General features: G+C 35.2%; 2 protein-coding genes and 1 long non-coding RNA gene across 6 annotated transcripts; 1 reads left to right on the top strand and 2 right to left on the bottom strand.

The window, feature by feature from the left end:
* The first annotated feature begins 69353 nt into the window (after positions 1-69353).
* Positions 69354-229413, top strand: LOC149803340 (high-affinity choline transporter 1-like). 4 transcript variants are annotated; one of them, XM_089953038.1, is made up of 9 exons: positions 69354-69512; positions 133438-133644; positions 190747-190854; positions 197052-197207; positions 203329-203477; positions 213756-213908; positions 216054-216183; positions 218342-218565; positions 228581-229413. In XM_089953038.1, exons 2-9 carry the CDS (start codon positions 133470-133472, stop codon positions 229256-229258), a joined length of 1773 nt encoding a protein of 590 aa, XP_089809164.1. In that variant the 5' UTR covers positions 69354-69512; positions 133438-133469; the 3' UTR covers positions 229259-229413. The 4 variants fall into 4 exon arrangements, with proteins under 4 accessions (XP_089809164.1, XP_089809167.1, XP_089809165.1 ...); XM_089953041.1 differs by lacking the exon at positions 69354-69512 and adding an exon at positions 69557-69648; XM_089953039.1 differs by lacking the exon at positions 69354-69512 and adding an exon at positions 81537-81735.
* Positions 229414-233542: 4129 nt separating this feature from the next.
* Positions 233543-235163, bottom strand: LOC149803339 (uncharacterized). The gene is made up of 2 exons (XR_016420202.1): positions 235120-235163; positions 233543-235081 (listed from the first exon to the last, which is right to left on the bottom strand). It is a non-coding gene; the product is annotated as an uncharacterized LOC149803339 (long non-coding RNA).
* Positions 235164-238022: 2859 nt separating this feature from the next.
* On the bottom strand, positions 238023-269702 carry LOC149803338 (phosphomannomutase 2-like). The gene is made up of 7 exons (XM_089953037.1): positions 269608-269702; positions 263177-263291; positions 261873-261949; positions 254764-254855; positions 250563-250662; positions 246372-246563; positions 238023-242321 (listed from the first exon to the last, which is right to left on the bottom strand). The coding sequence occupies exons 1-7, from the start codon at positions 269680-269682 to the stop codon at positions 242214-242216; spliced, it is 759 nt and encodes a 252-aa protein (XP_089809163.1). The 5' UTR covers positions 269683-269702; the 3' UTR covers positions 238023-242213.
* Positions 269703-288358: the final 18656 nt, after the last annotated feature.

Below are 288358 nucleotides of genomic sequence, written 5' to 3'. Positions count from 1 at the left end.
TACACAAAGATATAATAAGCAAATGGCGGAAGAAAGAAAACAACTAGAGAAAGAAAGAAAACAACAGGAGAAGAAGGAAAAAACTAAAAAACGAGGGAGAAAAGAAACACCACAGGAAGATATTCAACCACAGGAGCCAATATTTCAACCAGAGGAATTAGAAGCTAGACCAAAACCTAAAAAACGAGGAAGAAAAGCAGCATCACAGGAAGATATTCAACCACAGGAGCCAATATTTCAACCAGAGGAATTAGGAGCTAGACCAAAAGAAAAAACTTCACCTCAGAAAAAAGAGAGAAAATCGAAAAAGAAAAAAGATCAGATTGATGAACCAATAATTGTTCACGAATATGAATTATCACCGACTAATGGTTCGATTAAAATTAATCCTAGAATACCTGCTGGAAATTATTTGGATGAAAACATGTTGCATTTAACTCGCAACTATGATTCAAGAGTTCAGATGGCTGCGGATAATTCTCCGGAAAATAAAAGATTACTTTTACGAAAAGATATTGATGTTGATAAACTTGACGAAATTGATTGGCTAGCAATAATGTATTTTGGTGGTATGGGAAAACCAATAACATACAGCGATGAAAATTTTACAAAATTTTCATCAGATGTTATTAAATACAGATTTGCAAGTGCAAAAAAGACAATTTCGCCACCCAAAAGTAAAAGTTCGTCACCTAAAAGTAAAAGTTCGTCACCTAAAGATAAAGGTTCACCGCCTAAAAGTGATAGTCCTGAATCATTCCCTTTTGAACCTCACCACTCTCCTCTTCTCTCTCCTACATTATATCCAAGGGAACCTTCTGCATTCCCCTCTTGGCGACCCCCACCTGTGGAACCAACAGCGTCAAACTACAGGGGTCCCACTGAAAAACCAATAAGATGGGGAATTCACCCCGGGGAGGGTGCAACACTTAGGGGCGGTTCCCCTTCACCTCCACCAGATATATATTCACCACTGACGTCGTCGGGGTCATCACCAGGGTCACCATCAGAGGAGGAGAAGAAATCTTCAACGCCGTCAGACGATTTATTCTACGTAACGCCATTACAATCTCCAGAAACAAAAAAAACAGGAAGCGGATATTCAGTTTGCCCTGACAGTGTTGTCAACGATGTATCTCGCCTTGAAGTATTAATCGGAGGAAAGCGAGCCGGAAATAACTCCCGTGAGATAGTCAACGAAGCATCAGATATTTGTCAGCGATTATTCCGTGGTGGTATCATCAATTCTCACATTTATAAAGAGTTTGTCGATGAACTCATCGATTAAATCAACACAATTGAAATAATATGATTGTTCATAAACATCAACGCAGACCTAATCAGGTCCGCATAGTAAACTCTCGATTGCCAGTATACAAATATATTCACGGTAATGGATTCGGTGATATCATTGGAAGTCTTGTCACGCGAGTAATACCTAAAATTGGACCAATGGTAAAACAATTAGGATTAAAAGCGATAGGAAAGATTGGTGAAACTGCTGTTTCTGGTATCGGTAATTTGGCCAGTAAAGGCTTCAACGCTATCAAAAATAAAATATTAAATTTAGTACGTAAAAAGCAACCTGTCAAATTACCCATTACCAGCGAAATGCCACCTGAAGTCAGTAAGGCCATAAATGATGCGGCAAATAAAAAAATAAATGATCTAGCACAGGAAGCTGCTATAACAAATCTAGCGCAGGAAGTTGCTAATACAAATCTAGCGCAGTATGTTGCTAGGACAAATCTAGCAAATACAAGTTTTGTTTCAGGTGATGGTCTTCGTTTTAGACGATATTATTAATAATAAATGTTCGCACAAGTGTCAAATGAAGTATTTGACATGGATGAACCAGTAGGTAGGGATACATCAGTGCGAGATTTTCAGTATTTCTCGTACGATGTAGTTGAGCCAGATTCAAGAAATCGGAAGGAAATACAAGTCCACGATACAACAAGATATTTTCTTCCATCTGAGGCGTATATCGAATTTGTTGGGAAAATGGTAAAAGCAGCTGATGGTACCGACTTTGACACCGATTTTAAAATAGGATTCGTCAACAACGGTATCATGTCGTTATTCAAGAGCGCCACTTACATGATTGATGGAAAAGAGATTGAATCAATCACGAACAATGTTGATATAGCAACGACGATCATAGGTCTAGCCAGATACTCAGATGATTTTACCAGATCAGCAGGTCCTAGTATGATGTTTGCCAAGGATAATTCTGAAGAACCTGATCACGTTCCTTTTAATATCGGTAGACCGACAAATAACGCTGGTGCTGCCCCCGCTGATACTTCGCAAGTAATGCTCGCCCCCAATAACAATTACAATCTTGGATTTCACACACGAAGAAAAATGCTAAAAGATGACGATCGAAAATTTTCCTGTGCAATTCCATTATCTCATATTTTTGGATTTTGCAGACATTTTAGAAAAGTTATATATGGAGCAAAACATACGATAATTTTTGTTCGAGATGCCAATGATGACAGAGCCATTTGGCGAGATCCTGGTGATGCTGGTAAAGTTGTCCTTGAAAAAATTGCCTTGTGGATGCCAGCGATAACACCATCGATGATCATAGAAGAAAAATTATTATCATTCATGAATCAAGGAGGAAAATCTATTATGTCTTGGTTGACAACAATGACTGATTCTATCGAAAATGTTAATATCAACGGAATATTTACCTGGCGAATTGCGTCACAACAGGGCTCTTCCGCACCTAGACATATCTTTGTTGCTCTCCAAAACATGAATAAAAATGATCAGGAACATAGTCATATGATATTTGATCAATTCGAGGCAACAAACGTATCATTGAGAATAAATGGCCAACAGGAGCCATCCGAAGAAATAGCCATCAATTTTGCCAACTATTCGACAGCTTGTGCATATCATCGATTGTTAAGTTTTATGGGTCGCGATCAAAATATTGATACTGGATTGCAAATATCACAACTGGATTTTAATAATCTTTATCCCATCTATTATTTTTCCTTGGAACATCTCGATTTGGTAAAGCAGTCGGTCGTCGATATTCATTTTAAGGCCAGAATTAACACAAGGGGAAATAATGCAAGAGCCATCGCAGTTATTCTTAGTGATAGAACAATGATCTTGGAAGGCATCAGTGGTAGAATGAGAGTCATCGACGCACCCGTAGAAAACATGTAATAAATTCCAAATTTAGATTAAGTGATTATTAATATGCCATACGATCACGTCAGCGTAACTCTGACCCCCGGTCAGGTGAAAAAACTTCAATCGGCAACAACAGCGCGACGAGGTTTAAGTTTAACCTTGAAAAATAATCAACTTCACGGTGGACCTAACAAACTATCGTTAACTAAAAATCAACATGGACATTTCACCAGAGCCAGATCAGCAAATACTGGTATTCGCCTGAATCTCTCAATAGGAGCAATCAGAGATATGATCAAAGTAGGTGGTATTTTCCCGCTATTGGCCGCTATTCCAGGATTGATAGCTGCTGCTGCTCCCATGATTGGAAAGGCAGTAGGATTAGGTGCACTTGGTGGGATGGGTACCGTATTAGGAAAAAAGATCGTCGGAGGAAGATATCGTAAAAAAAAGGGAGGGATATTCCCTCCTCTTCTTGCTCCCCTCCTTCTTGCAAAAATGATGCAGCAACGACAAGGATCCGGCCTTTACCTAAGACGACCCCCGTACGGATCCGGGTTAAGTCGAGCCTACCAGCCTCAAATTTAGATTTGATAAGTGAAGCAAAAAAAAAGAAAATAAAATTTTTCAGAGGTGTATTTATGCGAGATCAACTACCAGACAAACCAAATCCTACCGAGACAGGAATAATAAATCTCGATAAAAATTCCGGCCCTGGCACTCACTGGGTTGCTTACGCGATTAATCCTCGCGAAGTTATTTACTTCGACTCATATGGATTAGCACCGCCAAATGAATTTATCAAATATGTGTCAAAACTAAAACTTCCGGTTTGGTATTCAACGCTTCCAACACAAACATTAGCAGATCCACCAATATGCGGCCCGGAGTCAATTAATGTCCTTGATGCAATTTCAAAATCATCCAACCCTTATCGCAAAATTTTATTTGAATATACCGTAGATAAATATCATGGTTGACATTTACGGTAGATCTCTCTTCAGAAAAGAAAAAAAGGGAGCAGTCGACATCGATACATCAAAGTTTGCAACCAAGAGCGATATTAACAATCTTTTATCGCTGTCAGAGGTGGATCCTGGCGAAGTTGCTGTATTTCAAAATGCAGAAGGGCGATTACAAACTAGCAATATCAAAATAACTGATATAATCAAGCGAGACGAATACCGCGATCACATTAGTCAGTTTACTCGCCAATCGGAGTTGGTATTAAAATCTATCTCTGATATTACCGATATCATTGCAGAGTTTCCACCAAAAGCCGATCTCGTGAATATAAAACAAAAAAATAATGAGTTATCAACGGCGTTAGCATCACACGACGATGCCCAAGATAAAATAAATAAGCGACTCAACAAATTATTTAGCGATATTAGAAAATTCGACGATGCATCAAGTAAACTTGGAAAAAAACTCGACGAGGATATAAAAAAATTCATCGATACCTCCTCAAATACACACAGCGATCTCATCGAGAGAGTAAAATCCATCAACGAGGAAATTATCAAGATAAATATCTCGATGGGTGAGAAACCATCAATCGACGATCTCAGCAAAAAAATCAACGAGGAAATTATTAAACTCGGCGATGTTGTTGTTCCTGAATTTACCAAGGGGATTAACGTGATGCAAGGACAAATAGATGAGAAAATAAAATCCATCAACGATAAAATTAACACGGTACATGAATTGACGCGTCAAAAGTTAGATATATCAACGTACGACGGAGAAATTCGAGATTTAAACACGAAACTTCTTGCTGCAACAGCAAAGATTGACCAATCCGTCGATAAAACTGGTCACGCCACTGACGTAAAACAATTAGGTAGGGAAATTATCGAAACAACCACAAAAATTAACAATATCAACACAAAAATATCGTCAATGAACCTTGGAAAATTATCGCGAATTTCGATACCAGAGGAAGTAGAAACAAGAAATCTACCCTGCAATGTGCCATTTGTGTTTAAGACATACAATTATGATTGGGACCCTGAAAACGGTAGTATCGGATTTTATTTCACTGTGCCAATTACCGGCATATATCGAGTATATGTTATTTCCAAGATAAAATTCAGCGTGATAATGGAACGTGGCAGTAGAATTCATGAATTCCATCCTGGATTTTTTATTATTTCGCTAGAAAAAGATGTCGGTACATCATGCCATCTAGAACCGCCAGATAGAACCACCACAGGACCGGTGGATTATTTTGTAATTTTCGAATATTTATCGGGATTGGGAACAGTTGGTATTCCAGGATAAACATGGTAATCCCGTAATTGTTATCGTAGATTAATAAATGACCGCATCGGATTACCGATACAATCAGGCGCGATCATGGCAGGATTCGTTAAAAAAACTCCTCGACGATTATCAGATAAAAATAAAGAAATATCAGCGCAGATTAGTTACCATTGATGTTGCTGTTTACGCAGTATCTGCGGTAGTCGCTGGTGCAGGAATAATTCTATCCGCGGTAACAATGATAGCGCCAATCGTAGCAACAATAATAATCTCGTCAACAACAACAATTGCCGGTGTTTTAAATATCATCGCAAAAAAGATATCCTCGTGCACAAGTGAGAAACTATCTTCGTACAAAAGTAAACTAACTAAAATCAATGACGCATACTCGAAATTATCATCGTTACTTTCGGAGAGTCTTAATGACGGTATTATATCCGATCTAGAATTTTCTTCGATTATCAGTATCTACTCGGAGATTGAACAAATGAATATTAATAATGTCCGAGCTAGCCCAGATCGTGACAAACACGACACCACCGACAACAACGTTAATATCGTTAAGTTCAACGAAACCAGAATTTAGCATTAATTTCTCAACACCAATCAGCGTCAACGAAATTGCGTTAACACAATTGCGCGTCTACAATAGCTGGCCCAATGTTAGATCAAAATCATTCGGTAATTTGATGTCAAATAATTCACTTGTTTTTGCAAATAAAAATAAACCCGATGGAACGCCGGATTGGATCGTTGTTGGTATACCAACCGGTAGTTACGAAATTGATCAGCTGAATAATGAGTTTACCACTAGAATATCAAATTTAACCGGCGATGCTAATCCGGGAATAAAGATATCTGCGCACGAACCAACATTGTCATCGATCATCGAAGTAAAATCACCGTATATTGTTGATATTTACCAATCAACGATTAGGACCGTATTAGGTTGGCCCGAGGTCGCACCTCTGGCAGAACCAAAAAAATCGGATGTTATTATTCCAGGTTGGTATGATGAAACCCTTCCAGAACTACCGGAACCAAAAAAATCGGATTTTACAACCGACGAAGGATGGTATGGAGATATCAAACACAAACCTCTAATCCACAGCGCTATCAATCTCATGAACAACCACAAATTTAATCTAGTAATGTTCGCTTTTACTTTTATTAACGAAAGAATTCTCTCGTGGTTGCCTCTTCCTAAAATCCCCTCCAATGTGAAAATCTTCGAAGCCGTCAACATTAAAATATCCCCCATAGACGGTATCTTGGTAAGAAGAACACTAGACGAGTTTATTCTGGAGCACGAATCACAATTAAATTTATTGCGAGGATCATTTCATGAATGCATCCTAAATAAATCTGGTTCATGTAGCGAAATTATAAAACACGTGAAGATTTTAAATCAACTTGCAAATGATATTGAATATTATCATGATATGTTTATTCGGGCGATAATCGACGATATATCAGTTGCCAACTATGTTCTTCCTATTAGCAAATTCGAGTTGATCAAGAACTCGGGTGAGAAACAAAAATTCATGAGAGTATTTGAATTAACCGAGGAAACACTACCAAAATTTAAATTTCCCAATTCTGATTTTGATGCGATGAGAAAATCCGTCACTGATACCATTGATGATTTATTTCCGAAATTACATGCCTCATGGACCAAAAAAATATATTCAGAATTAATTCTCAAACACAACAATGATCCTTCCAAACTCGGACGGCATATCTCGCCGGGTATCGTTAATATAACGGATGTTATCGCGATTTATCTTCACGCGGATGTTGTCGAGGGTAGCTATAATGTTGATTCGTCAGTGTCGAATCAAGCGAATCAGGGATTTGTATTGTATTCATTTTCACCTAGCGCATCTCCTGGTTACTTGATAATCAAGGAACCAATGAATCCGTTTTACCTGCGATGTCATAATCGATTATTGACAAGAATAAATTTCAAACTAACCGATCAGAAAGGAAATTTACTTGATATACGAGGAGAAACTGTAAGTATCAATCTTTTGGTGAAATCGTAAATCTGTCTCCCGGGGAAAAATGGGCGAAAAAAATAAATAAAATCCAGGGAAATTTTCAAAATTAATCTTTTTTTTTGTTTTGTGGAGATATTCAATTATTCTTCATCATTTTCCGAATCAAATATTATTGGTACATAGGAGAATTTAATCCACGAATCAGCATCATAAGAAAACGTTGCGTTGTATTTTCCTTCTGCTACTCGTTTTACTGAATGCCAGTCAATAACGAAATATTTTGCAGCTGCGGACATCGATGTAAACGCGATTTCCTCACCTGTTGTTTGATTCACTGATTTAACAGTCCTCGAATAATTAGGAAATCCACGGTTATTACCAACCCTACAATTTTCACTCTGGGTTACCGCGCGCAGATTGGAAAGTTTATTGTTAAGTTTATTACCGTCAATGTGGTCAATAACAAGTCCGATATCTATTGGTCCGTAATAACACTCGAATATAAATCTATGATTCGAATAACATTCTGTTCTTTCATTTCTTTTATGGACTGTAAATTTGAGATATCCCGAATTACAAATACTACCAACACGTTTCTTTGTTTTGATGTTTCTGACATTACCATCCTCAGATGCTTCGTAACCTTCGATGGTTGGATGCAATCTATACTTGTGTGAGATTTTCATTGTGGGAATCGCTGATTTCATTTCCATATATGATATTCTCTTTGTTTAAATCGTAATTTGCTTTGAAACGATTAATATAATCTTCTTCACAAGATATCACTGACGAGGATCTTTTTTCATAATATCTCCGTAACTCACGATATTTTTTTCCTCCACAGGAGAAACATAATCGAGTCCTTCCTCGAATGCCAACTTGACAAACTAAACATCTCTGTGGTCCTTTGTTACCTCGTCGAATTTCGTATATGTGAGCGCCACAATATTCACCTCTGCAGGATTTATCGCATGATTTTATTGATCCAACTGTTATCCATTTGCATTGCATATTATAATTTAGATATTTGTCTAAAATATAATAATGGATTTATTTGATCTCGATGAGGCAGAATATATCATTCCTGAAGTTGATAGTGCGAAGAAGGAATTTTTTGATGATGGAGCGATTCATGTTTGGTCGACATGGAAAACTAACTTTGTTGATGCTACGATGAATTTGGAGCGAGCGAAAAAGATAATCGAACATATAAAAAACTCACACAAAGAAGAGAGATTTATTTTCGGAATAAAATTTATTGCACAAATGCCCGATGACATTTGGATTATTCGTGATAAACGAGATCCGGTACGCGGCGGTAAGAAAAATGTTGTTCTTGATAAAAATTCGAAACCAGGATTGTTATTAGGGATTGATGGTCCTTATTATGCTAGGGCGTATCCTTCTAGTGCTGTTGTCTATGGAATTTATCGGCTGAATAATAATCCTGATGTGAAAAACCTACCTACGATGAGGGAATCACCGAAAATAAATTGTGTAGCTGAGCGCGTCATCGAGCACATGAAAAATGCACGACGTGGATCTGGTCTGACTCAATTGAGATTGGATAAAATTAATTCATGGGCAAAGACAGTTACTGATGGCGCATCGATTGACGATGTTGCTGCGTTAAGTAAGAAACTTAAATTTCCTATCACAGTAAAAACGCTATCGGGTGAAATATTATATTCGTCGCCGTATAATTCTCGAGGAACACCAATCGAAATTGTTGATCATAATTCACATGCGTGGAGTCAGTCAGTAATGATATTCCCGCGAGATCGTGTTGTTAAATTTTATCCCGTGGAATCCGGAAAAGATAGTTCCGATGCAATGTTTAGGTGTATCAAACTATTAGCCAAGTCCGATCCAATATCGGTTTGGTTATTTTCTAGCGAAGAAAAATACGATCAATTTATTTTGCCACGCGGAGATATTTACCGTGATGAAATATTACATGAATCAATGAAAAATATCGCGGTGAAGTATTCATCAAATCCGGATCGATTACTAACAAATTGTTTTACCGTTCCGTCTGTTGCTGCTCATGCTGCCAGAGAGAGAAACTCGTGGAAACCTACAAGGAATGAGTTTCTTAATGATATTCAACTTAGTTGTATCGAATACGGCCATGGAGGATTGTGGAACACCAAATATTATTTCGAGGATATGATTTCCGTTGACATGAGCGCATGCTATCCTGGAAGTTTTCTCGGATATGGCGATTGTGCGGATTACTTTGCTAAATTCGGCCATCCCACCAACGAAATGACGAGAGTTGCAATTAACGGTCCCTTACCTGATTTTGTCATGACAGGATTCGCTCATGTTACTTCGTTCGAATTTGCTGAAAATTTGCATAAGATTTGTTATATTTGGTTTGGTCGGCATTTATCTCAACGCAAATGGGTCCCTATAGTGCTGTTGAGATTTATGTTGGATTCGTCGATGTTAATATCATTGACGGTAAGTGAAGCAATTATATCGTATAGAAAGCAAACCGAGGTGTGGTTGCCGACAGATTGTGAAAACGCGAAAGATATTGGAAGAAAAATAATTGGTAAATTTACTCAAGGAGGATCAGTTGATCATAAACATCGCCACGCTAGGTTATTTATCAATGATGCCGAGATGGATTTTATTATTGCTGATACAGTATCGCGTGGAATATTTTGCAACAGAGAAAATATTATTATTGATGGAACGAAGTTAGGTACAGTGATCACTTATCTCGATGGAGAGTCAGCGCAGTATACTCATTTAAGATCATCGATGCTCGCTTATGTGAGTATCAATTTGCTGTCGATGATAAATAAATTTTCTGATATCGCGGTAAGGGTTGCAACGGATTCGTTTTATATCGATAAGAAATTTCAGTGCAGGCTGGAAAATTTAATCACCGATGGTTCCTGGGGAACTTGGAGAATAAAAAACGAGGATATTCTAGATTATTGCGAGGACGCGGATGTGGAAGATTGCGATAAGTTTCATAAAGATAAATGTGATGAAGTATCAACAGCAGTATCTGCGTTTGATCCGATTTCACGAAACAAATTCGTTTACCTAAATGGTCCTGGTGGTAGTGGTAAAACAACACGAGCGATAAACTTATTTTCAAACTCTGATATGATCGTGTTGACTCCAACTCATAGATTAGCGCGAGAAATAAAACAGCGTGGCGTTAATTCTTGTACGTATCATAGTTATTTCAAGTACAGCGGTGGATTGTGGGATTCAGCTCGAATGGGAAATAAATATATCAACAAGATTATAATATTTGATGAAATTTGCACGGTAAATTTAGTTGTGTTAAAATTATTCCTGGGTTGGCTAGAAGAAAAAAATACCGCTGTAATAATGTGCGGAGATCACGGCCAACCTGATCCTATTGATGGTGAATCTCCTCACAGGTGGCTTAGAAATTTTGTAGATTATTATGAAGAAATTGACGCTGATTATAGATCTAATGATATTTTACTGACCGAGTTTAAAAAAATGATTCGATTGCAACCTAATAAATTTCAATGTGATGTGATGAGAAAAATAATCGACGAAACTTCGATGGATAATTTTCTAACTTTGTGGCGTCCAGATCATCTGATTGTTGCTAGCAGAAAAATTGTTCGCGATGTTATTCAGGAAATATTATTCAAACTTCATTGTGATAAATTTCCAACATTGCAGGTGCCGTTGTGTTATAGGCCAACTGATACTAGGAAACAAAATATCAATGTTATTTTGCCATGTGGAGAAGAAAAAATATTAGTTTTGAATGATATTATTTTCGTTGATATTAATCTTGTCAATGATGCAATAAACGCAGAAAGATCGCCATGGAAACTCGGATACGCAGCAACGATACACTCGTCACAGGGATTAACAGTAGATGGTCAGGTCTGGCTTGTCGATGATAGAATTTCCTGGTCGAATTTAGTTTATCTAGCAGTTTCTCGAGTAAGAAAATTATCTCAGTGAGGTAGAATTAAATTTCACATTAACGAAGATGGCGGTAATTGAGTATCTCTCGGTATTATTTGTAATTCTTCTTTGGTAAATCCGCGTTGTGGTGCTAGTGAATCTAGAAAATAAATTGCTGGCCTTCCTGATGATCTTGTTACGGCTGATATTTTATGTGTCGTAACGCTCCAAGTTGGATCAGTTGCTCTTTTTCTGCCACCCTCGGCTTCTCCTTCCTTGTATAAATATCTTACAATAACACTACCTAGCACAGGCGGAATTGTGGAACTTCGCTTTAGTGGTATATTTGGTTTTGTAATTGCAGTTGCGGGCTTCATTGATATTGTTCGTGTTACTTCGTTATTTAGTGCGTTAATCACGTGAGGTAATCTTGTTACCCAATCGTGAGATCGTTTATCTTGGATAAATTCTCTCGCGTATTGATATCCGAATAATCGTTCTGCAAGAGTTTTATTGAATCTCTCAACGATAGCTTGATTGTGATGAACACCTACAATACCGCGACGGATTTTAACATTATTCTTTTTCATCAGTGAAGTAACCGCGCCAAGAAATTCTCGACCTGGATCAACCTGGAGAAGCTTCGGCCATGTTAATGGAGATCGTGAATAAATTTCGCTAAACGCCTTAGCAATCTCTGTTGCTGTTTTATTCGATAACGGTTCCGCTTCCTTGTATCTGCTAGCGATATCAACAACCGTCAACACGTATTTATATGTGACTCCGTCGACGGTATCGTAAGGAAGAAACATAAGATCAGCCTGATGGACTTCATTGGGTACACTGACGGAGAAACTCGCATATGGTATTTTTTTAGGTGGAGGAAGATAAATTTGCCAAATTGCCTGCTTCGATAACCACGATTCAGCGACAGATTGCTTTACTTTTGCTGCCTTAGCAAGTTTGGCAATTGCTGATTTTCCTCGCCAAAATCCTCGCGGAGAATAATATATTTGCTCCATTATAAATTACCAGCACCTAGTACTAATTTACCTTTCATCGCGCCTTTTATTAACCAAGTTGCCAATTTCTCTTTGAAATTTTTATCAGGAATAGCATCTATTGCGTGAATTAATTTAATATCAGCGAGATGTCTTTGTTGTAAATCTCCGGTGCGATATGCAAGATCGTGATAGTAGCATGCGTTATCGATAGCGTTTACTGGATCCTCGCCAGGATTTGGTTGATTATTATCGTTAAGTCTTATATCTAGCCTTGTACCAGGTCCGCAGTAATTATATCCTGGTAAATGTTTCTCTCCGGGATATTTCGCCCAAGGAGCTCCAGGCAGATTTGTTAAGGAGGTTGCGATGTCTCCTCCGGTTCTACTTTTTTTTTTACAAATCTAAACTTAATTGTCTTGCAAACTTCACATTCTCCCTTGATTGCATTTCTGTTGTTGCGTGTAACGACTTCGATTGGATTTATCGTAGCAGTTCGAGTGCGACACTTAACACAATATGAATCCATGTTATTCTAATAACATGAATGTAATTGATTTTTCAGCCACAAAAAAACGCGAGCAAGTAAAACATATCGAGGCATTACCAAATTCGATTAGAATGATAATCATTGGACCATCTGGTTCTGGAAAAACGCAATTGTTGCTAAATTTGATTATGAGATGGTTGAAATGGGACAAATTGTATTTGGTTGCGCCGTCTGTTGATGATCAGCGATGTTATCAGGTATTAAAAGAATTTAGCGATAATACTGAGGATGGCACGATAGAATTTATAACGGATATCAATGAGGCTCCATCAGTGGAGAATTTAGATGGCGATGTTAATAATCTTGTCGTATTCGATGATGTAATGCTGGATAAACAAACTAACCCAGCTAGGATATTCTCGCGTGGCCGACACAAGAACACCGATGTGATTTACGTGACGCAGCGATATACGCAAATTCCGAAGGTAATTAGAGATAATTGTAATATTTTATCGGTATTCAATGGCGTTGATACTCACACGCTGAGGAATATTCATCAAACTTGGTGCAATGGCGATATGGATATAAATAAGTTTAAAAATTTCTTCAGTCACGCTCAGGCAACACCACACGGTTTTGTCACGATTAATCTTCATGATCCACGTAGTAGGTATCGAGTCGGTCTTGATCAGATTTACTCATAAAATTGCAGCCCAATCTTGCAATCGCAAATAAATTTTTCCTACCCCCCCCCCCTAAATTTTGTTGTTTTTTTTTTATGCCTGAAATTGCATCCTGGGTCGAATTTTCGCGGATTAATTTACGTAGGAAGGTTTATTTTTGAAATCTGAGGCTTCTACGGAGAAATGTTTGGTGGGAGGCTTAAATTTATCTGAGCCACCTGGTCTGTACGACTTCCCTGCTGCTCACGAGAACATTCGTGCCTTGCCTGTGGAGTTGAGAGAACGCATTTACCGAGAACTGATCAAAACACAAGTGAAACGCAAACTCAAAGTTATTGAACCGTTTTTAAATTATGCTCTGTTTCAAAGTATAAGAAAGCTGATTATGAGTGGATATTACATGAGGCACAAAGGTAAACGAGGCTATTGGCCACCACCCAAGGATTCCAAAAATAGTGTATATACTTATGGATACTTTACAAAAGAACATTTTGGGCTTGCCTGAGGAGTTGAGAGAAAGGATTTACCGAGAGCTGGTCAAAATACAAGTCAAACGTAAAGAACAATTGCATCCGTTACGTCACCAGATCTTTAACCACTGGTACCTGAATGGTATAAGAGGACTGATTCGTCAGAAATTGTTTCAGTGGTCAGACCTTGTTAGTGAGTTAGTGAATGAACGAAATGTTCATCATTTTGGTTACTTCGAGATTCACCTAGAGCAACGCATTGAGGAAGACGAGTTAAAGGATTACCAACATATGTTACATGGAATCTACTTAGTGGAAGAGAAAACTTCTAATCGAAGTTTGAACTGTAGGTTACAGTATTCTAGATTTCCTTCTGGAGAACGAAGATGTCTGGGTAGAATGTACGTGTATTGCTTCCGAAAAAAAGAGAGTACAAAAACAGGAATCCATGCCACGGCTTATGTCACAAGTGATTGAACAGATTCCGTGGAAGGAACTCAATGACCATATTCAAACCGTGGATCATTACCATCGATTATTACAAGAACTGTATCCATTCAATTTGGGTCGACAAGTGGTGTGTGTCTTAGTGACTTGTTTTCTGGGATTTCGTTTACCAGCCGATTCTTTGTGGACTCTTTACGATCAGTACTTACCACACCCCCATGGCCTTAAATGGTCACGAAAAACTCCTTTTGTTCAAAGCCTTGCGGTTTCATCTGGATACTTCTCGACCTCAACAGGAAAAAAAGATTCGTCAACTTTTAGCTACCCAAGACGTGTATGACAATGTGTGTGTAGCTTGTGACTTACATCCCCACTGGGCAGATGTCCGTGCCTGGAAAGAATGGCATTTGGAGGCTTGGACCCAAGAAGTGGCCCAGTATGCACGAGAGTTGTTCAAGGAAAAAAGTTACTTTTCAACCCGTGTTAGTGACGGTGCCAGAAGAACCCGTCACCCAGGACGGAACTGTCGTGGACAGGCCTGAAAGACCCTTTCGGGAGGACACTTGTGTGACCTTACCCCTACTATAGAACTGGTTAGAACATTACCCAAAACATGTTGTTGTACAGACACTTGTTTTTATTCCACGTTAATGGTTATCATGTGCCTTTTATTCCTGTACTTAAGCCTTTGGCTTTTATGTATTTTTGTCTTTCGTATTCATGTTTGAAAACATTCAATAAACGTGTTCTGAAAAAAGTATATAAACTCTTGTCTTGTTTGTTTTTCGTGTCACAAGTGACATTCCTCACACAATGGCAACCTCTGCTGTCTCTGCTCCCTCTTCCTCTACTGTCAAAGTCATCGACGAACACTTAGATCGTGCCAGTTGGGAGGCTTTGTATCTTCGCCATCCCTTTAACATGCTCATTGCTGGACCTAGCGGTTCAGGCAAAACCGAATTTGTCAAACGTTTGATCGAACATAAACATCATTTGATCGATCGGGCACCTCAACCGATCATGTGGTGTTACAAAGAGTGGCAATCGGCGTACAGCCTCTTGCGAGAAAGTCAAGGCGATTCCATCGTGTTTGTGGAAGGCATTCCTAAAGAAGACGAAGGCATCGTCTCTGACTCCCGTCTAACCCATTTGGTCATTTTTGACGACATGTTAGGAGAAGACGAAGAAGAAATTAAACTGTGGTTCACGCGCAAAGGGCATCACCGTAATGCCAGTGTCGTTTACATCACCCAAAATTTGTTTCAACAAAGTAAAGCCCATCGCACCATCAGTCTCAATGCGCATTACGTGGTCTTGTTTAAAAGCCCTCGATATAAATCGCAAGTGCAAGTCTTAGCCAAACAGTTAGGAACGCCTTGGCTGACTCAGGCGTACGACGATGCCACTCAAATGCCACACGCCTATTTACTCGTCGATTTGAAACCTACTACCCCCGAGGATTTGCGATTTCGTACCCACTTGTTTCACCACTGGTGCCAAGACGGAGGGCCTGTCCTGTACACGTCTCCGTCCTCGACTTAATTTCACTCCACATAAAAAAATCTATAAAAACCTCAGACCCTTTTCGTCTGTCTCACACACAGTGTGAACATGACGTCCCTTCAGTCGCATCTTCCCGTCAAATTGATTCGTGCCTTGTATGGCATCAGTCGAGAAAAAAATCCACAAATACGAGCTCGTGTCTTAGAAGCTAGTCTCAAAGAAGTCTTACGATGGTTCACGGTGACGGCACGTCAAATACTCCAAGGAATCATTCAGATTCCTCATCAAACCAAACGGTTTCTCGATCGAAACAAAGTCGCTTTGGTCCAACTGGCCGATCGCCGCATCGACACTCAAACCAAAAAACAAATCATTTTGAAACCTGGAGGGAGCGGTACTCTAGGAGGGGTCATCATTCGCTCTCTCTTAAGATAGGATCCTAATGCCCCCAAAGTTATCCCCAAGAAAAAAGTCCAACGAAGCCCCAAGAAGAAAAAGAAAAAGACCAGGTCCCAAGGAGAAGAAGAACTTCTCCAGTGGCGGGACCCTCCTCTGACCAGACACCACCACCCCGGAGAAAGAAAAGAAGCCCCCAGAAAAAGAAAAGTCCACAGAAGAAAACTAGTCTCAAAAGAATTACTTCTTCGGGCAGGACGCAACTTTACACTCGCAAACCACGACCTGCCACGGCGGTGACTGCGTCTTCGGCAGCCTCACGTTCATCCACTTCTCCATTAATGACACCAAGAACTGAAGACTACTTGGAGACGTTGATCATACCAAGAACTTCTCCGTTGATGACCCCAAAAAGAACTTCCCCAGTGGCAGGACCCTCCAATTTAGTGGCAGTGGCTGCAGCTCACAAAGTACCTTCTCCCAAAATCAAAGTCCAAGAAAGATCGGGCATGTTACAAAGTTTACTGGATTTGTCCAAGCAACAACTGGCTCGATTTAGTCCGTTACGTGTCATGCCTGTCCTCAAACTAATACGACGTAAAGAAAATCAGTGGCGACGCGTTCCAGTATAAAAAAGCCTGTGACCAAGTCGGGGGTATCAGTGTTTTTTGGTGCTCCTGAAGACTCAAAGATGTCACCCTCCAGAAAACCCCAAGGAAAGAAAAGGAAAGGACTACCACCGCGTTTAGTCAAACATGGGGACATGTTATCTGTCCTGTCCAAAGCTTCTCCACCTCTACGAAAAAAACTCATTCAATCGGCCTCCAAAGAGGTCATCGATACCGTGTGCGAATGTTGTTTGAACGTCTTGAAAGGCACGATCCCTTTGTCCAAACACCAGAAACAATGCTGAGGCAAACATCGTCACGTTCTTCGCCAAATGGTTCAAAAGAAAATTCCCATTCGTCAAAAGAAGAAGATGTTGGTCCAACGTGGAGGCATTTTGCCTCTTTTGTTAGGCCCCATACTGAAAGGAGTCTTGGGAACCATGTTGGGAGGACTGGTGGGAGCAAGATAAAAAGGCCTTCGGAAGTCCCAACATCTCAGAATCGACCCCTGACAACCCCATGGAAGGACGAAAACTAGCTTTAGTGCCTTACAAACGATGGGTGGAATACCATCGGAGGCAAGAACAACGCACCCCGCATTTACCTCCCAATCCCAATTTGAGCGAGATGTCCCAGTTACAACACGAATTGCAGTCCTTGATGGATCGCAAAGATTTGTCCGAAACAGAAAAATCGCAAAAGTACGGTCAACTCTTGCAACGACTGCAACTCTTTCACCAGAAAGCTTTAGACGAAACAGCTCTACCCACTCTGAAAGATTTTAAGACCTTGATGAAAAGTCCAGCACCATCATCATTACCACCACCACCACCACCAACACCACCACTACTACCATCCCCAGGGGTCACCAGAGATGCTACCCCACGAAGGCCTGAGGAAGAAGAGATGCGAGAAGTGTTTCAAACACCGTCAGCAGCTCCCATTTCGAGTAAGATTGCAGCATCCTTGTTGACCCCGTCCCCCACACCCCAACGAGAAGAAATGAAAGCTTGGGTTAAAAAGATGATGTCCACTCCTCCTTCGACAGAAGTGAAAAAGAAAGAAGGGAAACCAGAAGTGAAAAAAGAAAAGAAAACCAAAGCCATTCCATTGCCACCTCCACCACCACCACTACCTTCGACTTCTACTCCCGTAGCCCATCGGACACGTAAATCAGTTTCTAAACCACCCTTTCGACCCACCCAAAGTAGCATCACCGAAGAGTGGGTGACTTATTAACACACCAACCAACACAAAAAAATAAAAATGGAAAAAGTCTTAGCCGGCATTTACTACGATCCCTTGCATCCTGCAGGTTACGCAGGAGTTCAAAAATTGTATCGTGCTGCCAAAACTCGACTGAAAAGTCTCCGTTTACCTCAAGTGCAACGATGGTTACAAGAACAAGCTACCTACACTTTACACAAACCCATTCGACGCAAGTTTGCCAGAAGTCGCACCCGAGTGGAAGGCATCGATCATCAATGGCAAGCCGATTTAGCCGATGTCTCTCAATTTGGCCAGCTACAATCGTGGCTACAAATATTTGTTTTGTGTCATCGACGTCTTTTCCAAATTTGCCTGGGTCGTGCCCTTGACTTCCAAATCGAGCAGCGAGTTAGTGCGAGCCCTGTAACGGGTGTTGAAACAAAGCGGTCGTCACCCTCTTCGATGGCAAACGGACAAAGGCACCGAATTTCTGAACCAAGCTTTCCAAAAAGAATTAAAGAAACGTGACATTCATTTTTTTACCACCGAGAATCCCGAAACCAAAGCCAGCATCGTGGAACGTTTTCAACGCACTTTAAAAGAACGCATGTGGAAATATTTTACGCATCACCACACTCTGAAGTACATCGACATCTTACCGCACCTGGTGCAAGCGTACAACCAATCTTACCATCGAAGCATCGGACGTGCCCCGCAAGACGTGACTCCCGACAACGAAGTGTTGGTGTTTGAGCGCCTGTTTGGTACGTCCCCGACGAGGGCTGTCCCCAAGAAAAGTGGAGAGTTGGTCGTAGGAGATTGGGTGCGCATTGGCAAAACCAAACGCACTTTCGACAAAGGTTACTTACCTAACTGGACGACCGAATTGTTTCGCGTCACTGGACGAGTGCATGGCCGTCATCCTGCCGTCTATAAATTGGAAGACATGAACGCAGAAGTGCTCAAAGGAACGTTTTATTTGCCCGAGTTACAACGTGTCACCAAAAAAGAAGACGACGTGTACGACATCGAAAGCATTCTCGAACGCAGAACCCGTCGACCACTCCTCCTTCACCTAGTTCTTCTGTGCAAGATTTACAAAAACAACCCTTGTGGGTGTGGTGCGGAGAACGTGTGCCTAAAACGCAAATCGTCTTTTTCTGCCAAATCTTCGTGGTGTATTGTGTCATCGGGGCAGTCATTGCCAATTTGAGTTTGCAACAAGGAGACAAACAATTGTGGACCATTTTATTGAGCAGTTGCATCGGTTACCTGCTTCCTAATCCCTCCCTGAAATTCTCCTCGAACGGGAACCACGGGAACCTTGTGTCCAGTGCCAGTGTCAGTCACCACTCCAATAATAACAACAACAACAACCCCAGTTTGAGCGGAGACACGCCTCTGACGTCCACTAACCCCTCGGAGAGCCACAGAACTCTGGAATTATGAGTCACCAAAACCAATTTTACTTAACCTTACCCAGTGACAGTTCCATGGAGGTGTTTCCCAACAACACGTTGTGCTGTTACACGGCCAAATTACCTCAAGCCATCCAGTTAGATCACGAAGCCCATTGGGAAGTGGCTTTAGTGGAAATGATTCACCCTGCACAAATCCAAAACATCACTGAAAAGCAAAACTTTTTTGAGGTCGAAATCCTGAACCAACAATTACAAAACTACATGAATGACAGGGATCACAAGACCAGCCAACAATCCAGCCTTCAGTATCTACACCTTGAAAATTCCGGCAGGGTTTTATTTTAGTGGCCAACATTTGGTGGACACTATTGCGGACAGGTTCGAGTTAGCCTTTGGCAGAGCCCTGAACAAACTAACTAAACGTGTCACCCTGGAGTACCATAAAGTGGCTCGTCGCTTACTGATGAAATTTCAGGATACCCAAATGTTGTCCTTCAGGTTCAATGGTAGTTTGTTTGAAATTTTGGGTGGACATGCAGAAATGGTCGCAAACAATTGGAGCCCCAAGATCAACAATAATATGGATTTTTACAGAGCTTTTGGAAAACCGGTAGAACTGAACCAAGGACTGAATTTGATGTTTGTGTACTGCGATGTGGTGGAGTACAACGTGGTGGGACACACATCTGTCCCGTTACTGCGTGTCATTACTTTCAAAGTGGATAGTACCACAACCAGTGACCAGGAAGGTGGAAACACCTATCACGTCCACCGGGAATTTGTCCATCCTCACTATTTGCCTGTCAGCAAGTCGTATTTGGACACGGTCAACATTGCTATAAAAGGAGATTTGGGACAAAATATTCCATTCACCAAAGGAAAAGTCACGGTGAAACTCCATTTTCGAAAACGGTTTTCTCACGACTCGTAAGTCATGTATCCAGTGTACCGAGGGGTTGCTCGGCAGCGAGGACACGGTTTAGGAGATATGTTAAAATCGGCCTTTCGTTCGGTGGCCCCGATGTTGAAACCGATGGTGACACGCGGATTGCACGCCTTGAAAGATGCGGCACTGACACAAGGCAAAGAATTTCTCCAAAATGTCATCGTCGACAAACAAAACCCTAAAGAAGCCTTCATGAGGGCAGGCAAAAATGTCTTGCTGCAAACGGGCAAAGACCTTTTGGGTCGACGAGACACACCTATAAATGCCCTGCACGCTACCGAGTCAGGCATTCAGCAAGGACAAGGCAGAAAGAGACGACGAAGAAAACACCCTTTCACCAGACTTCAAGCGAGAAAGATCAAGAAAAGAAGAACCGTTCGAGACTTAGACGTTTTCGATTATTGAGAAAGAGACAAAAAAATGATGCACCGAGAGTCTTGCGCCTGTTCCAAGTCGGAGCTGGACCTGTTTGCCATGCCCCCCACCATGATGACGATGCAAGAATCCCAATGGGTAGAATTTCACCCCGTCTCCTCACTGACGGATTCCGCTCCCATCGAGTTTGACATCAAAGGACAGCCCGAAGATTACATCGATCTGAATAGCAGTTACTTGTACTTGAAAGTCAAAGTTCTAGATAAGACAGGAGGTGATATAAACACTGAGCCAGTAGCTGCCGTCAACAATTTCATGCATTCTTTGTTCAGCTCAGTGGACTTGTACTTGAATAACAAACTGGTCAGTAGCAGCATGGATACTTACCCTTATCGTGCCTACCTGGAAAATCTCTTGACGTACGGAATAGATGCCAAGAACACTCATCTCAATGCTTGCGTGCTGTGGGAACCTGACGAAGCGGGCGAATTTGATAAAACAGGTATTGAAGCTGACCCCAAATCAAAAGCAACCACCAATGAGGGATTTGTAGAACGAAGAAACAGAATCAAGGGACCCAACCAAAGTTTAGAACTGATGGATCGTTTACATCTGGACATGTGGTTGCAAGAAAAGTATTTGCTGAACGGGGTGGATGTTCGCCTGAGACTGAATCGGAGCAGTACCGCTTTCCATTTAATAGCTGATGCTGACGATTACAAAACCAAAATCCAAGAAGCCAGACTCTACATACGCCGTGTGGAAGTGTTACCTAAAGTAGGTAACGACATCAGTCAGACGTTGAGCAGAACGACCGCCAAGTATCCCATACGACGCGTAGAAGTGAAAACTTTCACTATTCCTAGGGGACAGAAATCCATGATCGAAGATCATCTGTTCCAAGGACAGGTACCCAAACGTTTGATCTTTGGTATGGTCTCGAATGAAGCCTTCAACGGAGCTATCGCTAAAAATCCTTTCAACTTTCATCACTTCAACGTGAAGAAAATCGAAGTCAGTCGCGATGGCAAGACCTTGTGTACCCGACCTTTCGAACCTGACTTTACCAACAAAAATTACTTGAGATCGTACTTGTCCCTGTACGAAGCCACCGGCCAGTTAGGAACCAACACCAGTCACGGTATTACGTACGACGATTACGCAGGGGGCTATGCTTTGTGGGCTTTCGATTTCACTCCAGACCAAGGCAGCGACGAGGGACATTTCCACCCTATAAAATCTGGCCAGATTCGTGTGGAAATTCAGTTTAAAGACCGAGACCCTGATGATGATGTAACGGTGAACGTCATCCTGTATGCAGAATTCGACAATACCATAGAAATCAACAGTTTGAGAGAAGTTATTCTAGATTACTAGAAGCCATGGAAGACTGTTATCCCTCTTTACCTAGTGGAGAAACTTTAAAGATGGAATGTGAGGAGACTGTGGAAGGAGAATCCCAAGACAAAGACGAAGAAGATATCATGATGAAGTCGAGATGGCCAGAACAAGAAGCCCATTTAGTCTGCTGTTTTGCCAAACACTTGGCCGAAAAAATGACGGAAGTGATCAAAAAAGAGTGATATGGATGTCAAAACGATCATCCCAGTCAAATTCAACACGATAAATGCCTGATGTTGAGTCAAGAAGAAAAATTGGACGAGTATCTGGACGAAGCTTGGAGTCTCATCTCGGACAAAGATGTGTTGCACCAGTGGTATAAAGACTTGCGTGAACATTCTTGTCCACCATTAACCACTCAAGAGATCCATCGTATCGAAGCTCTCCTGAATCAGAGTGAGGAGACGAAATGAAGAAACGGTTACTTGTCAGACATTTTCAAGCAAAAAGTCAGGATCGAATTGATGACTTATTATTACCTGTGAAGAAAAGAAAAAAAAACACACAAATGGATACCTGGGAACTTTATTACCTTTTGAACCACAGTTCATATACGGCTTCTTGGAATCCTGTCGTCTGTGCTAATGATGAACTCCCTCATCGCAAACCTCAAGACCATCAAGCTTACGTGATCAACACGGACGACAGTCATCTTCCAGGAACCCACTGGGTAGCCGTTTACTTTCCTCAAGAAGGATGTGTGGAATATTTCGATTCGTACGGATTGCCTCCTTTTGAAGACGATATCATCGACTTTATGAGAAGAAATGCTCAGACCACCCGATTCAATAATGTGAAATTACAAGGCACAGATTCCTTGGTGTGTGGACAGTACTGTGTGTATTTTCTGCATCATCGCAGCCTGGGCTATTCCTTAGAACATTTAGTGACTCATTTTGATCCTCGTCATTCTTCTAGAAACGATGTGAAAGTAAATCGATGGTTTTGTGACCATTATGCTTATCTTTTGTCTCAAGCTAGGAAACGTAGTGTCCATCAATGGCCTAATTATTTCCAACAGTGGAAATCACAATTTCATTCACAACGTTGTCAGCCCTGTTTAAAGTAGACTGTAAATTGAAAGAAAATGTTTGTCATTTTTGAAAAAAATGTTTGATGTTATAATGTTGGATTATTGTTTAAAAAATGTTAGAGTTGTTTTTGGTTAGTGTTAAGTGATTTTTGAATAAAAAAATGTTGTGTTTTGAAAAAAATGCCTTTGTCTTTTGTTTAGCTATAAGAATGTTTGATTGATGCTCTTTAATTTCTTACTATCCCTCTCATGACAGTCACTGAACGTTGCGGCTCGAAAACCGTGTGGGGGATGTTTTCCTTCACGTCCGCGCTTTGACTTTAAGAACCGGGAAAGTTTCCAGTCTAACCATCCATTGTCGACTCATCCTTCTACGAAGATGTGCTCCAAATTAGCTAAGCTAAACGAAGCCTACGTGAATTTGCATAGGGTCAGACACAGTCTGATACCGAAGCCAGAAGAAATAGAGAATGTAAGAATGCTAAAAGTCACTGAAGACCTGATAGAAGAGCTCTTCAGAGAAGAAGTGAACAGGGAGAAAGAAGAATGGACAGAGAAGTACAGACTTCAGAGACAGCAGCAGCAACAGCAACAACAACAACAACAACAACAACAGCAACAACAACAACAACAACAACAACAGCAACCTGAACCTGACAGAGGCTTTGTCGATTGTCGTATCGACACCAAAGAGTTCTTCTTCTCTTTCCTAAGAAGCAGACCTATTGCCAGAAAGTCTATCCTCAGAGGACATCGCATTCTTAGAAACTAAAAAAGATTGCCATAGCAAACAAAAAAAAAAAAAAAAAAAAAGCAGCCCTTTTCAGGGCTACCCCAATACTCTAGAAAAGAAATAACCATCAATTTGCCAATGTGTGTAGGTAGAGTAGTGTGATAATAAACACTAACTCTTTTTTTTTAATAGTGCGAGTGTATGTGTTTATGTATAGGATTGTGTGTTTGTAAGTGCTCACGTACGTTGGTGTGGATAGTAGATTAAGATGATATTTTTTTGGCTGTTTGAGGTGTGGGGAGAGTAGATTTGGGGGTTTGATTGTATTGCTTTGCGTATGTGAATAGTCTATTGAAGTGATTAATGAAAAAAATTTTTTTAGAATAGTGATGAGCAGTATAAAAAAGTGAGTGAGTGTTTCTTTTAGGTCCGCGCGTTGTTTGGTCATGATCTAGGTAAGATCAATTTTATGTTTTTAGGGGGATGTTTTCCTTCACGTCCGCGCTTTCACTATAAATTGAAACTCGCTGGACAGTCTAGCTACCCTGTTCATTCGTTGACAAAAAAATGAATACCAGAATTGTGAAACTGCTAGAACTCCAGATGCACCTGGAATATGCCAGGCGCATACTAAATGAACTGGCCGCGGAGGCCATTGTAGAAGAAGCAAGAATGAAAGAGGAGGAGGAGGAAAGAAGAAGAAGAAAAGAAGAGGAGGAGAGAAGAAACAAAGAAGAGGAGAGAGGAAATTTCAGAATCCCAGAGACAGAAAATTGGGATTCTGAAGCCACATATCCCGCCTCTGCACTCCCAAGAAGAAAGGTGAAAGGAGACTGGGGAAGAAGATGCGTGTGTGGCGCAAGGCCAGGAAGGTGCCATCATTAGATAGGTGCATCTGGAGTTAAAAAAAAAAAAAAACCAACAGCCCTTTTCAGGGCTACCCAATACTCTAGAAAAGAAATAACCATCAATTTGCCAATGTGTGTAGGTAGAGTAGCGTGAATATAAACACTCTTTTTTTAAAAGTGCGAGTGTATGTGTTCGTGTGTTTGTGTTTGTGTTTGTAACTGCTCACGTAAGTTTGTGTGAATAGTAGATTATGGGTTTCTTTATTGTTTCTTAGCGTATGTGGAGAGTATAGTTTCGGTTTTATTATATGAAATGAGAAAGTGGGGGATGTTTTCCTTCACGTCCGCGCGTTGTTTGGTCATGATCTAGGTAAGATCAATTTTATGTTTTAGGGGATGTTTTCCTTCACGTCCGCGCTTTTCGTATAAGAACCCACAGTATTCGTCGTTCAAACCATTCTACAAAGAATAATCTAGACAAGATGACGCAAGTGACTGATTTATTTAATCAATTGAGGCATATCTATTTCTGGATAATAGATGCAGAATATGCTATAGAAAGGATACAAAAGGAATGGGAGTATGAAGATAAAGAACACTTGGTAACCAGTCAAGTCGAACGTATAAAGACCGCCAGACATATAATAGAAGGAATGATAGAAGATGAAGTCAACAAATCAAGAGGATTTATTGAACCACCTTATGTCAGAGTAGGGAGTTTGAAGGAAGCACTGGATTATGTCATCCAAGTCCGGTGCTTCCTAGAACATATAGTGTATTGGACGGAGTTGTCATATATGAAGAGGGGACTGAACAGGTTGAAAAAAGGAGAAGAAATAATGAAACAAGTGATGACTGAAGAGGTGAAAAAGATAAAAGAAAAATGGAGTCAAGGAAAACAGGATAAGGAAACAGTAAAGAAGAAAGAGGCCTTTGACAAAGTCAATCAAAATTGGATCAAGATACAAGAGAAGTTCAGGGCTATGGGTCACCCAGACTGGTTACCTGAAAAAGAAAAGAGGAAGAACAAAGGAATTTGGGGAAAGATTAGGGGCTGGATGAGGAAATGGAGGAAATAGAAGAAGAAGCAGAAGAAAGCGAAAGGCCCTTTTCAGGGCCACCCATATTTCTCGAAAAGAGAATGACTTTCAATTGCCTACCCCCTTTTTTTAAAAAAATTTAAAAAAAAAAAAAAAAAATCCCATGTTCAATTCCCCCTTGTCCCTAGACAGACCCACACTTTATTCCCCCCCCCCCATGTTCAATTCCCCTTGTCGCTAGAGTTGCCTACGATTTTTTTCTCCATGTTAAATTTCCCTTGTCGCTATATTTGCCCACGATTTTTCTCCATGTTAAATTTCCCTTGTCGCTATATTTGCCCGGGGTGGGGGTGGGGGTGGGGGGTCTGTAATGCTAATTCCCATTGTCGCTCTAGTGCCCCCATTCACTACTCATAATTACACAATAATAATATTGCTTCCATCAAAGATAATTACCGTACCACAATAACTGATCTTCCTCATTTTGTCACTTCAACTAGTTTTATAAGTCTGTCCACGTTTTCGTATACATTTACATATACGCTGCATTAATATCGTCTGCTTAGATTTGATATTTATAGGTTATTGCTTTTGTATGGGAAAATATAAACGTGTTTTTCTCGGATGGATACTGAAATACCTGTGGGAGTGAAGCATCCATCCGACAAAACGAATTCATATTTTCCCATAAAAATGCAGCAGCCTTTGTATTATATACTCATTTTCTTATTCTACCTAAGGCTTAAGTATAAAAAATACACTTCAAGAAACAACGTACTTGAATTTATGTTGTGTTCCAAAATAAACATACAACCGTAGATTCATCAATGCAAAGCAACAACATTAATGTGCACACGGCACCGCCCTGCGAAATTTGAAATTATTCGCTCGTCGACATCAGTTTCAAAAAGAATTGTCGTTTTGGTATGCTTAAAATTGAAATTTATAGTCATATTGTGAATGAATGCGAACTGCAACAGCTTTCCAGCTGGTCTGGAACGAACGGCTTTTATGATTTTTTGTCGATTCTACTCAATCCCGCTGATTATGGACTGGATTTAGCTGTGTCAATTCTGCATGAAGTACATATGATTTGAGCAGGGACGAACGCATCATGACTCATGGGTGTTTCTGTTATGTCATTGAATGTTTCGAATCATAAGTTGGGGAAAATATGAACTCTATGAATTGTAATTATCAAAAAGATGCTATGGGATATCACGTTCATTTCATTTTGAGTGCAGGAAGGAGAATGTTACTGCACTTGGAAATGTAGTCGAAGTTACAGTACAATATCGAAATGTGTAATCAAGCTTAAGAACTCATGACATAGCTCATGTAATTTGAACTAAGAAGGTACATTCTGAGAAAATTCAAGATGCAAAAATGTAAACATATTTTTGCCATTCTTATTACTAGCTAAAGAAGACATATTTATGCCTGGTCACTTGCAAGCTCTTTGTAGGGACCTCAGCTATGTTATGACCTGTATAGCGTCTATCACTAGCCTAAATCCGAAGCACTGTATCAACGAAATTAACACGGAAAAAATGCAAAGCAGCTGGTGTGTGACAGTCCATTCAGCCAGCGGAATAAAAATTATTCGTCGTCTTGGCATACTGGTTCTGAGGCCCTTACTTTTCTATTAAAACCTTAAGTTGCATTTTTTTCCACGCATGTAATACTTTCCTTTAAAAAATGGTACGTCTCTGAGAGAAATGCGATAGCCCTAGTCTATAGTATGCTTTATTGTGCTATTTGTATATACCCAAGAGAGCACTGGTCATAGTCTGAACCATTCCATTAATGAAAAGTTACAAATATTTCTCCTAAATAACTGTTTAAATGATCAGAATGGTATTTTCAATTACTGCGTCTGTCACGTTTGTTGTGGACATTGCGAATATCAAGTTCATTTAATACCTTGTTCGAAAATTTCATTTGTAACTCAGTAAATTCGTCCATATTGTTCAATTTATCATTTTTACTTTGAAATAGACGAAACAGCTGTTTGAGTTCATCCACAAACAAATCTAATAAACTAAAACCTAAAGTCTACTACATGAACATACATGATTTTATTGTACAAAGTAGTTCCTAACACACTATACTATTTTTAAGCACACGTGTCTGCTCGTGCATATAATATCAAAATTTTCAGTACTACACAATTCTGATAATGTAAAGTTAACGGATATATATATATATATATATATATATATATATATATATATATATATATATATATATATATATATATATATATATGTATGTATGTATGTATGTATGTATGTATGTATGTATATATATATATATATATATATATATATATATATATATATATATATATATATATATATATATATATATATATATATATATATATGAAACCACTGTGTATACTCATCAGTTTGAAAGTTGGAGAGTCTGTATGAAGCATAGACTGAAAAACCTTTTTTAAATGTTGAAAAAGCGTCTTGTTAGTGACACATTTTGGTATGCCTAGTTAGGATCCGCTTCTCACTGACCGGTGTGTAACTACATGCAGTGTTAAACAGTCTCTTCTACAGAAAGAAAATTTGGTTGAAAAACATTTTATTTACTAAATTATGCAAAATGGGTCGGGCTAAAGGTATCACAATATTAGATAAGCTGTCGCCCATAAAAATACAGTGTTACAAATTTAATCAAACATGACAAGTGGCAGAAGTAAAAGAAAAAGAAAACAACAGCAATAAATTAGGTACGGAAAAAGAGGAGAGATAACAACAATAATAATAATAATAATAATAATAATAAATAATAAATAATAATATATGGACTTAGTATAGCATCTAATCTTTAGAAACTCTAAGCGCTTTACAATATTAAATAACACATAAAAATATATACAAGGACAAACTTAGAAAAACAAATACCATGAAATTATAAATCACATATATGCTGACAATAATTAAGGAAGTAAACATTATTAAGTCTTTAAGCCTGTTCATGTAGTCAAAATAGGTGCGTTTTTACTGCACTTTTAAATGAGATTACAGTGTCCTTGTGTCTATGATCAATATTCGCCTTTCTCGCCTCAAAATTATAGATTTATCACCTCTTAAAACCACTTTTGCTTCCGATGAGATTTGGAATAATAATGAATTTCATGATCTTTCAGAGACTCTATATGCCTGAAGACATGCAATTTCTTCAAATTTAGGACATGTACTGAATTCTAATAGGTGTATATTTTGTGAAAATAGAAAGTCCTGGGGGCATTTTGGAACATCCCTCAGTATTCGTCTCCTTTTCGTATGACACTGGCCATTTTTATGGTGCCATCTTGCAAATTCAAGATAAGGGATATAAATAGACATGGCAATTGCATTAAAGCTTAAAGAGTTAGTGACCTTTTGAAGTTCTTGCTCAAATTCTGCTTTTCCAATGTATTGTGATTGGGTTACGTAAATGAAACTACATTCTGTTTAACATGCTTTGAAAGCTTTACCTTTACAGTAAAACATTATTCAGAGCTAGTTGAGAGTGATTGGCTTATTCTCTGGAAATGGGACCATTATTTGGTGAAAACAAAATGAACTCATTAGTCATTGGAAGTTCGAGAAATTCAGGATAAATATGAAGTAAGAGAAAATAAGATTAGCCATTGCCATTAGATCTGATGATATCCTTTGATCAACAACATCAATGAAAAAGAAGAAAAGATAGTTTAACTTTTCCACTATCAATTCTATATTGATCAATAACATGTGCAAATATGGACGAAGACCAATAAATTGTGCTCACTGAAAATATTTATTTGTCAGATTATTGCTGTTTTACAAGAAGGTAAGAAATATTTGTATGATACGGTAAGCGGCCACTTCAGCTTTCATCGCTATGCGATGAAAACTCTAACCAATACATGTGTGTGTGTGTGTGTGTGTGTGAGAGAGAGAGAGAGAGAGAGAGAGAGAGAGAGAATGTTCGTATGTGTGGGAGGTAGAAAAAGACACACACATACACCCCCAAAAAAACCACGAAATAAATCAAACAAAACAAAAACGAATTGAACTAACGTTAGGGGCGCTAGGAGGTGCCTGGACTGAGTCTCGGTAGTGGCCTACTAAGGGCAAATAGCGCCCGCGACGACGATGATGGCCCAAAGGGTTTTGCGCCCCAATACCTCCGGCGCCTTACTGGTCCCCGGCACGTTTTGTTTGTTTGGTTAAATTAACTATATCATTCTGCACACAGCTCATACTTTTTCAGAAGATATCACTCCTGGAAGACTATTTTGACCCCAAAGTCATCCAAATGTTTGTACACTGACTTGGTACTTTATTAGACTTGCACTTTGACTGGATCCTCCTTTATATCTATTATTGCAGATTGAAATCCAAACTAAAACAAATCAGAAAGAACCAAACTGTGTTTGGAGGCTTGTGACGCCTTCGATATATTGTGACGCCTGCCGCGTGCTACCTTGTAACATCAACTATGTGCTTCATCTCTGCACGTAAAGAATTCATTACTTGTTCCTGCTTGGTAATGGGCAGAATCTTCCCGTTTTACACTAAAGCCGTTGTAGATATATATAAAAAAAAACATTGCAGAAAATGCCATTTGAACTGAGTGTTATGCATTTATCAATGCATATTACGTTTCTAATTGCAGCATTTAACTACCAGCTTTTACCTCGTTGTGGCAGTGTTTTAATCCATCGAAAGAGGGGTACTGTGGTGCCAGGAACCAGACTAGACGGCTCTCAACAACTTTGACCAAAGCAAATTACATAAATAAGAAAAACAAGGCATTGTTTCAAACATAGTAAAAAGCAGCCTTTTGTGCCAGTGTGATTGGCTGATTGACTGATTAATTTTTAAAAAAAAATAGATTTCTTGATGCAAACTTCACACGTTCTGGTGTTTTTCAAAACCCCTTACTTAAGCAGCGATGCGATTTGTCGCCATTGAGAACTATATTCCGAACTACTTTTTAAGCTGTAACAATTAGACCCTGTCACGTGCCCTCAACGGAATTATTACTAACCCCGAAGAAGGACGGACAATTTAAAGGTTAAATAGCTCGTAGCCCCCAGTCAGAAAAGCCGACGGTCTAAGTGTTAAAATATAAAATTAATAAGGTGAAGTATATAACAATTTAATAAATTATATCATAGTATTCAACCAATACAGGACAATTTTTCAAAACAATTGCTTCCAATCAATCAACGACCTATCCAAATTGCCAATTATTTCATCCCGCGAAATTAGAAGTGAGAGCGTTCCTTCCCGTGTCCCATTTATGTTACTCATCTGTAATTTCTAATTTTTATTCCTTTCGGCACTTTCGGCACCCTTGTTCCGTTCTCTCTGCCCTCCTTGTCGGTACTTCCGGTACCCTCGTTTCCGTCTCCGGCCCTTCTTCCGCGTACAACAGTCTATATCTACGTGCTCTCCACGTGTTCTCCTTTCTAATCTTCGGGTGGCATCCGTTCCCACGCACCCGGAAGGATTCCTGTGGATTAGAAGGGACGTACAATTGTGCCTCCTTGTTCGAACACAGGAGAATTAACACACTCTCACAGATCTTTCGTCAGCATAATGGCAATTAAATCATTAGGTCAACTCATACACTCACATTTAAATATTCCACACACGATTGTTCTATAATAAAGGCTATCACAACAACAATAACATCACGACTCCTGATACGTACACGCATATCCCTAATTCTCTATGCAGTAAATATCATTATCAACAATATTCCTACGCATTTACTACCTTACAAATTATAAAAGACACGTACAAATATAAATGTCTAATTATACGTTAACAAGGCCAACAACGTCTAACTCGGCACAATGCACAAATATATCTTCAAACACAAACAAGTACAAGGTATAACTACTCACTATTAAATTCAGTTCTGTACCACGATGCAACATTTTAGTAGATTACAACATCCACTTCGATTTTATCCTAACAACTACTTACATTAAACTTGAATATTACTAATTCGCTGTACACTACATTACGACATGTTGATAATTCATGTATACATGGAAGAATAAATTTCTAATAAATTAAATGCATATAATAACGTATAAATCTTACAATACCAGATAGGAAGTGAGACAGATTCGGGCGAAGATATTTTACCTCAGAAGCCTTTGTTCCAATCTCGTCCGAAGTTCCTAGGGCTAACTTTCCGCCCTTTTAACGAGTGCACAACTTCGGAACTCGGAGTCTAGTGTCTCCAACTTTGTACGATCTGCTCTCGCCAATGTCCAGACGTGCACTGAATTCTTTCACAATGGATTAAAGAGAATAATGACTGGCTGCGTGAGAGAAACCCTCCCAAAATTAGAGTTATCTTAGTTCTGACTGGATACCAGCGGTCTCTTTGAAAACGGTCTGGGGTTGTATCACTGTTATGTTACAATATCGGGTTTCCGGTCTCCAAGCCTAAGCCGACCGGTGACATCACTGCTAATTGCAAACAAAAAGAGTTTCGCGCCCTGCGACAATATTCTTCAAAGAAAGTAACAGCGAAATTGAAGTTAACGCAATGTCTAATTCACGGGCAGGTGTTTTCTTTGTTTCAGAATCGCCTAAAGTCGTAATATTATATAACACGTATTGATATTACCCAAAGTACTTTAAATTACGAATTCTATCCGAAGACATTTATAAACACGAGCAGAAAGTGTTAACAAATTTTCTCACACAACGTGACAGACTCATATAACAATTATTTTTCCTCTGTAGTCTCTACATTTACTTCTCAGTAAAGCACAAATCCTAATTCTGTCCAAATCCTCATAAGTCATATATTAATATAAAGTACCTTCAAAGATGAACTCAGTTTTGAAGTTCTTGTCATAGGTTATCCGGCATTTTTTCTTTTGCTTTGTTGAGAAATTGGACTGTAAAGAAATCAAAGCGCAAGGAGTTACAAATTTCACTTTCGGAGTAGCATCAATGCCTCATTACTCATTGTGCACTTTCGCCAAAATACACACAGACTACCACACCATAATAATCGTATTCTAAAGCATAAACAATTACTTTTAAATCAATGCCATGAATGCTTAAATCTGACTTTTGGATCATTACCAATATGAGAGAGGTCAAATTTGCTCTAACACTTACTGGGACTACATTAGGGGTTACTGAACCAGAAGTCCCAATTGTGACCCGAGTCCAATTGGCGGCGGGAGGAGACAAAATTACACTCGGAACTGTATCGGCTTTCGCTGTTGTAACATATGTTGTGCGCTCCGTCTTAGGCGAATCCCCAAATTGATGTATATTTCTGCTAATACTTCCGAGGTTATCTCACAACCTGACGGAGTGGTTGAACGATGTTCCAATTGTCGGAGGTAATAATAGTGATACTTCTCAAATTGTTTAGCTTTTGGCTAGATGTAGAAAGAAAAGAGTCTTATAGCATGACAGGTTTTCAAAAGAGCATTCGACGACGTTTCAGAGCTCAAAGTACACATAGTTTTAAATAGTGTGCAACTGTGCAATGGAAAAAAAACCCCATAGAAATCATTCGATTTCGGTTATCTGCAATAATAGTGCATTGACATATTGTTCTCAATGTTGCTTTCCATTCACTGAAGCACTTGAATGGTCAGAGGTCAATCAGAGCAAAACATTTCCCATATAGAAGGAATTTTGACGGTTAAATGTGTAAATAATGTCAATTTTAGGTATGCTATATAAACGTGCATGGCTCATGTACACTGAAACCAAATAGCTTCTTGGATTTAAAAAAAAAATTGTGGCAAATATTACCAACCCTGACCTTACGATCAGGGACATCACTCGTACAATGAGGCATTTGTTTTATTGTCTACGTTGCTGTTAACGGTTACACGTCTTCTATTCATTGTGACGTTATGAAGTTATTATGACACATAACAACTGCAGGCTTGAGGACAGTTCAACATTATTATTAAAATGACAATTGTTTACAGCCAAGATTTTGTTCTGCTAGCATGTAATGAAAAACGCAGAGGACATTCAGATTGCTGAAGCGTGTGCGGAAGATGATATTACCAGACTAGAATCTTGCAGATTTTGAAAACATCAGGGTACCAGACGAACTTCCCGCCAAAATATCAAAAGTGAAGACGACATAAGGGGATTTTTAGATCCAAGGTAGTGGGGACCAGAGATTATGATACTTGTTTTGTACAGTATATCAGCTGCAAGTCTACATTCAGACTGACGAACAGCATTCAAAAGTGCTTTTTCACAAATTACGCTATAAAAATGGCCAAACCAAGCATGAAGAGTATGATCAGTCTTTCACCATTTTGGCGGATCTAAGTGCGTTTTTATCATTTGTCCCTGTCAGCTGAGATTAACATACACTGACATTGGAGGCTGCGTACCATACCTACCAGTTATTATCCATTCCCTTTGTGCAGATTAGGTCAGTGACGTACTAATGGTAAACGGTACCCGGGGCGACGCTGATGGACGAAACCGTTTTGGCGCCCCATGACCCCCCCCCCCCCCCCGGTTAGGACGCTACTGAATGAGGTTCAGACCGCTATAAGGCCTTATTTGATCATAACACGGTTTATACATGACTGCTTTTATATTTTAACATTATAAATAAAGGTATCCGTGTGTTGGTAAAAGATGTCAGAATGTATTGGTGTTATTTATTTGCACAGTTTAAAAGAAGTTTTAAAAAATATCATAAATGTCAAATAGGAATGTACAAATTACATGATATTTTTTTGGTAAACTGCAATAAGATCATTTATTTTCTAAATAACGAAAAAATTTCTTACAGTAAGCGCACATAGGAAATCTATAAGGACTTCTGATCAGTCCTGTCAGATGTTTGATTTCTAAAAGTTGTGCCAGATTGGGATTTGGAATTACTCATATGAGACTGAGATGGTATTGTTTTAAACCCCAAAAACTGCTGTGAGGAAGACTTACTGACAAAAGTTTTTGAGTACAGGAATATTCATCAGCTGTGTGAACAGCATTTCCCAAAATGTCCACCTTTTGCTCATTGAGATAGGTATTGACATCATTTCTGTAAAATAATTGTTCTTTTTCTCTTGCAAATTTGACATGGGTTTGTCCAATTTCTTTTCTACAATTCTTAAACCTTTGTCAATATGCCTTGGGTACTACCTCATAACGCTTCAAGATACATTCCTTAACCAAATCATAATCAGCACTTTGTTGTTGTTTTTGTGGGATTTAACACCATTTTTCAGCACACGATAGGCTATGCATGGCGGCCAATATTAATGGTGGAGGAAGAATCCAGAAAGAACTACTGACTCATGAGAAGTTACTGGCAAGCTTTCTCACGTACCCGCATTGGCTGAATCCTAGACTTGAACCCACACAGACGGAGAGTGCTTTAGACCACTCGGCCACTCGGGGCTCCGCACTTTGTTGTACTCAGTGAAATCAAGACTTCATGAGCTATGCAAGTAATTACACTTTGTAATAATAAAGTCCAATGATGTCACGACCATTTTGTTTTTTCAGCAATTCTCTCAAAGGGAGGAAAATATTTATTTCCTTTTTTTCCTAGAAAAGGGTGTACTAACCTGATATTTCTGGTAACATCATAATCTGAACTTGTATGCAAAGCGAGGGAGCCTTTTCTTTTTGCCGGTTCTGTTTTAATATTTCTTGCATTTCCCTTCCATCTTTCTGCTTTTGTACTTCTCTTTCTTTTTTTCTTTCTGCCTATCCATTTTCTAAAGCATTTATATTTTTCCTTTCTGAATTTATATTTCTTTTTTCTCTCTAACTCTCCCTTTTTGCTGCCTTTGTATCTCTCTCTCTCTCTCTCTCCATTTGCCTCTACTTTTCTTTTTTCTTTTGAAATTGCATTTCCATCATTTATTTCTTTGTTAATTCCAATTCCATTTGGTTTTTAAACTAATTTCTTTATCGTGTCAAAGTCAGAGACAGACTTATTAATCAAACCCGAAGCACTATCATCCTAAATTTCCTTTCCCACTTAATGATGAACCAAAATATTCTTTATTTCTTGCTTTGTTAAGTTGCTTTTACCTATGAAATATCATAATATATGGCAAGCTCAATCAACTCTTACCCCTTTCTGGTTAGGATTTCAATAAAAGATCTCAACATTAGATGATCTTGTGAATGCTTGATGGTTTCTGTAAAGATTTCTTAAATGCATGAAATTAAAATATTTTCCAGGGACCATGAAAATTCCAAAACAAAGTCGATTTAAACTTTAAAATTAATTTTTAATATCTCTGAAATGTTTAAAAGAAAGCAAATCTCGGCCAAGTCCCCCAATTTCAGTTATGACTTTGTGTTTTAAACAATGTAACAGAAAAAAGCAAAACTAACAAGTTCAATAAAATCAATAATTAATTTATTTCCCTTGAATACAAAGTGAAAATTCAAAACTGCACTTGTAATATTGTGAATTAAAACCCGAGTGAGTCCAGAAGTATGGAATGTTAAAATGATCCTAATTTTTTTCTCTCACGAGATCAAAAGCATGGAATGTTAAAAATGAATTCCAATAGACTTGATATTGTTATGTACCACAGTAATGTGATCAAGAATGTCTTAGAGTTCTCAGTAATCCTAAAGTAGTGTTTTGGTCCAAAACCTTGATGAGCTCATTGTAATTCCACTGAATTAATTCAATAAACAATTCCTGTCAAATTATATCTGAACATGACTAAATTGATTCTGCAGGCTGATCCTAAAAACAGGAATGAATAAATGTTTACCAAATCCTTTCTATACATATTTCTATTAACCTGTGATGCAATAGAATGTTCTAGAAAATTATATTGTCTTAATGGAAAAATACACCAAACTATAAACAAGTTCATTTCTAGAACTTTCTAAGCTCCTAAACATGGTTAGGTCTTGAACTAAAATTTTAGTAAATATCTTGTTTACTTCTTAGGATTATGACAAAAATCATGTAGGCCAAAACTCTGTTTTCACAACCCTCAATCATGGACATGATCAAAGTCGGGTACATAGTATAAATTAAGTATATATAAGTATTCACAGAAATATAATTTTGTGGTTTAGCAGGAAACACAATGCTGTGGGGATAACATTTCATGGGGTCACATTGTTGATCATATTGGTCAATAAACAAGTTTTTTTTATAGTATTTCATTTTTCCTTGGAAAAAATGAAATTACATCCTTCATAAATATTTCAGATTTTACAGTATTTTTGGAAGTAAGATTAAAGGTTAAAGCAGCTTATCAATATTAATCACTAATTAAGCAGGTTATACATGTATCAGTATTAATCACTAATTAAGCAGGTTATACATGTATCAGTATTAATCACTAAGCAGCTTATACATGTATCAGTATTAATCACTAATTAAGCAGGTTATACATGTATCAGTATTAATCACTAATTAAGCAGCTTATACATGTATCGGTATTAATCACTAATTAAGCAGCTTATACATGTATCAGTATTAATCACTAATTAAGCAGCTTATACATGTCTCAGTATTAATCATTGTGGTTTGTGAGAGTTGGCTATGGTCATATGCTATTGGCCGGTTGAGATCAGCTTCATTCTTTACAAAAACGTTTCCCATCGTTTTTCAGAGATCAAGCAAGTAGGGTAGAAGGCCCGCACCAGTTGACACATGGAACCATTACCCCACAATTACTCGATGTTGACTCAGAGGTATTTATGTAGTGTACTCATTACAAAATTTTCTTTGGTTTACAAATATTGAGCATAGAACTAAGAATAACTAATAATTGTGCAGACACTGGTTCTGTGCAGCAGCTGGTGCCAATCCATGGTGTTCAAACTAAATCTTGAGTAGGGATTTTTTGCACAAGATTTTCACATGATCCATTGCCATATCTGTTATTGGCAAAGACAACAAACGCTAGAGATTAAAAACTCCTTAGTTTGACAAAGGTCGACACTTTTTGACCTGGAAGTCATAGGTTTCATTTTATACCCTGAATCGACTTTGGATTATGTCATTGGAATTTATTTAAGTACTGGTGATAACATGATTATACAGTGTAATTGGCAAAAACAAAAACAGATCACATAGCTGCACGGGGTAGGGGGGCTGAGTGGTCTAAAGTGCTCTCTATTACAGATCACTGCCATCTCACCTCTGTCTGCATGGGTTTAAGTCTAGGATTTGGCCAGTATGGGTATGTGAGAAAGCTTGCCAGTAGATTCACGTGGGTCAGTGGTTCTTCCTGGGTTCTTCCTCCACCATTAATACTGGTCGCCATGCATAGCCTATTGTGTGCTGAAAAATGGCGTTAAACCCCACAACAACAACAAAACAACAACATAGCTGTACCAGTTCTTGTTCAGTTGCCATGTCATTAAATTGTTACAAACAAATGTGACTACAGTACTTTTATATTATAATTTTTATCAGTATTTTGTATGGATTTGTGTTTGCTTGTATTTTCTGTGTTTTTTTCCAACATGAAAGAAAACAACTCACAATCCATGGGGTGCATAGCACATTTCCAGTCAAAACCTGTACTTATGCAAAGTATATTGTGTTTTCCTTGATAAAAAATAACAGATTTTGTTTCATTCATCATTTCTTTATTTTTTACCATACCTGACTCTTTCTGATCACATTTTAGCCATAGGTCCATTGATTTTTTATTTATCATTATTTTAGTTGATGCACTAAGTTACCAGTACATCCTTTTCATTGGTATAATTGTCCAACAAAGGGATGGAATCCATAATAACAACTCAAATGTTTGATCAGTATTTGTAGAATACCATAGATGAAGCACATACTGATTATATATTCACAATAATGTCATATAATCACTTAGGAATGCCCATAATTTACGATAAAATTGAGAAAAGAGCTAGACTGCTTGTAGGTCATCAATGATGTTTTTAGTTTTGTATTTCAGCCTATAGAACCTAATTCATCATATTACCAGTATTCATTTTTAACAAGATATTGTTTTGGTATCTCTCTTTGATTATAGATATATTAAAGAAATTTTTAAAATGTACATGTATTTTATTTTTTAATTTTATGTGGCTTTTTTGTTTTTCTGTCTTAATAATTATTTTTCTTACATTTCTCTTTTGCCTTTGGTAGCCTAGTTTTACAACTGGTAGTCTCACAAATTTGATCTTGTCTGTTGAATCTTGTCCTCATATTGGTGTTAATTGGAATAAACTGGCCAAATCTTTAGACACATTTAATTAGCATGTAAAAAAACACTGCATAGACGTATGGTTCTTGTGACAATGGATATGGTACTTAAAACAAGAATGAACCATTTATTCTGAGGCATCAACTGATAATAGAATAAATTAGTATCCATGTACATGAGAAAGATCACAATCGGCAGGTAACTGAACAACACAGATAACAATTGTTCTGAAAAAGTCCACTCCTTCCAAAATTAAATGGGGGTAATAAGCCTATTGTGGTGACTGTGGTTTTGGAACAGCATAGTGATACCATTAATGTTCATGAGAACGGAATTTGATGAAGCCAAAGCATTGATCTAGCTTATCTTGTACTCCACATTTGCTTATATATGTATGATGGATGAAAGTTTACAGAATTAGCGAATTGTACTTATAATCCACATTGACTTATAAGTCAGAAACTAAGGTATAAGTAAATTTCAGTCACAGTATTTGAAATTAGCATAAAGGTATGCCAACATCCTCTCCAGTGTACTTGTTCTAATGTATACAACTTGTAACTTTATCTCTTTCAAGTACAAAATAAGTGTAGAGTTGATCCATAGTATTGAACAATTTTATCTGTTTTAATTGTGTTGTTGGCCGCTCCAGTGGCCTAGTGGTCAGAGCATCCACCTCGGATGCGGGAGGTTGCGGGCTCGAACCCCGGCTTAGTCATACCAAAGACATATAAAAATGGTACTGACAGCTGCCTCACTAGGTACTCTGCATTAAGAGGTTAGTGTTAGCACTGGTCAACCTGGTGCAAGGATAATGTGACTGGTGGGACATTATGCAACATGTCTGGGCATGATTCCCCAGTGCTAGACATCACTATTAACTGCCACACTTGCAGATATCATAGCGATATGACTGAAATTGTTTATAAAGCTATGTTAGAACTCCAAAACACACTTTAATTGTATTGTCTGCATTAGTCAGATGGTAAGACAGAGTATCACTTTTGGTGACAGTGTTGTTGTTTCCATTTTAACATTTTAGATTGCAACCAGATACTGGCACTGGGGGTGTACATTGTAGCAAGGTGTGCAAGCCATATTCAACAGAACCCTGGTGAATATTGTTACCTTTGTTAGATACAAGAAAAATTACAAATGACCATGCAAGTATGTACAGTATACTGTACACATGACAAATAACCATGCAAATACAGTATATGGTACAAATGACAATGGCAAGTACAGTGTATTGTTATTATTATTATTATTATTGTACAAATAACAAATGACAATGGCAAGTACAGTGTATTGTACAAATGACAAATAACAATGTCAAGTTTAGTATACTGTGCAAATGGCAATGTCAAGTACAGTATACTGTACAAATTGCAAACGACAATGGAAGTACAGTATACTGTACAAATGACAATGTCCCCTATTTATAATGCTGTTCATAGGATACATAAAAGTGGTCTCAGTTATAAGTGAGATGGTCTTACACTGAGGGACGTTTCAGTAAAGCTGTCATAATGCATCAGACCTCAAAAAATAAGGTACCATCTCTACTTGCTTATAAGTCAAGTCTAACTGCGAGCAACAAAGATCCCAATCTGCCAGTGCATAATGCACCAGCAGAGTAGGATGTATATTATTTTTTCTACTAATTACTCCAAAGGCTCTGCATAGGCCCATATTTACTTGACTTATAAGTAAGTAGATATGGTATGTTTTGTCTCTAATCTCACCAATCCTTACAAAGCATAAATTTTTAATGTTTAATGAATTTTGCAAGAAAAGTTAATTGCAAAATTGCTGTCATGATGGTACAAGTTACCCTATTATCAATTATATGTGAAGCATATATTTCAAGCATGCTAAACTGGGTTTTGGATTAAAAACCCATTGATTCAGATATTACTATCACCGTGGCGAAAAATGGTGGATTAGCATTTTTGGAAAATCACTGTTTATCGTAAACCTACACCTACTGACCATTATGTTTATTTTGACTTGCACTATCCAGTAGATAAGAAACTTGGGGCCATCAGAACATTATATCGTAGAGCCAAAGTCATTACATCTGAGGCCACAGATTTAATACATGAACTTAATCACATCAGTGCTGAGAGGTTTCATTAGCCAGAGTGGGTGATTAATAAGGTTTCAGAATGTCATTGCAAAGAAGAGTTCACCAAAAACTGAAAAATAGACAGGAAAGGTATCACCATCCTACAATATGTGAAAGGGACTTCTGAATGCCTGGGGCATGTTTTTTCAGGGACACAAAATGTGTTTCAAACCATACCAGACCCTAAGACAGATGCAAGTTCACCCAAAGGATAGGACTGATATGAAAGATATTTGTGGACCTATCTGTCACACTAAGTGTGAAGGATAGTGCCATCACCACTACATTGGTAACACAGAAAAGACATTTGAAACGTGATTTAATGGTCAAGTTCAGGAACATCAGAGGTATCACAGCACATCCACAATTTTTGCCTTGGTCCTACTGTATCTTGGGACTCAGTACAATTTTAAACTACATCTGTGCACACAAAGTGATGCTGAACAGTGATGGGGGCAGTTACAACCTGCTGCATATCTGGGATAATCTGCAAACATGGCTCACTATTTCCTCGGGTGATGCTAACAGTCCGTAGAGAATAGATGAAGTCTTTAATGTGAGGTTGAAACTTTGGGTTTTTTGTATTTTTTGTGTAGTATGATTTAGGAGTTTAAACATTATCAAATATGAAAAATACGATACAGTTAAGTTTTCACCAAAATATAACTTTTTATGAAATACAACTAGTAATTCAGTCTTATTGGCACCAAAAAGAATGTAGTTAGTAGAATTGACATGTTTTTTGTAGTCACAACTTTTTGAGATTCTATTTGTTACTTTTTTTGACTTTATCGATGTGGTGCTGTATGGAAGAAAATCTGTGCTTTTCTATAGAATTCCATCGGTATTTATTTTTCAGTTTCACTGGACCATGCCAGCTCATTGGATTTGGGTTTCATTTGACATTTAGATTTGTTTTAAAAAGACATTGACAAGGCTCCCACAATAAGGTCAACTGTCTTAATGAACAAGATGGCCGACTATGTCTTAAAACAGGTGAGTGGAAGGATATCTAGTGAAAACTACCACATTTCATCAGTACACTTCATATTATTCTCCTGCATGAGTGGGGTTTTCTCCTGAGTTCACCTGTGTATCCTGTCCCTTTCATCAATCACTGAAATCTCCTGCATGAGTGGGCTTTTCTTGCGAGTTCACCTGTGTATCCTGTCCCTTGCATCACTAACTGAAATTTCCTGCATGAGTGGGCTTTTCTCCTGAGTTCACCTGTGTATCCTGTCCCATTCATCACTAATTGAAATCTCCTGCATGAGTGGGCTTTTCTCCTGAGTTCACCTGTGTATCCTGTCCCTTGCGTCACTAACTGAAATCTCCTGCATGAGTGGGCTTTTCTCCTGAGTTCACCTGTGTATTCTGTCCCTTGCGTCACTCACTGAAATATCCTGCATATACAAAGTTATTAATGAAAAATTAAATTTTTCCCATTTTGGTTCCAGTGTAGTATATTTATGGTATTACCACTGCCTGTGATCTGGAGACTGTGAACTGGCTTAAGCAGGGTAAGACAATGTAGATGCTAATTTCACGCTTTGATCCTGTCAGCATGGTTGGCTGGTTTCATTGTTTGAAATTTGTCAATGTGGATTACACTAAATGTGAGCCGAAGTAATTCCAAAAGGGTTAAATACATTAATTGATTATGGCTGGGTTACTACAGTAAAACTTGTCTTGTGAGACCACCTGTCTTGAGAGACCAGGTTCTCTTGCACAGATTTAATGGTTATATAGTGCTATGACTTGTCATGAGAGACCACCTGTCTTGAGAGACCATATTTTTTTGGCAGAAGGGGTGGTCTTTCAAGACAGGTTCTACTGTATGAACACCTGCGTTGTAAATAAGGACCACTCACCTTGATTTAAACCACGGTAAACATGAATATGAAATGGACCAAAATACATGTCACTTACTGCCATTGTAATGCTTGGGATGAAGGAGGGATTTTGTCTTCATTTAAAAAGTAAGTGATAATTGTTTTCTGGATCTGATTCTTGTTATTAAGGAATGGTGATAATAATGACAACAAAGGTGTCAGCAAATTAGGCTTAAAATTGTAAAAGGTGTGATGGTAAAATGTATGCATTTTTCATGTGGAGAATCTTACTGACACTAACACAGTGTTCAACCCAGATAGTACCAATCTTCAGCAGATCTGGCACGCAGGCAGCAATATAAATCTACACAAAGGCAGGAAACAATTTAAACTTCTTTGTGGACTCTGTGAAGGTTTATTGACATTGGCACATTACAGTGCAGACACTAAAAGGACATTTTCCATTATGAGGAAAAAAATTGGCTGAGTCAAGAGGAACCATGGATCAAATACATCATCTCCTAAATGTTAAGTGTTAAGATCAGCTAGATGAGGACTTTAACATGTGTCATCGAGAAGTGATCATGTAAGAAATGCTAAAAACCCTTGTTCTGCATATCGGTACAAAAAGACTATACATGGAAACACGTTACTATGAAACGACCGATTTGATGAGATGATGTGCATAATATAATATTTAAAAATGTGATTAAATATAGGAGGGATTTAATGTGGAAATAAAGGTATGGTTTGAAAACAAAATGTGTGATTTTTATGCATTTCGTTGATTTTTCACAACATTTTGTTTTATGTAAATTTTAAATTCCACAATTGTGCAGCCTGTAATATAAGCCATGTTATTACCAGAGGCCAACCTGCCAATAATGATGTTGTTATTTAATGTCTGAATTGTTTTTATTATGTTGAGTGATCTTCTTAAATCATAAAAGTGACAGTTTGAGTGATGTTATGGTGACAGTGTTGAATAATAATTGATGTTTTTGGAAATTAGTATTAAAAGAACTCTAAGCTATGGCAGTTACATGTGTTGTTATGTTTTTACAGAGATGCAGAATTCTTTATTCCTCCAACCTCTGTAAACAGATAGGCAAAAGATGGAGCCAGGGTTGTAGCTGCCATTTCATGAGTGCCCTGGGAGTAGAAGTTTGTTTTGCCAAGTTGAAAATGCCTTCTTTTTAAAAGTGAGTCCCGGAGTCAGGCTTATTGCTAGAATTTCCTGCTCAACATAGGTTTTCTGCTCTGCTTTAGACAACACATCTCTACCCTTTAAGAGCAGTGCACTAATGTTTTTCTGTGTATTTAGGAATAAGAATTATGCATTTTCCTGCCTAAAGGATAAGCCCCTCACACTGGAAGATTTAGTTTATCTCATCCTTAATTCGTCAACATGCCTATCATTTGATTTTCTTTCTGCCTGTGTCCAAGTTTCTTCACACTTTCTCAGTGCGTGAAGGGGTGTCCAACCTGACTATCATTAGTCCTGCTACACAAAAGGATTAAATAACTTTTAAACTACTTTGGAGATAAAAAAAAGTAAGACATCCGGCCCACATGCTATGATTTCTGCAAACTTCTGCCCTTCAGTTCAAAACAAAGCTTGTATAAGAGTTTGACCAATAATCTATATCCCACTAAATATATTAAACAATAATCCATATCTATAAGAATTTTTTCATTAAATATCCATTAAAGCATGTCTCTTAGAAATTCCTTGAAATACAAGCCATGTCCTGAAATTCTGACATTTAATATCTTATTGCCCTAAAAGTATACTCGACAGCAATAGCTGCACTAAATCATCTGTCTATCTTTTAAACAATCAAATGAAAAGGTAACATGGACATAAAATTAGGTAATGTTAACTGGGTTGCTTGCTACATCTCATCTATTTGGTATGAAATCAGCATATTGTTTTCCACATTGACAACTGGTATGAAATTAACACCAAACCAATATCAAAGAATGTTGATGGAATTTAAAAAGATAATGCATACATAATAACAGACATAGGCCAAACCACTTTATCCAACGTCAACAGCAACTGGAAAATAAACATCACCTGAAAATCAATAGCAAAACAAACTATTTCCAAATAAATTAAAGGCAAAATGCTCAGTAATTTAAATCCTTCACCCATTCATGATTAAAAATACAATTTTGCGTCTGTCAATGAATAATAGTTGATAAAGAACTGTTTTTACACCGAGATAGCATTTGTAAGAAATAACACATTTGTCTTCTGTTTGTTTAAACCATGTGCATCCAGGTATCAGATGTCAGTCTTCTAAATGCATTGTATATCCATGTCGTAAAATAAACATGGCTATATTAAAACATTATGTTGGCTTTTCTGCCAGTTGCTATAATATTTATCAGATTCTGAGACGTAACATTCAGACACCAAATCACTTGACATATTTAGGAAAACGGTTAAGCAAAATCAATTGGTGATTTCTTTTTATGACTTGTACTGTGAATTACAATACAGAGAAATCATTTCTGATTAAGGTGAAATGTGTTTTGGTGCTCAAAAGTTTGTTGTAAATTTATTCTCATTTGGGCAGATAAAAGTTAAGCCTGTTGATTTTTGAGCTCAAAAAGTAAAGGAAGAGTGTCACTTAGATTGAAAAAAAGATAGTTTCTGCACAATAACATTAGTTCTACATTTCGGGCCTAAACGTTCCAGATAGTCTGCTCCTGGAGTGTGGTAGAAGTGTATTGATGTTAGGGTCAAAATTAAGGTCAAAGGTAATAAAAAAGAAATGGTTTCTGCACAAAAATTTCAGTTCTTGACTACGTATATTCATAAAAGATTGTAGATGGCATACATTTTTGGGTACGATATGTGAGATCCATTGGTAGTAATGAGATCATGTTGCATTTGATTGGCTGACCTAGTGACTACTCTGTAGGCCGTATATCTGATTGAATTTTGATCAAACTTGGAATATATGCTTATATTATCAAGCTCTTGATGGACTGCTCCAGTGGCCTACTTGGTTAGAGTGTCTGCATTGGATGCGGGAGGTTGCAGGTTTGAACTCCGGCCAAGTCATACCAAAAACTTATAAAAATGGTGCTAACAGCTGCCTTGCTATGTGCTCAGCAATCAGAGGTTAGTGTTTGGATTGGTCGACCTGGTGTCAGGATGTGACTGGGTGGGACATCATGCTACAGGTCTGCGGCATGATGCCCCAGTGCTAGACATCACTATCAACTGTCACACTGCAGACAACATAGTGATCTGACTGAACAATTGTTAAAGCTACATTAAAAATCCAAATCTCTCACACACACACACACACACACACAATAGCTCTTGATGAGTTTGTTGAGTCAGATCCTTGCATATTATTGAGGGGATCTTTTCATCTGATTCACTAAGCTTGCTGCCACTCTCAGGATCAGATTCCTCTTATTAAATTTTGGTCAGACTTGGAAATATGCGTATATTCTCAACATCTTGAATATTAGTTCAATAGTGAGTGAGATGCATGGATATTTTTGTGGTGGCCTTGCGTCTGATTGGCTGAGCTTGTTACCCCTTTGGAAGCCATATTTTTTAGTTGATTTGGGTAAAATTTGGACTGTATACTTCTGTCATTGGGATCTTGGAGTTTTTCAGGAATGAGCGAGAGCAAAGCATATTAAATAGGTAATATTGCATCTGATTTATGGTGTTTCTTATTCTTCTGGAAGCCTTATTAATGATCTCTTAGGTTTATTATCATCAGCATCTTTGATGACTTCGATTATGATCAACAAACTTTTTATTTATCATGCCTTCATCTTTAGAAACGTTTTTCTATCAGGAAATAGTAAATTACGTAAAAGCACATTATATATTAAGTTTTGGAAATAGATCAAATGGCAAGTGTTAAGTTTTGGAAATAGATCAAATGGCAAGTGTTAAGTTTTGGAAATAGATCCAATAGCAAGTGTTCTCACGATACTATGTAAGCCTGCTTAGTTAAATGGTCAACTTGGGCCTTTTTTGAATGTTAGTTGATTGCTCATTGGGATTCCTATTTTACCCATGAAATAGAATGGTCTATGCCCAAATTTGGTTGAGGCAGAGAACTAGTTCCCAGGTACCTGATCCCGTAGAGGTTACTTTAGATTGTTCAGAAAAGCCCAGAGGTCACGTTACACTAGCTATGATATACATCTTGCATATAAGGTGAGGATAATATCTATGTATGGGTTTCAGTTTCAGTGATTATTTGTTAAGTTTGTGAGTTTCTTGTGGCTAACAGGAACTCCCAGTGCCAAATGTGGACATTTTATTGTCGAAATGCTTTTCATGTCGGATGTATCCAGTGTATATGAAAAATTCCAGGGTCATGTAATTAACATGTCCGAATTTAATAAAATTAAATTAGGCATCTCTGCAAAAATGATTATGAACAGATCTCTTCCTAGAGAAACGTTATTGATAGTTCGTACATTTGATTGATCAGGTAAATAATAACATTTAGTGAATATTCAGATAGGATAATTTTTTATTCATCATTGCTAAAAATACAAAGGGTAATTTAAATGTTATGTAATATTAGTGTCATGTAAGATAAAGTTCTTTATTAGTGAACGGTATATCAGTGCAACACCCCCAAGTACTCCCCATGCGCCTCTACACACTTTAAAAGTTTGATTAATTGATTATTAAATGTAATTTTTATTCACCTTCTCTTATGTTTTTCATATATTGGAAAACTGCACATCCATTTGCATGGTGCACTTCGAGTGGTCTGCACCTTGGTGAATCAATGATAATGCCCGTACGAAATAATTAGGCGGATTCCACCTGGAACTTAAGTAGACTCCATGCGGAATCTGCCTAAAATGTTAAAAATCTGGTTAATACAAAGGCGGACATGGAAAATTTGAGAAATCAAAGATGAATCCATCTAGAGTCCGTCTAACTCATGGACTTTCGTCAAATTCCTGCTATATATACATCTTTAGGCATAATTTTGGACTTAGTTGATTTTCCACCCACCATCTAGGTGGAATTAGGAACTTAGTCACTGACATCTATTATATGAAAGGAGTTATCTAGACTTAGTTTATTTTCTAACCAACATCTAGGTGGAATGAAGAACTTAGTCATTTACATCAGTTAAATAAGGCATAATTAGGACTTAGCTTTTGTGTGTCTGTAAAGTTAAATGACTGAAAATATAGTGATCTTTTGTGATTGTAATATCACTGACGGTTCAATAAAATATCAATAAGATATAATAACATTTATTGTTTCTTGTACAATTTGAATGATTTTCAACAGCAATTATATTTCCTGTTTCTGATAGCTGTAATTTTATTGTTTATTTTGGGCACAATTTATAACTTATTTTCACAGCTTTCCATGTTAAATTTCTTTTTCAAATTGTTGTTGTTGTATTTTTGTTTAACTTCAATTGGATTTAACTGCCCTCGAACAAGTTTTCATCTTGTTTTCCATTTTAAGACATAATTTCGCTTTTCTCCTGACCTGAATTTCCTCGATATGGACCCATTTTTTAATATCGTCTCCAAAACTTTTTTAAAATAATGCTCCATCTGGTCCCATTCCACAACGAGCTTTCAAATAAGTATTTGTTCCATTTATTGTTGAACAGATGATCGTTGTATAAAGCTTTCTGATTGGTCAAAATATTTTAACTGACCAATGAATCGTCGCGTAACAGAAACTGATGGGAAAGAGCATGTTTGCTAAACATGGCGATTCGAATTTTCGAGCGGGACGAGAGATTGAATAACCATTTGAAAAATGTGCAGCAATGAGAATACCCTGAACGCAAATTTGATGGGAACATAATTGATGAATCTGTATGAAAACTGAACGCCAGGACAAGCATTTGCATTTTGTGCCATAAAGAGCTTTACAGTAGCAGATAACGTGCTAAATAAGACAAGGAATTGAATCAGGAATCAGGATGATTTCAAAGTTATACAACTCCAAACTGATTAACTTTAAGGAGGGACAACGGGTAGATCACTGGTGGGAATTGTTGCCAGACATCCATGTTTATCAAAGATAGTCATATCTTTGTGGAATTTTCTTGGCTGAAAAGTAGAATCTACTTTCAATCTCGTGAGGCATTATTGTGTATACAGTCAAACCCGGTTATCTCGATTACGTCGGGGGTGTAAAAAAATCGTCGACATAACCAGGTCCCGAGATATCCGGGTTCATAAAAACTGGTAATTTTAAAAATGTCCTTGAGCATTACTCCTGTCACTTGCTGGTGTTTACTGGAATCCCCTCCCACTGCATGTTACAATAAAATAAACAAAACGCTTAATTGATAATAAAATGAAATGAACTAACCTGGTGTTGTTATCATTTATTCCTTTTTTATCATCATAAGTAATTTATTAAAGAAAAAATATATCTATGAACTCCATATATCACATGTAGCGTATGCATCCATTACTGTAGTGTGCATCACTTATGTCAGATAACACACGACGCATTTTTATAATTGACGTGAATATTGAAAAACAAATCATGTTTGGTTGTACTCAGAGGTTTGAATATGTTATCAGATTGAAAAATGGATCAAAGAAAATCACAAACGAGAGAGTGAGAGAGAAACATCCACCGATTGCTTTCAGGCACCCGCCATTCACGCATAACGCGGTGTTAGGTGCAAAATAACCAAGATTGTATTATATCCAGGTTAATATATGTGACAGTATCTCTCAATAAATGTTTTTGAAAATACATGTACATGTACATGTACATTGACTGTGAGTGCAAATGAGGAAAAGCGATCCTATAAACCAACTCTGCTAGACGCCATCATGTATGCCCGTGCAGCTTGGAACAGTGTATCGCCGAAAACCATTCAAAACTGCTGGTTCCATTGTATTTTTCCGGAAATTTCTGATGAAGAATTTCACCAGCAGTGTTTAATTGCACAAGAAATTAAAGAGCCTCAATCAGAAATAGGTCTTGAAGCGATGGCTGATGAGATTGCGGACTCCATAGGCATTGCTCGGGATGAATTTTCTAATTATGTTCACGTGGATGATGATGCCAATGCCTATGGTGAACTTACTGATGAGGAAATAATCCAATCGGTGACAACGAAGCAGATACAATCATGCAAGCAAGATGATGATGATGATGATGATGATCAGCCTATCACTATCCCAAGCTACAGTGAAATGGCTGAATGCATTAAAAAAATGAAATTGTTTGTGGCAAGTGTCGACGGTGCTGAGCATGTATGAAAACGTAAGTGCTTTTGAATCGTTCGTTACAGATCAGCACCGGAGTAAACAAAAGCAGACTGATATTACTTCATATTTTCTACAAATCGATCGCTTTTGCTGACTATTTCTTGTACAATTTCTGTGAGATTGACGTTAAAAAGTTGCATTTCGTCGAATTAAGCGGGTCCACATGTTACTTCGGACCGAAACTTATGCCCGACATAACCGGGTTATCGACTTAACAGAGGTCGAGATAAGCGGGTAAAAAATAGCATAACAAAGAAGAATTTTTTTGGGACCGGACCAAAACGCTCGACATAAGCGGGTTGTCGAGATAACCGAGGTCGAGATAAGTGGGTTTGACTGTATTATCAAAATATTCTTGGTGTGTTGGAATTCAGTGTAAAATAAGAGTAATTATATCATGATAAACGTTTGTCACGGCTGCTTATGGAACAAGGACTGATTCGAGAGACCACAACAGCATCATAGTTTGTGCAATCAAAAATCCAGTCTACAGTACAAGTGACATAAGGCAGGCTTCTAGCTTTTCTTCTTCTCATAATCAAATTGTCTCAAATGGATGCTTTTCCGTAATTTTGCATTATTTTCACGGCTGAATATTTCAGTGCAGATTAATATTTTATATTTTATATATGTTTATGTGTTTACAGATGCCTGTGCACATGTTCCAGGCTTGATACTTGGATTTTTAAAACCACTGAATTATTTAGTGTCAGATACTTCATATCATGTTGTATATACAGTATATGTTGTACAAAATATCACAGATAGAATGCCTCACGGTAGATTAGTTCTGTAACTAATTGAATTACCTTCTCTAAATAAAGTCATATATTATTATTATTATTATTATTGCTATTATTATTTTTATTTTTATTAACTCCCATTTCTCTTGCCTTAGATGTCATATAATTACAACATCAGTATAATTGTTTTCATGTCACTTAAATATCACCTTGGTTAATAAAGTCCTGTTTAATTCATATCCATTATTTCTTTGAAACCTGCTGAAATGTCTGAAAAACTAAAAAACACTTCAGTAAAATACTATATAATGATCAAAATTTTAATGAAATCTTACAAAAGTTTTAGTCAATTTTTTTGTGAAACCTCACACATATTTCAAAGAAATTTGAGTGAGACCTCAACAAAATTTCAAAGAAAGTTTTGGTCAAAATGTTTGTGAAATCTCACCAAACTTTAAAGTGAAATGAAAAATACTTAAGTGATGCCATGTTGGATTAGATTTTATATGCAAGAAAGAAAATGGCATTGTCCCTTAGGACAAGAAAAACCTAAATCTTATTTGATAATGTCTGTCGAAATAAAATGATCCATTTTAAAAATTACTGTGAATATTTATCATTGATTCCCAATAATGCCTAAAAATCATTAGACAGTTCAATATAAATCTGAAGTATATTTTTTATGGTTTAGGCAGAAATTGCTTAAAAAATCTGTCTGAAATCCGCCTTGACATTTTCATTTTTGGATGTGGTTTCTGCAGGTATTTCCGCCTAATTAGGCAGAAGTAAAGATTCCGCCTAGTAACAGTAATTTGCTTATTTCAAGCTATATTCTACCCTGAATCTGCCAAAAAGTGATAATAAGGGGAATCTAGGCTAAATAAGCGGAATAAACAGATTCCGCCTAGTAGATGGAATAAACTAATTCCGTCTAGTAGGCGGAATAAACAAATTCCGCCTAGTAATAGACGGACTTATTTGCATATTTCGGGCTGTATTCCGCCCTGAATCCGCCCTGAACCTACCTAAAATTTATAATGAGTGGAATCTAGGCTTTAAGTGAAGTCTGCTTTAAAATTCCACCTGGAATCTGGTTAAAGTCAGGGCGGAAGTTTTCGTACAGGTGGGATTCAGTGAAGAATCACTTGGAGCTAAATGACTGCTGTTAGGAGGCTGTAGCAAAGTTTGGATGCTGTGCTTCCTCTGAGGAAGTCTTTTCAGATTGTCAGAATGCCAGTACATTGTCATGGAACAGATGGATTCTTCAGGTACAATGGTGCACGGATATAGTTCTGCACAGCTTTTGGCGGTATGTTGGAGGTATAATAATGTCCTAGCAGTCAGGATAAGTACCAGGATGATCAGACATTTTTCATCGAAAAATAATTCATATAAATTTTATTGACAGTCTAACTAATTCAAGCAGTTTGTTGACCTTTTCCTAATTTCTTCAATCTAAACTGAGTTAGGTTCATACCAGTAAATATATGTTTCATTGCGTGTGATAATCTCGTTCAAAGGTCTCTGGTCACTCTTTTCACATTTGACAAGTAACTGTTTATCGATTTCAACCTCTGTCAGTTTTTTTAACATTTTTATTAGCTGTCAAGAAAATGCGTGACCAATCTTGCACAAACATTTCTAGGTTTCAAATGATTCTTCAGTATATTAAAAACAGCTGACAGATTCATGTCTGTGATAATACAGATATCTTCCACTATGTATTGAGTATCTTCATCAATTGCTTCCTTCACAGCAGCCACTTCCTGCTCATCAGTTACAGATAATGGTCTTCCAAAATCTGTGTCATTTCCATGGATTCTTGATCATTTTTAAAACAGTGAAATTAATTCAAAATTGTGGGACTTATTCTAGACGGTCTTTATACAAGTCAGAGCATACCTTAAAAGTGCCAGCATTTTACAGTATACTCCTTTGCTCGGTAGCAGAATCTTTTCCTTCAAAAACATGTTTAGGTCATTGTCACTGTCATTTACCAATGTTACATCACATGTATATATTTGCAGGTGTTTATTATGCTGTATGTACAGCAGTATATATTAGCAGGTGTTTATTATGCTGTATGTAAACATGCATATATTTGCAGGTGTTTATTATGCTGTATGTACAGCAGTATATATTAGCAGGTGTTTATTTTGCTGTATGTACACATGCATATATTTGCAGGTGTTTATTATGCTGTATGTACATATGCATATATTTGCAGGTGTTTATTATGCTGTATGTACATATGCATATATTTGCAGGTGTTTATTATGCTGTATGTACACATGCATATATTTGCAGGTGTTTATTTTGCTGTATGTACACATGCATATATTTGCAGGTGTTTATTAATGCTGTATGTACACATGCATATATTTGCAGGTGTTTATTATGCTGTATGTACACTTGCATATATTTGCAGGTGTTTATTATGCTGTATGTACACATGCATATATTTGCAGGTGTTTATTTTGCTGTATGTACACATGCATATATTTGCAGGTGTTTATTAATGCTGTATGTACACATGCATATATTTGCAGGTGTTTATTATGCTGTATGTACAGCTGCAAATCATTTTATAGCACATTATTTTGTCTATCCATTGGTATTAAAATTAACATGTTCAGAGAAAACAGTGGTAACAAAATATTCAAAACTTTTAAAATACCCATCATTTTAACCAACTTTGGTCTTACAAAAGTGTTATGTCAAAGAAGCCAATTCAGAATTAGGTAAATCATTATACCTGACACTAGTTATCTTGCTTGACAATTTTTCCACTGATGTTGATACATAATTAAACAATAAAATGAAATCGTCATAGTAGTTCTTTCAAATGTTAATATGAAATCTATTGTGACATGTATGGGAAAGAAAATTCCGAAAAATATTACAAAGATTATTTTTGCCAGTATGTTTACAATAGTAAAATGGATCTTTCAGCATTACAGGTATAAATTACCATTTCACCCAAATACTTGATTGAGAGAAGCTCTGTAAAGATCAAAAATATAATCTGACAGTTGCTATAAAAGAGCTCATGTCCACACTTGGGTCATATTTCAGTTTTCGCTAAAGAGAGACAGTATAGGGATACAAAGTAGAGATTGACTTTTCAAACACTTCTTATTTTGTAGAGCTTTGTTTCAAAATAAATAAAGGATATTCTTGCTGTGCATTACATTGTTGATTCTGTTTATTATATTGTTAATACTTTTAATACATTGGCAGACCTGCCAACCCTTATGATTTTGCCGTAAGACTTACAAAATAACCCTTAAAATATGGACTTATGGAATAAAAGCAAAAACTACGGAAAAATGATTGTTGCTGAAAAATCCAGATAATTTGTTCATCTGTGTTTGATTTGGATCCTGGTTTCATATTGGAATTAGTCAGGGAACCAGACTAACTTTACAGCAGTACCTTGCTCAGATGCTTTAAATGGCACATATTTTGTCGTGCAAAGTGTCTGCATGTTGATTACATAATATTTTTTTTAAATGGCGTCAAGCGAGCACTGCATGTTGATGATGAAAGGGAAAATAAGCCTCTTATATAGTGTTAATAATCAACACAGAAGAATAAAAGGAATTTTCAGATTCTTGTGAATAAAAGCAGGAAGGGACACTATATTATTAAATTTAATTATATTATTACATTTATTGGACATCACATGCCAATTTGAATACGTCTTATGGCAGGAGATATGATTGTCATCATGTGAATTGGCTAAAACAAAATTCTAAGAATTAAGTAAAGTTGAGAGATAGCAACAAGTCATTGAGCTGCATAGGGTTTGGAACTGAAGTTTGTGCAACTGTACTAGTGGTAAATAACGTCTATATGTACTTTTCAGTTGAACATATTATGTTTACCGTTGCTGCCTGTTTTGAATACCTAACTTTTAAATATGTTATCCAGCTTTACAGTAGCGGTTTATGATAATGTGTGGTACCTTACTGAAAACTGTTCAGTCTAAAGGGAAAAAAAACAACTGCCTTACTGAGAGAGTCTTGTCAGGGTCAGCAGGTCTTCATTTGCCTTCCTTTGAATGCTTTTTAGGTCAATCTATACTATGCTATTGTGCAATTATAGAAATAAGAAATGGTTTCTGACAAGGATATTTTGCTTTACCATCAATGAACCCTTCTGAATCTAAGATGTCAGACTTGTGGAGTTCACCCCTGGTGACAATGAGTGGGATGTGTTTAAATTGTTGGCGCTGAAGATCTTTACAAAAGACAAGTAATCTAACAGGTTGATCTCTGGAAAGAAACCTAAAGCTAGCCCCTAGATATGTCAAAATTAAGCATGCTTGAACAATTGGTTAAACACAAATGTCTGTATATCTTAAAAATAATATGTATAGAATAAATACAGAACATATAAATAGTAGTTTGAAGAGAGCAAAATAGTGAATATCAATTATCAATTTACACGTGTTTTTGGCTGCATCTTGGAAATTCATCTGTAAATAAAAAGTTTGTTTTTTAAGATAATAAATGTTAATTTTTTTCTTTTTTTGTTTTACAAACTCCCACCCCCAATGTTATTTCATGATTCAGGAAATGTTACTATCTGTATTAAATGTCAGTTCCACTGATAATCAAATTTCGTATAGGAACTGCTCATGAACAGTCATGACGAGAAACTTTTGTTCATCAGTAGTTCATGAACAATATGTCCATGCACTTGTTTGTGAACAGCGATGACCAGATTTGTGAACTTTTATGAACTGTTCATGAATAATTCATATTCATAAACAGTTTTAGAACTTGAATGATTGATGAACCCAGTTCATGAATAATTCTTGAAAGTTCATGCCAGTTCATGAATTGTTCATGATCATTTCAATATTGCAGACACTGTCAACAACATGGATGTATACTCCATACACAAGAAGAAAGCGTGCATCCAATGTCAAGTCAGTTGTTGATAAATGACAATAGCACTTGGAAAGGCTGATAACTCTTCTGGTCATAACGAAATGAAACTTATTGGGAAGAAAAAATGTACAGGTAATTGTATGCATAGTTAGATTTGTACATGTCTTGAGGCATGGCTGTGGCCAGCATCCGCTAATTTGATTTTACAATGATTAGTGGAATGAATTTGACAAAATTTGAAATTAAAACCAGAATACATTATTTCTGATGAACGAAAAATTCCAGTATAAAATTGAGTAGATGAAATATTGTTTAAAGGAACTATAGGACCATTATTAAAAAGGAAGAGGTTGTTTCGAACCTTCATGGTACTAAAAACCTATTGGTAAATAAAGACCAGGCATAAAAATCAAAAGACTTTTGACTCATTAACATTTTTTAACAAGATGATTATTAAATGGGATGGAAATAATGTCAGGAAAATGATTTTAACATATCCATTAATCAAGAATTGCATATTTCAGGGTTCGGTATATAAACATTTTTAACATTGTGTATACAAAATGTACAGGGTTAGGTGGAATGTGGTACTATATAATACTTTATAAATTTGCCTGTTTAACCTTAGGGTTTCCCAGTGCACAGAGGTTCATTACCAAATTTGAAACCACCATATTTATAGTTTATCCAACAGTATTTGTTTCTCCAGTGCTACCTTGATGACATCATCTGCATCAATATATTTCCCATTTTATACTGAAAATAAAAATTGTATCCAGGATAAAGTTGGCTCTTGATTTTGTTTTTAAGTACAGGAGGGTAAACTTCTTTCTACCTCAGGCATTTAACTCCTTGGATTTCTCATTGATTCAGTCAAAATTCAGAGCCCTTATGCATGAAAATGTTTGCCAAAATAAAACATTTATATTTACATGGTAACTGGATGTTAATGAAGACGGTCCTTTCTACCAGAGAGCATTTTTTTGTCAGTTTACTCTGAAGATATTTTAGTGGGAAGAGATAAAGTTCTTGATCTGAAATAGTATTAGAAGTTTGATGCTCATATAACTCCCTCTAATATGGTAAAGCAGAGACAAACTGTTGCTCAGAAAATAAAAAAAAGTTATGTTGTTTGGCTGTGACCATAACAGTTGATTGTGTTATTAAGATAGATGCATCCAAAGATGAGTGGTTAGTTCTGTCTGCTGATACAAATCAACCTATTTGTGGTCTGGCCAGTTGAAACAAAAACAATTATCATACATTAATTATATATTATTTCTTGCCTGTTTCATACTTTGCAGTCTTCTGCCACGTGATATTCTGGCCGCCATATATAGTCTATCATGTGCTGATAAAAGGCGCTAAAGTCTCAATAACAACAACATACCTGGCACACTCTCTTTTTGTCTGGTTCAGAATCAACATTTAGGTATTCTCAACTTGTGTATTCTCCTAAGTTAGTATTGTCCCTTGGTCCAGGGAAATGTCTGAATCTCCTAAATCTACTTGGTAGTGGTCACTGCCTTCAAAGAGATGCATACATTTTGGCTTTAGGACATTTTTGTCCTAAGGGGATTTTGTCGTGATGGGGATTTTGTCTCTACCCCATATATTTCAACTATTTCCCACGAGTAAGTAATTCTTGTGCTGATTTCTACAGAGTGGATGTAAAATAAACTTGTCTTTAAAAACTTCAAATTGATAAATCATTATAAAATCTAGAACCTGGCACATTTATGTTGGGATGCTGTTTCCTGTAGGTAGCATGAGTTAGGGTCAATACAGATTCCTCCTTTCTGCTCAGTAGGGAAAATTATAAATAAGGTCATGAGTGACCAAACTGTTAGAGCTTGTATGGGTATTCCATATTGACCATCTCAGTCTGGGTTTCCTTTCATAATGGATGGTACTATTAGTTCCTGCCAGGTGCTTGACACAAAAGACCCATTCATGCATTTGCCCAAGTCTTGCCCTCTGAAGGAAAGTTTGCAGATAACAGGTGTGATTGTATTGGAACGAACTTCCAAGGTCACAAGATTTTGTGCAAAAGCTATTAATTTTAATTGAAACCAAAGAGAGAAAAGTAATAAAAGTGCATTACCTTGCATGGTGTGATTGGACGATTTTGTTGTTGTATGGGAACAAACTTTGAAGGTACAAGATGAAGTGAAAAAAGATACAAGAATACCATGTTACATTGCATGGAGTCACTGGATCATTTTGTTGTTTTGTTCAGGGGGAGAGGATAATCCTGTTAACATATCTAAAGAAACAGTTGTGACATACATTGCTTGGTTATCTTATTATACTTGGTAAATAATACAGTATTGTAAAATGTGTGTGGGAGAAAACTCTACATTGATAAGGTCAGAACTGGTGTTTAGAGTTGCTCTTAATTTCAAGGTTAATGAGAAATATTATGCTTTTACTTGGAATGTGGGACTTATGGTTACGTTTTTTTTTTGTCCTTCAGAATGTCGAGTTTAACATGCTCTCAGTTGAAAACTGACTATTTTATTCTCTGCAACTGCAGTGACATAAGCATGGATTTACACGATTATTCATAATATGCTTGTATCAAGCATTGGTGTTATTATTTTTCCAACTTTACTCAGAGGAAAGCCTTCGTTTTATGCATGTTTACATTATCTCAGTAGGAATCTTAGAAAATGTGATTAGTTGAATGTTTCTTTCTGCACTTTTAGGTGTGTCCATGTTGAAAAATGGTGTGAAGTCAAGCTGTTCATATGATTCAGCAATTCTAAGCATCTGATATCTATAGGAGGTGATAATTCTTCCATTTGGGAAGTTCATCAAATTGGAAATTGGAAATCAACCAAGAATTTTTTTATTTAAAAAAAATAATAATAAATTAATTAATTATGGTAGATATATTTAAGCAAGAAAATCTATACAAGTGGTTTTGGATAAAAAGTGATAGTAGCTGATTTTAGTTGTTTTGTTGTCCTTTAAAAACATGTCCTTTCAAACACCCAAATATACAAATCTAGCCACCCAAATGAAGTTGATGCTACCATCCAAGGTGTAGAGAGGTGCATTTCTGATGTGAAATCATGGATGACATGTAACAAGTTGCAGATGAAAATAAAATTAAGGCCATTCTGATCACAACACAAAGACTTTCTCATTCACATCCTTTACCTCAAACAATAAATATCAGCAACACCAACATTAAATTCACACAATCAGTACGAAACCTAGGTGTTACTCTGGACAGTACTCTCACACTGCACCAACATGTCATGAACATATGCAAGGCTGCATATCTTGAGCTGAGATGCATCAGCTCAATTCGTAAATATCTTTCAGTTCATGCCACTAAAACACTTGTGTGTTCATTAGTACTTTCAAGACTGGACTATTGTAACTCAGTTATGTCTGGTTCATCTCAATATCTACTCCAGAAACTTCAAAAAGTTCAAAACACAGCTGCTCGGATCCCCGCTGCTCTGTACCATACACTGACTATCCATTCGATCCAGAATCAAACACATAATTTGTTCTGTGTGCTACGTTTCACTGTCTGACTCTAGTCCAACATACCTATCTGATCTCACCCATGTGTACACACCAGCAAGATACTTACGATCCTCTTCTGACAATCGTATACTCATTATTCCCACTATGAAAACAAAGTCATATGGACAGCATTCTTTTGCATACCAGGGCCCAGCAACGTGGAATGAATTGCCCACTGAACTTAGACACAAAGACACAGTGATCACATTCAAGAGTGCTCTCAAAACTCACTTATTTCGACTGCAAGAACAAACTTAAAGACCTAATAATGTTTCCGACCTGAAATAGTCTCAGCATGTTTTTTATTTTTTAATGGTTTTCTAATTTCATGGTGTTTGTTTTTGTAATAATATTATTATATGTTTTTTTTTCTTATAGCAGTTGTCTAATGTTGTAAAGCACTTTGAGCTTCTAAAGATTAAGTGCTATACAAAATCCTCGTTATTATTATTATTATTATTATTAATGGAGATAGTATTAGTGAGTTTATAATATGCTGCATTGATAATTCATGCTTGATTTTCTTATTGAATAGAAATATTAACTAAAGGCAAAATGTGTGAGTTCAACCATATTTTATAAACATCTAACACAACACATTTTTTACCTTTTACATGTGTGATCATGGCATTCAGCCCTGTACATCAGGATGCATGGGGTTTGTACTGGATCCATTGGATGCAATTCATAATACTGTACCATTACCGGCCATCCAGCAGACTCCAAATGTCCAGCCATCACTGTTCATCCAGGTGTCTCCGCATGGGGACCTTTTTGTTAAAATGGTCCAGCCAGCTAGAATGTACAGGGATCTTAGTGACAGATCTGTTTATCTAGCTGAACCATTGGCAACTTACCATTACTATGCCAGAGATTTCAGCAAGAAATCTGTTCATCCAGCCAGGTCTTTGGAGCACCCAGTACCAGTAGTGTCTGGACCATCTTCTATACCGCCAGCATCCAGGCCAATCATACACCAGGCAAACCAGCTGGCAGTTCCATCAGTGCTGGATTTCAGAATGTTCACTGCTTTTCCACAAGGGAGAGCTAGTGACATCTTCGAAGACGGCCAGCCAGGGTCATTGATGCCACCCGGTATGGCTTATCCAGAGCTGCTAGCTGACCTAGAATGGAACTCAACACACAGTGTGTGTGATGAATCTCCATGAAATCAACCATATTTAGATTTGACCATGAGACATACTGAAATTCAGCTTTGAAGCTGCAGTAGAGGAAATTTATCAGGTGTTGTTCACTTGAGAATGTCCTCCACCCCCTACCACTAAGCAAGACTAAAGTTAAGGCATTGGTAGATTTTGGCGAGGAAGATGATACGCTGTCCTTCTGACTCCATCCTCATTCTGCAAAGATTAAGGAGATCAATACAGATGGTTAGAATTGGTGACTGAGGAATTTTTGCTAGATGTTTCTGCTCAGAAAGCCATGTTCCACTGACATTCTCCTCTCTTTGGTATTAAACTCACTCAGACACCTTCAGTCTTGATCTCCCAGCCCTCGACAAGAATTTAGCAGCCATTCGCATGTCCACTTTAGTGTATTATAAAGTGGACTAAAATGTGTTCCATAACATGTCCAAGCTAGTTTGAAACATTGTCATGACATCCCCAATGTTAGAATTGGCCTCATTAGCTGAATCTTCCAACTTGTGGAGAAATCCAACAATAGCCATGCATGGGAGGTGATGGACAGAATTGGTAGGGTCATTAACCAGGCACCTCACTATACAAAGGCCAATGCCTTAGCTTTGGCCAGCTTAGACCTGATATGATGTGACGTATGTCTGCAGTTCATGTCACTCAAACCTCATCATACCCTCACCTATGGATGACCCTGTTTGGGTTGCCATTACTTTTTGGAGCATGAATCAAAGAAGTCCAGAGGCATGCAGCTCAGGAACTGACCCTCCAACTGGCTGCTCAACCCACAAAGGCATTTATAACCACTTGGCCCCTGCTAGTGTGAAGGGATATGAAATGGGTTATATTCTCAGTGTCGTCTGAGGTCTCAAAAGATCAGAGTTGCCTCATGAGATTTGAGCCATCTCTTCAAGCCTTGTGTTCGAACTTAACATTTTGAAGATGTTGGCTGGCGTGCAGAGTCAACCTTCTTGACTTTTTATCTCTGAGCTTTAGCTTTGCAGAGGTAAACCATGAATCTGGTAGGTTCACTGGTGGCAGTACAGATGGCCACCAGACCAAATTAAGACAATGAACACAGCCTATCAGCTTCTCTTGATTTGCCAGTGACATTTTGTGGGTATGAACATTTCAGTATTTATCTTCTCAACCATTAGAATCACAGATCAAGTGACCCTACGCTGTGTTGCTTATGTAATTAGGAGAATGGGGTTATTCCTGCTCCTATTACCTTTTCTCCTAATGTAATGTGTGTATGTGATTTGGATTTTTAACATAGCTTTAAAACTCTTATCAATCATATTGCTACAATGTCTGCAGTGCAGCAGTTTGTAGTGATGTCTAGCACTGGGGCATCATGCTTCAGACATATAACATCATGTCCCACCTATTCACATTATCCTGACACCAGGATGACCAGTCCTAACTCTAACCTCTTAATGCTGAGTGCCTAGTGAGGCAGCTGTTAGCACAATTTTTATAAGTCCTTTGTTATGACTTGGAGGGGTTTGAACCTGCTCCTACTCTTATCTGAGGCCGATGCGCTAACCATCGGAGCAGTCCTCCTAATGTAATGTGTTTGGGGGATTTTTTTAAATGAGAAAGCTAATGTTTCAGTTAGTTATGTTTGTCCTAGAATACTTACCCAATCATATGTGAGCATCCTTGTTAGTAGATCACTTAGCTAGTGGTGGCAAGGGGAAGTAATGGGCAAGAGTTAATGAACTTTGCATGAGATGGACAGAAAAATACATTTTTTGTGTTTTAGTAGGGCTGGATTCATGAGGCAGTATGTTTAGCCTAATATTCCCAATATAATGTAATTGGGTAAGTGTTTTCAGAGAAATATAATGTACTGAAAAACTTGCTTTCTTATTAAACCAAAAATCTGGTTTTAGAATTTGATTTTAATTGAGGATGGATGAGCTCCTTTATAGCAGGTGTCACATGATATTATTTATATTTAAAGAGCACCTCTCAAGCAAGCAGTAGGGTGAAAATGCTAATTTATACATGCTTGGACCAATGAATCTGTCACCATGACACGTTTTATATTCTTGTGGTCAATAATACTATCAGAATATAAAAATCATTAGGTGGACAGATTTATTGGTCAAATACATTCTCAGCCTCTAGCTTAATGCAATAATGACCTGCATTCATCACATCTAAAGTATGCATGGATGGGGGTCAGCTGTGTCCTTCCATCTGATCTAATGTAAATTGATATCACTTCCATACTGTAAAATACAGTTATAGGCATATTTCCATTATGCTGTTTTGTATGAATGAATCCTGTTCTGAAGATGCAGTCCTTCTATACAACTGTTATCCTTTTTAGCAAGGTTTGTCATATAGTCCAAACACTAATGTAATTTTGATGGTACTGAGCTCTGACTTTTTGTATTTTTGGCAGTGTATAGCAAAATCCCCTTAATTTACATATATACAGATGAATATATGTGGATTTCATTCTGGGTTTAATATTTTAATTTTTCTTTCTTTTTTACACATTCATCATTCCATCGGGACCTGAAATGAGGCAGATAAATAAGCACCGCAGTCCAGTTAATTAAAGGTCAGTTTTTGCAGTTTCCATTTATGCTTATTATTTAACCTTACATCCTTTACAATCCCATATTTGTTGTTACTAGCTTTAGAAATTTCTATTGCATTGTTCACAAAAGGGCACTTAACTTTAAACTTTAACCCTCACAAAAATGTGTCCAGGTACTACTTCCCCTGATATTTATGTGGTATTGATGTATCACTTGAACAAAGAACTCTTTACTGTAGAAATTTTAGTGTGGGGCATTTGTGACAAGTTATAAAATGAACAGTGATCCTGTGGAAAAGTTAAGAAATTTAGACAACTAATGCAGCATGAGTACTAACACCCATGTATAGTCAATATGGTCATTGATAGATTGAAACTTTAAATAAAAAAAATGATGACAATTATTGGAAATAAGTATGAAAAGACTATTAACTACAATGAAGAAGTGTTATCTTGATGGATGTTTTACAGTTTATATCATATAAGCTACATTGAGAAAATAAATCCCAGATCCAGAGGGTGCAGTATAGATCATTTGGGTGCATGCAATAAACATATTTGCCAAGTCAATCCAAATGCTCAGTGGATTGCTCGATATCAGTATCTCTCGTCACATAGAAGGTATGAAAACCAGTTTAGCATCACAAGAGGCCCCCATGATTGTGGCAAAGCATAGCCACTTACCTTACGGCCGAGCAAACTTAAACAATGCTAGATCGAGTGATATATGCATGAAATCGATATGAACATTACCTATTTTCTCAGAAATTATGAGTACATGTATTAAATTCATTATGTCTTTAATCTGCTGAAAGACAAGAAAAAACTACAGCGTTGATGAAATGTTAACTGGCACTCGTGATTTGCATTGTCAGTTGCACATGTACACAGTCTAACCACCCACATTTTAAAATGTTGTAGACTCAAGAAACAAAATAAACAAATATTAAATGAAAGTTGTATGCTGGTTGTAATAAAGATACAAAAATGAAAGAACATAATATTCTACATATTTATATATTCTGAGAACAACTTCTGGAGTTCACATAACTACCACGTTGATATGTGCTCTCTGCTTGATAAATCAGACTGGCCAGATTGCTATTTTTTACAACAAGTATCTGATTTTCATTTAATATAATTTGATTTCTGTTCAACACCATTAAAAAGGAGTTTGTTGTTGATATCACATGACTATTGGACTTCTGATATCATTGTGTGAGATTTGTGAAGTCTCGTGAAGCCGTGTGACTAGTAATGCAAATATCGAGTACAGGGTTAGGTTTTATCTGTGCCGTATTTTTGCCTAGTCTGTCAGCAGATTAAAGACATAACGTTTATAATACTTGCCATTTCTGAAAACAATAAATCAATTTTTATCGATTTCATGCAGGTATGAGTCGTTTCAACATAAATTTCAATATTCTAATCCCGCTGGTAAGTGACTACCATATGTCACTACTGCACGGTGGTGGCAAATTCCAAATTTTGTATATGCAGTTGCAATGACCCCACACTCCAACCTAAATGTTCAACTATGAAAAATGGGATGGGAATATTTGGAGGAATTTGGATTAGAAAATGGACTGCTTTTCATTTTAAGCCAAATTTGTAGTCCAAATTGTTGAATCACAAAGCTGAAATGAGAAATTGTTGTTCTTTGTATTACATATAAAAAAAACGGGTTTGGGGACTAGTTTAACAAATTAGAAGAAGACAAGTTGATTTTACAGAAAATTCAGTCCTTGTTTATTCAACAGTATATAATTTTGAAGGTCTTTTGTCAAAATTTAAATCAACCCTTTGGAAAATGTTTTTTAAATGATGGATATTTGACCAGATTGTCTTTAGAAGATTAGGTCATTTGAAAATCTTGTTTGGAATTTTATTGGCACAGATAAATTCAGCGTTAAACTCTTTTCTTTACAAGACAAGATTCTAATTATTCACATTTTTTATATATGTTATTTTTTTACTCTGTACATTGAAATGACTTTACATGCCAATTTATAGGAATATAATCAAACTTGTTTCATGTGATATATTTTGTGGTTTTGTACATGATCATCTTTTCTGACTAAAGTGTTTCTGGAGAGCCTTGAAAGAGAAACATTTTTAGATTTAGAAAATGCATGTTTGTAATCTAAAATGTTCTTTAATTCCATTCAGTAATGGTCATATGTGAACCTGGAAAAAAGTAATTTCATCCTGGAAATACCAAGGAAATTACCTGGAAATTTATCTTTAGAAAAACTTGGGAACCATTTAAATATGACCACTTATCTCTACGAATATTTCCTGTGTTTGGTTATCTTTGCAGTTCTTATTTTGCACCATAATAAAGAAACGGGTTTAAGGAAGCTGTCTTTTCAGTTCACATTTCACACCTTCTAAAAGAGAATAGATTATATTCAGTATTCTTCTCAGTCTCTCTGCCTTGATTGCTTATCATTACCTCCCAATGCTTACATAAATTGTAAGAATGTATCAACTTTGAGAAGGATTTGTGATGATTTGATAGGTTGTTATATACATTGTACTGTTGTGGGGAATCAGATTTACTCATTACCCCAGCTTCCGCTATAACTTATACTTTACCTTCCTCATCTCCCGAGTGTTTGTTTCCCAGGCGCCGAGTCTGAGTGGCAGTATTAATCTAGGCCTGTATCTCATACGAGTTCAATCGGCACAAACCATTGGTTGATTTCAAGCTATTTCCTAATTATGCAGGCAGTTTGATCAATAAAATTTTAGTTTACATAGAGAGAGTGAACATTGCTGAACAAGGAAAAAAAATTGACTTCGATAGCTTAAAAAATTTTGGAAATATTTAGATTAGAAAATGATGAAAATTACAAGAATCAGCTGCTGGGAGTAGACTTTTACTTAACTGACTCTGACAGAATATTCACATGAGGTTAGGTTTGCAAGAGAAATGAGAAGTGGAATTTCTGTTTATATGCACGAGTTTTATTTCTGCATATAGCATGACATTTATACTATTATGTACGTAATTTTATTGAGAACTGCTGTGCCAAATTTCAACTTAAAGGAACATAAATAAGAAAATAACATTTATTGCAAGTAACCCCCTTCATAAATCTGCAAGCCAAGTACTCTTAGCAAGACTCAGGGATACAGACACTGGTTAGGCTAAGACTGCTCTAGGTGATCTTTCTGCAAGTATGCTGTAGGGGAATGCCTAGCTGTTTAGCTCAGGGGTTAATGAGTTAAGCAGTGGGGGTCTTCTGAGAAAGCTCTTCAAAATATTTCTTGGTTTGACACAGTAAAAGACGAAGATCTCTGTTATCTCGGTGTTCTTCATTAAGTAAATGAAAAAGGAAAATAACTTTTTCCATTTGTTTAATCAAAATTCGTGACATTGTGCTGAATAAAATACATAATTGGCATGTTGACTTGCTTTAGAATTACAGCACAGGTAACATTAACACATTAATAATCCCTGGATGTTTTTGTCATTTTTGCCTGAAATTCGAGTAGGAAACACATTTTGAAAGCTATTTCTGAATAGATTCGAAAACACCAAATCCCAGGTGATCTTTAAATAACATACTGCCTATTTGTGTTAGAAACATCGTTTGTCATTGGCTATTTGGCTCGCGCATGAGTAGAAGGGTAAAAGTTGGAGTTCTAATTTATTTTTTTGTTGCTAAACGGAGCCATTATTTTTGTATTGAGACCACTCTTTATTCCAAATGCCCATCTTATCCTACTTTTTGCAAAGGTTCGTCTGTTTGTTTGCAGTTAATACTGGTTTGCCTTAGATCTAAGACCAAAATGTCTAAAATCCGGACACAAAGTTGGATTCCGACCACGGGTGAATTTTGGGTAGAAAAAATTGGGTCCAAAAAATGAGGTTTTTCTATCTGTATTTTGTAGTGCAACTATATATTCCAGATTATTTGGTATCATTGTAGAACTACATATGTCTGCCTTTCTATAATACCACCCACTTTAGTGTATCATGCATGACCATGACGCTTATAAATTGTGCCCAAAATAAACAATAAAATTACAGCTATCAGAAACAGGAAATATAAATGCTGTTGAAAATCATTCAAATTGTACAAGAAACAATAAATGTTATTATATCTTATTGATATTTTTATTGAAATGTCAGTGATATTACAATCACAAAATATCACTATATTTTCAGTCATTTAACTTTACAGACACACAAAAGCCAAGTCCTAATTCTGCCTAATTTAACTGATGTAAATGACTAAGTTCTTCATTCCGCCTAGATGTTGGTTAGAAAATAAACTAAGTCCAGATTCCTCCTTTCATATAATAGATGCCAGTGACTAAGTTCCTAATTCCGCCTAGATGGTGGGTGGAAAATCAAGCAAGTCCAAAATTATGCCTAAAGACGTATTTATAGCAGGAATTTGACAAAAGTCTATCTTAGAGTTAGACGGACTCTAGATAGATTCATCTTTGACTTCTCAAATTTTCCATGTCCACCTTTGCATTAACCAGATTTTTAACATTTTAGGCAGATTCCGCCTGGAGTCTGCTTAAGTTCCAGGTGGAATCTGCCTAATTATTTCGTATGGGCTCAGCTCGGCAGTAGGTTACTACCTCCTGCCATGTTAACTTGTCACTAGGGGTTAATGTGTTAAACTGAACCTTAGTCAGGGGAGGCGATGCACTTGGTCATGTTGGTTAGTCTAGCTCTTCATTAATTTTGACTAAATTTAGAAAGTTTGGTTGCAGTAAATTTTACTGGAGAAATGGATTTTTAATCATTATATAGTTTTCTATCAAAGCAGACTTTTTTTTATATTTGAATGATTTTCTCCATATTTGACCATTAAGAATTTTGAAAAATATTATTGCATATTTAATTTGAGTTTTACAAATAAAACTGCAAATCACCTGGGTTTTAGGGGTTAAAGATCCAATGTATGCCAGGCAGGTAGTTTCAGTATCATTGTAGCCACTTGCTTCTATTGCTCTTATGTTTATGTTGTAGAATAACATACACCTGAAGGTGGCATTATGTAAAGTGTATGTCAGCATGGTCATGTAGGTACCTTTATTGATCTTAAATTAATAAAAAGTCTTCAAATTTAATGTTAATATAGATTTACCAGAATCTCCTCTTTTCTTTTTGTTGATTGATCTGCACATTAGTGCTCGTCAAAAAATGTTGAGATGTAAATTATGGCTGACTGTGGTCTGTTATGGTTTGTACTAAACTGTGTCAAGATACAAGGATCATAATCAGGGTTTGTCCAAGTTGTTACTAACATGTGGTGCTATCTTTGTCACATCATACTGTGCAGCATTCAATCTGGGTTTATCCAAGTTGTTACTAAACATGTGGTGCTTTCTTTGTCACATCATACTGTGCAGCATTCAATCTGGGTTTATCCAAGTTGTTACTAACATGTGGTCCTTTCATTGTCACATCATACTGTGCAGCATTCAATCTGGGTTTATTCAAATTGTTACTAACATGTGGTGCTTTCTTTGTCACATCATACTGTGCAGCGTTCAATCTGGGTTTATTCAAGTTGTTACTAGTATATGGTGCTTTCTTTGTCACATCATACTGTGCAGCATTCAATCTGGGTTTATTCAAGTTGTTACTAGCATGTGGTGCTTTCTTTGTCACATCATACTGTGCAGCATTCAATCTGGGTTTATTCAAGTTGTTACTAGCATGTGGTGCTTTCTTTGTCACATCATACTGTGCAGCATTCAATCAGGGTTTATCCAAGCTGTTACTAACATGTGGTGCTTTCTTTGTCACATCATACTGTGCAGCATTCAATCTGGGTTATACTGGATCACACCATTTGATTAGCCAATGTTGGAGTACTCGAACACAGATTTTGTTACAATATATTTCTTGGGGCAGACGCATAATTTTGCAAGGATTATTGATTCATTAACTAGCAAAATCAACTGAATAATCACCATTTAAAGATAATTGTGTAATTTCTTCTGTAACTGAAATAGCTGGTACAACACACCTACATGACCTTTATGACTTGTTAATTAGTTTTCATCAGCAAGCGTGTTTCTGTATGTCATCTATAGTTTACTGTCACAGTCTGTTTTCGTTGTATTACCAGCCATTCATATACACCTGAGGGCCAAGAGAGGAATGAGAATAAAAGTGTTTATAGTAAAGTAATCAAGCATTTGCGGCTGAATGACTTGAAAGAGTTGAGTTCCTACTTGACTGCAAGTGTACTGTGACACTACCATCAACCCCTGATAAGAGTGAACTGTCCAGGTAAATAGATATCAAAACTACACTATATATTATACAAGTGTAAACAGACAGTGTATGTTAAAAAAACTGACATATATACAGTGGGACTAGATCTCCCTGACCTAGAATTTCTCAGTTGTGTCACTCTGGCCTGCAGGTACTTGACATACATGTATTTATATTACAGAATATACATGCTTAGAAGTTGAATCTAGTTGCAAACAATGTAGACCCGGATTTGCTGTCATGTGTGTGCTTGCTGATTAGGCTCTGTGTACAGATGATTACTACACCTTGCTTCTTTATTCTTTTACAAAGATTGCAAGTAATGCAAATGTACTGATGTAATTGACTGTGTGTGGTTACAATAAAAAAACTGAGCTGAAGTGAATTGATTGAAACTTACCTCATCACTTGGTGCAATGTAATCTTTTTGATCTGTAATAGCCGAATGAATTTGTACTGGTATATAAAAAAGTGTAATGATGTTGGTTTTATTTGAAACCTTTTAATATACTTGTTTTTTCCCATTTTAAAAACTAGTCATATCTGAGTAAAATGTTGCTACTGTTTGATTTTATGTTTTAGATTTATTGTGAAACACATTCTTCGGATCAGTATACCAAGATGTACATATATGCAGTTTAAAGTGCCTTTAAAACATTTATTTCAGAATATGAATGAGAAACAAAAATATACACTATCTTTCACAATGCACACTTTTTAACATAGTACTGAAGGTCACAGGATTAAAAGTCACAATTTTGAATTATCAGTGTTATGAGTGACGTGTAGGACAAAAGTCACAGGACATAAAGTCACACTTTGAATTTTTTAATGTTGTAGGCTTTCCTATGATACAGTGTAATTAACTGCAACATCTTTATTGAGATATAAATTTAGTAAACAAAGTATCAGCCATGTGATCTTTAAAAATATTTTCAGGTTATTTTATAACAGTTTACAACTAAAATAAAATGAGAATATACGTAGTACTAACAAAATAATGATATTGTTTTAATTAACACTGCTATTATAAAAGTTCATTAATAATTTAAATGGTTAATAAAGTCTTAAAAGAGTTTCATTTATGTACACATTTAAAAAGTAATTAAAGATTGAAAGAAAAAAAATTCTAGTATATTCTTATTTAAAATACCATTTGTCCTGTGATATAACTATCCTGCAACATACCTAACTGTCCTGTGACATAACTAAGATGTCCTGTGACATACCTAACTGTCCTGTGACATCACTATCCTGGAACATACCTAACTATCCTGTGACATAACTAAGATGTCCTGTGACATACCTAACTGTCCTGTGACATAACTATCCTGTAACATACCTAACTGTCCTGTGACATAACTAAGATGTCCTGTGACGTACCTAACTGTCCTGTGACATAACTAAGATGTCCTGTGACATACCTAACTGTCCTGTGACATACTTAACTGCCCTGTGACATACCTAACTGTCCTGTGACATACCTAACTGTCCTGTGACATAACTAACTGTCCTGTGACATAACTAACTGTCCTGTGATATAACTTACTGTTCTCTGACATACCTAACTGACCTCTGATATTCTGTCTGTTTACCCAAAATTTTACCTCTTCCATAAATACTAAAGAGACTGTTAAATAGTTCCAGGGAATAGGTACCCTGCTATACAAAGGGCCTTTTAATCTCCATCACTAAAGCAATGACTATGGACCTTTTTCACAAATTGGTTGGGATTCAGACATAGGTTTAGAAAGAAAGGCATAGATACCAAACCCAGTTTAATTAACACTACCATATAAGACCTCTATTTCCCCCTTCTGGATTAGATAATTAATTATATGGTTTCTTTCTTCTTTTAAATTATCTGCAGTCAGACCCATTTATCTCGACCTTGGTTATCTAGAGAACCTGTGTATATCGAACATTTTGGCCCAGTCTGACAAAGAAATCTTCTTTGTGATGCTCATTCTTCCCCTATTATCTCGACCTGTTATGTTTGGTATTTTGAAGAAGGAAATTTTTCTGCATGTTTTGCTACTTGCTGAATCTATATTTATACTGAACCTTGATTCACTGTCTCATGATCAGCTGCTATGTAGTGAAGAACTTATAAAATTCTGTTGCTTATTCTCTGTATTGCATGGTGAAAAGCACATGTCAGCACTCTGTATTGTATGGTGAAAAGCACATGTCAGCATTCTGTATTGTATGGTGAAAAGCACATCAGCACTCTGTATTGTATGGTGAAAAGCACATGTCAGCAAATTTACATCAGATACTGCATTTACCTGACACTGTAAAACAACTTGGACCATTGTGGGTGCATTCCTATTTTGCATTTGAAAGCATGAATGGAAAACTGAAAAAACTTTTTCATGGAACACAAATTTGTTTTGTGCAGATAGCAAATGCAGTATCAGCTTTACTTAAGTTACCGGTTCTTGCAGAACAGATTAAAAAAGAAAGCACTTTAGGGTACTTTTACTGTAAACTGACAAGTACTAAACACCATTACACAGTTACAGAAACTATATCTAATGGCATCTACATGATAGGTGGACAACGCTTGTGCAACTCAGAAGCAAAATATCAATCTGCTTTAGCTTTGAAACTGAAGAACTTGTTAGGAAAATGTTAAATATTTTATAGAATTATATTGAATGGTGTTTTATATCATTGTATTAGATATAATGCAAATTACAGGAATTCATACACTGTTATGTACTTTTCACAGAATACTGTCTGTTGTGGGCAAATTCTTTTTTTGTTAAATGTTGTCCTCTGTGTTCATGCAGAATTGGTCAGTGCCAGTGCTTTGCTACATATATGGCCATCATTTTAAAGATAGACTTAGATGAAGAGTGTATTTTCCTCCAGGGTAACACATACTTTATTAAGTCAAAATTAACAAACATAAGATCTGGGAATGTGACAAATACTTGCAAAGCAGTACCTGTTAAAGATACTGTTGAGTTAGTTGTGTGTGCAAACATTGTTAATCAAAAATTGTCCGTGTCAATGAGGCCTGATAACATTGAAAGTGATTAATAAAAATCTTTGAAATTTGTATGGCACTGTGTCTTTTCTTTTACCTTTCTTTGATTTTGAAGGTGTTTTTCAGCATGCTCAGGGTGAAAGCGATGCATTATTCAGGCATCAAAGAATATATCATATTCTGTATCTGCCAGTTCTACATATTCATACATGACTATAGAAAAGGACTGGTTTTAACGCCTCGAATCAATATGCTGGAAATGAAACGGTCAATAAAATGTATTGCTTGAAGTTTTTGACTTTGTTAATCTTTCATGAAAATGTGGAAGCTTGCAGTTTTCACAAGCTTGTGGTGTTTGCAACCACTTGTAAAAAGTGCATGCTTGCACATGCTGGCAAGAAAATTGTCAGAGATGGTACCATTCTTGCGCAAGCTAGCAAATATTCATTGGAAAGCTTATTTTGATGATACAAGCTTGCCGCAACCTTGCAGCAAGCTAACCGCAAGGATGCATTTTGGTTTGGGTTGTATAGATAAAAGAGGTCCCTCTATCTTCCCAAATTATGTATTTGATTCTTCTCCAGGATCACTTTTAATAAAGAAAATCGACTATTAAAAAACCTGTGGTTTTTCCTCTGTTGTAGAATCTATTTTCTTGGATTATAGATGGTATATCTAATATACCCCTTTAAGAGAGAGAGGGAGAGGTACGTTTAAAATTCTGCTTTGCTCACCTTATACCTAACATAGCAGTTATTGATTGTATGCCTGTGATACAGTTGTACCTATTTTCATTTTCATTTCAAAACTGTGACTAAGTGTATCAAAATCAAGATGTGATTGCTATAGAATAACAATTTGTGTATATCTGTGCCATAAATGAACACCAAACAGTAGTAATAGCCTTATGTTGTTACAGTATAGATTAAGAATCCATACCAAATGTTCAGAACATCCTTGATGAAATAAGTTTTATGTATGGATCAGTGGGGGAAAGCTTACATTTTACTTTATTTTTATTACAAATTCAATAAGATTATTCTTTATAGTTATATACTTTTTAATGATTTGTTTGAGAGAGAGTATATTACCTCTAAGGCATATGGTATGTGACACACTTACGTTTTCTATATAGCACAGTTTTGTTACAGATTCAGGAATTATCAACTTTGAAATATTCATTGTGAAAATGATGTGTGGGCAGGCACCTGTTTCTTTTTTTATGTGATATAGGACTCCAGAAGATTGGAAAGAAAATAAAATAAAACAGTAGATATAATATTACAACTGGAATTTTACTCAGTGTGTACACTCCATCACATCATTATTTCATTGTCATTTCAATCATGTAATCAGTTAGAAGTCAAAAAAAAATCTGGCTCACAAATATTTTGAAGAAAAAAATTCTTGCTGTGAAGTATATAAATAAAGAATAAAAAGAACCTATTATATCCATTGTATTAGTTGAAAAAAAATCTTGAGGTAAAGAAAGAAGAAAAAACATTCAGGCTCCAAAGACCACCCTAACATCCCCTCCTCCACAATGAAACATAAAATGAATTGTTTAATTTTCAGTTGAATGATGAAATAAGAAAATAAGCAAACATTCAGGACTGATAAATGCCAAATATGCTTTTCTTGCACATTGATTGGGTATCCATTTAGAAGAATTTATAAACAGTCACGCATGGGTGCACATCTTCAGACATTACATCAAGCTATTGAGCATCTCATGTCTCTTTTTCTAAAGGAGCAGGCAGTGAGTATAGTTGAGGACAAGTTTAATTTATACAAGATTTTAGGCTGTTAATCAGTCTTTTATTTTATTGTTTAATCTGAAATAATTCAGCAACTATGGTTGACAGTGTTGCTTAGTACTGTCAAGGTTTCAGTTTGCATTTGCACACATACATATATACATCTGCACACACACATGTACAATTCTAGTTGAAAAATACAAACAAAAATATGCATAAGACATTTAAAACATAGTGACTGAATACAGGCAAAGTACTAAAGATACATTCCAAGAGGACCATCACTGCCACAATTTCAAGCATACCTGTCAACTTTTCAAAAGCCACGTAAGGTGATTGAATTAAAAAATTAGGGAGATTGGGACTTAAAATTGGGAGTTTTTCTCATGGCATTTTTTAAGCACCTGCTTCAATAAATATTGCCCAATATTCTAGGTCTCATATGCGTGAAATTCTGAAAGGAAGCTCCAGGAGCACCTGCAGAAACTATTGAAAGGGGCAGAGAACATGCAGTAGTCAGTGATTAAATTTTATGGATTTAGGCCTAAATATGTTTAAACGTGAAATTGGTGGTTATGGGGGCGTGCTAGTGCCCCTACACACTCTTTGCCCCTATGTACAAGTGCCCATGGGACACACCGTTTCTCCCTGTGACCTGCCTTTTTTGTCCCCCAGTACATGCCCTCTTTTCATATTCTGGTCAGCTGCAGCTAAACCACACAACTGCTAAAGCTTAGACTTGAATACACGAGCAATAAAGCCAGTGTGGCTAGTTAATAGTTAATCCTTATTATTGCATTTATCTTGTGTAAAGGAATGCCCCTCTGATATACTGGAAAGAAACCATGTTCATCAATGTGTGTACGTAAGCACCAGCACTTGATTGGCAAATAAACGATGCCCTATTTTGTTGTAACTTACCATGCCTTCATTTTAACAGTTGAAATCTACTGTCACAAGTTACTGTACATATGGCAACTTCACCCCCCCCCCCTTTATATTCCACCTTATCTCCTTGTTTCCAGCTCATAAGACATGTAACACTGTTTACTAAATAAAATATTTAGGTATTCTGAATTTGTTCTTTGAGAGCATGAATACTTTAGGTATTCTGAATTTGTTCTTTGAGAGCATGAATACTGCGTGGTATGTATGTATGTATGTATATATATATATATATATATATATATATATATATATATATATATATATATATATATATATATATATATTGTTCGTTCCTTCTTTTAATTGAATCATGGTAATTAAAGTTACACACACACACATATATATATATATATATATATATATATATATATATATATATATATATATATATATATATATATGGTACAGAAAATTTAGGTGTTTACTAGCACAAGTTTCTTGGTTGGAATGGAGATGATAAAATTACACAGCATTCATAGATCATTTATCAGATTGAAACTAATTAGTGACGTTTTTATTCTTTTGGTTTATTTTTTGACTGTTGTTGTAGGGGTTAAAAAATTCTGAAATTCACTTGCATAATGTTTAAACTTAACATTTTATTAGAGAACAACAATATTCACAGGTGATAAAATAGAACATGGCTAACATGGATTGCATACAATCTTAGTAGGTTTTTTTCAGAGAAATGAAAATCAACCAACATAATGTAATAATTGGGAGTTCCCTGCATAAAATCAGGACATATGAGATTGGGAGGTAGGTGTGTAACAACCCCCAAAATCAGGTGATTTTTTTCTTGCAGCATGAGAGTTGGCATGTATGTTTCTAGTCGTGTCATTCACATTGCTTTCTCTGTCTCATCACAGATGTGCTCAGGCAACTATCGATGAAAATGTATGTGTGTATAATAATAATAATAATAATAATAATAATAACTTTATTTAAAGAGGGTAACACAGTTAGCTGAAGAACTAATCTACCTTGAGGCCCTAGCTCACATAGAGGAACTTATTTACACACACATATACACACACATACCTATACATAGTAGCACATACATGTATAAATATATTATATTTACTTTCTTTCCTTCCACCAGATGGATATTTGCCCATACATATTGAAGCCACATAGTCAGTATAAATGCAATATGCAGTTAGTGACAAAATAGATGAGCAGTATATTTAATGATGCCCAGAGATATGTGTGAAGACAAATACAATTGTTTTCATTCTCATTTTAACTGCATTTCTGAAGTCACGGGATATATTGGATTTGGAAGAAGGAAATAGAGTGGGCCTATTTAATCTCAACTGGAATACTAGTCCAGAGCAAAGTTTTAGAGTAATGGAAGCTAACTTTTTAAAAATAATTCCTTATTTGGTTTGGAAATTTTATGATACCCCGATTCATGTATAGCCATTGAGCTCTCCAATGATGTATAGAGGCACACAGGACAACATAATCACCTCGTAACAGATACACAGCAGGTAAGGCATTATGACATAAAACTTATGTGCACAAGTCTCGTGTGAGAACCACCCTTGCTCATTAGGGTTTGTACAGCTATGTATTTTTTGCAGTTGAGCAGAAATCTTATAAATTTTGCCAAAAATAATCTTTCTAAATCATTTTTTTGGCAGGGGATGTGTTTGTTCAGTTGGTAGAGTGTCCTGTTCATTACTGAGGGTAGTAGGTATGATACCATCCCAAGCTACAGCCCAGGCCAGCTGTCTCAGTGTGTTTTTGGGAGAGGCACTTAGATTCCACTTCCTTGGCATGAATGTTCTAGCCATTACTGTCTATAAAGGGGGGCCCCAATTGGTCGAGTGGTCTAAAGTGCTCACTGTTAAGGATTACTGCCATCTCACCTCTATCTGCATGGGTTCGTGGGTTTGTGAGAAAACTTGCCAGTAGGTTCTCGTGGGTCGGTGGTTCTTTCTGGGGTTTTCCTGGGTTCTTCCTCCACCATTTATACTGGCCGCCATGTATAGCCTGTCTTGTGCTGAAAAATGGCGTTAAACTCTAAAAAAAACTACAACAACTGTCTATAAAGTGTTTTTAAAACCCCACCCAACCCCACCATTTTTTGGCAACATTAACGTGCAAGCAACCATTTCAAATTGCTTTTACCAAAAGACACTTAGTTTTTTTTTAATCCTTATTCGAACTTTTGGTTAGATTACACTTAAGAGTTATTTATCAGAAACATGTAACAGTTGGAAAGTTAGACTGAAATAATAGAAATGGTATATTAAAAACAGAATATGCATGAAATATAAAAGGTAAAATAAATAGAAACTTATTTATATTTAAAAGGAAAGCAAAATTAAAAAATAAAATGAAGAAACAAGAAGCTATGAGTGGGCATTAATAGCTACTGCTCAGTACATTAGTTCTAAAAACAAAATCATTTTTCCTTTATATCATCAATCTCCATAAACAGAATGTTCACAGTTTACTTGATGTAAACAGCTCTTTTGTCTGGTGAGGTTCCTTAGGGTAAAGATATATCCAAAGCTTTGATTACCTGCTTTTGTTTTGTATTTTCTTATTTAAAAATACCCAACAGATTAGATACAAATCATTGTGGTAAAAGTCTACAAATTGTACAGTAATCATTTTGTTCAGTAAATATTTGATTGAAAATTGCCACAATCAGTAGTTTAATCTATAATGTGCCAGTAGCTTACTCAGAGGTGTAATTAAATCCCAGCTCCAGATGATAATTTAAAGCTGGGTACTAGAAGAATTCATGAAATTGAGATAAATGAACAATAGTACTAATTTATATTGCAGTTTTGCTGGATTTAGTGCTGCTCATAACTCGGATGAATGGCTGTGATTCACATTATTATTCATATTAGGATCTTGTTTCCTTGAGTACCAATATATTTGAAATTATCGAAGAGTTGAATTTAAATAATAAATGCAACTTAATTAATATGATGAAGTTAATGAAAAAATAAATTTAAATAATAAATTCAACTCAATATGATCAAGGTAATGAAAAAATAAATGGGGATTTTATTTCTTACCATCAGTCCTTTTTAAGAAATTGTGTTAGTCAAAAATAGTATCATTCGCTGCTTTTTTTTAATTGATGTGAAAATAATTCCTCAATGTGCCTCTTTCATAATTAGCTGCCGCTCACCCAAATATTTAGATTTGGATTTGTGCTTAAGAATGCCTCAAAATGCAACCAGAAACTGAAAGAGAAAAAATGCAATCGATCATACAAATAACAATTGGCATTTGAACAACACTGCAATTGATCTCCATTAGCCAGATGCTTATATTCAAGAAAGGGTGGTATTATGAGATGGCGTCGTTTCAATCTGTCAAATTGGAAAGTGTATTATATGTATTTGTCTTTGTCAAACACATTTCAAACAAAATATAATTGTCATTTGGAGAAGAATAAGACTAAGCTAACGTTGACCTACATTTGCTTTGTGCTAAATTTATTTTGTTAGAAAAGTTGATTTTCCCTCTATTGTTTTAATTATGGCAGATAATAATTTTGAATTTAGTTACTAGTACACGTACTTTGGTGAAACATAGATACAGCAGAAATGTTGTAGATATTGTAAAATTTAAAAAATTGACATATCTAGACAGTCAGCTGATATGCTCTGACATTTCCTGGCAAGCAAACTTTGCAAATCTTTGATATTTTTTTTATAGAAATGGGGCCCTTCACTCTTTTGGAAACTGCAGAGTTCAGCGCAATAAATTAGAGGCCCAGGAAGCAGGCACATGCACTTTTACTAAGAGATCAAGATGTCATGTTTATATATTCATAAATGAAAAGATTGTATAGGTATCTAGCAATAACAATGTGTTCTCAAACATTTTCTGGACTGTGACTTAACACATGTGTGTTCTTGGATGACTTTGTAAAGTTGGGTCATTTAATTGAAATATTAATATGTTCAGCACTTGGGCTTGGAGTTCAGAATGATAAACAGTGAAAATTAATGCAGTCCAACATTGTAAAACTGCAGTGGTTCACATAAACTTATACCCATTTATGTTGTCAACTTGGCATGTTGCACTGTATATATACAAATTTACGAGTGTATGATGAAACGACAATAGTCTCTGCACTACATGCAAATATTAGAATCAAAATATGGCCCAATTTGTTTCATTTTGCTCACCTCATCTTTCTATCTTTGGAGCCTAGCCCAGCCTTGTTCCTTCCATAACTCCTTGGGGTACAGACAAAATCCCTCCAAGTCAAAATTCCCCTTGGACAAAATGAAAGGTAGGACATAATCTTCACCCCAAGTCTAAGTTTAGACCCTTTTTAAGTTTTTAAACTAACACAAATATAAATCTTTGTGTGTCAACTTAGTTCCTTTGAAGTTTTGTGTCAGCTTCCCTTGAGTAGATAAAATATGTTAGGGTTAGATGTTAGATCTTAACAGGCAAAGAGATTCAAATGTCTAATGATCGTTTTGACTCATTGCATGCACATGTGCTTTGCTGCCTCACTTTCATAACCATTGCCCCAAATATTTTTAATCTATAGCATTAAATTCATTGCCAATTTTTTTTAAAACATGTATTCAATTACATGCCATATTTAGATTTTGGGATTCATTTTATTCTTGTCATGGGAATATAAACTCCCATGTTAATTGCAATAAATCATAATAAATTAAATATTAGGTATATTGATATGTAACATTTCTTTCTCTTTTTGCCCTGTCACATCAAAATAGGCTGATATATTTGTGTTGGTTTAAAAAGTTTAAAAACTTAGATTATGTTTAGATTATGTTCTTTGATTTTTCTGGGAGAAATTTATCTGAAAGGGGACCACTCCAATGGCCAAGTGGCCATCGCATCTGCCTTGGATGCCAGCTGAGTCATACCAAAGACTCATAAACAATGGTACTAATAGCTGCCTCACTAGACGCTCAGCATTAAGAAGTTAGTGTTAGCACTGGTCGGCCTAGTGTCAGGATAATGTGAATGGGTGGGACATCATGCTACATATCAGCGGCATGATGCCCCAGTGCTAGACATCACTATAAACTGCCCCAGTGCAGACATTTTAGCAATATTACTGATTCTGTTTTAAAGCTACAATAAAAATCTATATCACACACACATTATCTGAAGGGGATTTTGTCCTGTGCCCTAACTTGTCATACCACCTTCCACAGTGCTCTTATTGAGATTGACTTATTAAATCACTTTGCTTCTTTGAAAAGTTAGGACTGATTCACTCTTCTTTAAACAAAACCTATTTGCCATAAGTTGTGTATGAATTTATTGGCCTAAAACTGATGTATTAAATATTCCACATTTTAAGCAGTTGCAGTGACTACCAATTATCGCATAAACTCTTTGTACCAGTCCAGGATATGCATGTGATTTTGGATTTCTAACGTAGCTTTAACAATTTTTCAGTCTTATCGCTACTATGTCTGCAGTGTGGCAGTGCCTAGCACAGGGGCATCATGCTGCAGACATGTAGTATGATATCTCACCCAGTCACATTATCCTGACACTAGGCTGGCCAGTACTAACACTAACTTCTTAATGCTGAGTGCCAAGCGAGGCATTTGTTTGTACTGTTTTGGTATGACTTGGCTGGGGTTTTAACCTACAACCTCCCACATCCAATGCAAATGCTCTAACCACTTAGGCCACTAGAGCAGTCCTAAAGGTCAGATTAAGCACTTGTTAGCGTAACAAGAAATACCCATGTTTTATTTTTAAAAAACAATTAAAAAAACAATGATACAAATCTATGCTTTTGCAAGTGTTAGCTCTGTAAACTAGTTGATAGCAATGGTACTGGGATGGACTTGCTGTTTGGGATTAATTTTATTTTTGTGTCATAGGAATATAAACTCCCATGTTAATTGTAATAAATCATCATATAATAAATTAAATACGAGGTCTATTGATGATCTGCTGCATTTGTTTGTTGCATTTATTTCCCACTGCAAAAATAGGCTGATGCATTTGTGATGGTTTAGAAAATTTAAAAGCATTTAAATGTATTTAATGTTTTGACACTACTGTTATGTAAAGTCACATTCTCTGGTAATCATGATTTAAAAACAAAATAAAAACATTGAACAGATTTATGCCTCTATGCCATAACTGTATCATTATGTATTTGGACATTATTATCATTATGTGTATGATATATTATTATCATTATGTACATGGTGCTTTTATGATATTCAGTCAAGCTTATAAACTACAGGTAAATTTATTACATTATAGGAAGCCATACTATTCAAGGGGCTATAAATCCAGCTGTAGTTAAATAACTTTTCACCTATTTATGTAAGTGCACATACTGGCTGTCCTATATAACTAACATGTACGTTTGCAATTAATGTGTGATTGTGGTTTTGTATGGAGTTCAAGGTTTCGTATGGGCCAAGTGGTGATGATACCACCAGTGTGACTTAAGAGAATTATCAGGATTCATGACTAACAAGTTATTACATCTCAGTTTTTGTGGTGCTTGTTGCTGTACTGATTCAGAGTCATCCAGTAGCAGGTTTGTAAGTTTTCCTGTACAGTAGAGCTGGTATGTTAAAGACAGTTTTAAAAAAATCAAAGTAAACTGAAAAGATATTGGGAGTTTTCAGTTTGTAGTTTTATTTGGACATCAGGGCATGTTTTTATGAAGTAGTATTTTAAAATTCTAATATATAAGTTATGGACTGTCAAACAAAACTAAATACCATGCAGCAATAGAAGTCAAACAAGAAATACCATCATTATAAATCTAAATATCACAGTTACCCTCTCATTATCCTGACTCTATTTTTGTTGTAATGTTCAATAGTAGTTACAATTTTTGGACATCAAGGATGATTATTTAAGCCAACAGAAAGAGAAAAAGATTATTGTTGGAACAAAAACTTGGCATACCTGCCAACCTTCCAGATACTGGTGGCTCAAAAAGTGTGTTTTGATATCCAGATGGTGAGTGGGTGGTTGTATACCCCTAAATGCATAATACATTTAAGAGTAAGTTATTTACTGAAATAAACCTATGGAAAATTAATGTAATTTCACATCTGATTAAAAGAAAAGAACATATCTAGTTTCTTTAAACCATTTAAACCTCTTGCAAAGAAAAGGTTTTGGTTGTGGTTAGCTTTGTCTATCTTTTTCATATGTGAAGTGTCGAATTTTGAAATACAGAAAATTTAAAGTTCAATGCATTTAGCAATTAAGATTATCGCAGTTAAGCCAGGAAAGTCTTTGTGAAGGGTCACTCTGAACTTTCGTTGATCATCCCCCCCATGTCAGTGTAAACTTCAAAGGAACAATATTTCCGAACCAGTGAAATTGACTGGGCTATCTTAAACAGTCTTTAGAAGTAAACATTTGAGCTACCGTCCCTAACCGCTTGGTAGGAGGAACCTTTATAATGTCCACTTACCATATTTTCAAAGGGAAAATTGTCACGCACTGTCATACACAGGTTCTGAGCTGTCTAAATCTGATGAAAGGAATTATTTCTTTGGGAAAGATTAGGGACCCTTGCCTACGATTGGGTAGAATAAATTAGGGCATACACTTTAGAGTAATCTGACTTTAAAGTGACGACCCTAGTGTAAATTCTTTAGTCTGGAAATTTCCTAGGAGGGGAAACTTTTGTCTTGACTCCATGGGAGCCTAAAGATTAGTGCTTTCCTTGTGAAACAAGAAGGGACCAGTGGTCATTGTATAAAAGGAAAGGCATGGTTAGTGCTAGGACGTGGAATTCCTGAAGAAAAGCAGCGATGAGGTATGAAATTTTAGTTTCACGTACTATTCTATTGTTTGATTGCTTGTTTTATGCAAATGTATTTGCTATGACTAGGTTTCTGTACTATGTATCGTTTATTCAATTAATGGAAATGTGTTGATGTTAGAGTTGTTATGCAGCTTACTTTATTCAATTTCATGGAGAGTGTTGATGCTAGAGTTATTATGCAATATATTTTATTCAAGTTCATTGAATGTGTTGATGATAGAATTGTTATGCAATTTACCTTTTTAATTATACAGTTATTAGTTCATTGGTAGAATTGATTGCATGCGATCCAAATGTTGATATGTGTAAGATTTCATCTGGTTATATGAAATAATTTCTTTTGTTGTTAGGACGATATAGATCATCGTGAGTTAATGATAATTACCTGATTATATCTGATTTTGTAATGCTTGGATAATCTTGTAGTTAAGGAATGCCATGAGTTACATTTCTTTTGAATTTCATGCAATAGTAATCGAACATGTAGTAGCATATGTAAATTAATACGGTAATGTTTAGTAGTCACGTGGTAATTTAAGACTTGTCATTGGAAGCGAGGTCAATGTCCTACCGTACTAAGTCTGAATTTACTCGGTGTGTGGATAGCCACAGGCTCTGAATAACTTTAAGGGAATTGTATGTACATTTAAATAATATGTATACAGTAATATGGGGTGAATTTGTCCTTTAAGGAACAGCTCTCAGAGAGAAGGATGAGACAGTCCAAAGACCGGAGTATGGGAAAAGAAAGAAAGAAGGACAAAGTCAGAGTAAAAGGACCAGGAAGTCCATGAAGGGGCAGAACCTAGAGTTTGGAAGGATGAACTAGGAGACGTTGATATACGGTCAAAGTGAATGAAGGTGATGCAATCAATTGTGGATATTGCGCTCTTTCACATCTTGTTATGATGATGTGATAAATCCAAATTGGACACACCTGTTAAATTCTACTTATATAATCTAACTTGAATTTGAATTACTGTTAATTTGTTCTGATTAAATTTATTATTTTCTTGCCAAAGGGGGCTCATGTTGTTTATTTCTTACCAGCATTCTTGCTCAGTTCTCTGTTGAAAATTCCATTCTTCTTTCACTCCCGCTGGGCTATAATATCGAAGGAGGTCATCCTCTGGATAACGCAGCCAAACCCAATTAACCACCCCTCTTTAGAAGATGGAGACGTTACACCATACATGTGCACACATATCCATACTCATAATCACAACTACACAGAAACAATATACACACATACACATGTATGACTTTACATATAATCACAACCACATAGAAGCAAGACAAGATATACACATACACATGTATGACTACACATATAATCACAACCACATAGAAACAAGATATACACATACACATTTATGACTTCACATATAATCACAACCACAAGATACACACATACACATTTATGACTTAATCACAACCACATAGAAACAAGATATACACATACACATTTATGACTACACATATAATCACAACCACATAGAAACAAGATACACATATACAATTGTATTATGAACTACACATATAATCACAACCACATAGAAACAAGATATACACATACACATGGATTATAAACTACCCATATATTCACAACCACATAGAAACAAAATATACACATACACATGTATGACTACCCATATATTCACAACCACATAGAAACAAGATATACACATACACATGACTACACATAAAATCACAACCACATAGAAACAAGATATGCACATACACATGTATGACTACCCATATATTCACAACCACATAGAAACAAAATACACACATACACATGTATGACTACCCATATATTCACAACCACATAGAAACAAGATATACACATACACATATGACTATACATATAATCAAAGCCACATAGAAACAAGATATACACATACACATGTATTTCCACACTGATATAATGACAACTACACATTCCTTATCAACAAACCAAATTCCAGTCTTAAAATCAGTGTTGGATAGTGGAATAGTCTTTACTGCACTCAGTAGTTCATTGTGGTGGTTCCACACTGACTTGGGTGCCATTAGGGTTCATCCTTAGCACCCACCAGAGACAGGTAGTGTTGTAGTGTTAGTGTTTTCATCTTTCTGCTAGTAAGTGACATTTTCATCTGTATTGCTAGAGCAATAATACCATCTACAGGTGGATTTTAGATGCTGAATTTTGTTTATACTGTAGCAGAATCTGGAGTTACCAGACATACTTTGGGATTTATCAATTGACAAGAGTCTTGGATAAAGCTCTTTGCACCTGTGATTGAAACAGCTGTAGTAACTGCATCATTGTGTGTGTCTTTGGCTTTGTGGTTTACCAGGGAAACATACAACATCTAAATCCCTTACCCCTAAGACTTATATATAATCAGCAACAGTATGGTTTATTTCCACAAACAGATTACAAAAATTCCTTGATTTGTCCTTAAATGTCCGTAATATCTGAACTGTTACTTTTGTTCACAAAGTTTTAACTTTGTTGTAAGTTTCTAATTAATTTTTTTTCAGAAAGTGACATGATCATTGTAATTGTTGACAATGCTGATGACTTCATTCATGTTTTTGACAAGTTATTCTACTCTTTCATATGAAAGGCGATTTAGGTCATGTTTACCAAAATCTTTTTTGCGTATAGCCAACTTTTAGGTAATGAAATCATGATAGTTGTAGACATGTTTACAGTTCCATTGTTGTGCTAGTTTTCTGATGGTTTCATTTGTATTCAAAACATCACAATCTTTGTGTGATGCCAGTTCTCACAGAACTATTTCACATTTAGGATTTTGAGTACGTACATGTCTCATAATTTGATCTTGTATTTCTTGCGGTCAGTTCCAACACATGATATCTTTGTGCTGCATTATTTCTTCCATCATACACTGTATACGACAATGGTGGAAAAGTTTCTAAGATTACAAAACTTTCTTGGTGTTTATTGTTTGTACAGTAGCAGCTGAATACTGCACATTTTTTGTGACATTCTTTTTTAATCTTCTGACATTTACTCCATGTAGAATGGAGAATCCTTTTATGAGTACATTGTTCTTTGGTGTTTGAGGTTCCACTTTGTAAAAGAGATTGTGGTGGATGTTTGGACACACTCTTTGTATTGTTTCCATTGGCATGGGGTCACATCTTCCAATGTACCAGCTGCATTATTAATTTGTGTACTGGATTTGGTCATGGGTACAGCCTAATTGTTGCCTTTGAACTTCTCACTGTAGTCATATTCAGACTATTTCTGGACCTTGTTTCAATTTTTCTTTATTTGAAGTGTGGACTTAATTTTCTCACCAACCATTTTCTCAATTTGTTTTTGAAATATGTCCACTTGTCTTTGAAGTCTAATATGATGTTCATTAATAGATTCATGTCATGGCCAGCCCATACTGTTTTGTCAGGAGCCGCATTTATTGGGGCCAATAGACTCTCCAATTGCAGTTCTCAAAAGATTTAACAAGACATTACTGAATTAATGGCAGTCAGTTAGGTAATCTATTAAATGGTGGTTAATTATCGATGACCACCTTGGGTTTTCATTGCTTATCTGACAGCTTTATAAACTGCTATAGATTGGCTTGAGCATTAATAGCAGGACTGTTATTGTCATACAGGCTGTAGGTAATATGTGTATATATTGTGGTAGTAAAGATAGGTCTCTAGCTCTCTGGGCTCTTTTTGTTTTGGTAAGATTACTGAAAACCATGTTTTTATATATAAAAAATAACTATTAGGAAGGAGCTAAAAATTGTGTTTTTCAGGTGATTCATCATGTTTTGGCAGGAATGGCTTGGGGAAAATTGTACCCATATTTAGAAGCAGGTTATTAAATTGATGACCATTATACATTGAAACCACTTTAATTGCACTAATTATATACCAAGTTACCAGTTCCTGCCCAGCTAAATATTGTTATCTTTCTACTAGCAGAGATGGCCAGAGACTGGCAGGTAATCAAGATCTGATGATTTGAATGTCTCCGATGGATCTGGATGCTGTTTTCTTGCCACTTTGTCACCTTATTAAAATATCTGGTCATGAGCTAGTATGCATAGTTTGCCAAAATAATTTACTTTCAATGATCTTACACTAATAATCAAATTATACTTTGTTATGTATGTAGAGGTCATCACATTCCCAAAATGGAAGCCCATTCATTCAGTTTGTAGCTGCATGAAATGGGGGATGTCACTCTTACCAAGAAGATAACTAGGTTAGAAAGATGTTAAACACAATTACACGAATACAAGGGAAACAAACACTGCCAATAGTATTTGTTAGGTAAAACAAATCCCAAAATATTGTTCAATATATTTTCCTTATTTGCAAGAAAGAATATAATGCAACCTACACTTAATCCTTTACTTTATGCAAGCGTCTTTGAACGCCTCTACTCCATTCACATGGAAACGCCTTTTGACACCTGTTGTAAACATCAGCCATTTTGAGTTGGTTTTTGTAGCGCCATGTTTGGGGACCCCCCCCCCATTAGATACTACATTCATTTCTGCAAATGACAATTACGTCAGATCACGTGGTCACTGTTTATGCACTGGTCAATATGTGCTATTTAAAGTAACTGGGTTGTAATCTCCAGTCTCCAAAATGGCAGTCGCGGATTTCATTCAGTACTTAACGAAGTTTTCATGATTAGAATCACAACTATGAAAGATTCAATAACTTAGGTAAAGTCTCTGATATTGATGTAGGTAGCAATTAGTTTTTATAAATTATCAAATTCAGATGACTTAGTGAAGTAGACACAGATGAAAAACATGTAAATTTCGAGTATGGGAAATGGCAGCTACTGTTGGTCACGTGGCCTGACACTGACATGATGGTGAACGAGTTCTCTCAAGATTTTAAAGCACATAAAAAATTCTTCAATGAAAATTAATTACACAGCTATAACAATTGGACTTTACTCTTAAATTTTTCCACATATAATAAATGTGTACCAAAAATGTAAAATGGTGAAAATTGCTGTTAATTGTAACATACAATACATTGCTTAACGGTCACAGACAAGATTTCATTCAGTACTTACAAAGTTTTCGTGATTAGAATCACAACTATGAAGTTTCAATAACTTAGGTAAAGGCTCTGATATTTATGTAGGCAGCAATTAGTTTTTATAAATTATCAAATTCAGATGACTTAGTGAAGTAGACGCAGACGAAAAACATGTAAATTTTGAGTATGGGAAATGGCAGTTACGGTTGGTCATGCAACCTCACTGACATGACGGTGAACGAGTTCACTCAAGATTTTTAAAGCACATAAAAAATTCTTCAGTGAAAAATAATTACACAGCTATAACAATCAGACTTTACTCTTAAATTTTTCCACATATAATAAATGTGTACCAAAAATGTAAAATGGTGAAAATTGCTGTTAAACGAAACATACACTACATTGCTTAACAGTTCACAGGCAGGCCTATGCGTATGCTGTCGACTAGGTAACAGGTGTTCTATTTATAGCATGCTGCACTTTGTCACTATGCTCTATGCGGTACAGGGTTAAAATTGGATAATTTGATACAAGTCCATATATACATTCCAACACTAGCACTAGAGTTCCATATCCTTGGTCAATCTCAAGACAGAGAGTTCCATATCCTTGCACCATCTTGAGGCAAGGAGTTCCATATCCTTGCTCCATCTTGAGCAAAGAGTTCCATATCCTTGCTCCATCTCAAGTCAAAGAGATCCATATCCTTGCTCCATCTCAAGGCAAAGAGTTCCATAACCTTGCTCCATCTCAAGGCAAAGAGTTCCATATCCTTGCTCCATCTCAAGGCAGAGAGTTCCATATCCTTGCTCCATCTCAAGGCAAAGAGTTCCATATCCTTGCTCCATCTCAAGGCAAAGAGTTCCATATCCTTGCTCCATCTCAAGGCAGAGAGTTCCATATCCTTGCACCATCTCAAGGCAAAGAGTTCCATATCTTTGCTCCATCTCGAGCAAAGAGTTCCATATCCTTGCTCCATCTCAAGGCAGAGAGTTCCATATCCTTGGTCCATCTCAAGGCAAAGAGTTCCATATCCTTGGTCCATCTCAAGGCAAAGAGTTCCATATCCTTGCTCCATCTCAAGGCAAAGGGTTTTATATCATTGCTCCATCTCGAGGCAAAGAGTTCCATATCCTTGCTCTATCTCAAGGCAAAGAGTTCCATATCTTTGCTCCATGGAGGAAAAGTGTTTCATTATCTTCGTTCCATGTGGAGGTAAAGAGTTCCATATCCTTGCTCCTTCTCAAGGCAAAGAGTTCCATATCTTTGCTCCTTGGAGGAAAAGTGTTTCATTATCTTCGTTCCATGTGGAGGTAAAGAGTTCCATATCCTTGCTCCATGCGGAGGCAAAGAGTTCCATATCCTTGCTCCATGCGGAGGCAAAGAGTATGATATCCTTGCTCCTTTGGAGGCAGAGTGTTTCATTATCTTTGCTCCATGTGGAGGCAAAGATTTTCATACCCTGTTCCATGCTGAGGCAAAGAGTTCCATAGCTTTGCCCCATGTGGAAGTTATGAGTTCCATACCCTTGGTCCATTTGGAGGCAAAGTGTTCCATATCCTTGTGCCATGTGGAGGCAAAGAGTTCCATATCTCTCTGTCTTGTGGAGGCAAAAAGTTCCATATCCTTGCTCCATGTGGAGGTAGAGAGTTCCATATCCTAATATAGTGTCAAAGAGTTCCATATCCTTTCTCATATATACAATATTCTCTGACTGTTTTGGGGACTCTAAAAGCATTCAGGCCCAAAAGAGAAACAATCTGTGTGACTTATAATAAAAAAACATTGTACAAATGCCTGTCTCAAAAAAAATCCATTGGGTAGTGCAATATTTAACTAATTAGATGTAGTAGTTCTTATGGGCAGGTGGATTGAAGGTAATACAGATGTGATTTGTATTCTTTTTGGTACTCATTTGAGACTGAATGTTCAACATTTTGTTGTAAGAAATGAACCACATTTGTTCAATATTCCATCTAGCAAAATAAATATGTATGGCATTTTATATTAGGAAGAAAATCCAATTTCAATACAAACATTGCTGCAGATAACAAACTTGGCAGTAATCTTTACTAATGATTGCTTAGATTTTATCACTAATGCGTAATACCTTAATTTTGTTCTTCAACCTGCATCTGTGTGATTGTACCTAATTGAGATGAATTGGTTGGAGGATTGCCATGAAACTTTATGCACACATTCATCCCGTAGTCTGGTTGTAAAATGAAAATGGTATTGCTCAGACATCATGTATGTTGTAGCAACAGTGGTCATCTTGATCATCTTGTTATAGCTGCTTGTATTGAATGGATGGTTATATCAACATAGGGTTTTCACTGAAAGACATTTTATGATGTCATAGCTGCTTGTATTGAATGGATGGTTATATCAACATAGGGTTTTCACTGAAAGACATTTTATGATGTCATAGCTGCTTGTATTGAATGGATGGTTATATCAACATAGGGTTTTCACTGAAAGACATTTTATGATGTCATAGCTGCTTGTATTGAATGGATGGTTATATCAACATAGGGTTTTCACTGAAAGACATTTTATGATGTCATAGCTGCTTGTATTGAATGGATGGTTGTATCAACATAGGGTTTTCACTGAAAGACATTTTATGATGTCATAGCTGCTTGTATTGAATGGATGGTTGTATCAACATAGGGTTTTCACTGAATGACATTTTATGATGTCATAGCTGCTTGTATTGAATGGATGGTTATATCAACATAGGGTTTTCACTGAATGACATTTTATGATGTCATAGCTGCTTGTATTGAATGGATGGTTATATCAACATAGGGTTTTCACTGAAAGACATTTTATGATGTCATAGCTGCTTGTATTGAATGGATGGTTATATCAACATAGGGTTTTCACTGAATGACATTTTATGATGTCATAGCTGCTTGTATTGAATGGATGGTTATATCAACATAGGGTTTTCACTGAAAGACATTTTATGATGTCATAGCTGCTTGTACTGAATGGATGGTTATATCAACATAGGGTTTTCACTGAAAGACATTTTATGATGTCATAGCTGCTTGTATTGAATGGATGGTTATATCAACATAGGGTTTTCACTGAAAGACATTTTATGATGTCATAGCTGCTTGTATTGAATGGATGGTTATATCAACATAGGGTTTTCACTGAATGACATTTTATGATGTCATAGCTGCTTGTATTGAATGGATGGTTATATCAACATAGCGTTTTCACTGAATGACATTTTATGATGTCATAGCTGCTTGTATTGAATGGATGGTTATATCAACATAGGGTTTTCACTGAATGACATTTTATGATGTCATAGCTGCTTGTACTGAATGGATGGTTATATCAACATAGGGTTTTCACTGAATGACATTTTATGATGTCATAGCTGCTTGTACTGAATGGATGGTTGTATCAACATAGGGTTTTCACTGAAAGACATTTTATGATGTCATAGCTGCTTGCATTGAATGGATGGTTATATCAACATAGGGTTTTCACTGAAAGACATTTTATGATGTCATAGCTGCTTGTACTGAATGGATGGTTGTATCAACATAGGGTTTTCACTGAAAGACATTTTATGATGTCATAGCTGCTTGTATTGAATGGATGGTTGTATCAACATAGGGTTTTCACTGAAAGACATTTAATGATGTCATAGCTGCTTGTATTGAATGGATGGTTGTATCAACATAGGGTTTTCACTGAAAGACATTTAATGATGTCATAGCTGCTTGTATTGAATGGATGGTTGTATCAACATAGGGTTTTCACTGAAAGACATTTTATGATGTCATAGCTGCTTGTACTGAATGGATGGTTGTATCAACATAGGGTTTTCACTGAAAGACATTTTATGATGTCATAGCTGCTTGTACTGAATGGATGGTTGTATCAACATAGGGTTTTCACTGAAAGACATTTTATGATGTCATAGCTGCTTGTATTGAATGGATGGTTGTATCAACATAGGGTTTTCACTGAAAGAGATTTTATGATGTCATAGCTGCTTGTATTGAATGGATGGTTATATCAACATAGGGTTTTCACTGAAAGACATTTTATGATGTCGGGTTTGTCCTAAATGAAAATGGTGCTTATTAGCATAAGGTTTTCATAAAAAGACGTCCTATGGAGTCTGGTTGGCTCTAAATGAAAATGGTACTGATATGTTGTCCACAGTGGTCATCTTGAAAATCTTGTTATTGATACTCCTGCTAGAATGAAAAGTAATATCAGAGGATTTTTACCAAAGGACTTATGATGATTTCTAGTTGGTACTAAATGAAAATGGAGCTGCTTGCATGTCAACTATGGCCTTCTTTGGTGACAATCTTACCATTTTACAAATCTTGTTAATGCTACTTCTGAATCACATCCATATGGGGTTTTCACAATGCAACTTCTTTCAGTGTCTGGTTAGTTGTAAATGAAAATGGTGCTGCTCAGACATTCAGTATGGCTGCCGCAGTTACCATTTTGAAAATCTTGTTTTCACTACTTCTTCTGAATGAATGGCCATGTCGACATCGGATTTTCACTTTTTATCATGTTTAGTTGGTCCAAAATGAAGTTGGTATGGCTCAGACATTGATGTGGCTGCCACAGTTGCCATTTTGAATATCTTGTTGTTTCTAATAACCAGTGTGGTATTTTCTCTGAATGACTTCATATGATGTCTAATTGGTGATAGATAAAAATGCCAGTCTGACTTCCAAAATGAAGTTGGTACGGCTCAGACATTATTGTGGCTGCCACAGTTGCCATTTTGAATATCTTGTTGTTTCTAATAACCAGTGTGGTATTTTCTCTGAATGACTTCATATGATGTCTAACTGGTGATAGATAAAAATGCCAATCTGACTTCCAGTATGGCTGTCAATCTGGCAGTAACAACGTCCATCTTGAAAATCTTGTTATTGCTACTTTTCAGAGATTGCTGATCATATTGATACTTTGCTTTCACCAGAATGCCTGGTTGGTTCAGAATAGAAATTATGCCAATCTGATATCTAATATGGTCACATTGGCAGCCATCTTGAAAATGTTATTCTCACCCATGTGACAGAGAAATCTAGCTGTTTTGCTAACCTTACTTTTCTTATCTCAGTCTAGTCATCTCAGACCATTCGTCTCAGTCAAGGTGTCCAAGCGCTCAAAATTACTTTTTTTTTAAAAAAACCTTGTTTTCTGCTGTGCCTGATGTAGTTGTTCTAAAATCAAATAACAACAAATTTATAACAAAAACATAGTAACTTAATGTCAATCCATCTTTGAGAACACACCGTACAAAAACATTTCGAGAGAGACAAAAGCACAGATGCATACGATATTGAGCTTTTTGGTATTATGCTAGTTTGTTCCACACAGAATGGTCAATTTTATCCTATATGCAGGCCTAGCTCAGTACATTTTCGGGTCAGCATCATTAAATGTAGCTAAAGCTACATAACTAGTCTTAAATACTTCGTGTGAAACAAATTATATACAGTGTTAGCTGCATTTAATGACGCTGACCTAAAAATTGACTGTGCAACAGATCGGATAAAATTCTCAATGCTGTGTGAAATGAACTATGACAGAAAACACTGATCCATGCACATAGACTGTAGACCTATACACTTCATAGCCTCCCAACTCTCTTAACACATTAACCACTGGAGGTTTTTGTTGTTTTCACCTGAAATTCGAGTAGGAATTACGTTTTGAAAGCTATTTCTAAATACATCCTAAAACATCAACTTCCAGGTGATCTTCTAATAACATAATGCCTATTTGTGTTAGAAACATCATTTTCCATTGGCTATTTGGTTCGCACATTAGCAGAATGGTCAAAGTTGAAGTTTTTTGGGGGGTGGGGGCTTAACAGACCAGTTATGTTCGTATTGAGACCACTCTTTATTCCAAATGCCCATCTTATCCTACTTTTTGCAAAGGTTCATCTGTCTGTTTGCAGTTGATACCAGTCTGCCTTAGTTCTGAGGCCAAAAAGTCTAAAATCCAGACACAAAATCAAATTCTGACTATGGGTGAGTTTTGGGTAGAAAAAATCATGTAAAAAAGATGAGGTTTTTCCCTTTGTATTTTGTAGTGCAACTAAAATTCCAGATTATTTGGTATCATTGTAGATCTACATCTGTGTACCTTTGTATAATACCACCCAGTTTAGTGTATCTTACGTGACCTTGATGCTACAGAGCTCGGCAGTAGGCTACTACCTCCTGCCAGGTAAACTTGTCACCAGGGGTTAATATGTTAACAACTATGGAAAACTTAGTAAAAGCCAGAAATGTGTTATGTCAAACATGCTTTATTCTAATTTTGTTAAGCATCTCCATTGTGCCCCAGTTGAATCAAAAATATACCAACAATATTTAATGACATATAATGCAATTACCAGCCAGAAGGAATCATTTATCAGTTAACACATTAATCCATAAGCAGATTTCACTGTACCACTTGCCATATTTCCAAGACAGAAAAATAAATTTTCAAAGAATCTGTGAACTTGAAAATTTAGCACATGGTTAACTGCTAGGGTCCGTATTTGGAGGGTCTTTTATACAAGGGGGTAGTTTTACAATAAATATTAAGGATAACACAAGTATGTCATAAACAGTTATACCTCCTCCAAAGAAAAGGAGAGCTATACAAGATAGTGACACAGATCCCTAATTACCCATGAATAATCTAATGCAACATGTTGCTCTTTGTGGGGAGACAAATAATTTAACCCCTTGACTGAGATTTCCTTGTCTCGGTCCAAACCCCAACATAGATTCTATATTCATCAGTACTCATCCAAAATAGAAGGTAATATCAACTTAGGACTTTCACCAAAATTGAAAATGGTGCAGATCTGACATACTGTATGACCACCATAGCAGCTAATTTGAAAATCTTGTTCTTACTAAAGAATATGACAGATGGTTTGAACACACAGCAGTTGAAACACCGAAAAATGGTCTTGAATTGTTGGAAATTCATTTTGGCCAGTATAGAGTGTCATTCTATTTGAGAGACTCTTGTTTTCACATGAAAAGGTATTTCTGCCTTAAACTTAGTTTTAAAATAGATCCAGTGCACAATTAAAATTATTGTATTTATTGCATAGTTCTAAAAGAACATTAAATCTCTTCTTCATGCTGATATATTGGTTTTCAAAATTTATTCAGGTTTTTCAGTGTCAGTCAGTCTGATTGGTTTTCTTCTCTATGCCAGTGTCCTAGAGAAAGGAATCCAATTGCTAAGGACAGAATTTCAGTTTCTGTCCCAGGGCATTACATTTTGAAACGAGCGATGTTTCCTATGGCTGCACATGTCCATATCTTGTCCTGGCTCCCCACAGCAATAACTGTTCTCTCTGCAAGATTCTTGGAAAATCCTGCAGTATTTGTTATTGGTTATTATTATCTGAACAGTTCCTTTCCTGCTTTTAAATGGCATCTGTCTTGATCATACACTGCCAGGTAGAGATCTGTTGTATTTAAGCCATTTATAAAGAATAAGAGTACTGTGACACAGTGTCAAAGTCAGTGTTCACATCTGTCAAGAATATATTGTTAACATATGTTGCTTCTGCATGAGTGTATGGCGGCAGTTCCCAGATACCACTGTACGTGTTAGGTTGAAACGCACTCCAAAAACAACAGGCTCTGAATATAATTTTCAGCTTATTTATTCTAGGGAATGATCTAATTATTCCTTAAAGAAGGATAAGACTGTCTCTTATCGTAAACTTCCATACACATGATTTTATTAACCATATCATTAACCATGGCTTACAGGTCGTACAAAATGTTGGTCTTAAGGAGGCATCTAGGTGCTATTGTTGTTGTTGTTGTTGTATGGTTTAACGCCACTTTTCAGCACAAGATAGGCTATACATGGCGGCCAGTATAACTGGTGGAGGAAGAACCCTGGAAAACCACGAGAAGAACCACCGACCCACAAGAAACTACTGGCAAGCTTTCTCACGTAACCATGTTAGCTGAGCCTGAGACTCGAACCAACGCAGACAGAGGTGAGATGGCAATGATCCGTAACGGTGAGCACTTTAGACCACTCGGCCACTCGGGGCCCCCATCTAGGTGCAATACCAGTCACATACTATCAGCATCCTGTAAGGTCTTCAACATGGCTAATTAACATTGTTGTTCTTTATCATTTTGTTTCATTTCATTTTGCACATTACCATTATAAACAGTCTTAATTCTTTTTGTCTGTACTGTTTGTGTACCATTTTGTCTTCATGCCATTTTCATTGTTGCCAGAGATGTTACAGTGTGTTATATGGAGGTGTCCTCTAGGAAAGGTTTCATTAATGTTCAACGTACTACACATTACCTGCTATATAAGTAATATAGAAATAATAATGTATGTATTGTAGTCAGCAACTGTAGGTCAGAAATGTTTGTTACTGTTTGTCATTTTTCAACACAAAAATGGTTATATAATAATAGATCATGATATATAATTAGCTAATATGGTTATACATTTATACATTTTCAAATTGGCTGTTGCTGTACTATAATTGTTCAAAGTGGAATGAAGGAAATCTTAAATTCAGTTTACCTCCAAATATGTTAGGGAAATCCGAAATCCAAATTTGTTAGGGAAATCCAAATATCTTAGGGAAATCCGAAATCAAAATTAATGTTTGGGAAATCCGAAATCCAAATCATTTAGAGAAGTCCAAAATCCAAATATGTTAGGGAAATCCAAATATGTTACGGAAATCCGAAATCCAAATCAGTTAGGGAAATCCGAATCAGGATAGCAGTTAAGATTTCTAGATTGTAATATTGCATACAAAATAATAACTACAAATATTGAATACAACAGTAATGATGATTCCTGCAGTTGTTGGTTATAATGATGATGATGACTGGGAAAAGAAAGTTAAATATTATGATATTGGATGTTAAATGTTTTAATTAGAGAAAAAAGACATTCAGTAGCACTGTGAACTCATTAATTTATGTGGGTATAAATTTTCATGATATTGCAAAAAGCAAAAAGGAACTTTCATTACTACTAAATTCATTGATACACAAGTAGAAAAGGGGTCACTAGTGGATCTTTGTTGGATAATTAAAGTTTTTTGGTTTATCATAGTAAGTGCGTCACAAATAAAAATGAGTTCAGATCATTTCAGAAGTAGGTCATTGTAATGTAGAATCTACATGTAATTTGAAGATGGGAAAAACTGTCAATCTCAAATTGATTATTATGACAGGAGTACATAATTCAAAAGTACTGTAATAAAACCTGGAATGAAAAAGCTGCAAAATAAACATTGTAATATAAATTATCCGCCAGTAAAGAACAGTTTCATTGCAAAAGAGAGTTTGATCCTATATTGTAAGTTGGAGAAAATGTACATGTGGTTCAATTATTGTGAGTTTTTATTTCTGATTTTCATGTTGGTTTTGTTTTGAAATGTTCAAATTATTTTTATTATATTTCATTAGGGATAATATTTTTCAATTCTGGACCAGGCTGCAAAAAGTGTTTAAAATTAAAACAGAAATTTTTCTTTATATGTAATTATTTAAGATCTAAATTGGGATATAATTTCAAACAACCAAATATTTCAAAAACATGACATCAAATTGGTTAAATCTGGATTTCAAGAACTTTGTTTTTTTTTCATCTATTGCAAAGCATTGCATGCTTTGTTTATACAATTCTGATTAAGCTTCAAACCAATTTCTAAAAAAAGCCTCTAACCAATTTCTAAAAAAAAGCTTCTAACCAAGTTCTAAAAAAATAGCCTCTAACCAGTTATTAAGTGATTGATTCTACTACACTAACGAAGGCTTTGCAGGAACATTTTCTAATCAATAAACAAAAAAATTGCTGTTACACGGTGATTTTCAAGGGTTTTCACACTGAGGGGGAAATATAAGACTCGCATCTATAAATAGATCACTAGTCTTATGTTTCAGTAAACGTGTGTCTGATAAATAACTTTTAATAAATGTAAAAGATAAACTTATTTGTCATCGTTAATGGCACAGTGACAATGATCATGTATTTTGACAATGGCATTATGTTGTATGCATTAGAAATGCATGTAATAGCAGAGATATTACCACCAAATGCCAAAAACTGCATATCTGATCTATGTAGGAATTGTACGACCATGGCAAGTGCAGTTGCTAAGACACTGTTTTTTACTTGATAATTAATGAAAGTGTCTCATTAGCCTTTTGCAGAAAGTTGTTATCAATTAGTCCTTGATTATAGTGGTTGATTGAGAAGTCTTTTGCAGTGCTTATAATATGTTTGAAATGAGCTGTGTATAATTTTCATGCACTTGCTACTTTCTGGAGGAATTCATTAAATTTACCAGAAATTTGTTCAGTTTTGTTTTGTGGAGAAACCACTGCCCTCATGCCGTATTTTCCTCAATATCCATCCTTTGGAATACAGTTGGTACTTTGGAACTCCCAAATAGAATGCACCCAAAGTCACGCTAAGGTTTTATCACTCAAGCCCCTGCACATGATTAAGTACAAATCATTTTCTGCCAGTGTCACATGACCACAATAATTGGTACCTTTGTATCGGATTCAAAATCCCGTTTTATGACAGGCCCCTACTTAACTACTTACAAATGATCTTATTCAGGCATAACTAGTTTTATTGGCTTGCATTTCACGCAAATTGTGTCAAATGTGAGGAAGAACTTCATTTAAGTGAAAATCTATTTTTATTATTTCCAGGGTGTTTGTTTGATAGAGCTTGCAGCACAAAAAATGTGTTTGCTCATTCCAGATTTTATAGAAGGACATGGTTGTAGTGATCAAATAGGTGTAGTGTAGTAGGAAATCATTACAAGAGTTCAATCTAGGATTCAGGGATATGGTGCCAGTGGCCCATTCATAATTTCTGAATGGGCCAGGTCGGATCTTCATTGGCCAGTTTATATGTGTGCATGTTTTTTTTAAAACTATGATTTGTAGTAATTACACACTGCAGTTTTTTATATTGAATGTAAATAACATTACAAATTCTTCATTTGTTTGGTCGGCAGTTTCCTCCCCTCGCACTCAGCCACATAACATGTTTTGTCGAAGGTACTTCAGATTTAAGAGATAACAATTATAATTCTTGCAATTTCTGAGAAAATAAATAATTTTCCCATAGATTTAATGCAAGTATCACTTGCTATAACATCATTTAAGTTTGCTAGGCTGCGGTAAGTAATTATTCTGACCCTACATCCCAATCTAAATGCCCAAATGGGAAAAATGTTGTAGGTATATTTTGAGGAAACCAGATTAGAAAACGGACTGCCATACATTTTAAATCAAATTTGTTGTCCAAAATGTCAAATCTCTGAGCTGAACTTTGGTGCTAAACTGTTATACTGCGACATGTAGCTTGAAGCATTGGTTTCAAATCTTATTTAAGTTGCAGAAGAAATGGGAGATTGTTGTCCCTTGTGTTGAATATCACAAAATGATACAAGCTCCTGGTTTATTGCATTACAAGCAAACATGTTGATTTTACAGAAAATTCTATCCTTGTTTATTTAGTTTATAATTTTGAAATGTTTTTGGTCAAAATTTATGTTGGCCCGTTTGTAAATGATTTTTTAAATTATGGATTTTAACCAAATTGTCTTAAGGAGTTTATGATCTTTGAAATATTCTTGTTTGGAGTTTAATTGGCACAGACTAATTCAGGGTTTAAACTTTTTTCTTTACAAGATAAGATTCTAATTAATACTTCCCATTTGTTGATTTTTATACCATGATAGAAAATGTTTATTTTGTATTACATGCATATAGATTGTTATCTTGATTTGCAACTCATTATTCTGATTTGTTAGAATTAAATGATTGAAATGCCAATTTATAGGAATTCGACTACTGTGTACAGTGAAACCTGTCTTGAGAGACCACTGCTATGAGAGACCACCTGTTTTGAGAGACCAGATTTTCCATGCACAGATTCATTGATTATTTAGTGTTATGACCTGTTATGAGAGACCACCTGTCTTGAGAGACCAGTATTTGTTGGCAGAAGGGGTGGTCTTTCAAGACAGGTTCTACTGTACACAGTAGTCGAATTTGTTTCAAGTGATACATTTTGTGGTTTAGCGCATGATCAACTTTTGTGACTTAGATGTATTAGCAGTCTCAAATTAGAAACATCTTTGAAATTTAAAACAATATGCATGTTTTATAAGCTAGGATAAAGCGTGTTTAATCTGTTCATTAAATTTAACGACTACAAAAAGTGTGGCTTGATAATAAGAGATGCAGATTAGGGAAATCGAAAACAAATTTTAAACATATTTACTCACTTGTTCTATTTTGTTAATTTTATTTTCTCACTTTTTGATGATAGAGTATGATTTAGAAAACACCATTTGCAACATGATTTAGAAAACACTGTTTACTCTGCTACCATACACTTACCATATATACTTGCATATAAGCCCGTTCGCGTATAAGCCGACCCCCAAACTGAACAGGTATAATCACTAAAAAGTGCATGACCCGTGTATAAACCGACTTAAAACTCCGAGGCATCTCAAGATGAATGAGGTAATTTCTAATTGCATTTATTTAGGCAAACTTGTATTTTAAAAAATTACATGTTTACTTATCTCGAGGTTGGCGTGCATGATTATTAAAATGAAATGGTATAGACTTGTTTGAAAAGTAATTTATTTAATTTTCTGTTTTCTTGTTGTTTCTGCCTAATTTAGATTTGTGTATAATTTTATCGAATAATGACAAGAATTTAGCAATCACGAGTTCCTGTAACACTACCTTTCCCTTTTGACTCGATTATTGTTTGTTTATGCATTATTGCATTGGACATTTTATATCAGTGCACCGGTAATTATGTTTTTACTTTGCTTTGAAATTGTAAATACCTAAACTCATTAAAATGTAATCCTAGTATGACAACACAATGAAAAAACAATATGGTTCAATTCCACGCTCTCAGTTAGGCTACTGAATGTATTTACATAATGGTACCACTGCATGTACATTGTAGGTCTAATTGCACGCTGAATTAAGTACATCCCTTGGAGTCTAATCATGGGTGCTATTGCACTCAACTTTTATGATATCTCCAAAATACAATAATAAAGTTTTGGAAATAATGCTTTGATAATTATTCTAATTCCATAAAAGCTGAGTTGTAGTTTGATGTAAGCGACCTTACACCATACCTGTCAACTTTCATGCCGGGAGGAAAAGAGAACTCCTGATTTTTGGGGTTGCTCCACGCCTACCTCCCGATTTCATAATATCTTCTGAATTTTGCAGAGAACTCCTGATTATTCCATTATGTCTTTGATTTTCATTTCTTCTAAACAAGAAAATTCCTACATGTTCTGTTGAATCACCTGTGAATTATTGTTGTGACAAAATAAATTATGATGGTTATGTGTCTTGTACAAATATGAGTACCTTTTTAAAAATATTACCTCAGTTTGTAGGATCTCTTATATCATTGAAAATGAGTAACTCGTGAGCGCATGATTCAACATAAATGAAACAGCTATTAAGGATTAGCTGAAATGTTACTGTTATTGGTCGAAACAATGAATAAAGCAAAACCTGCATCTAATATGTTTGGGAATAAGTAAGGATTTAAGTGATGCTATGCATGCTTTGCACTGTGTAAGTACTGTACATTATAGTTCAGTATGGTCTTCCTGGTAAACTCAACCGGCCCATGAATTATGAAGGCTGTATTTACCTTTATTTAACTTCATGTTGGAGAAATCAGAAGATATGCATATGCAAAATAATAAAATCAATCATAGTACTTTATAACAGTTTAATAATTGTCAGGTCACTGAAAGTTACATTTTTTTATATGCCTATGTCTTAGGACACAGAATTAAATGTTGTTTTGTGTCCCAAGATTTACAGCCATTACAGTAGTCAACAAAAAGACCTAAAAACTGTCATGTTTACAAATTGGCCCAGGGATAAGCCGACCCCAACCCCCCCCTTTTTCCAGGCCTTTATTTTTTCCTGAATTATTCATCTTATACACAAGTATATATGGTACCCCAATGCTTTCGTGTACTTTTGGGGAGAATGCTGATTTCACTCACTCAGCCAGTGTGACGTAAGAAAAAATGTAATCACAGAATTACATAATGAAGGAAATTCGTTTTCAAGAAATGGATAAAACAGTTTTGAAATTGTATAGAAATAAGATGGAAAGAATTTGATCAAATATAATCTGAGGAAGTAAGAACAATATGCCCTTCATGTTTATATCGCTTTCATAGAGATTGTCTTATATTTGAAATTTGTATGATATTTTTATAATTTAATAGAGAAATATGTTACCAGTCATGTGCTGGTTTGTATTCTATACCTGTTTATCACCTTGTGATCTTGTATAAAAATAGTGATCTAGTAATTTGGTAATTTTGTTAAGTATACTTAAATTCATGTCATATTTGTGCAGCAATAAAAGTCATCTGATATTCTGAACGATAAGGCTTTCTGGAAGCTGTGTCCCAATTGCTAACTACAAAAAATAAAGCTTTTTGATAGACATAGTGTAGATAAGCTTAACAACTAAGCAATACAGTTAGCATTGCTACCTGTATATCGCTAATTAGGAATCTCATTAGATGTTTTCTTTATTTCTTTTTATCTCTATTGATCTTGCATGATTCCATTGAAATATGTCAGTACCATTGCTACTGATAACAAAGCAAATTAAAATCTTTTATTCTAACAAGAATCTACCTTCAAATTTGTCCTTGAACAAATCAGTTTTACGCTAAACAGGTCAAGTCTCAGGAAAAATGTTTTGCCATACTGTTCAAAGCCCTTGTTTGTTCAATGATGATGACCTCATTGGTGCAACAAGAGACTGATGATCACACAATATTCATCATTAGCACCTGGAATGTTTCATATCTTTGAGGAATTGATTCCATCAGATACAACTAAATTCTGTCTCATGCTATGGGCTATACAATGAGGTCTCGCTATAATATGCTTAATTATAACATAAATTTGGATATAAAATGAGTGTGGTGTTACTCCTGAATCATTGCAATCAATTCACTAATTTATCCAGACTGATTTTTGAATTACTGACTTGTTTTTACTGTCAAAAGTTAATGTGAATTTTATTTCTTAATCCGGTGATGTGTGTTGTATTCTTCAAGAAAAAGGTTTGTCTTTGTTTAAATAAAGATGTTGCAAGTTTTTATTTGTGAAGGTTCATTGCAAATATGTCAATAGTCCATCACAGCACTTTGTCATTAAATAGTAATTTTTGAAAGACATTAAAGCTATTGAAAGCTATGTTTATTGTCCATCCTGGAACAGGAATTAAAAAGAAGTATAAAAAAAATTTTAAACTGAGGTGAGTGAGCCTAAAAGAAAGTTTGAACATAAAAATGTAAAAATCAAAAAAAGGTTGGAATGCTGCTGTGAGATTTGAACTTGCAACCTCATTTTGCAGCCTTGCCTGTCCTAGGATGGGAGTGATAAAAGAATGCTTTAACATAAATTGTTTAACAAGTAAAAAAACAATAATACAAAAAGATTGGGATGAGCAAGTTTAAAAGAAAGTTTGAATATAAAATGACAAAAGCAGTATATAAAAAAAATTGGGATTCTGCTTCCAGTTTTGAACTTACAAACTCTTGTTTGGTAAGTGGGAAACACAAAAAGAAAGACAGAAAGACAAATATGGGTGTTTATATATAAGATGCTTTCAGAAATGGACAATTCATCTAATTTGTATTGAACCATAAACAGTAAAACTAATTACTGTTCTGCATGTTTGTCTTTTGTGCATTGTGTAAATTGTTATTCAGTCCAGTGCAAACAATAGACCACCAATGCCTGCTCAATCAACTGGCATAAACACCCCTGCAGCAAACAATGTCATTATTTAAATAGGTTTATCAACCAAGTCCATAAATAAATTTATGTACCAGGTAAATGGATCATTATAATTAATCCCACAGCAAACAGTTCTTGAATTGCTACCCAACAATGCATTATTAGCCAGTCACCATGTGATTAATAGACTGGTGGCTGAAAATCAATCAATTTTTTGAGTAAGTAAATAATGCCTTTCTCCAGTGTCTATACATGAATAGGTGAAATGTGATATTTTATGTACGAATATACTGCAAATGTCTTGAAAATTTGGTGACTGTTGTCGGACATTAGTTAGGAGTATTGTTGATCATTACCACATACATTTACCATAAGTGTAACCTCCACCAACATCCAACCACCCTTCACCTTTCTTCTAAAGTTAATTCCATCATTATCAGTATATCTCCACATTATGTCTTTTATGAATGTTATGAAGTGTTCATCTAACTAGACTGATTTGCCGACTCGTTCCTTTTTTTTTTTTCCTTGAGCATTTGTTAGAAATGAAGACAACATCAGTTTCAGATTACTCTGATATACACAGGCCACATATCATTGTAAAGCTCTGCTGTTACCTGAACTGTTGTCTTTGGTCACTGACTGGAAAAGAACCATTTAAATTTGCTGTTATAATCAAACATGTTACTGTGAAGTAGTGCAGCAGCACCATATGTTTCAAACCATACATGACATTTTGTTTATTCTTGCTTCTGTCATTGAGACTTTTTGTTGAAGATCATTCTTTATGCATGAGGTCAGATGGTTATTTCCAAACTTGTCTGCAGCAAGTTTAGTGGTCACTTGTATTTGCAGAGAATCTCTGAGGCATTTTCACATTTGTTGCTATGTTTGTCACGTATATTACTAAGTCAGATTACCATGAATGAACTTCAAGTAATTTATTTTTTGTTACCCTAACATGTTTCTTGTTAGAAACTCCCAATGTCTGATTTGGCAGTTTATTGTCAGCTGAAATCTGATCCTCTAGACACATCCGTTAAAAATGTTTATAAATATATACTATCTAGATTCCATAAATTAGTATAAGTGTATTAAGAAGATAATAAGATTTGGATTCAAAAGGAAATGAGCTGAAAAATTCTAGAAATAGTGCTTCTCTTTGCTCATATTCAGTGGAATTACCATTACAGATACAGTGAGTGAGTAAACATGCACTGCAGCTATTTATACAGTTCAGCTGCCAGTTTTTTCTTTCTTTATTCTTGTAATTGAAAAGGTACGCAGAAAATTGGTCTTGTTTCTGATCCAATGGCTTAAATCATTCTATATCTGCTTTATAGTTGCACAGTCCCCAAAAAAGGTGAATTAATGTTTCAGGTAAATCCATATGAGAAGAACATATATTATTATTTGCTATTCCAGTTGTCTCTAGAAGAGTATTTGTTGCAAGAACTCTGTGCAGTAATTCATACTGAAACTAAATTAGATTAGAATCTTTTGTAAAATTTGTATGTTAAGGCAAAATGCCTTGTCCAATCCAGTTGGTTTGGTAGATTAAGTTGCATTTTCCAATTAAATAGTGCTTTAGTTTCTAATATTTTTGTGTCTTTTACCAAGATGCCATATTTTTGCAGCCTTTCTAACTTTCAAGGAGAAGTAAGGTCTTTTTTGCAATCCAATGTTTTTCCAAAATTTCTGGTTGGGATTTGATAGATAATCTATTCATATAAGACTTCACAGAAATAAGGACCTTGCATATTGTAGAAAGTTAGTTTCAACATTATATATTTCACTTGCCTTTTTGCCATGAAAGGAGTTGTCCATTACTCTGGATAATATCATGTATAAATAATATACCTTTTTCAAACCAATTTTTGCTATAAAAAAATACAGACCCTCTTACCTTAATATTTTCATTATACATTGGGGCTTCCTTCATGAACAAAATTTGAAAAAGTCTGGATTAAACTTTTAAGAGTATATGTTATAAAAAATAAAAAAAATTCTTCCAAAATATATTTTAGATAGCTTCTATGTTCCTTTCAATATAATTGGTATCAATCTTTTTAAAATCCTTCAAGAAATGAAAACTGTGCAAAACGAGTTTCTTCCATTTGGTGCTTTAATGGTATGTATTCTTCTGACCCAGGATATTTTGAGAGAACAAATTAAATTTTGGAGAGAATCATTGCAAGTCCCCCTTCTTCACAACTTTTATTTTTACTTTTCTCTTTATCTTGTTAACTGACACTCTCCACAAGTATGTGTATATTAAACTATTTAATTTTTTAATGAACGATTCTGGAGGATTCGGTAAACTTATTAATATGTAATTAATTTTGATAAAGCATGTGATTTTACCACAATAATTTTTCCTTAGGGGATAATTCTCTTGGACCACTGAGTCATTAGTGTTTTGATGTCATTTCATTTACTATCATAATTAAGATTTATTATGTGACTTAAATATGTGGAGAAGATAATGCCTAATGTTGTGAAACTGTTATCTGTCCAGCATAAGTTATACTCTTTACACAAACAGCTGTTGCTGTTTTCCATGCTTCCTGTCCATATTATTCTTGTTTTCTCTTTGTTTACCATAATGTTGGAGGTCTTTGCGTAGAATTTTAAAGTGTGCATTGTATTTTTAAGAGTTTCTAATTGTTTTTTTCAGATCCATCCAAAAACAATGTTGTAACATCTACATTACTGAGATATTAAAAATCATTTCCATCTTTATTAATACCATTTATATCTTTATTCTCTTTAATTATTAATAACAGTATAACTGCACAGAGTAAAAATAAATAAGGTGAAAGGGGATCTCCTTGTCTGCATCTTTAAAATATATGAAACCAAGATGAGATATGTCCATTAACAGGTACAGATAACAGTATATTGATGTGTTTAGCATTACTATGATTCAATTTCTAACACACACCAGAAGAGAGTAATTATGTGTAATAAGTGCTGTTATGGGTTCTATGAGACTAAGACCAGAAATGTCCAAGGACATATGAGGTTAAAACAATGATTGACAATGGGCAAAGTCTTTACATCATACAAAAGAGTCATCTTTGAAGCTGAAAAGCTAAATTCTTGTAGGTAAGCCTATTCAGAAAGACCGATTTATTTTACCCTTTAATTTTTCATACACAGACCAGTTATCAAAATAATAATTATTTAAATGTATATTTTTTGGTACATAGCACTTTGTATTTGAAGGTAGATCCTTTAAATCATTGTATATAAAAGTTCCTCTAGGAAGATTGTTTGCTAAAAGATCAAAAATATCAAATTACCATTTTGTGTTTACAAAACTTAATGAGTATATTAACATGATCAGATACAATTAAGGTGGGCTTTATGGTTGTTTTATTGTTCTGTATTATTTTTTAACCCTGTATTTTGATATGTTAAAATTTGTAAGGTTCCCATTTCAAATGGCTTTAATAATATGCCAAGGTATGATTTAGATATATCCAACGACAGAAGTATTGTTTTGTTAAGTGTTTAATATAAATAGTGATTGACTTTGGGTAAGTCTTAATTGAAGCATCAAACAGTGAAATCAGTGATTCAGAAATAAATGAATCACCATCTATGATTGCACATTAAGGTCATTTAACTTTAATTAATTAATTTTTAACCGCTTATTTTTGTGTTTTATTTGAATCAAGAAGAGAAGTTCATGTTTCAAACGGCTTTTAAAATACACTGATGTACAATATAAATATATCAAACTACCAACGTAGTTTTTTCTGAGCATATAAATCCAAATGAAAAATGACTATTTGTTGCCTCAATTACAACTTATACAACTGTTTGATAACTTCCCATAACTTTGTAATTGAGGCATCGAATAATGAAACAGGAGAATAAGAAAACAAATAATCACTGTTTATAATTCATTTCATTCTTTTATTACTTTTTAACCACATGTTTTGATGTTTTCTTTATTTGAATCAAAAAGGGATGTTTGCATTTCAAATGGCTTTGAAAAAATACTGATATAGATATAGGTAAAGTACATCAAGCTACGACGTGCAGACATGTAACTAAATATTTCATTCTTTTATTATTTTCTAACCACGTATTTTGACTTTTTTATTTGACTCCAGAAGAAGTTTACATTTCAAATGGCTTTGAAAAAACTATCAATGTACGATATCGATATATCAAGCTACGAATACATTTTTTCCTGAGAATATGCTTCATAAAATACTAAATGAAAAGCATATTTATTTATTTTTTGCCTTCAAATAATATTTACCTGATCTATTATTTTTACTTTGCATATCACAGTGAATAATGAAACAGGAGATCACAAAATAAAGAACTAATCACCATTTATAATCGTACACAAAGGCGTTTAATAATCTCTCTTGCCCTCAATATGGTTTCATGCAACTGGAATAACATGACCAAAGCTCTAAGCATATTCATTTAGTGTATAAATAAGACTGCATGCCATGTGATTGTTGTGACAATGTATATTGTATTTAATACAAGAATGAATTGTTGATTTAGAGGTGTTATCGTATATATTCGTGTATAAGCCTGTTTGCGTATAAGCCTACCCCCAAACCTAACAGGTATAAACACCAAAAAGTGCATGACCTCTGTACAAGCCAACCTATAACTCCGAGACATCTCAAGATGCACAAGGTTAAGTTCTAAATGCATTTATTTAGGCAAAGTTATATTAAAAAAATTACATGCATACTTTTCTCGAGGTTGGCGTGCATGATTATTAAAAAGAAATGGTATAAATTTGAAAAGTAATTTATTTAATTATGTTTTCTTATTGTTTCTGCCTAATTAGATTTGTGAATAGTTTGATCGAATGATGACAAGAATTTAGCAGTCACGAGTTCCTTTAACACTACCTTTCCCTTTTGACTTGATTATTGTTTGTTTATGCATTATTGCATTGGACATTTTATATCAATGCACTGGTAATTATGTTTTTACTTTGCTTTGAAATTGTAAATACCTAACTGATTCAAATGTAATCCCAGTATGACAATACAGTGATCAAAAACAATACGATTCAATGCTAATACCATAAAAGCTGAGTTCTAGTTTGCTTTGATGTAAGCAACCTTACACCATACCTGTCAACTTTCATGCCAGGAGGAGAGAAAAAACTCTCGATTTTTGAGGGTTGCTCCATGCCTACCTCTGATATATATATTGTTACATGTTTAGACTCTTTCAAACAGTAACAAGAAAAAAGTAAAGACAAGTTTTGTAGAATTTAACAAATAATTTATTTCCCTTGAAAAACAAGGTAAAAATGAGAAAAAGAACTTGCAGTTTTACGAATCAAATCCAAAAATAATCCAAGAATAATACAAGAATTAAAAAATATAAGTCCTAGTAGTAAAATGTTCTAAGGAATCTGAGCTTGAATCCTGACGAAATCCAAAATGGAAGGTGATGATGTATGCTGTAGTCTGTGTAGTACTGATGTGTCTACAGTTCTTTGTTGAATTTCAGAAAAGAATATTCCGGTGTTTGAATTCTGTCAAATCGATAACTATCTTTGTCCAAGAATTAATTTTGAGCACAAGTATTTCCAGGGAAAAATAATCTCTTAGAATCCAAGTAATTTGAAGAAAAATTAAAAATTTAAACTCAAACTGGTCACAACAAAAAACACCTGAACGTCTCCAAGGTATAATACGAGACTAAAATTATTTCTCAAAATATAACTATTAAATCTGGCTACTGCACAAAACCTTCTGGTAAAACCAGAATTTTGAAATAATTACTACATGTTTCTAGAACAAGATAGAAGCTATTTACATGTCTAAAGTCATGTACTCCCAGTACAGCCTCGATTTCACGCTTTGAATCCCACACTAAAAAAGAATATAATTTTTAAAAAAAAGTTGTTTACTTTAAATCATGAATTAAGGTCAGGAACTAGGTCAGCTTTAAATACCGTATTTTCCGGCCTACAAGTCGATGCAGAGTATAAGTTGAATTGACCAATTTTGTAAATTTTCCATCCTTCGTCCATATATAAGTCGATTCGGAGTATAAGACGAGGCCAGGTCAATAACTTGGCTTTGTATTTTATACTAGTAACTTCCGGTTGCATGAATATTGATGGTATCGTTGTATGATATTCCATATTACCGGCAATCGTGAAATTGCATTACCGATACTAACATGCTTGTGATTTTACTTCTGAACTGCTATATTTTGTTATCAATTGACACAGCTGAATAAACAGTCCATGCTTGTTTTATTATAATTGAAAGCACATCCATGTTGTAGTTCATTTTATTACTTGTAGTTACGAACGTAACTTATACAAACTTGTCATTTTCTATCGTAAGTTTGAAAGTCATGGACTCCGTTAAATCGATTCGTATATATATATATATATATATATATATATATATATATATATATATATATATATATATATATACACATACATACATATACTATTTTTTAAGTGTTTGTTCTGTTTGGACTTGGATATAATTAACATTTTATTACTAATCTATTCAATGATATACCCCACTATTATCTTTATCGGCGAGTTCGAATACAAAGTAATGGGTATGATCTCTTGTCCTTATAACAAATTTTGTATGGACAATGACTTCAATAAAATGTTGACAGATTTTCATTTCCCTAAAAAAAGCCTCATTTCCCTACTGGCAGCCTCGCTGATTTGACCTATTCTGTCGATTCTTGCCCTCAGTCTGGTTTCAATTATAGCCAAAGCGCTAAGCATGTTTAATTACCATGTAAATAACACTGTGTAGCCATGTGGTTGTTGTGACAATGTACATTGTAATTAAAACAAGAATGAATTGTTGATTTAGAGGTGTTTATTGATAATGGAATATAGTAGGCTCATAATACATGAGGATTATCACAATCGTCAGGTAACTCAAAATACCGTCCTTTTTCTCTTTGCAAAAGCTACAAATAAAAACCGCCCTGAATAAAAGAACGATCTTGTACACGGACAATTTTTTTCATTTCTCACTCTCTCTCTCTCTCTCGTGTGCACACACACAAGCATGCGCGCGCTCACAATATATCTGATTTTAGTTTAGTTTAAACCATATTTGTTTTAATTATGATATCCATTGCAACAAGAGCCATGTGGCTGTGCATGCTATGATTATTCCTTCCAGTTGAAACCAGTCTTGAGTGCAAGATTCAACAGATGAGAACTTTACAAGTTCCAGCTTAAAAGCCGCTGTGTAAGACATGCGTGATTTGACGGGAGGCATTGTGAGATAAGTTGTATGATTTGTATGGGGATATTTATATGAATGATTATGACTGAAAAGATTGATCAAAATATACCGAACTCATTAAAATGTGCCCGTACTATAGCAATGAAAACAATGCCCATGGCTAAATTCATTATTTACATCTAGAGAAGGGAGTGGGCATCATTTCCTGTTGTACTTAATCCCATTGATATTAAAAACGGGTAGCGTAATTGATGCGGATTAATGATAAAGAACTATGGGGTACCGGCAATATGGTAACTAGTATCGGTAGCTAAAGCCAATATCAAGGTCTAAACAATTGCGGCAACTGGCTTTGATTGTTGTTGGAAACCAAAGACCAATTTATCAACAACCGGTATAATCAAAGAGAGACACCGAATCATCAGCTGGTTAAGAATGAATATAGGTGAAGTGTTGACATTACAATTTGCTTTAAACTGAATAGCGAAACTAAATATCATGGATCACTGATGATCTATGAGTACTGGTAGTCCATCTATATATCTGATTTTAGTGTAGTTTAAACCTAATTTATTTGAGAAACTTTGTCAAATACAATTAGAAACATATGATTTGGGGGATTCAGTAGAATGCATGATCTACATTATTTTATAAATAATCATAGAATGCTCGAGTTAATATGGATTACATCCCTTTGTAGGATCAATTGGATCAATCAAAAAGCTATGCCGGTAATTGCTCACGTGTGTCCAACATTATACTGGAAAATCAAATATTAATGGACCAGTTATTTAATATCTTTTTTTTTAGGAACAAACAATATGCTTTGAATTAGTACAGTACACTATAGAGTATAGACCGTAAGTGTGCTATGCGGCCCGGTGAAGTTTTTACCGGTACAGTAAATTGTTTTCTTTTATTTTATGTTTGAGAAATAAGAAAAAGCATGCAGAATGCAAAATAAATAATGACAAAACTTACAAATATAAACGCAGTCATATTAGTTTATGACAATTTATTGACATAGTAATTTAACATGAATTTGTACTTCTATGTGACCTGTTTTCAATTATGCCGATTATAGAGCAATGTCAATAGCATACCGGATACTGTAATCCATATATAAGTCGATGCAATTTCAATGACACAATCCATATATAAGTCGATTCGGAGTATAAGACAAAGACCGAAGTCAAAAAGTATCGACTTATATGCCGGAAAATACGGTACAGTGTTCTAATATTTTAGGTTTTCGAAACATTGAACCGAATTTCTGGAAAATATCAAATCCAATAAATAAAATTATATTACAATGGCATGTAATGGAATAAAAGAATAATATAAATTAAAAAAACTAACAAACAAACAATTAAATCAAATCAAATATAAATTAAATCTAATATACATAAAAAAATATATAGAGAGAGAATCACCAAACAGAATGGAAAGTGCCATCCATGGATTCTATAGAAGAGTGCTTGATAATACTTTCATAGAGGTTAGAGAATTTTTAATTCGTATCCTACAGAGATTCGAACCCAGGTCCATGGGTAAATGGCACCCATCGCTTTGCCTGAACACATGAGCCCATATTCACTCACAACTAAGCACACATCACCAAAAAATGATGCTACTCAATCAGTTATATGCACTTGTGTGTAGCAGACACTCACATGACGACCAGGTAATTCTCATGTATCTACATATTCATTCCAGATTCCTATGAGGGGCCCCGAGTGGCTGAGTGGTCTAAAGCGCTCTTCGTTACGGATCACTGCCATCTCACCTCTGTCTGCGGCGGTTCGAGTCTAAGATTCAGCCAATGTGGGCATGTGAGAAAGCTTGCCAGTAGCTTCTCGTGGGTCGGTGGTTCTTTCCGGGGTTTTCCAGGTTCTTCCTCCACCATTAATACTGGCCGCCATGTATAGCCTATCGTGCTGAAAAATGGCGTTAAACCCCACAACAACACAACAACAACCAGATTCCTATGAAAGAAATCAAGATATATGGAATTAATTATAGAGAATTATAAATTTACACCAAACAGAATGGAAAGTGCTATCTCTGGATTCCATAGAAGAATGCTTGATTATATATATATATATATATTGTGATCCTAATACTACAGTTATATGTATTTTGTGAACCTGTCAACTAAGCTAAAAGAAATATTATTATTATTGCCAAAATTGGTATGTAGGAAGTTCACAGGAAAATCAGAGATGGTTCCAATACACAATAGAAGAAGAGTCTTATAAACTTGCACTTTCATGTGAAATTTGGCTAAGGTCAGTGTTACACCTGAAAGTGGACTCGTTACTTTAATTTTTTCTTTTAATTACCTGTCTCTGACTATGAGTTTCTCTGTCTGATGCAATTTATGTGTTCAAAATGAAGTTGGACTGTTTTTGTTGTTGTTATGCTTAATAATAGTAGGGTGATGCCATAGTGCCCCAATTCATCAAGAAATGCCATTTTACATGTATACCTTGGTTAAAAAGAAAATGCACCCGATTTATATTACCTGTAATAAACCTAGCTGGAGAGAGCTTAACTGTGAAATGTGCAATCTAGATAAGAAGTTATAATGTTGCTTTCATTTAGCTTGAAATTGCCAAGATGGGCAGAAGAATTTTGTGTTGGGCAGTAGGCAAGCTTGATTGGCAGCAGTTATACATGTATTCTGGATCAGGATTTTTAATTTTATTTTAAAGTTTAAGTTACCTGAGTTGAACGTTAATGCCAGATATGTTGAAACTTGAATTAGGCTTTTATTCATGAGCCAACAAAACATGGCATATTATCAAAAGGTTTTGTATGATATGTGGAGCATTTGCCTCTTTTTTTTTCCCTGAGAGGTTCATATCAGGATTCTTTAAATTCTTTACATTCTGATTCATTTTAACAAGCAAATAACCACTCATTAGATACCGCTTGATCTAAATCTTCTTTTGGACATCATGAAAAAAAAGTTTATATCTTATACAAATAATTGCCACTCTTGTGACCTAAGTGGTAGAGTGTCCACACCGAATGCAGGAGGTCGTGGGTATGAATCCTGCTCATTTGGCACTCGGCATTAAAGGGTTAGTGCTAGGACTAGTTGGCCTGGTGTCGGGATAATGCGACTGGGTGGGACAAGATGATGCATGTCTGCAGCACGATGCCCCAATGCTATACATCACGATAAACTGCCACCCTGCAGACATTGTAGCGAAATGATGACTACAATTGTTAAAGGAATGTTAAAATTCTAAATCACACACACTTGTACAAATAATTAGTTCCCTTGGTTATTATCCATGGGTAATCTCATATTTAGCTTGTAGAGCTAAACTAGATTTGTAGAAGTCCTTCAGATAGTTGATGATGTAGTATTGATCCTAGTCATTGGCATTTATTGTATCAGATACTTGGTTGCTTTCAGTGCTATTTCCAAGGGGGATATGAGATGGATCAATGCTCCAAAGAAAGTATCAAGAGCTTATGTTGAAGTAAGGTTTACTTATTTTTAAGTGTAAAGTGCAGTTTTGCTTCCTGTTATATTGTTTGTATTGCAAGATCACTAATTTGGGATGTGGCATGCAGCCAAGAAATTGACAGTGTAATAACCTACATGGGACTACTTAACCACAGAGCCAAACAGTAAACCCTGCCGCTGACACCAAATCTTAAGCAGGATTCAGTTAAGACTGTAAATGAGACTAGTTGTAAGGGTTCTCCAGCGATTTAAGGATAAACTGTGTTGATGGAAATTTGATGATACAATTGGAATCTAAGGAACCAGAGGAATTGTGTTACAACAGGTAATGGTTTAAGATGTCGTTATATAGTGAAACCTATCTATGAACAATTCCATGGGACCAGTGAATTTTCTTCATTGCAACCAAATTTGGTTAATACAGTAAAAACACATAAAAATATTATACTTACTTTTTTTAAATTTGCCAGGTTTCAAAAATCAGATTTTGTTTATGAACATTTTTGGGGGTATTAAAATGTGTTTTAAAAACTATTTTGTCTTGAACTTGAAGATTTAACTCACAAAATAATTATGACTAAATTATTCAGTTTTTATTTTATTTTAGAGGTTTTGATTTAAATTTTGAAATTTACTTCCATGGTTTCCATGTACAGTCTTGTTTTTACAGGTCCAGATAATATTGCTCTGCTTTAAAATGTCATATGAAACTGACAGGTAGAAATAAAACCCATATTTATTGTTTTGTGTGTGCAAATGTGAGATAAATTTAAATGAAATTATTCAGAGTTGTCATACATTTCATTTGAAATAATCGTCAATGTTAATTATGATTATCATTTGCCATATCTGTGTCACACAAAAATATAATTTTCTTCGTATGAATTTTACAACATGATTTCATTTATAATAAAACACATTTTCCAATAAATCACCTTTAAAAACAATTGAGTGAAATTTTACCTCTGTTAAACTGGCAATATATATGCCCAAAACCTATACCACTATAAACAGTAAACAGTCATGATTTTTGCCAAGTCACACCTTTAATACATATTGAATGCCTTTACCCCTGGACAGTTTACACAATCCATTGTGATTGAGGTGATTAAAAGGTTAAGGCAGGCAGAGATAAAATATGGTCATTTCACTGATTATTAAACTGATTGACTGTAGCTATGGTGATCAGTGTTGCTTGTCATTGGAGCACTGCTATGGGAATGTCCTTAGACTAATTTGCATTGATAAAGTTCATGATAAAGTCCAATTAATTGGACGTTAGGCAAATCAGATATGTATGCTATATAAACAATAGCTATTATACTTATTGCCTTGCAAGAGACTGTTGAAGCCTTCTTTGTTACAGATTTTTGGCTTATTTGTGATTAGCATAAACCAGGGGTGGGTAAACTATGGCCTGCAGGCCGCATGCGGCCCGCCAAGGAACAAGTCATCATTCACACTGACTCTATTTATGTTACTCTGTTTATCAAATAAATTTGCTTCTTTTGAAGTTTAAGTTTAAGTTTTCAAATATTAACAACATATTAACAACTGAAAATTAATTAGATGTTATTTAGAAAAACCTTTTGTTTTTGCTATTTCAAATATTAATTATTTTACTTAATGAACTATGCAGCCCGTGACAAGGCGCAAATTTGTGTATGCGGCACTTGCACTGGAAAGTTTGCCCACCTCTGGCATAAACAATTCTTTTAAGTTGGATTTTATTTCATACATGAAATCATGAAATAAAGTAAAATGTGATTATTTTGGTAATTGTATTGGTAAAGTAAGGAGCAGTATTGAAGACAAAATGTCCAAAGACAGATGTTATCTACCATCAGGAATGCCAAGATTTGACATGATAACTAGTGTGACCATTACATGTTTGACACAGGAGCCACCCAGCAATGCGAAAGTTGCTGTGAATGATTATTTTCATTGCTCAGAAAAATTCTGCTGACCTTCACAATATTTGAACATCACCATCCAGTTTCTAATGAGTGCAAAGATTAAAACTAGAAATAAAACTACTGTTGTCTTTTAATCCTCCAATCAGCTAATGAGATTACTGCTCTATACCTGTCCAATAAATGGTGACAATTTGGAGTAATCCATGAGAAAATTATAAAACTGGAGTGGGATGCTAACTGAAGTCTGATCTTTTTAGTGGATTTTATAGCCACAAACTTTGTGAATTTTTAAACTTCACCATGACAATTGTAGGGGTATATAATATTATCCTTATGTCTTTCTGTCCAGTTCCTCAGCATGACAATGTGATATAGACATATAATATGATATAGACATACAATATAGACAGAATGTGTTTAAAGTGCCATTAAAACCCAAATCCAAAAAAAATATTTTAAGTGTCGCATTTACATCATTTCTTGAACATGCTTTTGATTTAACTCGTCTGGCCATAATTTATCCTGGTTGATATACAGGTCTTGGAATTTTTTACCCCTCATTCTCTTTGTAATGGAACATACCAGTTTTGGAAAAGTTGGGTTGGTTTTATCTTCCGATAATTATTATTTCATCATAAAAGAAATGTTGCTACTAAAGATTTAGAAGTCTGGAATTGACTTTCCATCAAACATGGGCAAATATTTAGAAGTATGATACAATAATGAACCATAGGCCAGGTTTGGTCACTCCATTCTGTTGTGATGTTGCTGTCACTTTTCACTTTCAGTTCCAGTAAAACTGTTCCCTGTCTGATTCATTTGCATTACCGATCATGACCAATCAGGACTGTCAGATCAGTTTGGTTAATTAGTTGCATGAATGGTTTGAAATTAACCCATTAACTGGCTTCCACCATTTCATGCAGGAGTAACAAGTTTAGGATAGTCTTTTGATTTTGGTTCACTGGAAGTGATTTTTTTTTACATGTTGAAGCTCTTTAGACAATAACATAGGGAATATGTGCAAAACATAAAAATTGATTGTTCTTATCTGTATTGGCAGAAGCAAGAAATGAGTATAGCAGTTTTATTTCCTTCTGATAATTTCTGGCATGCTTCATGGATACAAATCAAATAACGTCTGGGTCAAGACAACACATCTACCATATATACTTGATTACAAGTCAAGTCCAGCTGTAAATAACATAGACTCTGACCATATGCACTGGCAGATCATGGTCTATGTTTCTTGTTTATAATGCTAACAAATTGCATTAACTGAGATAATGCCAATGCATTATGTGATGGCATACATAGGTCTGTGCATTTTTGCAGTTGGATCTATCTTCTAAGCAAATATATATTGCATGTTAAAATTTAATTTTTTTTCCTAGCCGAGTTCTAGCTACTTGTGGCTCCTATTGGATATAGAAATTGGCATATATTGGCATAAATTCATGTTCTCTGGACATTAATTTATTTCATCTTATTGCTAGATTGGTAAAGTTTTTGACCATTCTGTCATTGCCAATGTTCAGGTTTACTCGAAAAACATTATGCACACCAACTTTGCTTCTTACAGTTGGTCCTCTGCAAAAAAAATTGTTAAAATCTTTTCTCATTCATGATCTAGAGAAGTAAAATATATTATCCAAATTTTACATTTCTTTTCGTATAAAAAATCACTTGTATTTTTAAAAACCTGATTGCACTTTATTCCATAATTTTTCCTTAAAAGTTGACAGTGCAATTTCTGGTAAGAGTTTAGGTTGTGCTGTTGGGAATGCCAAGTCTTTCGTAGGTCAGACAGTTAAACTGATTGATACTGCCACCAGATACACCATGGCCAGTTAATCTATTAGAAGACTTCTTTAATCAGATAGGATAGTACAAAAGATGTGCATTATCTGTTGGAGGCCATAAATAATCCTCCACTTCATTGATTGTCTGTATTAGGAGATCTTCTATTTCATTCACAAATATTTTGTTGTCATAGCAACACCAAACTAAATTTTCTGCAGGGGTAAAAGGGAATGTCTATTGACGCAGTTCAATGATTGCCCCACTATTGAGTATCCATGTGTAAAGAATGTTTTTCCAATATTGGAGATTGGAAATGGATTTTATGTCAGATGTTATATAAACAACCAGTGTTGGTCATCAGTTTTAGAATTTTTTCTACCATGAAGTTAATGGCTTGCTTGATTTTTACAAAGGGTGACTAATTCCTTCTTGAAGATTTTCAAATGATTTGGAGCTGAATAAATATGATTTTCAAGGATTGTTTTGAACTTTTATAGCATGCTTTTATTAGTTATTTTTGTAGTTGTATAATGTGATTTCGTGCAATAAGAAAATTGTTGAAAATTTCCAGGTGAAATTACTTTCTTGGCTCATGTGGACCAGGAAGCATAGTTGTAACTTGGCTTTGAAAGGTCAAGAACTTAAATTAGAATAAGAAACTTTTTACGCCTTATTTTTCATACATTACATGTACATGTTCATATGCATTTGGTGACATTATTGGTTTCCATTTGAAACCAGCTAAGCTGAAAATATATCAAAAGGTCAGAATGTTAATGTTTCATGAAATCACCAATGTGCTTAAAATTTGTTGTAAGCAGATCTGACAGGCACAAATAAAGGTATATCTTCTGCTGACCTTTGGAATGCCAGATCCACTTTTATAATGGTCGCGTTGAGTTTTCACAAAAAGATTTCTTATAATAATCCTATTTATATGAAGTTTTCACAAAAGATTTCTTCTAATGTCTAATTGGTCCCATGAAAATAGTTCTGATCTGACATCCAACATGTCTGCCATGGTGGCCATCTTGAAAAATCTTGCTATTGCTACTCCTGATAAAAAGGATGCAAGTCATATCGCTATGGGGTTTTCATGAGAGGACTGTCTGATATCTAGTTGGTCAAAAATGAAAATAGTACAAATCTGTTATTCGTTATTTCTGCCACGGCAGATCTAGCAAATCTTGTTAGCACTACTCAAGTGGATGGTCTTATTGACATGGGGGTTTTGACTAAAAGGCTGTTTATGATACCTAGTTCATCTTAAATGAAAATGGTACCCTCTTGGACATTTGTTGTGACCAATATGGTTGCCATCCTAAAATTCTTGATGTCCTTATTCTTCCCGTGCAGATGGTCATGTTGAAGTGAGGTTTTCACTCAAAGACTTTTTATAATGTCTGGTTGGATCTAAATAAAAATGGCATTGGTTGATGGTAGACATCTTGACAATCTTTTACCAGAATTTGTTTGTTTGAAATGGTTATGTTGGCATTAGGTTGTCACTAATCACTTCTCACCATATATAGTTGGTCTGAAATGAAAATTATATCAAAGTGTCATGCAGAGATTTGAAAAATTTAATCTCAGCTGCTTGACCTAAATGGAATGCTATACCAACATTTAAAAGAAAATTGAATAGCTTTCTTGCCATATAGTTATTCCCATGTTAAATTGATGCTGATATAACCACCAAAATGGTTGCCTTAACAGCTATGCTACAAATCTTATTTGGATGAATCTAACAAACAAATGGTCTTATTGACAAGGGATTATCACAAAAACATTATTATCGCATTACATAGCTGTTTCTGATGTTATGTATATTTGATTAATTTATATTTGATTGAATTTGTTTGTTTGTTGGTTTAATTTTTTTTTATTTTCCATTATATGCTATTGTAATGTAACTTTATTACTGGAATTGAGTTCAGTTCTGACTGATTTTTTTATATTTTTCAAAGTTAACAAATAATAATAAAAACTTTTTATCTGATGCTAACCTAGTTCCTGACCTTGATTCAGAACCAATAAGAGTTGTAGTAAACAACTTGTAAAAAGAAAATTCTTAGAGTAAGATTCATAATGTGGAATTGAGGCCATACTTGGAGTACATGACAAATAACGTGTTTATTGTTACAAACTTTTGGTTTTCCCAGAAGGATGAACTCTTGACCTCCATCCAGAAATCTGTTTTGCATTGTAGTTTGACTTAATACCGATGTTTTGAGAAAGAATAGTTATTCTTGCCTTAACACTTGAGAAGTTAAAGTGTTTTATGCTGTGACCAGTTTTGGGCAAATTATTTTGTTTCCTTCAGTTTTTTTGGATTTCAAGTTTGTTTTCCCTGGAAAAATTAGTTCTCTAAATTAATTCTTGGACAAAGACATTTATCAAACTTTATACAGAATAAAAAATGTTATTTTCTTTGATTCAACAAAGAACTGTAGACACATCAGTACAACACTGACCACAGCATACATCATCACCTTCTGTTCTGGATTTCATGGGGATTCGAACAGTTTCATTAGGACATTTTATTACTAGGCCTTCTATTTTTTAATTCTTTGATTATTTTAGGATTTGATTCACAAATATTTTAGGATTTGATTCGCAAAACCATAAGTTCTTTTTCCCATTTTTGCCTTGTTTTTCTAGGGAAATAAATTATTTGTTAAATTTTACAAAGCTTGTTGTCTTCACTTTTTCCTTGTTACTTTTATAAGAGCCTAGACTCGTACACTGAATAAAAAGTGTTCATCTGATTTGCAACATGTCATCATAGTGGCCATCTTGAGAATCTTGTTATCACTACCCTTATATCATTGACATGGGGTTTTTCTCTAAAACACCTTGAAAATATTTAATTCATTTTGAGTGAAAATGGTTCAGGCCACCAGCATATCAGCATTTTTTGTGAAGGGGATTTTGAACTTAAGTCAGAGGCCATTGCTTGCTCGCATTTCTCTATTTTGTTTAGCTTATGAGCACAGTGACTTGTACATACACAAAGAATTTGGACCAAAGATTTTATTTAGTTGTATTCCAGTAATCAAGTTGATAGTCAGCACTCAGATATTCATTTTATGGTTAAAGGTCTGCGAATTGGGGGTGGGGTGGGTGCTTGCTTGAGAGCATGATAATATCAGCAAGTATAAATGGATTTTTGATCAAATCCAATTTGCAGATTATTTGATGAATATATTGATTGATGCCAATTAAATAGCTTTATCAAAAAATAAATCATTATAGATTAAACCAAACTTAGCACTTGGGTATGTCTTTGTATTGTTTGAGACAAGTTGAATGATTCAGGTATCTGGTAAATATGTTCACTCACATATGTAAGAAAATATGTTTGTTAACAGATTTATTATGTTTGAACCTCTTAGAAATATCTAATATGATTTCATTTAACTGAGCCATTATAAAGAAGAAACAGTCTTATCATGGATTCCTGCAAAATTCTTTTTTGCCAGTAAAGCACCCCTTTGAGGTTTTCTTATTATAGTACAACTCAGAAATGTTATACTTTTCACTTTCATAAATATAAAACCTGTAATTTAACTTAATCAGATTGTGAAATTTTACAGCTGGTCTTCACTCACTGACACATATTAAAGAAAAAAGGATTTGAGAAGCAAAAGGTCAAAAGTTACACCTTTAATTGAGAGAAGAAACAAAATTGTTTCATTGTAGTTCTAGTATTTACAGATAATGTCATAAATTTATGCTCCGTGATATTAGCAGCTGTCTCAGGAAAGCGGTTTAAATATGGTCTTTCAGAACAGGATCATTTTTGCAATTCATTGTCTAGTATTTCTGAAAAGTGGATTGTTTAAGGTAGCTGATTGCATTAAAGAAGTGACTTTTGAGAGAGGTTTGACGAATGTCTTTTACTGTATGTACTTGTTTATAGGTGGAGTTAAACAGCACAAACCCAGATCTGTTGTCAAATAATTCTCTGGCAAATACAAGTCTCTGCAGTTTGTTCGGAGTAATTGGTAGAACAACAACATAGACCTTGATTTGCTATCTTACTATGTAGCTATATTGTTTGTAGTTAAACTATTTTTACGCGAGTATATACGGTACTTAGGAAGTGTATCATTGTTACTGTTAAAATGTAATGGTTCAGAGTCCAATCGTTGTAATTGAATCAAATTTTAGCACATTAAAGTTTTGAAAAATCAATAAATTGGCCAATTTTGTTTGGCAAAGAATACAACTGCTGCAGCAAATGTCCTGGAGAAAGTACTGTATTGCAGTTGAACAGATTGTCTTTGCAATATCTATCAATTCTAATATGAAAATTTCAGTGGAAAAATGTTTTTGTAACTGATGTAATTATTAGGAAATAAACAAAAGCACAAATACCCAGTAGCTTTCACTAGAGCATTTTCATTTGACAGTTTAATTATTGCCCACTATTTTAATCAAGCATACCATCAATACATTAAAGCTAAGATGATGATACAGTGACTCTTGCCAGCCCAAACAACGATATTGTTTCTTTTTCATCATTCCAGGTAAACAGCTTTACCAGGGGCCCCGAGTAGCCTAGTAGTCTAAAACTCTCGAGGTTTAACTGATCCATGCCATCTCGCCTCTCTCTGCATGGGTTCAAGTTTTGGATTTGGCAAATGTGGGTAATGTGAAAAAGCTTGCCATTAGCTTCTTGTGGGTCGGTGGTTCTCTCCGGGGTTTTCCCGGGTTCTTCCTCCACCATTAAATCTGGCCGCCATGTATAGCCTATCTTGTGCTGAAAAATGGCACTAATCCCTACAACAACAACAACAACAACAGCTTTCCCTAAGACTTGAGATAATTTCAAGGTAACATTTTTGGTGATGGGTAAACCATTACTTCATTTTATCAGTCATTGGTCTGCACCTAATGGACAAAGCTGATACACTCCCTGTGACAGAATTATATTGAGCTATTCCGGAGTGTTCTTGAGAAGTCATTCATTTGTGTAATGAATGTCTTTGTATTTATCTCAAACGATGTATTGACTTTGATAGGAGCCTGCAGCAATGAAATTTGTTCATTTTAGGCTGAGAAATGATTGATTAATCGTTTAGACAGATACAAATCACCTCTTCCAGCCATAATTTTCTGCTGCATGGCAAAAGTGTGGATCTATTAGCATCATTGGTTTGTTCAGTATCCTAGAGCATTAAGAACTGCCTCATTAAAGACTATTGAAGCAACACTACCACAAGGGAATTTATTGCCTGATTTACATGTCATAAAATGGCCAAGATAACATGATACTTGTTGGGATTAGCAGTTAGATTGGTTGAATTCACAAATTAGGTATTGGCTAAGTCATTAATGCCTTTTTTAAAATTTAAAACCTTAAGGGCTCACTTGTGTAAATTTAATAAACATAATGACCTTGATTTTCTTATGGGTATCAGATAATTTACAGAAAATTTTTCAACTCTTTGGATGGTTTCCTTGACTACATATAATGAATGTTTTTTTAAATATATACATAAATGTGAAATCTATGGATTTTCTTCTTTATTTTCTTCATACCTATATTTTCAGATGTTGAAAATGTATCCTTCTATTTTCATAGGCAAAAAATGTATCCTTATACCTTCACACCTGAAAATAAGATTTCCCATCATGCCATGTGGTGCTTGATTGTGTGTTCCCCAAAAAGTTGTACCTGCAGTAACGAATACATTGTGATCTAGAACAAAATATGATAGAAACTGCCTTTCATTACAGACATGAAAATTAATATTTGATAAAGAAATTTGACCATATCTCGTTTGAGTCTCTGTGAAATTATTTCCCCTTGCTTCCTTGAGAACGAGAAACCTGATGTGATACATTGCTGAATCAGACTTGGGTTGTTTTCATATTGGCCACAATGTATTATCCAAAATGACAAAAATGTAATTTACTGAGATAGGTTAAAGTCCACCCAATCTTAGCCTTCTCAAGTCAAGTATATTTATATGATCAAGCTAGGAAATTGAGGTGAATTTACAAAAAGGGATGGGAATTAGCATATTGTACTAAGAGTGAGTTAAATCTTATAAACCTCAATTCTGAAGCAAGTCTAGTATATAATAAAAAGATTGTATTTTCCTGAATTAATCCCAGATTTATTTAATTGTTTATTACCAAAAACATGATATTTTAACGAGTGGCAAATTTACAGAACATTTTTCAACTTTTTGGACAGTTTTCTTGTGTACATGTAAAAGAAATTATATTGGAGAGTTTCAAAAGAATATTCGATTATATGTTAAAAAAGTAATAACTTTAAATAAAGCTATTTACAATCCATTGAAAATGTACAGTGTTTCATTGCAAGCTTGAAAGTTTTAATAAGTACTCATATAAAAGAATGTTGTTTTTAATTTTTCTGATAATTATTTTTCATACATTGAAATTAATGTATTGTTATGGTTATAAAAATCCATAACAGAATATTTTTAAGAAAAATCATCTTCAGTGTGCTTTATATATGTGACTTTTGTATTCTGAAGAAAAACAGAATTTTGTGAATAATTAAGAGAGAAGACACCTCTAATTTTCCATTGTATGCTTAAAGCAAAAAAAAGTCCAGGATTTTTTGTGGGTTTTTCTTTTTCTCTAAGGAAATTATTTTACCTTACTTTTCTTGTGAGGAAGGATAATGTTAGGTGTGACTGTTCACAGTATACAACAAAATACACTGCTTCCTTGATTATATGTGCCCAGATGACTCATAACCCTGTTCTCATACTGGGGCTCAGGCCGGGATCCCTTATTGTTGAATGTGAAGATTGGTATAATAAGTCCTATATTTTGTTACATTTTCTTGACAAAAACAAAAACATTTTCAGTACACTGTAAGTAATAATCTTTGATAAAATTTTGATGAGTGAAAATGTCACTAATGTTGACCCGTGGCAACACTTTAAATAAATAGCAATGAAATAAGATTCATCAAGTGAAATTTATTTTATTTTTATATATTTTAATTTGTTTTCAATGTAATCATACTAAATATGATATGCCCTCTTGTATTCAGATGTCAAAAATGTCAGTCGACCGTGATGTTCTTGGTTGTAATTTCTATAATAACCTATCTAACTGAAGATTCAGCAGTGATCTCCGATTTGCAGATGTATTTTTACACTCAATTAAAAGCAGACCTGCTTTATATTTGTTTAATTATGTCTTTTGTATCAAATCAAATAAAGGTAATGCAATAAATAAGAAAGTTAAAAGGTCTGCAAATCATACCTGCATAGGAGTTAGCAGTCACGGTTGTGTGTATCAGGTCAACTCATTTGAAGTGATGACTCCAACACTTATAAATATTGTGTAAGTAACATTTAGATGACCTTAAATTATCCTAGTCATTATCAGATGTGATCAAAGATAACAAGGCAACCAAACAAAATGAGTAGCTGGTCAATTAAAGGCTTTGTTGCATAGTTACGGTTCATTATGGAGAAGTGAATTCCAAAGCTCGTAGTGAACTTAAAATTATTTAATTGGCAAACAAAGATTTGCTCAAGGATGAGCAGAAGTTTCACTACTACTGCAATGAAATTATGGCATCAACATGATTATAAAACGAGTATACAGCCACTAAACAGCACTGCTACCACCCCTCCTTCGTCTTCGTGATGTCCATCCAGAATGGCACCCCTTCATTTTTCAGAGGTCCCTTGGTAACTATCATCCTAGCTTATAGTGTGGTCTTTGTTTTTGGACCACATTGTGTGCGATTACTCGTGGGAGAGTTGATTTGAAATTAGACTGCATGATTGAAACCAATGAACCTGAAATGGTTGATATCGAACTTGTTTATGGAAATTCACATTGATACAAGGTTTGCATCCATTCCACATGTATATGTTGTGTACAGCCATACGCTTTTTCTGTATGGACATAGTATCAAATACTTTTTTTTTAAAAATTCCATTGGACAAGAGAAACAGATCTCCTTAATTACAGGGACTGCTCAGGTGGCCTAGTGGTTAGTGCGTCTACCTCAGATGTGGGAGGTTGCAGGTTCGAACTTAGGCTGATTTATACCAAAGACTTATAAAAATGGTTATAACAGCTGCCTTGCTAGGCGCTCAGCATTAATAAGTTAGTGTTAGGACTGTTTGGCCTGGTTTCAGAATAATGCAACTGGGTGGGATCATTTAACATTTCTGCGGCATGATGCCCCAGTGCTAGTCATCACTGTGGGGCTGGAGGTATTGATGGGTTGATTGGCAGATTGTACCTTCTTACAAGGTGTCTGCTTTATTTGGTTATCGTTATCTAGAGGGTGATTGCCCTCGTTGTTGTTGCCCGGATTGAGTAAATAATAATATAAAGTGTAAAACTTATAGATGGAATAAATAGAGATCTGAGCAGATCTACAGAACAGAATAACATGAGCCCCTATACATGAAATACAACAATTTAATCAATTACATAAACAACTCTGATAATACATTACATTAGGAAGATACACTTCTTGTTTGACATAAATCATTCACCGAATTTCAAACAAATATACTTATATAAATAGCCGACCTGTTTTAAATGATAGAATTGGTTCATCATAGAATCGAGTGAACAATTGAAGTCATTGCCTTGTACAACTTCATAACCTGCTTATTTCTGGTTCACTCCACCCAATGTCACTATGGCAGTTCTTCTTGGTCCTTTTGCTTTTTTTCTTCGTCAAACTCTCTATTGTCTCACCTCTTTTGGCCCTCAAACTTTGTGTGTGTAGGTGGATACATAAGTATGAAGATACTTGGATAAGTAGGTATGTGGGTACATCAGTGGAGCTATTTCCCCTTGTACTTTCAAGCTTTGCTTGCTTCTACCACCAAATTTTGCAATGGGGCATATTAAAACCAAGATATTTTGTGTGGGAAACACTCCCCTTATTTAGCATAACCAATCACGATTAAATATATCCACCGTCTTTTATAACAAGGCGCCAAAATTGCAGTCAGCCAGACTTCTAGATTTCCAAATAACTAATTCTGGACAATCTCAACTCTGACATTTTTTATACAAAGGTTCAAGTTAACCTTTTCCTTCCAGTCTGTCTGACTTAAATAAACGAAGGCTTAATTAAGAATCACTTCCTCCCACGACACAGACATAAAAAATCATTGCAGTATAGCGAAATAACATGCACCTGTCCCCATAAATCTAATTAATTGTTCTCTTGCCCAGACTAAAGTGTTCTTTATAGATCGACAGAAATTTGCACCCTTATAATCTCAATACAACTGTGACACTGCAGACATCTTTGCAATATACTGGAAAATGGTTAAGCTATGTTAAAAATCCAAATCATGCACATTCCTTACTTACAGGTCTCCCAACCAGTCATATATTTTATGTACTCTATCTACCAGCTTGTCAATCAGGTCCAACTGCAGCCAACTAATTACTCCTTACAAACTGCATAGACCAAAATCTGCCAGTCCATAAAGCTATGATAGATCTGGGTCATAGTAGTTTCCAGTTAGATCTGACTTGTATGCGAGTTTGTACAGTAAATTGCTATATTTTTATCCATATACTTTCATCCCTCAGTATTTTACAGAATCCCAGTAATATCCATATATTTTCATGGAAGAAGCATGTGCCAATTTTTGAGACAAATTTTATATTTCTTCAGAAAAGGTTAAATATATGTCATTTAATCAACAGATTTAAACTCCACTACTTGTACAGACTCTGAATTGGGTCATTTTACCAGTAAAATCAAAATGAATGCAGAATGACTGCATGTGGAATGACAGTACATTGTTCAACAACAGTGCTAATGCAAAAAGCAGAATGCAGATGAAAAATGAAAATGATTGCCAAATGAAACCCAAATGACATACAATTTTTGGGAAAACTTGCCTGAGAGGCTTGTGTTTACTCACTCACCAGGACCTGCCCCCACAGAGAATTTAATGTTCTCTATTGTAAACTAAAGAAATATATAGTCACTGACTTTAACAACATTTCTGTTAATTTCATGTACAAAAATACATAACCATTGATTATGACAAGATTCTATCTTGACAATATTGGAAAGGACAAATTTGCTTTCATTGCCAGCAAACTTAATTACAAAAAGGTTGCAGATTTTTTATTATATTATCGTTCAGTTGATATCTCCATTTTTATGGCACAGTGCTCATTATGATGATGTAATTGTTGGTTTCATTGATTATTTTTTGCTCGAAATTAATAATAGCATGTTTCTGATATGCTTCTTCAAATTTGCAGACAAATATTTAATCTTGTATTGTGCCAGTACAGTAACAGCAAATGGGGATAAAATGCATTGATTTAAAAAAAGGAAAGTTCATGCTACAATTAGTAGGAACAGCCATCACAGGTAAAAGTTAATTATGGAAAGAAAAAATACAGTGAAGCATTGATTAAGTATGTGGAGAATGCCATCACAAGGACTTGGATGGGTTTTTTAAGTAGGTGTGAGAATGTTTCAGCTGTCTATGATATTGTGTTTGCTAGAACTGTTTGATTATTGTTAAGAACAAACTGGGCAAACTAATTTGTTTTACAGGAACTAAACAACTCCAATCAATAACAATTTTGCTTTTTATCCAATTCCTAGGATTGACAGATTTGGATTTTAATGAGAAGATATTAAGTTTTCCTTCCTCATTTAATTCTGTTAAATTATTATTTACCTATCATACTTGCTTATAAGTTCAGCTGCAAGGAAACATAGACCCTAGTCTGCCATTGCGTAATGCAGATTAGGGTCTATGTTGTTTGTTCTACTGATAACTCCTGACAAACTGCATAGACCCAGATCTGCTGACACTATGCAACGGCAGGACAGGTTTGTACAATTTGACTTGACTTCGGAGTGAATTGAATTGGGAAATCATGCAATTACTTGTGTGTAGCAATCTATTGTGTCATCAAACTCCAAGATACACAGTACAGACATGTTTACACTGCATTTAGAGATACCAGTAATTTTGCTGTATAATAACAAGAAGAAAAACCTATTGCATTAGCAAGAAAGGGAAATACATCGTATTATTAATACTTGTATATTTCAACCAGAAAGGATCGGGCAAGAGGTTAAAAGCCATATAAATGCCCTTGTGTAGTATGGCCATGACCTATCTCGATATAAGCTGATTTTATTTTATAAAGAGTTGGAATCAATAAAAATAAATTTGGACTAGTTATGACTTGTACAAGTAATGAGAGAGAGAGACCCAGCATGATGTTGGCACTTGTACAGATATAATAATCTTATTACCACTATCAGTTGTCCAAGTGATATATTAACTTACAGGCTTTTTTTTTAAAATTCTAAAAGCATAAATTCTATGTAAAATGTACTGATTTGGAATAAATTTGTGTATAGATTATCAGGAAGCATTCAGATTGAAGACGCAGGAGTGAATATGGGACTTCATCAAGACATACCTGTACTTGTTTTATATAATGAACTATGTTGAAATTATTGGCAAAACATTCCATCGATACTTCCTTACAAGTTGAGTCCAGCTGTAAAATTCCACAGACCCAGATGTACCATTGCGTGATGTGCTGGCAGACCTTGGTTTATGCAGTTTGTTGCAAGTGGTCAATAAAACAAACAACATAAACCCTGATGTTCCAGCAGATTATGCGATGCCACATAAGGATCCATGTTGTTTGTTGTTGGACTTCACTTATAAGTGAGTATGTATGGTACATACAATCGTAGGCTGATGTTTCTAAATAATGAATCGCTTGAATACTTGCAGGAAATGATAAATGTTTACAATACTCATAGTAATCCATAAAAGACACAATAATAATAATAATAATAACAATAATGACTTTAGTTAAAGAAGAGACACATTTGGTCAACTGACCAAGCTTCCATGAGGCCAGTTTCTACAATGACATTGCACAAATTTATATATTATTGTTATTAAAAACTAGACAATGATCTACTGCCACTATAAAATATGCACAAGGCTTTAAGGATGAGTACAGACGGGATTCGTATAAATAGTAGTAGGGAACATTTGTAAAACATTATAGGTGACTACATGATAACAATGTTGTAAGAGTAATAGTACTGAATTTAATAAAATCATACAAATGATTGTTTCTGTAGATGTTGACTAAGAAGCATTTTGAAAGGTTGGCTAGAGTCAGGTGACTTTATATAAGATGGTATACAGTTACTTGAATTATTCTATACCAAGAACACACTCTCATAAAGGACTCATGGTACTAATTCAGTTCCTATTATAGTAAACCAATGGAAACACCATGATATTCAAAATTCAATAACTTTAAATTTCTGACTGCTCATGATAAAACCTATATTTATCAGTATAGATGAAACCTGGATGACAACTTCGTTGTAGAGATAAAGATATGAGCTGCGGCATTTTCTGGACCCACATGTGTTTAAAGCTGGTGCTTTCAATTCCGCACCAAAGAGTCAGGTGCTATTTTCAGTAATAAGTGTTCCAAACTCAAGACAGTTAAAAGACTGAAATTCCATCAAGAAAATAATGTCTCTATTTTTTTAAGTTACTACTAGGATAAGCTCTCAAAAGATTCTTTTTCCTACAAAATAGCTTTCATTATTAACCAATCCTGTCAGCCCAAGCCCATATATACTCTATTTTATGTTCACTCATTTCCAGGCTGGTTCCCATTTTTCCACAGTTGGAATCTTGTGTCCTTTTTCATGTGACTGAGATAGGGAATAATGTGGGACACGAGTTTCTGAATTTCAGTTTCACTGAATAGTTTCAAGATAGCTGTCCAAAAGGAATTGACTAAACCTAATAAAATGTACTTGTAATTTTCCACTTATTTTGTGATTGTCTATTAAATTCCCCTGAATGTGTTATTTTGTAGGAAAAAGAATCTTTCTTGAGCTTATCTTAGTAGTAACTTGAAAAAATACAGACATTGTTTCCTTGATGGAATTTCAGTCCTTTAATTTCTTGAGTGGTACTTGGGCTGAAACTTTTCCACTTCATCTTTGAAATGTCCTAAATATATTGGGGTCGTGATCATATTACAGTGGAACCCTGCTATTATGCGATAATTGGGGTCCAAAAAATTGGATCGTGTTAATATCGGGGTCGTGTTAATGCAGGGTTTTACAGTATTTTACTTTTATTCGGAGAACAACTCAATGGCATATATTCGTGTATTCATGTCTAATGTATATGATGAATAGGGTATCAACACGGTTTACTATCGTGCCATCTTGGCATGCAGTTCATCTATAATGCATTTAATTCCATTGAAAAACTGCACATAGATTTACAATATTCAGTAATTTTTTCCCCAGATCATTGTGTCTGAATTCAACGTTTAATATACAGCATGAACAGAGCATCAACACCATTTACTTGCCATCTGATATTGTACTGTCGGGGCTTACAATTTATCCATAATATATGTAATTCCATTGCAAAAATTGCATACATATTTAAACTATTCAGTAATTTTGTCACACATCATTATGTGTCTGAATTCAGTGGGAAAAATTAACAGAAAAATTAGGTTAAGAAAGATGAAGCATGTGTATGGTTCATTACATTTCAGGGTCTATGAATGGTGTCTGTACAGATTTCATACTGATAAATTTTTCTCATGTGTTTCCGTGTACATTTATCTGTTGCAAATTCCCAATAATTAACGCTTGTACACCTATTCGTTTCAACAACTACAGCAAGAATAATTAACAATCAACACATGCTTTCAGCGTGCATATAACTTTTACTTATGATTTTTTGAATATTGAAAGAAATTAATGTGTGAAAACTAATATACTAATCATTGCGCTAAGTGCAGAGAATGAATTTTGTTTGTGAACTTGCTTTTCCATAATGGTAAAATATTTTTATAAAACACAGTAAATTAATAACGAGTTCATAAACAAGCACCATACCCATGTAAAACCCGAGATCTAAGTGCAGTAGACATGCAATGGTCATGAGTCACTTTTATAAAAAAAATTTAAGCTGAACACATGTACAATTTCATACCCTTTCAATTTCCAGCTAATAAAGTGGACATTATTTACTAGTCAACAGATTGCATCTAATAACACCGCCAAGCCCAGCCAACATGTTGGCGGCTTTTGTTTTTTGATGTTTATTAAACTGTGAGAATCTTTTATCAACCACTGCATTGTCTGCTACTTGCTTGTGTATGCAGTTAACAAAGAAGCACATGTTGGCTATTGTTTGAGCAACGATTGCATAGAGAATTAATTGAAGACAATCACAAAGACGACTTGCTGGCTTTACTCATGGACCAGTAATGAGTAACATTTCCGATAATGTTTATTTTGGCATAACATTTCAAGAATCTGGTGATATTGTTAAATTTCAGAAGCTATGCCACAATCGTATTATATTAAAATTCCTACGTGAACTCTTCCCCAAAATGATAATAAATGTTTTATACTATTTCTCATGCTAAAAAAATATATTTTCCTGGTACGAGAAAAATACACACATGTATTTAAAATTTCAGGATCATATTAAATTCGAATTCATATGCGATCTCTTCCCCATAATGATATTACATTTTTTATAAACTATTTCATGTACTTTGAACAAAATATATTTTTTCATGTGCGAATGAATTTAGAAATTTCTGGAGCCATGCCACGACCAAGTTATATCTGAATTTGCATTATAGCAGGGCGCGTTCTCGTGGGGTTGCACTGTATTTCAGACATCTTCAATAAAAGCGATTGATGAATTTAAATTTGAGGCAGAGCTTGCAGTTTTTCAATTTAACTCAAAATAAACCTAAGTAATGATTGAATTTATTTATTGATTTATTGTCTTGCATGTGAAAGGCATTGCATAGGTATTACTCTTTTATCACTGTCACTCAGCATCCACAGTGTTAATGTTTTCAGGGATCTTCCACATTAGTGACTGTATATACAAGTTTTAATAAAATATTACTATACGTTAGCAGGTTGTACCCGGAGTTTCTATCTTGCCTATGAATGTAGAATCACAATTCTATTCACAGGTAAGCCATATTTTCCATGAAATCCGTGCTTATTCATTTAAAATTATTTTTAAATATTTTTTTTTTCACACATACAGACGGTCTAGGAAGTCGAGGTAAAGTGTCCATCATGGCAGTCCATGTACCAGGCTTGATTGCTATCATTGTTTTCTACCTTCTGATTCTTGGTGTGGGTTTGTGGGCAGCACGCAAGACCAAACAGACCGGCCGTGAAGCCAACAGTGAAAATGTCATGCTTGCTGGGAGAAATATTGGTCTGCTAGTGGGTGTCTTCACAATGACAGGTATACTATTGGCCTATTGTTTCTGTTATGTCATTTAGCTTTAAGTAGAACAAAATTAGAGCTCATCTGCCAAATTGCATATCTGTACAACTTTCTGTTACCATTTTTGTCTCAATCTCCCACTCACTTCTTTCTCTTCTTCCATGGTTTCCCTAGTTTGGACTGCTTTAAATTTGGGAAAAATCAGATTTAAACATTGCAAGCCACCATAAGTCCATCCCTTATTATTGGCTATATCATGATGAAAAAATGGTAGCTAAGTGCCTTTCCCAAGGATGCATCTGCGCTGGGCTGGTCCTGGTTGGTACTGAACGCATGTACCTTACCCAACATTCTACTAACTAAGCTACTGCTGCTCCCTGGTCACCTGAACAGAGATAAGTGAAACAATGCTAACTATATGTATGTGTGTGTGTGTGCGTGTGTCTGTATATATATATATATATATATATATATATATATATATATATATATATATATAAAGCTGTATGAATGATATGTTGTTGTTGTTGTTGGGTTTAACGCCATTTTTCAGCACACGATAGGCTATACATGGCGGCCAGTATTAATGGTGGAGGAAGAACCCGGGAAATCCCCGAAAAGAACCACCGACTCTCAAGAAGCTACAGGTTAGCTTTCTCACATATCCTCATTGGCTGAATCCGAGACTCGAACCTACGCAGACAGAGGTGAGATGGCAGTGATCCGTAATGGAGAGCGCATTAGACCACTCGGGCACTCGGGGCCCCTCGTATGAATGATATACCATGAGATATTGAGATATATAAATTTCTCATTAAAAGGAAACGAGGCTTGCCAAGTTTCCTTTTATTACAAAATTTATACAACAAATGGTATATAACTGATACAGCATATATACTATACATATATTTTATTTATATCACATACAAACACATATATTTGCCCTTTGAACAGAGTTAAGATTTAATACAGGCAGCTGTATATTGAGCGAGTGAAAGAACTCCTCACATCTTTAAGTGTGTCCGCTACAAAATGTAGTTCTTTTCCTTTTTGTGGCTATTTATATTCACCTTTGCATATTGATTAGTTGATTGTTTTCTTTTTTTAGTTTCTATTTTTTTCTTACATTAATTAAATCAACATAACAGAAACTTATGGTTTAAACATGAAAGATGATTTTAATGATGAAAGTAGAGCATTGCAAACATTTGTTTAGTTATGCCATTCACATGAACGCTTAGCCATTCACGTACTGGTGCATGGAAATTAATGTGGAGTAGAAACTAAGCAAAATGATGAACCAACAAGAGGTAATTAAAATTTTTTAATATATTTACAGTTGATCTAAGTCATTATTCTGCTTTAGTAACAGTACCACCAACCTGATAAAACTCAATGTCTCTCTCCCTTTCTCTTTCTGGGCTGTTCGACTTTGAAACTTTTGCTCTCTCTCACCCTCTCTCATCCTTTGGTCAGTTTGACCTTTACCATCATTCATAAGTCTGAGACATTGTCACAGGGGTTCATTACAAAGAACAGGTTAGACCCCCCCCAAGTCCCTTGATTCATTGATGGATGCTCCTAATTTTCTTTGTAATGGACCCTTGTGGACATCGTGGGATAACACAAACGAAAATCCTCTATGCTCGTCATTTCATAGATTTTGCTATGATCCACAGAGAGAGAGAAAGAGCAACCTTTTGACATTTTCATATCGATTCTTACAACATTATAATGTATTTAAGAAACAAGAACAAAACATTAAATACACCACATTATGTGTACCACATAACCGAGAAATTTACCATATAATGTCGACAGGGTTTGCAACTTTGTGTCATTGATTATATTAACACTGTTGATAAATCCCAAGGAAAATGCACACATATTGTTACGATGAACCCATATACTTGTAGGTTACTTGGTGTAATTTCTATTTCAAGGTTTTAATCCAGCCCAAATTCCTTTTCTCTCTTCACATTTCTGTGTAGTTTGTCCGTTATGCATGAGTGGAGGGGGAACAGAAAGCAGAAAAGATTGTGATGAAAATGTGTACCATATTAAATCAATTTAGAAAACAGGAATTATTAAACTTTTTATCATTATTTTCATACATCACTAATGACTAATGTGTGGAAATTCATCACTGAATTAGAATCAACTGTACATGATCGCAGGAATGTTTATATATGTGTATTATTGTGCCATGGGTGGATCACTATTTGGTATATCAAATTGCTTTATACTAACAGTTTAAAAGTCATGTTACTTTTAACGTATGTGGTATATATATAACAGTAACACACACACACACTTTGTGTATGTATGTAGAGAGAGAGAGATAGAGAAATTATAGTTGTACCTTCTTCAAACTATACATTTAACCTTGAAGTGTACTCCAGTTGTACAAACAGTAAAACATGTCGTACACTTTTTTGAATTTGACAGTGGAATATAGTGAATGGAGTAGTGTACAGTAGTAAACAAGATTGTGAACTTGGTGAAAGAGGTACCCTAAAAACAACTGGGTAGACATAACCCGAGACATCACTTGACTTTAGAAGCTTTGTTAATCTGGAAAAAATATTTATATCTTTTGGCTGGGATATAGGTGTGGAATAGTAACTTCAAACACAAACATTAAATAATTGTGACATTGTGATTTTTAATGGGAAGTTTAATGACTGTTGTTGTAGTTCTTTGTTGAATAGTGTTGTTGTTGCTTTTCTAGAGATGACAGTAAGATTAATGTATACTGTACTTACCTCGACATCCTTGGTACTAACTTAATACTGTAGAATTAAGTGGGTGTCAAGGGGGGGGGGGGGGAGCTTGACAAAAATCAGAATTTAGCAGACAAGTGATATTTGTCTCTTTGGGGTAACTTGTCATCACGGTGTTGGATTTACAGAGAAAATAAACAATGGAAATTTTGACAGTTGCTAACAGAATTTTTTTTGTTTATTGGTTGATAAAAGAAATCTCACTGGAAATGGGAAACAGAAGTCAGTATAACAATTGATACACCTTGAAGGAATCCGTGGACTCTTTCAGTATGAAGGTATGGAATCGGCCAAGTTGTGATGATGTTTGGTCTTTACATGCAAGATATTTTTCCTTACAAAGTCCTTACCCAATATTTTCATAAAATGGTATGAACCATTTTAATATATATTGCATGTTGTCTATTTTAATATGTTATGTATAATTGTATTTTGTACTTGACGTTCAAAATCACGTTCTGTGTGTACATGACTAGGGACATTTATGTTGTGAACAAGATAATATATAACTAATATTTCTCTGTGAAACACAAGTAGCTGACTTGTTTTGATCAAGGGTGCACATGCTGTCACAGTGAACCTCTGAGGACTAAACTTGTTCCCATTTAACAAATGCGATGGCAGCATTAAAGCCAGTATTAAATAACTGCAGAGTGAAGTGTGAGTGGGCACTGGCAGCTTGTTGAAATAAACGATAAGAAACAAAGAATTTGTTCAAGTTGCAACTGAGGTCTTCTGTTGAAATGTACATTTTTTTAATTTTGACATGAACAAGAAAAAGAAGAAAGAAACCCAGTTTATGTCATTTTCTTTGTGAATATCAGTATGAATATTGAAATAATGAATAATGGAGGTTCAAACTATTGCATTGCTCAAATCAAAAACATAGTCATACATAGTTATTGAGAACCAACTCAGTGCCAGTTCCTTTTCTCTCTGGTTCAACATTTTAACACTTGCATTTGCTTCAAGAACATATTGCTCAAAATAATGGTCAGAACTCATTTTTATTTCTATTTTGTTTTCATGATGTGAACAGTGACCAAATATTTCTTATCGTAACTTGATTTTAAAATTGCAGTTTAATAATTTGTTATTTCAGATCAGTGCACAAGAACACTAATGTTTTAAAAGCAATTGTAATTTCAAATTGTGTATGACTCTTAAATATGGTATTTTATGAAAAAAATGCTAGTGGTGTTCTTGCTAAAAGGCATAGAAAGGCTTCAGAAGTACCTGGAATACAGAAGTTGATTTGTTCTTGGGGACATGTTCACAGGACATTTTCTATATGACCATATGTAGGAAATATGTCAATTTCAGCTTGAAATATCATGTGGTCAGGAATTTGAAAATATGAACCAAAGACCAGTATTAAAGTGGTACACATTGGAAGTGTTTGAATCATGCTTCCTGTGAATTTATTTCAGACAATATGATAAAGATGCATTGATATTTGAAACATCATCATGGTGTTGCTACTAGAAAAGCACTTTGTGATGTCATGTTGAAGCCAAATGTAGGCATGTCATCTCAAACATCTCAAGTCGTTACAAGTGATGGAGGATCCTCCTCCCCACAAGCAATGATGTCTCACCACTGGGGGACAAATTAGAAGACAACTTTGCAACAGTCATTATGAATGAAGCTGCTGGAAGTTCTTCAATGCATTTCGTGCCAGAGTTGTCAGTTTCATCAACTCTGGGACTATTTGTTTGGCAGGTGTAGTCCATGCGGCCAAAGAATAAGTATAACACAATGCCAAAGGTAAATATGGAAATTGGGTACAGAATTTCAGACCATAATAGGTCTCCTGATTTTCAAATGGAAAATGTTCAGGTGAGTATAGTCATAAATAGTGACTCATTTCATTAACATTTTCTGGTCTGTTAGTGTATACAGAGGAGCCTTGTTAATCAGGACTCCATTTATCCAGAAACTGTTCTATCTGGACATAATTCAATGGAATGGAATTCCTAAATGTTAATTTGCTCCGTTAATCAAGAAATCAATGTTCTTGATCTGGAAATCAAAATCGAGGACCAAAGTTTGAAATTAATACAAAACTCGATTATCAGGAAATAATCTGTCCAAAAATAAGAAGATTTGAAAAATCATATATGAAAATACAGTCAGTCGAATAAAACTTATTCACCTACGCAGATTAGGTGTGTCAATGTATCAATCTCTGATTAGTAAACTTCGAGTGGCATGTTAAAGTTATCAATTGATCATGTGATCATGGATGTGGAAAAACTAAGTAGTGTGACCATATTGTAACCAGCGATTGTATAAACAATGTCTGTTTTAGCTAGTCGCTTACAGGGGTGTTAATAATTAAACACACTGGGATCAAATCGTCCACGCTTTTTGACATAACATATGGCAAATAAATTGTGTCATTAGGCCTCTTTGTTGTTTACCGATTGTATGTAACAATCACAGTTTATTGATGGCTCTACAAATACAGTTGATTGATTTAAGCTGTGGACAGTATAAGGCTTCATTTCAGAATAAAATGGGGACGTCAATTATCGGCTTATTAGCAGCTATAACAGATGTAAAATACGACTTATAAAAATGACTGCATTTTATTAGTTTACCATAACGCATTTACCTGTGAGGTATCAATTTGTATATTCATTGTACTTTTTACATATATTATGGTGACACCATCAGGCAAGCATAGACGAGTAGAGATATATGTACATGTAATAATTTGAAATAAACACAAGTCAATAGATGTATTCATGAATTTATTTCAACCATTATTGAATATGCAGTACATTTACAGCTAGCATATATATATGTACATGTATATGGTATGATGACATCGTAAAATAAAAATGTGCATGATTCAATTATCCAGAAAACTCATTAATCTGGACATATTCACTGGGAACAAAGATGTCTGGATTAATGAGGCTCCTCTGTATGTGGTCTTTAAGTATAGAACTGTTTTCAGTTATCCTTGATGGTTTATCAATTATTTGGGATAAATTATATGTCTGGGAGAAATGTAGCCATTTTTGAAGAGGATCTTTAAACAGATCAATAGTAAAGTCACCTATAATGATTGCCTCATATTCTTCATTTAGAAAGGCCTTTTTAGTTTCAGTTTCATATTTATCAACCCATTTGGAAGTGGAACTTAGTGGGTCTGTATGCAGAACAGTGTAATGGTCTGGATTATGGAAGTCTTATTTCAGTCCAAATTGCTTCTATGTTGCCTATTTCTAAATCTTCCCCTCAACTGTAGCTTATTGACTGCATGGTATAGAAGAATACCCCTCCATGACTGTTTCTGTCCTTTTTTTCTAATTCATAATTATTTATACAGAGTATGTATTTAGGAATTATAGTATTCAAAATGGTCTCACATAATCCCATAATACGAGCCTTTCTTGTGCAGCATAAACTTTAAATTTTATTTAATTTAGGTAAATCCTGGTGAATATTTAAATTTGCTATCTTTAAACCTTTCCAGTTTAAAGCAAATGTTGCATGATTGATGGAAGTATTTTTTATTTAAGAGTGATTAGTTGACATTTCACAGCTTTTACCTGTCAACATGTTGCACTTTATACACAGATAAGATAATGGCTGAAACCTATTTTCAGAATTTTTTCATTCAGAAGTGTACAAAGGCTCAATTCCAATTTTTTGCTGGTTGTGTGTTGCATAGGTCTTCACTTTGTCTTTTACATAGTGATATGTGCATAATGTTTGTTTATATCATGGTTCGTTGCAAAGGTTGCAACAAATTGGCTTTCCATGCAGACAGCTCAGTGTTTTGTCCATGCTCTTCACAGTACAGACAACATTCTGACTTGTGAGACTAACCCCTTTTACAAATTTGGGCCATGCCTCTATTGGACAAGTGGATTTCAGCTCTCTGATGTAATTGTAAGTTTACTGTAGCTTGATTGTCATTGAAGAAGGTCCTGTATTGCAGAACAAAGAGCGATTGAAAGTTTTCACACAGAGTACTAAGGATAATTCTCTTGTGCTAACTCCTTTGATAACTGATGATCCTATTAGAAGAGCTCTGACTTTACTTCTGTTGCTGTCTTTGGCACATGGAAGTTTCTGAGGTATTGCTTGGAGTGTGATTTCTTGGTAAGTGTTGCTACTGCTGTATTTAGTTTTAATTTAGCTTCATCCTGTGGGTGATCTGAGTCCAGTTTTGCATTTAAATCAATTAACATTTTAACCCCTGGAGGTTTTTGTCCTTTTCGCCTGAAATTCGAGTAGGAAACACATTTTGAAAGCTATTTCTGAATACATCTGAAAACACCAACTTCAGGTGATCTTCCAATAACATACTGCCTAGTTGTGTTAGAAACATCGTTTTTCATTGGCCATTTGGCTCCTGCCTGAGCAGAAGGGTAAAAGTTTTTTCTTTGCTAATCGGACCCATTATTTTCATATCGGGACCACTCTTCATTCCAAATGCCCATCTTATCCTACTTTTAGCAAAGGTTCATCTGTCTGCAGTTCATACCAGTTTGCCTTAGATCTGAGACCAAAAAGTCTAAAATCCGGACACAAAATCGGATTCTGACCACGGATGAATTTTGGGTAGAAAAAAATGGGTCCAAAAATTGAGGTTTTTCCCTCTGTATTTTGTAGTGCAGCAAGAAATTCCAGACTATTTGATATCATTGTAGAGCTACATCTGTCTACCTTTCTATAATACCATCCACTATAATTTAGTGTATCTTGCATGACCATGACACTACAGAGTTCGGCAGTTGGCTACTACCATGTGCCACGTTAACTCGTCGCCAGGTGTTTAATGTGTTAAGACTCTAGCTGATTTTGTTGACCTGAGTGCCAGATGACGGCCTTCCAGAACCCTAATCACTAATCAATGAAAATATTAGGGTCCCCCCCCCATGTGAAACTTAAAAAAAAACATTATTAAAAGCTAAAAAGGTGGGGAAACACCAGTGTTGCCATCATTCCAAATCAAAATACTCGTAACATGCAGATCAAAATGGTCATATATAATTCATTCAGTTTTATCATCAACAATTAATTTGAATTTTTTCTTGTACCTCTGTTGGGCTGGTGCCCTAAGCATGTGCTTTGAGTGCTTAATCCAGGGTAATCTGGCGGTGAGTGTGACATATGGTTATCAGTATTTACAATATTTGCTATCACTGTCATCTTTTTTCCTGCACATCTTATACCTGCAAAAGAGAGTGTTTTTGATGAATTGGTGGAAGTGCATCTGTTTGTGTGCATTATATAACTGACTTTTTCCTTTTGCCCCAAGACTGAATTAGATGCTGCCTAGATATATTTTATACAAACCAGACCCTCAAGCTTTATTAGTTGATGCCTTTGCTGTATTATGTAGTATTTACACTTTGCCATATTATCTTCCATCTTCTTAGATTTCTGTAGAAATTGGAGGAGTTTGGAGTGGAAGTGGTGATGGTAGCAACTTAGTACTCAGCCATGGTTCCCCAAACTATTGTCTTTTATGTTTGATCAGTCATATGTACTGTCCAGAACAAGTGAGATTCTGTTTTTTAAGCTTCCACAGGACCTTACTAAAATGCACCCATTGACAAATCTCCATATGGAAGCATCTCTGCTATAAGGCAGGCTAAAACTGTATACAAATTTACCAAATTCACTTCTGATATTTTATGCTGAGCTTGGAGACAATGGGCACAGTTATGATATCAGTGATTGCTGTATTTTTATGACCAAAACCAGATCTTTCCATTTGGCTCATTTGTACATTTACTTTTGGAATCCCTACATGTGCTTGTTCATAATGAATAAGACTATAATGCTATCAATACAGCCATTATTTGCTATTAGTACATTTCTAGTTTTGTCAGATTGTTCAAATTATTCACAACAACCACTGCTTGCATGTTTCAGGAGATGAGTGTTTAACTAGAGATCTAATTACCCAAGGCTGTAACCGCTCCGGTGGCCTAGTGATTAGAGCGTCTGCTTTGGATATGGAATGTCGTGAGTTCGATCTCCGGCCATACTAAAGACTTATAAAAATGGTACTAACAGCTGCCTGTCTTGGAACTCAGCATTAAGAGGTTAGTGTTAGGACTGGTTGGCCTGGTGTTAGGATAATGTGACTGGGTGGGGGCATCATGCTATATATCTGTGACATGATGCCCCAGTGCTAGACATCATTATAAACTGCCACACTGCAGACATTGTGCGATATGACGGAAAAATTGTTAAAGCTATGTTAAAAATTCAAGTTGCACACCACCCCCAAGACTGTAGTGACATCATATGCCAATATTGTGCTATGTACTTAAATTGCTTTCACCTGTTTGTCAACTTCCCTAGCAATTACCTTTATACACAATGGCTTTGCTTCTGACTCTGCTAATGAAGAGAACAAACCCTTAATTTTTTAGATTCTAGGAATTTACATTTATATAAAATAACAGAGTTATCTTTACAATAGGTGATCTGTGGCAGTCTTGTATGGTAATCTTTTGGGTGAAATTTGCTTAGCAGGTTATGCACCAGACAGTTGTTCTTGTATAGTTTTTCTTGTATATATTTCAATATTACTTCTTTAGCAGTCATATGTAGGTAATCTTTGAGGTGAACATCGCTTAGCAACTGATGCAGGAGGAAGATGGCCTTATAGTCACTGTCGTAGATATTTAGATGGGACATTAGCTGTATAAAGAATAATGAAACCATTCTGTGGTTAGTTGCCAGGCCCATTTTTGGGCAGCAAGTTGGAACATACGCACAAGATGGCTAAAACAGTACTGAGATTTTACACTACATACTACATCATTCACTAGTGCTACTTTTTCAGACAAGGTACTTCTGGGTACTACATTCAAAATAGCTAGTTGGAACAAAGTCTGTCTTCCTGATATTTTATCGGAAATCTCATCAGAATTGTCAGTGTAATTCCATTTGAATCAGCTCCAGCCCACTGTTGTTAAATTTTGTAAATGCATTTATCATGTTCAGTGGAATCTGAATAATACTTTCTCATGATTTATGATGCAGAATAATTTGCTGCTTTTTTCCATACTATACTTCTATAACAGGAGACACTCTAAACATCTCGTGGGATCTCTTAGGGTACAAAAGGTTCAATGAAATTGGAAAATTAAATGATACTATCAAAGCTGAAGTGTGATGATAATTTCATTGAACCTGTAATATCCACAGGGATCACATGCCCACCCCACCCTTCCTGTGTCACATCTTGTGTCCAGTGACCTCTATAAAGACTGACCCATCACATGGCCTATGCATCATCTCATGTGATCCCTATTAGGGTACTACAGGTTTATTTTCCCTGTTTATCTTCAAACTCAGTATAACCATGAAAATGTTCCTTTCGTGCTGAAGAGGGACTAGGGTTAAGAAAGGGCAGAAGCTCAATTAACTCTTCAATTAAATGTGGGAAGGGGCACTGAGTGACCAAGTGGTCTAAAGTGCTCACCATTATGGGTCACTGCCATCTCACCTCTGTCTGTATGGGTTCAAGTCTCGGGCTCGGCTAATGTGGGTATGTGAGAAAGCTTGCCAGTAGCTTCTCGTGCATCTGTGGTTCTTTCTGGGGGTTTTCCGGGTTCTTACTCCACTATTTATACTGGATGCCACATATAGCCTGTCTTGTGCTGAAAAATGGCATTAAACCTTAGAACAACAACAACAAATGTGGGAAATGCCTAAAGTATTTTTCTGGAAGTGACTAGTTCAGAGTCAAATCACATGGAGACATGACAAGTTTAATTTAATTATGTGTTGTTGATTTCAGGTTTCTGGAATCTTTCATATGCTGTACATGTCTGACAAGACTGACATTTTGACTGCCTATAAAATTACCAAATTGAATATTTGTAGTATCTAGCAGTTCCCCCCTCCTATTGGGGTTCCCTTCTTCCCACCGGTTGGGTAGGGTATTAGTGGAGGAGGATGTTTAATAAGACTGTGAACAAAGTTCACTGCCTCCTGCTCCCAGACTTTTGTCTTAAAACCTTCTGGCATGGAGAACAAGACAATTCTCCAGTCTGGAGTGGCTTTCTGGAGCATCCTCTGATCCATAATCTTCTGCTGCTCCCACAATCAGACAGTAATGTTCTGAGAGTCTTCACAGTTTTCCTAAGGCCAGAAGTTTGCCCGGCAGCATAAAGGATGGACTGCCCAACATTCTACTCTAGTCCTCTGGCTCTTGCCTGCAGCTATTGAGTTCATTTTCCAAAGCATGATGAATGGGGATATTGGCTGGGTCTGGGCTTGCTTCCCAATAAAAGCCATGGAATCATTGGAGCTTAATGCTCACACTCTATTGATGATTATCTCACATGCCAATCTATTTTACTTTTCTCCAGTGGTGCTATATCATTTGCAGGAGGCTGTGGTGAAGACGTCATATCATGCACTGTCACTCTCATTGGCGCTTCCAGAGTTTTTTTTTATCTCTGCAGGAATGCTGCCAAGGAGATGTTTACGTTATTGCTGGACCACAGCGAGAAAACTTTTTAAAGTCTGCACCTATTGACACCCCCAAACTGAATAGGTAAAAATATTAACAAGTGCATAACCCATGCATAAGCTGACCCATAAGTTCTAGACTACATCACAAGATGCACAAAGTGGGTTCGAAATATATTTATTTAGGCAAATCACATTAATAAAATGAATATTATCTTCAAACTTAACAAAAATGAAAGCAAGAAAGCTAATTTATATGTTGAAATAAAAACAATTTATCTTCAGTCTTAATTGAAATATCAAAATCCTCATACTTAAATCATAATTATTAAAGTTCTATCACTTCTAGAATCCATCAAAATCTGGATTGGTATTGGAATTGCCAAACATTTCATGAAACTTGGCTTCTGTTATGAGCATGCTGTCATCATTGTCATCAGGGTCATCTGATAGTGTGTCGTTCTGCTTCTCATTCTTGTCATTGTCTGATTCAAATATGGCATTATCCTTAGTTCCATCCATGGCATTACTGATACAGCACTTTCGAAATGATTTGGCAATCATTTCTGATGGAAATGAGTCCCATGCTTCTTTGGCCCACTTGGCGACCAAGTCAGTGTCCAGCCTCATTAAATTCCTGGCTTTTGTCATCTTTACAGCACCTGAACAAACCCATTCGGACCACATCTTTTGTAATCTGTCCTTAAACGGCTGGTAAAGACAGACATCAAGAGGTTGTAACACTGATGTTAAACCTCCTGGTATCACAGCTAATGTAGTTTTCATTTTCTTTGCATCCTTTTTGACTTCATCTGTCTTCTATCCTCGAAACATGTCTCAGACAAGCATTGAAGTTTTCTGAAGAAGTGTACCTGATCTCTTGTTCCAGACTTTCTCCAACCATTTAATCGTTCAACTTTCGTCCATCCATCCCTTTTCATGTGCACAAATGATGACACCAGCAGGAAATTTCATGCTTTTCAGCAGCATCTTCCTTTTAAAAATGATGACAGGAGCCAGCTTTGATCCATCATCTAAACAGGCCAAAACAACTGTGAAATGTGTCTTTTCTTGGTCAGTCGTTTTTATCAGAATAGTTTTCTCACCAACATCATTGACTGTTTTATTGCTTGGTAAGGTCAAAGGTCATAGGCATCTCATCCATATTTCCAATTTGTGCTAGCTTGAATGAGCACTTCTTTCTGCATTTAATGATGAACTTCTGAAATGATTCAATTTTTTTTCCAAGTCTGGTAGCTTTTGTGCTATCTTCGTTTGCTGCCTGTGGCAGAAACCATGCTGGTTCATAAAACAAGAACACCAACCAGCTGATGCAACAAATTTTGAATCTGCCATCTTGTATTTGTCATCTTTTGTCATCTGCATAGCATGCAGACAAATTGCAGTTTGTTTGACAATGTTCTTTCTCCAGTTCAGGGAATAAGGTAATTCCAGTCCGATGAGCCTTCTTGGTTCTTGGCATTTCTTCTAATGCTGCTTTGCTTTTCTGCCATTCCTGTACTTGCTTCTCGTTCACACAAAATTCTTGTGTTGCAGCACAGTTGTTACTTGCTTCTGCATTTTCAATAACTTTAAGTCTGAATGCTGCATCATTTTTATGGGGTTTTTTAACTACCGGTAGCATGATTCAGTGGACCAAAATATGATTGGTTTTCAGCGTGGACATTGTTCAAGTATTGTGACAATTATAACTTTGAGCAGAAACCATGTCCACTACCTTATCTCATTAAACAATACATCTGAGAGTTGGTATGTATTAGTAAAGTGATTGGAACAAAACAAACCCATTATCCCTGAGGCATTTACCACAGATTAAGCATACCGGTAGTTATTGTACAACACTCTACCACTAACAAACCACTTTGCTTTACAAACAACTAAACAACAGTAGAAGATAAACTGTGGCTGCCTTTGACTTCTTAAACACCTGTCAAAGAAATCCCCCAAATTATATTTTTTACAATTAATAATGCTGACTCGTATATTGCTATTTGCCTGTTATTTACCCTTCCTAGGCATGCATGCAACTCTCGATGCCAAAATGTTTCTGTCGTAAATACCTTCAGCATCGTTTTTTTTTTTACAAATTGTCAAGGAATGGCTAAATTTGTAATTTATGTGCAAAGTTGATGCACAAGTGATTAAATATGCAAGGAATATTCAAATTTGGTGATGTCATCAAAATGCACTCATTAACTCATTATCCCCTGGAGGTTTTTGTCATTTTTGCCTGAAATATAAGTAGGAAACATTTTCTGGGCTATTTCTGAATACATCCTAATACATCCACTTCCAAGTGATTTCCCATTAACCTAATGCCTAGTTGTGTTAGAAACATTGTTTTTCTTTGGCTTTTTTGCTCGTGCATATGGCATAAAGGTGAAAGTTGGATTATTTTTATTTGCTTAACGGACCCATCACTTTCATATCGAGACCGCTCTTTATTCCAAATGCCCATCTTATCCTACTTTTTGCAATGGTTCATCTGTCTGTGTGCAGTTCAGACCAATCTGCCTTAGATCTGAGGCCAAAAAGTTTAAAATCCAGACACAAAATTGGATTCCGACCATGGGCTAATTTTGGGTTGAAAAAAATTGGGTCCAAAACGTTTGGTTTTTCCCTCTTTATTTTGTAGTGAAACCAGAACTTCCAGATTATTTGGTATCATTGTAGAGCTACATCTGTGTACCTTTCTATAATACCACCCACTTTGGTGTATCTTACATGACCTTGATGCTACATAGCTCAGCAATAGGCTACTACCACCTGCCATGTAAATGCAGTGCCAGGGGTTAATGAGTTGAGTCATTTCATTCACTTTAGTGGGGCATCTATGTTCCATAATTACAGTAATACATTTCTCTTGTTTTTTTTTATAACTCTTCTGGTCTTATATTAGAAATGCTCTTGGGATGACCAGTTGTTCATTGTCCATATGATCCTTCTGTCATTTATCTGTCCATCCATTAGCACACATTTGTTATTCTTCTACTGTACTTAGAAGATTGCCATGAAACTTGACACAAGTATTCATCCCAAGGTTTAGTTTGTCCTAAGTGCAAATGGTGCTGATCTGACATATAATATGGACACCATGGTAGCCACCATGAAAATCATGTTATTGCTGGTTCTTCTGAAATGGAATTTAAATTTAGTCATGTTAGCATGGGGTTTTCACCAAAAAGACTTCTTATGGTATATAGTCCTAAATGAAAATGGTGCTGACAGGTAACATAAAGTTTGGTCACAAGATTCTTATATCAACATAATGTTTTCACCGACTTCTTGTCATGTCTGTAGTTGTTCCTGAATTAAAATGGTACTGATTTTACCTCAGACATGACTGCCATGGTGTCCATCTTGAAACTTTAGCTATTGTTCAGTATATCAGGGGTGGTTTTCAGCACTCAGTACTTAAACAGAATAATTAATGGTCTTAACTTTAATTCCTGGAAATTCTTTTCTACCCACCAGAGTGTCAGTCCTCTCATGGTACTCATGTTTACATATAAGAATATGAAGATGTGCATATGCAAGAAAGAAAGAAAAGGAAATAAATTACACTTTATCAGACATCTACAGAAAAACTATGCTACCACTTTGAATCAGAATATTACATGCACTTATTCCTATTTTCCACATTATATATATCTACATACTTAAAATTGTAAACAAAAACTATGAATATTGGTGTTATCAATTATGATCACTCATTATTTTAATAAATAAGAGGAAAATGAATGTTAAAATAATTTTATTTTCAACTGCACTTTATTTGCAGGAAATTCAGTTGTCCCCTGTCATAAAGATCCCCTTCCCCCTTCTGCAGTGAAGGCCTCTCTTGTTTATTTCCTTATGCAGTAAAATAATTCTTGCAATATTCAAAACAGTGAATAAGCTAAAGTTTTTGGTGGGCAAAATGTTCAGTTCAGTTAAAAATATGACATCAATCAGTGTACTGAACAGAAATTTATTTATTTATCAAATAATTAATGTAATAATTTGTTTAAATCATTTTTTATTCAGGTGATTTCTGTGTTTTTTATATGTTCATTTACGTACCTTCTCGTGATATTTTCACACAAACTTTAAAGAATTTGTGAACAAAAGTGAAGGTACACATGCGATCTGTGTTATTGTTATTGTTATAGGGTTTAATGCCATTTTTCAGCAAAGATAGGCTATACATGGCGGCCAGTATTAATGGTGGAGGAAGAACCCAGGAAAACCCCGGAAAGAACCACCAACCCACGAGAAGCTACCAGTAAGCTTTCTCACATATCCACATTGGCCGAGCCCGAGACTCAAACCTACGCAGAAAGAGGTGAGATGGCAGTGATCAGTGATGGAGAGCGCTTTAGACCACTCGGGGGCCCTGTGATCTGTGTAGATCCATGAGGATTAGCCTTTTTATAATTTGACAGCAGGTCAAGTTCTTTGTTTATCTAAAATTGTAGAATGGACAATTTTTACCATAGTTGGCCAAGGGATTTATGCACAAGCATGTCTCTCTCTGCATTGTATGAAGTTGGCACAAGTTACACCCAGGTAGATAATTAAAGTAATTACAGGTGGAGCTTAATCTAATGCATATTCCATTATACAGGTTTGGGCTATCAATTAATCAGGGCTCGAATTTAACATAAATTTCTTTGTAGCCAGAAGGACTAGTATACTGAGAAATTTACTAGTCTGCCAAATCTTTACTTGTCCTGTCCACAAAACAATGTCACACACTTGTATTGAGATTAACAACAATTTTATTTCATAAATAGCATTATCATATGAAATGAAGAAATACAGAAGTATAAATCCTACTTCAAATCATCATTCAGTCAATTCACATTTCTTGTTTCTCAAGATAAGCTGGATCCAGTTCCAGAATGGGATGTTTACTGTGTTTCTTTTTGCAAATTACATACACCAGTTACACTGCATAACGTTATTTTCCTCATCATAATTCAGCCATTCCCTGTCTTTTGTCCATGTCTTCTGAAACTTTTGATTACGCTTTTCCCTATCATAAGAATTATTCCTCTTTTTCATGTCATTTTCATTAAACTTTTGCTTTTTTCCGGTAGCTGAACACTTATAAAACGCCACATTTTGCCTGTCTTATAAGGAGGGAATTGTGCCTCGTTTTGAAATACAAGATGTTACAGTATAGCTGACACAAATTATTTAAAGTAAGAAAAGGAATGACACAGTGTCCTTTATATAAGAAAGTCAGAGCAAGAAACACATTTCAAAACGTGCCTTTGCCGCCCCCACCTTAAATTAAATGGCCTCTCCATAATAAAGACTTGACTTAAGCGGATGTTCTGCATGATAAAAGCAGTGGCTATTGTAAACACTGTTATAAAATATTAGCATCAGAAGAAAATAATAGTTTCAGCTTGGAAAAGGTGTGTTCCCATCAAATGAAGCCAATTCTGACTGTGCATTGTATTTAACAGCTCTAAATATGGTCTCAAAATTAATAGCTTAAGTTTGGTAATTGTTCCTAATTAATCAGACCTCGGTGTATTGTTGACATTAATAATAAGGTGGAAATTTTTTAAAATCTTAGACGCCCATGCTCAGAGATTTTAATTCCCAACGAAATGTACAGTATTATGCTTGGATATATCCATGTGTACTCAATAATTTCTTTTGAGGAAAAAATATAAAAACTATTATCATGATAGAAAAAATAGTTGTATGGAAAGGATGTGTCAATAACATAATCATAATAAATTAATCTAATTCTTATAATTATTTCGATGCAAATATAAAAATATGCAGTTTCCCGTTTGTGACTGTTGGAGCATTTGGCAAGCAAGCAAAAAAGAAAAAGACCCTTAAACAAAAACAAACATACAAACTAATTTCTCTGAATAGTTTTTGCTGTGTTCTTTTGTGTGGTATATCACTTTGTAGTTTGTTAGTGTGGTTGAGCAAATGAAGCATGATACCAAACTTTCGTTGTTAATGATGGGACCATAATTTGCGCTGTTTTAGCAAAATGCACAAAATCGGATGGATTCTTGTTATATAAACACACCTTTCCGAGGCAGAAATTGACTTCATCTTCTCGTGCTAATATTTTATGACTGTGTTTACAATGGTCACTGCTTTGATTCTACAGAACATCTGCTGAAGTCAAGTCTTTATTAGAGAATGGCGTAAACAAACGCTGACTGTTGATAACTGAAACTTACTAGCCCATCGGACTATTAACATTATGAAAGTTACTAGTCTAACAGGAAATCTACTAGCCTCGGGCTAGTGGACTACCGCTAATTTAGAGCCCTGTTAATGCTCATATAAATGCAAATTGGTCATTCAGCAGTTTGAATTATTACATGCTATTACATAGAAGAGTGAACTGTATTACATTATAGGTTGCTATGTAGCTTGTACCCAAAAGGAAACATAATTGACCAAGATCTTGAGGCATATAATTTGCCAGCAGATCAGGAGTTCACATCAACTCTTTATTAGATTCAACAGCATTAACCATAATCAGCCAGGATATTACATGTAGATCCATGATGGTAGCCAATGGACACAAGTTACAAGCAAGGAAATAAGACAAATGCCTGTCAAGATACACCCCAAATCTGACACCCATTCAGCAATTACTTTTATGCCATATAATTGTGTTTGAGGGTCAATTGGTGTTTATAGAAATTCAAATTAGTGATTGGACAGGTTGAATAATTTCTTATGCTTTGACATGAAACAGTTTGAATCAGATTACAGTTAATTTTTACATTAAAACCTCTTGAGAGACCACTACTATGAGAGACCACCTGTTTTGAGAGACCTGAATCTCCGTGCACAAATTTATTGATCATGTAGTGTTATGACCTGTTATAAGAGACCACCTGTCTTGAGAGACTTATTTTTTGGCAGAAGGTGTGGTCTTTCAAGAGAGGTTCTACTGTATATATGAACTCAGTTGCATACAGGGTAAATTATCATATGTTGTTGTGTAATTGGTCCTCCGATCCAGGTATATGTATGGCTTGCTTCATACTACAACTAAAACAAATGGCATAACCCTTGATCTGCCCTTTATTATGCTATGTCAGATCTGGCACCATATTCTTGAAACTGCAAAGACAAAATGCCCCAAGTCTGATGTGATACTTGGGGTGCATTGGAGAAAAATCTGAAAATTCATGATTCGAGCTTTAAAGTTACAGACTGTCATAGTTGTCAGACTTCAGACTTCAAGATTGAGTTCTTGTTTCTTGCTCTGGTAATTTCAAGAATATGGGGTCTGGTGTCAGCCTGATATATGAGTTAGACATTAAAGATGCCAACGGTTACCAGGGTACTCTGGTACCTGCCCATCGTTAATAACCTGGTCAATATGATGAACAACTGGGTACCCTTTTTTAAAAAAAAGTATTCCAAAAAGATCAAGTCACACAATAACAGTTACAGTTTGAGCTTGTGTCATGTGCGCATTTATTCATCTTCACATGGGCTCATATGGTTGCTTACAATTTATTTGTCATACATGTAACTCTATAATAATAAAAGGGAGGACACTGATATTTAAAGCTAGATTGTCCTAACTTTGTGCCTCTCCATGGTTCATGTGCCATTTTTCTCATGACTTAAGTGTTCTTGTTTTGAGATCCTGATCACATTAACTAGGTCAATACCTTTTGTCGACAGTAATTACTGATTAAGAAATATTCAGCAAAAATGTTTTAAATACATTCTAAAATTCTAATAAAAGAAAGCACAATATAAATGTCTGGTTTAAATAATGCCATTTTTGCCTCAAGTTTGTGGCCCTGGAGTGACTATTAGCTGATCAAATCAGGGGCACTGTTCACATGTTCATTTACTGGACCATTTTTATTATTGGCAAACCCAAGAAATGGACAACTATACAGAATGAAATTTTTCACTGAAATATTTAAATATTAGGGAAATCTTTAAGTCTAAAAATTGACTACATGTGTAAATATGGTATTATTTGTTTTAATTTTACATGAAACACTTCCAAGAAAACAGATGGGATTCTTGAATGTGAAAGCACTTAGCATAGATTCATCCTATTTTGATACTGCATATGTTGTGGAGCAGTCTAAATTGAAAAAAAATGGTGTCAGATATCAGTAAAAAAAATGGTTTATATCGTTTTGACTGTTGGATGTTATATGACTGAAAAATGTTAGCAGAGAGGGATTTTTTTACACTTAAACTGGACCGTCATTAAGGGACAAACCATGGCATGTCAAGGATACTACAAACAGTCATCATTTGTGGACTTTATGACTACCCGTATTCATGAAAATTACTGTAGACATGTAGACTAGTTAAAGCGAGTGTTGTGCATAAAAAATTTATCAATTTCTTCTGTTTATACTCTTGTACTTAAACTAGTAATCCACATGAATTTAGCCAATTTGTGACAAATATTTTAACTTCAGTTCCAGGTAATTAGCAAAAATAAATATGTATGATTTCATACAGTTTTCTGCAGTTACGTATGTAATATATAGATTGCTCTTTTTACGCTCAGATTACACTTTTTTGCAAATTATATTCGTAATAAATTAAGCTTGAACTTCTCTTGGTGGTTGGTATGTGTGAACCTACAACAAAATAGTTCAGGTCAACATTTATTATAATTTCACTTTGATCAGGTAACCAATCATTAGAATTTACTGGTACCCGATAGAAATTTCCAAATATTTTGACATCTCTGTAAGACATGACCAAATACTGTTATTGGTTTTGATAACCAGGTCATGCCCATTCAGCTATTTCTTTATGCCAAAACGACTTGGTTGGAGCTTTCAGTTGGTGCTCGTTTTGAATTCAAACTGCTGACTTGGCAGTTTGGATAATCAGATGTTTTTACATGCAATTACACCAGATGAATTACAAAATGCCTATCATTAGCCTTTCATGGGGCATCATTCAGTTTTTTAGAGCCAGTTGATACAATGGGACTGATGCCTTTAACTTGATAAAATCACAGTTTCCAGTGATGAAATTATTATCTTCTTTATTTTCATACCTTTTTAAGACTTGTAAAAAATTGATCTTCAGACTTTATCAGTCAAGGGGCAGATACAGGTTTCCATTGGTGAGGAGGGTGATGTTGTTGTTGTTGTTGTGGGGATTTAACGCCATTTTTCAGCACATGATAGGCTATACATGGCGGCCAGTATTAACGGTGGAGGAGAAACCCGGGAAAACCCCAGAAAGAACCACTGACCCACAAGAAGATACTGGCAAGCTTTCTCACATACCCACATTGGCCGAATCTGAGACTCGAACCCACGCAGAGGTGAGATGGCAGTGATCCGTAATGGAGAGCACTTTAGACCACTCAGCCACTCGAGACCCCGGTGAGGAGGGTGAAAGGATTTTATATATATTTATATACTGAATTTGTACAACAAAAATAAAATCAAAATATAAAAATTTCACAGGGTGCTTTTGTAAAATAAAAAAAAAGACATACTATAGCATCAGAATGGACCTCAAGTAAATGGCAACCACTGAAACATTGAATGCATGCACGCTATCATGCATATCATGTTTCAAGCAAGAAAGTTGCCTTTTCCATTCCAGGTCTTTTAAGTTTTTGTTCCCTTGAATATGTATTTTAAGATTTGCTTAAATTTATCAAAAAACTTGCAGTTTTGCAGGTTGATCCCATCAAATCATTATGACTATTCACCTTTCCCCTTGTGAAAATGAACATTTTTTAAAATAAAAAAATGCCAATTATATTTTTGAAGTTCTGTTCTCTGTCTTCTTTTCTCCTGTATTTTCAACAGTGGTTGTACATTGTTGGTGTCTTTTCAAGCTGGGTAAACATTTGTATCAATATCTGTTATGATGCATGAATTTAGTAGCTCTTCAGTTAATTTTGTTGCATCTTAGTCAAGCTGTAATTGAATCCAAGAAAGAAAATTAAAGAATTTTCCTATCTGTTTTTCTTAATGCTGGTCTACCCAAAAAGCAATGACTGTGAACTAATACTATATCTAAAAGTAATTAAACCTATGATATAAAATAGAAAAGATCAAGCAGCAAACATGACTTTAAAATGATGTAAAACTGGACCTATTAGAAAGTCATCTACATTGCGTGGAATTTTACTATTCATTAATGTCACAAAATGAATAATATGAAGTTTGCAGGTTTAGGATTTATTTGACTAGAGTATATGATTAAATGATACCAAATATGACTCGATTTATCAGAAGATAAATATATTTGTAAAATAAAGCATTTGATGTATATTCAACATTTATGTGTTTGGAAAAGTGATTAAATTATTTCAAAGATAAACCTTTAAGCTGATGTTAATGTAGACCTTGTGTATGGCCAGTACTGTTGCCTTGACCCTTACAGTGTGTGTACCATTCAAGAAGGGGACCTCCAATCCCAAGTTTTCACATTTGGTTAGAGGTGGGGTGGGATGGGGTGCAATTCTGAATTTTTGCAGGGTGGCCGAATATTTATGGTTATGCCACTGGATTCAGCCCATATAATAAAAATTGGCTCTTATGAAATGCTTTTGTAGTTTATTGAAACGTGTACTTAGAATTTGAATTATACTTAATACAACTTGATGTAATGGATGATGGATACATTTAATAGAGGCAGTATACCCCCCCAACCCAATTTGACTTTTGATGTTCTATCTATCCTCCTTTGAAATCAATACTCACATAATGAAATGTTTCCATCATAAAATTTCAGTGAAAACATTCAAATGATGACATAATTTGCACCTTATTTATTTCCAGTTTATGAATGGGGGCATGTCCTCAACACAGAGATGTGCTTTGGGCTCATAACCAGTTTATGAATAGGGGGCATGTCCTCAACACAGATGTGCTTTGGGCTTATAACCAGTTTATGAAGAGGGGGCATGTCCTCAACACAGAGATGTGCTTTGGGCTCATAACCAGTTTATGAAGAGGGGGCATATCCTCAATACCGATGTGCTTTTGGCCCATAACCAGTTTATGAAGAGGGGGCATGTCCTCAACACAGAGTTGTGCTTTTGGCCCATAACCAGTTTATGAATAGGGGGCATGGCCTCAACGTGGAGATGTGCTTTGGGCTCATAACCAGTTTATGAATAGGGGGCATGTCTTCAACACAGAGTTGTGCTTTGGCTCATAACCAGTTTATGAATAGGGAGCATGTCCTCAACACAGAGTTGTGCTTTGGGCTCATAACCAGTTTATGAATAGGGGGCATGTCCTCAACACAGAGATGTGCTTTGGCCTCATAACCAGTTTATGAATAGGGAGCATGTCCTCAACACAGAGTCGTGCTTTGGGCTTTAAATTCGGAGCATGTCCTCAACACAGAGATGTGCTTTGGGCTTTAAATTTAGAGCATGTCCTCAACACAGAGTTGTGCTTTGGGCTTTAAATTCAGAGCATGTCCTCAACACAGAGATGTGCTTTGGGCTTTAAATTTAGAGCATGTCCTCAACACAGAGTTGTGTTGGGCTCATAACCAGTTTATGAATAAGGGGCATGTCCTCAACATGGAGATGTGCTTTAGACTTGTGACTAGTTCATGAAAAGAGGGCATATCCTTATTACAGAAACGTGCTTTAGGGGCGTGACCAGTTCATGAGGAGATTGACATGTCCTCATCACAAAGAAGTGCTTTAGACTTGTGACCAGAATTAAGGTTAGGCACAAGTCTCCACACAGTTGTTTTTGTGACCTTGGTTCATTGAAGTTTAAGGATGACTCCCTATTTTATAATTAGGAAAGTCGACAAATGGCCTGAACAATAAGTAAAGAGTAAACCCAAGTGTCTGGTCAGACCACTAATATACACCCAGGTCATTTCCAGGTTTAGCAAATAATGCTGTGTTACGGTGTCTGCTTTAGGAAGTGGAGTCATCCCAGTTTACAGGGAGCACTCTTTGACAGCTTATAACAAACACTGATTACAAATAATTCCTTTTTAAAAAAATTGTTAATGTATTAAAAACAAAATAAAATTGATCATGTGACAGGTACTTATGTTTACTTACTACATGAACCACATAACTTTGGTACATTTTGTGGATTTTTATAAAAGGTGGAAATAACTGCATTATTTGGGATCAGAGAGAGAGAGAGAGAGAGAGAGAGAAAGTGATTCAGTATGCTTTTGTGGATTCTGGGCAGGGCATTCTTGTTCAAAATAGTTTGATATTATCTGCTGGGAAGCTTTTAAAAACCCAAATTTAAAAAATAATTGTACATGTACATAGTACTTGGTATGACCCAACCACCCATTCACCATTATTCACCCTCCTGGTTTTATTTGTCAGCGATGGATTAAACATAGTTATTGCTTATTAAATCTTATTGCAAGGAGAGGATATATGAACCTGCTTGCAGGAGAAAATGAAAAATGATGACTTGGAAACGAGTTATTCAATGTACCTATTGTCTGTGATTACTTTTAGTCTTGGCTTTTTGATATATTTTTGTTAGCCATGAAACATTGTCATATAACAATCAAGTCCTGTATATTTTGTTACCCATGAAACATTGTCATATAACATTCAAGTCCTGTATATTTTTGTTAGCCATGAAACATTGCCATATAACAATCAAGTCCTGTATATTTTGTTACCCATGAAACATTGTCATATAACAATCAAGTCCTGTATATTTTTGTTACCCATGAAACATTGTCATATAACAATGAAGTCCTGTATATTTTACAATCTTTAAAGACGATTTTCTGGCCCATTTCATCAGTCTATCCCTAATCTTAAACAGGTTGATCACCTGACCACACCTAACCTGTAGTGGGTAATAACTGTATATAGCATGTCACAAGCAAACAAACAGTGAGTAAACCAGACATAAACCTGCATCCTAACAAACATAAGCCTACAGGATGTTTACGAATTTTAGAAGCCACATACAGTATGATGATTAATCATGGGAGGGTGGCTGAATAAATGAAAGGAGTGTGTGGAATATGAAAAGGGAGGAGGTGGTATCATTTACAGAAAAAGAAACATTGATGACTAGGGGGGCCTTCTCTGTCCCCTCCCCACCTAAAATCTATCCTGAAACTTAACAATTTCTTTCTTTTTTCAGTTTTTGTAAATTTATCAAAAAATAAATTTCGAGCAGTGCACATGAATTTGCTAGACTGCCACTAATGGGGCAAAGTGTAAAGAAATCCTCATATCCATCCATTTTTTCCATCTTTCCATCCAACACTCTCTCATTAGCACAGCTAGCCCAACAGTTTTCATGGATTGCCATGAAACTTGGTAAATATTATGGTTAACATCAAGAAATGCAAATGTTGACAAAACATTTTGCACCCATAATTTGTAAGAGTTGTTGCCCTTTTTGACTTGCAGCTTTTTGCATTGTATAAAAATCTTATAGATGCAGCCAATCTTAACACATTAATCCCTGGAGGTTTTTGTCGTTTTTGTCTGTAATTCGAGTAGGAAACACATTTTGAAAGCTATTTCTGAATACATCCTAAAACACCAACTTCCAGGTGATCTTCCAATAACATACTGCCTAGTTGTGTTAGAAACATCGTTTTTCAATGGCTATTTGGCTCGTGCATAAGCAGAAGGGTAAAAGTTGGAGGTTGTTTTGTTTTTTTTTGTTTTTTTGCATAACGGACCCATTATTTTCGTATCGAGACCACTCTTTGATTCCAAATGCCCATATTATCCTACTTTTTGCAAAGGTTCATCTGTCTGTTTGCAGTTCATACCAGTCTGCCTTAGATCTGAGACCAAAAAGTCTAAAATCCGGACACAAAATTGGATTCCAACCATGGTCAAATTTTGGGTAGAAGAAAATCGCGTAAAAAAAATGAGGTTATTCCCTCTGTATTTTGTAGTGCAACTAGATACTGCAGATTATTTGGTATCATTGTAGAGCTGCATCTGTCTACCTTTCTATAATAACACCCACTTTAGTGTATCATACATGACCTTGACGCTACAGAGCTTGGCAGTAGGCTACTACCTCCTGCCATGTAAACTCGTCACCAGGGGTTAATGTATTAACAGATTTCATTGGGTAACCATGAAACTTGGGAAGCTGCACCTATCAACAAATCTGCTTGTTTGATTTTTGTAAGAGTTATTGCCCTTGTTGACATGGAGCCAGACATTGTGTATGATAAAATCTTGTGAACATGAGTCTTACAGCTTTAAATGGTTCATAATGAAATTTTGAACATGTTATAGAAATCATATGAAGATGTGCATACTCACAAATTACTGACTCTCACAATATTTCTTTTTGTAGTCAACATAAGCTGTCAGATTTTGCATATTACTGTAAATCGTTTGAGGGATTACCTTCATTTTGTATCCTGACCATTACATATGTTTGCTTACTTAAACACATATACACATGGAGGTATTATTAAATTGCCTGTTTTCTTGAAATTTGATATTGTTTGCATCAAAATAGAAACACCTAAAAGTGTAAAATACCTTGAAATTTTTTGCAAAAATTGCACAATTTAAAAATTAACAGTAGGGTCAGTTTTGTTTTCAGAATCATGTTATTCACTTTGGATAATATATTTATCTAGCCTTTTAAATGATAATTTTTTTGTATATATATATAAAAGGTGAGGTTTGGAATTTTTGATGCACAAAAGTGATATTTATATGAAATATATTGTTCATTTACTGGATAGTCAGAGAGTAAAATCCCTCAAAGTTCTATTCCCTATATACATAAAGTACATTTATTATTATTACTTAAGTTAGTTTGTTTTCAGAAACTGGTTTGTGCAAATTTTTTTATGAAGAATTATTAAAATAAACCGAGTCAGGTATATATTTTTTATTCAAAGTTCAACAAAAGCAAACAAATTTGCTCATTTATTGGCAATAATTGTAAACTTTTGAGACAAAATTACATATTTTTATATTTTTTCAAAACTTCACCTTCAGTTGGCACCATCTAATAAATATTGTGCTCAGGTGCCATAAAACACTACAGCATACGTGCACATGAACAAAATAATTGCCAATGGTGCTAACTGTAGGTAAAGCTTAAAAAATATATAAATGAATTTCGAGAGAGGATGGGGGATGGGTGGGAGAGAAACTTAAACCGGTAACTCCCCAGTTGAGTGGTGGTGGTTTAGGGTGACTGTGTCTGCCTAGAGTGTTTTTTTTTGGGGGGGGGTGGAGTGGTAATGTCTATCCCCCTTTTGGCAAAATTGAAGTTTATAAAAGTGATTTTCCAACAAGACATAAATTCATTCTGCTCCACAAACCAAGCAGGTTTTTTTTTTCTTCTTGTCTAGCTTCTTTGAATAATTACATTCTGAGGAAAGTCTACCCTCAGTGAAAGGTTATGTTGAATCGTTTTAAATCATGCCAATCATAAATGAATCTTGTCTTATCTTAACATTCCAGTCACAACAGATGATAACAAAAGAATAATAAAAATGTATAAAATCATTCAGATTTCTAAAAAATATTCATCATTATGACTATATAAATGCACTAAAATAAATATTTGTCCGTTGACTGACAAATCTAAGGGAATGTATCTGCCCTGGGAATGTAATCTGTTGCATTGAATAAAACAAAATATAAATTATCTCAAAACAGAATAGCAGCACTAGCTATGGTAATACTTGCCTACAAGTCAGGTCCAATTACAACCTCGTGTATGCATTCATAGTAAGCGACACTAGTAACTGTGCTTATTTGAACATGTAAACATTCATACTAAGAGAAATGGCAAATGTGTGCTTAAAAATCATTTCAATGCTCATAATAAATGATACTGGCAACTGTGCTTAAAAATCATTTCAACACTCATAATAAATGACACTGGCAACTGTGTGCTTAAAAATCATTTAAACATTCATAGTAAGTGACACTGGCATCTGTGCTTAAAATCATTTAAACATTCATAATTTGTGATACTGGCAACTGCGCTTAAAAATCATGCATATGAGTACCTCTCAAGCATATATTAGGAAAAAAAATATTTCCTGTATGACCAATATGAAACTTTCATAACCAATATGAAAATCACATTGCAAAAATTTTCTGAAAGATTTGATGGTTAGATCCTTACCAGTTACCTGCATTATGTTTGTAGAAAGTCACTTTTCTACAGTAGAATAATTATAACTGAAATTGAACATACGTATGCTGGAACAACAATGTGAAGTTATTTCCTTTCAAACTTTGGTTTTATTTTCTCACAGATACCAAAAACATCAAGCTTTTACATTATATCAACTCTCATCTAAGTCATGAGCCATAACGTTATCATCTATATGAAAATATTTTAATTTTCTGTTCAGGCATGTTTGAGTTGTTAATGTTCTTTTTTTCTCAAGTATTGCTCATTATGGTTAACAGTCATTATGACTACCTTAGATTGATCCATAGTATTTGTTGTATTTCTTCCTTTATGTTTTGATGTTCTTTCCTTAATTTTCCTCTAATTGTTCTGTTAATTGGTTTGGTTTCAATTTGTCTGTTTGAATTCTTCATCATTTCCAACTTTCTTTGATGCAATTTCTAATACTAAAACCCCAAATTTTGCTCTGATCACTAACATATAATTTAATACCAGTTTGGATTTTAAGCAGGTCCCTCTGGATTAACGGTGCCACTTCTCAAATCTTCATTATCACAGACCAAATCCCTAGATCCAGTTATTGTATCTGATCTTGTTTGTGGCTTGCTGCTAAGTTACTTATAAGCAGTATGAAAACTGGTTTTTCTGAGTACACTAGACAGTTTTCATAGGCTTGCTAATTGTGTTACACTTATTCTGACAGATTAGGAGAGTTCAGCACTGCTTACTGTAATGCTAAAGGAGTCGTAATGAAATTATGGAACAAGTAATGTCATACCTGCCACATTCCTAGACAGTATTTGGTTTCTGGAGACTCAGAATGTGTGTTTTGTGGTCCAAAGGGGGCATCATTTTATGTGATCAAAAAGCAGCAATGTCATCCAACTGAGAATAAGCTATCTTCTTATATAAGCCTGTAGAAAAAAGATCGGTAATTCAAATTTAAATAAAAACAATTAACTTGTCCTTATTTCAAGCATTTAATACACGTACAAAGAAAGATATAGCTGGTAGACTTGGCATTGTCCTATTTCAATGCCATACACATGTGCAAACAGTCATGTAATCACAACCACCCGGACATTAAATAAAAACATACATCAATTATCCATCTTTAAAATCAATTAGATGGCAAAATATATGCTTCATCTGATGCAGTCTTTGGGGCTTCCTGTGGTACAATATGGGGTTTGAAGGTAATGCAAGTGTTCATTTCATTAGTGTTGATCTATGTCCTCACTAAAGACTAGATGATACTGTTGTCCCAGTTGGATTTTCTGGGCAAACCCTGGTCAGAACAGATTTGTTCATGACGACCATGACGTTAGTATTGTCAGAACTTTATCTGATGACATTATCACAATTCAGGCCATTGGCACATTACCACATTCAAGACTGCAGGCACGTCAGCACATTCAGTATTGGAACTTATTGGGAATACCACTGGAATTCATTAGGAGCTTTTATACATTTAGTCTTGTAAGAAATCTTTTTGAACCGTTTGGGATTTAAATCACAGTACTGTAAATTCTTTTTAAATTTTCACTTTTTATTCTTGGAAATAAATTATTTGTTGAATTTTATAAAATTTGTAGGTTTTCGCTCTATTTCCATTACTTAGTTTAAGACCATAGAGTCATAATAAAGGAAGTAAGTATATCTAATTTTGTAGAACTGCAAGTGTATTAAGTACCATATACCATTTTCCTTTGTCCCATTAAAATGCTGTGTCCCTCAGAATTGGAGGATGGGGACACAGTGTCCTCTGCCTATGGGATCTTATGTGCAACAGTAAAATCAGTAGTTATTGTCCAGAAATTTAGAATCAGCATCATGAAATCTGCAACTAAGGAGTCATATATTTTCTTTTTTAAAATATTCTCAACACTGTAAATAACAGTATGTATGACAGTACATGTATATCAGTCACTGAAAATGTTGCTAATGCCTACTGGTGGCAACACATTAAGAAATAAGTAATAATTAAATAAGTCTTGTCAGGTGAAATTTGTGTGTAAGTTTATATTTTAATTGGGTTTGATTGTAATCATTGTAAATGTGTTATGCCAACTTGTATAGAAACGTCAAACATTTCAATAAACCATCAAAGCAGTACTGACTTTGTTTTGATCAGCAACTTGAAGGAGCATTGATTGCATTGTAGCAGTCGATTAAAAAAAGACCTGTTTGCATCATCACATTAATTATGTCTCTTTTGTCAACTCAAGGAAATGGGGTAGAATAAAAAAAAGTTGAAAGGTTTACAAATCCTACATGTGTGAGATCTGTTGGTCACAGCTGTTTATCCAGTTAACCAGTTGAACAGTCTGTTTTACATTATGTAAATAATGCCATTAAAGCCTACGATATCATTCAATAGTTTATTGTAATCATTTGCAAATGTGTCCAAGAACAGAGAGGGAACCAAGTGAAAGGGATGGTTGATGCATGACAAGCTTCATTTTATAGATAGAGTTCATAATTGAGGAGCAACGAAGATCCATATTTAGCAGTGAGCTTAAAATTCCTAAATTGGCACTCACTCAGAGGTTTGTTCTTGGGCTGCAGAAATTTCATGACTACTTGCAGTTAAATTGTGGCATCAATATTTTAAAGAGAGAACAATAAAAACTGATTTTTAAAATTCTTCTGCAACAAAATTACCACTAGAATGTATCAACAGTACCACTAGAATGAATCAACAGTACAATTAGAATGTATCAACAATAAACAATGTAATGTACACAATCATAAGTAAATTGCTCTGATTTAATATTGCTGGTGTGTGAGGTGTATTATAACCACTTGGGGGAATTAATGATCTTTGAGATTTGTTATATTTAATATAAAGGTCATTTTACAGGACACTGAATAACTTGAGTAAAAATTTTTTTATTGACAATTGAATTTATTTTGAGAGAACCCATTAGGCAAATTTGCATATCCAGTAGGTAAAGTATCTGAAATGAAACAATCCAGTTCTTTTGAAGTTCCGTGAGACGTGTTGCAGGAATAAATGTTCTATTACATTTTGTTGCCTTGAAAGTTAAGACATTGATGCCTTGAATGACAATGTTTAATGCATATTTATTAAAGATTACTGGTTAGACATTGATGCCTTGAATGATAATGTTAAAAGCATATTTATTAAAGATTACTGGTTACATGTTGAGGCCTTGAATGATAATGTTAAAGGCATATTTAGTAAAGATTACTGGTTAGACATTGATGCCTTGAATGACAATGTTTAAATCATATTTATTAAAGATTACTGGTTACATGTTGAGGTCTTGAATGATAATGCTTAAAGCAAATTTATTAAATATGAATGGTTAGTATGTAATTAGTAGCAACGTTTCTATGAAATCAGCTTTGAAGGTACAGTAGTTGGAATACTGTGGAATTGTGACTCATTTTTGAAGGCCAAGTGTCAAAATGCAAAAATGCAGCTGTGATTTAGGAAAGGATGAGCCATCAGCAAAGGAGCCTGCACATGTGGTCTGTTGTCAAGATAAACTCACACAAGCTTTACACATTTATTCTAAACAATCACTACTCATTTGGAAAGTTCATCAGGTCCTGATTGTTTTCCTAATTGATTTTACCAGTACTTTTAATTGGCTATAATTTTTAAAACACAGGTTTTTGTATAGAATCATGATATCTTGTGAGAAAAAGAACTACTTGACCTGATCATAATGGAGACTAGATTTATTATTTTTGCATAGATTAATTCTCAAAAATCATTTGATTTTAGACATCATTTCATGATAAATTTAAAATGTTCATTTAAGAAACAAACTTCTATGTATGAAACCTTTTGGTACAAAACTGAATTGTCTTTGATGGATCAACTGTGTACACAAATTTAAATGGTAAAAAATTACAATATAAGGTATTGTATAATTTGGAAAATGAACTCAACATATATACAATGAATTGTTTCATGATACAACTTTAAAAGTGTTTGAGGTAATTTAAGCACTTTGTTGACAAATGTTATAATAAGCCCATCACAAGTCCTTAAATTAGGTACTAAGATTCTTGTGCAAACAAATTAATGATTGCTAGTGAAATATTTGAGTATTTAAGAATGATTTTTGTGAAATAATGAAGTATTTAAAACTGATTGCTCATAAAAGAATGAAGCATTTATGAATGATTGCTTGTGAAAGAATGGAGTATTTATGAATGATTGCTTGTGAAAGAGTGGAATATTTATGAATGATTGCTTGTGAAAGAGTGGCATATTTATGAATGATTGTTTGTGAAATATTGGAGTTTTTAAGAATGATTGCTTGTGAAATATTGGAGTATTTAAGAATGATTGCTTGTGAAATATTAGAGGACTTAAGGATAATTGTGAAATGTTAGACCATTCAGTGGTGATTTCTTGTGAAATGAAGATGAGAACTTGTAGAATGTTGGAGTATTTAAGTATGACTACTTTTCAGATTGCTTGATAACCCGGCATTTAAAGATGACCACTTGAGAAATATTGGAGATTTTTTATTTAAGGATTACTGTGGAATATTGGAGTATTTAATGAAATCATCTATGGAGTATTTAATTACTTGAGGATGATTTCTTTTGAAATGTTGAGTATTTCAGAATGTTTAATTCTGAAATGTTAGATTATTTAAGAATGATGTTGGGGTTTTTAAGGATAATTACTTGTGGAATGTTGGAGTGTTTAAAGATGACCACTTGTGGATAGCTAGATTATTTAAAAATATCACTTTTGAAATGTTGTTGTCTTGAAAATTGTATTTTTACATAGCTAATGGTCCAAGCAGTCCTAATCACTTTAAAATTTACAAGTAGGTGTTCATTTTCTTACACTGCTATTAGTTAAATATCTATCACCAATTAAGGGTAAGGGTATTTTCATAGAAGAGTATGGGGGAAAAATCCTGTGACTAAGGGTCATTTCATAGAAGAGTATGGGGAACTAACCCTGAGACTAAGGGTCCTTTCATAGAAGAGTATGGGGAACTAACCCTGAGACTAAGGGTCCTTTCATAGAAGAGTATGGGGAAAAAATCCTGTGACTAAGGGTCCTTTCATAGAAGAATATGGAGCGAAAATTCCTGACTAAGGGTCCTGTTACAGAAGACTGAAGAGGGAAATAAAAACATGTCTAAATTTCCATGAAATAATAAGTGAATAAGTTGTTTTAAATCATAAAATTTGCACAAGTTGAATATCATTGACTGCTTTTATGAAATACAGAATGAAATATGTATGTTGGTGATTGAATTGTGCAGTATGAGACAATTACTAACATTATCTTTGTTTCTGCAACTGAAAGCATGCATGGCTGATTTATGGCAGGTTGTATCTTACTGAGTTTACATTATGGTCTTGTATACTTTTTCTTGACTTGTCGCTTTCTTTGATGGGAATGTGATTTGAATGATAAAAGTTGTACAAGCATTTTTTCTCTTTTCATTATTTTATAATAGATAGAAATAACAATAGCCATTTTATGTCTGTTCTCTGAGTTCACCCAAACCAAAATTGTAAGTTTATTTTTAAGGTTGTGGCAAGTTTGTTATGTAAGCTTGCAGCAAGCTTAGATTTGAAACTGCAGCAAGCTTTCCTAATTGCAAATTTGTGCAAGCTTGTAATTGGTAAGCTTGAAATTGGCAAGCTTTCATGAGTTTGTTATGTAAGCTTACTGGAAGCTCAGATTTGAAACCATGCAAGTTTACCAATTACAAAATTGCAAGCAAAGCTGGCCTTAGAAGCTAGCTGCATCAGAAAAACTGATATGGCATCAATTAAATTATTCTATACATGGTCACATACCTCCATTTTTCTAGCTCTTGATGTGTGAAATGAATGAGTAATATCAAATATTAAAATCATAATATATAATGAATATTAATTAGCAGGAGATCTTTCTGTCACAATGAAAGAAAAGAACGAAGTCATCAAATCATTTAATATTGAATCAGATAAAAATATCAGCATATGAATCAGATCTGTGTGAGGAAACCTTTTATGCTTTTGTTCTGTATGGCTTTGGAAAATGTTCTACTAATTTACTTCCATGTAGAAATCCATTTGGGGGAGGCTGGTGTCAAATGGTTAGGTTCCATCTCTCATCGGTCAAAATGATAAACTATTAGGTGAAAACAAGAATGTGTGTCATTTGAATTACTCTGAACAACCTCTTCTAAACAAAATCCTCAGAATAAAATTCTGCATCCTCCCCTGCTTCTGGTGTGATTCTGGTATCATCCACTGAAATGGATTACAGCAACATATACTGTGTAACCAGGAGAGAATAAAACAAGTATTTACCTCTTTGGCAACAACATTTAACTTTTAGTTCAACATTCCAAAATCACTTATCAAGTCCAAGAAATATCAGTAAGTGTTATTCAAGATCATCCTTTAATGAGCTCCTAAATTTTAGTTTTACTATCCATTTTGAAAGGGCTAAGACATTCATCAAACAAATGACACTTAAGATCTTTATACAAAAAAATGTGTAGAAACTGATTAGGTACCTTAAGACATTTTGAAATAAAATAAATGCCATATTTTTTGAGAATGAAAAGAATTAAATGTAACAACCTCTGAACAATTGTTGAATTTGATATGCGAGAGGAAAGGAAGACCCTAAGAGTAACGGAAATGAGATTCACAAGCATGCGTTTAATTTTATAATCTCGTTACCCTATTGTCAATAACTGACAGCACTGCATCGATTAGTGCAGTTTGGCAAGCACAGCAATAAATAATAATCTTCAGACCTGTCATCTCAATCATTGAGTGATGCATCATTACAAAGTCATTTTTCGACATATTTAAATTGTAACAGTGAAACATCGCCAGTACCGCCGATCTACAGTCCCAAAAACTGGCAAAATACAAAACACTCTTGAGTTTACTCACCAAGATGATAACTCCATGACTTAAAATTATCTCTCAGGTTATAGGATCAGTTACTGCACATATATTGTTTCTGCAGGCAATGAAATGTATCAAATTAACAAGCTAATTCTGACGGTTCAACTTTGAAAATTGTGCCTAATTTTTTAACGTGAGGCTACAATGGTTGTTTTGTGTACTTGCAACTCAAAGATGTTGTGTGTATATTTAGAGTTCGTAAACCAGTCTTCTGACCGTAAACAGGGACAAATAACCGCCTTTAATGACTTGATACTGAATTGAGTCTATGTCACGGAAAAACACATTTCATCTTGCATGCTTTTATTTGATATCTTTTTAAACAAGCAAAATTCACAAAGCTTAATTCTTTATAGAATGTTGGTAGAATGGGATGCATCTCTCTTTCCCTCTCAAAGAAAAACAAAAATTGTATGTATGTTTTAATTTTTATTTTAGTAAGTAAATAACTGACAATTCTTTTTTTTTTCCCTCCTGGCAGCAGATTGTCAGTGAAACAAATGTATGATGATTGTTCCAAATACTTAATGCCAGGAGTTAATATTACAAGAGTTACTGAAACTATTTGATGTTGCATACATTGTCGGTAAATAGCATTTACAAGTAATTGACATAAAATATCTTGCTGTATTAAGTTAGTCTGTAAATAACTTTGCAATCAGCAATTACTATCTATTTTACAGGATTTTACTAAATGGAATTCTTTATTTAGTCTTCCATTCCCTGACAAAATAACTGCATAGCAGTTGAGTTTACAATCACTTAAAAAATTAAAAAATTTCATTTATGCAAAAAACTTGGAAAAATCCTATTTGCAAGCTTGTACAAGCTTAAACTTCAAATTCTGCAAGGATGCAGACTTCAAAAAATTCTTTTTGCAAGCTTGTGCAATCACCCTTACTACCTTGCACATCGTCAGCAAGCTTGTCATAAGCATGCATCTTGGTTTGGGCAGAGCACTATAGTTCACTTAAGTAACAACAGATGTCATACTGGTGACATAATGATTTCATGATTATATCATTTTGAGATCTTCTTAACAAAAAACAATATTGTTGAGGGACAGCTTTACAAAAGTTTGTTCAGCCTGTATTATTGAACATAAATTACTGGAATTTTACATGTTTTCTACATCACCACATCTGGTGTATGGGACATTACCTTGAATAATGCACTTCACCTGGTGTAGATTACTTTGCCTTAAATTGTTGTTGTTGTTGTGGGGTTTAACGCCATATTTCAGCACACAATAGGCTATGCATGGCGGCCAGTATTAATGGTGGAGGAAGAAACCGGAAAAACCCCGGGAAGAGCCACCGACCCACAAGAAGCTACTGGCAAGCTTTCTCACATACCCACGTTAGCCGAATCCGAGACTCGAACCCACGCAGACAGAGGTGAGATGGCAGTGATCCGTAACGGAGAGTGCTTTAAACCACTCGGCCACTCGGGGCCCTGCCTTAAATTGTATTGCATCCAGTACATATATGTGCCAGGCCCCGAGTGGTCTATTGTGTTCACCTATACTGTTTACAGCCATCTCACCTCTGTATGCATGGGTTTGTATTTCAGGCTTGACCAATGTGGGTACATGAGAAAATGTACCAGTACCTTCCTGTAGGCTGGTGATTTCATTCTGTGCTGAAAAATAAACCCATAACAGCAATGGTAGCATATATTTACATATTTAAAGACATTAAAAACGGGAATATAAATATTGTAATCAAAGTCATGCTAGCTTGCACACAGACCACAAGCCTTGTTTTAATACAAAAGTGTGATTTCATTTCCTTTCAAAAGCCCCCACAAGTCTTACACAGCTGTAAAAAAAAAGAACCCAAAAAGTATATACCAATAGTTCACAATAGGGCCCAGTGGCTCCAGGCATGTTTGGTATACTTCAGGAAATTCAACGAACACAGGAAGACTTGAGTGCTTCAAATATGCTTTAACTTCTTTGGACTAAAATATACATTTCATTTTTGAAGTATATCAATTTTTAGAAATCATTGATGTGGATATATAGCTCAGGAAAGGCAAAGATTCATCAGCAGTTATTTTCAAGTCTCGTACATCTTGGATAGAGCCTAGCATCTGCCTGTACAACTTCTTGCAAATCAATATTAATCTGAACCATCATATTTATCATGATAACCAAGGTTGCCTTTTGTCTGATTCACACAACACTAAAACGCAAACAGGATATTTTTCAAAATGTAATTGGCTTGGGTTCCAGCTGGTATTGTAGAAATTGCTTTCTAGCTGCTCCGTCATTTACAGTCATAAATTGTGTGCATAATTGTATGGTGCCTAGTTTCCATAGACGGCGATATACTATTCTTTCTTAGCCTAACCAGACCCATTTCTTCTTCCTATGCTTAAAGATTATTTGCTATGTATATGCCTCTATGATTAAAACTTAAGGCATAAATATAGAGGAATCTTGGCTGCTGTATATAACAATTCCTGATCTAGGGGTTACAGTCATGTGTCTGAATGAATAAATTTAATTCAGGTTCAGAACTCTAAAATTGGAAATTGTGAACAAGACCTTATCACTCAGTACGATTGAAATGTGGAATGTACTAAAGTTCAGATAAAATAATGAGATAAAATCCTGAAATTTCTGATCACCTTACTTTACCTACAAAGACCATTAAATGAAATGATGCCAATCTAGAGTTTGAATAGTATGGTCTTTGTTGTGAGAAAATTTAAAAACAAACTTTAAGCAACATTTTGTCAAAAACTGCTCACAGAACTTAACCATATTTAATGAAAGCATCATGGTTAAAAAAGTCTTTTTGAAAGAAATTATGCTTATCTGTTGTCAGATATGGATGAAGATACAAAGCAAAAAAATTGGAGATAATAGTACCTTTAATTGTTTCCATAACTAAGTAACAGAATCTGAAGAAATTTTGACAGACATCCTACCAATCCACTGGCATGGTCCCTTATATACTAGTACCACAGGTATGGTTCCTTATTTACTAGTACTACAGGTATGGTCCCTTACTTACTAGTAAAACATGTTTGATCCCTTATTTGCTAGTACTACAGGTATGATGCTTTATATACTATTACCACATATAAGGTCACTGATATACCAGTACCACAGGTATGGTCACATATATTCATGTACTAGTACCACAGGTATGATACCTTATGTATTAGTACCACATGTGTGGTTCCTTAAATACTAGTACCAGAGACATTATTCATTATATACCAGTACCATAGGTTTGGTCCATTATATACCTGTACCATAGATTTGGGCCATTATATATCTGTATTTCATGTATTTTACCCTTTAATTTTTCACACACAATCCAGTTATCAAAATAATAATTATTTTAATGCATCATAATTTTTCGTACTTATCACTTTGTATTTTTCGAAAAATATCCAATTAATTAATCAAATGTTAAATTTCTAATAAGAAGATTTACGTTTGCAAAAGAGATCAAAAATACAGTATTGCCATTTTATTTTACAAAAATTAATAATTGTTGGTGAGAAAATACACAGATTGATTCATAAGCATGGGTGCACCCCCCACCCCCCGAAATCATACTGCAAATATATATAGATATATATAAATTGTAACAAGTTTAATCATGGAAATAAAGCTGAAAATATGTCACAATATTTAGTTCAAAACTCTTGGTAAATATCAGCTTTTGTTTTAGACTGCAGCTATGCTAATTCTCCCAGCTGTGACTGACGGACCACGCACCTCCCTCAAAAAAATCCTGTAGACCCCCGTGTGCATAAGTTCTTTTATTATCATTACAATATCTACTGGTGTTTATTAACAAATGGACAAAGGACTTTACAGACCATACCTTTTAGTATTATCATTAATTAGTTCTCCTTATTAAGTCCATCACCATAACAAAACACCACGTGCGTTTTAAAACAAAATCGGAATCCCTTTGGTGTTTTCTTATCCAACAAAAATTAAATCTCAGTCAGTACATGCTAAATTGAAGACCAGAGACCATTGGTCAACTAGCCTTATTGTTTCATTATAGTCATACAATTATTAGATATAATTTTTTTTGTTACTTTCCATCGTAAATTTGAAAGTCACAGACTCAATTAAATTGATTGGTATATACACCTCTCCCTCGATAACTCACGCACAACAGGGTCCACAAACATAACTATAAGCAAGGCGTGAGTTACCAACCAAGAGACCTCCAAAAATTGGAGAGAGAAAAAATCGCTTTGACATCAAGAAAACCGTGGGGGATGGGGGTGGAGCGGCATTAGGGAACTGGGCTGTTTATTGACTGAATCCTCATTTTACAATCACATCGATAATAATTTTTAATAACACACTTTTTCTAATGAAGTTGTTTGTTATTCTGTTTAAAGAACATTTATTTTCAAAATGTCCAGCATATGAAAGATCGTTCCAACTGGTTTCAACAACCATCATGTGTATGCGAAAAAAATCTGTGTATAAATACATCACTGCTTTTTGTTTTCTTGATGAGTCTGGTTCCCATAGTGGTGTTAAATATTGTCCTGCTAAATCTGGAGTCCACAGGGCATGGAACTAGACTAACTGTTGATACACCACCAAACAAGATTCCTTTTTTTTCAAAAACACGCGAAATTTATTTCGCGAGACAATCGTCTACATCGAAATTCAATTTGTATTGTTCAATTAGTACAATATTGATGTCATGATTTTATTGGAAGTAATAATAAAACTTCTTATCATCCTTGATAATATATCTCTAGGTGCCAGTTCAAGAATTCTCTGAAACTCGCTTGCCAGAATGGTATGTATCTGTGAAATAAAGCTCTTTATTTTACGAAGTATTCATTTCATATGGCTGTAGGATTTTCATGCCTTTTGATTTTTCTTTTATTCTACCTCCTTTATTTCATTCAAAAGACATAATTAACTTGATAATACAAAGGATGCCAGCTTTTAATTCAGTGCAACAATACAACAAATACTTCAGGAAGTCGGTTATCAAAACATGGTCAGCGCTTCATTAGGTTCTCAGAGAAACGCTCGCGGACATGACTGTTACGGTAGATTGAAGCATTTTACGTTTAATTACAAGAGGACACATTGCATTTATGATGATTACACTTAAAAGGAACTAAAAGATAGAACTAGAACACAAATTTCAATTGATAAATGTTTTTATTTAATTTGTATTTATTTATTAAAGTACTGCCTCCACACAGCGTAAGTGATATTTTTTCATTGATCAAAATTTCCTTACATATCATTAAATGCAGTGCACTAGGAATGTTGTTTGGAAAGAAAATGTAAAAAATTGTATCACCTTTTTTTAAATTTGATATTTCAAAGTGTTAGTTAACATTTCCAGATCCTATCTACCGTTTTTGATGATAAAACAAGCAACAGATCAAAGTTTCCGTTACCAATTTTGATCATGATTTTCTTCAAGTTCAAAAAATAGGGGTAGATTTTTGGGGTATTTTCTGGTTTGAAAAATGGGATCTATGCCTGACTCCACATTATAAGTGGGTTCGTGAGTTATCAGGGCACGAGCTATCGAAGGAGTGATGTATAAACATATACTATCTTTTAAGTGCTTGTTCTGTTTTGATTTGGATATAATTAACATTTTATTGCAACTCTATTCTGCAATATACCCCACTATTATCTTTATTGGCGAGTTTGAATAACAAGTAACGTGTATGATCACTTGTCCTTGTAATATCTGCTGTATGGACAATGGCTTCAATAGCACATTGACCGATTTTCATCACCCTAATGAGAGCCTTATTTCCCTACTGGCAGCCTTGCTGATTTGACCTCTTCTGTCCATTCTTGCCCTCAGTCTGGTTTCAGCTGGATAACCAAAGTGTTGTGCATGTTTAAGTACCATGTAAATAACACTGCATAGCCAAGTGGTTATTGTGACAATGTACGTCATAATTAATACAAGAATGTGTGTGTGATATGGAATTTTAACATGGCTTTAAAAAAAATTCAGTCATATCACTACGATGTCTGCAGTGTGACAGTTTATAGTGATGTCTAGCACTGAGGCATCATGACGCAGACATATGGCATCATGTCCCACCCAGTCACATTAACCTGACAACAGGGCGACCAGTCCTAACACTAACCTCTTAATGCTAAGCTCCATTCGAGGCAGCTGTTAGTACCTTATTGTAAGTCTTTGGTATGACTCTGCTAAGGATCGAACCCACAACCTTCTGCATCCAAGGCGGACACCCTAACCAATAGGCCACTGGAGTGGTAATACAAGAATGAATTGTTGATTTAGCGGTGTTTATTGATAATGGAATATAGTAGGGTCATAATATGTGAGGATTATCACAATCGTCAGGTAACTGAAATTCGTCTGTTTTTCCTCTTTGCAAAAGCTACAAAATAAAAACCACTCTGAATAAATACAGTCTTGTATGCTTGCAAAATTTTGTTTCATCTCTCTTGTGCGCACACACTCATGCACATTAACTGAAATGATTTTGAGTTCTTTATTTTATATTGCAATTTGATAATGAGATTTTGTAACTGTTGCTGTAATAATACAAGTTGCACTTAATTTTTTGACAATGTGGACTCGTATCGTTGGGTACAATTTACCAACAAATAATACCCATAACTAATACATGTTCAAACCATCTTAATCATTTTGCCAACATTACACAGCATAACAGCTACATGTGCTCTAAATGCAGACGAGCTCGCACACTGGGACGTAAACCTCTCTCTCTCGTTCACTAATAACAACAAAAATCTTTCTGAGTGCTTTTATTTTTATTATAATTAGATTCTTGAGTTGAGAGCAGAATGAGACAGAAAATAAATGTTTACTTTGTACGTTTGTACCATTAGGTTGTCGAGTAGCATGTATTTTGTAGAACTTGTACGGGTACGATCCCTTTATTTTTTTGTACAGGGTCAGTACCACCAAATGATAATTATTTATTTTACATTTAATTTTTCGCACACTAAAATTGATAATTATTTTTTTGTGTAAGAAAAATTACATGAAACATGGTAGTACCATAGGTTGGGGCCATTATATATTAGTACCACAGGTATGGTCATGGATCCCACTGTTTGATGAATGTAGTTTGGTTATTAAAGCAGCTTCATATTAGGTGGCCTTATTTTATAACACTGGTATACTTTTGTATTTTACCATAACCGCATTGTGTGAACAGACCACAATATATTGCTTCAGTATTGTTGCCATGCAATTTTTTTTTCTTCCTGCGAAACTTTTTTTAAAATTGTAGTCATCAAAATGTTGACCTATACTTTATATCCCAAATCATGTCTGTAGTTTTGTTTTATTGTAGGAGTATGTAATAGGACATGTATATAGATATGCATATACATAACCATGTACAACCAAGCATGGGCAGATAGGCATTCTGGATTTTTATTTTTTGGATTTCAGGGATGTTGAAATGCCTTTAAAAAAATACTCGCAGCCTGTATACAACATGTATTTATTTGAAAAGTGACATTGTACAATATTTCACATAAACTGCTGTAAACTGTCATTGAGGCATTTTGAGTCTTTGTTTTTTTATTGTTCATCAGATTACTGGACAAAATAGTTGAGATGATTACAATGGTACAAGATTGGTGATAATTAATTTATATTTCTATTAACCATTCATTGTTTTGTTGATTGGACCCATTTAAAAATGTACATTTCTAATGATTCAGAATCAACTTCCTTTTCAGTGCTCATGGGGAATTCTGATAAACAGTATTTTTCTGTTTATTGGAACACCTTAATAATGTATTTGGAAAGAAAATACTGCATAAAACAATATTACCTACCTAATTTTTGTATCCTTTGACATTAAAAGAATTTTTGTATGCTAGATGTAAAAAAAAAATGATCTCTTGAAGTTATTTTAGTCTGGTAGCAAGTTCTTGTGGATATTAAATAGAGTAGAAAACAAAATTGATTTGAAGTATTAAAAAAGACTGTTGGGATCAGTAAGGGCTCTTTATCCATTAATGAGGCCAAATTAGATTTCCTAGACAAAGTACCAATCTTCAGCTTAATTTTTGTACAGATTGATGTTCTTTAATGCCTTTCATTTCCAATCTTCCCAATATGAATGAGGAGAGACTTGATTTCCCTTGTGAAATTCAGACCTGATATATAGAACATTGCACCAGTCTACACCAGTTAGCAAACTTTTGCTTTGGTTGATTGCATGGTTGTTTGGATTTTAACTGCATTTTATTGGCTGTAAATATATCATGCTAAGGAAATGGGAGGTAAGATCCATTCCCAATGACCCAGGCTGTTCTGGGAGGGTATCAAACCCATGACTCATGGCTTACTAATCTTATAATTTAGGAATTGAGCTACCATCACAGTTTCCAGTTATTACAATGGGAAATAAGTTATGATATTTTTACTGGATGATTCTGAGAATTTGTTATTGTGTTTCAAAGATTTATTGTATAATATTATTGTGTTATTCTGTATGCTGCATTGAAAGCAGAAGTAATTTTTATTTCATTTATACCAAATGTCACAAAAAACCAAGACACAGTGGCACTGATCTCCCAGAAATGATTTATAGAATTGGGTTATATGTGCATTATCATCATAAAAGTGAAAACAAATCAATGAAGAAAAAAAATACTTATTTTTGCTTAGTATTCTTTTATTTCCATCAGTTAAAACATGATTTGCTGCTTAAAAAAACTTACATTAGTCTTCAAATTTAAATAAACCATGGAACTATCCAAATTATCTTTATTCTAAATGATAAGGCATAATCTGGTTTTAAGTTCGTCTCTGGCAATTGTGAAGATTGTAGAAATAGCTCTCTGACTGAGGCTTTAATCTGCATGTTAATGAAGCAATATAGTGAGTAAAAGATATCACTATTTAGTTTACAACACATTCCAGTTTGCAAAATAGTTTATTGTTAAAGAAGTATTTCAACTATAATTCCCTTCAGCAGGATTGGTAATTATGATACATGTTTATAAATTGAGACTAAATATATATTATCTGATATGTATGCGTGTTGTGAATTTTTAGCATAGCTTTAAAAAAATTTCAGTCATATTGTTATGATGTCTGCAGTGTGACCGTTTATAGTGCTGTTTCGCACTGGGGTATCATGCCACTGACATGTAGCATGATGTCACATTATCCTGACACAAGGCCAACCAGTCCTAATACAAGCCTATTAATGAAGAGTGCCAAGCGAGGCCGATGCTAGTATCACTTTTATGTCTTTGGTATGATTCTGCCAGGGTTAAAACTTTCTGCATCCAAGGCCAATGCTCTAACCACTAGGCCTATTATCTGATATAAAAATTGGAATAACATTTGCCATTTTGAAAAAAGATCAAGATAAATACTGTATATACTCACATATAAGCCAAATAATTTTGGACAAAATAAAGGCCTAGAAGGGGGGAGGGCTTATCCGCAGGCCAGTGTCTAAACTTGACAGATTTTAGGTCTTTTTGTTGACTAATGTAATGGCTGTAAATCTTTTGACATGAAACAATAATTTTGTCTGTGTCCTAAGACATAGGCATGTAAAAAAGAGTAATTTTCAGTGACCTGACAATTTGTAAACTGTTACAAAATACTATGATTGATATTGTTATTATTTTTTGCATGTGCATGTTTTCTGATTTCTCCAACATGAAGTTAAATAAAGGTAAATACAGACTTCATAATTTGCAGGTCGGTTGAGTTTACCAGGGAGACGATGCTGAAGTATAATGTACAGTACTTACACACTGCAAAGCATGCATAGGATCACTTAAATCCTTATTTATTCCCAAACATAATAGATGCAGATTTTGCTTTATTCATTGTTTCGACCAAATTCTTCCAGATAACATTTCAGCTAGTCATTAATAGCTATTTTATTTACCTTGAATCATGCGCTCATGAGTTACTCATTTTCAATGATATAAGCGATCCTACAACTCGAGGTAATATTTTTAAAAAGGTTAGCATGTTTAATTGTACAAGGCATATAACCAGCATAATTTACATGTTCACGAAGAGTGGTAATAATAAAGGTTAAAATTCTCATAGAGATCAACTAAGATCAACATCAATCAATTTTAGTTTTGTGTTTTGGCTGAACAAATATCATAACTTTCCACACAATGGAAAGCTTGATGTTTCGGTATCTCCTATGTTGATAGTCGGCGAATTTCTTTCACTTACGATAGATTCAGTACAGGCAGTTAATCATTAGAACCCTGAAACTGGCTTGTGATAAGAGGAGATTTTGACCAGTAACTATACAAGTACATTGATTTGTAATTGCCTTTTATTCCTTAATATTAGCGTGGTGGAAGATGTACTGTTACAAACTATAACTTTCTATGTGGAAAGCCATCTCAATCCATAAATTCAAAATTTGTTTCAAGGTCAGGCTCAAGTTTAGAGTTGTGACCATTTTTAACAGCTAATAAACAACCTCTGTCTTTCTTGTTTTTTGTTTTGAACATCATCCCTTAGTGAAAATTATATATTTTTCACTATTGATATATTTCATGTTGAATATGCCCTCATATAATAATTTTCATGTTGAATATGAATATAATAATTTTCATGTTGAATATGCCCTCATGTATTGATGAATATGCCCTCATGTATTGATGAATATGCCCTCATGTATTGGTGAATATGCTCATGTATTGATGAATATGCCCTCATGTATTGGTGAATATGCCCTCATGTATTTATGAATATGCCATCATGTATTGGTGAATATGCTCTCATGTATTGATGAATATGCCCTCATGTATTGATGAATATGCCCTTCATGTATTGGTGAATATGCTCTCATGTATTGATGAATATGCCCTCATGTATTGATGAATATGCCCTCATGTATTTATGAATATGCTCTCATGTATTGATGAATATGCCCTCATGTATTGATGAATATGCCCTCATGTATTGATGAATATGCCCTCATGTATTTATGAATATGCCATCATGTATTGGTGAATATGCTCTCATGTATTGATGAATATGCCCTCATGTACTCATGAATATGCTCTCATGTACTCATGTATTGATGAATATGCCCTCATGTATTGGTGAATATGCTCATGTATTGATGAATATGCCCTCATGTATTGGTGAATATGCCCTCATGTATTTATGAATATGCCATCATGTATTGGTGAATATGCTCTCATGTATTGATGAATATGCCCTCATGTATTGATGAATATGCCCTTCATGTATTGGTGAATATGCTCTCATGTATTGATGAATATGCCCTCATGTATTGATGAATATGCCCTCATGTATTTATGAATATGCTCTCATGTATTGATGAATATGCCCTCATGTATTGATGAATATGCCCTCATGTATTGATGAATATGCCCTCATGTATTATGAATATGCCATCATGTATTGGTGAATATGCTCTCATGTATTGATGAATATGCCCTCATGTATTGATGAATATGCCCTCATGCACTCATGTTTCGATGACAATTAAAAATGCAGATAAATCTAGTTTGTAAATGACACTCATAGCATTCACAGACCTCTTGCTTATCCTTATTTTCTCAGGATCATCCTGTTGTTTTTTTATATTAGGATATTTTTTTTATTTGTCCACAATTAAATATTTTTTAAATGCCACAAAAAAGACCTTTTTGATTCACAACGGCCTCCTTCAAAAAGAGCCAAAGTGATGTAGACATTTAGTGAGGAATATGCTAGTCTTATCATGAAAATATATCAATTTTCTATTTTCATCTTTTATGCTGATATTTTGTGTTTAATTGAATAAGTCTCAGCATAAAGACGTAAATCAAAAAATGATAGATTTTCACTATATGACTGAAGAATACATTTTTCACATTAAGTACCGGTAAATAGCATAAGACATTGGAGATGTCAATTCCTTTGTAAAGATTTTGTAACTATATGGTCACAAGAACCGATTGAATTTTTTTTCTTTTAAAATCCTGATGTTTTTTCCTTTGGCATCCTGATTTTATTCAACTCAAATGGCAGGGTGCATTCAGATGAGAGAACTTCATAGCATTATGTTCATCATTAATTTCCACATTTCTGCTTACTAAAAGAGAAGACTGGATAAACACTTGCAAAGTATGTGCATTGTAACTGTTTGTTCAGGCTCCCAGAAGTAGCTGCATGTGTGGAAACAGTAATTACTGTATAACATCAAAAAAGTCCAAAATTTACTTCTTTTTCATTGTGCAAAGAGTGTATAAATTATAAATTGTCTTGCAGGTTGCAAATTAAGCCTCAAATGTGCTTGGTGTTGTTTTTAATCAATCAGTTTTGCAGATTATATTAAAAGTCTCAAGATCTAGAAGCGTACTTGCACTGTTGGAGGCAATGAGAGACCTTTGAATTTTTACCAATTTGAAAATTAGTTTTCTGTATTTTAAGCTGATTGTGTGTGAAATCTTGGAGTATTTAATATTTGAAATTACGATATTTTTACATAGCTAAATGTTCATGCAATCCAAAATCAGTTTCAGATATATATGCTAGTTTGCATTTTCTTATGCTATGTTTAGTTGCACATCAATGATAAAATACTGGTTGTTTCATAGGAATAATTACCTAATTGGCTAGAGAATAATAGCTGAAAAACAATAAAATTTATTGTCAAATGCACAAAGAAAAGTATATTGGGGGTGGGTGGGATTTATTAGTATTATTGAGGTTGAAATCAGTAACTGAAAAAAGTGCAACCAGTCTTTAAGTCACTAAATGTTTCTTAAGAACTAGTATACTTTTTCATTGACATCGTCATTTTCTTTCACAAAACCGCTATTGTGATTATTAAAATTTTATTTTCATAGTTTATAATAAGAGATAGAAGTTGCAAGAATTCATAGCACTATGGTTCACTTACTAGGTAATGAGTGAAATCATATATCGATAATGTAAATATGATCACGCCATTTCAATCAGCACAGAAAACAGACGGCCTGAAAGCAAATCATTAGAGAGCATGTTGTTTTGCAGTTCTGAAGTTCAAAGCAATGGTTTCTTTTACCCCAGTGCTAGACATCACTATAAACTGCCACACTGTAGACATCATAGTGATGTGACTGAAAATTGATAAAACTACATTAAAAATTCAACTCACACACACACACACACACACTTTTGCCAGTCATGTACAATTTGAAGCACTGTATATGATGCTGTCTATGACAAATCAAACTGCAAACTGCATAGACAAAGATCTGCCATTTCATAATATGCTGGCAGATCTGGTTCTATGCAGTTTATTGGGAACAATCAATAGAACAAACAACATAGACCCTCCACTGCACTTGCATTATGACTTATACTGGTATATACGGTATTGCTAGTTTTTAATGTAATGTCACACATTTATGTGCATTGTCTTTTTCAAGAACAGGTAAAAGATTTATTGTGTGCCAACTGCAAATGCTATCCATATTATTTTATATGTTGCGTGTTACAAAGTACATAACTGTAATCACTGTGTTGCAGGGATTACTTTGGCAATTGAAACTTAGAAACTAATTACTTGATATTGATTAATCTGGGTAGTGAATAAACAAGAAATGTTCTGGTCACAAAGTCCATTCCAATCATAAAAAATGAAACATTTAAATCATCACCACTTCCTCTTTCTGTCCAGAATCGAATATCATGTAAGGAAATGTTATCTTTTAATAGTATGATTTTTCAGTTGATACTTGACAAAAGCTCTTTCAAGTTAGCTCACAGCTGATTTGTGTGAAAACCTATTTTTCTCAACAAATGAAGCAACTCACAAGACTTTTATACGAATAGGAAAGTTACTGTTCAAAGGAATTGTTGTTCTTATAGGTACCAGCAAGTTTTTTAATGAGCTACATTTCTCTCGATATGTAATCAGAATTGTATAGTATATGTACTTCTGTCTTGAGGATAGTTGATGCTTGCAGTAGTAGATCACTGTGACCTACTTTCATGCTTCAGTAATTGCAGGAAATGTTTACATTTGAATTATCTTGACTTACTGCAAACGTTTTGTGTTCATTGTGGGAACTAATTTTCATGCCTGAATAGGTGGGTCACAGAGACTTAAATTTCTTAATTTAGTGACTATTTTACAAATGTATGGTAAGTCTTTGGATCATTCATTGAAAATCTGGCAGTTCATTCCACAAAGAATTTTTTATATGCCGATCAATGGCAGATTATTCATGTTATGACATCCACCCAGCCATTTATCTGGCTTTTTTAGCTTTCTCACAATGACTTGAATTCTGTACCATGTGTATTACTTTAATTAAAATTGTGACAGATTTGGACTGGTGGTAAGGAAAAAACAACCCGAATATTTTAAGGGTTGAAAGTTAAGGTCACTGAAACCGAAAGAAGGAAAGTGTACCTTTACTTCTAGACTACATGCTTGGCCAAACCTGATGGATGTTTCACTCTTGGAGTAGATAACAAAGCTTTTGAGTTTTGGGTAAATGACACATGCAGTGGACATCATAATGGCACCCAACGTTGAGGATGGATTCTAGATATGGGAAGAACATTTAGGGTTTAAAGTCTTTACAAGTTCAAGATCCCTCTCAGATCCAAAGAAAGAGTATTTGTTTCTGCATAATAACTTGTATTTTTGTTTCTCAAAACATTGATAACTGTTTTGGCTTTTGGGCAAGGAAGGAACATGCTTGTTGATTTTTTAACAAAAATCATCATCAAGGTTGCTGTGACTAATTGGATTGCAGTTTGTTAGGAGTAATCAGTAGAACAAACAACATCGACCCTAATTTGCAGGTGCAATGTTATATGGCATATCAGAATCTTTATTGTTTGCAGTGTGACTTGTAAGCGAGTATAGACGGTATGTACCAGTTATTGTAGTGTTCTTATCATTACCTCCTTAAAGAATATGAATGTTTAAATAGGATAGAGTAGGTTGAATCAATGGTTATGTTAGCAATCCATCCTGTTACTACGGTGATTTAGTGCAAACTTAGTCTGAAATAGGGTCTACTGGAATACATATTTGTCTCCCATTTTACAGTGTTTTTCCACATAAATTTGCAGTTAATCCATAACTTATATATTTTCAAAAGAACATTTTTGTAGATTCCTTTTGGATTGTCACCATTTTTGTATGATTCTCTACAGTATGTATGAGGATGGTGCACACCATTATTTGTCTGTGAGTTGCTGTATAGTCGCAGTGTTTAAGTGGCTGTACTTTATTGATTGATGACCAATTATAATTGTTTAGGCAAACTTAAGTGTTTTAAGTGTATCCTGTGGAGGAGCATATTTTGTGTAATCAAAATGTGATAGCCTCCTTTATATTCTAGTCTGGCTTCCATAGCCTGAAGACATCCAACTCTGTTGTCTGTAATTTGTATACTTCCATTGCTTGAAGCAAGGATATCAGTATGTGGTCGTCTTGGCTCATCATCTCAGTTCCAAGAAGGTTTTCAGCAAGATTGCACAAAAATTACCCGATATTGACAAAGGAAATTAGGCAAGCAAATTTGCATGCCTGTCTAGATGGCCTAATAAGGTTTCCAGAGCATTAAAGCAATTTTTCTATTGTTTGCACATTTTCAGCTTTCGAGGACTTGTTAGCATGATTTAGGGACAAAAAACCTACTTGGGGATGGACAAAGACAATTTTGTAGGCATATTTATATTCATTGGTAAATGATCGGATTAGCCTGAGACTATTTAATCAATTTGTCCAGTGTTTATTCCAATCTTTTTGGTCCATTTAAAACCTAAAACCATGTCTGCATGATGAAGCAAAAACCTAGATATTTAACATGCATGATTGAATGCATATGTAGATGACCTAATCAGATTTTCATATTCTAACCATTTTTCAAATTTTTTAAATTTATGAACTTTTTGAACTTCAGTTATTTAGTCTAGAGTGGGAACATTCATGTTTTACAAACAGATCTAGTAATGTTCTTTGAATTTTAGTATATGATCATTCCATACAAATATTTTTTTAGAATTTTAATTTTTTTGAATAAATTTTTGTACTTTACAGTCAGCCCAAGCTTTTAATTAATGATTTTACCTTTCGTTATTTTTATTTAAAAAAAATTAAATAAAAGTGCACACAACTGTCAGACCATACATCAGTTGTTGAGTTCAGGACTATTTGTAAAACAATGAAATCATTTTAAGATCACAGTAATATTCAGGTGCAGCTGTTCTTTCTTGTCACCTACCATTTCATGAAAAATTGAGAGGAGATAATATTCACATTTCCATCTATAATCCTTTACACTTTCCCGTAAAGTAGTTTGAGAGGGTAACTCATTTATATGCAACTACAGTCCCCTGAGGCAATCTACGAAAAACTAGACTAATAAAAAAAACAAGTTCATTGATTTGCTATTCATGGTGTCTAGTTAAAGGTTATGACAAAAATATGTGTACTGCACTGGGATATATCTTGTGAACATGTTAACACAGACATGTAAGAAAATATTTTTTGTTACTAATATATTTTAGAGTTTCACAGAAATATCAGAGATGGTTTGAATACTCAGCATTTAAAAAAACCCACAAGGACAGAATGAATGGTCTTATATTGGATTCCTAGACATTTTTTTATCACTGTATCATCAGCTGCTTGGAGGAACTCATTAAAGGTGATAATGAATTTGTAATTAGTTCTTTTAATAATGGGAGAAAATCAACTAAAATTGATCATTGTACAGTATCGGTGCTAAAAAATGCAACATCCCAACACTCGGGGACTGTAATTTTAGATCAAGCCTCTCCTGGGCCTTTGTCTGAAAAACCAAACAATTTTTTAGCACTAAAGTACAAAACTATAGTATAGTTTAGATGCTGCAGGTATGCTTTTAATTTTTTTTATATTTCGGTTTTTTTGTTTTACTTCTACCTGATATATAAATGTACACAATCAGCATTGAAATGTATGTCATTACAATATCTTGTCAAGTAAACACCTTTTTCCAGATTTTTGGAAAGCATTATTTTATTGGATAAAAATCGTTTTTGTTTTTGTTTTGAAGAGATCAAATCCCTCCGTGCTTATGGCACAGTATCCATTATACATTACCAAATATAGTTCATATATGAACAAACTTTAAGGTCTTTCTAAAATTAATAAAATGTAAATATATAAAGAAGTCAATTTAAATTCAATAAATGACAAGACCTGAAAGTATATTGGTCCACCAATGATAATCTCATGAAACAATAGTAAAAAACATTTGTAAAAGGAAATTACAATAATTTCTCAGTAATGTTTCATTGTTAATATCAATTCTCTGGTAATGTGGAAAGAAAAAAATTATATGGTGACATATAAAGAACAGAACACTTTGGGATATTTAAAAGGCCAGGAATGGAAATATCTCTGGATCGAGTTTGGTTCTTCAGTCTGATCTTGTGATCACTTAACCCTTCCAGACAATTTTGGTTTTATTGGATCCATTTTAGGCTTAGTTAGATACCGGGGAGTTTCATGAATGTGTCTGCTTAAATGAACCCATAACACTTGTACCATTTATTATTGTGTGCGAATCAATACTTTACAAGTATCCAAAGTATATTTACTGATCAGTGCTGGATAAACCAAGGATTGATCAATGATCATTTTGTGTCTTTAGTTTAATAATCAGTTACATGGGAAAACGTTAGGACTGTAATTTGATATGGGAAAAACGTTAGGACTATAATTAGATGGAGCACTCCTGTCTAATGCACCATGTAATAAGACACAATATTAAGCTTCTAGGGTCATTATAGACTTTAAATTATTCTCACTGATGAAATGTTTTTGCAGTTTTACCAGAAAAGAAACTGGCCAATCAATGCATTGTCAATTATCTCCATGGTATGCAATATTTATGGAATGAAATCTTTCCCTGTTTCATTGGATTCAAAGGACTCATAATTATTTTTGATTGATGACATCTGATAAATTTTGTCTCTGTATAATTTATTCATTTATGATTTTTGATTTTTTTTGTTGCTGTGTGTTCTTGTTATGATTTCTTCAATTGATGTAGCTTCATGTACCCATTGTACTGCCCTGGTGTTCAATGGTTAAAGAGTCCGCCTCAGGATGCGGGAGGTCATGAGTTCAATCCCTCGCCAAGTCATACTAAAGACTTACCAACATGGTACTAACAGCTGCCTTGCTTGGTGCTCAGCATTAAGAGGTTAGTGTTAGGACTGGTTGGCCTGGTGTCAGGATAATGTGACTGGGTGGGACATGATGCCACATGTCTAGACATCACTATAAACTGCCACACTGCAGACTTCGTAGCGATATGACTGAAAAAATTGTTAAAAGCTACGTTAAATTTGATTTAATGCATCGAGTCCAATTGGATATGACGCTGAGTATGAAGAAAGGGTCTTGGTCATGTTTGATCTTTTATTTGTCAGATTTATGATCCCTAACTTTGGTTTTAGTACTTCAAGGAATGTAACCTAATTAGTTTAGTTATGTAGAAATTTGCAATTTTATCACTTTTATTCATTTCTTATTGATGCTTCAGTTTAAGGAAATCACAAATTGCAACTTAATTTGGCATGGAGCTTTTTTTTCAAAAGGATGTAGGTCAGGTTTGGTATTCATCTGTTTTTCCCACAAAATTTGGCAGATTTATGGATCTGTTTGTCTTAAAAGTTTGTTCAATTATATCATATTTCAGTTTTTTGCTTCTTAGTTTTGGTTTATGGTCATTGAGTAGTGAAATTAAACATGGTTTGTATTCTTAAGGATGCAGTTCATATTACATTTTCATCTTTTCCCATAAAAATATGAGTTCTATAATAGCAAATGTAATTTTTGCTTCTTAGTTTCAAAATATGAGTTATTGCCCTTGTTGACCTATAAGCATGTTCCTGTATTACACATTTCATTTTCTATCTATGACTTTGGCAGAACCTCATGGATTGAGATCATGTTTGGTTTGTAACTTACTATGAAAAGGACCTTGGCCACTTTTGAGTTCAAATTAACTTTTTTCCTTTTATTCAGTTATGGTGACTCTAACAAAAGTTTGGTCAATTTTTACCTCAAATAGTTTAAAATAGAAGATCATTTGAATGGGCCTGTGTTCACTGTCAGTCATTCATTAACAGCTATTTGTTAGTACCACTTATCCTAAACTATTTGGAGGAAAGTCATGAAACTTGACATAGTTTTCAAAGGCTTTTCATTAAAGGCCTTTCTGTGACATGCAGATGGTCCTAAGTTAAAATGATGCCAGTCAGATATCCTGTTTGGTCACAATGTTGGCCTTCTTGAACAATTTGTTATGACCACTTATGGATGAATGGTCAAATTGACATGGGGGTTTTACTAAAAGACTTTATATAACTGTTAGATGGTGCAGATCTGACAGCATGGATACCATGGTGGCCATCTTGAAAATCTTATCACTAGTCCTCCTGAACCAATGGTCATATTAACATGAAGTACTCACTAAAAGACAGGATATGTAATAGTGCTGATCTGATGTCCAACATGGTCACCATCATGGCCACCTTGAAAATATTATTGCTGCTCTTCCAGCTCAGATATTCAGATTGAATGGTGTTTTCACTAAAAAGTCTTCTTACAACATGTAAATGGTTCAAATGAGAATGGTGCTGACCTGACAGCCAACATGGCTGCCTTGATGGCTGTCACATCAATTGTCACTGAAATCTTGTGATGACTACTACTTCATGTTTACATTTGTATTGTGTTTTCACTCATACTTTTATGCAGCATCCAGATGGTTTTGTATGAAAATCATTCCAATTTGACTGCTGGAATGCTTTCTTAGTGGCCATTTTAAAAATCTTCATTTGGTAACTTTTCTTGAATGGGTGGTTGTCTTCGTCAGAGATATTCAGTAAAACACTATAACAGATATGTAGCAGGTCTTGAATGAAAATGGTAGCGATTTGATTTCCAAAATGGCATCCACAGTGGCAAGCCCAGCAAGCTTGTTATCACTACTTCTATTGAAAGAAGTGTAACATTAACATTCTTTGCTTTTTTTTTACTTAAACATTGCTTGAACTGTGTAATTGCTTATGAATGAAAATGGTGCAGAAAAGACCACCAATATATAATCCATGTTGTGAACACATTTGAACCAGACTACTTGATCTTCTGATCCAGGTTAAAGTTCACTGCTTGCATTTAATGAGCACAAGGACTTTTATATGTATTTCAGTGTTCTCTCATGATCATGGTGATTGTCAGCACTCTGACATAAATTTCAGCTTTCAAAAGTTTGAGTTGGGGATTTATTGTGTATAAGCTTTTATGCATGATGACACAAACAAGTATGAATGAATTTTTATCAAACCCAGTTTGTTGATATCTAAAGGACAACTTGAATGATGTCAGTTTAAGTGGTTTGGTTTCTTACAGAATCTGAGAAACGTTCAGTAATTATCTATCGATGATATCAGGCTCAAGGTCAAAGGACATGACAAAGATATTTGCACTGCTCTTACATTGTGAACATGTTAACTCAAATGCATAAGAAATAAAATTAAAAGAAAAACAGCACTTCACCTGAATTTGTTATATTGTAGTTTCTCTAAAAGATCTGAGAGGATTTTAATATTTGGCAATTAAAACACATGAAAAGAGGGAAGAAGTGGATTTCTCAAAAACTGACACAAATTCTTTTAAGCCAGTAGAAAATCAGTCCCTTCAAGAGACTTGTTTCATATGATTGTTTACATATTTGTCAACTGGGCCATTTCTAGTTCTTTATTTTTGTGCTTAGCTATTTCTTTGGAGGGAACATCTAGTGTTGCCCATGCCTGTCCATCCCATATTGTCAAATCAGGTCTCAGAACATCATGTCACACAAGCTGTGTTTCTGCTCAATAAATTTTGAGAAACTTTAAACATTTAAACAAAATTGTACATGATACTCATATTGAGAAAGTCAGTGTCAACTTGAATTTTTGTCATTTTCCAACAAAATTTAACAATGTTGTTTGACTAACAATTTTCATTTGCATCAAAAAAAAGTTTTGTTTCATCTCAGTAACCTTGAAAGTACTTAATGAATTCTAACAAAATATGGGATAAGGCTATAGATTAAGAAGACCAATGTCATTAGTGATTTTCACCTTTTCGCAACTAAATTTTTCTAGAGTTATGGCCCCTTTTTGACTTTGAGCTTTGCCCTTTCATTTCTGCTCAATACTTGTACATTGAATGACTTCATGGATTCAAACCAAATGTGGTATGGAGCTTTATATTAACAAGAGATGGATCAAGTTTGTGTGTCCCTAATTCAACAAACTTTTACAAGGTTGTTTTCCCTCTGTATTTAGCTCTACTGGTCATAGACCAAAAAAAGCACATGGAATGGCCTAATATTGTCCACTGTTTGTCTATTATTAGCATAAGTTTGTTTTGTTACACCCCCTAAATTACTTAGCAGATTGCTATAAAACTTGCCATACACCAACATCATAGTTGGTCCTGAATGAAAATGCTCCTCTCAGAAATACAGTATGGCTACCACAGTGGTCATCTTGAAAATCTAATTATGGCTACTTATTGGAATGGTGATATCAACATTGGGTTTTCACGACAGGACTTTGTATGATATTTAGTTGTACTTAGATGGAAATAGTGCCAGTCTGACATCTGATATGGAAAGTAATATTGACATTGGGTTTTCACGACAGGACTTTGTATGATATTTGGTTGTACTTAGATGGAAATAGTGCCAGTCTGACATCTGATATGGAAAGTAATATTGACATTGGGTTTTCACGACAGGACTTTGTATGATATTTAGTTGTACTTAGATGGAAATAGTGCCAATCTGACATCTGATATGGAAAGTAATATTGACATTGGGTTTTCACGACAGGACTTTGTATGATATTTAGTTGTACTTAGATGGAAATAGTGCCAGTCTGACATCTGATATGGAAAGTAATATTGACATTGGGTTTTCACGACAGGACTTTGTATGATATTTAGTTGTACTTAGATGGAAATAGTGCCAATCTGACATCTGATATGGAAAGTAATATTGACATTGGGTTTTGATGACTGGACTTTGTATGACATCTCTTTGTTCTTAAATGGAATTGGTGCCAGTTTGACATCTGATATGGAAAGTAATATTCACATGGGATTTTCACGACAGGACTTTCTATGACATCTAGTTGTTCTTAGATGGAAACGGTGCCAGTCTGACATCTGATATGGAAAGTAATATAGACATGGGGTTTTCACAAAAGTAGTTTTTATTGTGTCTACTTGGTCATAAAATAGTGCCTGTGTGACCTACAATATAGCCACCATGGTGGCCATCTTGAAAATCTAATTTTAGCTACTCTTCATTGGTGGATGGTCATATTGATGCAGTGTTTTCATCAAAAGACTTCTTGTGATATCTAGTTGGTCTAAAATTAAAATGGTGCTGATATTACATAAAATATGACTTATGGTGGCCATCTTGAATATCTTATTTTTGGTACTCATGAATGGAAGGTCATATAAGCACAGAAAATCCAAGAATATCAGAATGGTTTCAACCCCCAAAAGTTGTAAAGAAGAAATGGTCTTATCCAGAATTCCTGGAAAATCTTTTCAGCCAATAGAGCATCAGTCCCTTCAAGGGACTCTTGTAAAACTTTGCCCTTCAGTTACATTATATTGGCAGGGATATCAACGTCATATTGACAGGGATATCAACATTATATTGGCAGGGATATCAACATCATATTGGCAGGGATATCAATGTCCTATTGGCACATTTCTAAATTATTTTTTATTTCTAATTGTTTTTTTGTTGTTGTTTTTTTCAGCCACATGGGTTGGTGGTGGATTCATCAATGGGACATCAGAGATCATCTTCAGCACTGGGTTTGTGTGGTGTCAGGCTCCCTTTGGATATGGGCTTAGCCTTGTCTTTGGTAAGTTGCCATAATTGCTTGACTATGACGAATATCCATTAAACAGCATAGACCCAGATCTGCCATTGCAGGGTCTACACTTATTTGATATGAGTACAGCTGTTCCTTATATGATGTTGTAGTGATAAAAAAAATCAATAAATATCTGTATGTGTATTGAGATGGTAAAATAAAATGCCACTCTATTGAAATTTCAGTAAATGTGACTGTTGAGGGGGAGAAACAAAACTGCCCGCCAGTCAGTTAAAAATTCAAATATGTTGGTATGGAAGGGATGGGACAAAATGCCAATCAGTTGAAATTTCATTAAATATGTTTATTGAGGGGGAGAAACAAAATGCCAGTCAAACATTAAATTTAATATATTTTTCATTTCATGGTACAGTGAAACCCCTCAGCCAAAAACTCTTAGGACCAAATGTAATATTCAGTTTCAAGAGCTTTTTTTTGTTTCACTGAGGGTTTTGCCAATGTGCAAAAGCATGACCTTTTAAAAGGCATTTATTAAGTAACAAGAGAGAAAATATAATTATTAGAGAATAGTTGTGTATGTGTGAAAAAAAGTAAAACAAAGATGCTGTTTGATCTTTATATATATATATATATATATATATATATATATATATATATATATATATATATATATATATATATATATACATACAAAATCTTGGTTGAACAACATTCCTTGTCTCCAGAAACATTTTTATTTTAAACATCTTTTTTTAAAATGAGATACTTTTATAGCTTTACTACACTAAAAATTATGCTTATAACTATACATGCCAACCATTACGCTTTTTTGCCACTTGTATTACCAAATATTATGCTTATAACTCTCTTGGGTTTGGCAGGTGTGGTTCAGTCATACGATGTTTAGCTGGTCATTTTGACATCTTGATATGTTAGTGAAGACGAATGACAGCCATGGCTGCTTAAGTACATGTGTTGATTTTTCTCCTTTGAAAATCAGTTGAGTACATCCGATATTAAGAATACTGTTTTCTTGGTCTCCATCGTCAGAGCTTCAAAAGTGATGCTACATTTCTGATTAATAAAACCTAGAGATTTTTTGTTAAAAAGTTTAAAAAATGATCTGTGAATCATTATACAAAGGAGTAACATTAATTGCAATTAGATAATTAGCAGATAATCTCTCTTAAATGGCTTATCTACTGATATAGATTTATTACTAATTTACCCTCTTATTGTGCAAAACTTTTGGATTAGCTAATTGCCAGCCCTAAACTGAGATGGTGCACGTGTCAAGTATTTTTACCTTGTGTGCCTTGGAGACATTTTATCACCAATTAGCTTGCTACAGTATTTGCTACCTGTACATAATCTCGTCAAGCATGAGTCAGGAAATAAGCATATAAATTACATTTCCAAGCTTGATGTGAGTTTTGTTTCAAATTTGAATCAAAATTTGTTTTATTTTTCAGATTAGAGGGGATTTGGTTTACTTGGGATAAAAAATGATATTGCAAGAGGAAAAATCAGGACTCCAAAAAAATTTCAATCATATGGGAATTCCGGTATATCAAAAATTCAGTTTTGAGGGGTGTCACTGTATTTGCATTTAATTTTGTAAATAATAAAATTTTTACAAAGAAATAAAGATATAATAGTAGCCATCCTGTTTTATTTCCACCTATAATTTCATACAGTTGAAAGACCAATTTAAGTTCAGTAATTTAATTTTGGTCACAAGATCCATAGTCATACCATGCTATATCTGGAATCAAATTATAATGAAGGGCATTATAACAAGGAAGAGAACAGAACAGACCCAGATTTACTGGCACATTTTGTGATCATTGCAGATCTTGGTATACACTGTTTGCATTTGGATGTGCAGTAATATAAATGATAAAATATAGTTACATAATGATACGCATGGACACCAGTGGATTTGTTTCTTTTTCTCTATCCGTTTAACTTGGAAGGCATCTACTCTTCTAAGTAAAGATTGATTGAATTCTTCATATGTGTCAATGTAGGGTATAGGAAATTAGACACAAGACTTTGTGAAGTATTTCCATCTCAGCAGTCGGTAAATTTAATATAAAATTGAAGTGATTTATTTTAAAAATTCAAGCACAAATAGGTCTTTGCATAATAGAAATTTAAAATATTTATAATTTATAATTTCTCTCAGTTTCAGTCCCTCTGCCCATCTCTGTCTCTGTCTCTTGATTGATTGATTGATCAATAGAGAGAGAGAGACCCAGCTATAACATGCTTTGTGAACACACCATATAGAATGCTTGTCAGATGATTCATGAAATATTTACAAGAACTTTGCAAATTGCATGAAGTACTACATAATTTAGTGCCAAAATGTCCAAGAGTTTGATTTAATGAATTGGCAAGATATGTCATATTCATGAAGGAAAACAATTATCATAACTTCTTGCTTTATTTTTGAAAGTCCTTAGGTCCTTAAAAAGCTGGTAATTGTTAATTTAATTATTACTGACGCTACAATAATGAAGCCGTTAGGCCTTCTTTGTGTTGTCTTCAATGAATCCTGTGTACATTGTTCAGTCCAAGCCTTTAAGTCTTCTTTGTGTTGTCTTCAATGCATCCTGTGTACAATCATTGTTCAGTCCAAGCCTTTAAGTCTTCTTTTTATTGTCTTGAATGCATCCTATGTATGTTGTTCAGACCAAGCCTTTAAATCTTCATTGTGTTTTCTTCACTGCATCCTGTGTACAATCATTGTTCAGTCGCAGCCTGTAAGTCTTCCTTGTGTTGTCTTCAATTCATCCTTGCTCAGTCCAGTATAAACAATAGCCAGTAGATATTTGCACTGGCATCTGGCTTACACAACTAAGCAGCGTACAATTCAATGGTCTAAAACGGTTTCTAACCTGAATTTATGAATCAGTTGATTTACATATCCATTTAAGGCAAAACAATAGACCACCAATGCCAGCACACCCAACCATCATACATACACACCCATTGAAAAGATTTTATCGTCCAGATTGTCAGGGGCAGTTTTAGTCATTGCCACATGGTCCCACCCCTTTGTCTTAATGCTTTTTATTTTAGAGTCAGAAATGCAGCTAGCACTCCAATATACACAATCCACTTGTTATCATAATGCTGAAGTTATATGTATTGCTGCAGTGTTGTCGACCATTAACTGGAACAGAACCATTTTACACCTCTCCCTTGATGGGGTTTAAAAATAGACTGGCATAATTGAGTGCAAGAGTTACAGATGAATCATTGAAGAATTAAGAAAAAGGGACATATACATCTACATTGAGAGGGATTAAATGACTCATTTAATATTCACATTGGTAATAATTGTCAATAAATCATCATAAGCTCTGTATAAATAACCTTTATTTTCAATATATCCAATCTATGAAAGATTGTTTAAAACATCACGCAAAGTGGTTTCAGCACACATTACATGTGTAGATGCCAAAAACATCTTGTATTACATACCAGTAACTGCATTTTGTGAGTGCATATGGATACGTTCTAGTGCTACTACAGATTTAGAATAAAACAAGATAAAGAATATGGGAGAAAATGGATATAAATCCAGGATGTAAACAGTGCTGTAGGAAGCAAGTCATAAAAAGATTATTTCTATAATGGACATATTACCCCCCCCCCTTTTTTTTTTTTTAAATATACTTTTGTTCATGCTTGATGATTTGTGGGAATGAATGTTATCAAATGTGTGTTATTTGTTTTTTCTGAGACACAAAATCCCAGTGTTGCCAGATTATTGCATTGAAAGTGTTAGGGTGTTATTGTTGTCTCATTTCTACGTTGCATTAAGCAAAGCATATGAAGAACACATTTCACAAAAATTAGACATTTAAAATGGCAGAAGGGGGCACTACAATAGAAAGCAAACAACATAGTGAAGGAATTATAAACTGTTTTTGGTTTCATGGACAGTTGATGAGCAAAAGAAAATTATACTGGAATATTAAAGAAAATTAACATTTTCTGAAGCTGCAAATATTTGTATCTGTGTACAAGAGAACCCTTCCTGCAAGTGATACAAACTACTGCTCTTTGATGATTGGCCTAGAGGGGCCAGCTCACCCCATAATACTAAATTACAGCCAAAACAAAAACGAATAATATGGCCCTAGAAGGAAGCTGGATTAACTTTTATAGATCTTGATATAATTAATATTTGATATGCTGTCAAAATTATTTTTTATCCAACACTGATGCTTGATGAAACTATATTTTTCTCACATTCCAGAACAAAAATGTAGGTTGATGTCAAAATGATGTACATGTATTAAGAATACTGATTTACTTTCATACACTGAACACCCATTGAAAATTTCCTCACCTTAAGGTTGAGCATAAATAATTAGGTTTACACTGAAAACATCAACTTTAAGTGACATTTGTATATATTGGTGTTCATAAAGACCGCTATGGTAATGCCAATACACAGCATCCAAATTGTGTACATACTTGAGATAGTTTATGCAAAGATACAAATGTGATCAGGTCATAGAAATGTCAACTCTTTTCCATAAGATTAATCAAGATATCCAAAAAAGAAATTACAAATTAGTCTTTGATTCAGATTTGATTTACAATTGCTTCACCATCCATAAAAATATTGAGGATATGAAATTCTAAAAAAAAAAGAACAATCTCAAAAATGGCTTTTTCGATTTTGAATTACAATTATGTAACTAGGTCAATCATTGCAAAAGTGTCCCATCTGCAGGACACTAACGTTAACAGCTGGGTTTTTTTAGCATGCAAATGTGTTGAAATAAATGTTTATCTTGAAAGAATTCTTAAATGATGATTGAAGTGAGTCTATTGCCACTTTGTGTGCACTTTGCTTACAAGCAACAGATTATGTGATGAAATGCAGCAATCATGTGATGAAAGACAGCAGTCATGTGATGGAAAGCAGATGTCATGTGATGAGAGTCATGTGATGAAAGGTCTCACTGGACAGTTTTTCTGGGGACTTTTCATCCAACAATGACCAATTGCAGAAAAATGAGAATAATTGTACACTATAGATACAAATAAAAACAAACTAATGATTTTTGTAGAAAGCATACATGTGAGATTTTGACTGCAGCAATCGGGTTAATTCCTGTTGCAACTGGTGGTTTTAGACTGAACCAACACTGCCACCAACCCCATAATTTTACATTCATTTTTGACAGGAAATAGCTATTTTTGAATATTTTCCTGTGATAAGGCAGCTAAAAGAATCAGTATGTGCCTTATGCATGAATAAAGTTCACTAGTACTATAACAAATTAGCATACTTTTCATCACCCCTCAACCATCTAGATTTTTAGATATTTACCTCTGTAGCAGACACACGTAAATACATAAGCCAAGTCAGCTGCTCATTTGCAGCCCAAGTTATGCATTTGATCTCCAATGCCCGTCTAACTGTGACAGGCAGTCACCAACAAGCCAACCCATTTCCAAGCCTAACTTTAAGTAAATGCTAGGCTTGTGATAATTAGGTTCATGCCTTCTACCTTAAAAATTGGGGGGTGGGTCAAAATACGAAACTATCCAGTGAGACCAAAAGCAGCAGTCATATGAAGAAAGACAGCAGTCATGTGATGAAAGATAGATATCCTCAAATGGTATTCTGCGCGGGAGAACAGCATCATCAATGCATAGGAATTGGGGCAGTCATTTCTCCAAACATAGGCCAAAGAATTTTGCAAGTGTACTCATGACTTTCTTGTTGAGCTTACACTTAATTCTTTTCTAAAGCAGAAACATCACTAAATATTTGTGTGTAACAGCTGCCACCAAGCCATTTTGATTTTGTAGTGGTGAATAAATACAAGCATCTGATGATTTAGACAGAATCAGGGTACAATAGTTAAAATGTGACAATTAAATTAATTTCTGACCTTAAGCAAAATATAGCATGAAATCAGTTGTGAACTTAACAGTAAATATCATAAAGATTGTTACTGGATGGTAAAGGATTTGTATGTCATATGCTTTGTGTTTTCTAACCAGACTTTATGATGTATGCATTATTTGAATGCATCTGTCATTAAATTCGGTAATTAGTCTCTTTGTTTTCATGTAATATATACACATATTACAAACAGTGGTGACAATTTGGACATTTATTACTGGATTTAAACATTTTTTGATGTTATTGTAGTGACTAAAAATGATTTATTTCACATGAATTGCAGGCGGCCTGTTCTTTGCAAAGAAGATGAGAACAAAGGGATATGTGACAATGATTGATCCATTCTCTAATATGTATGGGGAGAGAATGGGGGGACTTATCTACATACCTGCCCTGCTAGGGGAGGTCTTCTGGTCCGCTGCAATCCTAGCTGCATTGGGTAGGTATTGTATTGATCACAAAAGGTTCACATTAAGAAATGTCATAATTTACACCTAAGATGTAATATGCTGCATGGTGACAAACATTATCAAAGTGACACATTCTAGTTTTGAGCAATACTTAGTCACTAAAATAACAATTGATAAATACAGTGGTGTCAAACCTATGCATATTTGACAATTTTTAAATACCTACAAGCAGTTGGGCCATGGCTGCCAACTTTCTCTTCATGGGACTCTTATATTCATATGTTTTGTTTTGGGGTAATGTCAACTCAGTTTGCTTTTAAAAACTGTTTAGTTTTCTACACGCTTAGCAGAGGTTTTAGGGAATTTTCTATATTCAGAGTTATAGTAATAAAATTCCCATAAATCTAAATTTTATGGGAAGCAGTTTTGAACAGGAGTTTTCTGAGTGCTAACATGTAGGGAGGAAAGTACTTAAGCATCAGTGTGATAGACAGTGATGCACAGAATATAGTTTCTCAGTGTAAAAAGTAATATATATAACAAGAAACCAGACTATTAGACTCTAAATACATTAGGTAAAGTAATGGTGTAAAGATGAAAGCAAAAGAAAGAAATAATTCTGGAAGAAATATAATGAATATAGTTAATGCTTTGGTCAGAATATGTTGAAGGAATTAAAGGTTCTGGAATTGGAGAAATGGACCACCATCTATTTTCACTGGGCCGTAATTATTACTCACTTTGCATAGGCATTTACTGGTTCTTAAGAACATGCAGCATAATTGAATGGTTGTACCAGCAATCCCCCTCCATGATTGGCAAGAGTAGCTTATATAGCAAGGCAAATTACTATTTATTACAAAATCTCACAAGCAAAATTGCTAATTAATCAAAAATCTGGCAAGCTAAATTACCATTTACCCCAAATCTGACAAGCTCAATTTCTTTTTAATCCAAAATTTGGCAAGCTAAATGATCATTTATCCCAAAATCTGGCTATCTCATGCTGTATAAGATATCTTATATACTTAACACATTAACCCCTGGAGCTTTTTGCCATTTTCGCCTGAAAATCGAGTAGGAAACACATTTTGAAAGCTATTTCTGAATAGACTCAAAAACACCAAATCCCCGGTCATCTTTCAATACCATATTGCCTAGTTGTGTTAGAAACATCGTTTTCCATTGGCTATTTGACTTAGGCATGAGCAGAAGGGTAAAAGTTGGAGTTCTTTTTTATTTTTATTTTTTTATTTTTTTTGCTAGATGGAGCCATTATTTTTGTATGGAGACCACTCTTTATTCCAAATGCCAATCTTATCCTACTTTTTGCAAAGGCTCATCTGTCTGTTTGCAGTTCATACTGGTTTGCCTTAGATCTGAGACCAAAAGGTCTAAAATCCGGACACAAGATGTATCATAAATGTATTAACACATTAACCCCTGTGTGAAGTGGGTGTCACGCTACCCACAGTCCACTTTGTAGAAACCTTACACAAAGTCCCATCTTCTTGCAGGATGTGTGGGATGGCAGATTGTACCTTCTTTCAAGGTGTCTGCTTAATTTGATTTTTGTTATCTAGAGGTTGACCACCCTTGATGTTATTGCCCCGTTCAAGTAAATATAAGTAGTGAAACTTGTAGGTGGAATAGATAGAGATCTGAGCAGATATATAGAACAAACCAACACGAGCTCCTGTACATGTAAATAAACAATTTAATCAATTACATAAAACAACTGTGAGGATTCATTACATCAGAAATATACTCTGCTTTTAGATATAAAACTTTCACTGAATTACAAAAACCCCACAAATATAGTTAAATAAAATAGCTGATCTGTTTTACTGATAGATTTAGTTCATCATAGGATCGAGTGAACAATTGAAGTCAATGCCTTGTACAACTGCATAACCTGTTTGTTCACTCCACTTCCACTGTAGCTGTTCCTTCGACTTTTGTCGGTCTTGCCTCTTTTGGTCCTCACTCTGTGCTTAGCACGTAGATTCACAGGTACCTGGATCTCAGGATAAGTACGTCTCACTATACGTCTCAGAATAATATGTTGTACCATATGGTGCACCATACGTCACAGGAGCTATTTCCTCCCTGTGCTTTCAACATTCCTTGCCAAATTTGTTCATCGGTTTTCCCCGGACAACAGTCCTCTTGGACAACAATTTTACGAGAGAATTTCTCCCAAATTTCTCTTGGAATCTTCTTTACATTTTTCTCTTGCAGAAAAGCTTAGACTGATTAAAATTTTCAATGTGGTGCTATTAAATCTAGGAAATTTAGTGTGGGAAACATGCTCCTTATTTAGTGTAACCAATCAGGATTAAGTATATTTGCCGCCTTTTTCCAGAGGTGCCACATCTGAGGTCAATTCGACCTTCTACACTGAGACTAAGGGTTAATGGAAATTCTCAATTTGTGACAGTTTTACTATGAAATCAAAGTTTACCGAGTCCCTAATAGTCCGTCTGGCTGCTGTACAAAAAAATGCTTAATTAAGAATAAAATTCTCCCCTCGAAAAGGCATTACTGATCATGGTAGTATGGCGATTTGATACGTGCCTGTCCCCATAAATCTAATTAATTGTTCTCTGGTCTCAATTAATGTGTTCTTCATAGATCGCCATAAATTTGCCCCTTCACACCCTGGAGGTTTTTGTCCTTTTCATCTGAAATTCGAGTAGGGAACACATTTTGAAAGCTATTTCTGAATACATCCTAAAACACCAACTTCCAGGTGCTCTTCCAATAACATTCTGCCTAGTTGTGTTAGAAACATCATTTTCCATTGGCTATTTGACTCTCGCATGAGCAGAAGGGTAACATTTTTTATTATTGTTATAAAAAAAATTTGCATAACGGACCCATTAATTTAGTATCGAGACCACTCTTTATTCCAAATGCCCATCTTATCCTACTTTTTGCAAAGGTTCATCTGTCTGTTTGCAGTTCATACCAGTCTGCCTTGGATCTGAGTCCAAAGAGTCTAAAATCTGGACACAAAATCGCATTGTGACCATGGGCAAATTTTGGGTAGAAAAAAAATGAGGTTTTTCCCTCTATATTTTGTAGTGCAACTAGAAATTCCAGATTATTTGATATCATTGTAGAGCTACATCTGTCTACCTTTCTATAATACCACCCACTTTAACGTATCATACATGACCTTCATGCCACAGAGCTCGGCAGTAGGCTACGTAACCTCCTGCCACATAAACTCATCACCAGGGGTTAATGTGTGAAGATTTCTCATAAACTGTAATAGATATCTTATACATTGTATAGTATATCTAATACATTTTACAATTTACCTTTTAAAGATATAAGATATATATTTTATAACATATCTGGTATAACATTTTTATTAAGATATGTAAGTTCTGAGATATCTTATGAAGTGTGAGATATCATAAAATTTACGAGATGTAAGATATTGTAACATGACTGGTTTGGAAATAAATCCATAAAATAAATCTCCTGTTTAAGTGTTCATTTACAGTATATTACACTATATACACTCCTATACCCTTGTGTTTCATTACACAAGATATGCACCTAAATCTCTCTAGAATTGCAACCTACCGTATATACTCGCGTAAAAGCCCGTTCATGTATAAGCCGACCCCCCCCCCCAACTGAATTGGTAAAACTGTTATAAAGTGCATGACCCGTGTATAAGCCGACCCATAATTTCTAGACTACCGGTACATCACAAGATGCACAAAGTGAGTTCTGAATATGTTTATTTAGGCAAATCACATTATTAAATAAAATGAAAGTAAGAAAGCTAATTTATATGTTGAAATAAAAACAATTCTAAAGTGTTAAGTCTTAATGGAAATTTAATTAATCCTCATTCTAAAATCATGAATTATAAAATTTCTATCACTTTTAGAATCCTTCAAAATCTGGCTCTGTATCAGAATCGCCAAACAGTTCACGAAACTCTGCTTCTGTTACGGGCATGCTTTCATCATATATATCGTCATTGTCATCATGGTCATCCGATACTGTGTCATTCTCCTTCTCGCTCTCCTTGTCATTGTCAGATTGAAATATAGCATCATCCTCTGTTCCATCCATGGCATTGCTGATACAGCACTTCCTGAATGATTTTGCAATCATTTCCGATGGAATTGAGTCCCACGCTTCTTTTACCCACTTGGCGACCAAATCGATGTCCGGCCTCATTAAATTCCCACCTTTTGTCATTTTCACAGCCCCTGAACAAACCCATTCTGCCCACATCTTTCAAGTATTGTAACAGTTTATAACTTTGAGCAGAAACCATGTCCACTACCATATCTCATTAAACAATACATCTGAGAGTCGGCATGTATTAGTAAAGTCATTGGCATTGTGCAACAAAACAAACCTATTATCCCCGAGGCATTTACCACAGATTAAGCATATGGTAACTATTGTACAGCACTCTACCACTAACAAACCACTTTGCTTTACAAACAACTAAACAACAGTAGTATATAAACTGTTGCTGCCGATTACTTCTAAAACACCTGTCAAAGAAATCCCACAAATTATATTGTTTTACAATTATTCACATTGACTGGTATATTGCCCTGTTATTTACCTTTCCTAAGCGTGCGCGCAACAAACCCCTATGGAGCCTCTCGCTATTGTTCCTTTAAGACTGTCGTACATGTATTTCTACTCTCAATCAAAATGTTTGTTTTATATACCTTCAGTGTCGTAATTCTTTTATTTTTTTACGTAGATTCTTTTCATATTTACACTGAAATAAGCTAGCGTGCATTTGTACGATACCGTAGAGTTTAATGATTACTGATTAGCTGAGGGTTAAATACATGACTGGAGATTACTAATATGGTGGTTCTTTTGGAAAATACACGTACGACCGTGGCTCAAATAAGATGTATGGCTGCATTTTCTGGTGGATGGACATCTGTCAAATAGACGTCAAGTACGTTAAAACATGTTTTTCATTCATTATCCTACCACTTAAGTTAGAAAAAAATATTTGTTTCACTTCACAACAGCACAAATCTTATGAGCCATGTGGCATCATTAGGCATATGATCTCATCTTCGGCGATCGACAGAAACAATAAATACTGGAAATCGAGGGAAAAAAGCATTAAAAATTTCAGACTTGGGCCTTGGCCCGCAGATAAGCCGACCCCCCCCCTTCTTCCAGGCCTTATTTTTTTCCTAAATTTTTCGGCTTATACACGAGTATATACAGTAACTATTTATTAGAAAAGAGAGAAAATCCAATTAATCCTTTCACATTGAAATCTAAAACTCTCTCTCCCCCCCATCCCCAACCATCAAGTATCTGAGTCTAATTAAAAATCACTTTCCCAGGCCCTAAATTCAGTCTAGTTGAAACCTGATTATTGATGCATGAAAGCAGATAAGGGTCTTCTGAATCCCTAGGGTCACTGCCCTCAGCCAGTTGATCTGCTTTATAATTGACAGCCCTAATTATTCAAACCATGGCTTTAGTGAAACACACTGCCCCTACCATTAAAGCATCACACTCCCCAGATATCTCATTTCATCACAATGTAATATTTTTTAAAATAACATTTCAATTAACGTTGTACACAAAACATCTTGTATATTCTAGAAGATGTCATTGTTTTTGAGATATCATATTCAATTTATACGATATATGATTAAGTGTATAAACTATTATATAAGACATGCAGCCTTGTCTTATGTAATGAAAACATTTGCAAGATATCTTATAAAATGTAGGAGATACCTTGTATACAAAATATCTAGTTTTTCAAATAAATACCATATGGCTGCCATACTCAAGTACATAGTTCTGTTTATCTTGTTTTATGCATTTCATGAGGAATAAAAACTCTGGAAAATTCTGTTCATATATAAACTATGTACATGTATGTGTCACCTTTTCTGAGTCAGTGAAAGAGGATACAGTGAATCATGTTGTTTGATTATAGGAAACTTTGGGTTTTCTTGAATTATTGGTGAAGTAGATAGATGGATCATGTAGCAATATAATGTATATCATAATATTATTTACTGTGTATTCTTTTACTAGAGGACTTGCATGTCTGATAACTTTTATTCTTTTGAATTTGGTGAAATCGGTATATTTTTTATTTTTTTCTAAATTTTTCAGGAGCCACCCTAGCTGTTATTTTGGAGATGGATACAAACATATCTATCATTGTGTCATCCTGTATTGCTATTTTCTACACTCTCTTTGGTGGTCTGTATTCTGTTGCTTACACGGATGTCGTGCAACTTATTTGTATATTTGTAGGATTGGTAAGTATTCATTGAAACACATGAATTAATCTAGAAGTTAGAATTGAATGGTACAGTTCATTAAGATTGAAGCGCTTGATTGTTAGCTATTAACGGTATGACTCAATATCAGTCATTATCTGTCATTGGATGTGCATGGTAATTCCATCAACATTTGCTGTTTTTGGACTATTCACTAACCACTGGATTGATGTTATAATTGAGAGAGCATACTTGCATCAGTCTTTTTACCGTTATATTGCATTCTGCCATTAGATACAGCTAATTAAAATACTATAAAGGAAAACATTATTCTGCAGAACATAATACTTCCCTTACATATACAGTATAAACTACTTTAATATAGTGGTTGGGGTCCACAAAACATCATCATGCTATGTACCACTCCATGCTTTAACCAGCTAAATTTGTTAGCTAAAGAAAATTATGCAAGCACCAAAAAATGGCAAGAGAGGTTAATAAAAGTGGATGACAAAACTTAGTGTTTCATTGGCACAGTTACCATCTTAAATCAGTGCATATTGAACATGAAATGCACATGTAGTGAAGACATTGAGATTGTATCTACAATATTTTACTTTATTCAGAGAATCATGCATTGGTGTGTGTGTGTGTGTGTGTGTGTGTGCATGTGTGTGTGTGTACATGTCTAATGTATATCATGAATATTTAGAGTATCAACACCATGTAGTCACCAGATGATCACATGGCATTCATGAGAGTGGATACATAACAATTCCATTGACAGTATGCACACAGAAGTATAATATTTAGTAATTCTGTTACAGATCATTATGTGTCTGAATTCAATGCAAAAACTAATAGCAAAATTTTGTAAGGAAAGATGAAGCACATCTATGGTTCAGTATGTATGTACATATATGTCCCAAGGTCAGTAAATGATGCTGTATGATTTTTCATATATCTAGAATTTCTCTGCTACAAATCAGAACACTTTATTGTTTTTTTTTAAAACTAACTGATTTTCAGCTGCTGCTCCATCCTTGAATGGTTGAATCCTGAACACCTAAGTATTTGTGTTTAACACTGGCCTTAAACCAGGTCCAGGGCTTCAATCTTCTCTTTATCAGTACAAGCTTGATGTCTCCATGTACCATTGACCATTGTAAATACCCACTAATTAACCCTCTGACATCTATATGTTTATATGATAATAACCGCTAATCAACAATGGGGTCATTATTATAGGGACTGTATGACATTATTACAGGTCAGCTGAAAGCATAGCATTTGTCTAGCAGCACCAACAAACCACATGATTTTTGTTTTATAAATCATTGTCCCATAATTACAACAGTGTTTAGCTGCAAGATTGATTTTGATGATTAATAGTTACTTAAATTAATTGATTTATAAATTCAGTCAAGCATCTTTTTTCAATCACTGCATTGTTTGGTGCTTGGTTTTATATGCAGAGTAATGAATGAACATATGTCAGCTATTGTTTGAGCAATGATTATACATAGATTATACTAAAGACAGTGCACATATTTTGGAGAATCTGAATACCTAACTATTTGCACTTAAAAGCACCATCAGGCTATTTTGTTTGGTCCAGTAAAGACAAGTGTAAAGTTTTGGTCCTAATCTAGTAACACATGTTATAAATAGGAATTGGAATCTGGGAAAAGTTCTGGCAAACAAGATTAACTCATATTTCATTGGGATATTTCAAAATAACTATTCTGGAGATACCAGTAGAAATTGGGACCACCAGGTTATTCTAATTAACATTGCAGAATCATCCCTGGTGGATTACCAATTTCGTGGATCTCATGGTTGTGCAAGCCACAGATTTAAATATCCAAAGTATTATGTCCTTACCATAAACAACATTTTTGTCAGAGGTAAATTTATAATTAAATACTGAAAATACAACCATTTCTTGTTCCTAAACCACAAAATAATATGAAGATCAGTTAATGTTTTTTATTAGGTTGATATTCTGCTTATTAATAACAACCATGGAAACAAGAAGCAGTTTCTTTCTGACTGTGCTGGTCATAGGCTATAACAGCTTATGTGATGACCTGTCATCTATCTGCTAGCACAATATTGTTGTCACTACTAGTCCTAAACTACCAAAAGGATTGTCATGACAGTTTAAACACAAGTTCATTACAAGGACTAGTTCACTGGAAATAAATGGTCGTCCTCAAACATCCAGTCTGGACCGTGATGGTAGTCATCTTGAAAATCTTATTATTGCTACTCCTTTTCAACTGACATACGGGTCAAAACCTTGTTACCTCATAACCTACCCTCAGAGCAAATGTGAGTGCCTGATTTTTGCAACTGCACAAGAGCCTGTTGTAAGCTTCCACCATGGCAACCCAGAAGCAAAGTTATGATACTAGCTGCCACAATCAGACCAATATACTACTGGGCAGATCAATACACAATCAAACATCGACTTGATTTTTACTGCCTGTAAAGCAATTACCTGTTTTGGGTCACTAATTTCTTGGTTCCATATCTGTGCATGAAGTTATGATTTTCCATTTCCACCAAAATAGTCTCAAACTCTTCCATGCTAATTATATTATCCTCGATAGCCATAGAATAATCATACAAAGACTGCATTGCACTGCCAGACATTCTGAATAGACACATATTCATGAATGTAATTGTGTCAAAATTATTTTCCAGTAATGTCCATTGCACTCACATTTGCTTCAAGGCTATGGTCATGAGGTAAGGAGGCTTTGACCTCTATCAGTAACAAAATTCTAAAAGCCCTATAATGTTACTACTTTATATCCTTGAATTCAGACTGCATCAGAAAGCAGATTTTTTAGTATGGGAATCCTAAAAGCATGCATGAAGTCTTTCATTCAACAGCAGCCATTAAAAAACATATTAACAAAATTAACCCATTTGCATTCACAAATGCATCCACAATTACAGTTGAATTTTATTTGCAGCCTATAAACATTCCACAAGCAGCCAAATTGAAGCTTATCTTTTGCTATGCCTTAGCTACACTTAGGTCATCTGCATTTACAAATTCTTTGAAAGTGTATGAGCAAGTATCATCAGGCAGGGAAGGTGTTTCACCATGGCTGATAGAGTAGAACTGCCACCATTGGTGGTCTGCGACCTGCATTCTGGTGGTCAGTAGAAAGGTTTACAATAGTTAGCTAGTGGTACATTGAACATTAGGTAAGATCATTAAATATCCTGCCAAGACCCTCGGCAATCATTAAGTGGTCTGCCAAGACCCTCAGCAATGTTCAACTGGGCTACATAAAAACAATTTGAACCCCATTGATCTAATGAATTCAACCATCTGATAGAGTAGACAGTGGTAGAAGGAAGATGAGCTATAGAAGTAAGAAATATTGGCAGATTATGCAGCAGTAACACTAGAGAGATAGTAGTAGTGGTAGTTATTGTATTTGTGTATGTATATATGTGTGTATATGTGTATATATATATATATATACATATATATATACACATATATATATATATATATATATATATATATATATATATATATATATATATATATATATATATATATATATATATATGTATGTATATATATATAAAGGAAAGAGGTTTATATATAACGAAAGGGGTTACTTTAAGAGCAGCTGTCAAATACAGCTGTATGTTAATCCTTTTGATCTAAAGCAGTAATCATTTCTAGTAAAAAATTTCAGTATTAAACTTCTCCTTAAAGCTTTTTGCATCATTTATTTGAACTGTTAGTGCTTCTGGGCACCGATAAATTGAATTTCGATAACTTTTCTTTATTAGAAGCTTTTCTGCCGCTTGTAAGAAGATTAGCATAATGTGCACATTAACTGGAACTGTACTGGAAAATAGGGGTCATAAACTGCCTGCTTGCTCCTGAATATTTTTGCATTCAGCAATGCATTTGTTTCAGCAATAACACTTTACTACAGTTTAAATTGTTTTCTTGGGTTGAACATCACTTCCAATGATAACTCTCCTGACATGACTGTCAGGTTGCACAGTTTATCCATTCTACTAGAATGCTAATTTATTGCAAATCAAATTAGTGTCCTGTGATTTGGTGTTGATTACTGTTTTGAAGTAGAATGATTCCTGTTTTTTGTTTGTTTTAAGATTCTAATAATGCTAGCATGTGAAATGGAGTGATGGTTATAGTGTTGATGCTAACTTTCTCATCCTCTGATGTTGTAGTTAATTTCTACTGATTTTTATGCCCCAGGGTTATCTAAATTGGGTCCTCACAACTGTCCAGCACTCCTGTATCCATCCTACAGCCTTATTACACAAGAACCACTCTGCATAGACCAATAAACACATTTTTCTAACTAATTTATATGTTTTTGTAAATGACATACCAGCTATAATTCTTTTTTCTTTTTATGTGTGCACATTTTTAAAGACAATTAGAATGTGAACTTTTGCGACAAAAAACCTTGTTAGCAAATTAGGTAAACATCTTTAAATAGACTAATTAAATTTTATTCTATTAATATATAGATGATCTGATTATGCTATTATGGCAGTTTTTCCTTGATGTCCTGTGGTCTGTCCTCATTAGGACCAGTTTATTATTGATATTACCCCAAAACTACTTAGATGATTGAAATGAAATTTTACACACATATTCATCCCATGGTCTGGTTGGTATTAAATGAAATTGGTGCTGCTGGAACATCCATTATGGCTGCCATGGCCATCTTGAAAATGTTTTTATTAATATAGCTCCTGGATGGATTGTCATATCAGAATAGGAATTTTACTAACAGACTAATGTCTAGTTGGTCCCTAATGAAAATAGAACCAATCCAACTTGCAGAATGGCCACCATGTCATCCTTCTTGAAAACCTTGTCACTACTCCTCATCATTCAGAACATTATATATCATCATTGAGTTTTAAACAGAATTTTTATAATATCTAGTTGGCACTAATTAAAAATGGTGTTGCTTGAATACCAAATATGGCTGGCATAGCAACCATCTTGAAAATCTTATCAATACCTCTCCAAAATTGATGGACATATCCTTATGGGATTTTAATCACAAGACATCTTTTAATATCTAGTTGATTCTTAATTAAAATGGTCCTAATTTGGTTCTGATCTGACTTACAGTATGGCCACCACAGCAGCCATTTTGATTTTTTTTTTTATTGACGCCAATAGTTTGCCATGTATTAAGTTAGCTTAATACAAAAATGACCTATTTTTGTAGCATAGCAGAGCCAGAGTGTACCTTTTGCTCATTTACTGTAGACAGAAGGGGCACTGATATGTCCATAGTAATCGTCAGTCAACATTTATGTATCAGATCTAAACCTAACTTTATATGATGGTATATCTGATTGGTTTAGTATGATTACATATTTTAAGGTGCATCGCCATGTTACAGTTATATCCTGCTGAGGCAAATTAGACAGAAAAGCCTTGCCCAAGGATGTTAAACCATGGCAGCCACTGCTGAGGCAAATTAGACAGAAAAGCCTTGCCCAAGGATGTTAAACCTTGGCAGCCACTGCTTAAGCAGATTAAACAGAAAAGCCTTGCCCAAGGATGTTAAACCATGGCAGCCACTGCTGAGGCAAATTAGACAGAAAAGCCTTGCCCAAGGATGTTAAACTTTGGCAGTCAGTGCTTAAGCAGATTAGACAGAAAAGCCTTGCCTAAGGATGTTAAACCATGGCAGCCACTGCTGAGGCAAATTAGATAGAAAAGCCTTGCCCAAGGATGTTAAACCATGGCAGCCACTGCTGAGGCAAATTAGATAGAAAAGCCTTGCCCAAGGATGTTAAACCATGGCAGCCACTGCTGAGGCAAATTAGACAGAAAAGCCTTGCCCAAGGATGTTAAACCATAGCAGCCACTGCTGAGGCAAATTAGACAGAAAAGCCCTGCCCAAGGATGTTAAACCATGGCAGCCACTGCTGAGGCAAATTAAACAGAAAAGCCTTGCAGACCAATGTTAAACCATGGCAGCCACTGCTGAGGCAAATTAGACAGAAAAGCCTTGCCCAAGAATTTTAAACCATGGCAGCCACTGCTGAAGCAAATTAAACAGAAAAGCCTTGCAGACCAAGGATATTAAACCATGGCAGCCAACCTTGACCGATCCAGTGACAGGATGCAATCCTTCATCCTTCTGACTGCAAGACTGGTATACTTTACACTAATTCTCTGTGGCTTTTAAAAGATGCATAAAAAAAAACAAGATCTGTGAAGCATTTGATAACCAGCCATTTTCATCAACAATCTTCACAGATGCAGCATAATTAGCTTATCTTAGGGATTCCTTTCCCTAAAAGATTACGTTATGGCCCTGTGTTTATTGATTTTATCCATCCCGCATCATTAAGTTCAAGTTTTTGTTGCCAATCTAGAGGCTTTTTTTGACACGTTTTTGATCAAACATGATATGTAAAGCTTACATCATCAAAGACTTGGGCAATTTAGATCATGGCATCTACATATATTAACCCATCAACTTGTAGCATCCTTTTCAGTGTAACTGTCACTGTACATGTTTCAATGCCACTATGTGATGCAAATAGCGATTACCTAATTGATTCCATACCAATAATAAACCTGCTTGGAAAATTTCAATTAGTGCATGAAATGATCATTTCAGCCTTAATTAACTCCTCCTTGTACATATTTTCCTTCCATATAAATGTTCTAGTGCAATGTGTGATTGTTTTGGCTGTAAAGTTTTTCTCCCCAAAGAATTTTTGACAATTTTTTTTTTTTTTTTGTGCTTTAAAAGCATGAGAGGATGTGATCACAACATGTGTACCATAACTTTATTGAAGTTGTGTGACAAACCAACCTTTGAATCTTCTAATTCAGTATCCATTCTTGTATTACCTGAATCACCAAGTTGTGATAAATTGTCCAGATTTGTGATACCTATAGTAAATGTCATACAGGTCATGTAGGCATTCAACACCAAATATTTTTAATAATGGGTGTCATTTTTTAGAATTTGATTTTACATACCTGTATATGGCAATTGTTCATTTTATTTGGATCCTCATTCATCCATATTCTTTTGGAAGATCATTATTTACATGCCCTGAGAAGCACATCAGACAAAATCATTATTAAAATACATTAACAAATTTGGATGAAATCAACCTGAAGGTGAGTCCAGTACAATCCGGACTGCATGTTATGTGTTATGATGTCAGATTGAAAGCTATGCATATTGATAAACAAATTAATACTACCCTATATTGTGATGATTAGACTCAACATGCTCTTTTCTTAGCCCAATTTGGTATTTGGCCACCACTATAAAAATCTAGTGTTGAGAAAATTTGATCTGGAAGATTCTTGATTACAGTTAAGGTAAAGAGTATTCAAAACTCACGATTGAATTGACTTTAATTAAACAAAATTAGTATTATATTTTTGAGCAACAATTTATATTGAATTTAAGATCAGTAAATTGGCATATGTATCCTGTATGACTTTTACTATACATTGAGAACAGATTCTATATCTGATTCATGGAAGTCTTAAGAATGACAAAGCACTTGTCATCCAAAGTCTCAAGAAATTGCCAAACAGTGTCTGTATAATCCATTTTGTATTATGGAGAATCTTATCAAATTGTTAATATCAGATTATGACTTAAGTAGCAATCACATGGTGCTGTTTCATTATACTTTTTCACAGTACCTATGTAAGCCAGCTTCATAAATAGCTGATTTTTACAATGGGCATTGACGCCTACTTGAATGGAGAGGGCTTACAGCATCCAGATAAGAATGTATACGAATCAGTTAGAGATTCCAGAATTCATTTGTTGAATTAAAGGTGAACATGTCATAAAGCACTTATGCAAGACATAGGGTAATGATCAGCCATTCTAGCATCTGATTAGCATAGCTAGTTATTTTTGATAAGATTTTGATCATGTTGGCATGTAAGCATATCTCATCAAGAGCATAGACAAGTTTCATCATGAGCAGCAAGTGCACATATTAACAAAGTGTTCTAAATAAATAGGTGAGCAACATTAAACCTATCAGGGCCTCTTGTTTCTATGTAAAATGTACCAGCATCTTCTCGTTACATGTAACACTGTAAAGTCCACATTTTGTTTTGGATTTCAACAACAGTTAGACAAGATGTACCTTGATCAGAATATTGTTTTTCTCTTATTCGATGCTTGGTATAATAAACCAATTACAATAACTAGAATGTTACCGTTATGTAACTTACTTAGGGAGTTTGTACCAGGCCTTCACAAATTATTCTAGATGCCACCATCAAAATTACCAGATATGACTTTTGCTTTTCATACATGATGTACAAGACACCAAGGACAGAGCCTATTTAAAAGTGGCACTGCCATAGCAAAGCACATGCCCTTATATATTTCTTACCAAAAACTGTATGTGTTTCCTAAATATTTAAGTACCAGTACCCATATATTTATCATTGTAGTTGGACAGAATTATTAAAAGCTGGGGACACTTTTTTTTAATTTGTCTATAATTAAAACACTGCAAAAACCTCAATTATCTTTGACCTTCCTAAGATGGATAATATATTAGCAAAACAGGTTTGTCTGCAGGGATGTCTTGTCATCTGTGAGTCAGAGTTGCACAATAAACAAGCCAAAGTGGATGGATTGATAGGAAAAAAGACAAAGCGAATGTAAACTACATTTATATTATTGAATGGATTATGTCACAAATAAATTATCGACTTAAATTTTGTCTATCTTTGTATCATTCAAAATCTATACAACTCCATAATCCTTTGTGTCAAATCCATTTATTTTGTAATCCTTAAAAACTGATAAATACTCACATACCATTATCAAAATTGCAGTCCAGAATGATTCAATTTAGTATCCCATAATATGGTTATTCCACATATCTTACAAAATAAAAAATGAAAGCCAAGTCCACACTTTTTTGCAATTGACAGTATCCTGTAAATATTACTAATGTTGTACAAAGGCCAAGAATTCATTCTCATTGTCCAAGTGACCAATTAAATTTCTGAAATCCTGCATCATCATCTAGTCATTGTAAGTCTTGTCAGACTCTGATTCTTTGTCATTACTATCATATGCAGGTGCTGAGTTTGGGCTGAGTCTGTAAGTGACACTATGATCATATAGTCTGTGAAATTTATTAAAGGATATGTGACTGAGCACTTACCAGTTGTGTGGAAAGATCCCAGGGAGTTCCCATGACCATCCCGTTATATAGCTGTGAACAAGTATCAAGTTGGCAGCTCAATCAAAAGGATTGTTACCAAAAAACAATGTGAGTGCTGCCTGTTTAAGCCAATGGCCTATCAGACCACCTGCACTGGCAGCTAACTTAGGACATATCACTTGGGAATTAGATGTGGCTTATGGGGAAAAATCCAGTCCAAACTTTTTTGCATCAAGCACAGTGTTTATACAGCAAAACATAAAATATATAAATAAAGGTTACTCGGACCTGCATGAAAATGGTAGCAAGATACTATAAGCACCCATAGTAAATAACACTGATGGACACTTCACTTTGCAGTGGGTAATATTTAATTTATTGGCAATAGTTTAAAATTATTACACTGCAAATGTAGATACAAGTATATGAATACCGTCATCAGTCTGATGAACACAGTGCATACCATGTACACTTTTTGAATGGGAATAGTGGCATGAAGACAATAACATTCTGAATTGCAGAGTACAATCTGCAAACATCTAGAGTTTCCATTATATTCCCCTAAGATTTATCAAATTGTTTTGTATGTCAAGTTTATAAGGAACGCCCTGCAACACTCAGATTTACAGTAAAATGCATCAGTTTATAAGTGAGTGTATATGGTAATTGTTTATAATAAGTGGAGTCCAACTAAAGACTGCACAGACATAGACCTGCCATTGCATCATGCACTTGCAAATCTGGGTTTATGTAGTTTGTTTGGAATAATCAGAAAACAAATGACAGCAATCCTGATTGATGGCAGATCAGGGTTCTATGTTATCTGCAGTTTTACTTGACTTATAAGCAAGTATTTATAGTATATTTTGGCTATGAGATATTTTTTTATATAATATGCTGTAGAATACTTATTACCTGAATAACTATTCACATTTTCTGCTTGTAGGGACTTACACCATGCATTCACCCACAAACTGTAATCATCAATTGATAAAATTCAACCACCTAGACTACCAATCTACCCAATAAAATACTTTTCCCCCATGGAACCCAAAAGTTGACATTGTATTGTATTGCTGTACCATCACATCTTCTTTGCAGTGGTTATGTATTCCATTTGCCATGACCAATGAGGCTGTGCATAGTATTTCCATTAATGCCACAGAGAATTGGATAAAGACTTTGAAATCAGAAGATTTGGGCATATACATTGACAGTTATCTACTCCTGATATTTGGTGGTATTCCATGGCAGGTAAAAATGTGCTGTCCAGAGATTGTTTTGTCAGTAAATTGATGCTGCTGAGTAAGGACACAGAAGTCAATATTCTTTAATTTTCAAAAATTTAAGAAATGTAGCCTATTTAAGCAACATAAGAAATATATGTCTTGTTCAGTTGCAATGCATGTTTGTCTTTCTTTTTGTTTTTGAACACATGTACTAAGCTGTGTCTAGCTGCTTGTGCCCAGAGTTTTTACCTGTTTGAAAAATTTTGAAAACATCATGCACATGAATTCACTCTTACCTTAATTTCTCTTCTTATATCCAATTAAAATCCACAAAATTTTTACCATTTATTCCAAATGAATTTGTCGACACAGTGATGTATTTTTTTTCTCCTATTTGTCCAAGTCTTTCACAACTTATTTATACAGTATTTACATAATTATGTGCAACGTTTATCCGCAAGAACTCTATCATCATTGCTGTCAGTATCCTCATCTTCGGACGATTCAATCTCAGAAACTTTTATGTCCGAATCTAAATCTCACAAAATATCCAACTGCCGAACATATCTTTCCTCAGCTTGCTCAATATTTTCAAGATCAAACCCGAGAAACTCCTCATTTTTGCTCTCATCAAAAATCACTCTTGTGTCTGCCATCATTTACAATTTTTCATGAACAGAACACATGTAGTGAAACCGCTCTCAAACAGTAACCCTTGGGTTCTGAACAATTTAAATTTCCACAAATGAAAGTAAAATCATTTCTGATTGGTTTAATAGTTGTTTAGTTCTTGGAATAAACCCATTTCTAACCAATCAGAGGTGTTGTATCTAACACACATTCATCACGCCTGGATATGGGATCGACCATTGAATGCAGTAAACAGTTCACGACTACAGGTGGGATCAGCCAATGAATGCAGAAACTGGATCATGCCTACAGACGGCATCGGGGCTGAATGAGTTAAGTTGTGAAAAATTAAGTGTGAACATTTTTGTGATCTAGAGTACCCATCTTGTATTGAAGTTTTCAGGTCTTCTATTGTCACCCAGAAAATTCTTAAATCTGAGAAATAGCATCATAAATTCCCATTGAATTGCAGTTGATCTAAACAAACAAGTTGTTGCATATGTGATGCAAGTGAGGAAAGTTTCTAAAAGTAATTCAGTTGTCTAAATACTTTGGATTGGTGTAAATGATAAAAGTTTTATTTCTTCAAATGGATTTTAAATGGTATATATGGCTGTCAGTCAGTCATAAGGTGAAATATTAAGGTCACCAGAAAAATTAAATTTCTTTGCAGACAAGACAGAAAGATGATGTGAAGATTTTTTAATTAAAAAACAGAAGATTATTTAAAATTGATTGAAGATAGGAGGAAGTAGTTAAGAGGCTGGAGTCCAAAGTATATTTTCACATTTTCCACTTGTTTGTCTGTCCGTTTGTTTACACTATTTGTATCTTACAAAGATTAGCTCAGCAACCTTTGAGATAATTAAGTGCCATAATGCCATTTAGTAGGTAAATTATCCTAATTCATAAACATGAAAGGTTTCATATTTTCAGCATAATTTTTGAGAGCATTATTTGAATAAATGTTTGGTCCAGTACAGTTGTAGAATAACTTGGGAAACAACATATCCCCCTATAGTTAAATGTAGATACTGTCTTGTTGACAAATATTAGTTCAGAGGTCAAGGTCATTGTGACTCCAAGAGAAATATATTTTGCAGATACATGTATACTTTTTTTATAATGTAAGTTCCTTGACCAGACATTATGGATGGCTTGCATTTAAGGTAATAAAGACACCTATATATGGGGTCTAAAGGTCAGAGGTCCTTGTCATAGCAAGTCAGATAGCTACAAAATGATTTGTGCACATTAAATTTAGGTTAAGACTTCATATCTGGTCCAAAGGTCAAGGTCATTGAAACCTTTTGGTCAGTAATCTCCCAAGTCAACCGTACCATTTCTGGTGGGTGTATAATGTGCCATTTGTGGTATTATTGGCTGAATATAGACTTGTCACCATAACAGAGATAGTGGTAACAAGGATGAAGGTGAGGTAGGAGTATATTTACAAGTGCAAATTTCTCACTATTCCTGTTGCTGAGTATTTCTGTTTAAGATTTTGTGTTCTAAACAAAACCATTTTGTATCTCTTCAGGTTTACTTCCAGCGTGTCTTGTCATCTTCCAGTGTGCGGAATGCACAACTCCTCTCTTACATTGCTGCAGTTGGTTGTGTCATAATGGCAATCCCATCAGTCCTGATTGGTGCTATAGCAGCCTCTACAGGTATGTTTCACATGACCTCTTAGTTGTGACTTTTTATCGGGGCTGTTCATGGGGGCAGGGGCGGTAGTCAGAAGGTACTGTATCAATCGGAAATAGTATGCGAGTCAAGGTGATTAAAACTGCTGTGGGGGGTTTAGGTTAACTAATACAATTTCAGTTTGGTGGTGTTGTAAAAAAACAACACCTTCTGACAGCCCTTCCTCAGGTATTTAATTAATGAATAACCCTTTGTTATGATGTCCTATTTAGTTGTTTGAAAATACTGCTGCAAAAATAGCCAATATGGCAGCCATCTTAAATATTTTGTTATTGTTACTTCTTCTTAAATAAAAAGTCTTTATCAATATGGGGTTTTCAGGAAAAGACTTCTTGTGATGTCCATTTGATCCTAGATGAAAATGGTGCCAAGCTGATATCCAGTATGTCCACCACAGTAGCCAATTTGAAAATCTTGTTATCACTTCAGAATATCAAAGATGGTTTCAAAACTTTGCAGTTAAAGTGCGAGAGAAATAAGTTTGTCTTGAATTTCTGGAAATTCTTTGCATACAGTAGAGCAACAGTCTTTTTGATGGACTCTTGTTGCATGAAAAAAATGACTCACCATTCTTAGTTTTCATTTACATTTTACCAAAGATGGCCACATGATGTAGATAGGTAATTTGCTTTTCTGTGCATGCATATTGTATTATTTATTTATTTATATATATTTAATCTTAATAATAACAAGAATGTATATACAAATTTATATACAGTCAGTCTGGCAATGAGGTCATGACCAAAATAAATTTTGAAACTACTGCCCAAAATAAATGGAATTAAGTAGGATATATGGTACATTCTGACATACTATAAAATGGGAACGTTTTAAGATCTTTGGTCATTAGTTAACTTTTACATTCAGTATTGTATAGATAATGATCATGGTTAGGAACTGATAATGAAAGCAAAAATATATGACCATTAGTCGCTGTTAATAAATAGATTCTTTGTCACATGTTACAAGACAATTTACAAATACTCTTGTTTACCACAGATTTGGTTTCCAAACCACTGTACCCTGTAATATATCCTTGTATCCATTTTGACCATTGGCAGGTGCATGTCCTTCCTACAGTCTTTCCAGCAGCTCTGGTTTTTCCCATTTCCTACTTTTTTCCCTCTGGTTTCTAAAATGGCCCTTCTAATCATACTTCTTTCAAAATTTTGGGAAAATCAATTGCATTCTGCATGAACGGACATAGCAAGGAGAATTTAGATATGGTCTGTGTAGTGTGGAGCTGGGTGCTTGCATGAATGGACATAGCAAGGAGAATTTAGATATGGTCTGTGCAATGTGGAGCTGGGTGCTTGCATGAATGGACATAGCAAGGAGAATTTAGATATGGTCTGTGTAATGTGGAGCTGGGTGCTTGCATGAACGGACATAGCAAGGAGAATTTAGATATGGTCTGTGCAGTGTGGAGCTGGGTGCTTGCATGAACAGACATAGCAAGGAGAATTTAGATATGGTCTGTGCAATGTGGAGCTGGGTGCTTGCATGAATGGACATAGCAAGGAGAATTTAGATATGGTCTGTGTAATGTGGAGCTGGGTGCTTGCATGAATGGACATAGCAAGGAGAATTTAGATATGGTCTGTGTAATGTGGAGCTGGGTGCTTGCATGAAAGGACATAGCAAGGAGAATTTAGATATGGTCTGTGCAATGTGGAGCTGGGTGCTTAAGGAGATAGATAGTAGCAACCTGGACCAAAATGATAGCTAGTATGTGAACAAAACCATGCTTTTGTTCAAGTTTAGGAAGATTATTTATTTTTCAGTAATTTCCATCAATTTCTTCTTATTTTTCTTAAAGAATCCTTATTTTTCACTTCTTTTTATGTGCTTTTTTTAAATGTAGCCATACTTTTTCACAAAAAAAGATTGCTGGAAAGACTGTTCCAACTGCAGGAGTGGGAATTAATGCGTCTCTTGACATCTGTACTTTCAACCACCACATTGTTTTTCTATATTCAATTTCCTTCATCTCTTGTAATTTATGTTGTAAATTTCAAACTGAAAGATACTTCACTAGCACAGTCACTAGATACCAAAAGTATGTCCTTATAAGTGATTACCCTGACACCCATATCTTATAATGTTTGTTCCAAATTTCAGACTGGAACAGAACTGAATATGCACAGATCGGCAAGGTACCCATTCCCTCATCACAATACAGTCTGATTCTGCCCTTGGTTCTCCAGTACCTGACCCCTACAGCTGTTGCATTCTGTGGTCTTGGGGCAGTTTCAGCTGCAGTAATGTCTTCTGCTGACTCTTCCATCCTATCTGCTAGTTGCATGTTTGCCAGGAATGTCTACAAGTTGATATTCAGACAAAAGGTAATGTGTTCCATTGAAATACATTTCCTTAAACCTGCCCTTCTGTAGACCTGCATCTTTTACTGATTGGCCACATTCCAATACAACCATTCAGATACAAATCAGACCTCTCTAAGAGCCCACCATTATTAACGGTCCAGAGTTTGTGGCCCAAACACTGTCAAGTGAAGTAAATTTTACTTTATAGAGTCCCAAAAGAGTCTGGTATAAGTGAGGTAAATTTTACTTTAATATAGAGTCCTAAAAGAGTCTGATATAAGTGAGGTAAATTTTACTGTATAGAGTCTCAAAAGAGTCTGGTATAAGTGAGGTAAATTTTACTTTAATATAGAGTCCCAAAAGAGTCTGGTATAAGTGAGGTAATTTTTACTTTAATATAGAGTCCTAAAAGAGTCTGGTATAAGTGAGGTAAATTTTACTTCAATATAAAGAGTCCCAAAAGAGGCTGGTATAAGTGAAATAAATTTATTGTAATACACTTCTCCCTCGATAACTCGTGCACAACGGGGTCCACAAACATAGACCGCACTATAAGCGAGGTGCGAGTTACCGAGGGACCTCCAAAAATAAAAAAATCGCTTTGACATCAAGAAAACCAGGGGAGGGGGCATTAGGGAACTGGGCTGTTTAATGACCGAATCCTCATTTTACAATCACGTCGATAATAATTTTTAATAATGTGCTTTTTCTAATGAAGTTGTTCGTTATTCTGTTTAAATAACATTTTTTTCTCTCAAAATATCCAAGATATGAAAGATCGTTCCAACTGGTTTGAACCACCATCATGTGTACGCAAAAAATCTGTGTATTATGTCACTGCTTTTTGTTTTCTTGATGAGTCTGGTTCCCGTAGTGGTATTTTGTAGTATCTTGCTAAATCGGTAGTCCACGATATGGGAACTAGACTAACTGTTGATACACCACCAAACAAGATTCCTTTTTTTTTTTTAAAAACACACGACATTTATTTTGTGACACGTCTACGCCGAAACTCAATTTTTTATTGTTCAATTGGTACAATGTTAATGTCATGATTTCATTGGAAGTAATAATGAAATTTCTTATCATCCCTGAAGATATCTCTAAATGACAGTGCAAGAATTCTCTGAAACTCGCTTGCCCACAATGGTCCATATCTGTGAAATCAAGCTCTTTATTTTACGAAGTATTCTTTTCACTTTGCTGTCTTGTTATCTTTGAGCACATTTATAAAAGAGTAGGTTAATTTAAGGTAGTTTCTGTTACATACACATAACATTTATTACAGTGTTCGATTGATCAAATGAAGTGAGTTCACCCGACATACGACCAAGGCCGCTAGATTTTAAGTTGGTCCGATTTTTGTGCCTTTTAACTTTTCTTTTATTCCACCTCCTTTTTTATTCAAAAGACATAATTAACGTGATAATATAAAGGAGGCCAGTTTTTAATTAAGTGCAACAATACAACAAATACTTCCGCAAGTCAGTTATCAAAACACGGTTGGCACTTAATTAGGTTCTCAGAGAAACGCTCGCGGACATAGCTGTTATGGTAGATTGACGCATTTTACATTTAATTACAAGAGGACACATTGCACTTATGACGATTACACTTAAAAGGAACTAAAAGATGGAACTAGAACACAAATTTCAATTGATAAAAAAATTATTTAATTTGTATTTATTTATTAAAGTATTGCCAACACTCATCGTAAGTGACATTTTCATTGATCGAAATTTCCTTACATATCGTTTATTGCGATGTACTAGGAATGTCGTTTGGAAAGAAAATGTAGAAAATTGTATGAGTTATTTTTAAATTTGATATTTCATAGTGTTGATTAAAATTTCCAGGTTTTATCTACCGTTTTCAATGATAAAACGATCGATACATCAAAGTTTCCTTTACCAATTTTGATCGCGATTTTTTCAAGTTCAACAAATAGGGATAATAATTTTGGGTATTTTCGGGTTAAAATAATGGGATAAATGCCTAACATCGTGTTATAAGCGGGTTTGCGAGTTATCAGGGCGCAAGTTATCGAGGGAGTGGTGTATTGAGGTTGTTCATAAATTCATTTAAAAAATAAACAACTCTATGAACTTAAGATTCCTTCTGATTTTATTGACTTGTTAGTTAGCAATAAATCTTGGTATAAATAACATTACTGATGATGTTAAAAGATGAATGAAGTGCTTGTGTTATGTTCTAGAGAACATTTTGGTGAAGTTTACCTGCATGGAAACATTACAACACAGTCACAGTAAAGTAGCTGCATGTGTCTAGATATGGGAATTAATTTTATATACCTTGTTGTTTCTGAGTTGTGTTCTTACAACTAACTATCAGTTTTAAGACAAAAATTATAACACAGATAAGAGAAAGAAGAATGCTGTTTATTTTCTTATTTGTCAAAGTCTGTCTTGAACATAGGTGACATCATGTTTATAATAAACTAATTACAGCTTTCAAATCATGTTTTGCAACCAATTACTTCACCAGATTTGAAATTCTTAGCCTTTACTGTTCTGGATACAGAATGTGCAACAAATAACATGCAGTATGGGTAATTTGTATGATTTGGGGGTGGGCACACACTTCTATAATATATCAACAAGAAACCATCACTCATTAAACAAAGCATGTTTTAATAGCTCAGGTACTATTGTGAATCCTAAAATATCTGATATAGATATTTCAGCTTTTACAGTTGCTTCTTCAAATACATTACTCGATCATAACACCATAGGAGTATGAGACCGCTCTGTTGGTTTAAGTGGTTAGAGTGTCCACCTCGGATGTGGGCCGTAGGTTTGAACCTGAGCCAAGTCATACCAAAGAATAAAAATGGTACTGATGGTGGCCTTGCTTGACACTCATCATTAAGAAGTTAGTGCTAGGACTGGTTGGTCTGGTGTGAGGATAATGTGCCAAGATGGAACATGATACTATATGTCTGCAGCATGATGCCCCAGCACTTGACATTGTATTGATTTGACTAAAATTATTAAAGCTACATTAAAAAACTGAATCACACACACAGGAGTATGACCATCTAGCAAATCCAACCCTCCCAAATTTAACTTTTAGCTATAACAAAGCCAAAAGTTGTCTGCCCACAGGGGTGGGAGCTGGTCTAGAGTGATCTTCCCTTGGATATAGGGATTGTCACCATATCCCATACATACTACAGTTGATGCTTCCACTCATGCTAGGAAGCATGATCTTTTAAAGACCTCACAAGAATCTTGTCTCAAGTGATATTTCCTTATTACTGTGTGGGAACTTTACTCCATTTATATTTCTAACTGTCCCTCAATCTTTTCTTTTTAAGATGAAGTTTTTCTAACTTGATTAAAAGAGGAACTTTAATGATACACATATAGGTACAATTTTTTATAACCTGCAATGGTCAGTACATAACTGCCAAGTGTCCCGTTTGTCCCATATTTTGGACCTGAATACGGGTGTGTTTTTCTTGCTAAAATTAAATTTTTTAATTAAAAAAATAATAAAAAATCTTGCAATTTTCTGTTTAAAATAGGCACATATTCCATTTTCTGTTAGAAATGTATTGCATGTGTATAGGAATAGAGTTCTAAAATATGATTGGTTCATTCAAAATTGAGGCTACCATGCCTGTCATTAACCGCCATGTTAGATTTCGCAAACAGTTGCCGCTATCAATGTATATCTCATCTTCTTAATAGTCAGCTTCTAATCATGGCAAAATGGAAAGCAGAATATTCAGAATTTTTCTCCAGGAAAGATAAGAAAACACAACTGGAAGGACAATTGTGCCTTCTTGTTTAGATTTGGGAGACCATCTAGTAAATGAGAAAACTTTATGTTTTTCAAATTGTGTAATGTGATTTTGTTATTGGGCATGGAGGCATCCATGACATACAATATCATGAAAGAGCTAATAAACATCAGCTTGCTACTTCATCATTAACAACTCAGCCGGAAGTTATGCTGTATATAAATACCAGAGAGAGCCCTGATGTAGTTCGAATGAAATTCGGTTCATTAAATTTCTTGTAGAAATGAACCTTCCTCTTTCAGTTAATAGTGTTGCTGTGATTTATTTTGCACAAATTTCCAGACAGAAATCGCAAAGGATTACTTGTGTGCTAGAACGAAAACAGTTCAGTAAGAAAATCACACAGAATTCAGATCATCACTGAAAGATGGTACATTGGAATTGATAATGATTGGAAAAAAAATATGTGGAAAAGGCTCATATAAAGAGGCTGTGTCTGAGTGTGTATTGCACTAAATGGGCACATGAATGGAACAGGATGCCCATTCAGAAGCTACAAGAGTGCAACACTTGCATCTTTGACATTAAATAATTAAGTAAGGTACTGTCCAACTTTGCTGATGGTTGAAGATGTTGTAAAGAGTTACATATACATTAAAAAATTTAAAATCAGTATTCGTTCCTGAAAATCAGTATTTTTGTCATAAGCAGTCAGTATTTTTGTACTGGGTGGGGGGTTGGCAGCTATGTCACTATTGTGTTCATTCAGTAATGTGTACTGGCCTTTGATATGTTTGCAGTCATTGAGAATTAATAGACAAGAAAGGTCATTCAGACAATTTCTAAGCTATTTATTTAAATTCTTGTCTACTTCATGTTGTCTTCATGTGATGCTTTTTGGTGACTGACTCAGTAATTATGGACCAGAGGGTTATGTGGATAACTCGTATAGTTATTTATATTGTTCACTAGAATCTAATTCTCAGTAAATTAGGCAGCATGATGCTGTCTACTAGCTGTCTGTATTTACAAGTGTCTGCAATGGGCAGGACAAAGTGCACAGTGCATATATAAACTGGCAGAGGATACTCATATGACATGCTTGATATGTGACTCATAATGGCCATACTTAATAATGCAAATAGTTTTCTTCACAGCTAGCCAGTTTTTATAAAAATATGATTGTTTCATCATTTACTTCTTGTTTCCAACATTTCAACTGGCTTCCTGTATACGAGCCACTTTCGCTGTGTGAAAAGGTTTCAGTCATGTGGCCAATGTTCTAGTTCTCATGCGGTCCTTGTGGTTATATTTGTTTGAGACCCTGATCTAAATGGAAAGCAAAAACATGCACAATCAGAAAGGAGGACATCATTAACATAGCCACCTCATTGAATATTTTCCTTATGGAAGCAGAGAGTACTCAGGTGAAAAGAAGATTAAGGAAACCTAGTTGTCATATACAGCCTCAGCTCTTTTTCACCTCCTCAGAAAAAAAAGATGTTTTCATTGGTGCTGTCAGGTATAACACAGAATAGGTATGACAGCCCATGTACACTTTCTGTCACATGTTAGGCAGATCGACAGTGGTCCACACCAGCTCAGATTTAACCTCATCTGATGCAGTCTTAGAAGGATGCACATTCACCAACCCAACCCAGCATAATGAAATGAGGGAAATGGTGGCCCTGTACCACTGAGACTGGAAGATACCACAATGGTACCCTGTACCACCGAGACTGAATTTGACCATCACATACAGATTGCTCATTGTCAGTACCAAATAAAATCAAGGCTACATGATATTCAAGGTATCCTGGGTCTCATCTCAGCAACAGAATTCTATTACAGACTCGGAGCAGTCTAGCCAAGAAGCAGATCCCAGTAATGGATCCAAGTAGGTCTAGTATCTTTATGGATCCAGCCTCATCCAAATGCCATCACTAACTAGCATCAAACACCCACAGGATGGACCATCGTGACTTATTATTACAGTACCATTACTGTGGCAGTGTCAGTAAAACAATGATTCAGGAAAGTGAAACCTTGGTAGAGTCTATGTTAAAATCTTACTTGGAGCAGGTGTATCCTAAAGACAATATCAATGAGCTGTGGAAAATTGTATGTAACTATCATAAAAAACTATTTCCCCATGCTGGTTTAAGCTATCTGTGTATATGCCCCTTCAGATACCAGACTGTGAAAGGAGCTTCTCAGCACAGAACAATATTCATACACAGACAAGAAATACATTGATCTGAGAAACAATCAGCAATTTAATGTTTATAAAACTAGAAGCAACATCTTTTAAAGATTTGATTTCAATAGAGCTCTGAAAGAGTGGAGCAGGAAGAGATATGGATATTTAAGTGTTGGGTAAATGTTGAACTCTAGCCATATCCTCTTCTCCTGCCTTGCATTCTACTCCACTGTTATTTTGATGACAAGGGGAGCTCATCCTTTTAGATTCAATCCTGGCAGCATGACACATCATAGTCATTGCGTTATAACTCAGTCCAAATAGATACAAAGCAGCAGATCATTTTCTTGCAGAAGTGGCAATTAGATCATCTATATGTACTTAAGTCGTATAAGAGGACATTTTTTGGAATTTCTCATTTTAGTCTCATATATAATCAGCAACTGAAGATGATTTTTAAAACAATAGTACAGAATTGGTGATTAAGTAGATTCCTTGCTGCATGAGTTATAGTCAGCTTGGAACTGCAATTTCTAAAAGGCACGTGGGCATTGTCATTGTTCTTTTTCACTAACAGAACTGAGTGGCTGCAGCAGATGTTTTACATAATGGAATAAGTTAATTGTCATGGAGTTGGTTGTTAGTCATCTCCGCTTGCACACTCATACTTGTTCTAGATATGATTTTCCTTGCACAAATATATTGCACTATTTCTTCAAATTTAAGTGATGACATTAAATAAGATGTTTTAAAAGCATTCTTGCATGTGTGAGTGTGTGTGTGTGTGTGTGATTAGAAGTTTTAAAGTAGCTTTAACAATTTTTCAGTCATATGGCCAAGATGTCTGCAGTGTGGCAGTTTATAGTGATGTCTAGCACTGGGGCATCATGCCGCAGACATGTAACATGAAAAGCATTCATGCAGTTCAAAACAAAGAGCATGTTGACCAAGATGAGTCCTGATTCAGATCAAATGGAGCATGTTGACCAAGATGAGTCCTGATTCAGATCAAATGGAGCAGGTTGAAAAAAGCCTAAGAGGTTGAACTGAAACTGACAACTAACAGGTAGTCTTTTTGGAAGTTAACTTCAAAAGATCAGAATATGAACAGATGATATATCTATGTGTATCTGTCTCTGCATATTGGAAATACAACCAAGATGCCAACATATATGAAATGGCACCACCTTGCCACTCTCAGACATTCAAAAGATGAAAAGACCAGCAAGTTGATATGTATATTGATAATGTTTCATATCACAGACTCTGTATTGTAAATTGTACTGATATGTGACACAGGTTATCATTTCACCTCTAGTATTACGATCAGATAATGTATTTGAAGAACAGACCAATCTTTTTGGTATAAAATCAGTTTCTTTGTAATGCTTACCCAATCATAACATGGACACACCCTTCCAGCCTCCAGATATTTACATCCTACTGGTAGAGTATGCATTCCAAAAATATTAATTGTGGAGTACCACAAGGCTCTCTCCTTCGACCTCTGTTATTCATTCTATTTATCAACGATTCACCTCTTAAAATTGGAACTTCAGTTTCTTCCACTGACCTCTATACAGATCATACTACACTGTCTGAGATTGGTGAAACCAAAACGTTACTTGAAAATAACTTACAAGATGCTCTCAACAGACTTAAGTATGGTGCAAGGAAAACAGTATGATCATAAACACAAAAAAAATGAAAGCCCTACTAGTTCCTACAAAACAAAAATGAGCAAGGCTAGATAGCGACAAACTCCAGGTTCTATTTGACAATGTGAGCCTCAATATCACCTCTCAAGGTAAAATTCTTGGTGTATTCATAGATAACAATCTTACTTGGTCTATTCACATTATACACATTTCAAAAAAGGTTAATTATTATCTTTGGCTGCTGAGGAAAATCAAAACATACATTCCTTTTCAGTATAGGGTCATCTTTTATAAAAGTTATATTCAGCCATATCTGGATTACTGGAATGTATTTGGGGTAATACCTCTAATTCAAACATAACAACACTTTTAACACTCCAAAAGGGGGCTTGCCATTTAATTCTAGATCAATGTATAGACATTTTCAGGATGCAGTGAATAATATAAAGGTTTTAACAATACATGCAAGAATATTTCTTAGAAAGGCCATATTGATGTATAAAGTATCCAGAAAAGACATTCCTGTCTATCTAAGCAATATCTTTCACCAAAGAGATGCTGATGGTACTCCAAATTTAAGGTCCATAAGAAGAAAAAATTATACCAAGGCCAAAAAAGAAATTGTTTAAAAAAGTTTTCAATATACTGGTCAACTGGTATGGAATAACATTCCCATTGACATAAGGCAGGCTCCTAGCATTTCATCTTTTGATAATCAATGTCTTAAATGGATGAAATCTTTAGAAAATTTAACAGTTCTAGTACATAAAATACTGCCTGCTTTCCTGTAATTTTGCAATGTTTTCATGGCTGAATTTTTCAATGCAGGATCATATTTTATGTTTTATATATGTTTATGTTTTCACTGATGCCTGTGCATGTGTTCCAGGCTTGATACTTTGAATTTTAAAATTACTTAATTATTTAGTGTCATGCCAGACTCTTCACATCATGTTATATATACTGTATATATTGTACAGTGGTACCTCGGGTTACGAACGCCTCAGGTCACAAACAATTCGGGTTACGAACAACAACTTCGAAAAATTTTTGTCTCGGGTTACGAACGAAGGCGAGAGAGAGAGCAAGGTTTAACGTTGGAGACAAACGATCGCGTACAGTACAAACGAAGGCCACGCAGTACTAACATCGCTTAGCGCTAGCCTAGTAGCCTAGTTTTGCACGCGTGCACAGCCTCGCTTTCATTGGCCTTACTACACAGCAGTAAAAGATTTCTTAGCAGTGGCACTGTGTTCAGTTTATCTCTTTCATTATTTTCCTTGTTAACCCCATCAATTATGAGTTCGAAGAACGGTAGTGGTGCTGCTAGGAAGCAGAAATGTATAACAGTGGAGGTAAAGAAAGAAATAATTATGAAACATGAAAATGGCGTTCGTGTGTGTGACATCGCTAATGAGTACAGCATGGCAAAATCAACTATCTCCACCATCATAAAGAACAAAGAGTTACTCAAATCAGTCAATGTGGCTAAAGGCGTAACTAAGCTGCAGAAGCAAAGACCTCAAATTTTAGAGAAAGTTGAAAATCTTCTCTTGATCTGGATCAATGAAAAGCAACTTGCAGGAGACAGTGTTAGTAAACAAAGTGACAAATTTCCCATGATTGTTTTCTTGGTAAGAAAGATGGACTAAATCTTTTTTTATTTTACATTTAATTTATTTGGTTGTTTTCTTTCTCTTTATTTAATACATGAAGTACACGTATTCTTTGCGTTTTGTCAGGTAAATGACCGGATGTTAATAAAAAAGAACGATTCTTTCATCTTGAAACGGATTGTCTCTATTTCATTGATTTCAATGTTTTGGGTTACGAACGTTTCGGGTTACGAACCGAGTTCTGGAACGAATTAAGTTCGTAACCCGAGGTACCACTGTACTAGGTTTGGTGTCAACCTCTATATACAATGGGAAATAACTCTAGTATGACTCCTACCTATGTGAGCAGACACCATTCTACTTTTTCATAGTGAAAAGTTAATGTTGGAGAGCTGATTTGCAAGCCTTCTATGGTATTATGATCAAGAAAGTAGTATTGAAGAAACAAAATTTTACTCCAGAAATTGTTTTTGTGTAAACAGATGTACACACAGAGATCTCATTCTAAATACCATCTGAATCCTTTCAGAATATTTCAATAGATTTTTGTGCAATAGTTTCTTGCTGATCTATCCAAGTTTCCAAGTTTTATGATTTCATTATTAAAATTTCTGAATCAGTTAAAATTCTTTGCTAATTTTGGAAAATATTTAATTTGTCTTGAGAACAAACTTTCTCATTGGACATATAATTATTTTTACATAATGTTACATGATGCAGTTCTTGTGAATGTTTGTTTGTTTTACATTAATATTACTAATGTTTGTGGGTTTTTTCTCTTTACCTTTATCAACAGGCTTCAGAGAGAGAGATTTTATGGGTGATGAGAATTTCCATATTTTGGGTTGGAGCAATGGCAACAGTCATGGCCATACTAGTGGAATCGGTATACGCTCTTTGGTATCTCTGTTCTGACCTTGTCTATGTCGTCCTTTTTCCACAACTTGTCTGTGTGATCTATCTTTCCTGGTCCAACACCTACGGATCTCTAGCCGGTTATATCCTTGGACTCTTAATCCGCATTCTTGGTGGTGAGCCGACACTGAAAATCCCGGCAGTAATCAAGTTCCCATGGTACAATGAGGAAAATCAGACACAGATGTTTCCGTACAAAACTCTCTGTATGTTGATCTCAATGACTTCCATTATTGGTGTCTCTTATATGACCAAGTACCTATTTGAGCATGGAATCCTACATGCAAAACGAGATGTCTTCATGTGTGTTGTCAACACGCCTGATGAAGCTATCGCACTTCAAGACCACGGACCAGCTGAGATACATGCTCTCACACCTACTAAGGAAAATAATGGACAGTTGATTAATCCAGCTTTAAAATTTTCAGAAGATGATCTAGTGAATATGAAAAATGAAATGACCGTCAAGCATATAGAAGCTATGACCCCATCTCCAGAAGTGTCCATCAAGCATATAGAAGATATGACCCCATCTCCAGAGACAAAGCCGTTAAAATGAGGCGTGTGAATCTAGGAATATGTAATTGAGTATAATTTGTCATTACTGGTCATTAGTGTTATAGCTGTAATAAATGTTCACTTGTATATGTATCAGAGTTACACTAGGCCAATAAACATCTGAAATTCTTTGAAAATATAGAAATTGAAACTACTGTTTACAGGTTTGTTTTTACTAGTTTGAAAAGCATTTATCAGCTTTAGACCAAATTATTTGTTCTTCATAACCTAAATAGATACCTGCCTCTTTTATTCATTTTTAATTTTCAGTTGAAACTTATGCAACATTTTCTGGCAAAATAGATTGTTTTTATTTTTAAATTTAATACATTTTCAAAGTACTGAAGTGATTTTTTTTTTATAACTGATAAAATGGGGAATTTTAGTTTTAAAGCTTCATTCTTTTGCAATAAATCATATGCTGAGATAATTTCATGACATGAATTTTAGGTTCTTACAGTGAAGGATAAATAACAAATATTTACCCCAGTATCAAAAGATGTAAACCAGTCAAGACAGACAGGGAGTCCCCAGCCATTTGGATGAGGCAGCATGTCAACCAGTCAGGATGATTTCCCATTATCTTTATTTGTCAAACATTCATATCACAATTTAAACAAACCCAATAAAATTCACCATCGCACATGCAAACTGTATAAAGTGGTTCTAAAATGCTATAAAACCTACTTATGTTGGCATGTTATATTTGGGTGAAATACATAGGGGGAGTCTATTAATGGAATGAAATTGTGACACATTTTCTTTGCTTTTAAAGCTAAAATAACCATTACTATCTTTTTTCTAGGAAATTCAATATCCTAAAGATAGTATCACAATGGGAAACCTTCATACTTCATACTTAATAGCCACAAAAACAGGTTGATATACAGTGGGATTTATTAGTGCAAGGGATACATATTTTCCTTTTACACTAGAAACACTAGTATTATATGTGTGGAATTTGTAATATTTACTTTCTTCGTTGGTACAACGTCACAAATGAAATGAATTTTGGAATCACTTCTCTAATAAAATTGTGAGCAGGGCACTTGTAATTAATGTCCCCATTTTTTATGGTTAATCATCAATCAGATTCAACTTGATACAGTATGTGGTTTTTATTATCATACACTCATCATTACAGAGCTGATGAAAAAACGGCTGTTTTTCTTTAGACTAATCTGACATTTTGTATCAGATCTGTATTTGACACACTGATTAAGATTCTGTGATTCTTGCTGTCAAGGATGACATCATCTCTGGATGGTCTTGTTAAAGGGCCACTACTACAGTTACACTCTATTTAGACATAATTATAGGTTACTGCATTTGTGGGAGTGCAGTATTCATCTGAGAAAACATGTTCATATTTTCCCATATAAATGCATTAACCTTTTTATTATATACTCATTTTAATATTCTAACTTAGACTTAATTGTGAGAAAAAGACACTACAAATAACACAGTAATTGAATTTATGATGTATTCCAAAATATATACATAACCATAGATTCATCAATACACAACAACAATATTAATGCGCACATAGCACCGCCAGCGAGATTTGAACTTAGTAGCAAGCATGACATCACTTTCAAAATGAATTGTTGTTTTGGTCTACTTAAAATTGAAATTTAGAGTCATATTGTGATCGAATGTGCATTGCAACAGCTCTTCCAGTTGGTCTGGAATGAATGGATTTGGGGTTCTTTTTGTTGTTTCTACTCAGTTCCACTGGTTATAGACAGGATTTAGCTGTGTCAATTCCACATGAAGTACATGTAATTTGAGCAGGGAGGGACACGTCTTAACTCAGCTGCATGTTTGTTTCTGTTGTCATTGAATGTTAGGAATAATAAAGTGTGAAAAATATTAACTTGTTCAATTGTAATTATCAAAAAGATACTATGGAACTTCATGTTTATTTCATTTTGAGTGCAGTGAGGAGAACTTTATTGCAGTTGGAACGTTGAATTTACAGTATAGTTTTGAAATATGTAGTCAAGCCTTTGAAACCATGACATGGCTCATGTAAATTAGATTTGTAGAACTAAGAAAGTAGATTTTGAGGAAATTCAGGATGCAAAAATGTAAGCATATTTTGTGCCATTTTTATTAGCAGCTAAAGAAGACATGTTTATGCCTGGTCACTTGCAAGCTCTTTGTAGGGACCTCAGCTATGTTATGACCTGTACGGCATCTATCACTAGCCTAAATCCAAAACATTGTGTCAGAAAGTTAATTCAGAAAATTGCAAAGCAGCTGGTGTGTGACAATCCATTCAGCCAGTGGAAATAAAAATTCTTCCTCATCTTTTCGTGTTGGCTCTGAGGCCCTCAATTTTCTGCCAAAACCGTTGTTTGCATTTTTTCCCCACGAATTGAGTACTTTCACTCATATAATATTACATCTCTGATAGACATGCGATAGCCTTTGCCCTCAGTATGCTTTCTATGCTATTTTTATATACCCCAGAGAGCACTGGTTATAGTCTGAACCATTCCATTAACAGAAAATTACGAACAGTTCTCCTAAATAACTGTTAATTATCAGAATGGTATTTTCAGTACTGCATCTCTCATGTTTGTTGTGGACATTGTGAATATCATGTTCATTCATTTGCTTGTTTGAAAGTTTCATTTGTGACTTGGTAACCTCATCCACATTGTTCACTTTATCCTCTCTACTTACAAATAGATGAAACAGTTGCTTTAGTTATCCACAAACAACTCTAATACATTAAAACCTAAAGTCTACTACATGAGTGTGTATGGTTTGTTTACAAAGTAGTTCCTAATAGACTATACTAATTTTAGGTACACATGTTATGCAATATCAATACTGCATTATATTGACAATGTAAAGAAAAACGAGTTTATAATATGTGCAATGTAATTAGGTGCATGGAATCAAAGCAAAAGAACAACACAAACATAATTGTTTATGGTATATAACTCATTGTTAGTAGAGCATCTTGTTTGACAGTAGGAGGACATCAGATCACGCCTGACCTTTTGGATCTTACAAGATTCTGTCTGTATACTCTCAAAAATGACACAATACAAGCACCCAGATCAAGTTACCATCCTGACGACCTGTATATATTCTTGTAATAATATTACAATATCTCGTAGCAAAGTTATTTTAAGTAATTTTAGAAAGATGTGTTTTAGATGCATTTTTTTAAATAAATATTTTCTAGAACTTGTTCTTTTACATGTAAATGCACCGATTTTTAAGAAATGTTTGTTAATGAAGTGTTATTTAGACCTCTGAACTATTATGTGTTAAACATTAATTATCGTATGAAATGTTGAATGGTTGTAATATTGCCAATGGTAACAATATTCCAACTGGTCATTGCCAGTGGTCACAATCTTCTTACTGGTCATTACCAATGGTCACAGTCTTCTAACTGGTCATTGCCAATGGTTGCAATCTTCTAACTGGTCATTGCCAATGGTTGCAATCTTCTAACTGGTCATTGCCAATGGTCACTGTCTTCTAACTGGTCATTGCCAATGGTCACAGTATTCTAACTGGTCATTGCCAATGGTCACAATATTCTAACTGGTCATTGCCAATGGCCACAGTCTTGTAACTGGTCATTGCCAATGGTTGCAATCTTCTAACTGGTCATTGCCAATGGTCACAGTCTTGTAACTGGTCATTGCCAATGGTTACAATCTTCTAACTGGTCATTGCCAATGGTCAGTCTTCTAACTGGTCATTGCCAATGGTCACAATCTTTTCTAACTGGTCATTGCCAATGGTTGCTATCTTCTAACTGGTCATAGGATACAGGCAAAGATTTGCCATCTGTTAGAGAGTGGTGAGTGCCACTTTTACACCATTTACTTGCTGAAGCTACTATAGTTAGTATTTTGTATAGAACTTGTTTAGAAAAAATGCAACTACATATACATTGATAAGGATACTTTTTTTTATTGTTGATCCTCAGCAGATGGCATGACATTGTTATCATATTTCTCATTGCAAAGTTCTTGTGAACATCCATGTTTCTGTGTTTAAGTTTTCTGATATTCACTGAGGCCCTTGTCTATAGATCTGAAACCAATTTAATTTTCTGTTGCACGCTTTGTCGATAGATTGAAACCAATTTAATTTTCTGATGCAGGCCCTTGTCTTTAGATTGGAAACCAGTTTAATTTTCTGTTGCAGGCTTTGTCTATAGACTGAAACCAATTTAATTTTCTGATGCAGGCCACTTCAGCATTTGTGTGATGTCCTTCCAGTGGGCTTTAATTAGTTTGAATTTACGTCATTGTACATTTATTGGACTTCTGATTGTCCATTTCATTTCTTGTGAATCAGTGGAGGGTAAACAAATGTGCAGAGCTTGAAGTGTGCACATTTTCACAGTTATGCTATTGATTTGTTTGTTACAGTGCTCTCTCTTTAAAATGCTATTCATGTTACAAGTGAGTGAGCTTTATACCAGGACAAGTTCCACAAAGGCTGTTCATCTTACAAGTGAATGAGCTTTATACCAAGATAAATTCCACCAAGGCTATTCATGTTACAATTGAGTGAGCTTCATACCAAGACAAGTTCCACCAAGGCTGTTCATGTTACAAGTGAGTGAGCTTTATACCAAGACAAGTTCCACAAAGGCTGTTCATCTTACAAGTGAATGAGCTTTATACCAAAATAAATTCCACCAAGGCTATTCATGTTACAAGTGAGTGAGCTTTATACCAAGACAAGTTCAACCAAGGCTGTTCATGTTACAAGTGAGTGAGCTTTATACCAAGACAAGTTCCACAAAGGCTGTTCATCTTACAAGTGAATGAGCTTTATACCAAGATAAATTCCACCAAGGCTGTTCATGTTGCATGTGAGTGAGCTTTATACCAAGATAAGTTCCACCAAGGCTGTTCGTGTTGCATGTGAGTGAGCTTTATACCAAGATAAGTTCCACCAAGGCTGTTCATGTTGCATGTGAGTGAGCTTTATACCAAGATAAGTTCCACAAAGGCTGTTCATGTTACAAATGAGTGGGCTTTATACCAAGATGAGTTCCAGCAAGGCTGTTCACATTACAAATGAGTGGGCTTCATACCAAGATTATTTCCACCAAAGCTGTTTCCTGATAATGAATTAAAACCATAACAGCAAAGTAATGACATGAAATCACATTATAATTGGTTCTCTTGGCCCACTAACAAATATGAAGTTAAAATTAAATGGCACAAATGAAATAAAATTTGACCAGTTTAATGGGATCCTTGATCATCCTTGTGTTGTAGGAGTCGAAAACAACTTTGTTAATCATTTTTGGATTTGAACCAGATTTTTCATGTGCCATTACATCTATAGGATTTACTCAAAATTCTTTGGTGTCTTCATTCCTGATTGCTACAAGCCATGAACTTACAGAACCAGCAGGGCATGTACATTCTGTAAATAAATTAGGTCACATTCCAGTCTGTGAATTTAAGTACAGATGAAAATGTGAACTCTTCTTAAACCACAAAAATAAATCCTAGTATCTCTTTCTCTCTCTTCTTTGGTTTAAACAGCATGAACTTTTTACCAAGAATTGTTAGATTCAAGCAAATATGGCTTGCAGGTTTATGCTTGTGAAACCTTATTTTCCAGCATTCCATTTAAATGAATTTAGGCTCCTGATTGCCTGTCATCCATATTTTAGTTTCTGAAACATTACTTTATCAAGGATTGTTGGATTTCAACCAAATTTGGTTTGCAGACTTATACTGATTAGACCTTGAATACCCATTCTAACAGATTTATACTGATTAGACCTTGAATACCCATTCTAACAGATTTATACTGATTAGACCTTGAATACCCATTCTAACAGATTTATACTGATTAGACCTTGAATACCCATTCTAACAACTTTGTTTCTCAACATGTTCTCTACTTAAATCCCCATTATCCATAGTCATTGAAATCAGGCAAGCAAGGCAAAGGAACCAAAGTTTCTTACAACCTTAAAGTGCCCTATATTCTGATTTTTTTTAAGAGCAGGAAGAAATGCTATTTATGTATACTGTGCTGTTCTGTGTTTACTTGGTTTCTTAATCTAAAAAAATAAATAAATATTTTTAAAAAATATGTAAAAGCCAAAACGTTTGATAGTTTATTTTCACTGCAATTCAATTTAATTATTGAGAAGTGGAGTTTGATATTCAGTCCTTCCTTAAGTTTAAAACAAAGTTCAGCAGGCCAATATGAGGAGGTAGGTATCACTGATGCAGTCAGCTATGGCACAGTTTCTGAATAACACCCCATGTAGACAAAGAACAATTCTGCATAACGTCGACTTGAGATGACATGGATTATGTCGGTCACATAAACTATTAATACTGTTTTGACACATGTAGTCAGTTTTGTCCCAAAATTAATATTAGTCATGACAGATGCAAAGGTATCAATGTTGTCCCAGCACAAGACTTGCGTTTGTTCATTTGTGATAATGATTTTATGCATGTATCTCACATATCCAAATTTGTATCATTCAGTGAATGTAAAAAGAAGTATGTCTGTGAGTTAGAATACTGGTATTGTAAAATAGCTAATAAATTATGGCATGAAATTCATATTGTTCATCTTTATTTATATCCCTACTTCAAGAGCATTAGGGGCATCTTGATTTAGTTCTAACCATCTGTACAAATATCCATTGTTACAGAGCAAGTGCAAAGGAAATTTAGTAGGTATATTAATAAACATATATTGATAATCTTTACGTTCTTAGATTATTGTGCCAGTTAAAAGAATATTGAAAATTCTTTTTTTCCCATCACTTTGCAATTTTCCTTCATTTTTTCTGCATTTGAGGCAAGTATGTTTAATTCACATTTAGTGTTATTACACAGCACATACTTCCTGGAGTTTATTCTGCATGAAACATGAACAGTTTAAATATTTTTGTTGTAAACGGCTTTGGCAAACAATATAAAGGAAGAAAATGCATTACACTTTTGCCTAGCTGACTTTGAATGCTCTCCACTTAGTTTTAGCCAAAACAAAAGGAAGGATTCTGGCTGAAGCCAATTACTTAAATCAAATTACAAGACTACAAATATTAAAATGTAGGAGGAGGAGCTTTGTTCTTGTTGATCATTTTAATAACATGGTACACCTCCAAAATAAGGAGGTTCATGAAATAAATCAAAAATTAGATCGGTTGGTCTGTTGCATATTGTTTGGATCAAATGTGGTTTGCTGAATTCTAATGTCTGCCTGAAAACAGGCTTGTGGAAAAAAAGGTGAACAAAGGGATCTTTGCCAGTGTATCCCAGCTTGAATCTGAAAAAATTGAGCAAGACATTGTTGTAAACCTTGTAACACTGGTCCCAAAGTTAAAAGGGTCAGTAGGTCTGTTGCAGAATAAATTGTTTTCCTTCAAAACGGTACCTCCCAGATACCTTCAAGGGGATTAGGAAATCAAACGAAAATCTTTAACCTAATCCTTAACATAAATCTTCCATGTCTGTAACCTGACTTCCAAGGGGCACTTGAGTTGCCAAATGAATCCCCTTTGCTTAATAATGATCACTGCGAGGGGAACAGAATCACAAGGTTTTTATAAAAATAAAAATTAAAAACATAAACCAATATTTGTAGGTACAGCTTTTGTGGCTGTGGCCTTGACCTCAAGATCAAAGGGGCATGAAAGTGTGTCACAGAATGAATTGTCTTCAATCAATATCCTAATGACAGCTTTTGCTGTTGCAAAAGTGATTGTCTTGCTTTTCAATTACCATGAGCTCAACAAAAATTGCATGACTTTTGTATATATGTGTATGTTTAAAGTTTCTGATTTTCCACATTTTGTAATTTTGGCAGTGTTCAAATGGAATCAGATTAATTAGAATGCCGCTTAACTGAAAAATTATTATTGAATTTGAATCTTTGACTGGGCTACAAAACTGTATCCTCTGCAGTTTGAATATTTTGCCTTCAAGATGTGCAGCAAGCATGAACTTAACATCTATTTATAAACTTGGCCTTTGATCTTTCAGCAAAACAATCAAAAGAAACTTCATGTAATATGTTGAAATCTGATAAAAATTTCCACTTAAAGTTATCTGAGGATAGAGCTGTTTCACATGGCCTACATGTTGAGCCTCTTTCCCCACCCCCACCAACAACCTACATTCCAAGTTTGATGAGGGTATGAAAGTAAACAACTTAAACATTAATGTTAACCTAGGGTGTGAAGGGATATCAAAGTGATTACCATGTTCAGCATCTGCCAAGGTTGTATCGACGAAAAAGTGCTTTACTAAACTGTTAAGGATGGATTTGTTATGGGGCTTAAAGCATGCATCAAAATGACCCAGATCAAGTCTGATTTTTACCTTTTCTGGACATGTAACACAAGGGAAGACACCAGTCCGCACCCCTCGGTAGTTCCAAGACTGCTAGTTTATCCTAATTGCGTCTGTTAATTTCCAACTTAAGCCAGTCGTAATCAAGAATAGTTCAATTTTTAAAACAGCTCGACACACTATATTGTTACAGGTTAGAACCCCAATCCCTTGATTCAAGGATGGATACTCCAAATTTTCTTTGTAACGAACCCCTGTGCTCAAGATAGCATGGAAGTAGCAATAACCAAACAACTGCTAAGAGACAAAAGATCCAGGGCCATAACATAAGCTATTCTGGTCTTTAATCTGAACCAAAAAATTAAGAGCATAAAAAGTATTTCACCAATAAAAGGAAAGGAATGAACTTTAAAAAAAGAAAGAAAAAAGAAATATGCAATATATAAAAAAGAAATCTTTATTTTATCTTAAAAGTGATGCATATTTACAACAATCCATTCTATTCCTACCTTTATTTGTGTATAACAAGGCTAAAACCCCTTTAGAGAAAATATACCAATTATAGAAATATGTATAATGGAATGAATGACAGTTTGATGCACAAATTAACTATGCATTAAAATTACATATAGCTCAAAACATTAATTCAATGTGTACTCTGTCAGGGCTGTTCCATTTAAACATACATGGTTCCCAGGGAAGGCAGTTTAAAAAAAATACAAGTCTGGGTACTTTGATTGCACAGAGTTCATATTAAAAAGAAAAGAAAATTCTAAACTGCATTTATGGGTGAATAACCCACAATAAAAATGCCTTCCCTGGGTCCCATGTGTGTTTACTGAACAGCCCTAAGTGGTCTTTCATACAAACATAAATTACAAATTTCAATTTAGTTTTTTTTTACAAGGATGGAATTTTCCTGCTTCAAGTCAGAAAAATGATTTTTAATGCAGATATTTTCCTTTTTCTGGTTAAAATTTCTGGCAGAATCATTTCAGGCTTTTTTTTTTATAAAAACTAAATATTTTTTCCTGGATATCTTCTGGGTGGGAAAGAAAGTAACAAAACATCAAGACATTGTATATCAGAAGTTAACCATGCATACAGAAATTTTTCATGGTTTCATTATTTATTTGTGCATTTTGTTGCAGTTTCAAGTAATGTCTTCTACACACCAGATCTCTGAAATAATTTCAAGACTTCTATGGAATTTAAATTCTTTGAGAGAGGAAAATCTATCTCCCCAACTAAATTTGACCAGTCAGAAAAACAGTCTCAAATGGAGAAAAAAAGAAACAAAAATATGGAGTTTTTTGGTTGGTGAATATATTCAGAAATTGGAGGAACCTGGACTTTCTTGGAGCCTAGTGACGGAGAGATACCACAATACAATAATAGTGGATAATATGTATCACTGCTATTAAAGCGGACATTTAAAGGACCAAAACTTTATGGCTGGTTTATATCTGTACAACAATGTTCAATTAAAGAAGAACCAATGTGGCCAATCTGCAGAGGAAGGTGGGTTACAGAAGGGTAAGATTTAGAACAATGTCAATGAATAGGCATATGTAGACATATTTTGGAGGCAGTAACTTAAATACAGGATTATGTTCAGTTGCTGAATATGAAAATACATTAGTATATTCAAAATTTATGGTTTAATACAGGTGAACCATGCTATAATGTGCTTTGTTATATCACAAATTCCAAAAATGGAATGGTTGTCTTGAATTCCAAATTTTTTGTCTCTGACAAGATATTCCCTGATACTATCCAAAACTTTGAGAAACTTTACATCCATAAGATTACAATTAATGTTCTAATACAGTAATGATTAATTTCTTTGAGCATGGGATTATCATAATCCTTGCCGTTACATAAACTGGCCAGTAGTAAAATTATGATGATATGTTTCACTAGCATTTTGTTCACACCACCTTAACCAAAACACCCACAGACCTGACAACTTAAGTGGAATGAAAATCAGGAAGCCAAAGGAAAAAATAATCAGGATTTGGAGAAAAAATTCAGGATCAGTGTTTGTGACCATATATGTACAAAAACTTTACAAAGGAATTGACATCTTAACTGTCTTATGCTATTTACTTCATGTGAAAAAATGTATGCTTCAGTCATACTATAAAAATCATTTTCAAATTTTAATCTTACATGCTGATATACTGAAGTCCTATTGTATCATGGGTCTTAAAGATAGCCATTAGTAAATAAGTCAATAAAGACAATGACCTTCAAAATATTATACATGTCTATTTGGTGTTATTTGCTCTATATTAACATATATTTCCAGTTGTAAATCAGTTTGAAAATTACTACTTGAATGGCTCACATTCTGTCACCTGTATCCTCCAACAAACCATTTTGAGAGAACAAACCGCTTTGAGAGAATTAATATAATTCATAAGAAAACACTTGTGAAGGGGGTGGGTGAGATGCCAGGATTATCAATGAGAATGGGCACACCAACATGAGCATGAAAGTACATGTTGATTTGAGACTGTTTAAAGAAAACCAGGTGCTACCGTGAAAAGCAATAAATCGTGTACAACAAAGTTTTCAAGTCAACACCACAAGAAACAACAACATTCACAACCTTCATAAATTTGACTCTTATTTACTACCAAAGATTTGATCTCTTGCTTTTTTGCCAAACATAGTAATCATTTGATCCGACTGTTATGTAAAATGATTGGACAGTATCATATGATAAACTGGTTAACAAATTCGTTACAGTAATATTGATTCTAAGAAGATATAGATTTTATATGCGAACATGGGGTAAGGCCACGTTATGAAAAAGTAAAATTCATGGGTGCCTTTTTAAAATAGTGTATTTGCTAGCAGTTCCAACATGTTCCCGAAATAAACATGGTGATGTAGTAACTTTTGGTCATCAAGTGTTTATAAGATAAGCACATGATAGGTGGCACTATACAGAAAATTACCAAATACCTCAAATACAGTGATACCAAAGAACATGCATTATTAATGGAAGCTACCATATTTAGTGTTAACTCAATTAACACACTAAATATTGGCATAAAAGCTGACAGATTTTTACAATATGACTGTAGTGTATCCCTCACAGAATTTCTGCATTATTTTTGTTCCCTTTAAAGGAGGTGCAGCCATCATGAATCAAAAAATATTGGGGGGGGGGACATTTTAAAAATCAGAATTTGGTGTAAAAATTAATTTACAAAAAGATCATGCAATAGACATGTGTTTTCATTTAGCCTATCTCTCTATCCGTTTTGTTTTTATGAAAAGACTTGTATAAATGCCAAAATAACAATTGTGCATAAGTTTTCCTAACCTGTCATCCCTGTTATTTAAATAAACGTTTACAAACAAAAACATTATATTAAAAGCACCAGACAACTATAATCAGAATAAATGAGGCCTTGAATGGCATACTCATAGAATGCTTTATAAGCAAAAAGCTCAGACATTCAATAAAACAAGTACTTCTCAATACAAAGTGAACAACCTCTGGACAGTTTCAATCATTTATTGGGAATAGTGAATATAAATGCTTTTTCCTAACAATAAGGTCAGACATTTATTTTGGACAGTGTAATTAAATTCTAATCAGATTATGTCTTTCCTCTGGTAAGTACATACCTGTGATTTCACCTAAAATGATGTAAAATCTCAATAAATTCTCAATAATCTCACAATATTACAACTGTCCCTTCTCACAGAAAAAGAAATTACATTACCATTTTCCTTTCACAATATTTCCAATGTATGGAAAGTTAACTGACTAAAGACTTGTGATCACCTGCCAAGTTAGGACCAAACACTGCAAATGTTTTTCAGTGCAAATCTGACCCAAATGTAAACAACATAGATCCTTATCTGCCACCACTGTATAATGCACTGAAATATCTGGGTTTACATTGTTTATTCTACTGATTACTTCCAAAATACAGACAGACACCCCTCAATCTGCTGACACATTATATGATGGTAGACCTGGATCTATGCAGTTTGCGCTTGGACCTAACTTCTAAACAATTATATGAAGCAAATTTCTCAAAGACTGTTGGATTTCAACTAGATTTGTTGTGCATCTGTATGCTGATGGTGTTCATCCAGAACATACAATTGCTGGATTTGTGCAAAATAGACAGTCCCCAAAAGTAAACCTATATAACAATTCACTGATATTTTGCAACAATTTACAGTAAAGAAAACCTTTAAAAAAATCTCAACATTTTGCCGAATCCCTGTCTGCAGCCCCGAAATATTGCAGGTATGTCAACAGAATAACAATATGCATGTAATGAAAGAATGCCTTCATGATTATAAAACACATATGATAGGCTCCATTAAATGGAATTTAACTGAATAAAATAACATGTTTGTGTTGATTTTTTTGGTCCCCCGAAAGACACTGACATGATTAACACTGGTTCCTAAAGAATTAAGGATTTCACAGACATGCATCCCTTGAGAAAGCCAGTGTGTTTACAATCCTAAAGAATTATGGATTTCACAGACATGCATCCCTTGAGAAAGCCAGTGTGTTTACAATCCTAAAGAATTATGGATTTCACAGACATGCATCCCTTGAGAAAGCCATTGTGTTTACAAAGAACATGAACATTAATCTTTAAAGAAAAGTTCTGTTAGCTGTTTCATTGTGTCTTGTGGACTTGTGACTGTGTGACCTATAGTTCTGTGATCTTCAAAGATTTCATGATCATTGCCACCCTACAAAAAGAGAAGAAATAGTTAACATATATCAGCCTATGATGAGAATGATGAGCATAAGATTGAAACCATGTATTTTAAAAACATATATCAATAATAATATGCTTTATTCAGCACTTTTGGCCACCGGCCCATAAAGTTTTAATGATGACAATATAATCAGACTATCAACAGACACTGGGTAATAGCTATCTGTAAAACTATGCTCAACAACTGATTACTGGTTTGTAAAAACTCACAAATAGTTGGTTATTAAATAATTTCCTGATTACATGCAATTGTAATTTAATCAGTCAAAAATTTGCTGTAATGAAAATTACCTTGTAGTTATGGCATGATTACATATTCTCAGAAATACATCTTTAGAACTTGAAATAATTTTTACATTCCTACAGAACTGAATGATGAACAAACATGCTGGGTTTGTAAAATTGAACAACAAACATGCTGGGTTTGTAAAAGTTGAATTACAAACAAACACATGCTGGGTTTCAAAAACTGAATGATAAACACACAAGATGGGTTTGTAGAACTGAATTACAAACAAACATGTTGCATTTGTAGAACTGAATGATGAACAAACATGTTGGGTTTATAAAATTGAACAACAAACAACATGCTGGGTTTGTAGAACTGAATGAGAAACAAATAAGCTGGGTTTCCATAAAAAAGCTGAAAATCTGAAAGGGGGGTTTGGGGGTCCTCCCCCAATGGGGTTTCGAGGGGCAGCGCCCCCGATCAGGGGGTCCAGGTGGCCGAAGGCCCCTGGCCAAAAATGCATTTTACACTCATGAAAAGCTGCTCCTGGTGCAACTTATGATCATAATATATAACAAAATAATCATTTGAAAAACTATCAAACTTACCAAAAATTTTCAACTTGAATAATTTCACAATATTTATTGTCACATGAATTTGTTCTCCATTACTATTGGTGCTTAAGTTATTTCATGTGCATGTCAGTGTTCACATCGTAATTAAGTCAATAATTAGTCATTTTTTGCTGCCAACATATTACACTTCTCTCTTTTCATAACAAATCTGTAAAATAAACACCCAAGTACATCACCTATATACAAATAATCCCATATATTCACTTGTCTTTTTGTCCACTGGACAAAACCTGTTGATATGCCAGTCGAGCTCTTTTTGTGGCTTTATCAAAGATTTCTTTAGCCTTGGTTTTTGTCACCAATGATTTTGTTGGCTCAATGTGCAATCGTTTCTTTTCCTTCTCAATGACAGTCTTTTTCTTTTCAAGCTCCAGCTTGTGTTGGCGACATGCAGTGCACATATTCTGACATAGGGCTACACCTATTCCAAACTCTTCCAACCACAACTTCCATAATTTATATCTTTATTGCAGAGGTCACAAAATGCCAGTCCTCGAGCGTTCAGTTTTCTTATAAACTGACCAACTAAATTTCCATCGACTTTTCACTCCAGCCATTCCCATACATTTTTAAAACCTTTATCTAAACTTCTCATGTCACGGTCTCTCTCAACAACTCGGGATGACATTTTTTGTAAGCACGCATCTTCTTTCCATTGCCATCAGTTTCATTTACATGAAGATTCATTGGATGAATTTAAACTTTTGACCAATCAGAATACTCTTTATGAGAGTGATGGGCTAACTAATATATGGAGCGAATACGTTACAAGGGTCGTTGCGGAATGGGACTGAACAGACTGTTTAAAAAGCTGGAAAAAACCCCGATCAGACATAATAATAAAAAAAGGGACTACATCAATAAAAATCGGATTCAAGTCAGGAGAAAAGTGGAATTCCGATTTAAAACAGAGAAAATTCATGTCTGAAAATTGAATGACAAGAAAATTTGCTGGGTTTGTAAAACTGAATGACAAATAAATATGCTGGGTTTGTATAACTGATGACCAACAAACATGCTGGATTTGTAGAACGAACGATGAACAAGTATGCTGGGTTTCTAAAATGGAATGACAAACAAGCATGCTGGGTTTGTAAAACTGGCAGTATCTTTATTAATTTTTTTCTCGATAAAATAAAACACTTCAAATTTTGAAGAAATCAATCATACTTTTAAAATATGTATTACACATACATATATTTGATGAGTAATCATAAAGTAATTTATTATCAGTAAGTCTGGGAAATAGGGAATCTCCAAAAACATCTGTATACTCTGTATATTCCCACAATATTTCTTTCCGAGAATAAGCTCAGCATCTACCAAACTGTATCAGCCTTAATAAAAATACGAAATAAGCTCAATGAACATAATGAGGTGACTTCCACCCATTTTATAAAATTTTTTAAATAAAATCAAAATTGGCACACTCTGCGATTTTCATATGTTGTGTGTTTCCAGTCACAGCATATTATCTGACATAGCACCATTTCCACTTGCAAAAGCAGCAAAGTTTCACTAAGTGTAGATGTGAGACAATGGATAGTTCTTTTCTTAATCTCAGTATTTCACATAGACTGTAAAGTGGATAAATATGCAAGAAAAACATTGACATACCTTAGATAAATTGCTTATAAGCTAAAATTTTGCAAAGATTATGAATGACTATATCGTAGAAGGAGCATAAAATTGAAGAGTTTGACTTTTTCTGCACGAGTTTGGTCAGATATATGAAATAGGAGACTTAAAAAAGTAAATTTATTTTGTTTTTCATGCAAATAGCAGTTAAAATAAACAGTGTAAGTGATATCTCATTGTACTGTGAGGCTGGGCCAATATCATCACACCAATGACCCTTTTCTTCCCAAACCCGAATGAAACACTGCTGATGAGATATGGAATGATTAAATTTCCAGCATTCCAAACAATCACTGACATGAGTTATGGCTCCTGGTAAAATGTCCACCTACACTTTAATTTCTGCAGTTAAATGAGCCTATGATAGTTGGATTTCAACCAAATTTATGTGTGCATTTTTATATGAATGAGATCTCAGATGAGTTTTGTGTTTAAGCTTCTATTTCAGTGGGACTAGCTGTAAGGCTACAATACCATTAATTAGAGTAGTGAATCTACCACTTTATTCCCACTTCATTCTTTGCCCAAGACCACCCATGTTTTCAAATAAATTGTATATGCAGCTCTAAATTGTTTTAACGTTTGCATAAGTTTGATAACCAGCATTTCATATCACCATTTTATAGAGTTATGGTCATTTATGGCTGGATACACCTCCATTTACTTCTGTAAATTTCCAGTTTAAAGCACAGCTGTCATATAACTCTAGTGAATTTTTATATATAAAGTGATTGCAATTTTAACAAAAGCATTATCCTAAATTCAAGTTTCTCTTTAAAAATTTCAAGCATCAGACCTAAATGCAAATCTTTAAAGTATCGGGTCACATATCAAACAAGAGAACAACAAGGATAAAATTTATAAAGGGTCAAATATTTGCTGTCAGATTAATGTTCTTTCAAACTGAAAATGTTGTAGATTTGTGTACTGCCTAATTACTTTAATGCCATATGTACTCGCTGATAAGTTGGGTCCAACTGCAACCTGCATAGACCCAGATCTGACACTGCACCAGCAGATTTGGATCAATACATTTTGCCAGGAGCAATTAGTTTAACAAACAAAACAGACCCTGATATGTCCATGCAACATGCAACAGTAGATCAGCATCTATGTTGTTTACAGTTGATCATGACTTATAAGTGAGTATATAGGGTACCTTTCGGAACTGAATTCAGACTTTATTATCAAACACTGAAAAGACCTGGTGTGGATGGAAATTATCCTGGTATATTTTACATTAAATCAATAGCTTTAAAATCATGATAGTTTCCACAATAAAACATTTTAAACTTTGTTTTCTTGATGTACTTTCAACTTCTGCACAGGAACATTAGTTATCCTTTGAAATTTGGTTCTTCTGTTTCATGTTTGGTGATTTTTGCAGTGGCCAAAATCAGCATTATTATCAAGAGTTATTGGATATTGTTTACACACACAAACACATGCACACACACTTGTGATGTAAAGAGTGAATAATCTGCCTGAAAAATGAATGCAACACTACCAAAAAGATTACCTTTTCTGTTTTGTCTCCAAAGAAGTGAATGGTTTTAAAGTTATCTCTCTCTATGAAATTGAGGCAGTAGGTTTTGTCCCATCCTACAGGAAAGATATCTATACTAATCTGTCCTCCTATAGCAAACTTCAACCCGCCATCAGGGAAGTTGGCATATAAATCTTCTACAAATTTCTTTCGTATTCCATGCTCCTATTGAAAAATGAAAAAGTTATGCAGTACTTTAAGGACAAGATCCATTAAATAGAACAATTTTTGACATAAAACTAAAATAGTCACAATGTAACAAAAGGATCATGTATTCAAACACAAGAGCGTCAGAACTCTGCCAATAAGAGTCCTGGAAACAACATTTTCCCTACTTATGACCTTGATCTTTGAGCAGGGGACTTGGCTACTGAATGATAAGGTGTGGATTTGGGTAAAGTTTCATTCAAATATTTGTAAGGGTTAAAAGTGACAGCCTGGATAAGAAAATAGGGCACAAACTCAAATTATTCCTTGTTGTAACCTTGACCTTGAGACAGAGGGCATGAATGAATATGTGAGACATCATTTAGTCAAAAGCTAAAATGTCATTAAAATATCTTTATCAGTTACAAAACCATACCCATACAATGATAAAAGGTAACTGATAAATACTTTCCCTTGCCATGACCTTCATCTTGAGCCTGACGGTATGGCTTTGGTATGTGACACACTGTCTAATCATGATACAGAACTGGTTCAAACTGAACTGAGTTCACTGGTGCAAAAGTTATAGCACAAATAGAGTTACATTTTCTGTTGCTGTGACCTTCACCTTGAGACAGATGGTATGGCTATGGCATGCAACAAACCATCTATACAAGACATCTAATTTCATTAAAATATCTTCATTGGTTCAAAAGTTGTCATCTAGACAAGCAAACAAGTCACATAATTATATTTCCATTCACCATGACCTTAACATGAACATGACATGTTACACACAATCTATATATAACTAGTCACTGCTGTATTGAAATATCCTCACTGGGTCAAATGTTATACTCTGAACAAGGATACAAGTCACAGAATTACATTTTCCCTTGCTGTGAACTTGATCTTGAGGTAAAGGGGTTAAGCTATGTCCAGTCATGGCAACACTTCATAAAAACTAATCCAGCCATTACAAAGTTATGAGCTAGACAAGTAAATGATACCGAAATGATGGTGAGATGCATGGATGAACAATGGCATAACATAATTTACCTGATTTAAGGTGGGCATATCAAAATGAAGTGGAAAGAACAAAATGCCTTAACCAGCACATCTGTAAAATTTAGACAATAAGATATTAAAATGTATCAGAATATACTGAAGCTATTACTGAACTGTAACTTGTAACTTCGATGCAAAGGTCTAAAACTAACTGATTTATACCAAATTAATACCTCTGTCAAAAATAGCATAATAAAATTAATTCTCCAAATAAAGAAAGGCACACTGATGTCTAAAACATTTCGTATATAACAAATCCCGTCAGGTTATGTTCCGAGGCCATGCAGGTCATAAGCACCTTCCACTGATGAAGAAATGAAATTGATCCACAATGTCCATCACTATCAAACAAGAGGCCCAAGTGAGCATAATCTTGCTCACTCTGCTTAAATAATTTAATAGTTGACTAATTCACAAAGTAGGTGTTTTTAGTATTGCAGGAATACAATCTAAGTAAACTATCTCCTAAACTTGTTATATTATCTTGATTGTAATTATTTTACTATACCCAGGTAACACTTTGTTCTAATGATAATGGCATAATTAATATACAGTCTCTTGCTCATAATCAAAGTCATCCAAGATCCTGATGACAATAAACCATTTACCAAGTTTTACAGAAACATAGTCTCTAGATCTATAAAGCTAACAAGCTCAGTGACTTTGATGCAAAGCATCTCATTAACATTGCCTCTGTTTGAAGTTTGATGCAAGTCAGCTTGTAAAGATGGCTTCAAGATTACCTCTTTAATATGCACGGATCCTGTTCCCTTTTAATATTGTTCGAGGTCATGAAGATTCGTGCCTTTATTCCAAATCTGATCCAAAATGCATCAAATGTATGACTTCTAGAGTGGTAACAAGCTCAGCTAATCTGAAGCAAGACTACCTCATTAACATGCATAGGTCTTGCATATTACTGAAATTGTCCAATATCAGATCATAAACACAGCCTCCAGGCTAGTCACAAACTCTGCCTCCAGGCTAGTCACAAACTCAGCCTCCAGACTAGTCACAAACTCAACCAATACGCAAAATTACCTTATTAATATGCATGGATCTTGCTCATTCTGAAACTGATTGAAGACTGGTGTTATATGCAAGTTGAGCTGGTTAATTTGACTGGTCAGCAGGCCATTGAAATGGATGTCATGTCACTGTTGATTGACAGCTGATTTTAGTTTAGAAAGAACTCAATTATCAGAACAGATTTTGCACACCATCTCTGTATAATGGGCAACACTCTGATCTACAGACAAGTTACATGATCATATCCTGTATAATGGGCTACGCTCTGATCTACAGACAAGTTAAATGATCCTGTATAATGGGCTACACTCTGATCTACAGACAAGTTATCTGATCATATTCTGTATAATGGGCTACACTCTGATCTACAGACAAGTTACCTGATCATATTCTGTGTCATGGAATACACTCTGATCTACAGACAAGTTACCTGATCATATTCTGTATAATGGGCTACACTCTGATATACAGACAAGTTACCTGATCATATTCTGTGTCATGGAATACACTCTGATCTACAGACAAGTTACCTGATCATATTCTGTACAATGGAATACACTCTGATCTACAGACAAGTTACCTGATCATATTCTGTATAATGGGCTACACTCTGATATACAGACAAGTTACCTGATCATATTCTGTGTCATGGAATACACTCTGATCTAGACAAGTTACCTGATCATATTCTGTATAATGGGCTACACTCTGATCTACAGACAAGTTACATGATCATATTCTGTATAATGGGCTACACTCTGATCTACAGACAAGTTACCTGATCTTATTCTGTGCAACGGAATACACTCTGATCTAGACAAGTTACCTGATCATATTCTGTGCAATGGAATACACTCTGATCCACAGACAAGTTACCTGATCATATTCTGTACAATGGAATACACTCTGATCTACAGACAAGTTACCTGATCATATTCTGTGCAATGGAATACACTGATCTACAGACAAGTTACCTGATCATATTCTGTATAATGGGCTACACTCTGATCCACAGACAAGTTACCTGATCATATTCTGTATAATGGGCTACACTGATCTACAGACAAGTTATCTGATCATATTCTGTATAATGGGCTACACTCTGATCTACAGACAAGTTACCTGATCATATTCTGTATAATGGGCTACACTCTGATCTACAGACAAGTTACCTGATCATATTATGTATAATGGGCTAAACTCTGATCTACAGACATGTTACCTGATCATATTCTGTATAATGGGCTATACTCTGATCTACAGACAAGTTACCTGATCATATTCTGTATAATGAACTATACTCTGATCTACAGACAAGTTACCTGATCATATTCTGTATAATGGGCTATACTCTGATCTACAGACAAGTTACATGATCATATTCTGTATAATGGGCTACAATATGATCTACAGACAAGTTACATGATCATATTCTGTATAATGGGCTACACTCTGATCTACAGACAAGTTACCTGATCATATTCTGTATAATGAACTATACTCTGATCTACAGACAAGTTATCTGATCATATTCTGTATAATGGGCTACACTCTGATCTACAGACAAGTTACCTGATCATATTCTGTATAATGGGCTAGCCTCTGATCTACAGACAAGTTACCTGATCATATTCTGTATAATGAACTATACTCTGATCTATAGACAAGTTACCTGATCATATTCTGTATAATGGGCTACACTCTGATCTACAGACAAGTTACATGATCATATTCTGTATAATGGGCTACACTCTGATCTACAGACAAGTTACCTGATCATATTCTGTATAATGGGCTACACTGATCTACAGACAAGTTACCTGATCATATTCTGTATAATGAACTATACTCTGATCTACAGACAAGTTACCTGATCACACTCTGTATAATGGACTACACTCTAATCTACAGACAAGTTACCTCATCATATTCTGCAAACTGAAGCCTCTCTTCTTGACTGCAGCTTCTTCCAACGGGACATACATTAATCATGCTACTACGAAATTCTATAAAAGTACCTCTGAAAACAGGAAAACAAGAAGCTTGAATCAGAGTTGTGTTATCACATGATTTTCAATAATAACCTGGTAAATATATTTAAAAAATTATCTTCAAAAGCAAGTGCACAATGGAACAAATCATTTTGTGAATATTGTTAAGATAGCATAGCATTTTGCAGACATCCAGGCATATAATGGTAAAATACCATGAATGGCACTATATACACTTGTCCCCTGCTGAATAGTCCTCTATGTCAGCTCTAGTACGGCATGACTGGCACAGAAGATTTTTGATTAAATGGTCTCTATGACTTGGACCTTCAGTCAATGTATGTGGCCTTTAACAAAATGTACCATGCACAAACCATTATTTCTTTTTAGACTTACCATAGCAGTGACTTGTTAACTTTACGATCAATAAATCCATAGGTTTCTTTATTTCCTTAAGTTCAAGCCATACACAAAGTTTGGTCAAAAACATTATTCTGCAAAAGTCATTTTTCTTCAAGTCACAACAATCCTGACCACAATATCAACAGGCTTCTTCCATACTTTCAGTGAAAGCCCTCAACAAACTTTCCTCATGGTAAAGTCTAGAACATTGCTTAATAATGTTATGCAAAAGAACATTTTCTTATGCAGTCCCAGTGACCTTGACTTTTGACCTCAAAATCTATAGGTTTCTCTCTTACCCAAAGTATTAAGTCATTCACAGACTCTGGTGAAGACACATGGTCTGGAATAGAAGATTTGTGCAGGAACAATTTGTCATTTTTGAACCACAGTTACCTTAACCTGTAACCTTTTCAACTGAAAATCAATTGCCTTCTACCTTTTTCCAAGTGCAAGCTATCAACAAAATTTGGTCCAGTTCTGTGATGTAGAACCAAAGTTATTGTGCAGAAACCACTTTCCTTCTTTCAAGTAGTTTTCCTGACCTTTGAATCCCAAAACTGGTAGGGTTCTTTCTTACACCATATGTGTGTGCATGTAATTAGGATTTTTAACGGAGCTTTAACAATTTTTCAGTCATATCGCTATGTCTGCAATGGGGCAGTTAGTAATGTTTAACAACAGGGTATCATACTGCAGACATGTAGCATGATGTCTCACCCAGTCACATTATCCTGACACTAGGCTGAGCAGTCCTAACACTAACCTCTTAATGCTGAGTGCCTAGTGAAGCAGCTGTTAGTACTATTTTTCTAAGTCTTTGGTATGACTCGGCCAGAGAGCAAACCCGCGACCTCCTGCACCCAAGGGGGATGCTCTAACCGCTAGGCCACCAGAGCGGTCTACTCCAAGTGTAAGCTATTCACAGAGCTTGGCACTGGTACTCTGTGGAAAATACAAGTTACTGTGCAAAACTAAATGAAATATAGATGAATGGACAACATCATAATATCATGTGCCCACTTAATGTTGGGTGTACACCTACACATACTTTAGACAAATAATATAACTGATCCAAAGTTTCAGCTGAATGCAGCAACTGATGTAGAATATATATTACTTTCAACATCTTTTAACAAAGTACCTAATGTTAAATGCAAATACAACTACCATATATATCTGGACATGGTTTTTGTTGGGTCACCATAAATTAATTTTGAAAGTAATATTTTTTGTGCATTGTTTGTTCTGGGACACATTGGTTTTTTCAGTTATAAGTTGTGAGACTCCTTTTAAATCATTCGAAAATTACTTGAAAATGCACTCCAACTGAATTTTTACAAAAAAATATAAAACTGTGTACTTGAGATAACACTCTTTAATGCACTGCAGCATCTCACCAAAGCAACCCTTCTCCTGCACACATACAATCCATTCTTTTGGTGCATAAGTAATTTATTTTTGCTTTCTTGTGTCGTGAAAAACTTGGTAGAGGCAACACATCTCCTAATGCGGAAACTGCAAGGACTAAAGTCATATTTTTTAAAAATCTGTACCATTTGTGCTAATTTTCACACTTTTAACCCCACATCTTATCGTCAGTCAATCCAAGAATGAGATCAAATTACACTAGATTTCATCCATGTTAATGATCATATTGTCAGCAAAATCATTTTCTTCTTTTCTGGCCTTCACGAATTCATCAAATGATTTTATTTTCTCCAAATTTTCTGGCCGATGATGGGTTGTCGATGTCTGTGCACAAAGCACTATAATGTGTCACCTTAAAAATTGTTCCACTGTTTCATTTTATTTTCAAAATTCTGGACAATACCGGTAAAAAGGAAACAAAGTTAGCTTCTATATATTGTCCGACTTTGTATATTCAAACAGAAAAAAAACGTGGCACATTTAAAAGAATCCAAAGTGAGCATCCAAGATTGGCTTGCTTTGTAATAAAATAACCATTGCATTTATATCCTTTCTTAAAATAAATTGGCTTAAAAGTATCCAAACTCTGCTTGCTTTGTAATAAAAATAACCTTTGTCTTTGATGTCCTGTCAGTAAGTTCAAACAATGAGTTTACTGCTCGCTTGCCAGTTGTGTTTATTCACCACCCTGGCTTCTGTTTGCTTGAAATTTGTAGTTATAATTATTACAAATGGGCACTGATGTCTGCAGGTAAATACTATACACAGTAATAACTTGCTTTAATAATACTTTTGGTAACCCATGTTAGTGAAAGATTGTCACTTGCTCTCAAGTGAATGTATTTTCAAATAATGATTTTTATTTGCGAGAACCTGTCAAAGTTGACCTGGATATAATTCAATCTTGGTTATTTTGCACCTAACACTATCTTGTGCGTGAATGGCAGTTGTCTTTAAGCAATCGGTTCATTATTTCCCTCTCATCTGTGATTTTGCTGAATCCAGTTTTCAGTCAGACAATATATTCAAACCTCTGAGTGCAACCAAACACAATCTGTTTCTCAATGTTCATGTCAGTGAACAATTTGCCATGTGTTATCGGACATAAGCAATACACACTACAGTATGGATGCCTATGCTACCTATACAGAGTTTGTGGATATTTTTTTCTTCAATGCTTAAGATGAAAAAAGGAATGATAACAATACAAGGTGTTTCTTTTGTTTTATTATCAAATAAGCATTTTGTTTATCTATTTTATTGCAATTTGCAGTGAGGGTAGGGTGGGGTGCACAAATTCAACACAAATCTATTTCGTTTCTTAACTCTTGGGACACATGACTGAGGTGAAGGAAACTTTCACCATAAGTTCTGAAACAGGAAAAAATATATTTTGTATTGTGTCCCAATATATACGATAAATATGATAGTTCACTTAAGAGCAATACTGTTGTCTTGCCATTCGCAAGGAATGAAACAAACTAAACTCATCTTTTATAAGATAAAAAGAACATCCTGACTGGAGCTAAATTAGTTGGCCAGTCTGTAGAGAAAGTGTAGAGAAAGTGTTTGTGTGTGATTTGGATTTTTAACGTAGCTTTAACAATTTTTCAGTCATATCGCTACGATGTCTGCAGTGTGACAGTTTACAGTGATGCACTGGGGCATAATGCCGCAGACATAATGCCCCAGTCCTAACACTAACCTCTTAATGCTGAGTGCCAAGAAAGGCAGCTGTTAGTACCATTTTTATAAGTCTTTGGTATGGCCAGAGATCGAACTCACGACATCCCGTCTTTGGTATGACTCAGCTGGGGATCGAACCCACGACCTCCTGCATCCGAGGTGGACGCTCTAACCACAAGACCACCGGAGCGGTCCCTGTAGAGAAAGGCCAGTTAAAATGGACTCAACTTACGGCAGTTTCTGTGTATTATTATTATTATTATTACAAATACAACTCTGTTTTTAAATAGAAAACGAACCCTGGTAAAGAATTCCTCTCTTACCCAATTGTATTAAGGGAAGTTCCACTGAAACATACATGGTACCCAGAGAATTCACTTTTTTAAAATTTATGCTAGTGTACTCTGGTTACTCAAAGAGTTCATGTGAAAAATTCTACACTGCATCAAAGGTGACTACTCCATACTGAAAGTACATTCCCTTGGTCCCAAGTATATTTTACTGAAACAGCTCTAAAGTTGTAGTTCTATGCTGACATGTATAATTAGGATATCTAACGAGAAAAAAAAAATTAATTTTGCAATTAAACAAAGTCAGGGAAAATAGCTTACCTTTTTGCAGGTAGAGTAAGTTCAGACATGTATCTGAGACAAAAATTAATAACTTTCTGTAACTTTTCTTCACCGACATGCTTAAGGAGGTTCTGAAATGAAAAGAAGAAATTAATAATTGGGCTAGCATTCTTAAAGTGTTTAAAATCTACAGCTAGTGCAACAAGTAATTAGCCACACCATTTCCCTATGAATAATAAACACTGGAGGTCTGGCATACTTGTTTTGTTTTTTATGTTCTAAACATATACAATTGTCAAATTAATATAACAATGTGGGATTGGACACAAGTTAACTAACTCATCTAAGTCTTTCCCAAAACATAGACAAAAATGTTCCAAAAACTTCAGCAATGTAAAATTTAGTCGCTGTTTTATACATTATGAGATTGCCAGTTTCTGACCTAGAAAACAAAGTAAAATTACATCTGTCAAAGATATATAACATTTTGAAGCAAATTTGAGAGAGAGGGAGAGAGATTTCAATGTTTACAGCCTCTACTGTCCATTTCATTTATTTGACATTGTGGGACATCTCAGCTTATAATTCTACTTATTAAAATTTAGTTTCGTGAATATATTTCTGAATGATTAGCAGATACCGTTCAATTTGTTTTGTTATTTAGGCTGACCTCACCTTTTCATAATAAATCCAGTGTTACATAAGAAGCGAGCTGAAAGGCAGAACACAAGAGTTGGAAGGGGCAATAGACAATACAGTATCCAAGATCATTATTATAGCCACATGCACACATTTGAGAGTTATCAGTAACAAAGTTGACCCTGTAAAGGTCAGATCTGACAGAGTTACATGCAGGACTAAGTGTGGTGTGTAGGCTATTAAGATGATCATGTCATAATAAGTTCATGACCAATGAGGTTATTAGTCAAGTGTTAATTTAAAATAATATATATAATACATCAAAAATAAATGTATTTGCTTATAACCAGAGTCCAACTGCAAACAATACAGACCATGATCTGCAATCAGATAATGCATAACATATCAGAGTCTATTCTTAAATGGACATTATGGATAGTGTACAGAGTTCAATTATTATATTAAGAACTGTTCTGTTACATGCAATATAAATAATTATTTTGATGAGTTCTGAATAATTAGTACTAATATGATTGATCCAATGAGCATCATTAGACAATGAAAGCCGTAGATAGGCAGCTTGCATACGTTCCTCTTACTCATCTCCAGATATGAAGCTTTGTAAATGTTCATCATACTCAGCTCCAGATAGGCAGCCTTGCCTATGTTCCTCATACTCAGCTCCAGCTATAAAGCCTTGCCTATGTTCCTTATACTCAGCTCCAGATAGGCTGCCTTGCATATGTTCCTCATAATACTCAGCTCCAGATAGGCTGCCTTGCATATGTTCCTCATAATACTCAGCTCCAGATATGATGCATTGCCTATGTTCCTCATACTCAGCTCCAGATAGGCTGCCTTGCATATGTTCCTCATACTCAGCTCCAGATATGATGCATTGCCTATGTTCCTCATACTCAGCTCCAGATAGGCTGCCTTGCATATTTTCCTGATTCTCAGCTCCAGATATGATGCCTTGCCTATGTTCATCATACTCTGCTACAGATAGGATGCCTTGCCTATGTTCCTCATACTTAGCTCCAGATAGGCTGCCTTGCATATTTTCCTGATACTCAGCTCCATATAGGCTGCCTTGCATATTTTCCTGATTCTCAGCTCCAGATATGATGCCTTGCCTATGTTCATCATACTCTGCTACAGATAGGATGCCTTGCCTATGTTCCTCATACTCAGCTCCAGATAGGCTGCCATGCATATTTTCCTCATACTCAGCTCCAAATATGCAGCCTTCCATATGTTTGTCATATGTTGGTATAATGAGAGAGTACTGTATTTCACATTATTTTTCATACACGAAAAAATAATTAATAATTTCAGTGTATGAAAATATTATACGTAAAATAAATAATTATCATTTGATGGTACTGACCGTGTACAAAAAATAAAGGGATTGTACCTAAACAAGTTCTACAGAACATACGCTACTCGACAACCTAACAGTACAAACATACAAAGTAAACGTATATTTTCTGTCTCATTCTGCTCTCAACTCAAGAATATAATTACAATAAAAATAAAAGTACTCCAAGACTTTTGCTGTTATTAGTGCACAACAGAGAGAGAGAGAGAGAGAGGATTATGTCTCAGTGTGCAAGCTCGTCTGCATTTAGAGCATATGTAGCTGTTATGTTGTGTAATGTTGGCAAAATGATTAAGATGGTTTGAACATGTATTAGTTATGGGTATTATTTATTGGTAAATTGAACGCAACAATATGAAACCACATTGTCAAGAAATTAAGTGCAACTTGTATTTTTACATTAACAATAAACTCATTATCAAATTGCAATAAAAAATAAAGAACTTGAAATCACGTTTTAGTTAATGCATGCGACCACGCATGTGTGTGTTGTGTGTGTGAGTGAGAGAGAGATGAAACAAAATTTTGTCAGTGTACCAAACCGTATTTATTCAGTTTGGTTTTTATTTGTCGTGTCTGTAAACAGAAAAAAGACTTACCTGACGATTGTGATAATCCTCATGTATTATGACCCTACTATATTCCATTATCAATAAACACCACTAAATCAACAATTTATTCTTGTTTTAATTACGATGTACATTGTCATAACAACCACATGGCTATGCAGTGTTATTTACACAGTAATTAAGCATGCTTAGCCTTTGGGTTATTCCAGTTGAAACCAGACTGAGTGCAAGAATCAACAGAAGAGGTAAAATCAGCGTGGCTGCCAGTAGGGAAATGAGGCTCTCTTTAGGGAAATGAAAATCTGTCACTGTGTTATTAAAGCCATTGTCCATACAGCAGATGTTACAAGGATAAGCGATCAAAAGTATTACTTGTTATTCGAACTAGCCAATAAAGATAATAGTGGGGTATATCGTAGAATAGATTTGCAATAAAACATTAATTATATCCAAATCAAAATGGAACAAGTGCTTAAAAGATAGCATATGTATCTTTATGAATCAATTTAATGGAATCAGTGACTTTCATATTTATGATAGAATGACTAGGTTTACATATTTTATGTTTATATGACTATAACGAAACAATAAGACTAGTTGACCAATGGTCTGTGGTCTTCACTTTAGCATGTACTGAGATGTCATTTTTTTTAGATAAGAAAACATCAAAGGTCTTCTGAACTAATTTTAAAATGTACGTGGTGTTTTGTTATGGTGACGGACTTAAAAGGAGAACTAATTAATGATAATATTTAGAGGTATGGTCTGTGAAGTCCTTTGTTCATTTGTTAATAAACACCAGTAGATACTGTAATGACAAAAAGAGAGCTTATGACACATGGGCACCCATAGGAGTATTTTGCAGGGGGTTGGGGTTCAGTATGTCATGGCCAGGAGAGTTAGCATAGCAGAGATCTCGCAAGGATTTTAAAATAAGGAGTACAGGACTCCCAGTTTGGTAAAAATAGGAGTCCCACCATCAAAAGTTGCAGTCCCTTCTTTCCTACTGAATCAACACAGACGTGAGTGCATCTATTTTTAGATGGAGAGGTTTTCGTAATGTAATCACTCACTTTAATATAGCTTCATTACAACAGTCCATTGACAGGATTGCAAATTTATGGTTTATTTATTTGTCTACGTCCTTGTAGTAATTTTAGGCAATGGTTAAATAGGATCTGATTTGCTGTTTCCCCCCCGTATTTTCGCAAATATGTGTCAAGTTGGAAAACAGCTAAGACCCTAAAGCGCATATCGCGAATTCAACAACATAGCATTGTCCTCTAAGTTTCTGACCTACATAATTTGCAGTTTAAAGTTAAATCTTTAATAAAATAATACCTTGGCTTTGCTTTCAATGATTTGTATATTTTTCTGAAAATATCTGCCCGATGATGTACGAAAACAGACAATCTAATAAACTGGTACATCCCAGACTTAGTGAAGTCCACCATTATTTCCCGTTAGGCCTACTGGTTCACTCACACTTTCAAACTAATTTTATGACGAAATAGTGTACAAGAGGCAGTTAATATATATCCAGATCACTGATTCTGATCTTACAAAACATGTTTGTATGTTTTATCATCAAAGGATATCATGCAGGAAATTGATAGTTGGTACCTTACTCGAAAAAGGGTTAATGGTCAATCAGCTATCAAAACATTAGACCAACAAGTTGTTCTCCACCTTTTTTTTTTTTTGTTTGACTGGCGGTCTATCAAAACATATGCTTGTGAATGGGCAGGAGTTTGTTTGTCAACGTAATTAATATAAAAACTTGGCTTAGCTACTGATCTACTGATGAATACATTTCACTACAAACACTAAAACTAACTGGGCTAAGGCGATGGGCATTTTAAAAAAAAGTATGGTCAGTCAATGTACCTCTTAAATAGCTCTTGTTCATCCATCAGAGTGATATTGAATTTTGTCAATCCAAGTAAGGATTTATTCCAAACACTAAGCTCGGCATCACACACTTTCTTACACTTAGCTACTGTCCTGTTGAAACTATCAATTCTAGCAGCTTTAGCACTCTTCTGAATCTGGTCAAAATCTTCATAAGTTTGCTGTTTAATCCCAAAATACTTATCCAAATTTACGAATGGCATTTTGTCTAAGTCTCAACATGTCTTAATTCTCGTGCACTGCTTATTCCGATACATTTGAAAATGAACACAATAGCGAATGCTAAAGTTGTTTATTTGATGTACTTTTAAATGACCACATGTACATCTCTGGGCCTTTCTAACTCTGAATTCAGTCACTGTAAATATCAGTACATTTTCCCACACAGACGCCAGTCAAAGCCTTTGAAACTGCTGCCCAGCTATTGCATCATTTTCTTTTTGATGTACTCTTATAATGGCAACATGTATGTACAGCAAGGGGTCCTTCAGTCACTGAATTCTGTCATTGTAAATATCAGCACAGCTAATTGATCAACACATTTTCCCACAAAGCAGGTGGCTATTACATGCGTATGGAAGACTCCCGCCTCAGTGATTTTCTGCGTCCCAGATCCAAAATTGGCGTGCAAATAAGCGTAATTAAGCGTTTCCGAGATCTCTGCATAGTAAGCAGTCTGAAACAATGGCTAATATTTACTAAGTGTTTTAAACAGAATTTTGTGACATATTTTCAGCTTCATTTTCGTTTGCATGATTACATTTGTCGAGGGTCACGCGACCAACTTGACTTATGCTGTGGGCACCCATGCTTATGCATCAATCACTGTATTTTCTCACCAACAATTAATTAATAACTTTTGTAAAAACAAAATGGCAATACGCTATTTTCGATCTTTTTTTGCAATAGTAAACCTTCTGAGTAGAAATTTTATGTCCAATAATTTAATGTACTTTTTCGAAAAATACAAAGTAATATGTACGAAGAATTATGATACATTTAAAAAATTATGATTTTGATAACTGGATTGTGTACAAAAAATTAAAGGTTACGAAAAAATACATGAAATACGGTAGCGTCAAGAGTGGCACCTTCGTTTCATAATGATTTTGTGAATGTAGTGTTGGTAATGCTGAAACTCATTATTTGACAAAAAGGCAATGATAATGTATGTAAGACAGGCACCATTTTCATTTAGGACAAAGCAGAAACCACATTGGTGATGCTGATACTTATATTTGGCATAAAGGCAATGATAATGGATGCAAGACAGGCACCATTTTCATTTAGGAAAAAGCAGAAACCATGTTGGTGATGCTGATACTTATTATTTGACATAAAGGCAATGATAATGGATGCAAGACAGGCACCATTTTCATTTAGGACAAAGCAAAAGCCATTGAAAGACCACACTAATTAGACATCATGAAAAGTCTCCTTGTGCCAATATTCTAATCAAGAACAGAAGCGACACTAAAGATCTTCAAACTAGTGGCCATATTGGATCAACATTTTCGTTTAGCTTTTGTTGTTGTTGTTATAGGGTTTAATGCCATTTTTCAGCACATAAGATGCTATACATGGCAGCCATTATATATAGTGGAGGAAGAACCAGGAAAAACCCCGTAAATAACCAGACCCACAAGAAGCTACTGGCATGCTTTCTCACGTACCCACAATGGCAGAGCCTGAGACTTGAGCCCACGCAGACAGAGGTGAGATGGCAGTGATCCGTAATGGTAAGCACTTTAGATCACTCAGCCACTTGGGGCCACCATTTTTATTTAGTTCTTACTAGTAATTACAAAAAGTATTTTAGTGAAAACTCCATACCAATGTGACTATCCACTGAAAAGGAGCAACAATATCAAGATTTTCATGATGGCTGCTGTGGAACCCATACTGAATGTCGAGAAGAACTATGTTCATTTAGGGTCAACTGGACATCATAAAGAGGTCTCCCAGTGAAAAATCCATGTCAATATGACTTTTTCTTCAGGGGAAGAAGCAACAACAAGATTTCCAAGATGGGTGACATGGTGGCCATATTGGATGTCAGAGCAATACCATTTCCATTTAGGGACAACAACACATCATAAGATGCTTCTGCTGAAACCCCATGTCAATATGTCTTTCTATTTGGGACTCTGGGAGCAGAAGCAATGACAAGATTTTCAAGATGGCTGCCATGATAGCCATACTGGATGTCAGAGCAATACCATTTCCATTTAGGGACAACAACACATCATAAGATGCTTCTGCTGAAACCCCACGTCAATATATCTTTCTATCTGGGAGCAAATGCAATAACAAGATTTCAAGATGGCTGCCATGGTGGCCATACAGGACATCAGATTGGCATCAATTTCATTTAGGACCATCTAGATATAATAATAAGTCTTTTGGTGAAATCCATATGTTGATATCCATTCAAAAGGAATAGCAATAATGAGAGTTTCAAGATGGCTGCCATGGTGGCCATATTTCATTTAGGGCCAACTTAACCTCAGGATGATTTTGCTTGTAAAGTTTCCTCCAAGTAGTTAGGTGAAACAGTGCAAACAAGCTTGTGCTATCTGACGAATGGATGACAGGCCATCCCATAACCTATTCTGGTCTATGCCCAGTAGAGCTTAAAAAACACTCACCTGTTGGCCAACCTGTACACCATCCTTGTAAGCCACCAGACCATTTTCAGCAAATACATAATCAAATGACTTAGTGACTGAAATTGAGAAGAAAAACAAGATAAAACATGGAATCTACATGGATTTAAATTTGACCAGGCTCATTTTTATGGCCATATCAATGCAGGACTCAATTTCCCCTATATTTTGTTATCAGCAAAACACCCAAGTTTTTCCAAGGATATAACTAGGTGACCTAGCTTCTGCATGGTTGAGTTACATAACAAGATATAATACATACCAATTTTTATAAGTTCAGGTGAAATATAATCCAAGATATAATGTGTTATAAACAAACAGCTGAAAATATTAAAGTCATTCCAGCATGCAAAAGTCAGTCACAGTAACCATGCTTTGGTAAGGTTGAATCACTCTTACTTAATTACATACATGTACCAATTTTCATACACAAGACCAAATAAGGTCTGAGATACTGAGAGGGTAACATAATACTGAATGGTTAAAAATAAATGAACAAGCAAACAAATGGATGAGCAGAAGAACAAACCAATGAACAAACAAAAGAGCACACAACCCAACAAGCAAAATGCTATATTGGTAATGGAATAATACTAGGTATGCAATCAATCAACATACTCAGAGCGTTATCTGGCATCTTTGGGTTTTTTCCCTACTGTTTCCTGGAAAAAGTTTCACTTAGTGTCTAATACTGTCGACCTCAATTGACACAATTTATTTCTCACTGCTTGGTCGACAACAATAACATTTTCAATGAACCTGAAGCGGACAGGAAGGACTAAAATACAGGAATTATGTCTTTAATCCTCTAAAAGCACCTTAGTAACTCTGAGGAAAAGCCGAGGATTTCATATAGTCTTTCTTCAAAACTACCACATACATACACTGAAAACTCGAGTCCAACTGCAAACAACATAGACCCTTATCTGCCATTGCAGATTGTGCCAAAAGATCAGGTCTATGTCATTTGTTCTACTGTTTACTCCTAACAAACTGCACTGACCCAGATCTGCCAGGACATTATGCAATGCCAGATATGGGTCTGTGAAGTTTGCAGATTGACTAAAGTTATAAGTGAAAAAATACATCTAATACATTCAGCTGTGTAAAACTTTTGAATGACCAAATACACGTGTTTATAAATTCAGTCCAAATGCAAATAACATAAGCTCTAATCTGCCACTGCATAATGTTCCGATAAATCTGGTTCTGTGCAGTCTGCAGTAAAGTTAGAAGCAAGTATATAAGGTACTTTTAACAGTTTCCTCTAACAATTAAAACTGTACCATCATTTCCACCCATTTGCTCCTCTATCTTTACTAAGTCAGAGCCTCCCACCAGAGCAACTTTGACCTTCATTTTCAGCTTCTGTAGAAAGGCTGCCATTTCAGCATCCACTTTCTGAAAGAAAACGTATCACTTGTTTCATCATCACCATTGGCATCATCTAAATTTGTATCAACTTTGCAAGTATACTGCATTTATTACAAAGGTCAAAAACCACTATAATTTACTGCAAGACAATTAAAATTATATCATTTTTCTTTCTTGCATCCCACCAACACCTTCATAATTGAGGTGAGTCTAAAATAATATCTGAGCAAGGCTGGTCTACATGCAAATCTTCTGACAGTGATTGTAATACATATTAAATTTCACAGCAATCAACTTAAAACTGCAAAACACTGTTGTATTCATATAATTATATCATGCAATGCAACCAGCTACAAGTCAACAAGAACAATAACTCTTACAAAGGGCACTGGAATTCAAAGATTATCAATAGGTGCATCTTTACATGATGCCCATAACATTGACCAAGTTTATAGCATTAAGATAAACTGCAAGGTAGGTTATGTTCACAATATTCTGTCTTAAATTTGCATTCAGCTGCTGAACATAAAGGGCAATAACTCCAGGAAAATAAAAAGCATAACGTAGTACCGAGTTTCATTACTGCAATTTATCAAATACTGCATGACTAGCTCTGTTCAGAAGATTCCGTCACACGCTGCATTAAGCTACATGATTCCAAGGGCAATAACTCTACAAACTGCAGTAGGACAGTAATTTATTGATATGTGCTCATAAGATGAAAAAAGCTTTATGGTGATCCACTTAAGAAAAAGATGAGACTAGTTAGGTTCTAAGTTAAAAAGGGCAATAACTCTTTTTAAAAATCACAGGGGCATAATGAGTTGTCTATATTCATTTATTCAGATGATTACCATAACATTTCCCAGGTTTCATCATGATCCAGTAAAATAAGACCATTAGCATCCACAAGATAAAATACATCTAGCTGCAAGTCAAAAAGTGGAATAGCTCTAATAAAAACTGCATATTTGACAAATGAATCTTTTATATACCAGTGTTGTAATCTTGTGGTACTAAGGAATTTAAATGTTATAAATGATTAAGAAAAAGATTCACCTGACTATAGTTCTGCTGTTTTATTCTTTTACATCTGTTTCCAATTTGGCACAAATTATATCCAGAGTGCCATAAAAGATCTGAGTTTATTTTCCACTCAGGAAAAGAACAGGTGACTCAGATCATTTTAAAAAGCAATTTCTGTAATGTCACAGTAAGTGACAACTTGTCTCATTGGTGGCTCAGAAGGGTAACAACATGAAAAAAATGTGAAAAATAATGTCTACAATAATCAATCTATCCATGCAACATGTAAAATGGTGACATGTCAACACTAATTATATTTACAGGACTAATTATATTTAAAAGACTAATTATATTTACAAGTCAATTATTGTTCAGTGAATTATTCATCCTGGAGACAGTTTGAGAACTTAAACATGATGTTTCTTATTAGAACCTACACTTCAGAATGAAAAATCATGTGACTGAATGAAAATAAAAATTAGCTCATGGTTCTATGCTGTACAACATTTTTCTGACTTTTGTTTCTGTACAGACTGGAAATAAGTATGACCTTGGACTTAGGTTCTGGAATCAGCAGGCACTTGTACCTAAGTGTCCTAGGTCTCAACAGTGACTGAGATTGCATTATCAATGAAATTTCATCTTTCTCAATGCTGTAGATTGTGCAATCTGTGATGCAGAAATGGATTGGCTGTTGAACAGGTTTATACCAGATTTACATAATGCAAAACAAATATTTTCAGGACACGGTGCTTGAACATGGTCTTGCTGCTAGGTGTGTGACCCCATGTTATGTTATGGTTATGCCTTGATTTTTTTTCTTGATACAAATGGCATTTGTTATAGTAGTGTAACATCTATGGGTTGGGTGAGATGGTTTTTGTGTGTCAGAAGCACAAAAAGAATTACATCCCTCTTTTTCATCCACTCAGTTAGTGCCCAGGACAAACTGATGCCCATCGTACAGTATCAGAGATGTTGGCCTATCTTTTCCTGCAGTGATGGAGGCATGTTTAGAAAGGTGATCCATAATTTAGTTCTCACACATAATGGAGTCTGACCACCCTTTTGTTACAGATTTGTAACACATTGCCAGCATATCAAGCAAGAGTCCCTGACAATTGCTTGCCTATCCATCTCTTGCCAGGAAGAAGAAAAAAAACCCAGGAGGAATGTGACTTCCTACAGCATTAGCTTTGCAATAATGACAATATCTGCAAATCAGGCAGATGTGATGGCCTGTGGGTTGCTGTCATTTGCACATACAATAATATGTGGTACATCCTCCTTATTGATACTAGTTTCATCAATATTCTCTGGTTTGTCTACCAGCTAATTATCTCTCAGGATTCTGCTTTTTCCCCAGAAGTATATCTCAATTACATCTTTTGATTCACTTTTCTCTCTACATATGTGTAACTTCTGGACTTTGACTATTTTTTCAGATCTGGTTATGACTTCAAAAATTCATAAAACTAATTATTGCTTAGGGATTTTTCAGCTTTAAGGACCTATGTCAGCCATCTACTTGATATGATTGACTAATTGTTCCTCTTGTCCAAAGAAAGAATTCTGTCAGGTCCTATCTAATTGTACATTGTAGCATGTTCTGTCATTATGTATTGACTTTGGGACTCTGTAGACATGTAAAAGTCTGGTAAATGAGCATTCCAGCCTCATATGCTTTATGGAGATTTGCCATATCATAAGGTTTCTATATGTTTTATACCCCTGCAGAATTTGACAATAAAAAATAATATTGTCCAGAATGATTGAAAAATAAGTCACCAACATGATATACTGTTTAGGCAGTGGGGGAGTGGATTTTCAATATGACTTCATTTGTCTATTCTTTCATTGTTCTGATGTCACTTATCATCCTCATACTTGTGATTCTATCAGTGATAGGCCAAAAATGCCATTGAAAAGGCTCTCACAGCACATAGTCTAACAGCTGAAATCAACCACTTTTGAAAATTAAAAGAATTTTATTTTAATTTAATTTTAAAAAATCAAACATGGCATTTTTACACATTTTATCAACATATTAGAGAAACCAGTTTGAACCAGGCTACTGGGGACCAGAAATATTACAATAATTGGTGTGACAATGCATGACAGCAACAGGATCAGAATTGTTAGGGATACTGATTTGTTGTTGTTGTTGTTGTTGTAGGGTTTAACGCCATTTTTCAGCACAAGATAGGCTATACATGGCGGCCAGTATTAATGGTGGAGGAAGAACCCAGGAAATCCCCGGAAAGAACCACCGACCCATGAGAAGCTACTGGCAAGCTTTCTCACATACCCACATTGGCCGAATCCGAGACTCGAACCTACGCAGACAGAGGTGAGATGGCAGTGATCCGTAACGGAGAGCGCTTTAGACCACTCGGCCACTCGGGGCCCTTGATACTGATTTGTATACAAAGCAAACTGTTAATTGATTATCTAATTGTTGGAATTTGGGTATTTGAGGGCCAGATGTTGGATATTTTTTGAGATGTTATAAGTAATAATGCGATAACAAGTAATAATGGTGGTCTATGATGACTTCTTAGCCATTGATGAAAATTTGGCATAAGATAGATAAAATGAAGAGAATGAGCATACAAAATTATATCAGCATATGCGCTAGAGTAAGTATTTTGATTATTATTTGTATTGTTCAAGATGTTTTACAAGTAAATTTTAAGGACAAGCTCTTAATCTTCTGTTCAATTCATGTCAAATGAAGTAACTGTGTATTCTCCTAATGCTAAAAAACCACAGTCTAAGGAATGTTACAAGAAGTTTAACAATTCTTGAATATCAGAGTTTAAATGCATGCAGGCAATTAGCAATGCTCTCGAATATGCGTTGTGTGTTTCAAAGGTTTGCATCTATTGTATTTTGTAAAGTATATGATGTAATAATAAAAAATAACTTTGAGGATAATTAACTTTAAAGTTAAACTGAACAAACCGTATTGAGCTGTTCTTAAACTAAACTATTCTTGATTACGGCTGGCATAAGTTGGAAGTTATAGTCTGGCTATACCTCTCCATTTGCAATATTTCACTCACATTCTCTCTGGTATTTTTCTTAAGTATCAAACTTACTGTTGTATAATTTATAAACTTTTGCTTTTGAAAATTTTAGCAAGAAGCCATAACATGTTGGTTTCCAAACAAAATAAATTTAAAAAATGCTCAAGTCCAAAAATTCAAATTGTAATCTAGAGGGATTAGTGTGACTATACCTTCCTGTTCGCTTGTATCCCCTACTGATTTCAATAGCAGAAATCTTTAGCATGATTAAAAGTGCGCAAGACATTGTAACACTGGCATTCTCTGTGTCTTTCATGCTTAATGGACATTTCATACTAACACGGCACTATGTTGTGTACACTATGGGCAAGTTGATTTCCTCAGACAACACTGTGACATAGTTCATCCTATTCTGTAACTGCCAGATAATTCCATAAATTACCATAATGCTGTGAGTTTAGAGTTAGATCTTTGCACACATGTATATAGAGATTACACCGCTTGTTAAATCCACGTGAAAGGCAAATTTGTAATTTTCATTCTTTTCCTATGCTAAATTTGACATGAATAACGGAAGCAGATGGCAGTATTTTCCTTCTATGTGCATACACCTGTAGTACTGCATATACCCATTCACTGAAAATGGACTTGTCCAGGAACTGGAAACGACTGGTGAACAGGTCGTCTTTTGCACTGAAAACTTCCATTCAGAATGAAATGCGCAGACAATAAGAGTGTTAGGGTCCGACCTGGGCATAATCAGGTTTGAAATTACAAATTAATAAAAGAACTAAGTTCTGTTAATTTTTTTCTTCTCATTTGTGCTTTTCTTCTTTTAAATCAGTAGGGGGTACAAACAAACGGGTAGGTATATTCAGATCATAGCAGACAAAATTTGGACAAACTTGCAGGGTCTGAACTACTGAGGTGTGTAGCTATGATGTCATAGCCTCAACTTGATTTGCTGTGGTTGAGGCTATGAAATGATCCTATATCATGTAATGGAGTCAAAAAAAATCATCACTAAAGTCAGAAAAACAGACAGTGTTGAAATCTAGAAATCTACTACATAAGCATAATCATGTTGTGAAAGAAGTTTGGTTTATTTTGAATTTATTAAGCCCTTACATGATAAAATAAATTGGCATGGTTACACTAACCTCACCCTGTCTGCCATGACGGATAATGCGTGGCTCTCGCCGTGACCCCTTTTTTTAAATAAGGCTTGCCAGACCATATTTGGATATTTTATGCTATGTTATTAATTGCTAAATGACATAATGCATGAAGAAGGAGAATAGATACTTGCATTAATTGTGAAAACCAGATTTTTTTATATAGAAAAGGCAAGTCAATCCAGTGCGTAGTAGGACAAATACATCCTTTTTATCAATAAGTGGCGAATAATGGCTTCTTGGTGGAATTTCAAAGTCCTGATAAACCGTATATACTTTTAAATGCACACAATTTCTGACTCAAATCATGCCATATTTTTACTACGATTTGTTTACATTTCCAAATAAGGCCTCAATGTTCTTATATGGCACACAAACAAATGAGGCTGAGAATGGAAGTAGTCTTTATTTAAACTAATATGGCGGACGATCTAAGCGAAAATATCGGATAACAAAGGTAAACGAGATATTACAGCTATTTATACAATGATTTGCAATACCTCCGGTATCAAATAAAAGGACTACTCAATTTAGTTCAAAGGAATATGTTCAAATTGTTGATATTAGGCTAAAAACGCTTGCTGGGCCATTGACACACATAGGCTCATGCTAGTACCCCGTCCACAAGGTAGGAGTTGGGGTACTAAAATTAGTATTACCGAGGTGTGTTGACTTGTGTCTTCCCAATGATATATTGTTACAGGTTGGACACATCCCTCCCCCAGCCTTCTCTTTCACTGTCGGATACTCCTAATTTTCTTTGTAAGGAGGCCCTGTGTTGGAAGCCAGTGATGACCCTTTCTTGTGGCTATTCAAAAGGCAACACAACACACATGTAAAAAGTTTTGTGAATTTAGCAATTTAGAATATGTCATAACAGGCAGTCGGACAGAGTAACGGATGTTTCACAAATTTACACCGATAAAGCATCAATATAAAAAAAAATCGCTTATTTTGTTTCATTGTTTTGGTTATTTTCAAGTTTCATTGGGTTATTGATGAAATCGTCAGCCAAACACAACTGTAATGGAGGTGTTCAAACCATTAAACCATACAAACCCCAGCAAAATATCTAACTTCAATAGCTCTGTTTTGTACAGATTCCTTGCTTACCTGTCTTGGCAATGTTAGAGTGCCATCGACATCGAAAACACAGATTGTGGACGTGTCACGCTCCTTCGCCGCCATATTTCAACTTATGGATTATTTATGGTTTTCAAAATGAAGATGTCGAAAGTAAAAATCTGCTAGTCAAATGCACAGAAACAGAAAGAAAAGCCTGACACAACATTCTACCTGATTGCAACATCAACGAAATTAGGTCAACAGCCTCTATTACTACAACCAAAATAATATCATGTAACAGCATCAAAATTAATTTTGTAAAAGCATGAATTATTTTGTATGGACAAGTCATTATATATACCATGGATACAATATCTGGCCAGCAACACTGATCAGACTGTTTGACATGCAGTGCAATTTGTTTGGCGATTAGCTGTACACAGTGGACACTGGCTGCCGTATATCCTTATACATTTCCAGACAACACTTATAGCCGAAATAAGAGTATGCAATCAGGTATTTACCTATTTAGAACTGATAAAGGATGGTATCATTTTTTCCCCTCCAAAATTAACCGGTGCGCTGTATTATGAAGAAGATTGCAAACGAATTTGAAGAGAATAGAAAAATAATCCATAACTGTATACAAATTGTTTTACTGTTATGAATACAACACTGTGGATATTCTTTGTTTGTTTATGTTCAGGAAAGGTTATATTACAATTCTCGTATACTCATTTTATAACTGATAGTCATGCCTTTTTATTTTATTTTTGTATTCGTATAGACTGCTTTTACGATCATTGCGAAGTCTTATCTATTTTTAGTTTTATAAAGTAAAGAGTACTTCCTCACTGAACTATTTTTATCAAGTTCAAATAATGCAGGTTTACCATGAGAGAGAGAGAGAGAGAGAGAGAGAGAGAGCAGCAGCAGCAGCAGTAGCAACAGTATTATTGAACTGTTTTCTCAATTTCAAGCGAGTGAACAGTTTACTTGAGTTGTAGAATGGTGTACCCTGCACACACGATAGATACAATTATAAAGAGAACAGTGTACACTACAAGAATCTATTATTTTATAGATGATATCGTTTTCCGTTTCCACATCATGTACATGCGTATATACCTTCGGGGAGGGTAATGACCGTGTCACACAAGATAACAATCTTTAAACAATATGCGTCATCTATTAAGAAATTAACAATAATTTGCTTCACAAAAATGACTCTATCTGTTCCTTGTATATCCTTCTTAAGCCATACTTGGTTTTTATAGTGCATGTGGAGTTGATACATCGGACATGTTATACAGTTGACTGGACGTGAGATGGTGTCGACGAAAATACTGATTTGTATCCATTTTTATCATGAATATTATTAGCTAAGATTGGGAGGGGGAGCTATACATGTGAGTGCTCTTAAATTTATAACATGACTTAATATTTTGAAGGAAGCAAGTCGCACTGCGCTTAAAACGGTTTGATATCAAAGATTCCCTTATAATAAATGCCTGATGAGCAAATATTTAAAGATTTCAAATAATAGTGTGACCATATGGAGAGATGACGGAAAATCCTATGTTAACACGTGTTTTCATCATTTAATTAACGTGAGTAAGCTTCTATGGGAACAAGATAGGGAATTTCATTTTTAAAAATGTCCATGTATTTAACATTATGGACGCGATGACATAATTTATTATAAGGACACGATGGGAAGGGTATAGGTAGGAAAATGGCGATAGATGTTATTAGATTTTATTCAACAATTTATAGCAACACGTTGGAAAATTCAATGTTAAAATTTGAAACATCCATAAGTTTAAGATACACTTCGACCGACCAACACCCAGTCATCTACCATCCATCGCCCCATATTTACTATCCAGCACGCAGTTTCACGTGACCTACATCAGCTATCTACTATTCAGCACTTAGCTCCCACGTTTACTATCCAACACGCTGTTTGTAGTGACCAATACGCAATAATCTGCTATTCAACACCTCACATTTACACGTCACTCAGTTATCCACTATTCAGTACATCTTACTATGCCATCCATGAAGTGACCATCACTCAGTTACCTACTATGCAAAGGGCCCTGAGTAGCCGAGTGGTCTAACACGCTCTCCGTTACGCATCACTGCCATCTCACCTCTGTCTGCGTGGGTTCGAGTCTCGGATTCGGCCAATGTGGGTACGTGAGAAAGCTTGCCAGTAGCTTCTAGTGGGTCAGTGGTTCTTTCCGGGGTTTTACCGGGTTCTTCCTCCACCATTAATACTGGCCGCCCATGTATAGCCTACCGTGTGCTGAAAAATGGCGTTAAACACAACAACAACAACAACAACAACCTACTATGCAGAACAGATAAAAGTACTAACAAACTCCCAATATTTACTATCCAACACCCTGTTTGGAGTACCAAACACCAAGTTAATGTCTAATTATGTACTATCCAACACTCCGTACGTACTATCTAAAACCAACTGATTTAATATCAAACACATACTGATTTACCATCCATCACTCATTCATTTGCTGTTTACAATCCCACTCCATAACACCCAACACCGCATTTATTGTGACTAATACATCGTACATCTTCAGCAAAAACTTTGTTTTGTCTTCACAAAATGCCGAGTGATCACCTACTTTCCTATTCCTTTATAATTTCCCTACCATCCCCTTATAGAGAAAACTAACACCCTATACCACCTTACAATCCCTATAACCCTAGCAACGAAGAGCAATGGGAGAAAGAGTGTGGAAATATATACACTGTACACTTTAACATATATATACACTATCAACTATGCAGTAAAAGAAGAGAAAACACAAGATCCGTACGAAATCTCAGATAATCAGAAGTGGCAGTTTTAAATCGACTAGTACACAGAAATATGAGAATTGATTAGTATCGTCATAAACAAAATTTAGCCAAGGTGTTCCTAATTATTTTGCGCAGACTTGAACCTGAGATTTATGTGTTTGATGTCTAAATATTGCCGCATGCTAGTGTTAAACTCTTTCGCAAAGTTACCGTGACCCGCCGGAGACCGGAAACTTGAGTTGGCGAAGGCGATCGCTCCCATCACTTAACGAAGGCTTGTAGTTACCACACCTACGTGTTAAGAGGTTAGTTTAAGATCAAATGGAAGTCTGCGGGGTGAACGAGGCGTGTTTTCATCCTTCCCCACGCTGACAGACAGCGAGAGGGACATTGTCCGCTAGGTTTGATTGGATTGGTTCACAGCGATATCAAACCGCAATTGAGATAGAGGATGTGATTACAATGCAAGCCGAATTATAACTTTCATAACTCGTAAACGATGCTAGTTTCGCCTGGGAAGATTGCTGAGCAATAGGGATACCCCGAGAGAGCCACCCGTAATTAGGCGGTTAAACTTAGAGAGGTAGAATCTAAGGAAAGACAAAGCTTCGAAAAGGTCAGTAAGTTATTTGCTCAATTTTCGCAGAATATTACGGCATCATAATTGCAACTCTTTATAGTATGTATACTTAATTACTAGCATCGTTTAGTATGTAGAATTACCTTTGTAGTGTTTCATTTACATGAGTATTTGAGAAATGGGCTTGACTTTACGTAGAGAAATCTGTAGATTGTTAGCTCGTGGTCAGAATTAATTTTGTAATTCGCTATTAGGTAAATTCATAGTAAACTATTGCATTTATTAATGCGTTATTTTCGAATTTACACATTCTTGAATTCTGAATTTGGAAAATGAGTGAAGTATGTAAGATTGGTTACTATGGATGTATGCATATATCACTGCATGGATATATGAATGTGTACTTTGTATGAGTTGTAAGGTAAAGTAATGCATCTGATTATTGTGATATTGTTTAGTATAACAGGATTAAGAATATGTATTGATGTGACAGAAGTTATTGATGTGTGTATAAGAAGTAATTGATACCGTGCTGTATTATGACATCTGTTTTACCATACAAGAAGGTATGGGTATCTCGATATGAATGAATGCGTGACCGAATCAATTTAATAGCCGTTATCTGATGATAGGCTATGTGTAGTGTGAGATGAGAGGACTAAGGGAAAATATTGTTCCGTCCTTGTTTTGACAGGAAGTTTTTTAGGGGACACATAACTTCGGGTTCGATTGAATCCCGAATCTTCAAGAGTTGGAGATGGAAGTGAGACATTCTGTAGCAGTCGAAGTCGACGGAAGTCTAGTCGGTGGAGAGAAGGTGGAGGAGGAGGAGATGGAGTATAGAGAAGTCGAGGAGGAAGAGAAGGAATTTAGAGAAAGTCGGGGAGGAAGAGGAGAAGGAATTGGCAGAAATAGGAGAGAGAGAGAGAGAGAGAGAGAGAGAGAGAGAGAGAGAGAGAGAGAGAGAGAGAAGAATGCCACACATGGATAGAATACAAGAACAGGTGGAAAGCGATTTCACACTGCTAATCAAGTGATGCAATAGGCTATTAAAGGGCTAGCGGAAGGAGTGTAATTGTGAATATGAATCATTTGATTATTGAATTGTTATTCATTGAATTTCAACCTTTTTGTATAATCAACCATTTAACCTTCGGCATTGCTGACTGGGGGCTCAGATCTTTAATCTATCTTGCACTAATTTAACTTCCAAACAAAATCGAGCCTGGGGATGGGACTTATATAATAGTTTAAATAAAATATTGGGAGAACCCCACCCCAACCATAACAACTCTTACATTGACCCTATTGTCATTTTGGTTATATTAGATTTCACATTCTTCCCCAGAGAGGCCCACACATGCTACATTAGATTTCACAGTTGTCATCAGGAGGCCCACATATACAATATTAGATTTCACATTTAATCCTTAGGGAGGCCCACATATGCTATATTAGATTTCATATTTTGTCCTCAGGGAGGCCCTCACATACTGTATTAAAGTAGATTTAGCACTTTGTCCCCAGAGAGGCCCACACATACTATATTAGGTTTCACATTTTGTCTCCAGAGAGGCCCACACATGCTATATTAGGTTTCACATGTTGTCCTCAGAAAGGCCCATACAGGCTATAATAGATTCCACATTATCACCCGGAAGGTTTAACAGATCGGAATTTCAGACCGAAATAAAGCTTCATGCGGAGGGGGAAAATACAAGCGTCACTGAGGCCACTAACCGGTTATTGTGTGTGTGTGTGTGTGTGTGTGTGTGTGTTAAATATATTTACCGGGATAGCCACCCGTGTGTGTGGTTAAAAAAACGAGGTAAGATCTCTCAACCAAAAATTTTATCGAGACCTATTCGATATCGCGACCGAGGATCATGTAAATTTATCGTGATAAATCCACGAGGAATCGCTTGAGCGCGTGAAAAGAAGTTTTTAAACGTAGACATATCCATGTCACCTGAACACCAAGTCTGATGAATATTTCGTAGCGTGTGTTTATCAACACCAATAAAACCAACCAGAAGATTGCATTTAACTCTGATCACTTTAGGATTAGCACATATCGCTGAGTAACATATATAATGTCGGTGTTTTTGTGTCTTCCTCTGGATTATATCCGAGATGGATTTGATTGTTTGTCTAGTATCACATCATCGTATACTACGAGATTGTTAATCTACCATCAAGATCATCTACGGATGATGCATCGCTGACGTTGCTGATAAAATTATTAATATCATTGCCGTCCTCGTCAAACAACTTTGCATTTTCATTAAAATTTTTAAGCACACCGTAGCATTTCTGATCATCCACAGACGGTGCCACTAAATATAATTTATCCCACTTGACCCATCTCACAGATTAAGTAACATTTGCGTCTTACCAGACCCAGAAGGACCTATGATAATTGCTCTGGTAGAATCTGGTAGGGCTGGATGATGCTTGATTGGCTATTGCTTTCGTGTCGCTGAGTAATCAGTGACATTAATGTTGTAGGAATATATACTAGTTATATGGATTGATATTCTGTTCGATGCAGAGCACCCACCTCCACTAGTGGATTAAGAAAAATAACAACGAGGAATAAAAAGCGTGCACTTAAAGGCAATTGTATGCAATGTGGTACAAAAATAATACAAAGTTATCTCTCGTTCAGCAGGCGGAGATATCGCTGCTTCACTGGGGAAAATACCAGGTGCTCCATGGGCTAAATATCCTGTAGAGAAGCATCTTCCTGGATATAATTATTGTGGTCCTGGAACCCGACTTGATATCCGACTTGACGAGAAAATCAAGCAAGACCAAGAGAGTATATAATAAATGCGATTGATCAAGCGTGCCACGTTCATGATGTTGCGTATAAAAATTAAGATTTACAATAACCACGTTATTGCAGATGTGAAGTTGAAACACACGTTAAAGTGGGTAAAAAAGAAATTTCTCAGAGAATCGCTTGCTAATTTTTGTTAAGATCTGCGATGAAAGCCAAGCTAGTGCTAGGGACCGGTAATTAGTCGGCCATTTATTATTATATTAATGGACTCGATTTATTATAACCCAAGAGGATTTTGGAGGGGTAGAGCAGCAATTAGTAAACATGCTGATGCGGCAGGTGTCGCACGTTCTGTTGCCGCAGACTGATTCGCACAACAGGCAATACGGCAAATTTATATACCACCATTTAAAAAAAATTCAGTACGCACATTCTGACGTGGACACTCCCAATGAAGTTCATCATGCAGATATTTTGTTTTACCACATGATACTATTAAAACTGGCAGACGTCAATCGAGTACATATAAATATGTGTTGACTGTCGTTGACGTTGCAAGTAGGAATAAAGAGGCAGAACCATTATCAACTAAAACAGCAACTGAAGTTCCATCTCTGTTTGAACGAATTTATCAACGAGGACCCTTGCGATGGCCACAGCTACTACAGGTTGATCCTGGCAAAGAATTTAGTGGTGCGGTAACGTCGATGATGAAACAAGATAAGGTCAAGATAAGACTAGAATATACCGCAATTCATAACAATCAGTTGTCCGCTTGTAATCTGATTAATTTCTTAAGCTCTCTTAATTATGGATCAAGCGCTCGGTAATCATCATTTATTTACTCATAATAATCTACGAACCTTTTCAGCCAGTCATGCGGAGATAAAACAACAAAAGGTGGTGGTTGTCCATAATCACCGCACATTTTTGCAGCAGTATTTCGAATCAATAACCAATCAAGAAATAGGTTTAACACATCTAGCTACATCTGACATATCTCATCCCAAATAATGATCTTGGGAATGCATTTTTCACCCATTGGTTCAGGAGTGCATGCTTATCCTCTCCATCTAAAGAAGCTGTGATAAGTATGAGATTTAACTCCTCGCTCTTTCATTTCTCTGGCGAGTCTATGTGTAGGCGTCAAAACAACCATATCAAAATTCCCAAATAATTCAATTCGACGCGTTGTATTACCAAAACCACTGCACCCGTTAAGTTCAACAGATTTATGTCTAGCTACGGGATTATACAGCGGTGGCGCCGATGATAATATTATGTGGCATTCGACCATTTTTGTAATATACATTTTCGGGAATATAATCAGCAGATTTAGAATAACTGAGTATTTGTTCTCTTTTTATTGTACATTCGCTCCATAATGCACCAACTCCGATCTTTAAGAAACCCGCATATTTTTTTCCATATAAAATGAATCTGTAGTAACTCGAACCGTGGTATCAGGAAATCTGTTTATCATCGATAATAAGTTTATTAAAACATAAGCTAACATCGAAGAGCTTAAATGAGTAATCTGGGGTAATTCACCATCAATATAGCACACAATTGTGCTTAATTTATTTCCGTCCGGCAAGTAAGCATTATTCCGACTTATAAATATGCCTTTCTCTGTTGTAAAATCAATTATAAAATCAAGTTCGGCATCGTCGATGATTAATCTTGTGCAATGTCGTTTATGATCACACGAACCACCTTGAGTAAATTTACCAAGTATTTTTCTTCCACGATCTTTTGCAAGGTTAGTTTCGTATTAAACTTCGTCTGGATTACGCTCAAAGATTATATCAAGAAGAGTTTTCTCATCCTCGACTGGTTTGTTAACCAGACTTATTTCTATGGACGATATTATTGCTTCACTTACAACCAACGACGCTAAAATTTCAGCATGGAGCATATATCGTAATAGTACTGTTGGAACCCAACCGCGTTCTCTAAAATGAAGACCGAACCAAACATAAACAACCGGATGGAGATTTTTTCGCTGTATGGACTATATTTGTGACATTGTTCTTAGCGGCTTCAAAGATTTGCTTATGAATAGTGAGTCTGGTGGAAAGCCAAAGCCTCTCATCTTTACGGCGGTCTCTTTTAGCAGTGCGATGCTAGTCCGTAACACTGCTATACCATGAAGAACACTTTTGAACTGGTACTCTGCACTTGGTAGCTGGTGCATGTTTGTCAAGCAGTGAACGCAGACAGCTATCGAGTTGTTCTGCTGTACGAGGTAAGCAAGTTGTTAAGTTAGCTTGGATGTCGTGCATTAGTTTGGTTCTATTTATCATACGGAGGTTTCTCTTAGTAGCAGATAAAGGAGGAGACTTAGGAACTGATACGTCAAGATGGCATATAATGCAGAAGTGACTGCTGCAAGGTCATGGGATACTAGGGAGGACCGTAGAATGTTATCATCAGGTTTAATAAGAATCCAGTCTAAAATGTGACCATGTTTGTGGATGGGTTGGTTAACTGACTGTTTCAGGTTGAAAACATTAATGGAATCTATGAGTTTTGATGTATTTGGGTTTCCAGGACAGTCAAAGTGAAAGTTGAAATCTCCAGGAATAACCAGGTTGCCAGCTATGTAATTTCCATAGTCCAGTAAATTCTGAAACTGCTCCAAAAAGAGAGAGTCAGCCAGCTTGTTTTTTCTACTAGGATGAGGGCGGTATAGGCAGAAAAATGCTCCAGTATGAGTGTGGTTTGGACTAGTTCAAACGATATGTGGTCGAAATTGAATGTTGTAGTGTGGTTAAGACGTTTTATCATGGAGTTCTTTGTGATGACAGCAATTCCACCTCCGCGAGGATTACGGGGGAACGACTTGATGGAGTAACCAGTGGGTGTTAGATCCGCACACTTGGGCTCATTGCGTGATGTTTTTAGCCATGTTTCTGTCAGGAAAAATAGGTCAATATTCTGGTCGTTGATAAAATTAACTATTTCTGTGCGCTTTTCCGGTGGTCCTACTGAATGGGCATTGAATAATGCAATACGCAGAGGTATCTCCTGGATAGTTGACACAAAGGTTGACGAATTAATAGGGATTTGAATTATTTTATCTAAATTAACGGTCGAATTTTTTTTAAATTATTGAGCCGAAATAAGGGAGATATCTGGAATTCTTCTTCCTGTTCTACGCCGGCCAGCTTTGAAACAACGTTTCTTTTTTCGCTTCTGTTTACATTTAGGTAATGATGAATGTAGTCCCAGTTCGTTTAGTCTAGAGCACAATGTACTGTGGAGAGCCAAGGAGTGATCATTTAAAGCAATTAATGAGTTTCCATCGCAGCATAAATGGGTTGACTGGCTAGTATCACGTGATGGCGGTTTGTTCAAAAATAGTGGAGCAAGACAGCTGAGAAAAAGTCTAATTGTTCTCATTTCCAAAACAAGGAGATGAAGAAACACATACGAATTTAACAGCCAATACATAATGAACACAGTGACGTAGATGAAAACAGGCAACAAGCACAAATATCATGAAAACGGCAATACAAAGCGGAACAGGTGCTTCAAGCCGGATAAGCGATAGCAGCCATCTTGTTTCACCATGACCGCATAAACAACTTCCATCACAGGATATGCTCGTTCATAATATGGTTTGTCAATACCAGTCAAAATTCCTGGTTTGGAATTTTTACTTGACTTTACAACATCTCCAACGTGATGGGATTCTGGAGCAGTATCACGTTTGTCACGGATAATCCATGTCACTTCGTGGTCTACCGCAGCGACGTCTGGCGCCACAATAAACTTTATTGTATCTTTGTTTGTCGAGATAATTAATAATTGTCCTTGCACGCTGGTTATTTGTTGTAGAATCAACGTCTTGCCTAATTTTTAATGTTGACCACACATGAGATGTACTATGGTTGCGAATTTTTTTCTTGGCTTCACGGATACGATTCATAAGAGTCTTATTAGTCGAACAACCAGAGCTCGCTCGGCATGTCAGGGGTTATTCTGTCAAGATCAAACATAGCTAGAGAGGGCTTAATTACAGATAATCTCATAAAATCTTCCATGTTATAATTAAGGAAAATATGTATTTAAATTAAACTTTATTTTGTAATATACAGTGGTTCAAGGATAGAGTAATTGTAAGTGGTTGATGATTGGATCTGCAGCACCTTGTAATCGGGCTTGTGTAAATGAATTATGTGGATAACACCAGCAAAGTGTGCGAGGAGTAATGAAGGACCAAAGCCGTGTTTGAAATGTAATGTCGGAGCGCGGGGAAAATTTCAAGTGGGTGTAATTTTTGGAGGCAGAAAATACAGAGCGTTAAAACGGTATTATGATAAACAGAATAACTCCAACGGTGTCAGTGATGAATCGCCTATAAAAACCGTTGGAGACTATCTTGCTAAATTTTCATGCTAACATCCCACACATTTTTCCAGTAATAAAATAATAATTTAGACAAATTTGTAACACATCCTATCGTTAATAAATTATGAGGCATCACGTGATGGTATCATCAGACATTGTAAACTAATAAAACAGGTTGGTTTGGTTGATAATGCTGGTTATCATAGATTTACTGCTGGGGAAATAGATATATATGTCATAAATTTATTTATGAATGTTTCCACGGACTGATCGAAGATGGATTTGTGATTGATCATACTAACCGCCAAATAATCGATAATTATTTGAGTGATGTGCAGGATATTACACAGAGTTAAAATAGTAAACGCAGAAATACTGAGAATTATTAAAAAATTAAGACCAATTAATTCTGTGAATGCAGAGACATGCGAAGAAATAGAATTTCAATCGATATATGCAGTTTCCAAATATTTTGATATTTTCCCATCTTCGGTACAACATGTTGCAAATAAAATATACAGATCAGCATTTTCAACAACAACAAAAACAAACGATAAATACCATTTAAGTATCTCACTTTTGAAGTATAACATATGTAAAAAAAGAGAATATCAACGAAGGGAAATAACTTTGTCAAGTAACGCTTCCTCCAGTAGTGAGATTAAAGAGTAACATCGCTTGTATTTATATCGAAACCTTCACTTATAAATGAATTGTTTTGGTTCGTTGTTTGTGGGTTTTTCTGACTTTATCAGGTTTCTTGCCCATCCCGACTTTGTCATGAATAATAGTTAAGAAAAAAGAGAAATAAATTAAAACACACCTCTGGGTGATCTATTTCTTCGTTGCAGCATCATCGTTTGATTCTGGTTCTCCACAATCAGTAATGTTATCATTAGCCATGTTGAGAGAACCAGTCATTGTATCACTGATTTTAGCAACGTATTTACTTATCTCAGTTCTGATCGTATAGTTTTTGTTGTCCACATTTTTTTGTTGCCACATCATTGTCTGATTTTGGTTCTCTCACATTGATAATTGTATTTTTGCTCATGTTGAGATCGCCATACATAATATCTCTAATATGTCTGATGCATCTTGTAATCTCCCCCATGAGTGTTAGAATTGATTCCTCCGAGTTTGTCATTTTACCGTTTTTAGCAACCACCACTAAGTTACCTTCGGTTACACCTGGAACTTTTAGAATAACATCCGTCAACGGTATATTGCTCGTATTTAACCGTCCTTGTTTATCATGAAAAACTGCAACTTCATTTTGGTCCACATTTACGGGACTCAAAAGATTAACCAGTTCATTCTTGGCCTCGTCAAGGTTGCATGTTTGGATAAGTCACCTTTGGGTTTGCTTTTGTCAAATCGTCCATAAACATCTACCATTTTTTATTCACTAAGACCTGTTTAAAATGACGGTTGACATCTATACTGTCTGGTGGTATAATCGTGCACGACTTTGTTAGGCGGTGTCAGAGACCTTGACACAGCATTCTAGTACAGTAAGTACTTCACGTCCACATAATGGCGGATCGGTTATTTTCTGTGTTCGTAATGTTGAATACCATACTGGTATGTCACCGGCTAAGCCACTATATCGTTACATTTATTTTAGTGACGACAGCCTATACGTATCAAAATAAACAACTCCACGTGGATCAATCGCGTATGCAACCCAATGAGTACATGGACCATAACTTTCATCAAGATTAATGATACAGGTTTCAACACGGTTAGGTTGTTTTGGTAATTGATCACTCATAAAACACCTCTGAAGTTGTTTATGTTTAATTTCTTAGCATCATCAAGTAATTCGAAATTGGACATGGAAAGCATCAACGATGTGTCCCGGGCAGTCTCGGAACTGAGCCCCGACAGTACCATGAATGATGGGTTCCTGTTAATCTTCGACCCCGCCCTTTTCTTGAAGTCTTTAGTCCGTGGCCTACTGCTTTCTTTAATGACATCTCAGTGGCAGATTCAATAGTACCAAGTGCAGCTGCTTTTGCAACAGCTGGGGCTGCAGCGGCTATCAATGCTAGTATAGCGGCAAGAAGTGGAAATATACCAACCGTCTTGATTGCTTCTTTAATGGCATCCGCAGAAAGATTAAGTTTAACCCCGGCCTTTGATCGATTGGCGTCATTGAAGTGCCTGAGCTGGTATTCTGTCAGTGATAGTTTATTTGGATCACCTGCAATCTGTGCTGATTTCAGCAACACTTTCATTCCAGAATTCTCTTTTTGATATTGATTGTAGCTTTCTAATCTGATCAGGAGTCAAAGTAACACTAACATGATGATATTACATTATAATATCATGAGTGATTTAATTGCATGTTTTCAACTGGGACATCAATGCCTCTCATTCGTCCACCAACGCCTTCAAACAGCATTGTTTTTTCTGAGAGTATAACAGCAATTGCTATGTAATTAGAAATAATTCCTCTTGCCACACGAGCTGGAAAGTGTATATCAACGACAGATTGTCTGAACAAATCCAAATGTTCCAGTGAGAAATAATAGATTGGATACAGCGTTGTAAAATCCCGCTCAGATATTTGCAAACCAGAATCAACATTCTGATCACTCCCCACGTGCAACATGATTATTACTAAAATCCTATAATATATCCTCGGATGGTTCTTGATGTCCATTTATCCTCAAAGAAACTTCACTAACCCCAAGCGTGTTAAAAAACATTGGATTTCGTTCCTGCGGATCTACTCGTTCAGCATTTTGAAAAGCAATAAATATATATCGTGGTGTAGAGACACCTTGCTGTGATGCTATCTGCCATGTGAATAAACCATTAATATCGCTTTGAATAATATCTGTAGTAATCGTCAACCATGATAATGTTGATTTACTACCTTGATCCATAAAAGAAAGTAACCGTTGTTCTTCATTCAGCGATGGAGTCATTGTTGGCATCCTCGACGAAAGTTTTGTTAGTATTACTTTACCTGCATCAACCCCAGCATCACGCCATATTGAATCATCATCGGTGGCTTTTCTTACAAGTACCACAGTGTGTTTAGTGCCAAATATAATTTTTCTCCAGAATCCAAAGATATGTGATAGTGGAATCATCACAAGACAATTCTTCGTCGATATTTAACATTGATCGACGTGATGCAAATCCGAAGTTGAAATTTTCATTCATCGATGCAACTTAAGTTCCAGCTGCATTCAGTGTTACGTTTCTGCCTTCGGGTTGATCAGTGGTATCCTTTGCAAATATCATTGATGGACCAGCTGATCTCGAGTAATTATCGCTGTATCTTGCAAGGCCAAGTATCGTCGTAGATGCGTCAATATGTTCGAGACATGATTCAATATGCTTTCCGTCGATTATGTATGTGGCACTGTTAAATAACACCATGACGCTATTATTAACAAACCCAACTCAATCACCAATTCCGTATGCTGTATTACCTGCTTTCAAAAGTCTATCATTGATATCAATGAATGCCTCAGCGGGCAAAAAATATCTGCTTGTATCCTGAACCTGTAATTCGATTCTTCCACGCGAGTCGGATACAGGCACATCATAAGAATAAGAATAATATTGATAATCACGCACCGACTCATCCTTAAGGACTGGTGCGTCCATGTCACATGCTGGATCGGATACAAGTTTGAACATTTTATTATCATCTAACACGAAGAGCACTTCCCGTTATCAGACTTACATTTATATTTCAAGCTTTTTCACCGGCTCATTTTTTCAACCGTTCATTTGCAGCTTGATTTACTATTTAACTAACATTTGCAGACATAACTGCAGTGCTGGGTACTTTTGTTGGATGCGGTTTTACTGGTGGAGGTCTGCGTATTAATCGTGCTAGCCTATCCTAGATTGCTGAGAATGCTTTACTAGCAACATCAAAAGCAACACTAATACCTTTTTCACGAACATCAATAGCTTTCATTCCCAGCTGCTTTGTAATCGGTATTGGTTTTGGGGATCTCCTTCTAAATAAGTTCTGAACAACACCGCCGAGTCCATCTCCGTAGATCATTTTATTTGCTGGTAATCGCGAATTTGTCACCCTGACCATTACAGGTCCACGTTAAACTTTATGTGTGATAATTTCATTTTCTTGTCACTGATCTAATTGCATACCCTCAGTCACTGCGGTAATCATCAACGATTTCATCATTTAGAGACCGATAAACATTAATGTCCATGATACCGCCTGTAAATAATCTCTGACAAATAGCAGCTGCTTTATTAATGATTTCTGAGGAATTATTGCCGGCTCTTCTTCCACAAATTAAAATTTTGTAGTCTGTTTACGTCGGCAAGGACGTTATTGGGGCATGAGGTAATAAGGCCACCGTTGGACAGACTACTTCCAGTTGCGCTAAAGCCAGGATATGCATCGTAAAATTCTTTTTATTCTTCTTCAATAACTGCTGCAAGGTCTGAGTCTGTTTTGTGTTCTACTTCCTGTTAACATTTAGTAAAAAAAATTATCATCACGTCTGAGCTGCTCAATACTATTTGCTACGCAATATACATTTAAAATCCAAATGTCACGGTTTATTTTGTTAAATATGTCCAGGTTTTATAAAATTATGTTTTCATCGTATCCATATGCAGCAATATAGTTTATTCTGTTTGGACCCTTGATAACAGTAATACCTTCAGGTGTAAATTTATCCATGACACTAATTTTAGCTTGTGGTTGATGAGGTTGTGGTTGAGGAGGTTTTGGTTGAAGAGGTTGTTTTAGTTGTAACTGTGCAAGATAGTTATCTATCGCATTGATAAATGCAATTTATCTTATATCACTATTTCGAGCCTGATCAACACCGTAGTATATGCGAAATATCCATGTATACCAGGCGTCACGACCTACAGCCTGCTTAACATACTTGGATTTTAAAAGTTTGTCTTTGTTATCAAAACTTACCACAGCAAGCGCAGACAATTCACATATGTTTTTAATTATTTTTATGAATTTAATACCACCTTCGGTAAATTTATTATTCAACTCAACTTTTTCTTTTGATTTATTTTTTCACACTCGGTAGGAAGCTTTATTACGGCCTGAAATTCTGGTCTGTTACCCTTGATACACCTTTTGAACTACTACATCACTTACATCATGGGCAATCTAACATGCGTTTCACTTTCCTTGCTCATATTTATCACACGTGCATCATTTAACCTTTTTCACGTGATATAGCACCGTGCTGATTATTGCGCATTATCCATTCTAACTCATAAACTGTATCGGATAAAAAGTGGATATTACTCATATTAATTTCAAACTATAATTGAGGATGTATTTTGTGACAATTTATATATCTGTATGCAGAAACGATTTATGAGCGCTTTCATTTTCAGGTGCATGCTCTTATCCGCATGTTTCTGCTCCATACGTTAAGATTGGTGTTACAATTTTGTCAGTCATTTTTAAAGAACATACAAGGGGAAAAGATTTCAAATGTATTATGTTCATAAAAATTACTACTTTTGTTGCTTTCGTTACCATACAATTTTTATATCGATGGTCCATTTAAATTTTGGAGGTTAGAAACAGAACCATATTTTTAAAAGAAAGACACTGTTTCCACAAGACTCTCACAGTGATGCCATATTTTGTTTCTTGAAAATCTGTGTTTTCAAAAATGATTGTTTTAGTTTTCTCTAGATTAATGTGCATGGCTGATCTATCACAAAAGTCTTCTAAAATATTCAGGTGTGACTGGCCGTGACTGCGCATTTAGTACCATCGCCAACATAAAGGTAAGCACAATTTTATGAAATATCTTACGTACCAAAATATACCATGCCTACATTTGGTTCATACTTCTGATATCTTATCAATATTAACTAAATATTATCAGACCAAGAATATACCTCCACCTCATTCCCATGTTACATTAGTTTAAAAAATCTTATTTTGGTCTAATTAAAATTGAAATTTAGTATACTATTGTAAAAAAATTAGTTTAAATTATTCTTGTGTTAGTCTACTTAAAATTGAAATTTAGTATCATATTGTGAATGAATAAAACAACTATTCCATTTGGTCTGGAATGGATGGATTTTGTTTTTCTGTTGATCCAACTCAGTTTTGTTTTTCTGCTTATGATGAACTGGATGTGTTTTTTTTTCTTCTTCTCTTTTTGTATCTGAGTCAATCCATATAATGTATATGTGATTGAGCAGTGAGCTGGCATTGACTCAACCGCACCTGTTTCTATTCTGTCATTGATTGTTTGAAATCATAATGTTATTAATTCTTTTAATTGAAATTATCAAAAACACGCTATGGAATATCACATTCATTTCGTTTTGAGTGAAGTAAGAAGAATATGATTTCAGTTGGACATGTAGTCGAAATTACAGTACGATTTCGCTGTGTGTATTAGTTTTGGAACGAATGACATGGGTAATGTCATTCGGGTTTGTAGAACTAATTAATAAAGCACATTTGTAGGAAATTCAAGATGCTCTTAGTTTCCTATCAAAATCTTCAGCTGCATGTTTAGTGTTTTGACAGACTTTAAAATGGTACGTATCTGATAGATATGTGATAGCCTTTGGCCTCAATATGCTTTTATATGCTATATTTTATAGACCCTAGAGAGCACTGGTCATAGTCTGAACCATTCTTTTTGCGAAAATTACGAATATTTCTCCTAAATAACTGTTTAAATTGTCAGAATGGTACTTTCAGTTACTGCGTTTCTAACGTTTGTTGTTGACCTTACGAATATCACGTTCATTCTCTGCTTATTTGAAAGTTTCGTTTGTGACCCAGTGGGGTCGTCCACGTCGTTAACGTTATTATCCCTACTTTCAAATTTACGAAACAGTTTGTTGAGTTCATTCACAAACGAATCTAATCAACCAAACGCTAAAGTGTTTAATACTCTAGTCTACATGGTTTGTTTACAAAGTAGTGTCTAATGCCTAATACACGATGCTATTTTTAGACACTCTTGTCGTGCAGTATGACGCCGTATGGTATGGAAATATACTGCTTGATTCTAACAATGTCAAGTTTATAAAAAAAATAAGCATATAATAAAGACTGTTATTCACTGATGTAACTATTCCTATTCATATTAAATTACGACCAATTCCTTTGATGCCGTAGTACGTGACATCGCATAATCGTGCAAAGAGTTTTGTAAAGTTTATAAAAAAAGCAATAGAATATACAGTCACTATATTTTTCAATTACTGTTTGTAAAGCAACATTATTGTCGACTGGCAAATAATTCTTCGGGAATCCAAACCCACTTTCGTCAATTTCTTCATTTTGTTTAGTCCAGATAGATAACCATGCATTCGAAATCCATGTGATAATCTTACTTAAAAACAGCAGTTTGTTATTTATATCAGTAATATATAATTTTTTGTCTGTCAGACATATAATGAGATATCTTATCCATTACAGCCAGTGTAATGTACCATCAGGCCCGCAAGAGTACTCAGGTCTTGATCATTGCAGCCAGCATACCATCAGGCCCACAAGAGTACTCAGGTCTTGATCATTGCAGCCAGCATACCATCAGGCCCGCAAGAGTACTCAGGTCTTGATCATTGCAGCCAGCATACCATCAGGCCCGCAAGAGTACTCAGGTCTTGATCATTGCAGCCAGCATACCATCAGGCCCGCAAGAGTACTCAGGTCTTGATCATTGCAGACAGCATACCATCAAGCCCGCAAGTGTATTGTAATATCCGAGTACTTCCGCTACATTCTCCGACTGATATGAAGGTATATTTCGATACAGTTTACTGATGAAATTCTGTCATATCCTTCAACTTCGAGGTAGTTTCGTTGTTTAAAGATGGTCACAAATCCAAGAAGGATAACTTTTGTTTGCACACACGCACAAGCACATATACAAGCACGCGCACGCATACATTAAAAGCGGCAAACAATCTCTGTTTTTCTTGCAAAATTTAAAATATATCATTGCCGTTGCAAGTTCATAAAGGTAGTGTAAACACTTATAACGCTCAAACAAATTTGCAAATACTGTCATATTTTATACTGTTCTGAAGTTGAGTAGAGTGCGAGCATGCTAGTCTAATTTATGCGATATTCTTGTTTACAATATTGACTTTCACAAGCTGAAGAAATTACCACACACTTGCACTGCATATTGTTTTCAAATGGATTAATTCAGTTAAGCACACTATGCATGCTTCTAACTACTATCGTTTCGGGTTGAGCGTAACACCGACTGTCTTTTTCAAAC

Source organism: Sinohyriopsis cumingii, chromosome 3 (genome assembly GCF_028554795.1).
Source record: "Sinohyriopsis cumingii isolate HCF-2022 chromosome 3, ASM2855479v2, whole genome shotgun sequence".
Classification (NCBI taxonomy): Eukaryota; Metazoa; Mollusca; class Bivalvia; order Unionida; family Unionidae; genus Sinohyriopsis; species Sinohyriopsis cumingii.
Note: the sequence above shows the minus strand (reverse complement) of the source record. Positions and strands in the feature narration are given on the sequence as shown.

Bases quoted from the DNA above. Each gene is read 5' to 3' on its own strand.
- LOC149803338 (XM_089953037.1), bottom strand. From the start codon at position 269,682: ATGGCGGCGAAGGAGCGTGACACGTCCACAATCTGTGTTTTCGATGTC. The intron at 263,292-269,607 runs GTAAGCAAGGAA...GTTTTCTTTCAG, and splicing joins CTCTAACATTGCCAAGACAG to AAAGTGGATGCTGAAATGGC. The intron at 242,322-246,371 runs GTAATCTTTTTG...CTCTTTTTGTAG, and splicing joins TTGGAGACAAAACAGAAAAG to GGTGGCAATGATCATGAAAT.
- LOC149803340 (XM_089953038.1), top strand. From the start codon at position 133,470: ATGGCAGTCCATGTACCAGGCTTGATTGCTATCATTGTTTTCTACCTT. The intron at 203,478-213,755 runs GTAAGTATTCAT...TCTTCTTTGCAG, and splicing joins TTTGTATATTTGTAGGATTG to TGGTTATGTATTCCATTTGC. The intron at 218,566-228,580 runs GTAATGTGTTCC...CTTTATCAACAG, and splicing joins AGTTGATATTCAGACAAAAG to GCTTCAGAGAGAGAGATTTT.